A 288,358-nucleotide genomic window follows, 5' to 3' on the forward strand; every position below is an offset into this window, starting at 1 on the left:
CCTATGGTTTTTTCAGTGAATTTAATAGGTTTTTTAAATGCGAATTCCTTACTATAACTGGTGTGAAACCTATGGTTTTTTCAGTGAATTTCAATGGTTTTTTAATAGCAAATCTCTATAGGTATGAAAAGTAATATTTTTTATACCGAATTTTATATTGTATAATTATGTAATAGTATTTTTATTTTTTTTGCCCCGGAGCGCTCCCGGGGCGCGTACCGATGCGCTCACCGGTAAGCGCAGTGCTACGGCGCGCCCCGGGGCGCGTACCGGTGAGCGTCCCGTTAGCGCTATTCCCGCAAACGAAAACAACATCGTGACGTATCGCGTAGCCGCGTGATGCGTCATATGACGCACAGCGTAAGCGCACCCGGAAGCACTCGAGCGCATACGATCGCGCAACGTAAGCGCCGCCGGGCGCGCCCCGGGGCGCGTAGCGTAAGCGCATCGGGTCGTGTGATCTGAAAATAACACTTTTCATTGGTGCAGATCAGTTTTGGTTTCCAAATGATGAAAGCCCGGATCATGTGACTTGAAAATAACACTTTTCATTGGTCCAGAACAGTTTTGTTTTCCAAATGATGAAAGCCCCCACCTTTTTTCCTTATTCTGACTTTGTCCTTTGACTGAGGAAGACCTGTTTGGAGATCTGTCACTAATCTTTTGTACTTTAAAATGGCTACAGTAGCAGCAGCAGCTGGAGCATCTGCACCACCACCACCACCACCACCACCAAGAGGACCACCACAACATCACATTGGTGGTCAAGAAGAAGAAGAGGAGGAGGATGAGGAGGAGGGGAGAAGGACATTCCTGCCAGAAGACAATACCCCATATAGGCCAAAGGAGCACATTGTATGGGCGTTTTTTTCCATCCCAGAGGGCAAGAAGAAAGTGAATGCACCAAAGGTGACTTGCCGAATCTGTGGCATGGAACTTTCAAGGGGGAACCCTAATAAGAAATATTCATTTGGTAATTACACCATGATTCGGCATATGCAGCGCAAGCATCCCAACAACTATGCTGCTGCAGAGGTGAGAAAACTGGCCAGTAACCTCCCCAATCTTCACCCAGCACCTCCAAAAGAAAGCAACCCACTCCATCGGGACCAGAGACAAGGGAGACGATGCCAATCATACAACCACGGTTTGGTGAATTCAGGGTCACATGTATTTTTTGTGGTAAGACCATCAGCTATGGTGAGCAGAGCGTAAAGCTCATCATCCTTGCTGGTGACAACCACAATTGCCCCAAAAAAACGTAATTTTTTCTTGATTTTTTTTTGCTCCAGTTGAGCCGTTTACAATTCCCTGTTTTTTGTTTCTCCCCATAAAAAATACAAAAAAAATATAAAACTGTTCTGAAAAGCCAAAAAAAGTAAAAAATGTTCAAAAAAATAATTAAAAAAATATAAAAACAAAAAGAATAAAAAAACCAGTTCTTTTTAGAACTACCTCCAATTTATAAAAAAATGCTATATTTTTTAAAAACTCTGTCATTCTTTTTTCTCCAGGGTACGCGCACCGGGGCGCGCACCGAAAAAAAAATAAAAAAAAATAATGAAGGAGTGAGCATGAGGGAAGGGGACAGAGAGAGTGATGTTAAGAGAAAGAGAGCTAGAGGGAGCAACACAGATGGACGGCGTATTACATAGTAAGACAGAGAGAAGGTATAATAGGGTGTAAGTGAGAAAAGGAAAATGAATAAGGGAGCGAAAGAAGGGAAGAGAGAGGAAGAAAACAAAAGCAGAGGTACTGGGAAAATGTGAGTGGGTGTTGAAAGTAAAGGGAAGGACAGTAAAGGATGGGGAATGAGGGGTAGTGACGGAACCGGAGTAACGGAATAACGGTGATGGAGGGTTAGAAAAGAGCAGTGACTGTAAGTAAAGAGGGGTGAAAGAGGGTGGATAAAAGTGAATAAAGGTAAGACATGGGGAGTGACAGAGAGAAAAGAGAGAGAGAGAGTAAAGGAAGGAGTGACTGAAAGGTAGTGAGTGAAGCAGCAAAGAAAGGTAAGTGAGGGAGTGGGGGTGAGTTGTAGGGAGTGAGCATGACGAAAGAGTATTGACAGAATGAGGGGACAGAGACAGCGACGATAGAAGAGACAGAGTGAGGGAACGGAAATGAGGAACTGTGAGAACAGACGGACTGAGAGAAGGAGTGACAGGAGTAAAGTAAATGATTAAGGGAAAGGGAATGACTGCGGGAGCAAAGGAAGGGAACAGAGGGTAAGGGAAGTAAAGCAGGGGGACTGAAAGAAGTTGAATGTGGGAGGGGAGTTAGAGAAAGGGGAGTAAACATGGAGGGTAAGAATAAGTGAGGGAAGCAGAGTAAAGAAACAGGAGTGAGGTAGGGTGAGAAAATAGTAGTGAGGTTAAAGCAAAGGGTGATGACAAACTACATTTTTTTAGTCACACTTACCATATAATTAATGTAACTTTAATTACATTTTTTTACTATATTTTGTATCTGTGAAAGAGAGAAGAAAAAATAAGTTATAATTAGTAAAATATGTATTTTAAAATAAAAGATACAAATGAAGAGGTTAAAAATCATAACAGTGTATTTAGAAATAAAGTAAGAGTGAAGGACACAGAAAGGGAAATAAAGTAAGGTAGAAGGACAAAAAGAGGGAAAAAGAAATAGAAGGAGAGCAAATTACAAAGAGTAAGGCATATAGATTCACTGACAGAGAGGAAGAGAAGAAGAGAGAAATGAACTGAAGGTAAAAAAGATACTAAAAGAATGTTAGTTAGCAAAACTAAATCAGGAAACAGGCGTAAGTAAAAAGATAATGACTGAGAGGGAAAGGAGTCTAATTAAGGATGAATTTAGAAGAATGAGGAATGGAAGATAACTGAGAGTAAGTGAACGAGAGTCATAGAGTGAAGGGATGAAGGGAGAGAGGATAATATAGAAGGTTTGAGGGAAAAGGAGTGAGGAAGTTAGTAGACAGATAGACTAAGAGAAGGACTGAGTGAAGTGGAGTACAATTAGTGAGGAAAGGAAATGAGTAAGGGAGCAATAAAAGGAAAGAGAGGAGAAGAGGACTAAAACAGTGGTACTGAGAGAAAGTGATTCGGTGATGAAAGTAAAGAGAAGGACACTGAAAGATAGGAAATGAGGGGTAGTAATGGAACCAGAGTAAACGAAATGGGATGAAGAACGATGAGAGAGGAGCAGTGAAGTTGTTCTAAGAGAAATGATAGAAGGTAGATAAACACAAGTGAACATAACACAAGGAGAGTGAGGGACTGAGGACATAGAGGTAGTGATTGGAAAATAGAGAGAAAATGTCAAAAAAAGGTGTAAACAAAGATAAGCGAGGGAGAGTGGGTGAGTTATAGTGATAAACTGCAACAATACTGGTGAGTGAGTAAAGAGTAATTACTAAAATAGCAAAGGAGGAAAAGACGGAAAAGGGAAGTAAAACAGAGAGACTGAAAGCTGAAAAGTGATGCAAGGGAGAGAGGGGATGCAGACAGTTGAAATGGAAATGAGGGGTTGTGAAAGAAGTGCAGTAAACGAATGGATGTGAAATAAAGTGAGAAAAAGGCAGTGTGAGTGAGTAAAGAGAGCTGAAACAGAGAGGAAAAAGGAAAGTGAGTGTGAGACAATGGGAATACAATATAAATTGCACAATACAAACTATAGAATAATTTATACAACATGTTAGATAGTTTATTTTTGCTGTTCTCAGAACATATTGAATTTCACTAAAAAGAGTGAGTTCAAACTATTCATCATATTACAGCGGGAAAAAAAAACACAATCAAAAAGATTGTGTTTAAAAAAAAACATATAAACTTACAAATCACATATGTACACTAATCTTTGATTCACTTACTTTTCCTTTAGGCCAAATAGTACATCATGAAGGTCCTTTTCGTTGGAAGGTACTCTGCTGTTCTCTAAAAATTCCATTTCATCGACTCTCTAGAAAAAAAGCTCCAAGAACATCTGAAATATGTTTCAATGTTTGCATATACTCCTTCTGTTCAGTCATGACTCTTTGCTCATTCCTTCACCTTTCCTTAAGGCCAAATAGTGTCAGATGTATCAGTATATTTTCAAATTACTTAAAACAAACTCTAAAATTACTGTTTTCCCGACGTTCTGAAAGAAAGGCTCAAACAACATTTTCACAATATTTAAATATTCATAATTCCAGCTCTGGCTCTCTCATGTTGAACATTTCCTATAATACTGATATCACTTAATATGCGATCCACTTACCGTACCTTTATGAGAACTATAATTTTTATATTATCTTCATCACTTTTACTCACAATATAATTTTAAACAGCAAACTAACTTTTATTAACTGCTCCCGTCTTCATAGGGCAATTACCTTTACTTAAATTTTGGTTCTAAAAACACTAGGTATGAATTTTTTAAATCAAAGGGCAAACGTTGTTTGAAAGTCAAATGAGTGTCATTACAGTTAGTCCAACCTTTACGACTTTTTAAATAGCATGTGTAATGCCCTGATGTTGTTGAAGGACCGTCATGATAAATAATAGCTACAGTTGCAAAAGTTCTTCCTGAAATTGATAACTGAGAAGCCACAACATTTTTAATAGAAGTTGACAATTTACTTCCATCAGGTCTACATCGTTGGAACATTAAAATGACATATTTACCATAAGTTTGTAAAAATAATGTGGACAGCATTGCAGACTTACATTGGGTGCACACCATATTGTGATCGGCTGCTTTAACTAGATTATTAAAAGACACTGATTTGCAGTCTGGTAAAGTCAAATATATAAATCTTTCAGTGTCTATTCTAGTATTACTTGATAAACTACAGTTGTCGCAGTCATGCTGCCATTGATAAGAAAGGCTAAAAAGATTTTTTATATCTACACCTTCATCTTCCAATACATCAAACATGTACATTAAAAATTCCTGACAATCCTGCTGAATATTCTGTGAAAATTTATTTTGACCAGAACATATGTCTAGAAGATTTCGAATTTCTGAAACACTTTCTATTTTTGCTCTATCACTGCTACATTTCTCAAACACAGAATTCAATAAACAGCAGAATGTTTCATCCCGATTTTCAACAATCTGTTCTTGTAAATTTTGAAGAAAAAAAACAACATTAACCACTCCATTAGCATAGCAGTTGACACCAGAACTGTTTTCAAACTGAAATCCAACAACATCTTCAACAGAATCCTTTTTCTTTCTGCTTACAATTACAGTTTCATCTACTTTTTGTCTTTTTGCTACTACCTCACTACAATTATTCTCATTTCTTCTTTTTCGGCCTACCACACGTTTTTCAAACAGAGGATATTGAGGCAAATGTGGAGCATACTCTCTTCTTAACCTATTGTATTCTTTAACACAATCTAGATCAGCACAAATCTTTGTTTCATCACACTCAATCAAGTACAATCCTGATGAAGTTCTGACTCGTGATAATGCCACATATGCCATACCCTCTTTAAACACAGAACTTCCAATGTTCACCAAAGCACTATCTACACTTAAACCTTGAGATTTATGAATTGTCACCGCATATGCCAAACAAACAGGAAACTGTTTTCGGCGAACATATAAGTCTTTCACAAGCAAAAATCTAGCTGAACAACAACAAATTTATTGTATTTCGTCAATGCCATCAAATTTAATTTTTAAAATTTCAATTCCATCTCTATTTTTGTAATTCACAAAATCAACAACATGACCCATTGCTCCATTTACCAGACCTCTTTCAACATTTAAATTCCTTCTCAAAATGATACGACAATTTAAACACACATTCAGAGTCTTTTCAAAACCAGCAGTTTTAGATATACTCTTCTCTAATGAATCCCATATGCTCTATTTTATCTATAGCTTCCAGTTAGTTTCACAATCTCTTCATTTTCTAACTTTAACATTTTGTTGTTCAAGATGGAACATTCTTTCAGAGTTGGCATCAAACATATCCCAGATTTGTTCTCGTTAATTTTCTTAAAAATATTCTCTGGAAGAATGTTTTCATTTGGATACAAATTTGAAATTAATCGTGCATGTAAAGCTTCTTTCCCATGCTCACTTACTTTTCCGATTCTTACATCTTGTAGAATATTTTTATAATCGTCATCCTTTGCCTGTCGCATATTTTGAAGTAGTTCTCCATATTTGAAATTTAACCATATATTAATGTTTCCAATGCTTCCTAGGCACTTCCTGTTATCTTCATGCATGACCATTTTAAACACTGGTTGTCCTTTCACTGCAGTCAACTGCAGTAGATCTCCAAAAACAATAATGTGTTTTCCTCTGAATAAGACAGCATAGCCTGTTCTAAGAATTTCTTGCATTCTCAAATGCACAAAAGCAAGCATTAGATTTGAGACCATGCTTACCTCATCAATGATAAGAAGTTTCATTTTCTTCAGGACTCAGGAAACTTCAGAACAAGCCTCTCCAGATAGCTTGTGGTATTGTAATTTGTTATCATGCTCAACTGGTAGCATCAGTAAACGATGTAAAGTAATCCCTTTAATGTTATGTGCTGCCAGCCCAGTTGGAGCGGTAACAACACAAGACAGCGGTGATTCAGTCCTTTTCTGCAGATAAGTTGCAATTGCTTTAATCCGAAAACTTTTTCCAGTTCCCGCTTCTCCACTCACATACAGTCGGACAGGCTTAAATGATGTACATGAGCACTCTTTTTTCTCATGACTGAATCCATGTTCAACCTGTTCTGTGACTTCGTCATATATCTGTTTCTGCTCAATGTTTAGTTGTTTCACCAAATCTTCTAATTTGTTTTCATCCTCTTCAGCTTGTTCCATAGCTCTTTCCACCTCATCCATGGCAGTGGCAGCCTCATTTTGAATAATTGGTCCTCCTAGTGGATCCTGACTCAATGAAGTAGAACTCTGACTGTCTTGAGAACTGTCTCTCGCAATCTCTGCAGCAATTGTTGCTTCTTGCTCTATTTCTTCGTTCAACATTTGCAGATAATTTGGAAAACCAGGACATTCTATGGTATCCTTGGTTGCATTAAAAGAGTCTTTGTAACAGAGAAAATCTCCAAGTAGTTCCTCTTCTGTACGCCATGGTTTAAAGAGTTGCAATAGAGCCAAATAGTAAAATTCCCTTTTGTCTGGATTTTTGCAACTTAATTTTTGATAATTAATCAAATGACCTTTTCTCTGTTTCACTAGACATCCTTCACATCCAATGACAGCATATATTCCTTTATTGATATCTTCTCTGATGTTCCTCTTATAAATATATCTTTGCAGAACTTCATAGAGACAAGTGTTCTCAAGGTAAGGACTTCTATTTGGATAGTATGTATCCAACATGTTTGTCTTCAAAATATCTGTACTTTCTGGTTCTTTCTCTGCCAAATACTCTATTTCTTGTACAGATTTCAAAACTCGGTTTCGTGTTGCAGCAAGACCTAGACTCACCCAAATGATGGTTCTAGATTTGGCATATAGACTTGATGATCACAATCGATCAGAACATTCATATGCTCCAATTTCTCGATGTGACAACATCTTCAGACTGTAACTGTATCATTTCTTGCTTAGACTCTTTTCATGTGAAATATCCTCCCACATTTCCTTCAGTTCTGTCTTTTCTTTTTTTGTGATGTAAGACGTCACATATCGAGCCACAGCAATAGAGTTGTCAGCAACTAATTGAATATCCATGTTAGCATTCCACATGGACAAAATCACTGGGTTGTAGTCGTTGATGTACTTGGATTCTTCGTTTCTTTTTAAATTGTATGTATTTTTGGGTGATTTCCTCGTCACAGTATGTCGTAGAGAAGACATCAAATTATTTACTCTTCCTTTAGAAATCACTGGTCGTGGAAAGCTGAAACGACATTTTGTGTAGAACTTTTCCTTGTTTTTGAATTTTCGACGACAATACTTCCCACAACGATGGGATTGAAAGCGTAAAACTTGTTGCCTTAAACTGTTTTCCTCGGTAGTTTTCGGAACAGCACATGTTGAATACTCTTCAATGAAACTCATCACTGTTTCATCCGAATCTGTTCCAAATTTGGGTGCATCTTTAATCCACAACAACATATGTATGTGAGGAGCACCTCTCGCTTGATACTCCTTTCTCCAAAAGAAATCCAAAACCTCTCCAAGGGGAGGATTTTTTTTGTTGGTAATAAAAGACATCATAGCTTCAAATCTATGATTAAAATATCTGCATACATTCACTGGATCCAAAGAACACAGTTCTCCAGGTGTTTTGAATTCTATATTTTGTATATTTGCATTTGCCTCGCGTAGAAATTGAAGTAAGTCGTCCCATGCATACTCGGCACAGCTAAGAGTGAGGAACCATGTAGGAGTTCCTAAGTTTCTTAGCATACATTTCAATTCTCCATGACGACGGTACCAATACTCGTTTGTACCACGCTGACATGCCATGAGATTGATTAGATGAGATTTCAAAATATTGTCTTGCAGATTGACTTTCTCCATAAAGTCCCTCGCCGAAACATTTTGCAGATGTGCTCCACTTTTCAGTATATGGTTTACTGCATAAGAAAGCCCAGACAAGTCACTTTCATACAGTAGATGAAACAAATATGGAATGCATTGATGAAACCTTGGATCTTCAGCATATAATCTTAAAGTCCGGTATTCAGTTGCTGGAATTTGAAGTGGTCGATCGTCATATCGTCCACCTCGACCTGTTGGAAATAGCTGTGGAAAACAACGAGCTTCCAAACTTTCTTTCCATACACTAATGGGACTTCCTTTTGCTGATTTCATTTGAAACAAGTCAATTGCATTCCCCATTACTTCTTTGGAATGCAAAGGATGAACATTATAATGTTCATATATTTCTTCACTTGTAGACACATCAACTTTTTCAATTTGGACAGCTCAACAATCACTGTCTTCATCTGCAGCTGTTTCCTCTGCTCCAACACATACATGTTTGTAGTACTCATTGTTTTCTTTGTAACAGAGAAAATCTCCAAGTAGTTCCTCTTCTGTACGCCATGGTTTAAAGAGTTGCAATAGAGCCAAATAGTAAAATTCCCTTTTGTCTGGATTTTTGCAACTTAATTTTTGATAATTAATCAAATGACCTTTTCTCTGTTTCACTAGACATCCTTCACATCCAATGACAGCATATATTCCTTTATTGATATCTTCTCTGATGTTCCTCTTATAAATATATCTTTGCAGAACTTCATAGAGACAAGTGTTCTCAAGGTAAGGACTTCTATTTGGATAGTATGTATCCAACATGTTTTTCTTCAAAATATCTGTACTTTCTGGTTCTTTCTCCGCCAAATACTCTATTTCTTGTACAGATTTCAAAACTCGGTTTCGTGTTGCAGCAAGACCTAGACTCACCCAAATGATGGTTCTAGATTTGGCATATAGACTTGCTGATGACAATCGTCAGAACATTCATATGCTCCAATTTCTCGATGTGACAACATCTTCAGACTGTAACTGTATCATTTCTTGCTTAGACTCTTTTCATGTGAAATATCCTCCCACATTTCCTTCAGTTCTGTCTTTTCTTTTTTTGTGATGTAAGACGTCACATATCGAGCCACAGCAATAGAGTTGTCAGCAACAAATTGAATATCCATGTTAGCATTCCACATGGACAAAATCACTGGGTTGTAGTCGTTGATGTACTTGGATTCTTCGTTTCTTTTTAAATTGTATGTATTTTTGGGTGATTTCCTCGTCACAGTATGTCGTAGAGAAGACATCAAATTATTTACTCTTCCTTTAGAAATCACTGGTCGTGGAAAGCTGAAACGACATTTTGTGTAGAACTTTTCCTTGTTTTTGAATTTTCGACGACAATACTTCCCACAACGATGGGATTGAAAGCGTAAAACTTGTTGCCTTAAACTGTTTTCCTCGGTAGTTTTCGGAACAGCACATGTTGAATACTCTTCAATGAAACTCATCACTGTTTCATCCGAATCTGTTCCAAATTTGGGTGCATCTTTAATCCACAACAACATATGTATGTGAGGAGCACCTCTCGCTTGATACTCCTTTCTCCAAAAGAAATCCAAAATCTCTCCAAGGGGAGGATTTTTTTTGTTGGTAATAAAAGACATCATAGCTTCAAATCTATTATTAAAATATCTGCATATATTCACTGGATCCAAAGAACACAGTTCTCCAGGTGTTTTGAATTCTATATTTTGTATATTTGCATTTGCCTCGCGTAGAAATTGAAGTAAGTCGTCCCATGCATACTCGGCACAGCTAAGAGTGAGGAACCATGTAGGAGTTCCTAAGTTTCTTAGCATACATTTCAATTCTCCATGACGACGGTACCAATACTCGTTTCTACCACGCTGACATGCCATGAGATTGATTAGATGAGATTCCAAAATATTGTCTTGCAGATTGACTTTCTCCATAAAGTCCCTCGCCGAAACATTTTGCAGATGTGCTCCACTTTTCAGTATATGGTTTACTGCATAAGAAAGCCCAGACAAGTAACTTTCATACAGTAGATGAAACAAATATGGGATGCATTGACAAAACCTTGGATCTTCAGCATATAATCTTAAAGTCCGGTATTCAGATGCTGGAATTTGAAGTGGTCGATCGTCATATCGTCCACCTCGACCTGTTGGAAATAGCTGTGGAAAACAACGAGCTTCCAAACTTTCTTCCCATACACTAATGGGACTTCCTTTTGCTGATTTCATTTGAAACAAGTCAATTGCATTCCCCATTACTTCTTTGGAATGCAAAGGATGAACAGTATAATGTTCATATATTTCTTCACTTGTAGACACATCAACTTTTTCAATTTGGCCTGCTCCACAATCACTGTCTTCATCTGCAGCTGTTTCCTCTGCTCCAACACATACATGTTTGTAGTACTCATTGTTTTTGACCAAATACAACGTTGCCTTTTTGACTTTCCTAACATCCACTAAATCTTGCCAGATTTTCTTACTCTTTGTCGGAACCCCATTAACTAGAATAACCAGAGGTTCCTCTTCCACTTTCTCTACACCAATTGTATCAATATTTTTCTTGAAATCTAGAGGCAAATAAACAGCTCTTCCCTTTAATCCTCTCTGTAAATCTGAAGGAGGCAATTTCCCTACCTTAGGCTCCATGCGAACAATTGCCTGAAAAGGATGGACACATAGAATCAAAATAGACTCATATGTATTTAAATCCATCAATTCTGGAGGAATGTCTACCAACCCAAGATTATTATGAACAGCTCTAGCAGGCATTCTGTTTTGATTTAATTTATTATAACAATATTTACAAATACGCTGATCGGAACTCAAATCAAAAGAATTCTCCACCCACAAATAAGTTGCAAAATCCTTCCACTCATAATTATTTATCTTTTCACTTTTTACATATAAATCAACTAATCTAGTTTGATGCTTATAATGAGTTCGTCGACAACACACACAAGTAAAATTAGGCCTTTCACTTGATTTCACCTTAAACCTGGTAATCTCCTGGTCAAACGTTTCTGTACTTGAAATCTGTACATTGTCTTCCACATTACTGTGTCAATTTCTACACTGTCCTCTTTTTCACAAAAATAACAAATCTCAATTTCTTCACAAATCTTCTTCACATCTAATTCAGTTCCATGCAAAAGAGCACTATTTAACTGTTCAAGCTTAAGTGCTGGACTTTTTGCATAATACAACCTTCTCACTAATTTCATCATTTTGTTATGATGCACTGCTAACATCCTAAAATGATGAAAAACATTCTGACAGACTTTTCTAGAAGGACAAGCCAGTGAATGCCCTTGCAAACCTGTGTTTTCTCTCACTCTGCAAGGATCTAAGTCTTGCAACATCTTCATTTTCTGTTTTAGACTTTTCTTACTATATGTACGTAAGAAATTACGAAGCACATCGATTGAATCCTGTCACACACTACAAATACTACTACACTTCCAAGTGTACACTGGACCCTTAGTACATCTCCCTAAAACTTCATCAGCTAACACCTCTTCTGCTTCTCTACGCACACGTTTCTCTTTTTCAATCAGACAACCGTCTTTCACCTCATATGCTCGACCACTGGTGTCAACTGCATGCACCAAATCATTCTCCTGGAAGTAACTCTCCTCATTAAAAAATGGCTCACAACTTGAACTATGCATCCATTCTCCAGAAAAAACTTTGCAAAAATTAGTCCGATTAATTACTCTTTTGCATCTACTCTTTGATTTGAAAACATCAATTGTCTTGTTAAGTGTCCTAATTCTATTGATTACTAAAATAAATTTAATTTTCTTAACTTCAAAAGCCTGATCAACAATCTTCTCTACACTTTTCTTTTTCTTATAAAAAGCAGCTTTCTCAGCAAATTTAAAACCACCCTACTGCGAAACATTCGTTTACGAATGTCCCTAAATTGATTTTGCCTTCTATTCCTATACATATTATTGTCTCCTGCTGCAGTAGTAAATTTTTTTGGGGATCTCTCCTTCCTCTTCAAATTTGCTCTCTCCTTCTGTACATTCACATGTATATTATCATTTTTTTTGGATCTACATATGTTCTGAAAAAAAGACTTAGTTGTCTTACCAGGAGCTTTTTTCGCGTTTTTTGAAGTATTTGTTGTAGGAGACTGCTTTAATTCCGTTGCTGTTTTTGATTTTTTCCGCTTAGCATCTTTCCGTCTCCTCTGCCTTGAGGGCATATTTCCTTACTATTGAAATCTTGATTTAAATCTGTGGTAAACAAATAAAAAAAAACTCATTATAGACCACTATTACCAAACAACAAAGCAATGACAATAAGCAAACAATATAAACACTATAATGCTTATACATATGACCTTATCTCTGTTTTTTAAATGTTATTCTAAAAAAATATTTCGGGCACGTGAATTGGTTTTACATTATTGACAGGGATTAGATAGTATCTGCATGATCAAAAAAATATATTTGCACATTTCACAATCATATCACCTGTGTTTCCTCAGATTAGTAAGCAGATTGTACACATGAGGTAAGGCCTGTCCTGGGGAGCATAGGTGGTGAGACTGGTGTCTAAGAGTGCACTGGACTGGACTTCATGAAGCCTATCCCCCACTACACTCTTAGACACAGCCCTCACCTTCTTTCCACCCCTGGACAGACCTCTCTTTCACTACACTCTTCAACACAGGCATCACTTACTATGCACCCCTGGACAATCCTCACCTCATCTGCAACACTGAATAGACCTCAACTCATCTGCACCATTAGACAGGCCTCAGTTAATCTACCATTAATTCAATGGGGTATTACCCATAGAGTCAAAGGACCTGGGTGTAACTTAGTATAAAGAAAAACAATGGTCCTTGACTATTGATCAAAGAGAATTATTATCTGAAATTCTTTTCTAATTTAAAATGCAATTAAATCTGCATGCTTTAACTCAAGCAAGTGGGGGATATATTCAATTTCACACTGGTTTTATACACGTTAAATACAAAACAAAAGGTAGTACCCAAGATTAAAGAAAAAAGATTGTTACCACACTTCGGATATTTGTACTTAACCAAATTTACACATTTATTTACAGTTTTATAAAACAGTTGTAGATATAAACGGCGCAAGTGCAGTGAGGAAAGGAAAAGGGTGCTCAAGTGATTTGAAGGAGAAAAGGAAAGCGTATTATACTGTACAATTCCAATATTTACAACAAGCAAAAGCGGGGAACCTTCCGCTTTTAGGTTGGCCTGTCCACACGGTTTTGAGGAGAAGGGGGTTGGGCAATATGGGTACAGGCACACAAGTTGAAAGGCGTCGACGTTTCGACCCTGGTGCTCTAGGGATATTTGAGGCCTCGGCTGCGGGTCTTCTTCAGGACAAGGGGCATGAAAGGGGTAGAGGGAACCTTGGCCGTGATCAGGCACGTACTCTGGTTGGAAACACCTGAAGTTAAAAATGAAGTGGGTATTAGAGTTTGTCTAGTATTGAGTATTTAACAAGAGTATAATTCAAGGGGTACTAAGTACATTACCAATGAAGCTTGTCAGGGGAAAGGAATTCGTCCCGGCTTCCAGGGGGTAGGTCACCTGTAATGTACAGAAACGGAACTGAGTCAGTGCCCATCTCCCAAGGGCAACTTTCAGGTGTTTCCAACCAGAGTACGTGCCTGATCACGGCCAAGGTTCCCTCTACCCCTTTCATGCCCCTTGTCCTGAAGAAGACCCGCAGCCGAGGCCCCAAATATAGAGCACCAGGGTCGAAACGTCGACGCCTTTCAACTTGTGTGCCTGTACCCATATTGCCCAACCCCCTTCTCCTCAAAACCGTGTGGACAGGCCAACCTAAAAGCGGAAGGTTCCCCGCTTTTGCTTGTTGTAAATATTGGAATTGTACAGTATAATACGCTTTCCTTTTCTCCTTCAAATCACTTGAGCACCCTTTTCCTTTCCTCACTGCACTTGCGCCGTTTATATCTACAACTGTTTTATAAAACTGTAAATAAATGTGTAAATTTGGTTAAGAACAAATATCCGAAGTGTGGTAACAATCTTTTTTCTTTAATCTTGGGTACTACCTTTTGTTTTGTATTTAACGTGTATAAAACCAGTGTGAAATTGAATATATCCCCCACTTGCTTGAGTTAAAGCATGCAGATTTAATTGCATTTTAAATTAGAAAAGAATTTTAGATAAGAATTCTCTTTGATCAATAGTCAAGGACCATTGTTTTTCTTTATACTCAGTTAATCTACACCCCTGGACACGCCTCTTCTCATCTGCACCCTGTTACCATCAATTATACTCAATGTATTGAGGTCTGTCCAAGGGGCACAGATTAGATAATGCTTGTCTAAGGGTCAGAGGAGGTAAGTCCTCTCCATTGCACTCATGGACACAGGCCTCAACTCCTTTGCACCCCTGGACATGCCTCACCTCATCTGCACAATCCACTTCCTAATTTGAGGAAACACAGGTGACATGATTGTCAAAGGTTCACATATTTTTATGTAATCATGCACACACTATTTATTCCTTCTCAAAAATGTAAAAGCCATTGATTTGCCCCAAAATCGTTTTTTGAATAACATTTTAGAAACAGAGCGCAGGTCCTATGTACAAGCATTCCATTTCAGTACTGAAAACTCACTATTTTACAAAATACATTTCCTCTCTATTGCAAACATTCCTACCAAGCATTACCAAAAAAATTACACAAACCAACAGCAAAGAAGCTCAGTCTGCTTCATAATCTGAGGTAACACAGGTGACATGATTGTGAAAGGTTCAAATATTTTTATGTAATCATGCACACACTATTTATTCCTTCTCAAAAATGTAAAAGCCATTGATTTGCCCCAAAATCGTTTTTTCAATAACATTTTAGAAACAGAGCACAGGTCCTATGTACAAACATTCAATTTCACTACTGAAACCCATTGATTTGCCCTAAAATCGTTTTTTAAATAACATTTTAGAAACAGAGCGCAGGTCCTATGTACAAGCATTCAATTTCACTACTAAAACCTCACTATTTCACAAAATACAAATCCTCTATCTTGCAAATATTGATACCATGCATTTTCAAAAAGCATCACACAAACCAACAGCAAAGAAGCTCAGTGTGCTTCCTAATCTGAACTCTCTATCTATATTGAATGAATCATAACTCACCTTTACAAATGCTTTGGGAGATTGAGAACAGTGTCAGGTACACACACCAATATTTCTTTAGCAGAGCAAAAGGTATGTACTCCAGGCACTGCAACCATGAATGGCACAGAAAACCTCTAATTCTACAGACATATCCCTCATGTTAACCAATTAAAACTCTTCCCTCTCTATTTTCAAACCAACACCCGTCCCCCCCTCTGCCCTTTCTGCCTGTTACCATAGCAACTCCCTCCTCACTAACCTCTCAGGGTTAAAAGTTTATTCTACAATGTTGCAAATGAACTCAGCAAGGATGTTTGACCTCTCAATAAACCAGCTTATCAGGTGCAATCTTTCTTTTAATGACTTTTTCTTAACCATTCAAATTACTTCTTTCACAGAACAGAACCATGCACCCTAACTTTCAGTTTTCAACTATCTGAATCCACCAATCATTGCTTGTGATTCAAGAGCACTGAAACTCCACAGTTTTTTTTTGCAAACTCCTACTGTTCCAACTGCCATTTCATTCCTACACTTCATCTGACTGCACCAGAACCTCCTCTCACCATGTACTCTGTCTGGATTATTGGACATAGCTACATTCACTGGGCTCAAAGGTATGCAGCTATCAGAAATTTTCACAACCTTGATTTACCAAATGTGCACATCAAGTGGATTGGCCAAAGAGGATTGAGATGTCATCAATTGATACCATTGGTGAAAACCTTTTACCATCTGCCACACCCTGACCTCATAATTTTGCACTGTGGTGGAAATGACCTAGGCACTTTGACTGGGGTAGGTCTGGAGATACTTTTAAAGGACACCTTTGGGCAATTGATGACACTTTTTCCACAAACTACCTTGGTATATTTCAATATATGCCAAAGACAGAAATGGAAGTGGTCCAACCAATTTTGTCCACAATTTGAGAAAGCACGGAAACATGTGAATACATCTGTTTCTGCTTACATGAGAGGCTATGGAATGGGTTCAATATACAACAATAACTTGCGTTACAACATGCAAGATATCTACAGAGGAGATGGTGTGCACTTCTCAGATGAGGGGAATAGAATATTCCTCCTGAATTTAAGACTGTGCATTGGAACCTACTTGTAGGTACCTAAATCAGCCACAGAACCCAAAAGCTCTTTTCAGGGCGACATCTGATCACTCAAAATGATTATTTTACTCTAACTTTTTTCACCAATTTTCACCAAAGTACGCTCCCCGGTACGCTCCCCGGTGCGCGTACCGGGCGCTCCCCCCGCCGAAAAATTAAAAAATTGGTTTTTTTTGGCCTATATGGGCCTCCTAAGCCCCCCTCAGAAAACCTAGGGGATCAGGGGGTGTCTACCGTGTCCCCTTTTACCCATTCCCAACGTTGTTTGTCCTCCATCTTGTGTCTCAAATCTACCGAAACACAAGATAGAGGACTCCCGTTGCGCTGCCGGTGCGCGTACCGGGGCGCGCACCGGAAAGCGCTCCCAAAAAAAAAGTTAATTTACATAAAAACCACTGGAGGGACTTTCACCAAATATAGAATAGGCCCTACTACATACCAGTCCCTACCATTTTCCCAAATTTGGTGCAATTCCATTGAGCTGTTTGGGCTGTAGCCCTGTCTAAATATCCTGAGGTAAATTACATGGCAAAAACACATATGAAGTGTTAGGATTTACAATCAATTAAAATGTTACTTTCATTTTCTACTTTTTTTTCCTGACATTTGATTGGTTATGTACATGAATATATATCAAAAATGATAGGGAAACACGGCCATTTTGATTACAACTACCTGAGGTACATCTTGAAAGAATTTTCTCCATTTATCTTCATCACCTTTTAATAAGGTAAGTTGCTAATTTGTAAGGGACACTTTAAGTTAATTTGTAAAAACGTTTTCTGATAGTTATTTACTGTCCCTCTGTTATAGTTATAGATTCAGATAGGCTTCTCTGTTATAGTTATGGATTGACTTAGGCTTCTCTGGTATAATTATGAATTTACTTAGGCTTCTTCACATACACTTTTTTATATTTCTACTTCCTACCGCATACCATACACTGCCCAAAGATAACTTCACTGTTAAAAACTCAGAAGTACCTCTCTGAACTCAAACCCAAGAGCGCCCTAACTCTACTGATATAGTTATTTTTTATGCAATTTACAGCAAGAAAATGGAAGATACACCACAGACCAACAATATTTCTTTCGAAATAACTGATGAGCAGATTCATTTCGAAATAACTGATGAAGAAATTCTTCAAGAAGATTTATTTGACTTCCTAGATGACTCTCTTGACCAAGAATTCATAGACTGTGTAGATAATATGGAATCATGCAGTACAAATTTGGAGGAGATTTCGGATAATGAAATGTTGCAAGTGTTATTAAATTATGAAAATTCAGAATAATAAATTAATATTTAATAATTAAAAATTGTTTGAGACATTATTCATTTTTATATATAATTCATGTAGTAGTACCAAAATGATTATAATATAAAGTGAGACTTACAGTATACTGTGCATACTATACAACTTTTTTGTGTTACATAATAAGTTTGCTCATAGTTACTTCCTTTCTCCTACTATATTATCTCGAATGTGTATTTGACATCTCTTTTTGATCTACAAAACAATTCCCATACCTTCTAGAAATCAAAAGGACCCAGCAGGGATACCAGGGATCTAAGGTTTATTGAATAAAGAGTCGGCATGACGCGTTTCGGCGAAGTGCCTTAATCATATGCCTTTAGTCACCGTTAAACTGCATTAGTCCGTCTTTAAACCTTACATTCATACTTCCGATTGGTGGAAGCCCAGCTGTGTCCAATTCGGTGATACGTCATGGCAGCCCACATCGGTGAACTACAAGTCCCAGAGAGCACCATATTGGCTGTCCGGGAGGCGTCTTCACGTCGACACATTATGTTATGTTATGTTATGTTAGGTGGGATTTGTAAAGCGCGCTAACACCATGGGTTTCCTGGCGCTGTAAGACAGAAATGAGGCTGGGGACGGGAGAAGCGGGGGATTTAGCAAGGTGGGGGAAACAGGAAGGTTTTAAGTAGTTTCCTGAAGTGAAAGAGGGAACAGCTGGATTTGATAGTTAGGGGAAGGGGATTCCAAAATTTAGGTGCCAGGAGGGCAAAGCGACGACCACCGAATTTGTTGGTTTTAGATTTGGGGACAGCAAGCAGATGGAAGTGAGCTGAGCGGAGGTTGCGAGTGGGGCGGTATTGGTGAATGACTCATGGTGAGTGCTGGCAAAGTCAAAGTCGTAAATGCGTGCAGTATACATCACTACGGTGCACACCTAATCTCAACAAACCTGAATCCCTGGCCTGCCATAAGCCATACCACACCATGCAAGTCCTGCGGTACTGGGGATTATGCATGAGTAAGCAGATCCCTCCGTGAAGTCACATTTATTTTTGTGTTTGTGTGTAAGGAGTCCAATAGTTCTTCTAAAATGGATAAAGTGCGAGATTCATTACTTGCCGAGGTTGTTCCTACATAAATGTTTGCAAATATCAGACTTAGCCCTGTGGGGAGAGTAACACTAACCCCCATCAAGTCAGGACATTTTCGTTGCAATAAAGTGCATGAACTCAATGCATTATTTTTAATTAGAATAAAGAGACCCCCAATTGCCCTCCCATAGCGCTCAGGGGGATTTGCTTCCACACTGAAGGTGATAAACCCGTCTACAAACACTTTTTCACTTGCCCAGGTCTCTTTGAACATGCAGACTTCATGCTCACCAATATACAAGAACCAGTTGGGAGCAGCCAATTTTGATTACATTTCTGCCAGATTCCAAGATAGTAGGCTAATACGAGGTTGATAGTGATTGACCCCAGAGGTCTCAGATTCAGAGTAACTAAATCGGCATAGAGTAATCAACAAGTGCATGGGGGTTGTGCCATTCACAGGTCCCTCCCAATTCCTAAACCCCCGGGGGATAGCCATTCTGCTAAATCGATCACTAGTAATTTGCACCAGGCCATAAGCACCTATGCTTTATCTAACAACATCACTAGTATAGCCAAGACTATGCTCCCATTGCAACTGTATCCAAATACCCAATTGTTCGATTCGACTAGTGACAACGTCCCATTATGTAGTGTAGATACCCATGGATGCCTACCCATACCTAATAACGAGGTAAAAAATAGACCAACTTTAATCCCATGGAACCTGGCGGGGATCCATTCTAAACTCAAAGATCCCAAATTATTTTTACATAGATAAAAACGACATTTGTATCTTCCAAGAGACCTGGGCTGTGGATAGGATGCCTATAATGGCTGTAGTACATATAGGGGCCGATTAGGATGGCAGACGGACTTGCGTCCGTCCGCCAACCCTGAGTAGGAGGGACCGTCCGCATGGGCAGCGGCGGTCCCTCCATGGCAATTAGGATGTGACCGCCACCCTGGCGGTCACATCCTGTATGTTTTACATTGCGGCGGGTGCTGCTTGAAGCAGCACCCGCCGCAATGTAAAAAACGAAAGCTGTGCATTTGCATGCACAAAGCGGCAGGCACCGCGCTTCGTGCACGCAAAGGCAGGGGGGTACCATAGGTACCCCCCATGTGCACCCCCCACGCAACCTTCACCCAGGGGGCCCGCAACGGGCCCCTAAAGTGATTGTCCATATGCTTTTCCACGGCGTAAAAGCCGCCGCGGAAAAGCATTACTTTCCCTACATCCTAATATGGCTGGCGGTGTCTGATAGACACCGCCAGCCATGTTAGTGCTTTTCCGCCGTGGTCGCCTTCCGACCGCGGCGGAAAAGCGGCGGACACATTGTGAGACTCACCAGCCATCCTGATTTGGCGGTGGGTCTTTCAGGCCTCCTCGGCGGATTTCCCGCATACTCCGGGCCGGCGGTGGCTTCCGCCGGCCCGGAGTATGCGGAAAATCCGCCATCATAATGACCCCCTTAGTGTGGAAGCTAATCCACCTAAAACAATGGGCAGGGCCAGGGGTGGGCAGATAATCCTTGTAAAGAACACTTTCGCCTGTTAGTATAAGCAATTATTAATAAATTCCCAAGATATTCTGGGGATCCAGCTTGCCTTCCTGACAGGCTTAAATGTGACCTTGTTGAATGTTTATGCTAGGTCAGAATCATACAGCAGTGAATCTACTGTACTTTCGCTGCTAGATGATTTGGTAGGAGTAGATCAAATCATTTCCAAAATCATAGTTCCCAGGGACTTTAACGCATCTTTCGAACCCTCTTTCTTAATAGGTACCTTACTTGAGGAAGAGGATGAGGTGTGGGGCATTCCCAATCTGGTAGCTGGTGAATACTGCCACTGTATAACGTTAGTCTCCTCCTGCATATTGCTTTTTTAACCACAGGAAGGAGCTTGAGAGCATGCAACGGGAGAACTGCATCCGATTTAGGCAGGCAGGCCACTTTTAAACGGGGTGCCAGTACCAGTGTTATCGATTTATATTTTCGTCGATGTAAGAATCTGGTCTTTAGTGGAGGATATGACTATTAATCAGAGGTCTGACAGCGACCATAATCCTTTGTTGTTAAAAATGATTGGTACTGCCTTGGGTAGGAACCCGTCAAGTTATATTTCTTGAATATAAGAGTCACCTGTATCCAACAATTGTAGAAGAGTTACTTGGCCCAAAGTCTTAGTAGACCAGGGCTTATACACTAGAATCTATGATTTATTTACACATTTTGTGCAGTAATATGTGCAGTTTACATTCCTTTCAATCAATTCACATGACATGGGTGCATAGAGAATTTTTTGAAGCTCTCCGAACTGTTTTCATCAAAAATAGCTCTGGTAGAAGGCCTGTTGATACAGGGGATAGCAAATGGTTTAACTGCGAATGTAAGCTAGCTAAGGGGGTTCTGCAACGAGCAGTTAGGGAGCGTAGCAGAATCGAGGTCGTTTTTTGCCCGCAATAGATATAAAGCTGCGCTAATTAAATCTAAGCAACATTTTGCAGACAAAAACTGGCAAGACTTGGTACTAGCAGCAAAATGTAATGACAGTCGCTTGTATGGCCTATCATTTCAAAGGGTAGCTTGGAGAATGTTTCCACTCTCAGTTATCACATCCAGCCGGTGGCTTGAGTGGAAAAAAATCAAAATTATAAACCAGGGTTGAGGTCTCGGGCTGCTAAAACACCCCTAGAGTTGATCAGAACTTTGCTAATACTGTCCTTGTGGCAACTGCGATTGGCACTGCATTGGTTTTCAGTCTAGAAGACACTTTGTCTGCAATTAACTGATTAAAAGCAGGTAAAGCCGCCGGCCCTGATTTGATACCGGGCGATCTGTATAAATCAGAACCCATGATATGAGCCCGTACATAAATCTTTTGTCTAATTGTATAGCGGCTGGTGGGGAAATTCCAGCAACCTGGAGGGGAGCTGAGATAATCACTATCTGTAAAAAGGGTGATGCTGCCATCCCCTCCAACTTCAGACCCAACAGTCTGATTGACAATTTGCAAAAGATTTTTGCCAGAAAGGTTCTAGACAAACTTCAAGACTGGATGGATGATAATGCAATATTGTCCCCTTATCAGGCAGGTTTTTCTCCAAAAATAAGCACATGCGACCAGGCTTTCAGATTTACCTTACTAATATGGAAATATGTGCTACTAAGAAAACAGAAACTTTATGTAGCATTCGTAAATCGGAGAGCAGCTTTTGATTTAGTACCCCATGATTTGCTATGGAAAACAATGCTTGATTTAGGTGCTCCAGTAGATCTAGTAACATTGATAGTCAAACTACACAAGGATAATTATGCCCAGGTCAGGTGGGGGAAAAATGGTCAATTAACCAAGAAGATACAGATACAGCGAGGGGTGTGCTAGGGGTGTGTCCTTGCCCCCATATTATTCTCTCTGTTCATTAATGATGTGACGAGCAGATTGATGGACTGCAGGAATGATTCCCCCTCCATGAATGGTGCGAAAGTCCCAATCTTGCTCTTTGCAGATGATTCTTTACTAATATCCACAACACTCATAGGTCTGCAAATTTTATTCGATGAATTTTTAGACTTTTGCAGGGGCGGGAGTTTGGAACTCAACACTGCTAAAACAAAATATATGGTGTTTGAGAAAGTGCGGGGAGGGCTATGTGAGATCAGGATTGCATGTTAACCTCTTGAGCAGGTAAAGCATTTTGATTACCTTGGCATAAGACTGAGTGAGTCACTTAGATGGGAACAACAGTTAGACAAGAGTTGCCTTGTCTTATGTCATAGGTCTGAATCAATACTAAGATTCCATAAACAGTCATACACTCAATCCCTAACCCAAGCACTGGAAGTTTATCGTGCCAACGCCCAAAGTGGAGCGCTGTATAGAGCAGAGATTTGGGGCCATACTAGTGTAAATAATTTAACGATCTGTGAAAATATCTTTGCCAGGTCACTCATTTCGGTACCCATTTTCACCCCATTGATTCCCCTATTTTGTGAACTAGGGATGAAAAGAATAGCTGATATGGCTGCCTTGAAACCCCTAACCTATTGGTTGCGATTGTGGACAACCCCTCAGCTCACTGACTACCGTAACTCTATGAGGGAGGTACTGATGATCAATAGGGCAAAAAAAACTGTGGTTTAAACATATCGCAGATTGGTGCAAAATGATGAACATGTTGGATCTATGGAGATGTCCAGACAAGGCCACAAGAGGTGATCGACTGAGACTAAAAGCCAGGTATTGGGCGGTGATGGAGGAGCATTATGCTATAAAATCAGCTAATGGTCAGCTAACATTAACATTTTTAACTGTTAAATCATGTCTATAATTTGAATGCTTTTTGGATCAAATCTCGCCCCCCCTTGCTAAAAGTGTATATGTCAGATTCAGATATGGTAACCTGCTCCTAATGTTTCCTGGAAAAGAGGCTGTTGGTGTGCTAATAGATTCTTGTCCTGCTTGCACTAGAGCTAAAGAGTCTGAAGAACATGTATTTTTCTTTTGCCCTAAATACCAACAGACATGCAGGAGTTGGATAAGATCAATTTGCCTAAACCTTGGAGTCAGGCAATATCAGATTGCATACAGGATCTTAAAAACTGATGTATCGGGGCCAATAGTTTTTGCAATTAGCCGCTTTCTAGTTTCATTCTGGCTAACTCGACAAAAGCTTTTACCTTTGGTTGCATTGCAATATTAAACGCTCCAGATTGCGATATGTTGTACAATGAAATGAATGTTTTATGTATTGCACTCAAGCTCCTCCTCTTTTTTATTGTTCTTGTAAGCGGCGTGGTTATTACCAGGAAGGTTACACTGAAGTTTGCCTTTTATGCATTTTTAATGTGGGTTCTTATCAACCACTTTTTTTATTATATATTTTAGTCAAGCATCGGGAATGCATTCTTATTTTATATTTTTAGATTGTGAACTGATGATTGTTCTATTTTTGTATACTTTGATGGTTTGAAACAAATAACTGAATAAAGTTATTTGACTATTGACTATTGACTTTAAGGTTCTCAGCCAACTGATTTGCTTGCCGTGTAACCTGGATGTAAGCTTGGGGTGATATGTCAAATTAACATCATCTAGCATACAAGATGTCAGATCTGATCACAGAAAGACAGTTCAGCTTAGCCTTAAGCCAACAAATCACTTTATTGATTAACAAGTCAGTTTGCTCAAATACTCCAGGCTTACGTTTGGGCACCAGTGACATATAGATCATATTTCTGGAGTTGTGTTCTGGTCTCCTTTGTACTTGAGGAGATAGAGCTTCCAAGGAATAAAGCTGGTGTGGGTGAAGAGTAAGTTCATTAGGGATTACTGATGTGTGAAGAGGTATTTTATCGACACAATACATTGTGATTTGGTCAAGTGACCCTTTTGGATAATCTGTTTACCGCCTCTGATTTCGCCGAAAGAGCAGGACATAAGTTTGTAGCAGAAACCAGTGTCTGATCTGTTTTTTAAATGTCTGATGATTGTATGGTGAAGTTCTGGACTTCTTGAGCCCTCAGATACATCCTGTGATACCTGTGCTACAATCATGGTTACAATAGCAGCAAGGAGTTTTCGACTGTAAGGTAGTGACCTGTTCCGGTATTGAAGAACTTAAGCTACTAAGATGATCCAATTTAGAGTTCAGTACTTGCAAAGAGACTTCATCACCTTGTGCCCCTAGATCTTGATATGTCCTTTTATCAATTTGATCAGCGCTGTTTTTATCAGATGGCTCCTTAGATACATGGGACCCTCCAGTGTCGTCAATGGCTGATAAGGGAGCAAATCGATTATAGCAAGGAACATTGGGAACAATATTGATTTCGGGAAATAACGGGGACAGTACCGAAGTGAGTGGCCCAATGAGTACTAATGCCTTCTAATTGGATGGAGGAGGCTCAATAGACTCAGTAGACGCTATAGACTCTATGAGCTCATGATTACTTTGGTCTGGTACAGAGAGGCTTGAGGCGTGGACAGGCAACACCCACAATTGTAGCCAAGACAGATGATTATTTCTTTTTTTTTAAACATATCGGGAACCCTCGAGGAATTGCTCTTCCCTTTGTTGGCTTTAGGGTTCAAAAGGGACTGCACCTCTTCAATTAACAAGTCAATGCCTGCCAGTGTATTAGTATTAGAAAGTGAGGGAGTCTCAGAGGGAGCCTCAGAGTTTTTGTTTGCTGGTTTCTGGTGGTTCTTAGCATTGGTCTCCAGTTTAATTAGGTCTCCTGCTTTCTGTTTGCCCATGGTGTAATGTGACCACACACCCTCGATCAGTAAAATGCAGGGGATTGAGTGTAATAAAGAAAATCACAATTTACTTAGTCCCGGTGAAGTTATGAAAGAGAATGGGCCTGGCCCTGCCTCTTCCGGGCGATCGGGCAAAGAGGGACCTTGTCTGCGTGACTGGGTTGGTAATTTTGAAGGTGCTCCTGGCTCCTCCTTCAGCCCAGTAGGATGCTGGGGGACCAAGTCCCACCCCAGCTGTAGGGAGCACACCAACCACTGTGAAAACGCTGTTGAAAGGAAAGAAGCAGCCCACGCTGCGGGACTGCTTTGGTGGTTTTGAGGCGCTCCCAGCTCCAACTTCAGCCCAGTAGGATGCTAGGGGACCGAGTCCCACCCCAGCTGCAGAGAGCACATCAACCATGGCCAATACGCTGGTGAAAGGAAAGGAGCAGGCCTCGAAAATGATGGTGAAGTGAAAGGAGCTGCCCAGAGTAGTCTGATGCTTGTGGCCTACGTTTCCCCAGGAGAGACGGCAAATTAGGTGCGAGACCGGAAGGTCAAGGATGCAGCTCCCGGCAGTCCAACACGTCTGCCAAGTGGATGGGACGACCGTACTAAGCATGCGCGGTCAAAGTGGAGACGATCTATGAGGTCCAATGGGCCCCAATACTTCTCCATGCCAGTCTCTTCAAGGGACCATACAATTAAATTCCCCTCAGTCTAGGCGGCACAAGACCGAGGCACAGGTTGCAGGAGGGCTCCACATCGGTCCAGCAGGAGAGCCGCTCTCAGGTGCTGAAGGAGCACAGGTGGGGGAGAGCAGAAGTAGAGTCCTCCTGTGGATCTTCTCCTTCAAGGGCCTCGACCCCTGCACTCCTGTCGACCTAGAAAAGCTTCCCATCAACTGATTCTGGGCATATAGATAGTTGATTTGCACCATCTGCAACCTAGATGAAATTGCCAATACCCAAGGGGCAAGACAGGCATCTCTCCAGTCTTCATCATCAAGTACCCCCACCCAACCCTCCCATCTACACCGTAACTGAGGGAATCGATCTGGGGTATTAATTAGTAGTAACTGATATATCGCTGAGATTGCTCCTTTACTCAGATGACTCATTAATAACTTTGCTTCTAGAGGGCTGTATTAAGGTATCTCCATATTTGCTGGAATATTAGTTAAGAGAGCATGTTGAAGCTGGAGATACTGAAAGAATTGTGTTTGTGACAGACTATGTTGTTCCTGTAGCTCCTAAAAAGTCATCAGGAGCCCCGCTTCTTAATATCACCCAAGTGGGTGATGCCTATGCTGTCCAGTGCAAGAACCCTGCAAAGCCAGTTACCTGGCAAAACCAGGTGCCCTGCCATGTCCTCTCACCTGGCTCTTATCCACAGAGACGATGCTGGACCTCCTATCTCTCCTGGGACCAGGCTTTCAGATTTACCTTACTAATATGGAAATATGTGCTACTAAGAAAACAGAAACTTTATGTAGCATTCGTAAATCGGAGAGCAGCTTTTGATTTAGTACCCCATGATTTGCTATGGAAAACAATGCTTGATTTAGGTGCTCCAGTAGATCTAGTAACATTGATAGTCAAACTACACAAGGATAGTTATGCCCAGGTCAGGTGGGGGAAAAATGGTCAATTACCCAAGAAGATACAGATACAGCGAGGTGTGTGCTAGGGGTGTGTCCTTGCCCCCATATTATTCTCTCTGTTCATTAATGATGTGACGCGCAGATTGATGGACTGCAGGAATGATTCCCCCTCCATGAATGGTGCGAAAGTCCCAATCTTGCTCTTTGCAGATGATTCTTTACTAATATCCACAACACTCATAGGTCTGCAAATTTTATTAGATGAATTTTTAGACTTTTGCAGGGGCGGGAGTTTGGAACTCAACACTGATAAAACAAAATATATGGTGTTTGAGAAAGTGCGGGGAGGGCTATGTGAGATCAGGATTGCATGTTAACCTCTTGAGCAGGTAAAGCATTTTGATTACCTTGGCATAAGACTGAGTGAGTCACTTAGATGGGAACAACAGTTAGACAAGAGTTGCCTTGTCTTATGTCATAGGTCTGAATCAATACTAAGATTCCATAAACAGTCATACACTCAATCCCTAACCCAAGCACTGGAAGTTTATCGTGCCAACGCCCAAAGTGGAGAGCTGTATAGAGCAGAGATTTGGGGCCATACTAGTGTAAATAATTTAACGATCTGTGAAAATATCTTTGCCAGGTCACTCATTTCGGTACCCATTTCCACCCCATTGATTCCACTATTTTGTGAACTAGGGATGAAAAGAATAGCTGATATGGCTACCTTGAAACCCCTAACCTATTGGTTGCGATTGTGGACAACCCCTCAGTTCACTGACTACCGTAACTCTATGAGGGAGGTACTGATGATCAATAGGGCAAAAAAAACTGTGGTTTAAACATATCGCAGATTGGTGCAAAATGATGAACATGTTGGATCTATGGAGATGTCCAGACAAGGCCACAAGAGGTGATCGACAGAGACTAAAAGCCAGGTATTGGGCGGTGATGGAGGAGCATTATGCTATAAAATCAGCTAATGGTCAGCTAACATTAACATTTTTAACTGTTAAATCATGTCTATAATTTGAATGCTTTTTGGATCAAATCTCGCCCCCCCTTGCTAAAAGTGTATATGTCAGATTCAGATATGGTAACCTGCTCCTAAAGTTTCCTGGAAAAGAGGCTGTTGGTTTGCTAATAGATTCTTGTCCTGCCTGCACTAGAGCTAAAGAGTCTGAAGAACATGTATTTTTCTTTTGCCCTAAATACCAACAGACATGCAGGAGTTGGATAAGATCAATTTGCCTAAACCTTGGAGTCAGGAAATATCAGATTGCATACAGGATCTTAAAAACGGATGTATCGGGGCCAATAGTTTTTGCAATTAGCCGCTTTCTAGTTTCATTCTGGCTAACTCGACAAAAGCTTTTACCTTTGGTTGCATTGCAATATTAAACGCTCCAGATTGCGATATGTTGGACAATGAAATGAATGTTTTATGTATTGCACTCAAGCTCCTCCTCTTTTTTATTGTTCTTGTAAGCGGCGTGGTTATTACCAGGAAGGTTACACTGAAGTTTGCCTTTTATGCATTTTTAATGTGGGTTCTTATCAACCACTTTTTTATTATATATTTTAGTCAAGCATCGGGAATGCATTATTATTTTATATTTTTAGATTGTGAACTGATGATTGTTCTATTTTTGTATACTTTGATGGTTTGAAACAAATAACTGAATAAAGTTATTTGACTATTGACTATTGACTTTAAGGTTCTCAGCCAACTGATTTGCTTGCCGTGTAACCTGGATGTAAGCTTGGGGTGATATGTCAAATTAACATCATCTAGCATACAAGATGTCAGATCTGATCACAGAAAGACAGTTCAGCTTAGCCTTAAGCCAACAAATCACTTTATTGATTAACAAGTCAGTTTGCTCAAATACTCCAGGCTTACGTTTGGGCACCAGTGACATATAGATCATATTTCTGGAGTTGTGTTCTGGTCTCATTTGTACTTGAGGAGATAGAGCTTCCAAGGAATAAAGCTGGTGTGGGTGAAGAGTAAGTTCATTAGGGATTACTGATGTGTGAAGAGTTATTTTATCGACACAATACATTGTGATTTGGTCAAGTGACCCTTTTGGATAATCTGTTTACCGCCTCTGATTTCGCCGAAAGAGCAGGACATAAGTTTGTAGCAGAAACCAGTGTCTGATCTGTTTTTTAAATGTCTGATGATTGTATGGTGAAGTTCTGGACTTCTTGAGCCCTCAGATACATCCTGTGATACCTGTGCTACAATCATGGTTACAATAGCAGCAAGGAGTTTTCGACTGTAAGGTAGTGACCTGTTCCGGTATTGAAGAACTTAAGCTACTAAGATGATCCAATTTAGAGTTCAGTACTTGCAAAGAGACTTCATCACCGTGTGCCCCTAGATCTTGATATGTCCTTTTATCAATTTGATCAGCGCTGTTTTTATCAGATGGCTCCTTAGATACATGGGACCCTCCAGTGTCGTCAATGGCTGATAAGGGAGCAAATCGATTATAGCAAGGAACATTGGGAACAATATTGATTTCGGGAAATAACGGGGACAGTACCGGAGTGAGTGGCCCAATGAGTACTAATGCCTTCTAATTGGATGGAGGAGGCTCAATAGACTCAGTAGACGCTATAGACTCTATGAGCTCATGATTACTTTGGTCTGGTACAGAGAGGCTTGAGGCGTGGACAGCAACACCCACAATTGTAGCCAAGACAGATGATTATTTCTTTTTTTTTAAACATATCGGGAACCCTCGAGGAATTGCTCTTCCCTTTGTTGGCTTTAGGGTTCAAAAGGGACTGCACCTCTTCAATTAACAAGTCAATGCCTGCCAGTGTATTAGTATTAGAAAGTGAGGGAGTCTCAGAGGGAGCCTCAGAGTTTTTGTTTGCTGGTTTCTGGTGGTTCTTAGCATTGGTCTCCAGTTTAATTAGGTCTCCTGCTTTCTGTTTGTCCATGGTGTAATGTGACCACACACCCTCGATCAGTAAAATGCAGGGGATTGAGTGTAATAAAGAAAATCACAATTTACTTAGTCCCGGTGAAGTTATGAAAGAGAATGGGCCTGGCCCTGCCTCTTCCGGGCGATCGGGCAAAGAGGGACCTTGTCTGCGCGACTGGTTTGGTAATTTTGAAGGTGCTCCTGGCTCCTCCTTCAGCCCAGTAGGATGCTGGGGGACCAAGTCCCACCCCAGCTGTAGGGAGCACACCAACCACTGTGAAAATGCTGTTGAAAGGAAAGAAGCAGCCCACGCTGCGGGACTGCTTTGGTGGTTTTGAGGCGCTCCCAGCTCCAACTTCAGCCCAGTAGGATGCTAGGGGACCGAGTCCCACCCCAGCTGCAGAGAGCACATCAACCATGGCCAATACGCTGGTGAAAGGAAAGGAGCAGGCCTCGAAAATGATGGTGAAGTGAAAGGAGCTGCCCAGAGTAGTCTGATGCTAGTGGCCTACGTTTCCCCAGGAGAGACGGCAAATTAGGTGCGAGACCGGAAGGTCAAGGATGCAGCTCCCGGCAGTCCAACACGTCTGCCAAGTGGATGGGACGACCGTACTAAGCATGCACGGTCAAAGTGGAGAAGATCTATGAGGTCCAATGGGCCCCAATACTTCTCCATGCCAGTCTCTTCAAGGGACCATACAATTAAATTCCCCTCAGTCTAGGCGGCACAAGACCGAGGCACAGGTTGCAGGAGGGCTCCACATCGGTCCAACAGGAGAGCCGCTCTCAGGTGCTGAAGGAGCACAGGTGGGGGAGAGCAGAAGTAGAGTCCTCCTGTGGATCTTCTCCTTCAAGGGCCTCGACCCCTGCACTCCTGTCGACCCAGAAAAGCTTCCCATCAACTGATTCTGGGCATATAGATAGTTGATTTGCACCATCTGCAACCTAGATGAAATTGCCAATACCCAAGGGGCAAGACAGGCATCTCTCCAGTCTTCATCATCAAGTACCCCCACCCAACCCTCCCATCTACACCGTAACTGAGGGAATCGATCTGGGGTATTAATTAGTAGTAACTGATATATCGCTGAGATTGCTCCTTTACTCAGATGACTCATTAATAACTTTGCTTCTAGAGGGCTGTATTAAGGTATCTCCATATTTGCTGGAATATTAGTTAAGAGAGCATGTTGAAGCTGGAGATACTGAAAGAATTGTGTTTGTGACAGACTATGTTGTTCCTGTAGCTCCTAAAAAGTCATCAGGAGCCCCCGCTTCTTAATATCACCCAAGTGGGTGATGCCTATGCTGTCCAGTGCAAGAACCCTGCAAAGCCAGTCACCTGGCAAAACCAGGTGCCCCGCCACAGGGGCATCATATCTGTGAGGCGGCGCATCCAGCAGGTAAAATGTAGGGCTGCCCTTCCGCACAGCACGTCACCCGAGTACAAGATGGGGTCAGCGGGGACAACGGGGTGCCGTATAGTAAGTCCAATGGTACATCAGAGCCCAGAAGATACAACTTCAGCCTGTAGGCCAGATCGCCCCACCCTCCGGTGCACCACTCATTCACTGGGGCCAGTTGAGCAGCAAGATAATAGACATAAAGGTCCAGGATCCCCAGGCCCCTGTTGAACAGTGACTTCCTAGCCAACACTAAAGACACACGATGGCTTCCGCCTGCCCAAATAAAGGAGGTTAATTTTAAAGTGATCGAGCGGAACCATGCCTGGGGGATGGGGTACGGATACTAGGATGTAGAGATATTGGGGCAAGCTCATCATTTTTAATAAAGCAGTGTGTCCCATTGGGTTGAGGGGCAAGCAGCTCCATCTGCGCAAGTCTGGATCAATCACTAACTGAAGCGGATGAAAATTTGGCAGGCAAGAGATGTGGACCCCAAGATAATGAAAAGTGTAATGTTTAATAGGAATATCCGGATACCAACTGTGACACATTGCGTCGCCCACTACCAAACTCAGTACGAATTTGCTAGCGTTCACCTGCAGACCTGATGCCTCAGCATGTAGCTGAAGGATCTCACGACACCGGACCCTGTGGTCTGAGGATCGCTAAGGAAAAGCAGAACTTCATCTGCATATAGAGCAATATGATGATCTATTGTTCTCCCTCAGTGCCCTCCCAAATCTGCGCGTCACAGTGTATTAGACAGGCTAATGGTTCTATGGCAAGGGCAAACAACAGCCGGGACAGGGGGCATTCCCGAAGCGTGCCCCTTTAAATCTGGAATGGTGGGGAGAGAATCCAGTTGGCTCAAACATGCGCCAATGGAGCCATGAGTAGCAATTTAATCAAGTTGTGACGCATAGGCCTGAAGCCTGCATGCCTCAAGGAACGGCCAGGAGACCCTATCAAATGCCTTCTAAAAATCGATCAGGATGGAGGCTAGTTCTCCCCCCCAACCGTTGCTCTCTGGAGAGGGCCTGTTTCAATGTTCAGATGCAATGGTGAGTACTCCTCCCCGGCTTGAAGCTGCATTGGTCCAGTTGTACCAGATATGAGAGGGTCCGGCCGACTCTTGCTGGCAACACCTTTGTGAAGATTTTTAGATCTGCATTAGATTAGATATTGGGCGGTATGATTAACAGCGTCCCAATGGTTGGTCAGCCTTGGGTGGAACTACAATAGTGGCAACGTCAAGGTCTTGGGGAAAGGGACCGCTCTTCAGAGCATAAGCATACAAGGCTACTAAATGTGGGGATAATAGATCACGGTATCACTTGAAAAACTTGATGGGAAACCCATCAGTGCCAGGGGTCCTATCCGACTGGAGGTCAGATATTTCCTAATATACCTCCTCCACCAAAATTGGCGACTCCAATACGTGCGCCAAAGAGGGAGGAATAGTCGTTAGGGGAATATCCCCAATAAGTTACGTTTCTCCGTGCGAGGCTGGCACCCTGCATATAGCTCCCGGTACTACATTGCAAAAGCTTGATCTATGGTAGGCAATTCCTCGCACAGAGTGCCAGAGCCATCCCTAATCGCCAGGACAAATCTACTGGAGACCTCAAGAGTTGCCAGCCAACAGCTTGCCCGATTTGTCACCCTGAACGTATATCTTTTGAGTGAATATGAACAACTGTGCCCCTGCACTAACACAATACATGGAAAGCTTCACAAGTTTGAATAAAATTGTTTACATGTAATAGTGACATTTAGCACATCAATCTAAACAGATAGTGGAGGTACGTAATTCAGTGACAAATGGTCGAGTTAGAAGGGTAAGTCAATTAATAGTCTGTAATTAAAGTGTCCATTTTCTGTTTATTTTTCCGTTTCAAAAGCCAACACGTGTTTCATCGCAAGGAACAAATGCGAATCTTCAGGGCTGGAAAAAATGGCTTTAGAGATCGGATGTGCTGGTTCGGATAAAACACAAGAAGGGGCGCGAAAAGACCGGTCAGTGCGTGGACAAGAAAATCAAAATTGTGTTTTCGTAGATTTCGGTTCTAAGGGTATTTGCCACGGTCGGGGCGGAATCCCAAGTATCGAATTATTGGACAATAGTATCTTTAGTGTAGAGAAACAAATCTCGGTAATTAACAGGTTAGGTGGAAACCGGGAGGAGAAAGGTCTTCGTGGTTTGGGCGGGTGCGCTCGTGACCAACAAAATACCTTGTCCTAGCGGACGAAATTCTCCCTCTTGGAGTTTCCCGGCGCCGTGTTTCAGAAAAGGTCCAAACACGGCGCCGGGAAACTCCAAGAGGGAGAATTTCGTCCGCTAGGACAAGGTATTTTGTTGGTCACGAGCGCACCCGCCCAAACCACGAAGACCTTTCTCCTCCCGGTCTCCACCTAACCTGTTAATTACCGAGATTTGTTTCTCTACACTAAAGATACTATTGTCCAATAATTCGATACTTGGGATTCCGCCCCGACCGTGGCAAATACCCTTAGAACCGAAATCTACGAAAACACAATTTTGATTTTCCTGTCCACGCACTGACCGGTCTTTTCGCGCCCCTTCTTGTGTTTTATCCGAACCAGCACATCCGATCTCTAAAGCCATTTTTTCCAGCCCTGAAGATTCGCATTTGTTCCTTGCGATGAAACACGTGTTGGCTTTTGAAACGGAACAATAAACAGAAAATGGACACTTTAATTACAGACTATTAATTGACTTACCCTTCTAACTCGACCATTTGTCACTGAATTACGTACCTCCACTATCTGTTTAGATTGATGTGCTAAATGTCACTATTACATGTAAACAATTTTATTCAAACTTTTGAAGCTTTCCATGTATTGTGTTAGTGCAGGGGCACAGTTGTTCATATTCATTGCAGACCAGTTTTCTGGTCTTTCAGAGTGGTTGTGAGGTATTACCACTCGCCCCATTGCCTACACCATTTACTCTTGTTTTCCATCATCCAGCGGTTACCCAGGTGTGCGCCCAGTGTATCTGGAATTCCAAAAAGACCTCAGCAGTTGTTTATCACTATATCTTTTGAGTGGACACTCTCCAACATTGTCTTGCCTCTTCCAAAGTGACCTTGAAGAGTTGAGCCCTCACCATTTCCAATGAACGGGCCATGGCCTCTGAAACAGGGCCCACTCCTGAACCTTCACGTGCACTGATCTGTGCTTCAAGCTCACTAATGGGAGCCTGCTTTCGCCATTCTTCACTCCACATATACCCCTTCAAAATGTATCAAACGTTTTAATAACGGACACATAATCGTCTGTGACTTCAGCACTCAGACTCTCTTCTGATGCCAATCCAGAATTATTTGTGTGTTAACCACAATTAAAGGAAGTATCTTCAAGAGCGACCTACTCTCTGGGCACAAGTTGTGCAACAATAGAACTTTTTTCTTCTTATTAGGAAATGTGTCTTTCCCCGTCTATTGCATTCGAATATGCTTGGAAGGTATCTTTGCAGCGTAACCATTCCAAAATGTGGGAGACCAGGAACAACCCAAAAAGGTTTCAATATGAATCTCTAATCAATGTGTACAATAGTCAGTGCACAGATAAATATCTCTAAATGGCATCAGAATGAACAGAGACCAATCCAAAATAGCGCTCTGAAAAGGGCCAAGAACAGTAAAGAAAAAGGCAACTGAAACAATGCTAAGGAACCCAATCCTAAATGGCTCTCTAAAATGGATTCCAAAACGATGATAACAGACCATATCCAAGATAGCGCTCCAAAACAGACCCTATATAGCGCTTTGGATTTTACCGGATGCGCAACCTCACTGCCATGTCCTCTCACCTGGCTCTTATCCACAGAGACGATGCTGGACCTCCTATCTCTCCTACGATGGTGCCTGATCAGGGAAGTTTAACTGTGAATCAACTGCCACCCCAGAAGGGAAAGTGGGTTAGAACAAAATAACGAACAGACGGGCATATTTACTAGTAAAGTGGCGAAGCGTGTTAAGCCAAGAAGGCTAACGACGCACTCCATCACTTTAGAAACACAGGGCTGCACAATATGGTGCAGCCCTGCTTTTCCCCCTGTGCTAGCACTAATTCTAGCTACCTAGCCCGAATGCAGACACACTTGCACCATAGTGCAGGGGTGCCTGCGTTGTAGGGGAAGATTGTTTAAGTGCAGGAATGCGTTCCTTCCGACACATAAACAATCTGAAATGGCATTTTGAAACTTCTATGTGTGCTGCTTAATGCATAGAAGTTGCAAAATTTCATTTTTCTTAATTGATTGTTTTAGTGTAGTAAGGGACACCTTCCTGCGCATAAACAATTAATGGCCTTTTGCTGATTCTATGTGTGCTGTACAATGCAGGACACATAGAAACAGCAATAACGTGGAAAAATGAAACATTTCTATTCATTGCGCCTTTTTAAGACCAGGTTTAAGACCAGGGTTTCCCTGGTCTTAATTTTGGCGCTGCCCCCTTGTAAATATGGGGCAGCATGAAAATCAATAGGTGCTGCTGTGGAACACCCACCACAACACCCATTGCCCGCCCCTTTCATGCTAAGTATAATGTGAAAGGGGGCCTTATTTACAAGGCAGCGTTAAGCCACGTTAAGGGCTTAACGCTGACTTGTAAATAAGGCGAGGCCCATATTGCCACAGGAACATCACTGAAAGTGAGGTTCCTGTGGTGATAGGGGCTTTTAAATAAGCCCGAGGAACTTGCCTGCCTGTCAGCTACAGCCACTGTCTTCTTGGAGTCGTGTGTACATCTCTTCTCAGTCCTGGAGAGTGTCATTGTGATATGTGTGTAATGTAATATGCAGTGATCTGTATTGCAAATACAATTAGATGGGTTATTCAACAAATGAGTAGTCATGGAATATTCCCTCCCACCTTTGACAAGTGTCACTTGCAAGATAATGAATCTATTGCTGCGTAGACTTCCAATAATCATTTGTTACTCTTGGAGTTACGGCGTTCCCAGCAGAAGCTATATCGTGTTTTCACATCACACACTAAGGTACACTTTGTTTGTTCTACACTAGGCACAAGGGGGCATATTTACAAAGGGCTTGCGTCACAGCTGCATCACTTTTTTTTGAAGCAGCACCCCTTACTCTATTTTTACAAAGTGACGCATTAGGCATAATAATTCACTTTTCTCTGTCCTGCATCATTTTGTTCCTGCACTACAACGTGTTGCATCAGGTTATGTTAATCATATGCAATGTAGGCATTCATCTGTAAGATCCCGCGCAGAGCAGATGCATCCATATTTACAACATTTTGAGAAAGCGATGCATCATTGGAAAATGACACATTGAGTCTAAATACTTGCTCATTGGCAACCCAGGCATACAAATGATGCATCTGCAATGGTACATAAGCAGAACATACCCAGAGCACTTTGGCACGCCCAGCTATGCCATGGAGCTACTCATAGTGCAGTACAGAGCGGGAAGAAGACAACAATGACCCCCACCCCCACCTCCACCTCCACCACCACCTCCACCATCACCACAGAGGCAGCACAGGAGAAGGGAGTAGACATACCATCAGAGGTCCTGGCGGGGTCGTTGGTGAGGGAGAGGATCAGCTGGGTGTCATCGGCGTAGGAGATGATGTTGAGGTTGTGCTGGCGTGCGATGGCCGCGAGGGGGCTCATGTAGATGTTGAACAGCGTCGGGCTGAGCGATGATCCTTGTGGTACGCCACAGATGACTTTGGTGGCCTCGGATCTGTACGGGGGAGGTGGACTCTCTGTGTTCTTCCGACGAGGAAGGAGATGATCCACTCCAGTGCCTTCTCCTGGATTCCGATGTTGTTGAGGCGCTGAACTAGGGTGCGGTGGCAGACCATGTCGAACGCTGCGGAGAGGTCCAGGAGGATGAGGGCCGCTGTTTCCCTGTTGTCGAGCAGGGCTCGGATGTCGTCATGGCACATGTTCTATACAAACCTCCAAGTCACACATCTGAAGAACTGCTAAGCCACTGTGGGCCTCACATACAAGAGGCCTGCACTGCTGAAGCTTCAACTTCCATGACGCTCTGGTGGAGCAGGTCTCCCAATCATAATATATAAGACGTAACGCAGTCACCCTGCATACCTTTGCATGGCCTCAAAGATATGGAGTAAGGTAAAGCAGTGCAAAGTGCTGCGTTGCCTTACTCTATGTCAAGAATGTGTTCATTGGGCCTTGTGGTGGCCTTTCCCATGCAAAACCAATAGGTTTTGACACATTTTCAGATTCTCACGGATATGTAAACCTGGGAATGTGCCAAAACTAACTGTGTGCCTCCCCAGGGGATGCATAACGAAGAGAAATATCTTTATTTTCCATTATTATTAACTATTTCTATGTATGCTGCATTCTGCAGCACACCCAAAAAGTGGAAAAAGCATACATTTATTATTTGTGTGCAGGAAGGTGTCCCTTGCTGCATAAAAACCATTGAGGCAACAACACAGACAAACCTGCACCATGGTACAAAGGCGCCTGTGTTGGCGCTAGCCAACAATTTGCATGCAGCAGAAGGAATACTAATGTGCTGTATGTCATTAATACAGCACATTTCTGCTATTTTTTTATGCAGGGCAGTACAACTAAGTGACATCCTGTGCTGCCCTGCGGCAACGACTCATAAATAAGGCCATGTGTGTGTCCAGAAACGGTAGAAAGATCCTCAGCAATGCAACACCATGTAAAATGCTGTGTTGCAGCACAGTGTTGAAGGAAGGGCCTCAATTTCTGTTGTCTGTGTGTCCACAGGTAACTCACATGGGCATCAGGCTTGTCATGTATCCAATATCTGTGAAACTGAGATATGTTAAAAATAATTGTACCTCTCCAGGTCATGTGTAACATGGAAATTCACATTAGGCATCAAAAACACACTTGTCATCCTATGTGCGGTCCATTTTGTGCCACACAGACCTACTCTATCAGTGCTCCAAGGGTTCAGACTGCACAGCAAGGTAGACCCTCATGCACAAAGAACATCACATAGTATAGGCAGCCACACATTAACCATTTTGCTAGTGCGCCTGCCTCTGGAACTCTCTATCTCTACATCTCAGGCCATCACCTTCACTGCTTCAATTCAGGAAGGACTCAAGACCTGGCTGAACTGCATAACCTCCACCCCCAGTGCCTTGAGACCCCTATGAATGATTAGACGAGCTCTATAAGAACCCTGATTAATTTATTGATTGATTGTCTGTCTTGGTGTAATGCCAGAAACCGGTCCTGGGAAGCTTGATTCCTGTCCAGGGAATACATGGCTTGGCAGTTCGGGCTGGACTGTTCCCATGAGGCACAGGGTCAGACTGATTTGCATATGGCCATGTCTGAACTTGGGTGGCGGAGTGAGCTAAAGAACGATGATGGATTAAACCCAGATCAGTTGACTGGGGGTGAGTGTTTGTATTGTCAACGCTCCGTCCATCACCACCTTTGGTTTTTCTTTGTTCGCCCTAAGTTGGCAGGGTATGCTCAGACGTGAGCCCCTTGCTCACTTTGCCACTGGAGTCAAGCAAGCCCGGCTGAAGACGGCTGTAATGCCAGAAACCGGTCCTGGGAAGCTTGATTCCGGTACAGGGAAGACATGGCTTGGCAGTTCGGGCTGGACTGTTCCCATGAGGCACAGGGTCAGTCTGATTTGCATATGGCCATGCCTGAACTGGGGTGGCGGAGTGAGCTAAAGAAAGGTGATGGATTAAACCCAGATCAGTTGACTGGGGGTGAGTGTTTGTATTGTCAACGCTCCGTCCATCACCACCTTTGGTTTTTCTTTGTTCGCCCTAAGTTGGCAGGGTATGCTCAGACGTGAGCCCTTGCTCACTTTGCCACTGGAGTCAAGCAAGCCCGGCTGAAGACGGCTGTAATGCCAGAAACCGGTCCTGGGAAGCTTGATTCCGGTCCAGGGAAGACATGGCTTGGCAGTTCGGGCTGGACGGTTCCCATGAGGCACTGGGTCAGACTGATTTGCATATGGCCATGTCTGAACTGGGGTGGCAGAGTGAGCTAAAGAACGGTGATGGATTAAACCCAGATTAGTTGACTGGGGGTGAGTGTTTGTATTGTCAACGCTCCGTCCATCACCACCTTTGGTTTTTCTTGGTGCAATGCTGCCCATTGTCTGCCTGTGCAGGCTGCAAACCCAGGACACCACATCATGCTGAAAAACATGTCCTACACTACCCTCAATCAGTGAGGCAGTGCAGTGTCGATAGTTTACCAGTTGTACTAGCGCAAGGCTCCCACATATCATGCCATGTGTAGATTGTAATGTACCACATTGATTTGCACTCACCAATTTCTCCATGGCAGTAGGTAATGAACAACAGTGACTACTACCGTCACATCCAGCTATATGTGAATGAAGGGAACATCATCATCTGCACTGGCTAAATTGTGAAAAATCAGATATGTTGTAGGTCAGAAATGCCAACAGTAGTTCCAAACTAACACAATACAAAAGTGTAAGAGAAGTGTCCCCTCAATGGCTTACAAAATCTCCATAATAGTAAAGATTCACCACGCTCATGCCATTGGCACTCACAAGTATTACAAATAGTAAGTGTATCATACAGGCCAGTATTCTTGTATGTGCAGTAAAGTGTCAGTCACACCAAAATTGAAAGTGCTTGTATGCCAAACAATGTCAGTGCACATCCCATACATGTTGAAATGTGTATGAGTCATTCAGGACATATACCAGAATGTACTTGAATATGGGCCCAACAACAATCATGACAATTCACTGATTGTTCTCCTTTCTTTTCAGCTGATCAAGGATATGGTTTGCAGTCATGGGTCATGTCCTCATGAGGGGTGTGGCTTGGGCGCCGATGGGAGAGGCGGCGTGAGCTCGGGGCTCCGCGCTTGATCCCTCAATAATCCTGAAAATACCAAAGATCGGAACCGACAAAACGGCCCAAAAGACGTCGGAATAGTAGGAGAAGGAGGTGGTGGATCCGTGAGCGGCTGCAAACCCTTCCCGAGCTGTGCGGAGCCCTGTAAGGCACGACGGAGCTCACATAGTGAGGCGAGCTAAAATGGCGACCATCCCTGGCTCCCTGCCGATGCAGTGTCGCAAATAGAGGAGCGAAGACATTGCGGGGGCTGCGTTTCAGCGAGCGCCGCAACAGCTGAGGACAGGCGCGGACGGCCTGATGCGCTGTGGCTGACGGGGGTGCTGCCCCTACCAGACCTGAGTTTGCAGTGTAGACATAGGAGCAGTGACACTAAAATGGCGGCGACTCCATTTTAACGGCGGACGAGCGGCGGAGAGCGAGACGACCTAGTGCGGAGGAGCGCTACCTATTAGGGTAGGAGGCGCGCATCGTCTGCCCCAAAGAATATTACATGGGTCAGCGGAAGCAGAGCGCAACGACTCCTGGACGAGCTGTAGGCAGAGGGCAAGCGGCAAGAGGAGGAGGCTTCGGGACTGGCAGTGCGGCATCCGGGTCCCGGCGCACCGCTGACCCACTGAGGAAGAAGCAGAGGCGGCGCCCACAGCACAGCTGAGGCGATTATTGAACTGACCCGACGACAAGGACCCAGGTGAGTGGGGCGCGGTGAGCCTGGGGCCCCGCACTGCGGAGGTGGTAGCGGGGCACGGGCGAGCTTCGTCCTGCGAGCGGGGGACCGCACGGAGAGCTTCCACCGCGGCCAGGGGAAGCGGTAGCATAGACTGGGACTGCCAATCAGCAACTAGGAGGCCGCTTAGTATATAGCCAGGCCCACGGAGGCGAGAGACAGAGCTGGCGGGGGCCAACTGAGGGCTCCGTATTAAAAGTGGCACGCTCAGTATCAGTTGATGAGGGACGAGGCTGACAGGAGAGCTGGCGGAGCACCTTCGCAGCAGAGTTCGCCTGGAACTGTGGTTTTTGATACTAGCATGTAAGCGGCAAAGTAGATTTGCACAGTTGCTTCTGTATTGTGTCATCAGGGAAGCAAGGCATCAAGTGAAGCTGAATTGGCCCTGGGGTGGAGCCGGCTGCTGGGAACGGATATATAACGGATGCCACTACCTTGGCTGCGTGTTTGAGCGGAATATGCCTACGAGGCATTGTTGATGAGCCCGTCACTGTGCGCTTAACTGTTGGTGTAGAGGTGGTCTCAACAGAGTTGCTCTGGCCCTAACAGGGCTCTGTGTATTTACGGCGCAATGGTGCACTGATCAAGGAGGGCGAGAGCTCAAAATACAGAACAGCGGTGCTGGAAAGCGGCTTGACAAATTAAGCGGCGTCCCCGACTGCTCGGGCCCACAACCTGGAGTAGCAGGGCCAGAAGTGATCGACGGGGGCCCTGCGGGAACAGTAGAGATAAGTACGAGCGACGCGCGCAGTGGCAACCTTATAAATGACTGTGCAGCGCGCCTTGATTGCTGCGGGGATCGCCTAGGGAGATGTCCTGGGAGGATTGACAGCGAGAAATGCAGTGGACCTGGCTGATTAGAATTGCACGGCGACATCAAAGGACTGGGGGTCTTGAGTAAGGCTAACTTAATCCAGGGCCTGAGCTGGTGGCTGAAGCGACGGCAGAACGGGGGTAATCCCGTTGGCAACGTGGGGCAGCGAGCTGTGCGTGAAGAGAGCCGAAGCAAGAACTGTATATATGTGGCTGGTTGTCAGGGTTGGAGCGCATACAGTGGATATGCTTTGGTTGTAACGGAGATCTGTTTCCCTGAAACGCATTGGTGCAAGATTCGTGTGGGTCTCCAACTGACTGTCAGTATAACAGAACGTAAACTGCATGCTGAGGCCTCAGTGGGAACTCATAGCTCTGGCTGAGACATAGTAGCGGTCTCTTGAATATGGGTAAACCCAAGGGGAAAATGGAGGGGGCCATGGATTCAGACCAGCAGGACCAGATAAAACAGGGCCCAGCAGATCTGCAGCAGCAGTTAGACCGCATTCTAGAAGCTATTGCGGCGACGCGAGAAGCTCTACAACAGGACATTGCTCAGGTGGCAACAGGACTAGGGTTACTGCGAGCAGATCACTCCAAACTAACGGACAGAGTGAAGACAACCGAAGACACGCTCCAAGAACTGACTCCGGCCCACCCGGCCCTTGAGGGTAAGATTTGGAATGCTCTGGAATGTATACAAGCCCTGGAAAAGAGAGCCGAAGATTCCGAAAGCAGAAACAGGCGCAACAATATACGCGTTGTAGGTCTGACGGAGAAAGTTGAAGGGAAAGATATGATCGGCTATCTAGAATCCTGGTTGAAAACGACAGTCGCTCCGGAGGGACTGTCCACGTTCTTCACGCTCGAACAGGCGCACCGTGTCCCTGCACGGCCTCCGAAACCAGGCTGCCCACCGAGACCAGTGGTTGCAAGGCTACTCCATTATAAAGACAGGGATCTGTTACTCCAAAGAGCATGCAACGCTGGGCCTTTTTCAGTAGATAACAGCAAGGTGACTTTATTCCCGGATTATACGCTTGAGACCCAGAGGCTCCGAGCATCTTTCCTGTCGATCAAGCGGGAACTCAGGGCCGAAGGGATTCAGTACTCCTTGCTTTTTCCAGCAAAGCTGAGGGTCATAGTGGATGGCACTACGCAGTTCTTCAATACACCTGACGATGCTTGGTCCTGGCTTGAGACCTAAAAAGCGAGCACAGACTGCAAGGAGCACCGTGAGTCAGCTCTACAAAGAGCTCCCCAAGTGCGTAAATCTCAGCGAATACGTCGAAGACGACAGGGGTCGCAGAAACCATCGTCGTCTCAGACAGGCGAAGAACGGCAAGCGGCTCTACAGGCGGTGCTGGCGCTCTCTGGGACGCAAAAAACTCAATCTACACTGGGAACTGAGTCAGAAGGACATAAAACATGCTCAGAAACTGAATTGTCGGAAACGGACAGCTTTCGGGGCCCAATGATCACACCAGGGACTGATGATGGTGTATTGGATGCATGAAGCGGGGGAGAGTGCGATTGCCGATGGAACATTGAAATTAAAAGGAGCGGGGAAATGGTGGTCTTATGATTATATGCAAAAGGGTCCGAATGTTGAGGTCTTTCTACACTGGATGGTGGCGCGGGTGCTATGGGCTGGCTTAGCTGCCTGCCGGGCCAGAGTCACACCCCACTTGCCCATAAGGCAGACCTGCAGTGACTACTGCGGGATATAGTTGAGTGTTTTGGTTGTTTCTTTTGAGTTTGGATGGGGCTGATAGACTGATATTGGGTCCTGTTCATGGGGGGTGGACGGGGGGGAAAGTTGGGGATGTTGTTGAGAGGACGGGTACATTTGGTGTGGGCAGATGCTTGAAAACATTCAGGGGGAGGTGGTTCATCAGCGATGGGAACGTTACCCGAACTGATTTGCATTTCCTGGAACGTGCAACGCTTACACAAAATGACAAAACGTCACAAAGCCCATGCGTATTTAGTAAGGAGGGGAGTCCAGATAGCCTTCCTACAGGAGATTCATCTCACCAAAACAGAGGGACAAGCACTGCAGCGTAGGTGGAGGGGTCAGATCTTCTGTACGTTGTACTCAGCGTTTGCTAGGGGGGCACTGATCTGGGTGCGGGCTGGAGTTCCTTTTCAAGCTATACAACATGTTGCGGATTCTGGGGGCAGATATGTGGCGGTAGAGGGACGATTGAATGGGAGGGACATCACTCTTTGCAGTATATACGCACCAAACACAGATCAGGCACACTTTTTCGAGCACTTATCGGGTGCCCTGGCACATGATTTGACCAATCCAATACTAGCAGGGGGAGATTTTAACTCACTTACAGATGTCGAGCTGGATAGATCGCACCCTCCACTGGCGGACTCGCAGGTGCACCGACTAACACAGAGTAGATTGAACTGGCAGGAACGGTGGGGCTTAATAGATATTTGGCGTAACCAGCACCCGAAGGATAGGGACTATTCCTTTTTTTCAGCCCTGCATGAGATCCACGTTCGAATAGATGCGATTTTGTGCTCCCGATGGATGGCCTCCATGGTGGGACAGTCGGAATATTTGGCCAGGACTATATCTGATCACAATCCACTGTTGTTATCTATTCATTGGGAGTTGACTAGATCGTCAATACCTACATGGCGATTGCGCCCGGAAACGCTGGAAGACCAGGTCTACAAGACAGCGATAAGGGAATAGAATAATATTTCGAAGAAAATGAGGGAACAGCATTTTCTAGGGTAGTGGAGTGGGATGCCTTTGAGGTGGTGATACGTGGGCTTTCTATTAACAAATATACAGGAATGAGGAAAGTGTTACTAACTGACGTAGATAAAGCTGAGGAGAACCTGAGGGTGCTAGAGCAACAGCGACCAGGGCAGCCAGCTTTACAAACACAATTGCTAGCAGCGAAGGAACAAGCAGCAACAGAAGTAGAGAGACTGCGCAGTTTCGATCACAAAAATTATACAACAAGAGTACATGCGGAGGGGGATAAGGCTGGATCGTTGCTGGCATGGTTGGCCGACCCGACGCCAAGAGGTTGCCCAGTTCTGGCTATGGAAACAGGAACAGGCACTATAGTGTACACCCAACACGAGATTATGACACGGTTCCTGGGCTACTATGAGTTATTGTACCGGTGTAGTTTGAGGGTGGAGGAAGGGGCAATAGATGAATATCTGGCGGAAATCCAGCTTCTGCACTTAGAAGAGGAACAGGCTAAAATATTAGGACGAGACATCACCTTAGATGAGATCCGAAGTGCAATCAAGCACATGGCCCGGAACAAAACTCTGGGGGTGGACGGCTTACCGGTTGGATTCTATACACAATATATTGATCTGCTAGCTCCTCGTCTCCTCGAGGTATACAAAGAGGCTAGAGAGCTGGGTCGGCTGCCGTCTTCCATGCGTGAGGCGTTGATTATCCCTCTTTTGAAACCAGGTCTGAACGGGGAAGATGTGACATCCTATAGACCGTTATCCATGTTGACGACGGATTATAAGATCCTGAGTAGGATACTGGCAACCCGTTTATTGCCTCACATGACCACCCTGGTGCATCCCGACCAGGCTGGATTTATTCCAACTAGAAACACTACATCGAATATACGACGGCTCATGGGAATCATGGGGACTGACCATCATGATCTCAACATGCCGGCGGTCCTCTCAGTGGACATAGAAAAAGCTTTTGATAGCCTAGAATGGACATACCTCTATAAAGTACTGGAGCGGTTTTGTCTAGGTGCGCTGTTTGGGAACTGGGTTAGAGTTTTATACTCTTCGGCAGTTGCGAGAGTGAGGTTGGGGAAACTGATATCCACCGAATACCTGGTGCTGATGGGAACGAGACAGGGATGCTCACTGTCCCCACTGCTATTTGCGCTGGCAATAGAACCCCTAGCGGTCCAGAGAAGATTAGGATTGAGTTTCGACGGGCTGTGGCAGAATGCGACACCACAACGTATATCGTTGTACGCAGATGACTTACTCTTGTACCTCGAGAATATGGAAGAGGCGCTGCGGGGGGTGATCAACTTGTTGACTAGATTTGGAGATTTGTCGGGACTCAGATTGAATTGGAGAAAGACATGCCTGCTTCCAGTACGACCATGCCAAGTGGCTCCAGTCCTTCCCCAGGAGATAAAATGGGAGCCGAGGTGCCTCACTTATCTTGGGGTCCGAATTCATCATGACGCAACGGACGTCCTGGAAGGGAACATAGGGCGCTCCATAAGGGCCTTAACCGCATGCGTGCGGGCGGAATTCCGCCCGTACGCTGGGTTTTTAAAAAGCGCACTTTACGTGACGAGCTGGGCTCGTCATGAGCGTGCGAGGAGGCTACGCCATGACGAGCCCAGCTCGTCATGAGCGTCGAAGGGGTTAAAGGGGAGCTTGGCATTCTGGTCTACGCTCCCGTTATCAGTAATGGGGAGGATAGCCTTACTTAAAATGGTGGCATTGCCAAGGTTGCTTTATTACTTCCGGATGCTCCCTGTTTGGATCCCACCATTGAAGTTCAAGGAGTTGAGGACAATGGTATCGGCTTTTTGTGGGGAACTGGCAGGAAGCGAGTAGCATTGGACAAAATGATGCGACCAAAGCTGGAGGCGGGCTTAGCAGTTCCGGACTTCGAACTTTACTATCTGGCGGCACAGCTACAGGTACTCACACAGGTGATTGCTGTGGAGTTTCGGGGCCCTGACCATATGAGAGGTACAGGGATTCAAAGGCATGTCCTCTCATACTTAGTTTTGCAACAAGCACTTCTCCCCAGGGATTTGTCACTAGAAGAGGGCACTCTGAGGTCATGTTGGAATCGTAGCCAACGTAGGGCGGGAGTCCTACATCCCTATGCTTCAGAAATCCCGTTAGGGATGCTGACGGCACTTCCGCATGGGAGTGATTGGTCTGCTCTCGAAGAGTGGGAGCAATTGGGAATTCAGATGGTAGGGGACTTATACGAAGAGGGAAAATTGCTGTCTTTTCAGGCATTACAGGAGAGATATGACCTCCCGAACGGTGACTTCTTGATACATGCTGCAGTAATAGCGGCGATTCTGAAGCATTGGAAGGAGAGGCAGGCAGAACCTAAGACTACAATGGCATGCCAGTACTTGGTAATGGCAGCAGGGACCTTTAAAGCGGTTACGTGCCTCCACTCCCGGATGCTACACAAAGGGTTGCAACCATTGGCTGACCTAAAGACGAAATGGGAGGCAGGCATAGGTAGACCGATACCAGACACAGCATGGGGGCATGTCCTCAGGAGGGCATGGAAGGGCATTCGGAATGCGAGACTTCAACGGATTCAGTTTTTCATAGTACATCAAGCTTATCTGACGCCGGGGAAGATTCAGAAGTACTTCCAGGCGCAGGATGCAGCATGCCCCAGATGTTTGAAAGAAGGAGCGGAACTGGAACACATGCTCTGGGACTGCCCAAGACTGGGGAACTATTGGATAGAAGTGGGAGCACTTTTGAATGAAGTTACGACAGAGATCTGACTTATGATATGGCCACGTGTGTGCTGCTCTGGTTCCCCCATACACCCAAAACAAAAATAACAAGTACATTTATGGATCTAGGGCTCATATTAGCGAAGAGGGAAATCACCCTGCATTGGAAATCAAAGGAGGGTCCATCATATAAGCACTGGAGAGTGGAGCTTTATAAATGGGCAAGGAGCGAGAGCACTATTCGGCTGCGACAGGCTCAACGTTCCAATCCGGAAAAGGCCCTGGAACAAGCAAGGGCGTGGGAAATCTTAGTACAGGCCTTGTTAGACCTACAAAAGGATGCTGGGAGCTAGAGCATTAGGAATGCATGAATAACAACTAGAGTTTATAATATGTTGAGAATCCACCACTGACAACTGCACATCATGCGATGCATTCTTTTGGAAGCTACATACCAACACCATTTGGGAAGGAAGGGGGAGGGCATTTGGGTATGTTGGGGTATAAATGAAGATATATTTGGCGAATGGTGGTATTGTGTTTCATAATGATGCTGTATGATGTTAAACCTTCAATAAAATATGTTTTCAAAAAAATGGGTCATGTCCTCACATGCACAGCCCCAGACGGAAACCCAGCTGAGCTACAACCATACACTTTGTAGTCAAGCTCTCGCTGTCTCAACATGTTTGGGGGTAGAATGCTCTACTACCCCCATAGTATGTAAGATCAAAGCAATTTTACTTCATAGTCAGTGTAAACATCAAAACACTCACAACACACATGGTAGTAATCGACCCATAATAAGTTCAAGTAACCTCTCAATATAGCAACATATTGTGATGTATGCCAATAGCATCACAATAAATAATACAAACATATACCTCCTTAGGAGCAATCAGACTTATTTTGGCTACCCAAGCTGGCCTTGTGATCACCAAAATGTAGGCAAAGATTTGATGCAAACACTAATATGCATTTGGTGCTATCCATGTGCCACACATATTCTTCCAGAAACAAGCACATACAGCAGATGTGTGTGCCCCACGACATGATGTGGTGGTTTTTGCTTATCACTCAATGGTAAATGTTGTTTTGCACATATCAACATGTGTTATATATCCCTAGCCGCATCCCTTAAACATCTAGACAGTCAACTTGTCCCCCACATACACTGTAGACTGGCTGAACCAGCCAGCATATGTTAATCACTGAGTGGGTAATGCATTCATAACACATCCCAGGATAGCAATGGAGCCAGATATGGACTATGTACCACAAGCTGGTGTTGCTGGTGGCTCATTACTCTGGGATTTCAGGTGGCACAAGTTTCTCAGCCACGGAAAATCATTCTGTGTGGCTCATCATGACCTCATAGCTATGGATCAAGGCACCTCAATAGGCTGGCTTGGCAAACTCTGTGTCATGGGGATGTTGCAGGGGTATTGTGGGGGAGGGTGGTCACTCACTGCACCCACCTGCAAGGTGATCTCTAATCCCCTCTAAAAGTTCAGGTAGGTTGTGGCATGCACAGTGAAACAAGAAGCGGCTTTAAAGCAGCCCCTCTTTTACGCATGAATGCACTACTCCAGGCCAGTGCAAATTGGCGGCTGACCTTGTGGCAGAGCATTCAATGTAATAGGGTGCACTTTCTCTGTTTGCGCACGGTTTACCCTCTTGTAAATTGCCCCAGTAATGCAATAAGTCTCACATGTATGCACTGTTAACATGCACATGCAACACATCTCAAGTCTACAAGCATTTCAGCCAAGAAAATATGAGCAAGAAAAGTGACCCTTGGGAGTGGATAACTGCATTGCACCAATCAATACACTGTACCACACCCAAAGGACTAGATACATCAATGAAAAAGGTACACATTGATTCATAGCATGACGGATTGCACCCCGACTGTCATTCGTACACCAGCCATTAACGTCAAAGCCTCAGAAACAATGCATTGTGAGTTGCCATGTGTTGTGTGTAACTTGCGCCTTGGCTAGTTCTCTAGCAATGTGTCAGAAATACATGAATCTTAAGTAGTAAACATGACACTATAGTAGTAAACGTGACACTATAGTAGTGAACATGACACCATAGTAGTAAACCTGACACTTTGGTACTAAACATTGCACTATATTAGTTATTGTGACACAATAGCAGCAAACATGACACAGTAGTAGTAAACGTGACACTTTAGTAGTGAATGTGTCACTATAGTAGTAAACATGATGCTTGAGTGGGAAATGTGACACTCTAGTAGGAAAGGTGACACATTTACAGTAAACATGACTCTTTTGTAAGAAGAGTACCACTTTAACTAAAAACATGACGCTTCAGCAGAAACAGCCTTGGATGGAACCAACGTATCCATCCAAAAGAATCAAAAGCTGATTTCATCTGTATTTAATAATGAGAGAGGCCGGTATGAGTCACATTGTTCTGGTGGTTTACCTGGCTTCAGCAATGACGTTATTAGTGCTTCTCGCATTGTGGGCGGGAGTGAGCCTTCCTCCAACGCGGCGTAGAAGACCTGCTTTAGTATGGGTGCTAGCACATGTATGTAGGTTTTATAAAAGTCAATCGGTAGGCCATCCGATCCCGCCGCCTTCCCGGACTTCATGGACATGATTGCGTCCTTGATCTCATCAAGTTCAAGCTCATGGTGAAGGAATTTTTGCTGGGACGGACCCAGCCAGGCAATTGCAGTGTCTTCCAGGTATTCCTGCAAGTTGACTGCGTCAGTTCTATGTGAGGTGTACAGCGAGTTGTAGTGTTCAGTTAATACTCGGAGTTGCTCCTTGAGATCCCGGTGTGGCACGCCGTTTTCGTCTAATAAAGTAGGGACGTAATTTTGGTACCTAGAGGCTCTGACTGCGGCAGCAAGCGCTTTACCTGGTCTGTCTCCTTCTCCATATACTCGAGCCGTGAAGGACTTCCCAAGAAATTTGCATTCTTTATCTGCCAAGTCAGAGTAGTCATTCAATTTTTCCCTTAGTTGGGCCTGAGCTGCGCGGTCTCCATCACCCCGAGCTATCTCCCGCTCTAGTTGTCTGAGCTCGATTTCTAACTTGCGTATGTCTGCTCGTAGTGCTTTGAGGACTCCCCCTCCCTTGGCTATGCAACTCCCTCTGATCGTCACTTTGAAGGCCTCCCAAACAGTAGTAAGACTAGAGACGGAATTAATATTCCTTTCGAAAAAGTCTGTTCTAACTCGGCAGCAAAGGCAGTGTCTGTAAGGTGTGCGGGGTTCAGGCGCCAATTCAGGAAAGGGGCCATATTGAGGGGAATCTGCAGGGAAATTAGGACCGGTGAGTGGTCTGAGAACGTGCGCGCCAGGTGATGTGCCCTGGTTAACCATGGGGACAGTCCTGCTGACAAGAATACATAGTCGAGGTGGGCCCAAGTGGAGTGGTATGTTGAGTAATGGGTACCTTGCCTGGTAGTGGGGTGTAAGTGTCTCCACGCATCAACCAAGTGGTGTTCATTCACTATTCCCAAAAGTGATCGTTGGGTGTTCGTGTAGTGCGAGAGCCAGGGCCTGTATTTTCCCCCACATTGTGAAAAGGGCAGTCGGGTCATCAGTGTTAGGGCCATAGTAACATGCAAACAGTATTGAATGTGTGTGTAATTTCCCCCAGATCATACAATAACGCCCCTCGGAGTCTATCTCAGTTCCAGCCGGAGTGAAGTTCGTCCCCCTTTTGATAAGAATCGTCACTCCCCTAGCATAGTTAGAGTAAGATGAGAACGCCTTGCACGTTGCCCATTTTGAAGCGAATGAGGGGGAGCCATCTGGAGATAAATGTGTCTCCTGCAACATAGCGATGGATATCCCATGTCTATCCAGATACCCCAAAATCTGTCTCTTCTTCCTCTGGTTATTTAACCCACGAATGTTCCAGGAGGCCACCTGGAACTGCGAGGCTGGCTGTGGTCCGGCTACGTCCCCCATATATCTATCAGAAAACATGTATAACAAAGGTCTACAACATCCATGTTTTTAAAGCATTTGGCATCAAATATGAAACATGATCCCCAACTTCCTTCTTGGCGTGCCCAACAATTGAAATGAGTGACAAATAGTTCTTTCGTGCAGGCAACATGTCTAAACCCTCCTCCCCCCCCTCCGGCAATCCCAACCCGCCGACAGTACCGCAGCAAAACTGATATACAAGGAATGGAGAAAAGCATCAGTATGTAGTATAAGATAGCGGTATCCCTGTTCCCACAGCTTCTAGTACAACATGCATAACAAAAACCCCAACTTCCCTCTCTATCTCCCCAACACCAATAGTCCATGTCCAATAGTTCAGCAGTTCCAGTAACGTGTTGGTGCGAGTCCCCTCCCACACCGGCAACCCCAATCCGCCGGGCACTTGGATCCCACCCTCCCCCAACCTTTCCCACCCATATCAATCCCAAAAACAGAAGTAGTTCCTCAAAGACCCATACTCTACTTACAGAGTGGGGGTGATGGGGCTCGCCCATTGGGGGCCATTTCTGGGGGCGCCCAACCTGCCAACCACCTCCCTACTTACACCCACTAGGAGCTAGGAGGTTTCCTAGTCTCTCTATGTGGGACGGAGGTGGTTGACCGAGCACATAATGTAATATTGACCAGATCCTGTAATAATATAAAATTGTATCTCACCAAACTAGTGGAGTCCTGTTTCGTACTTCTCAGATTAGGGTTAAAAGTCTTGCGCCACCCGCTAGTCTTGTTGGTTCATTGGTGAGAGAGATCTGGATCGACGTCTTTCTGCGTTGTCCCTGGCTGTGTCTTTCTTATGTTATTTAAGGAAATCTTCCACTTGTTGCGGTGTCTGAAAATAATGTTGCTTGCCTTGATGGGAGACCTTTAGTTTCGCCGGATATAGCATGGTGTACGGCATCTCTTGTTCATGCAGCTTCTTCTTTACACCTGCGAATTTCCGCCTGGCCTCCTGTACGGCTGGGGTGAAGTCGGGGAAGAAGGAGAGGGTAGTGTTGCAATATCCCACTTTGCCGATCTCTCTTGCACGCCTCAACACCGCGTCTCTGTCCCTGTAGTTTAGGAATCTCGCGATGATGGGTCGCGGCTGGGCTCCTGGTGGCGGGCGGGCAGCTAATGGCCTATGAGCACGCTCTACTATGAGGTGCGGGGAGAAGGATTCCTTCCCAAAGAGTTCGATTACTAGGTTCTCGATGAATACCTCCATTTTCCCCATATTGGTGGATTCTGCCAGGCCCAAAATGTGAATATTATTGCGTCGGGACCTCGCTTCTAAATCTTCGTTCTTTTCCGCAATAATTTATAGTAGCTTGTCCATTTGAGTTACTTGTCGTTTGTTAGAGGTTGCCCCATCTTCCAGTACGGAGATTCTGTCTTCTGCCTCCTTGATACGAGTGTCATGGTGCTCCAATTTAGTGACAACGCTGTCCATGCGCGAGTTCATGGTGTCAATTTTGGAGTCAATGTTCGAGAGGCTCTGTTGCATGTTTATCAATAATGATTTCCAGTCGTCTCCTGGGGGCCCGAGTCAGTAGGGCTGGTCTCGGGATCCTGCGCCCCTTTGGGGTTCTTCCTTGCTTCGAATGGTATCTTGGACTGCCTGGCATCGTTGCGGCCCATGTCGCGTCGTGGCCTTCGCGAGGCCGGCGTAGCGGCAGTAGCCAGGGCGCAGGCAAGATTTGTAAGGTTAGGCAGATAGTGACCAGCTTGGGCGGTATGTTCTATAGCACCGTGTGCCCCCTGCGAAATGTATCGGAGACGCGGCGGGCAAGAGACACAGAGAGGGTGGTTCAGGTTAGCAGGCAAGGTGTCCACATTCCCCCTATGATGGCCTGGTCCTTTTTAGGTCTCTTGCATGCGAACCCCTCTCTGACGCGAGGAAAAACGCTGTGTGTAGGCGAATCTTTACACTGTGTTGCAAGGCCCAAAGCAGTGTCGAGATGGTCCGGGTGTGGGGGGGGGTGGAAGCCAGGCGGGCCCCCCAAGGCCCCGCTCCGGCAAGCAACGCTGGTAGCAAGTCACAGGAACGACGTGTTTGGCGCCTTTTTTTCCCCTCCCCCTCCAGCGCCGGTTGCAGTACTGCAGGCCTCAGTATTGGGGGTCGTGTGGAAAGCGCGCCAGACTGCACCCCCTGCGCCCGTTATCCTCAGCGCTGTGTCTTGAGGTGTTTTTAAGCAGGGTAATGTGGGTGGGTCTCCGCAGCGTAGGCCTCTGATCCCCGGGGTCTCGTAACAACCTCCACCGGCACACACACGGGGCACTCGGGTACTGGTAGGCGACGGGGGAGGGAGAGACAGCACTATCCCCTATGCAGATTTATTTGAGATGCGAGGGGGGTATCTCCTGGGCATATGGTCCCCCGCCCATTACTTTTGGTGCAATTGTTCGTGGAGGGGCAGGGAAATCGGCCGTTTTAACCCAGCAGTTGCGTTGCTCCCCGTGGCAGCAGGGTCCCACGCAGTCTCCTCTCGGGTGCAAACTGCCCCGCTCACCTCTTGAAGAGTGCAGGCTCTGCGCCGCCGGAGGGGATCACCAGCTCTGCCCCGCGCTTACTCCGACACCACGCCTCTGTCGCACAGGCCGCAAAGCCCCGGTGTTTCCTCGCCGAAGCTCCCTGCAAGACCTCCGGTCACGTAGCCCGCCGCTCAGGCGCACCAGACTCCAGCTCCGTTTATTCAGCCGCGCCCCAGGCTTCACGGGAGTTCTTGAAACCGATGTGTTCCGCAGGCGCTCCTGGACACTTTGGTGTAGGTTTTGGGCAGTTTATCCTGGTCAGGAAGGGCAGAAGGATGATTTATGTGCTCAGTCCGGTGGGAGCCTCACTACCGCGCGGCCATCTTGGTTTGGCGCCACCTAGCGCCCCCCATGATGGATGTCACTTAATATGCTGTGCAATTGTTGTGGCAGCTATGGTATGAATGCTTATGGCACATTTACCATCACCTGCCCCAAAACCAACTGATTGTCATTGGTTCTAATGTCTCTCACCCATACTATGGGCAGAAAGTGCCAACATGTTAGCCAAAATATGTGACACACATGTTACATGGGATAGGCTCTGATTTCCCTGACACAGTATGTTTACCCAAGTCCAAATTTGAGCAGGACCACAGGTATGGTTGGGGTGTGACACATACCCAAAACCATATTTCCAAATGTAAAGATCACATTGATTGTTGACATGTGGAAATTTTACCAAAATATGTGTTCTCCTATTGTGTTCACATCATATCATACACATGCCTGCAGATTTCCGTCCTCCACCCTAGACACAATGGTACAATCTAAATGATTGAAGGCATGTCAGACATTCATGCCACTCAAACAGCAAATTGTTTTGTTATCTATACATATACCTGTAGTACAGCGTTCACCCATAAGCTGGATTCCAGTGAACTTCGGGCACCATGTGAGTATGCTCAGCATACCAACACATGATTCTATCCTAGTATAGATGCTGCATATGTATTTGGGAGGTGGCATTGTTAACATGTATCATTCATGATAGCATAAACAATGGGCAAGTTACATATCCCCATTTGTTGCAGTGAGTGCATAAGTCCATTGTCCATGCCAATGGCTTACTAGGGTTCACCCCTTAGCCCACACTGATCATGCTATGAGGCAGCTGTCATCCCTCATCAAGTATCAGCACATCCCTCAGAGTACTGCATATCAGTGCCAATTACCTGCAAGATACAGCACAATATACGCATACATATGAGATCTAGAGTATGCATGCACACACTCATCACATGGATTAAGCATGTGTTGATGTGCATCTAGGTAACAATTCTTACAGGACATTTAAATACACACCCACAGATATGTGAAAGCCCACATACCATCGATAGGTTTCCATTAAGTGGCCTATGTGTCATCCTTGGAGAAGTGTCCAACAGGTCTGTTGATTTGGAAGTAGCTATCCACAATCTCTATATGTCTCAACTACTTGCCACAGTGTCAATCTATTCTGCAATGTGTGTGGCCTTGTCTGTCTGCCATAACAGTGAAGCATTGCTGAGGCACAATATGTGTACATGCTACACATTAGTAATTGCACATAGGTGATAGCCCATTGATTTTGCCTTCTTGTATGCTATATTACTATCCCCAGGGAGTACATAGATGGGCCATGAGTACATTTCCATGTGTACTCAACATAATTGTGCAGAATCTGTATGAAGGTGCACATGGGTCAACGTTTATTCTGCCAGACACTGCCTTTTAATGTACCTTCAATCCGAGACCTGAGTACTTTTGTATTGTAACTTTAAGAGAAGTACATATTTCTTGCGGCTTTTGGTCATGATTTAATCCATAAATGTCTCATAATTGTCTGAATATGCCACTTGTGCAGCTAATTGTAAATCATGCCAGTAATTAATGGAAACCTGGACAATTTCAGCTTGGTCTGATACATATGTACTTCCTCCCCAACAGAGAACATGACTCCTGAGCAAGAACGCTAGTACTACATCAGAAGTAGAGGTACCGCCACATCTGGCATGTGGCCAAGGTCTTCCAGAGAATGGAGAGGCAGTATGAAAAGGCAAGGGCAGCAGGGGCATGGAAGTCACCACCTCTGGCCCAGGCAGCACAAGACAGGGCAAGCACCAGGCCTGAAGAGGCCCTCTCTTATGTGTCTGATCCTGCTGCAGTAGCAGGATCCTGCATATCACCGCCAGCAGTGGCACCACAGGCGGTGACCCCTATTCCTGCCCAATCTACGGACTTTGAGAGGCAAGCTCTGAAGTCATTAAATTGAGGGTGGCAGGGCATGAACTTTAGATGCCAACATGTCCTAAGACTGTCCATCGTGATCCCACCTGCTCGCGGTCACTCCCGCGGATCTTGCTGCTTGCCTGCCTGCCCTGCCGCATTGGCCCGCCTCCCGCTGCCTCACGCTAGTCCCAGCATAGCGTGGCCGCCGAGTGGAGGGGGGGCCCGTGGCACAAGAAGACTGCAGATCACATCAGCCTCTGGGGCCGGAAGCCGCACCTGGGAACAGCGCGCCAAGCGGCGCTTAAATCTCGGCCTCACCTCCCGCGTCGCGGGATTCGCCGGGCTAAGCCCGGGCAAAGGGCGGGCCGTCTACAGCCGTCCAAGGCTGGACAAGACTGGGCTGGGCCACCCCTTTAAGATCTATTGTTAAGCCCGGTAAGACTCTACTTTTACATGACTTTGGACCCTGGGATTACTCCTAACTGAGTGTGTTATACAGATGCTATAAACCCCTGGTATTTTTCTACCTCCCTGATTATAAATGGCACATCACGCAGGGAAGGGGAAGAAGTCAGCACCTAGTATTACGGGGGGAAGCCTCTCTGGCACTCTAGATGGGTTCATCAAAAGAGCGGCGGTTGTGCTAGAACGGGAGATAGCCCTCACCGAGGAGCGGCTATCCCTGGAACTGATAGGCAACAAGCGGTCCTCCCTGGGTGAATTAAGAAATGCAGTCACACCTGACCAAGTTCACAACAACAGGCCGGGTGCTATTAGTCATAGTTCCACAGGCACAGGCTTAGAGGGAGGTCAATTCTTCAGTACTGTGAACATCTTGGCTGACACTATATCCTCTGATGGTACTTCGTCGGAGGATTTTCATCCTATAGCCCTAGGAAACAGGAACCTCCAGACCACGGACAGACCCAAAAATATAATTACATCTATATATCATACACAAAAGGGGAAAAGAAAATGGGGTGGGGATTGTCAAATAGGCAATAAATCAAAGGTATCGAAAATAACGAGAAATTCGACAAAGCCAATCTTAACTAAAGCTAACACTTTACCAAAAACTGCCGTAGGATGTCCCTTTCCCCCGAGCATCCCCTCAAGTAGTTCCAGCCTCAAGGCTCCTTTACAATCACGAGACACAGTTGTTGACTTGGATACGGCATGCACATTTTTCCAAGCAGAGCAACTACTTAGGTCATTCGTGCTCCCGCTTATTGAGAGGCTAAAAATAATAGACGATAAATTGGATAGGATGCAGAAGGCAATTGTAAAAAATTCCCATACGCTAGCAAGCTTAGCACCCTGTCCGAGTGATAAAGGTACTCCAACAAGGAAACAGATTAATATACTTTCCCCCGAAACCCCATAGCCCTCGTCAAAGGTATCTAACGAACCAAGGCCAGCGAAAAGTAAGGAGGTTGAGAAGAAAGGAGACCAGGTAATACTGTCTGCTGGGGGGCCAAGAATAAAAACAACGATCAGAACACTCCATTACCAAATGTACCACCAACACATCACCAGGGTGTGAGAAACCTAGTCGACCCCATTAAAATCCCGATCACCCACCCTGTTATCGATCTACTCCCCCAGGCTTCCTCACTAGTAGTAGTATTAGGAAACGTACCACCCCTCAAGGAAGGAAATAGGGAAGACTACTACCAGTTAAGGAATAAAGCGGCCCACTGGTTATCGCAAAACACTGTGGAAAGCAATAACCTTGGCCACAGTATTATAATGGCCCGAAGAGTGTCCTGGGTGGGCAGGTCAAATAAATCGAAACCGAAAGACTGTATCGTGATCAACTTCAACAGCCCGATATTGGTGGAGAGGATCTTAAGGGCAGCCAAGCTTGGTGGGAGGCCTAGGGGCTCTGGTATAGACATATTACCATTAGGCTTCTTCTATGATACCCCTTATTTAAAATGAAATGATAACTGGAATGGATGGCATCAGCCGAGGGCACCATACCATAGAATACACCAGGGCTGGGGATTATTGGGGGGGGAGACCAGCAACTATTCCACACTGGGCAAGACAGGGGATGCATGCTTTCCCTCTAGGGCCAAACAGATTTGCAGCACTCTCAGGTCTTAACGATTGTGACTGACTGGATGGTAATCTGGACCCAGTCGGGGAAGTGCCTAGTAGAAACACTGATACCTCAGACACTACGTCAGACTCTGTTGCATCGATTAATATATCAGTAAACTTGTTAAGTACTGGAAATTTTCAAGCCACACCTGAAGTGTGGGGGGGGGGGAACTGGCGAGAGAGATGATATGTGAACCACTTTTATCCCACCCTGATAGTTGATCCGCCTTCATTGCAAGGCCCCCTTAGGATTGTCTCATGGAATATCTGTGGGTTGGAAAGTAAAGTTTCTAATCACGTCTGGGGAGATTTTATCCAGAACTATGATGTATTGTGCATCCAAGAAACCTGGCTCGTGAATGAAATACATTTGGACGGCTTTAAGACCTACCATATCCCTGCGGAACGCTCTGCCCATGGTAGACATAAAGGAGGCATATGTATTTATATCTCCAATCTGATGAGGGTATGCAGAATTAAAATGATTGGGTACTCCTCTTACTTTCAAATAGTATCTATTATACTATTTTCGGGCATGGAATTAATGGTAGTCAACTTCTATAATAACATTAAAAAATCTGACTTTGCAGTAGAGATGCGTAAGTTAGGTGAAGGCTTAAACTATTTAAATACTGCAAAAGGAAAAACCGCAATTTTGATCTGGGGAGGGGACTTTAATACTAATACATGCAACCTAAATACCTGCAGACCTCGGGATGAAGCTAGGGAAGGAAGGGATGATATGAAGCACTTCGTACATACAGCTGGAGGGGAAATAATAAATGATATTATGGCCACATATGATCTAGACTTTGTAAATTTGATGTGCACCCCGCAGGTTGAATTTAGTTCTACATACATAGCCAGGGGCGTGCACTCAATTATTGATTATCATACCCACAAGATATTCTAGTTGGGTGGGAGATTTTACCACCCACTCAAATGGCCTTAGTGATCATTTGCCTCTCAGTTTACACCTAAACCTTCCAGCATGTGACACCTCAGCCACACTTGAATCCCTGGCGTGGTCGCAGGAAATAATATTGGTACGTCAAAATGGTTTTGCCCTGAAATGGGGCAAAATCGACCCAGTAAAAATGAATACGAACATTATATCTAAGGCCTTGGCACCCATCCTAGTGTGTCTAGATGAGGAAGCTACCAAAGCTGAAATTTTGGAAGCCTTTGGGCAGATAACGCTTGTCATACAAGACTCTCTCACTAAAAGAAATGCGATGGAACGTAAGAAGTCCAATGGTTGGTTTGATTCTAAATGCACGAAAGCGTATACCCATCTTAAAGGGGCACTTAGCGCCAAACCCAGGGACTACAGCCTAATTAGGGCTTGCCGAAAGACCTACAATCTAACTCGGAATAACAGGAAAAAAGAAATAAAAGACCTGGCCTGGCAAAACCTACTCAAGGCTTCGCAGGTGAGAGATTGTAAATTGTTTTGGCAGGCAGTAAATGCACCCTACCTTACTAAGCCAGATAATGCAAGAATTGAAGCCGGAATAGACGAGAGTACTTGGATTGACTTCTTCTCCAAAGTTTACAAAAAAGAGGAAAGGGATGTGGCTAAATCCACAGGGGTAAGCAACCTGGACAGCTCAGAGCAGAATTATTTCCCCATCAAGGTTGAAATTGCATATGAGGAAGTCCTGACTGCAATAAATAATAGTAAAGGAAGTAAGGCCCCGGGCCCAGATGGGATACCAAATGATATTTTTAAGCTAATTACTGAACTCTGGGCCCCAATTTGTATACAAGTTTTAAGGGCCTGTTGCGCTGAAGGATTTATTAAAACTTGGGCAGAGTCAGTTATAGTACCCATTTATAAAAAAGGGGAAAGAGAGTGCCCAGCTAACTATAGGCCCATATCCCTCCTGGACTCTCTTATGAAGATCGCCAGCAGGGTGGTCCTCAGTAAATTGCAAACCTGGGAAAATGAAAATAACATCCTAAGCCCGGGTCAGTACGGCTTTAGGGAAGGGATGGGAACAGTAGAGCAGGTCCTTAACTTCGTGATGATTCAAGGGAAATATACACAAGCTAAAAAAGGGTGTCTTTATGCAATATTTGTCGACCTTTCAGCCGCATTCGACTGTGTGGATCACGAAAAACTGTGGCAAACATTGGCTGGAATTAAGGTGGATCCCGCGATTCTATGTTTCCTCCGACAGTTGTACACAGGTGCGACTGCCAAGGTGAGACATGGGACAAGAGGAGAATGTACTGGGTCGTTACGCATAGAGAAGGGAGTTAGGCAGGGCTGCGTACTGGCCCCATTCCTCTTCTCCATATACACGAACGCTTTGGAGGAGGAATTGGTGGCCGCAGTAGTGGACTCACCTATGTACGGGAAAAACCAGGTGGTCTCCCTTCTCTATGCGGATGATGCCGTACTAATGGGCAGAACCAAGGTAGGTGCTCAAAAGGCGTTAACAAAGTATGTAGCGTTCATGGAGACAAGGGGACTAAAAATAAACGCTAAAAAATCATTTGTGATGATGAGTGGGAAAGCCAGAAAAAAATGTAAGGCTTTAAAAATTGACAGCCTTTTACTAGAACACACTAAAAGCTTCTCATACTTGGGGGTGCTAATTGATGGCTCTGGTTCTTGGTGTGCGGCCGTCAAGAACAGAACTCTTCTGTTTAAATGTTCCATTGCTGCACTTATGAACTTCGCAACCAAATTGGGGAAAAGACCCCCAGAAATTCTCTTAAACATATACAAAGCAAAATCTAGAAGCATAGCTCTTTATGGGGCAGGAATCTGGGGCTTCCAAAACACTTCAACCATTCAGATAGATACATCAATACAACATTGATGCATAGGATGTATGTACATGGATGTATAGAGTCCAAGTTGCATTGTAGTTTCCTTTTAGATGACAGTATCTCTGCATACTTCATACAACCACTGGGTGATAAGACTGGATTTTTGTCTCATGACACATATTGCAACACAGTTGCACAGGTCACTGGGCATTCCATTTCTGGATGTATAGGAAGAAGTCAGGTCCACATCTGTCAAGGTTATTTGCAGTCTTTTTCATGATAGCTAAGTTGATTGTGTTTAACATATTGACAGCAATACTGGTCACATACTGCCTAATCCCCAGGGTGCCTGCATTCCCTGTTGCCAGCATTCAGCCTACTGCTCCTCTGCAGGTGATGTTGGTCTGGACACAAATTAGGTATGATTCTGCCATCTGGCTTTCAAACTGTACACTTTTACTCCCTGCCTTGTTGTGCTGTCTTGCCTGCACATTGTTCATTCATATGGTCAAGGGTTGACTTTGTAACACATATCCTGCACAACTGTACACACCAACCAACCTTGCTACACTGCATTGTCGTACCGAAGCACAAGTTGTTTTGATGCATTTAGACGAAACACAGTGATGCATCATTTCTTGTAAATATGCCCCAAGGTGCACAAGAGGGTGCTTTTGGATTCACAGACTCCATCACAATAAATGATGCAACATAAGAATGTCACTGGGTGCCAATACCAAGCCTCGATGTTTAGGAGTTGTCCTGTTTTTTGTTTTTCAGCATCATAAAAATATGTCTTTGGTTGATACGCTTTTCGTTAGTGCACTAACCTTAAGGATGGTACTTAACCTTGGTTTCTCCTTTTAGGTGTGGCGTTGCAGGGATGGTGTTCGCTGCATTGCTGGGTGAACAAGGGAGAAGATGTCCGCAGCATCGAAGATTCGCAGGAGATCCGTGCAGCACTGCAGAGATGGACTTTGCTGTGTTGTTGGTTTTGTAGGGGAGAAGATATCCACAGCATCAGAAATTTACAGGTGAGCCACAATGCAGAAGAAGCTCAGCAGGGTTGTAGATACATTCAGGTGAGCAGGATCCCTGAAGAGGATCCATCCTCTTCAACCAGTGGGTAAGCCAGGCACTGCATTGTGGTTTGTGTGGGGTATAAATACCATTCCCAAATCCTGATGAGTCAGCCCAAATATCCCCATAGTTATGTGCCTATGTGTCAGCCCAAATATCCCCATAGGCATGTACCTATGAAGCAACCAAAATATCACAATAGTCATGACTAGTCAGCCCAAATATCCCCATGGTCATGATGAGTCATCCTGAAGGCCCTGGGTGATATTATTGCTTGTACTTTGGTGTTTCATGACTCAGTGACCTAGGACCCCGGGGATAATTACCATGCCAAGAACGTTGTCAAGCCTACGGGGCAATGAGTCACATGAATAACCAGGGAGGCATTGAGATGTGTGCTCTATTCCACAAGCCTACCACACACAAGGGACAGGAGGAGTGAAAACACAAGAAGGTCAGGGTCATGACACCTACCTTCTCAAGGGCACTGGATAGAGCAGCAATAATGAGTGAGGCTCCAAAGAGAATACCGGATCAAGACAGTGGTCAGTGACAGCAGCAAACTGGTGGTCTCTCCCACTCGTTAACAATAAAAAAGCGATACCGGGCATGGAAGATTCCAGGTGAAGGTTTATTTTGTGGTCAGCTACAGGTCAAGCAAGTACCAGCACATCACCATAACTCTGCTGCTGGCCGCAGCCACCCTCTCTCGAACCCCTGCACCCCGGCATTTTACCTACATTACCACTCCCCCATTCTACATCCCAGTCTTGTCTGACCCAACACAGCGTATGTTGCCTCAACTTAGTTAGACACTAATCCTCCTACATACCTGAAATGGTGGGCCAGATATAGAGCCAGCTTTTACCTTGAAAATTCACTATGTAAATGTAAAGGAAACATGACTGCAAGAAGAATGCAAAGGATGTTGGGTCCACTAAAAGAATTGATAGAGAAAGGTCTTGATTAATGTTGATACACTTGTGTCAAATGTATTGCAAAAGAACGATATATTGCTTTTTTTATCGGATATTTTTCTTTATTTTTATTCCCATTATCAACCTCTAAATTGAAAGAATATATATATATTCCACATTTTCCCTCCACTCCCCCAGTCCCTCGCTCATTTACTTCTAAGGCTTTCTATTGTGAATTAAGGGTTACATTTTGATCCCTGAGCAAACACTTGTTTACCCATGATCGGAATTATGAGTTGTGTGATAATTATCACCCCCTTATAGTTTTCCTCTGATAAATTACTGCAATTCAAACCTGCCAAAATGTATCAGAGGAAAAGGGCCAGAAAAATGACAAAACATGCAGAATTTGGTGTGTTAAAAACAATGCTGCATGTAATGCCTTGTTTTCCTGTTGAAAACGCAGACTAGGAGGTATTTACTGCACATGGTAAATACCTCACCCTGGGGTAATGTGTGGTTATTTACCCATAGAAAGGATAGGAGAGGCGTAGGTGGAGATTTCCACTCGTAATTTTGTGAATTGCATTTTATAGCATGTAGTACTACTTTGTTTGCAGTTTTATATAGTGTGAACTCGACCCACAGGTATTGGAGGAATTTACATGAGCCTCTTTTATTTACATGAAGTCGCATTCATTTTTATTTTTAGGTACAGAGATATTAATCAATTTGCCCAGAATCACAGGATATTGAGCTAACGCGGAGAGTCAAACCTGGTTTCTCAATTCCAGAGTCGGCAGCCCAACCATAATGCCAGATTTTCTCCCTACTAATGTACTACTAGTTTATGTATACAAAATGCAGGGGCCTATTTTCAACAACTAGCTAAAATTATCGCTAACTAAGCTTAGCGACATTTTTTCTATCGCCGTGCTGCTCCTGATTTTATCGCAGCGATAACGTGCTATTAGCAACGTTTATCTCAAATGCGCTAAAATTTCAGGCGTTAGCGGCGAAATGCGAGAATATCGCTGAGAATCCAGCGATATTCACGCATTATCGCTAACAGGGACTTAGCCACATTATCCAACTCCCATTGGATATAATGGCTAAGAACTGGTCTGAGCAGGCGTTAGTTTTTGGAGATATTCACGCTTAGCGCGAATATTTCCATCGCCACGCCTGCCTTGCTAATAGGCGATAGCGACGTTAGCGACTGCTTTCAGTCGCTAACTGGTTGGGTACGCCCACTTTGCATGTCATTAGCGATAAATATCGCTGACATGCAAAGCGGGCCCCAAACCGCTCGCTATTGCCTAAAAGCTGTCGCTAACATCAGTTAGCGACAGCTTGCTAATAGGGCAATATAATTATCGCAGCTTAGCGGACGAAAATGGCCGCTAAAGCGGCGATAATACAATATCGCCAGGCTTGGCAATATGCCCCGCAGTTTGTGAAGCTTACATATATCCAGAGCATGGAAACTTAGCTCCAGAGGGTGTGAGAGGTGATGGCTTGATTACTTACTTCTAATCTTCATGACAGGCAATCCTACTCTCCCTCATCACATTCCTTGATCATGGCCACAATCACTCCATTATATAGGTTCCTGAGGCAGGTTGTGGTTATTGTTGTTATCTATACAGGAGGGGTCTTTGGTGGTTTATGAGTATAGATATGGGTGCCAGAACACAAAACAAGGAAAAAGGGCAAGAAGATCTATAAGAGAATAAACAGAATGCTCTTCTGCTTGCCACTTAGGCTGCCTCTTTCAGTGTGAGAGCTCCTCTTCACTTATTTAAGGATTGTGATGAGATGGATAAGAGAGGTGTGGACTGCACTGTTTAGTCAACAATCCCTAATCAATCCATGAGCTAAGTAACCCTAGCCTTCTCGCAGTGTAATTAAAAACTAATAAACATGGGAGACGAACTGGATTCCGAGGGGGAGGAGGAGTGATGGATAGGGCTAGGGAGGTATGCTTCTCCGTGTTCATTGCAGCAACGTGTTGGAATAACTTACATGGGTGAAGACACTGAGACAAGGAAACCTGCTGATGAGAAGGGAAGTGTGCAACATAATTAAAAGTGATGACACAAGGTTGGGGAGGGGGGGGGGGGAGACTTTCTCTTGGAAGTTACACGAAAGTTTCCCATGTTGGGTACCACGGAGCCGATAAATAAAAAATTGTTAACTACTGGTAACATATGTAAGGATATACGGAAGAGCATATACAGAGATTAGAAAGGGGAAACAAGATTATACTACAGCATAGGTGCTACCGATTATGATTCCTGGATTGTATTATACGAATGTGAATGTACCAGCTTGAAAATATCATCCTGCTTGGTTAACATGCCTTTATGTCAATAAAAGTTTAAACAAAAAAACAAAAAAAACAAAAAACTAATAAACATGGATTTGTGTGGTAATGTAACCATTTTGGCTTCACAATTTCCTGTTCTATGGCGGTATATGTCCTTATTGGTGCATACTAGGACTGTATGTGAGGCCCGCGCCCATGCAGTTGGTGGCATACTACTTCCACATTATGCGGTGGCAAAATATGCATCTGCATTATCAGTATTACAGAAGGGGCCGAGGGTCTATCTGTGGTGACTTCTGTAGTACGGTTGCGTACCAGTTGTGCAAACTCCTGCTGAGCCCACTGGTCCCTCTCACTTGCGTAATCCAGGTCCCTCCCCCACCGCAAATGAATCTCTGACCACTAAGGAGGGCAACTGGTTTATCTGTTTCCAAATTCAAACTGGGGAAACATGGCTAAACAGATGCAGGTTCGGAAAAAGGAATTTTAGCTGCCGCCGGGTCCCTAACTAATAACTAATAAATTCGACTGGATTTATTTATCATTGACATTTTTCTGTTTTGCATAATGTATGTGTTCACAATATATTTTGGTTCTACAATATGTAACACATTTGCAAAACAAGCTCAACGAGAAAGCATAATCAAAACTATGTAAATCGTTCAAATGCATTCCTGCCATTTGTCGACGTGTATATAATAGAACCGTCGCCATGCAAATGATTTGTGATAGAGCATAAGCGTATCTTCTAAGAATGTGTTTGTGTTAGTATTACATGGTGAACAATTGGCAGCCTGCATTGTAAACGTCCTGAAGTGGTGGTTTGTAAGGGGATTAGTATCAGTGCTGGCAGAACATTCTCGAGGGAAGACATGGGCAAGGTGTATTGGGAAACTTTGAGCACTTCAAGGGAGCATTCACAAACTGTGCAGCACTCAAAGGGATATTTACATGCCGGAAACAACCGGCAGAATCACCATAAATAAAACAAGGGAGAATTGTATTGATTCAAATCAATATCTTGTCGAAATGAAAGCAGACGAAACAAGTGAAAAGTTGAGGGGGTTGTGCTACACAGCTAAAAGCATGTGGCGTTGTGCCATGGCAGAAATCAGCTGGCTTGGTACATTTTTGTAATGCTAAATTTGAGCCTAGAATTTGACCATAGAAATCACACTTCTGTGAACTATTTAGTATGAAAAGTATGAATAAAGCCCTTGTTTAGGACACATTAAAAGTGAGGTTGTCGCAAATTATTTTCTTTCGAAACGTTACATTAGCAGATAATTACAATTGCATATAAACATCTAAACCATGATTGGCTTTGTCAATTGTTAACGTCAGGTCAGGCCATATGAACGTGTAGGAAAATGCAAGGACTGGCTTATATGTGTCAGGATACAACCTCCCAGTAATATGTCACAGCAAAGTACCTGGCACAATTAATATGAAAATACTAGAACCCCTCTCCCAAGAGATGATACCGAGTGGGAAAAAAATCAACTATTTATTTTCTTCCCTTAAATGGACGAAGGGCTCACTAAATGAGATGACATGCTTCATTAGCGTGCCACTCCTCTCTTTTTTTTATTTTTAATTTTTAATTGATTCAGTGCAAAGCCATATATAGAAATATAAAGAGATTATGTCATATCACAATTCAACATAAATAAACATATAAGCAGTAGAAGTGATTTTAACATCAAATAAATACAGTCTAAACAGCAGCTTATCTCGTTTGATGACAAGAATAGTAGTCACTAGTGATCCAAATAATCTATGAGAGTCTGCCATATTTTGTACCCTCTACGCTTTTTCGTAATTGATTTAATGCGATATAAATTAAATTCTAAATGAAAGATATTGTAGAACTTCGCTCGCCACATTTCATATGTAGGTGCTTCAGGCTTTAGCCACATTGATGATATACAGAGGCGAGCTACAGCCATAGCCATGAATATAATATATCTATTTTCTTGATAACCTGAAAACAATTCACTATCATTTGATAAACCAAAAATAATCATCTCTCTTGAGATTTTTACATCGCATTTTGTAATATGTGCTAAAAAAAATTCTATGGATACAAAAAACGGTTTTAATACAGGGCAGTCTGAAAAGATATGTATAATATCTGCCAGATCACATTGACATCTATAGCATTTCCCATTATTTGCATTACTCAATTTTAACATTTTAAGTGGTGTATGATAAAGATTAAATAAAGTTTTATAATGCTGTGAATATAAATTGGCAGATAAAATAATTTTATCGGCCATACATATTGATTCTTGAAAGGCTACTACAGATGTGCCTAGTCTCATGCACCATTTTGATTCCTGCTGTTCCATACCATCCTGCTGTAAATTTAACAGATAGTTGTATATAATCCCTATACGTGTTGGTTTTTTAAGTATTTCCATAAATTCATTATGACAGAGTGGTACAATATTTGGGTGTGTAAAAATAAAATTCCGTATTTGCAGATACTTGAAGAAGTCATGTTGAAAAAGACTATATTCATCTTTTAGCTCCTGAAATGAAGCAAATATACAGTTTTTAACCATGTCACCAATGGCTGTTATGCCTTTTTCCCGCCATATACCCATAATACGATCCCTAAATATTAACGGAAGCAATTCTATAGAATTACAAGGAGTATAAAAATTAATACGTCCCAATGAAATGAGCTTCCGTATAGATCGCCATCCTTTAAAGGCGGACATTATAAGTTTAAATCTAGTTCTTTTATAATAACTAGGTTCTAAAAAGCGAAGCAACATTTGCAGAGATTGTGGGCCAAGTAAAAGAGAAAAAATATCTGGGGTTTCAAATATAGGTGGAGTTCCACCTATTGAAAAATATTTAATATTTTGCATAAGACATGCCAAATAATATAATGCAAAATTCGGAACTCCCCAACCCACACTTAAGATTGGTAGTGTCATATATTTAGATGCTCTCCGCGAAGATTTCCCACCCCATAAAAATCGATCAGTTATAGATTGCAATTTCCTCAATTGTAATGTGGATATCTCCAATGGTATTGCTCGAAAGTAATATAAACTTTTCGGTAAGATAGTCATTTTTAAGACATTACGTCTCCCAACCAATGATAAATGTAAACATTCAATTTTCTCTAGTTGACTTTTAACTGATAATAATATATCTGACCAATTTGCCATAACTAACTGTTGAGGTAGCAATCTAATTTTAATGCCTAAATATTTGGCCTCTAGAGTGACCCTACTATCATTAGTACATAATCCTACTGAGCATATAACCTGTGTTTTCTGAATATTAAGTTTGTACCCTGACACATTGCCAAATTCACGAGTCAGATTTTCTATTTCAATTAATGCAGATTCCGGGTCAGATGTTATTACTGCAATATCGTCAGCGTAAGCTAACACCCGTATATTACCTCCAGGCAAAACCATGGGTTGTATATATTGGGATGACATTAATGCCTTTAGCAATGGTTCTATATACATAGCAAATAGGAGAGGTGAGCAGGGGCACCCCTGCCGTGTGCCCAGCGTGATGTTAACTGCCATTGACTCTTGCCCCGAGATACATATCTTAGCCCTCGGATGTCTATACATAATTTGTAGAGCAAATATAAATCGTAGTCCAAATCCCATTTTCCCCAAAATCGCCCATAAAAATGCCCATGAAACGCGATCAAACGCTTTCTCTGCATCTAAAAACACCAATCCAACGTCCAATGATTTGTGGTAGCATAATCTAATGTTGCAATAACCCGGTGTATATGATTGATCGTACCACGATCTGGGAGAAAGCCATGCTGTTGTTCAGAAACTAAGGTTGGAACGATTTGGCTCAATCGGTTGGCAAGGATTTTAGAATATAATTTCGCATCAGCATTTATAAGTGAAATGGGATGGTATGACCCGGGTAGATGCGAAGGTTTATCTTTTTTACGAAATATAACTATGCTTGCATCTTCCCATGATGGAGGCGGACAACCATTTTGGGCTTCTAAAAACGTTGCAAGCATATCATTCTTGATTATGGGGAATAGCAATTGATAGATTTCTAGAGGAAGTTTATCAGGGCCACAAGCCTTCCCCAGGGCCAGTTCTTTCAGGGAGGTCTCGAGTTCTTCAATTGTGATTTGGAGCTCTAGTTGTTCCTGTTGTGCCGGATCTAATTGGGACAGTTCCAGTTTATCTATATATTGATCAAGTAGATCAAATGAGAAGTCTTCTTGGGTATAAAGATTTGTATAATACTCATAAAAGACCTGCAGAATCCCCTCTGGTGATTCGATTAGAGTGCCCTGATTGTTTTCTATAGAAGTTATACGCTGTATAGTCTGTCTCCCACACATTCTTTGAGCTAGACATCTACCCACATTTTCCCCATATTCATATCTTTCTGCACGAAAGGTCTTATATTGCTGTGCTATATCCTGACTCCAAACCCCATTTATCTTGGCTTTATACTTCGCAACTTCGTCTTGTGAAGTTTCGCTATCTCGATGTAGTCTGATATCACGCATTAAATCATGTTCTGCATTTATTAAATCTTGTATTAATTGTGTCATTGTATTTTTCCTTTTCTGTTGTAAACTCCAGCTATAGCTACAGGTTTCGCCTCGTAATCCTGCCTTGAAGCAGTCCCATACCATTGCATAAGATGTAGAGCCTCTATTAAGGTCGAAAAATTGCTGAGCCCAATCTATTACTTGTTTCACATATATTTCATCTGATAAGAGTTTCTTATTAAAAGTAAAGGATCTTTGTATTCGTTGGGTGTTAGGTATAGGTATATCTATAACGATTGGAGTGTGATCTGATGTGATGCGTGGTTTAACTAACATAGAAGATCCTTGTGCCATATGTCTGGGTATAAAAATATAGTCTATTCGCGCAAATTTCTTATGCGGCGAAGAAAAGAAAGTAAAGCCAGGATCCCTCAAATTCGCCACAGGCCACCCGTCAATCAACCCATGTTGATATAAGAGTTGACGTAGTGCCTTGAATACCTTAGGCTTCCTGCCTTGATATCTAGTGAATTTTGGATTCCAAGTATTCAATTCCCCATGAATATTGAAGTCTCCCAATAAAAATAATGGGGTACTCCAGAGAGCTAATTCTACATTTAGATATTCTATTACTGCAGTGTCATCAATATTGGATCCATATACTGTACAGATTGTAGTAACAACATTGCCTATAACACATTCCGCAATTGCCCAGCGTCCTAAGCTGTCTACTTTAGTTTTCCCAGTTGCGATTACAGACCGTTGTCCCAAAATAGCCACACCTCGATTCATAGTTGATTGTTGTGAGGCAGCCAACACTATAAACCCAAGATCGTTCAACACTTGTCTTTTTGCCCACAGTATATGCGTCTCTTGAATACATATTATATCCGGTTGTATTAGGCGAATTTCATGCATCACGCGCTTACGCTTATGCACATTATTAAGGCCACATACATTAAATGAGCACATTCGAAAATTACAGCTCGCCATAGCAACTACGTAGATTCATTGCAAAAATTACATTATACCATTGCACCATTACATCAGCAAAAAAAAGACAGTTTATTTCAACACAATATTCTATGGCCTTGACTGAATTTTTCCTCTTTTTCCCCCCAGCACACCCCCCGTGTCCGTCCCACCCAAACCCCATCACACCATCCCCCCCCAGTGACCCACCCCCAACAATAAGGTAAAGGGGCCTATTGCCCCGGTGATGTATGTGAGAACACCACAGGTGTTTGGGCGTATCCATAACTCTAAAACAATAGAAAAGCATGAGTTATACCACACAAGACATCTAATATCTAGAACTCATATCTAACTCCTCATACTAGTGTATTCAAATACGCTTTTGCTAGAGCTTCAGCGGTAAAGAATCTATTTTGTCCCTTATATACAATCTTTAGTGTGGATGGTTGAAGCAGAAAAGCTTGAGCGCCCTTTTTTTTAAATGGATCAATCAGTTGGCGCATTCTCCAGCGGTTTTCTACAGTAGAATGGCAATAGTCGGGACGCACGAAAAACTCTATACCCTTCCCAGAGCATTTCTTATCCGGCCTTGCAAGATCGTACAGTTTTTGTCTGGCCAAAAAGTTATTCAGGGATATCAAAATGGCTCGAGGGTATTGCCGAGTTTGGGTGTTCCGTGTTGTTTGCTTACGAAAAGGAAAGCGGTGGGCTCTCTGAATCTCCTGAGACCATTGCCAGTCTTTAACATCAGGAAAGGCTTCTTCAAAAAGTTCCACCACAAACTGTCGTACATCTTGTCCCTCGCTTCCTTCTGGAACACCCAAAATTCGCAAATTATTACGACTGAGTCTATTCTCCAAGTCAACCAGTTTAGAATTCACATCTTCTTTCTGCCCCTTGAAGTCATCGAGGCTAGTTTTAATGTGTGTTACTTGGTCCTCTAGTGAGGATATACGTCCTTCCGCTTCTGCCATTCTATCTGTAAAATCATTGCATGATTTTACTAAGCGTCGCACCGTATTCTGAAGTTTTTTACAAGCATTATGAGTTTTCAAGTGCTCGGCTTTTGTCTCCAGTCGTTGTTCTGAGATGGCTTTCAATATAATATCTATTGGTGTTTGATTAGGAAAGCCAGGACTAGAGCTGGTTTGTTGAGTAGAGTCTGCTAAATCCTGATCTAGATCTAGATCTTGATCTATTATAGTTGGGTCTCCATCGGAGGTTTCCTCGCTCCAGGCTCTAACTGCCCGCACATCGGATGTAGCAATGACAGATGTTTCCTTACTTGTATTTTCCAGCCCCTCCTCTACATCCTCTTCCAGGTCGGACCCCTCGGAGTGCTCTGAGAGTGAGTAAAATTCACTATCTTTGCTGCTGATGGGGTCACCATCACATTCTACCCCTTCAGCTCGGGATGGGTCCAGTTCAACATCACCTTCATCCTCCCTCTCGTCGTTAATATTGAAAGCAACAGTATTTTGTGTTCTAGGCAGCGCGAGGGGTTCAAGTGAAGAGTCAAGTGTGGGTGGAATAGTTGAGGAGGTTGTCGGAGAGACTACTAGCTGTTCAAGTGCCTCTACCAGAGTCTTATCTTGATAATTGTCCAGATGTAAACCGCCCAAGTCATCAATAGCCATATTCTTTTCACTCCCAACTCCGTCATTCTGAGTCTTGGTAATTGTTGTTGTTGCTTTTACTTTGGAGTTAAACATTTGTGGGATTTATGGAGTGTCCATTTGGCTAGTATCAGGGTCGTTATTGCTAATATCTTGCTTTGATTTTGCCGCTAGAGCAGCTCGAGTCCCAATCTGATTTTCACCGCTGGGTCTAGTTTTACCACCACGCGCCGTTTTAGGGGCCATATTGCCAGAAGTTCTTATATTGTACAGTTTGTATAAGTAATTGCCAAAAAGATAGTTACAGTATATATTCGCCTTTCAATTAGTAAGTTCTATCTATTATTGAGTCTCTTTAAAGCTTAAAAGTCTCTTAAATCCTTTTAGACCGTTCAAAAATCCTTTTTTAAAGAAGAGGAGAGAAAAAGCTACCTTCTCTCCCCTAAATTTCACTCTATTCAAGATTAGAGATCAATCTTACTTGACTTTAATGGCGTTCTTGCCCAGAGCAGTGTTTTCTCCTCAGTTCTTAGGCGTTAGTTGTCATATGCATAACGCTATTCCTGCGCTGTTTCTGGCCGGGTCCGCGCTAAAAAAAATAGCAACAGCATTCAGCGTCTTCCTGGTGTCTGCTCCGTGATTCCTGTAACCCCGCTCGACGCGGTAAGCCGTCCCTCTGTGCACCGAGGTCGGCGTTCGATTGTTCAGAGTGCCGCTGCTGCTCCGCCCTGCATCCGCGTCCGCGTCCGCTCAACACTGCGGGCGCCTCCTACACCGGCACAGGATCATGGCCCCTAGACCGGAGCGTTCCCAAAACTCCAGGCTGTGCAGCGCCGAACACTGCCAAACACCGCCAAACACCAACAGGGCACCAGCGGACTGAAAGCGCGGCTTGGCGGTAACAAGAATCACCGCCGAAGCTCAGGTACAGCTTCTAGCTAGGACGCCCAAACGGAGCTTTCACAAACACGCCTGACGTGCAGGCGCCATCTTGCCTTCCGTGCCACTCCTCTCTGGGGTGATACAAAACAACACAGGGTGCCCCCCTCCCCTCGAGCTCTTTGTAGAGGAAAGACTATTGTATCTTCCTAGCATACAAATCCCTTGGGGACTGGAAGTTCTGTAATAACAATGTGTCAGAGAGTGACTTGTAAAAATGTTATTAATCACTCGCTATCCTATTTAGAAAAACTATTTACTTGGGGATCTGTGCGACACAGTACCCGAGTTACATCAACAGCCGTGGTCGGCAGTAGGAGTTCCTGCAGGGCGGTGGCGTGGGGAGGGGGAGGGGGAGGGGCAGGGTGTGGGGTAGCAATGTATGGGTTATGGAGTTTAACAGGTAAGTAATCATAGAAATAAATAAAGCGTATTTCGTTGCGTGCACTGCATCACCAAATGCGATGCAGTGCGCGCAACCAAATTTGTTTTATTTATTTACGACGACTAAAACAGAAAGCAGTGTAAATGGCGGCAAGACAGCAATGAACCTTTTTTTAAATAATTTTTAATGTTATGTCTGGTGTTAGCCAAGACCTCTTGATTTATTTATTTATTTAGATTTATATAGCGCATTATCACCCCGGGGTCTCTAAGCGCTTGTTCAGGTACACACCACAATTCATAGGGCCAATCATCAAATTTACAACACCCCCCAGGCTTCCCGGAAGAGCACAGTTTTTAGCATCCTGGGAAAAGACAGCAGGTTGGGTTCCTTACGAAGTTCAGTTGGTAGGTTGTTCCAGGCTGCCGGAAAAACGTTAGAAAAGGCGCGCCCGCCCATAGTGGCCAATCTGAAACGTGGTCGGGCCAGGAGGGTGGCCTCAGATGAACGTAACACCCTTCTAGGGGTGTATGGGACCACGCAGGCTTTCATATAGCTTGGTGCGTTGCCATATAGGGCTTTGTGCGTGATACAGAGCCCCTTAAACATCACTCTCTGTCTAATTGGCAGCCAATGTAGTTCGCGCAAGAGATGTGAAACATGCGTTCTCCTAGGCTTTTTAAAAATCAGTCTCGCTGCGTCGTTCATGACCGTTTGCAGTCTAGTCAATTGTTTTTGGGGGAGCCCTGCATATAGCGAGTTGCCATAGTCCATCCTAGCTAGGATCATGGCAGAGACCGCGCTCCTCAAGGTGGAAAAAGACAGAAGCTGGAGGATTTTTCTTAGTTGTCTTAAGAGACCCACACAGATGCCCACCACCGAAGCGACTTGTTTTTACATCGTCAGGTTGCCATCAATGTGAATGCCCAGGCTTTTTACTGCTACTGCAGGTTCTGGGGGCGCCCCCAATTCCCTTGGCCAGAACAGGTCATTCCGTGGGTTGCCAGAGATGGTAATTGGCAACACCTCGGTTTTATCTGGGTTGATTTTCAAGGAATTGGCAGACATCCAGTTAGCTGTGTATTTTAGGATGTTATGCAGTCTGGCATGCGCACACGGGCAATCCTCAATTTGAATGACGATCTGGGTATCGTCAGCGTAGTTGTACATTTGACAGTCCATCTGGTTGAGGGCCGAGATCAGTGGCTGCAAATAAATATTAAATAAAAGAAGTGAGAGGGCGGAGCCCTGTGGCACACCGCAAGTGATGGCCGCTGAGGATGAGACCAGATCCGCCAGCTGAACTCTCTGTGATCTCCCTTGTAAAAAGGAGGAGAGCCAGGCATGTGCCGTGCCCTGGATGCCAAAGTCCCTCAACCGCGACAACAGTTGACTATGACACACCTTGTCAAAAGCAGCGGAGAGGTCTAACAGCACCAGGGCACCGGGAATTTTTTTGTCTGCTCTACATCTTAGTTCATCCAAGATAGACAGCATCACCAGCTCCGTGCTGTGATGCACCCGGAAACCTGCCTGGTTCCGTTCAAGTAGGTCATTAATTTCCAGATGGCTTGAGAGGTATGTAAGAACATGCTGCTCTAACACCTTAGCTAAAAACGGCAACTGAGAAATGGGCCTGAGATTCTTCAGATTCTTAACATCCGCCCCAGGTTTCTTCAGCAGAGGGATCAGACGTGCCTCCTTGAAGGCTGATGGCACCTGTCCTGTTTGCAGAGTAAGAACGTCTTCCTCAATCCCTGGCAACGCTAGTTTAAACACCCCAGGGGGGCAAGGGTACGCCTGTGAACCCGACTTTACTCGCCCCACGAGACTAGCCAGTCTGTCCTCAGTAATCAATGGCAGAGTATCTAGGGGAAAATTAACCGACGAGATAGCTGGGGGGCAGTCAAGGATTGGAGTAAGCGCGATTTCTGACAGGAGATCTTCAATTTTGTTCGAGAAGAAATCCTGAAATTTTTGGCAGTCCTCCTGCGTGAACTCAAGGCTCTGCTCTTTATTCTTCCTTAATTCCGTTGGGACTTTAAAGATTTCCTTCTGTCGGTCCCTGGCTTCATAGAATTATGCTTTCCTGGACATGATAGCCTGTTTGTAAAGAGCAAGCTCTTGTACATATAGGCTCTGTGCATTCAAGTTGTAGTCTCTCCGCCAGGCTCTCTCAGACTTTCGTAGAGCCCTCTTCCTGACCCTAAGGGTTTCATTGAACCATGGGGCCCCTAGCCCTTTATCCACAATTTTCACCCTCCGTGCTGGTGCCCTCTTTAATTTATCTGTTAGGTTATTACAAATGGCTTCTAGGTTTTCTTCAGTCTTACTAAGCGGAATAGAGGTTTGAAGCAGGGGGTTTCATCCAGCCCTGTACATCCATTCTTCTACTGATCTGACTTTCAAACTTTTCCTCTGTACCCTAAAGCATACAGCATGGGGCAGAGGGGTAATCTCAGTTCAGCCATTGGCTAATTTCATTGTAAGTGACTGCATTCTACTCTTTCACAAGGAGCACGTACACACACAAATGATCTCCCTTCAGTGCCACTGACTACTAAGGCAAGGTGGACTTTAGGACGATCACATTGCTTTTAACAAATGTGTTCTTTTTATATTGGTGTGGGCTCTGCAACACCCCAGTTATAATGTTTTAAAAAAACTAATATCAAAACACGAGTCATTGACAAAACCAAAAGGCTGGGAGCCTATGCCAGACCTATTGACTTTGCCAATGCTCGTTTTCTAACATGCATATCAGTATAGACATATAATCAGTAAATAGGCACAATTAGTCGTTATATACATTCATCTAAAGAACCCAATGGTCTTACTCAGGATTACTGGAGTGTGAGCACAATGAGGTAAGGACATAAAAAACAGATGAGCTGGTAATAACGTAAGCCTAACAGGACTCAAAGAAGGAATTGGGGGATTTATAGAGTGTGCGGCTACACTGGGGAGTGTCTCGGTGCTAAATGGGGCGAAAACCCCTTAGGCACACAACTACTACCATAAACCTTACTGTCTCACTGCAAAAATCTAGGATTTGAGTTTCCAACGGAATACAGACTTTAGGGCAATAAAGTGTAGGTCTGAAGTCCAGTGTTTCTGATACTCCATGAGTTTTAATGCCATTAGATATATAGATATAGATAGATCCGTCTTAGAAGATACCTTACAGACAATAGCTGATACGCAAAATTTGACACTTCCCAATTGTAGATATAGTAGGGTAGACCTTCTAAACGCTCCTCCATTTCGTCACAATACCAACTGTGTGCATAGGCCATATAGGCCCTGTTTACGAGTGGCAGAATTTCCCCTATAACTGCAGGTTGAATTCTGCCTTTGCAATTTCAAGGTGTCTTTTAGCCAGGAATAATCATATATGAGAACTCCGGCGATGATAATTCCAGGCCCCGAGACACCAGACCTATTTTTTTGCTGCAGGGGCAGGGACGGTGGGCAGCAGCACAGTACGCCCCCTGCAGTAGCAAGGATGAAGCAGATAAAGCTCCACCCGCACAGACTGAAGATTGCCCTGATCCTCAGGGTCCCATTCTGTTGGCCCTTCTGCTGACACTCTTTCTGCTCAGAGCAGGTGGAAAATGTCATCGGTTTTCTTACCGGAATTGGGGAAAGCTGTCCAGAGGAGAATCTGGCACCTTTGGGTTGATGCAGTAATTCATCATTCTTTGGAGAGGACTTAAATCAGCTGTTTTTGATGCAGAGTTACCAGGCGGAACTAGGGATGCTGGCCTACCAGTATCCCCATCAAAACCTGGCACACTTGTAGTCAGGGCCTTAGTCTTATGTCTTTATCATTTATGTGGCAACCCATAGGCGTAGATGTACCCATCTGTTTAATTGCTTTGGTAAGATACCATTATATTGGTATAGTGTGTTCTGTGAAGAATCTTACTCTGGTGGTGTTCATGACTTGATATTTTAGAACCTCTTGGGTTGGTACACCCTTGTGGGTTCTAATCAGCAGTGGCTCCTCCGCAATGACAGAGGAGCGTCGCCCCACAGCCTGGCTCAGAGCCAGCAAATGTAGTATAAAACAATGTTCTTGCATTGTTTTATTTTGCATTTGTTGCCTCTTAGTCAGCGCTGTAGGGAGACGCAGGGCCTAGGCACAGGAGGGGGAGGAGGAGTGCTAAGTGCACTCCAGTCCCTAAGTGCTCATGTGTGTTTGACCGGCTATTTCAGGCTGACCAAAACACACATGCAAACTTAGGTTTTCTACTACCTAGCCGCATTGAGCAGCCAGGCTGAAGAAACCCCCACAGACTCCCTAGTCTGAGCAGTGTGTCTTTTTAGCCCACTCAGGTCAATCCCTATGTTGCTCTGCAGCATGGGGATTGGATGGGAGTCTGTCTCAGGGCCTGTTGGGACCCAGGAAGAGAAGAGGCGGCAAACGCGACACAACGCTGAAGGTGGCCAGCTGCTAAAGGTACGTTTTATAAAATCTATTATTTCTAATAATCCTGTGCTACCCCTCCGGCCCCACCACACTTTATTTGTGGTGGCTGCCACTGGTTATTTTTGCATTTGTCACCCCGAGTGGGATGGGTATGCCCAAACCTGGTTCCCATGCTCTCCATGCCCTGGAGTCAAGCTAGCCAGGCTGATGAGGGGTGAAACCCTGAAACCAGTCTTAGGTTGCTTGCTTCTAGTCCAGGGAGGCCCTAACTTGGTAGTTCGGGCTGGACTGTTCCCATTGGGAACAGGGTCAAGACTGATTTGCATATGGCTGGGTCTAAACTGGCATGGCATGGGGAGCAAGAAAATGATAGATTTAGGCCCAGGTCTCTGTACTGGAGTGAATGTACGACATTGTTTAACGTTCTGTCCATCTATTATTCTTTTTGCATTTGTCACCCCAAGTGGGACAGGTATGCCTAGACATTGTTCCCATGCTCTCCATGCCACTGGAGTCAAGCTATCCTGGCTGAAGAGGGGTCAAACCCCGAAACCGGTCCTAGGATGCATGTTTCCGGTCCAGTGAGGACCTGGCTTGGCAGTTCGGGCTGGACTGTTCCCATGAGGCACAGGGTCAAAACTGATTTGCATATTGCCAGGTCTAAACTGGGGTGGCAGGTGAGCAAAAGAATGATGGATTTAACCCAGATCTCTTGACTGGGGGAGAATGTTTTGATTTGTTCTGCATTCCGTCCATCAATTATGTGTCTTTTGCTTTCTTCCCATTGAGGCAAACAGCTCCAATGACAGTCTTGTTATTTAAATATTTTATAGCATTCAGACAATTTATATTAGAACACACACAATATCCTTTTACGAAACCTTCCTGAGTGTAATGCGTCAATATTGGTAGAATTTTCCTCACATGAATGATACAAATAAAGTAAAGTAAAGTCCACATTTGTAAAGCGCACAATCACCCTTAAGGGTCTCTAGGCGCTGGGGGGCCGTCGGGAAGATTAAGCGAGCTATTGCCCAGAGTCACATGGTGCTGGGCTAACCTGCCGCCGGATCCGAGGATCGAACCGTGGTCCCCAGATTCCAGCGTCAGTCGCCCTGGCCGCGGCGCCACACCTCTCCCTCAAATATGCATATAGTATTCATATTTTTACTAAGTGATATTTGCATTACCTTTAAGTCATTTGCATCTTTTAAATATTTTTCTTACTTTAAAGTAAACATTATTAATGATGGCTCCATTGACTTCGAATTCTGTTTTTCATACAACATTTCCATGTTCAGAAAATCCCAGCAGGAAACTCTAGCCCAGGGCTTTCACTTAGTTTGAGAATATATAGCCAAAAAACTCTCTTCATTTCCCCAGCTAAACATACTTGTCATAGGAGACAACATTTTAAGTCAATGTTAGATAAAAAGACAGCACTATATCTTCACCAGGGGTTTATATAAATTTGATACAAAATTAATAATAATTTATGTATTTTCTTTATGTCTGTTGCTAATTGTGTCTAGTACGATCATTTATTATCTTGCACTATCGCTAAGATTGGTGATTTATCCAACTTAAAACGCCCTCTTTAGGAGACAATCTGCTAAACATCTCTGGAGGCCTAAGGCATCTGAGAAGCAGAGCTGCACTATTCCTTGGAACCTCTACGCTCAAAACCTCTCAAACAGTACTTCTCCAGAAATGCATCATCCGTCTAAAACTCCCTTCATTTTGATCTCCGAGCTCCCACCCTCATCATGTTCAGGAGAAAACTTAAATCACCTTTATTATGCACACTCCTCAGGTTAACTGAAAGAACGTTATCACTCTCTTAAGCTTAGTATTGTTATCCCCTAATGTCTTTCTACCATCTAGTGATTCCCTTTTTCTGGTGCATTTTTCTATCCCAGTTCCATTGTGAATTACCCTAATGTGTCACGATAAAGAAAATCTATATAAAACAATACATAAAGACATATTTTTATACAGCTATCCGTTAATAAATTACTTATCTGAATTGCCTGTGCTTTTTGTAATGCTATACCAAATTTTGAAATGTCATTTCACCCAAGTCCCTAAAAATATATTTAGCTTATTAAAGTGCATAATCTGATCTCTGTTTTAATATAAAAAAAAGGCAAGTGTAAATAATGGCTGCTCGAATGCCCTATAGCTTCCCGAATAGTGTAAACCTTTTGCCAGATTATTTATATTTTTTCAAACTAACACATTCCATCAATGAGGTAGTTTTGGCTGATGGCAAACTAATAATTTTGCAACAAGACAATCCTTTAGTGCATCACGCATCAATTGTCCCTTGATCAGAACAAACAATAGATGTTTTTATGAAATTAATACAACTGTTTGACAAGAGTGGAGCTTTTACCCTCCATTTGCCCTGAGATGACGCTGAGACATTGTGCAAGTCAATAGGAATGGAAACTGGAGCATGATCCAAAACACATTAATTTCAAATAGACGAAATGTTTGATAACAAAGTGTGTGAGATTAAAAAAATCCTCTTTTTTCTTTTTAGGTCGAGCAGACCTACGCTCAATGCGTGAGCATTGAGGGTGTCTGCTTCAGACCTAATGTGGCCCGTATTTGGGAATGTGGACACGGCTCAGACGCGCGCTTTTGCAGTCTCAGTTTTGACCGCGGGAGCGCGCGTCTGAGCCGCGCTTGCGCAGACGAACTCCCAGCCCCTCGCATGCAACACAGACACAGCCAGCCCCCACCCCTCTGCACGCATACACACGCCGGCGCCCTCCACCCCCCCCCTGCCGCCCCCGCCGCCCCCTCTTCCGCCCCTGCCGCCCACTCTCCCCCCCCACACCGTCCCCCTTACAATTAAGCCTTACTCACCGCATCGCCGCCACTCCGTCCTGTCTTCTGCAGCCATTGCGGGTCATCAACTACGTGGGCGCGGGCTTCGCGGAAAACGGAAGTCCCGCCCCACGACAGGCGTGACGCTCCCGAACTTCCGTTTTCGGGCTGCGCACGCTCGCAGCTTGTCTTTAAGCACTCGGAGAAAATGTGTGTTTTCTAGGCATCTTTTTCGTTTGTTTCTCTGCCCTAAATACACATGCCTGCGCACTTTGTGTAGCTGTCTTCTCCTCCCGTTAAACGTCTGAGGGTGGCGCGACCTGCATGTGTATTTGAGTCCCCTTGAGACTTAGTCTTCGTTACCGCCCACAACACTCTCTCCCCCTGGAGCGTGACCTGCAAACACGCGAAGTATGACTTCGAGGAGAGGAGGGCTCTCTGCGCACCCGCCAGCCCAGGGCGCCAACAAAAGGGGTCTGCACCCACAGAAGGTGAGCAGGCAATTGCTCTCGCCAGGGGCTGAAGGCAAGGAGCCGGTTATTTTACCGAAATGCACACTGTGCATGTGGTGCCTGCATATGTGTGTGTTGGGGAGGGGAGTTACGAAGTGGCCAGGGTCAGTGGCGTTTGGGCGGCGTATTGTTAAAGGAGGGTTGCTGCCCCTCTGCCAGTGTGGTGTGAGGCAAGAGGGTTCCCCGTGAGAGGTGGGGGCGTTTTACTGCCTCCGGTGTGTGCTGCAGGATCGGGTTGTTTACAGGAGCCCCCGTTCTAGGTGGAGAAGTCAATAATTTACTTTAGTTTGAACTCCTTCAGGTGAACGGGGCAATCGGTGCTGGGGCTCCCCATACCTGCCTCTCTTTTGTGTGCGGACAACAAGAGGCTCGTTTTCTGCCCTGCCCTTTTGAGATCATGTGTACCCAATTAGCTGGCTTTGGGAGCAATCCTTCCCTGGAAGTTGAAGCAGATGGGTGGTATTGTGCATGTGCCGTGGGTCCAAGAAAAACATCCTGGCCAATGCTTTCTAGGCTTAGAGCGAGCAGCGCAGCTAATAATACTGACTTAGTGTGTAGGGCGCACCTAGCTAAATTGTCTCGCGGGGGTTTAGAGTAGATGCTGTTCGGAGCGTGTCAGCACTGGAGCGCCGGGGATATACAGGGAGTATTTCAATTCCTGAATGGCTCAGCGCACCAAACGAGGTAAGTACGCATTTGCAGCAGGGGCATACTTCAATACTATATGATATGCGCATTTCACTCGTCAGGAACACTTTGCTTAGCGCGCTGTGCCATTGTTAGTCTGTAGGTGCTGTGTGTTTGGGTTTGCGGCAGCCTTCGAGCAAAGCATATAGAACATCCCCAGCGAACAAGTTGCCAACCTTATAAGCACAGTGCGTGGGTTGAAACATTTCCCGATAAGTGTCTTGGTAACACTGCTCTGTGCCCGCCCTTGTCCTGTCTCCTCGTCTACCGTGTTTCCTCCCGCCTCTCTTGTGCTCCCTCCCGCCTCTCTTGTGCTCTTTTTCTCCCTCGTCTACCATGTCTTTTTCTACCGTCAGAAGCCTCTTCTTTTCACCATTTATTAGCTTAAGTCACCCGCTCTTTTGCCCACGGTCCTTATACCTATATTTTCAGCCCTGATTTAAGCCCATCTATAACCTGACATCTCCGTTCTTCCCTCACCCCCTGTGCCAAACCCTTTCCCTCTCAGACAGCCACTACCTTGCGTGCACCTCCTCTCCTCATCCCTTACATTTACCCCCTTCATCCCCTTCTCTCCTCCTCTTGCCTCTATTGTCCTCCCTCCCTTACACACATACTCTGCTCCTCGAGGTTGTCTTGGGGCAGCCTGATAGTCCACCCGATCGTGGGCTAAAATAGTAAGCGGCAGGGTCGGGGCTCAGTTGCACCAGATGAACAATAAATATCCCACTTCGGCACTTCCAGGTGTTTTTCCCCAGAGTGTGTCACTTGTTTTTGTTTTCGTCACAATAAAATACACTGAACATAATATTCACAAAAGTTATTTAAAAAAGTTTAAGCTATTCCCATTATAAATTACAATAACTTTTATTTATTATTAATTATTTAAAAAAATTAAAAGCCATTGTTATTTGTAATATCAATACATCTAAGTCCCGTAAATACAACACATATTGCATTACAAATGCTATAGGTGTCACATTTGCGAAAGTTATAACTATTGGCATTGTAAATCACAAAGCTATTAATTTTGCTATTTTCAAAACCCAACACATAAATGAAAAATGTGTCATTTACAATACCAATAGCTCAAACTTTCCTAATGCGAGACCTATTGCATTGCAAATGCTTGTTTCATCCTGTGCTTTACTTGTGCTGGTGGGTGAAGCTGGTGGGCACCGATTCCCATTTTTGAGGACCAGACCTTATTTTTCATCTTTAGACATTGACCGAGAATAACAGAGTGGAAAACAGAAGAGGGAGAGAGGAGGAAGAGAAAGGTAGAACCAAACTGTGACTAGGGAAGAGCACAGGTAAGAAAAATAACCTGCAAGAGTGAGATAAAGACAGGAAGAGTAGGTTGGTGGAAGAAATTTGCATAAGGTAGCAGTGGCAGCTCCTCAGCTAAGCTGGAGGGGTGCCGCCCCACTACTTCAGCTGCAAGATGAATACAAAAAATAAAATTATATTAACGTTTGTTATATCATTTTGTTTTTTGTATTCAGTTTGCAGCTGAAGCTAGGCGGGCGGGGCTGGGCTCCTTGCATCACAGGAGGAGAGGTGGAAGGACCTAAAGTGTGCATGACACTTTGGCCGGCTGTCTCAGGCCAGCCAAAGTGCCATGCACACTCTGCATGTTTTCCACTCAGGCTGTATTACGAGACCCAGTCTGAGCGCCAAACCACAGCGCTCAGACCAATCACAATGCTGCAGGGGATTCTGGGAGGCTGTGTGCTTCTTGCCAAGAGGGAGAAAGAAGAGCCAGCGGCTGGCAGTAAAACGGAAAGTGCAATTTGTTTTTTATTATTCTCCCCCTCCCTCTCCCTCGTCCCCCTCCCCCCTAGCCCGCCTCACCACCCCTCGTCGGTAGCAGCCGCTACTGTGAGGTAGAATTAAAACTAGGCAACCTTTGAAACTGGCAACCTGGCATTCAGCCACGAGGGTAATGGCCTCAAAACAAAAACTTTGGGCCGGTGCACTTATGTTTTCTTTTTAAAAATTAGAAACTGGAATCAAACTCCTAATTAACCCGCTTCTTTTCACAGTTTCATCTTGAAGAATGTGCCACTGATGCAAGCCTCAATGTTTGTTTTCACTCATGCTTCTTTACTCCTTTTAAAAAAAATTGTCTTGAGGCCACCAGACAAACATTAATATTAATATTCAATGGGATCAATTCCTTTACAAGAGAAGTGCTCAATTAATATGTCCAAGGCAGTAATTTGTGATTGGGTAATTTCATCTTTGGTCCATGTTTGCGCTACTGTTGTCAAGACGTCCGACTTAATGGGCCTTTACTTCAAATATGTCTTCACTGGGCAAACAAAGGCGCTGTGTTGACACACCGAGTTATTGACAGTGCTCTGACATTTGCACAGACTTTAATAGCTGCACTCTTGTTACTCTTCATCTTTCCTATATGCCTAAACCATAACAAATGGGATAAAGTAAACACCAGAGACAATAACCACAAATCACCTTCCTGAGCTAGCTCGTGAGACAAGCTGAAACAGACTGACACGACACGGCACTTTCTACTTTGAGTGTTGTTTTATCCGAACACCACTTCTGGCTGCCTTTTTTAATCAGGTATTAAAATATATCCGTATACGTTCATCATTAGAACGTAAAACAGTGAGGACACTAGATATAACTATAGTATGCTTACTTTACAGAATAGATGTGCCAAGCTCACATTTGGGATTAATTGCCAGAGAAAAGAAGTAGTACGCAAATCAGGTAAAAGTGAATATGAATACATTTTTGCATTCAATAGTGAATCTAACCTTGGCCAAATTATACTAATTGAAGTTATTCTACATTGGTAAAAACTAAGGGGCATATTATCAAGACAGGCGATGAAATTATCGCAGTTTTAGCGGCAGAAAACTGCTGCTAAAACGGCGATAATGGGCTTGAAAATATGCTCTATGGAATTCCAATTAAAGCCCATGTTAAATGTCCTTCACATTTAATACGGGCTTAAATTGGAATTCCATAGAGCATATTATCAAGCCCATTATCGCCGTTTTAGCGGCAGTTTTCTGCCCATTATCAACGTTTTAGCGGCAGTTTTCTGCTGCTAAAACGGCGATAATTTTATCGCCTGTCTTGATAATATGCCCCCTATGGTCTTTTCCCAAACAATCTTGGTGAAGAGAAATAGAAACGTCTAGACTTAATAGATATTCATTCAGTCAACTTATTCTCTATATTATTCATCATTAAAATCCGTTTGAAAGACATATTATATTTAACATGGTGATATGAACTGTTTTTAGATCTTAACATATTGGGAGGTAAAAAGAAATGTGACGAACCTCCTCAATAAAAAGATACACGACTGAATTCTTCAGTATCTGGATACCAATCTACCTCCTCAATGTAAGCATATATATATTCACTGAAAAAACCATAGGTTTCACACCAGTTATAGTTAGCTGGAAATTGATGGAAAAGGATGGTGTCATCAGTGATGTGATGAGTGATGTCACTGACCATGTCATGAGTGATGTAATATGTGACGTCATCAGCAGTGCATTGCACGCGCAAGTTATAGTGAGTCCAACTAACTATAACGTGGGAATTTCATTGGTTTTATGCCAGTAAAATTTCCATCTAACTATAACTGGTGTGAAACCTATGGTTTTTTCAGTGAATTTAATAGTTTTTTTAAATGATAATTCCTAACTATAACTGGTGTGAAACCTATGGTTTTTTCAGTGAATTTCATCGTTTTTTTAATAGCAAATCTCTATAGGTATGAAATAATATTTTTTATAATGAACTTTATTTTGTATAAATATGTAATTTTTTTAAAAATATTTTTTGCCTGGTGCGCTCCTGGGGTGCATACCGGTGAACGCACGGGTAAGCCCAATGTTACGGCGCGCCCCGGGTTGCGTACCGGGGAGCGTCCCGTTAGCGCTATTCCCGCGAACGAAAACAACATCGTGACGTATCGCGTAGCCGCGTGATGCGTCATATGACGCACTGCGTAAGCGCACCCGGAAGTACGCGATCGCATACGATCGTGCAGCGTAAGCACCCCGACGCGCTTACGCTAAGCGCCCCGGGACGCGCCCCAGGGCGCGTAGTGTAAGCGCGTCAAGCCATGTGACTTTAAAATAACACTTTTCATTGGTTCAGAACATTTTTTTTTCAAAATATTGAGAAACCCACCCATTTCTCTCACTATTGCTTTGTACTTGGAGAGAGCAAGAGGTGTTCTTTGCATTATCTGCTTCTCAAAGTTTCCTGATCTACAGCAATGGCTGCAAGGGAGTCATCCAGCAGTGATTCTGATGTTTTTTTGCGTGAGGACCCTCCTCACCACAAAACAAAGGACCACTTCATTTGGAAATTTTATGACATCCCTGAAGGAAAAAAAAAGGTTAATGCTGCTAAGGTAACCTGCAAGATATGTGGCAGTATTTTATCCAGAGGCAATCCTAATAAAAAATATAGCTTTGGAAATGCCAATTTAATTAGGCATGTCCAGAGAAGACACCCAAAAAACTATGCCAGGGAGAGTGTGAGGGACCTGGCACGGAAATTACCAAGAGATGGCAGCAGCACCTCCACTGGTGGAGCAACACCTTCAGGAACACCACGTGGAAGAATGGTCCCTAACGTGCAGCCGGTGTTTGCAGGCATAAACTTTCTATGCGTGGACTGTGATGAACTGCTCTGTTATGGGGAGCAGAGCGTTGAACTCATTGCTATAAAGAGGCAGGAACACCGCTGCCCTCCCCGTCCCTAATTTTTCACAATTTTTTGCTCCTGTTGAGCAGTTTTGGAATCCCTGTTTTTGTTTTTCCCCTGAAAAAAATCCCAAAAAAATATACAATCGTTTTAAAAAAGTATAAAAAAATATAAAAAAACAAAAATTAAAAAGAAAGTTATTTTCAGAACTACCTCCAATTTATAAAAAAATGCTACATTTTTTAAAAACTCTGTCATTCTGTTTTCTCCATAGTACGCTCCCCGGTACGCTCCCCGGTGCGCGTACCAGGCGCTCCCCCCGTGAAAATCGAAAAAAAATTACATTTTTTTTTGTCCCGCGGGACCCTTTTATGGCCCCCACATCAAACCTAGGGGGTCAGGGGGGGTGTACCCTGCCCCCTTTTGGTCATTTCCCCCTTTTGTTTTTAGCCACCTCTTGTGTCTCGGTCCTACCGAGACACAAGATGGCGGCCGCTCCGGACTGTTTCGAATGTTTACAGACACCCGAGAGCCAATCAGCTTCTCGTGCGCAAGTCGCGTGGCGCGCCCGGAGCGCTCCCCGGTGCGCGTAGCGGGGCGCGGCTCTAGATATATACATTTTTGGGAACCTAAATTACTCAAAATCCTCTGGAGCACATATCTTGAGACATAGCAAAGGCACATCGGGCTACCAGTCCCTACAATTTTGCCATGTTTGGTGAAAATCCATTCAGCCGTTCGAGCTAAAAGTGCGACCGACCGCCCTATGGAAATTAACATGGGGAAAACACGTTTTGGGACCCCCCTTTTATCTCGGCCCCCACTTGACGAATCCCCCCCAAACTTTCACAGAAGGAGCAGAGCGCCGCGAGGCAAAGTTGCTGAAAAATTCAGGCCGATTCCTCAACCGGCGCCAAAGTTATTCCAAATAGAATGTTGCAATTTCCCTGTGGAAATCAATCCTAACTATAACTACCTACTGGCGACCGCCAGTAGGTAATAGGGAGACTATATTCAAATGATGATATGTAAATAATTGAATCATTCTAAATTCTATCTTCTTTACCTTCTTTCTTTCACCTTTGCATTTTCTATACTTTACAATGTGATTCCAACGATACAATTGTAAAATAATAAGGCATTATTATGTATAAAGAGAGTATGCATCTTATTTGTATCAATTTTAAATGTGATCAAAGTAGCTCAGTGAAAATGTTTAGTAATTAATAGTGGTATATCAACGTTTGATATTTAGTATATTTTTATCGTTTTTCAGAGAATTTTGTTGCAATTCCTGACGAAGGCGTCTTTTACGCCGAAACGCGGGTCGAAGATTTAACTATTGCCACGCACATGTTGTTTTAGGTATATTTTTTTAGGGATTTTTATGAAGTGATATGATGTTTTGACAATAAAAATGATTTTTATGAATTTGTATATGTGAAGATTAATTAATTTGATTTAATTAATTTGAAATAATATTGCACATACTTTGGTATTGTTTCACTGAGTTTAACACTATAGAGTGATAATTATTTGTTCAGTTGCCTAGGAATTTATTTTCTACTATACATTTACCCTGTCCTAGGAATTGTTTTTTTCAGGGGGTCCTTGTTATTCACATTTAGCTAAGATAATGAAACATGGCTCTGAACAGCAGAATAGTTACACATAGTTGTAATTCTGCTACGGTGGAAAGTGGCTATTTAAAGAGGTACTGCATTATAGCTATTTTATTACAGCGGCTAAGCGTCTGATTTTTATTCATAAAAAAGTCAAAAGTTCCCTTATGCATAAGTATTCGCACATGACATGCTGGTTAACAATAGGAAAAGTTAAGATTTTTATAGTTTACACAGCGTAATGTATTTTTATGCCAGATCACTGGTGTCCAAAGTAGGTTAAAGGGAGCCGAAGTTGAGATAGATTTTCAAAATACCCACAAATACTGTACATGCCCCGGTTACTTACTGATAATCTTTAATACATCGCAGTCATGAGGCACACTCGTAATGATATGAGCCCCACTCCCAGCCACAGACAGATGAACAACGGTGCAAGCAAAATTGAAAGACAAATTAACTATCAATCTGAAGATTCCTAGAGAGGTGCCTGTGTCAAGGTGCAGGGGTTTCCACACACACCCCATTTTCCCTTAGCAGCCTGTGTTATGGCCGACTCTCTGGTGTAACACGTACTCCTCTAGGAAACAATGGGAATTCTACCAAACAGTGTTCTTTCGCATCGTAATCCTGCAAGTTGATTGTGCCAAATTTGAGACGCTGTCGGGCGGAGGCTTTCCGCCCGACATCGTAATGAGCCCATATATGTGTATTTGAAATCAAAAATTAATTTCAAATATAACAAACTCACATTCAAAATTCCTTGAATCAATGCAAAACAAAGATAAACCACCCCTTCCCTAGGAAATAAATGGGATTGATTAGATATAAGCTGCCTGATTCTTAAAGTATTTCCAAAATCTGCACAACAGTGACTAAATCAATAAAGAATGGAAGGATGGGTAAATATGTATGTGATGAGGACCTCAATACCTGGCTCTTCAAGTGAAAATCAGATCCACCCCTCCCCCACTGAACGCCTTGAGATCCTTACAGGTGAGTATTTGCGCTTTATAAAAAAAACTGATTGATTGACTGATTGATGAAGAGGACTAGGATTCGGAGGAAGGAAGATTACCAGTAAGAAACCAGGGTATTACATCCTCGTCAATGTTAAGAAAATATGAGCTATATCCACGCTGAAGAAATCAAGAGCATTTTCTCACAGATAAATATGGAGCAACACAAGCATACAATTTTACTGCAATATGGGGTTCATTACGATGTCGGTGGAAAGCCTCTACTCGAAGGTTGGAATCTTCACGACAGCGTCAGAGCCCTTCCGACCGACTCGTTGGTTTACAGTCCGACCGCCTAATTACGATGTTCGCGGTTGGAACGTAAACGGGCCGGTCATTCCGACTTGGTTACGACCGACTCGCTGAGTATTCCTGTTGGTCGGAACTGCACCGTAACCCCCTATGGATGGCGTTTTCACCGTTGAGATTACGATGTTGCTTTCCAACAGCCTTTCTGCGGCATCCTGTCCGACATGTAAAGGCTGTCGGACAGTGACTTTGGAGGCCCTCGGCAGGACCCCCGGGGCCTACAGCTGCTAAGGGGGTTCCCCCCTGTAAAACCCCTGCACAGTGTGGCAGGCACCATGGGGTGCCTGTATCAGGGTGCAGGGGTTTCCACACACACCCCATTTTCCCTTAGCAGCCTGTGTTATTGCCGACTCTCAGGAGTAACATGAGCTCCTCTAGGAAACAATCGGAATCCTACAAAACAGTGTTCGGTCGCATCGTAATCCGGCAGTTGGAATTGCCGACTGCAAGTTGATCGCGCCGAATTTGAGACACTGTTGGGCGGAGGCTTTCCGCCCGACATCGTAATGAGCCCTTATTTGTGTACTTCAAATCAAAAATGTATTTCAAATATAAGAAACTCACATTCAAAACTCCTTGAATCAATGCAAAACAAAGATAAACCAAGAGTTTTTTCACTTTTTTAATTTATAACTTTATCGATAGTGCGGCATACAATACAACCATCGAATTATAAGCACATTAACCATATATATTCGGCACAACTGATCATTACCATCTTTTACAGCACATTACAGAGTATTATAGCATCAATGGCTTCATCACATCATGGAGGTTATCATGCAATTGTCCTTATCCCTCCCCCACTATGTGCTTCTAGTTGTTTGCAGGTATTGTACGAATAGACTCCAAAAGTCTCTTGGACGCAAGGCAACTGGTAGCTCATCTGCATATGTTTCTAACTGTTCCTTGCAATATATCATGTCTGTTATCCAGTTCCTCACATTTGGAGCTTGTTTGCCACCCCATTTCATGCAATGCGTCATTTTGGGTAGGAGGGCTATGGCCAGTCGTGTGCAGTTGGGCAATCTATGTGTTTTAATCAGCCCTAATAAACAGATCTGTGGGGTATTAGCAATTGTTTCCGATAGTATAGTTCCTAATATATTCACAAGCGTGTAGTAAGTTTGTGGTAAAAATTTGAAATGGGTAATACGTAGATTGCAGTTTGTTGTGTAAGCTTGCAACAAAAGCCCCAGTCATCTTTGGATAGAGGTGTGTCCAGCATGGAGTTCCATCTTACCAGCATCTGTTCAGTACGCCTCTATTATTTGTGTTGAGACGCATTGTAGAGTTTAGTTATACTGTGCTGGCGTGTAGGCGCTGTCAGTAGTATCTGTAGGGCATTAAGGGTGGGGGCTTCCTGGGGGAATGTTGGATACAAATTATTGACCGCTAATCCCAGTTGTAAGTATGTAAAGAGTATTGGTGGAGTGTGGGCCGAGCCTGGCAAGGCATTTGAGAAAGTAACAAAATGTCAGTCATGAAACATGTCACTCATAGTGTGCAAGCCTATTTCGTACAATATTCCTTGTGCCCTCTGCTCTTGTGTTACTGATATTTCCGAGTGATGCAGCAATGGCAGGGCAGGAGTGTATATTGGAAGCTTATGGGCATGGTGCCCCAGTGTGTGCCATGCTATTATAGTGCTTTGTATCGGATTTATGGCAGAATGTGGAATACCCGGCCTCTTTTGTGGTATGAGAGAGGCCAGTGGAATTGGGTGTGCTTTGTTTGATTCTATAGTGACACATGGAAGGTAATTTGGGGGATGTAGCCAGTAGTGTGCATGATGGGCTTGAGCACTGAGATAATAAAGTTGTAAGTCCAGAGCTCCAAAGCCTCCTTTGGCATATGGATGTGTGAGCTCCTTCCAGCCAACTCTTGGTTTCCGGCCTGCCCACGTGAGCGTGTTCATATGAGAACACAATTTCAGGAAAAATTGTTGCAACATGGTGATGGGTATGTTGAGGAATGAGATATGCGGCAACACATCAATTTTTTGAATCGCTATCTGGTCTGCCAAGGACATTGGCAATCGGATCCACCAGGCCACCTGGCTTTCTAATTTGGAGAGTGCTTTCCCATAATTCTCATGGACCACCTGTTCCGGATCTTTGTGTACCCAGATGCCTAGGTATTTAACCGGGTCTGTTTGCCATAGCAGGAGAAAGTCTAGTGGAAACTGCTGTGAACAAGGTACCGCAGGATAATCACTGACTTAGACCAGTTTATACTTAGACCGGAGAACCGTTCGAAATGAATGTATTCACGTGTTAGTAGGTTTAAGTTGTCAGCTGGAAGACGGACATAGAATGCCATGTCATCTGCATATAATGAGATGCTCATGGGCCGCAATTGGAACCTCAGCACCGCGCTTGCGATCCGTTTGTGTATTTTGCATGCCAGGGTCCAATTGGTGAATTAACATGAAGATTGTACGTAAATCCTGATTGATCAGGTAATACTAGGTGTTGCAACAAAGGTTGTAATCTAATCGCTAGTATTTTGGCTAAACTTTTGCTATCAGTGTTTATAAGGGAAAGAGGTCTGTAAGAATCGCAATGGTCTGGATTCTTATCTGGCTTAAGTAATGTTATTAAGTGATTACAAATGTTTCCCTTGGATATCAAAATAACCAGAAGCAAATTATTCACACATTATACTTTCTCATTTGGGAATAGACGTCCAAACAATGAACTCAGCAAAATAGCCACCAATATAAATCAATAAAAAATTAATAAAAAATTATACAGTAAAAACAATGTTTGTTTTACATAAAATCATTTGCATAAATGCACAAAACACATAAAAAATCAATTGAAAAATATCTCCCATAAAGAAAACAATTGCATACACTAGTATGCTGCTTCTGTGGATAAAAACAAATACCAAAGGTATGGATGAACCAAATCCCCCCGAGAGAAAACACTAGACACTTAAATTTGTCATAGATATAAACACATTCATTAAGGGAAAAAGTTGACTGGAACTTGATACCCGTTCCTCAATAAGTATCTATTGAACCAGTCAGACACCGAATTGTGTATAAAGTTGTGTCAAAGCGTTTCAATGGCAATAACAAATTTAAACCATATTTTTCAAGACTTTGATCATTCTGTCGATGCAATATATCAACTTTTGCAAGCATATATCCTGTTATTTTATATTAGACCAGCAATTCTAATTCAAGACTTAATGACATTTTTCATTAATTCTGTGTATTGCTGTCCCGACTGGAGGGGCTTTTTTAACCACATAGGGAATTTTTTGTTAAGGCAAGAGATTATAGATAAAGCAAGGCCTGACAGTAGGCGATCATTTAATGGCATCACGTTTTTCACGAGGCCCGACTTCTGCCACATCACTGTTGAACGCAGATGGAAGATGAGGCAAATGATAGCACCCTTTCAGGCTCTAGGGGCAGAAGCGTACCTCCTCTACCCTTCAAGACTTAAGGTAGTGATAAAAGGGAAGGCTTGGGTGTTTACCTCAGAGATTAAAGCCCAGTATTTTCTAGAACAGATTAAGAGTCAGAAAGGTGGATCAGGGGCAGGGATGAATAACCCTTGATATTAATTGAAAATGCTGAGTGTTCATGGTTATCTTTCAACTTTGATTTCGCGATTCTAGGGGGGGAACATTTTTTTTTTTTTTTTTTTTTTAAATGAAACAACACAGCATAAACGGTAGCTGGGATGGGATGAAGCAGGAGAGGGAAGCGACATGCACAATTTGATGCAGCCACACATAGGTCGCTCGACCTATTTGCCTGTAAGGTGGGCGGAGAGGTAAAAGAGGGGGAAGGGCGGGGAGGGCGGGGGTGGACAGAGGGAGGGGCAGAAAAGAGTTACAATGGTTTTGTGATTTAAGTTTGGCACAACACACTTGGGCAGGAAATATGGTGACATATGTACATGGTATACAGATATACACAGCAGCCACACCCATATCCGCTATTGAACAGACTAGCAGGGCTACTTATCGGACACAGAATCAATCCCAATGTCGTGCAGAATAGCCTCAATAAATGTTTGCAGGTTGAATGATATAAATAAAAGACACAGAGTGGCTGCACTATTGAATACTTTGAAATTAGACCTGGTCTGTCTACAAGAGACGCACATAGAAGGCAATAAGGCATATCTTATGGAACAGATGGTGTTTGCCGTATTAGCAAAAACTAATCAAGGAACAAAAACTAGAGGTGTGGTAGTGGTGGGCAGAAAGAAAGACACGGAGTTAAAAAGGAAAAAAAAAAGATCAATGGGGGAGGTGGGTACTGTTGGAACTAGTCTTTAAAGGGGAAATATTTATGTTGGTTTCAGTCTATGGGTCCACCGAGGATGACCCGGATATCTTTCAGTACCTGGATGTGGAGCTGGCACAATGGGCAGAACCAATCATATGTTGTGGTGATTTTAATCTGCATGACCCAGTTAGCTCATTTTTGCAACCTGGGACTCGGTATCAAGGCAGAAAGAAAAAAACCCATAGAGCTGTGTCGGAGATGGTGATAAATAACGCTTTGATAGATCCATGGATAAAATGGCTCCCGAACATGGATGGTAGCACCTTTTTTCAGCCCCACATCAGGTTTTAGTTAGATTGGATTATTTTTTAATCTCAAATAGCTTGGCAACAGGATCAGGAATAGTAAAGCATCCACGTATCATATCAGACCACAGCCCGTTAGTATTAACAGTTAAACTAGGTCAAGTTCAAAGGAGAGAGGTACAATGGACGTTTGAAAGGGCTCTGCTGCAGGATCAGGAATATAGAACCACTATGGCAAATTGGATTACGAGCTTTTGGGATATAAACAGAGATACAGCATCCCCAGGAGCAGTCTGGGATACCTTTAAGGCCGGGGTGAGAGGGGAGACAATCAGCTATGTTTTCTCAAAACAAAAGAGGGAGAAACTGAAGATAGAAGAGATGCATTGAAGCATCTTGAGAGTTGAAGATGAGCTAGCATTGGCCATTAGACAGCATTCCCCGTTAGACCAGATACTGCTTAAAGATATAGCATTCAGGGCAGAGGCAACAGAAGGGATTGCCAAGAAAACAATAGAAAAGTATCTGGCCAAGAAGGAGAGTGTTTACGAGCTTAGTGAACGGGTGGGCCATATTTTAGCTGTTCGGACTAGACAGAGAGGAGCGGCAGCAGATATCAGGGAGATTATAGATGCACAAGGAAATATGGTCCAAGAACAGATCAGATAAGGGAAGTATTCAGGCAATTCTATTCAGATCTTTATGATGCGGATAATACAGCAGGTAGGGAAGATGTAGAAAGATACCTGAGCGAGGTACTCCCCTCAAGGCTCCTACTGGAGGATAAGGCTCAACTAGAAACGGCATTTCAGCCAGATGAGTTTGTTACAGCACTAGGCAGCCTACCCTCAGGGAAGGCTGCAGGTCCGGACCAGATACTATTGGAGTTTTTTTAAAACATTTCAAACAATTCTTGGGGATATGTTTAATATAATGCTATTGGCACAGAAGGGGGAGTCGATACCTGAATCCTGGGGAGGAGCCGACATTATAGTAATTGCAAAGAAAGGGAAACCGGTGACCGCCCCAGGCTCATACCGACCAATTACATTGATGAACTCAGATGTAAAGATCTGCTCTAAAATGTTGGCTAAAAGATTATCAGGGGTTGTAGAAAGTGTGGTTTGTCCCTCCCAACATGGGTTCATCCCGGGAAAAGAAACAACACAGCATATAAGACAGGTAATAACAATGTTTGACGCAGCAAGTTCCCTAGGAGACCCTATGGCAGCACTGTTCTTGGACGCTGAAAAGGCATTTGTTAGGGTCTCCTGGGGGTTCTTATGGTCGGTTATGAGGTGGAGTGGCATAGGGGAGGCTTCATTAGAGCTATACAAACTCTCTATAAAAACCCAACGGCTAAAATCAGAGTTAATAGAGGACATTCGACAGCTGTTAGAATTAGTAGAGGGACAAGGCAGGGTTGTCCTTCATCTCCCCTACTATTTACGTTATATTTGGACCCTTATCTGCGCAGATTGGAAAGAAATCCGGGCATACCGGCGCTGAGTATAAATGGCTGTAGGGTAAAAACACTGGCGTGCGCGGATGACGTAGCTATTTTGACACCCAATCCCATAGAGGCAATCAGGATGACGGAAGATGAGGCTCAGCAGTTTGGAGTTTCCGGATACAGCCTGAATAGATGTAAAACGCAGATTGTTGAGAATAGCAAGGTGAACTGTAATGATGATAGAGTTGTCAACTCAGCAATATATTTGGGGGTGGCAATATCAGCAAATCTAGATCAGGTTGTGGGCAATAATATGACCCCGTTAATGACACAAGTAAAAGCGGATCTGGAGAGGATGAAGAACTTACATTTGTCACTGGTGGGGTGTACCAATGTAATAAAGATGATAATCCTTCCCAAGTTTCTTTAATTTTTTAGATCAATCCCTTTATTCTTTGAAGTTAGTTGGTTTAACACTTTGGAGGCCATTTGCAATCGGTTCATTTGGGCACAGGGCAAGACACGAAGAGCTTACAGGTTTATGTCCCTACCTAGAGAGAGGGGCGGTTGGGGTACTCCGGATTTCAGATTATACTATATGGCTGCTGCCCTGCAATATATACAGGGTCTGAAAGGTGGAAATGACTGTGATCCAAGAGTTAACAGCTTCTCTACGAAAATATATACAGCGGTAGTAGGGGTGGATGCTGGAAATTGTTTTTTAAATTGTATAGACTATAGATACTGCAAAAGAACGAGGTTTAAGACAATTCTGGCTGCTGTTAAAGTATGGAATGCATTTTTGAAAAAGTCCAAATTGGGGAGATATAATCACTATGTAAGATTGTATAAAAACAAGTCATTCCCTTTGGAAATATTTGGAGACCAAATTATGATGAACTGGGCGGGAAAAGGGATTGTACAAATTGGTGATATACTGAAATCGGAGGGGTTGGTGCAGTTTATGGATCTTAGAAATAAATATGATCTGAGCTATAGAGACTTCTTTAAGTACCTCCAGATTAGGAGCTTTTTAGTTAATAAACAAGGAGGACCAGGGAGATTTAATAAGAACGAAATTCTGGAGAAAATAAGAATAGCAGGAGATCGATCGATACGTTCTTTTTATGCTAGTTTGGTAAAAGAGAAAAATGACGATCTAGAAAAATATAGTACTAAGTGGGCGGAGAAAATAAGTGGAGAAATAGCCTGGTTTCAGGAATCACTAGATTTAGGCCGAACGATATTGTGTGCATCCCCCCTTCAATCTCAGCATTATAAAACCATATATTCACTTTATTTTACTCCAGCCAGGATAGCACAATGGGGAGGCACCACGGGAACTACCTGTTCGAGATGTAATGCCGCCGAAGCTGACAACATACACATATTTGCCACCTGCGCGTCAACTCCATACGCTGCTCAGAGATATCGAGGGGTTTCTGGGTAGGACCTTAGGGATCCGAATTAAGCTTACTCCATCTTGGATTTTACTAGGAGTTGGCAGGGATAATGACGGTGTGCAGCAGGAGTTTATATTTGTAGCAATGGCGGTATACAGACTAATAATAGCTAGGGCCTGGTTGGATAAGAATCCACCAACAATGCAGTGTTGGCTTGCCAATCTATTAGCATCATACAATATAGATAAGAATGTATATGCCCAAAAAGGAAGGAGAGGGAAACTGATGGGCTTGAGAATATGGGACCCTATAAGGAGATGGAAGGAGGGATTATGTTGAGTGGAACTGAAATTGGCGGGGGAATGGTCTTTTTGTTTTTGTTTTTTTTGTTTGTAGATAATTCTTTTCAAGCTAGCGAATTGTAGTGTATACTATATATCTGGATATCTGTATATCTATGATTGAAATGAATTAATGTAAACTTAATTAATGATGAATAATGTATAATGTCTAAAGTGTGACTAAGTTGGAAAATAAAAAAAATAAAAATGAAAAAAATAAAAAAGTTGTGAGTGAGGCAGCCTCTCCTTTTTGATGCCATAAGTTGACATGTACTGTACACAAGTAACACACAAAATATTGTAGTGTAGGTTCAAGGGAAAGCCATTCTCCAAGCTTTTTGGATTCAGACACCACTGGGGAGATTGTCCAATCACCAGATTTATTGGCAGGGCCAGACTGAGGTAGCAAAAGCAGCCCTGGCAAAAATGCTCAAACCAACCCCACTCCCTTGATTTCCTTGCTCTAGCTCTCTCTTTTCAACCATCATCCATTCTCTATCTTCTACTCTCCTCTCTCTCTACTGCCTCTCTGATCTCTTGTCTGCTCTCCATACCTCCGTCCCCCTCTCCCACTCTTATTCTCTCACTCTTAAAGCCCACTGTGCCTGCTGCAATTAATATTGCGGATCTGAGGAACATGACAGATAGACCTGAAGAGGCCCTGGGCTCTCAAAAGCCAGCCTCCAGGGGCTCGAGCCCACAGGGGAACCGCCCAATGGAATAAATGGTCAGTCTGTCCCTACTTATCAGGGCTGGAGTCTCATAATTTAAAAATTAATGATTCTAGAAGGCCAGGTGAGGTGATGCTGTGCCAATAGTTGAAGATGACTTCAGGGCCATTGTACAACTGTCAGGGTTGACCCAATTTATCATGAATCCCTCAGCTGTTCCTTGTCTGAGGCAAGATACTTCTTCAGTATGGAAGACAGTCGCTGAACTGACTTTTCCTTTTTTGTCAACAAAAGAAAAACCTGCCCCAAGTAAGCTAGAAAAACAACTCCTATAAAGTATGATGGTGTTAAGTGGGACTGCTTGATGTTGGCCTGATGTTGACCTGGCTCTTCGAGCAGTAGCGCCACCCCCCTCCCCTCAGCGCCTTGAGACCCTCACGGGTAAGTAGCGAGCTTTACATGTACTCTGATTGATTGATTGATTATCCAACCATAGGATTGTAACTGGCAGAACATTTGTACATCCTCTATAGCCTTGGAAAATTGAAGATGCAGAAATTATCAAATCCCCAAGGTACAGGAAAACCCTGCCATATTTTACTTAAAGAATTCACACCAAAGTAGCTAAAATTGTCCTAAACACACTCAGAATAGGACAGATGCAAAAGGGTAGTACTCTGGAAATGCTGTCCAAAGATACAGATTCTTAGGACTTTCTGAGAATCCTGATAAATAGGTACATGCAAATATGTGTCATTCAAATCCAGTGAAGCCAGGAAGCCCAGTGGGAGATTTAAGGGGAACTATTGATTGATAAGTGACCTACTTGTAAGTGATGTGTGGTATAAAGGTGTTTATTTCCATGAGCTCTATTACAGAGCTGTACACACCGGCATGCTTTTGCACCAGGAATAGTATAAAGTAACACTGTTTCTCCGGAGGCACTTGCATAATGGCTGCTTTTTGTGATAAGTCCTGTACTCCCCATCTTATGCTTGTTATAGTATAGCACAATGAGGTTATTTTGAAATTGTGCAGTGGAAAGTCCTTGAATAGAATCTTGTAGCCTTGGTGGATTGCTTGAATAACCCCTGAGTCCGATATTAAATGGATCCATATATTCACAAATCTTTGAAGTGAGCCTCCAACCCAACAATCTTCTGAAGACCTTGCTGGATGATAGTCTGAATTTTTGGGCAGAGGAGGGACTTTATGACAACACAGAGGGCTGTGACTTGTTGGAGACAGGAGCCCTCCTGACCTCATCCCTTCCCTCAAAAGGGCTGAAGTTGTCCATTAGGAACTGAAGATTGACCAAGTGCCCATTTTTAACCAAATCCTCTAAATCTGTATGAACAAAGGACAGAAGCCATGAGTTTATGGTCTTCTACTGACTTTCCCATCACTTGAAGTTGTGTACCAAAGAGTTGTGCACAAGTTAAAGGAATGTGCATAAGGAGCGACTTTTTGGAACTGTATGCTGCAAAGAGTCTTCTGACATCAATTGTGCATACAAACTAAGCTGCTGCAACCCCGATGAGTAAAAAGATATGTCAGAAACAAATTAGACTTGTTGATCCATCAGTGATAGAACTGAAGTGTAATGGCCTACTTGTTGGATGAAATCAGTCAGTCCTTCAACGTCCCTCAGGAAGGACTATACCACATTGTTCGTCTAAGTGTTAGAGCGAATGGAGAAATTAGAAGCCATGTAGTAGCATTTTACCTGTTTGTGCCCAGGATCAGACTTCACGATGGTAGAGCCTTGGGAAGATAAACCGCCCTATTAAAGAATCCACCTTCACAATGAGAGAACATGCTTCCATGAACCGCAAAAAAAGGTGTATTTTTTCAAGTAGAATCTTGGGAAATTAGGTTTTCAACTTCCTTTCATTTGCTGATGAATAACCTTTTATCAGCACTAGGAAGTGACATTAGAAAGTGGCCTTGACAGAAAAACCAGGCAGTGTATAAACAATCCCATTTATTTCCAGGGAAACGGTGGGTCCTCTTTAGGAATCTTGAGACTGGTAACTTCTTCATTATTTTTTTATTTTCCTTGCACAGGTATTCATCTGTGTGGGGCTGGGGACAGGCCACATATCATCATATTTGGGATGAGTAGGAGGAACAAAGAGGTCATTCATTCCATGCATATTCACGGTAAATTCCTTAATCCTGACATTCTGGCAGTAATTCTGCCTCTCTGCATCCATGTTTGATACCCATGCCTTAACTCTACCAATGTGGATTGTCATCACTGTGGAAATATTTCAGAAGTAGGGTTCTGAATACACAGACAGTTTTCTTCGTTTTTTCACATAGAAAATATTTTTTTTTTGTGGAAAATATTCTTTCCCACACTGCTGCAAATATTGCTGTGTTGCACATGCTTTCCTACAGTCAGCCCACCATTTACGCCTGGTCGAAATAGATGTAGAAAGGCATACAGAGGGGAGTAGCTATCAACAGTGTACCTGGTGCAGTGGCACTGTGACTCATGTGTGTGAGGGCCCCTCTCAACTCCAAATGTGACTGTCTTTTACCACCAAACTGTGGGTCGGGACCAAATTTACATGCTTGCTGACTGCCGTGACATCCTATTTTCCTTGCCTGCTTGACGGCCCGTGGCACCCTTGCTATTCCACTGTGCATACAGGTATGGGTATGGAAAATCTGATGAAAATGTCTGTGAATACCCACAATGTTATTACTCATGGATTTCTCATCATTAGCATTGTATGCTCCATCCCCCCCCCCCGATCACACATGCATACTTTTAATACTGCTATGTGTATTCATTTAATTGTCTTTTCACTTTTTATGTCCTGCCTTATGTAAAGCACTCTAATGATTTTGGGCCTTGTATGCATTACATTGATACTTAAGCAAATAAATCTCCCCACTGTTAGGTATCAGCTGCAACTGCATGGGAATGTATAAGACGGTCATTTCATAGGAATTTTTCAATCTCTCCCAACCTTTCTGTTACACTTATGTGACCCATGTCAAAGTTTTTACGCCAGTTTCACGTCAGTTTGCCGCTCCAGTGGTGAACTATTAGTACTTCTGCCTTGTCATTCACAGCACGTGAGGTGTAAAATTAAACAAGATAAATCACTGCTCACTGAGTGACATAATAAAGAATGGTATTCAAAGCATATCAGTGAATAATATTTATTTTTGTTTGTACTTGAATATTATAGGCCTCATTACGATGCCAGTCGGACCGGCTTCTGCGATCGCCGTATGCATTGTGTACTCCGACAGACCTCTGACTGACCGCCAACTCCAATATCCTTTTTCCGAAAATGGGATTGTGGTCGGAGATAAGCAGCAGCCATAAAGCTGTAGAGGGACTAATGAGGCCCTATATGTCTTCTGAAAGCTGGTATGGCTTATACAGTTTGCTTTTCTGTATACATAAACGCTCAATGACAACTATTGCATTATAATTGGATTTATATAGCACTTACTACCCCTGACGAGGCATTGAAGTGCTTTACGGTGAGTAGCACACAACTCCGAAACCCAAGATTAGTTGTTAATCCAAATGTTATTGATTATTGTTGGTTATTGGGAATAGTCTTGTGCTCCCAATGAAAACTATCCATGCATATTAAATTAATAGGAGTTAGGTGTGATCATTAGTGGGGGCTATGGGAGTTCCTGCAAATGGTTGGTGAGACTAATAAATGAGCTAGAGGAGGTTATGCTTTTGGTAGGTTTGCATGACTACACTGTATCTGACAGCATTTTCTTTCTTTAGTAAACTCTGTGCTATGTGCTGTTCTAGCTAACAGGCCCCAAGTGTGTGTTGTTTGACTAGTGCCAAAGAGGAATAACTCTCGCACAACAGAATCCTCTTGCACACTTTTAAATAGATTCTGGTATTGTAGTGTTCAAGCTTTGAAAGGATAACCCCGCCATGAAGAGGCACCATTTTTAGGTTTGCCTTATCCGAGACCTTTTGATTTAAAAAAAAGAATTGTAAAAAATACATACATATACGAGCATAGATTTGAGTCTGCATAGTAGTATCATTCACATTTTATTTCAGCCCAGCACTGCATACCAGCATAGGTAATTGGTCAGTCTTCTTTATACATTCATTTTCTTCTGTGTGAGTGACATCACTCTGCCCATTCACAATGTTGTCACTAAGGGCCCGATGTAGGTCGCCAAATACCGGTCGGTAACGGCCGATTTCGTCCATTACCGACCGGTATTTGAAGATGGAGATGTAGGTGCATGTAAAAATACAGAATCGGTAATTTTACAGATTCTGTAAAATACCGAATCGGTAAAATTACCGATTCTGTATTTCGACATGTAGGTAGCACTGCAATCAGTGCTACAGGGGTCTAAGAATTCGTTATTTACCACCAACTAGAAGTTGGTGGTAAATAATGAAATCCCTTTAAAAATCATTTTTTTGCTTTTTAAACAGTGCCATGTTGCAGACATACATGCCCTAAGGGCATGTATGTCTGCAACATGTGCACCCATGCACAATTGAGGGGTGCAACAGGGTGTCAAAGTGACACCCTGCCACCCTTCAATGTTTCCCCCAATTACCGAATCGGTATTTACCGATTCGGTAATTGACATTCATTCCTATGGGCCTACAGGCCCATAGGAATGAATGGCAATTACCAAATCGGTAAATACCGATTAGGTAATTACCGAATCTTACCGATTCTGTAATGAATTTGGTAAAATTACCTAAATCCCTACAATTACCTACATCGGGCCCTAAAAGAGATAAGACCCTCTTTCAGTGCCAGGTACCGGCCGGCCAGTAGGTCCTTTAAAAAAAAATAACTTTTTCTATTTAAACTTTATTCTCCTTTTGCAACATCCCAAAAGTTCTCCAGACACTGCTACTGGGTCTTCGCTGCCTGCTGTAGTGTGGGGCGTACCATGTTGCCACTTCAAGCAACACCTATCCTCGAATCGGCTTTGAAACTATTTAAAGATGGCAGCCCATGTGTGTGCATGTGTGCACAATATAAATGGGCAAAAATCTTTGAATGAGCTTTAAAACCATTTAAAGATGTCTGCCTGTGCATATGCATGCTCACGCATCTACACAAAGGCGACTACCTTTAAAAGGTTTTAATAATACTTCTCACAAACGATGGCCACCTGCGCATGTGCTTGAGCATACATGCACGTTGTAGGAAAGTAGGATCTGCTTTCATGGTCACCCCCACTTTTTGCTGGTGTCATTATGTTTTACTCACTACTCTGATTGGGATCCTGCTAACAAGGACCCCAGTCTCTGTGCTTCTTCCCGAAATTGGACATGGTGAGTACTTAGGGACCCACCAGATTGGCTACTGATGTACCCTTGTAAGTCCCTAGTGTATGCTACTAAGGTACCCAGGGCATAGGCACACCAGGGGTCCTCCATGAGCTGAAGGGTTGTATGTCAGCACAACGCGGGCTATTAACACGCGTGCCATTACAGCGCTGTTTTTACAACGCAAGTCGTTACAACGACTTGCGCTGTAAGCGCTGGATAGTGGAATAGTTTAATTTTCTATTCCAACTCCAGCCCACGTTACAGTAGGGAAGGTGTTGGAATAGAAAATTAAACTATTCCTTGTCCAACAGCGCCATCCAGCGCAAGTCGTTGAAATGAAAAGCAGCGTAGTAATGGCAGCGCGTGGTAATGCCTGCGTTGGAAGGGCTGTTCCCCGGCTGAAGCATGTATTATGCCACCCATGGGAACCCACTCAGAATGTGACTGCAGGCCTGCTATTGCAGCCCGTGTAAGCTGGTGCTAACACCACTTACAACAGCGACCACTGCGCCTTCGGCCTGGTCGCCCCCACGCTCCTCACTCCCCCTGCTTCTGAGCCTCACCTGCTGCCAGTGCCTGCTCGCCGACGCCGTTCCCGGCGCCCCAGCCGCCGCAGGGCCGCCCGCCAAGCTCCGCACAGATTTCCCACCGCTGCCTGCCTGCGGCCCCGCCCCCCCGCGAGCCGATTGGCTCCCAGCGAACCCTCCCTCCCGGCTCCCTTCTTAAGGGGACCTTGCTTCCTTCTCGGGCGCGACCACTGCGCCTTCGGCCTGGTCGCCCCCACGCTCCTCACTCCCCCTGCTTCTGAGCCTCACCTGCTGCCAGTGCCTGCTCGCTGACGCCGTTCCCGGCGCCCCTGCCGCCGCAGGGCCGCCCGCCAAGCTCCGCACAGATTTCCTGCCGCTGCCTGCCTGCGGCCCCGCCCCCCGCGAGCCGATTGGCTCCCACGCTCCCGCCTCCCAGCGAACCCTCCCTCCCGGCTCCCTTCTTATGACGCCCCCAGAGCGACCGCGCAGCGGAAGCGCGCAGCGGGAGAACCGAATGAGCGCCGAAGGTGCGCCAAAGGTAAGCCCGTCTGCGCCCGTCCGCGCCTGGACCGCGCCCAGTGCCAGGACCCCTGGCTCCCGCAGTCACCAACCTACCCGCCGGACCTACGACGCAACCGAACTCAACGCACTCAACGCCGGTAGAATCCCAGGCTGCTACCGAGCCACCCCGAGACGCACCCACGGACCCTTCAGCTGCCAATCCTGCAAGTTCACCTGCATCCGGACCTGCACCACACCAGCACCGAGCAAGCCGAACTCCAGCAGCAACCACCTCAAGTGCATCCTGCTCAACACCCGCTCCATCCACAGACACGCCGTCGAGCTCTGGAACCTGCTCGACACCACAGCCCCAGACGTCGCCTTCCTCACGGAAACCTGGATGAACGCCTCCTCAGCGCCCGACATCGCCATCGCCATTCCAGACGGCTACAAGATCATCCGGAGGGACCGCATCAACCAGACTGGAGGAGGCATCGCCATCATCCACAGGAACACCATCCTCATCACGACCAACACCGACGACACCCTCAAACCCGCCAAGCACCTGCACTTCCAGATCCACATCAACCCCAAGACCACCCTCAGAGGCACCCTCATCTACAGACCCCCAGGACCACGCACACAATTCAGCGAGGACATCGCCGACTTCGTCAGCCCGCACGCCCTCTCCTCCGCTGACTACATCGTCCTCGGGGACCTCAACTTCCACCTGGAGAACAACAACGACCGCAACACCACCACCCTGCTGGACAACCTCACCAACCTCGGACTCAAGCAACTGGTGACCACCCCTACCCACTACGCCGGACACACACTCGACCCGGTCTTCTCATCCAGCAAGGACATCGCCTTCAGCCATGCCACCGGACTCCACTGGACGGACCACAGCTGCGTCCACTTCAGCTTCAGAAGGACCACGGTCCACCATCACCAGCAACAGGCTGCACGCAGAAGCTGGAACAAGATCACTGCCGACCAGCTCGCTACTTCCCTGAGCAAGAACCCTCCCACCAGCACAACGAACCCCAGCCAAGCGGCCACCAACCTCACAAAGTGGATCAGCGACTGCGCAGACGACCTCGCCCCTCTGAAGACCCCGCAGAGCAGACCCGGCAGCAAGAAAGCCCCATGGTTTAATGACGAACTCAAGAGCTCCAAGAAGAACTGCAGAGCACTCGAGAAAACCTGGCGCAGAGACCCTACACCGGACAACATGACTGCCCTCAAGCTCGCCACCCGAAAACACCACCAACTGATCCACGCCACCAAGAAAACTGCATTCAAGAAACGACTGGACAACAACGCACACAATAGCAAGGAGCTCTTCAACATCGTTAAAGAACTCTCCAACCCCAATGCCGGAAACAACGACATCACCCCTTCGCAAGACCTCTGCAACTCCCTCGCCTCCTACTTCCACAACAAGATCGCGGACATACACAACAGCTTCTGCACTCAACCGACGCACGCCACGATCGAACCACCACCCCCCACCACCACCCTCCACGCCTGGACCCCGGTCAGCACCGAAGAGACCGTCCGCACGATGAACTCCATCCACTCCGGATCTCCGACCGACCCCTGCCCTCACCACGTCTTCAACAAGGCCGACGCTGTCATCGCACCCCACCTACGGGACATCATCAACACCTCCTTTGACACCGCCACCTTCCCGGAGAGCTGGAAGCACGCCGAACTCAGCGCTCTACTAAAGAAGCCATTAGCCGACCCCACCGACCTCAAGAATTACCGCCCCATCTCGCTGCTCCCGTTTCCTGCAAAAGTCATCGAGAAGACCGTCAACAAGCAGCTGGCCGCCTTCCTCGAGACGAACGGATCCCTCGACCCCTCGCAGTCTGGCTTCCGGGCCAACCACAGCACCGAGACCGCCCTGATCGCAGTGACCGATGACATCCGAGCCCTGCTCGACAACGGAGAAACAGCGGCCCTCATCCTCCTAGACCTCTCCGCGGCCTTCGACACTGTCTGCCACCGCACCCTAGTGCAGCGCCTCAGCAAAGTCGGAATCCAGGAGAAGGCATTGGAGTGGATCATCTCCTTCCTCGCCGGAAGGACACAGAGAGTCCGCCTCCCCCCGTTCAGATCAGAAGCCACCGAAGTCATCTGCGGCGTCCCTCAAGGCTCCTCGCTCAGCCCAACCCTCTTCAACGTCTACATGAGCCCCCTCGCAGCCATCGCACGCCAGCACAACCTCAACATCATCTCCTACGCCGACGACACCCAGCTGATCCTCTCCCTCACCAACGACCCCGCCACCGCCAGAGCCAACCTTCACGAAGGGATGAAAGAGGTAGCCGAATGGATGAAGAACAGCCGCCTGAAACTGAACTCGGACAAGACGGAAGTCCTCATCCTGGGATCTTCACCCTCCGCCTGGGACGACTCCTGGTGGCCCTCCGCCCTAGGCAACGCACCCAAACCAACAGACCACACACGCAACCTGGGCTTCATCCTGTGCTCCTCCCTCTCCATGACCGGAGAAGTCAACGCCGTCTCCTCGTCGTGCTTCAACATCCTGCGCATGCTACGTAAGATCTTCCGGTGGATCCCCACCGAGACAAGGAAGACGGTCACCCAGGCCCTCGTCACCAGCCGTCTGGACTACGGCAATGCCCTCTACGCCGGAACCACCGCCAAACTCCAGAAGAGACTCCAGCGGATCCAGAACGCCTCAGCACGACTCATCCTGGACATCCCCCGTCGCAACCACATCTCCAGACACCTGAAAGACCTGCACTGGCTCCCGGTCAACAAGAGAATCACCTTCCGCCTCCTCACCCACGCACACAAAGCCCTACACAACGAAGGCCCAGGATACCTCAACAACCGCCTCAACTTCTACGCTCCCAAACGCCAGCTTCGATCGACCGGCCTCGCCCTCGCCACCGTCCCCCGCATCTGAAGAGCCACCACAGGGGGAAGGTCCTTCTCCTACCTCGCCGCCAAGACCTGGAACTCCCTCCCGACCCACCTCCGCCTGACCCAGGACCACCTCGCCTTCAGGACCTTTTCTTTAAAAAGGTTGTGTTTTTAAATGAGGTATTATGTAGGCAACTGTATAAAAGCACATGCGTTGTAAAGTGGGTTTCCAAAACAGTATGACAAAATATAACAAGACAATGAGTATGATTATCTTAGACTATGAACGGAAATATAAATGCTACATATTATGATTTTGAACTCACTATAAAATACTGTGCATGGAGAACTCAGGTTACTAAATAAAATTTGAATGTAACACACTATTGTTTTAAACTTGTTATGATCAGTTTTAATAGTGTTTATATGTTTTTTAGGTGTTGGCCTGAGAATTATTTTACTTCAACTAGAGAGATATATGAACTTGTCTTGAAAAAGATGGAATAATTTTAATGTACCGTCGAAACGCGTTGACGCTAAATGAATTGACACAATCTACTAACTTAGCACTGTGGGAATATCAAGCATAATGGAGTCTATCCTTCAGTGCAAGTAACATTTTATATCAGTAGTTGTGTTAGCTGCTAAAGACGGATTATATAAGTCTGTTTGTGGAAGTCTCTAGAGGAGGTGGTTTCAACTTTGCTGATCCATCTGTATTGTATTATTGGTTTTTAATTTTTGACAATAGAATTGATTGTTAGGCTTATGTGTTTGTATATGAAAACCCTTTTTTATCATGTGTAACAAATAAAAATGTGTGCAACTTCTATATTTCATGGGAATCCTTTAGATATATATGGCACAATCTATTGGTGTGTAGGGAAAGTGAGCTGGTTGTATGGAGTGAAAGTGGAAGTGTATTGATGTATAGCATCCAGTGTGTTTTGGAAGTTTACCCTCTGGGATTTCTTGTATTCACTGTTTTTGGGTACTTACCTTGGGTGGTTCCTTGGGTCCCCGACTGTTCTACATCTTCTGGGTCCAGTCCGGACTTAAGTTGTGGTTTCCATACCACTATTTTAGTATGTGGTTTGATTGCCCCTGGAGAACACGGTGCATTTGTGCTACTTATGTGTTCTATTATCAAAGTATTGTGTGTATTGTGGTTATATCTCCGGGCAGGAGATATTGCACTGTGTTAGTGATTGTTTATAATAAATAAATATTTGTATAACTACGCTGTATGATTCTTTTTCACTTAACCTACACCATAAGATTAAGTACTGGTAAAAGAAGCTGCTTTACACTCCTTCTGGACTAAGCCTGAATGCTGCTCTCCACAGCTACCACTTAGAGAGCTTTCTAAGGTTGTCTAAGACCACTAAAATCACCATAAGGGTAGTCTGGATTAGTACAGGGTGGTACAATTGCATAAGTGAGCACCATATACTAAGCCAGCCTCCTACAGACGTCCTGCTACCTTTGAATATATAAAAAGAAAGCGCACATAAAGTACCGTAGAAATTACGGTATTAAATCACCCTCTGGTTTATCTATGTTACCTTCAGCATGCATGCTAACCATTAGAGGTGCCTGTAGTCATATTTCCTTAGTGACAGAACACTCAGGCTCCAATATGATGCAACCACCACCCACTACATGAGCCTGCAGGCAGGAGATGTTAATGTATGTGCTTATTGCCGGCACTGCCATGATCGAGGAAGGAGGTGTAGTCTATGGGGTTAGAGCTTGATAACTGCCTGGTCATGCCAATATGGCAGGTTTAGAACATGAAATAACAGTCATTTCACCATAGAGGGCAAATGCAAGTGCAACATGGCACTTTATTATGGTGGAAAGATTGGCACACTACATCTAAGCGGGTGGCATTACATACATATTAGTGTGGTGTAGGTAAATGTATCAATTACATTTGCACTAAACAACCATTCCATTTTTGCACCATCGGAAAGGCCAGTTAGTGGAAATGTTGGAGCAAAATTGTTCACCACTAGAAAAAATGTATGCAACATTGTCCCAAGTACCTCAGTATGTGAGGGGACAGTTGTGTCAGTGAAGGCAGCCATTTTAGTAGATAGGGTGGGGATGCAGTAAAAACTGGGTTGTATAGAATCAGAAAAGTTGATTCTGCCGGAGAGAAGTTTAAGAAGGGGTGTAGGAAAGACTAGAGCATTAGGTTGAAAGTGTATTGCAAAAGATACGGTCTGGAGGCATGCTCAACAAAGACCAAGAATAGTTGATGATGTGGGGTGGAAGAGACAAGGTATGTTTCTATATGAGGAAGTGTGTAGGCCCCATTGATCTCTTCATGCCAAACTTAAAACGTTTTCGAGATAAACTTACATTTCTTTCATGGACAAAGTGAAACGTTTTTGGGGGCTGATTTGCAAACTGCAAACAATAGATAGTCTGTGAGGGCCCAAATAAAACCATTGTTGGAGCAAACCTGTCAGGCTCTTACTGGGTTTTCCGCAGAAACAGCATGCAAGATGAGATAGACCCAACTTCCCCTATCAACCTAGTGTGCCCAGTTTTGTCAAAGCGGTACAAAAGGGGGTGGTGATGGACGGAGCATCTGAACCAATCAAACACTCACACCCAGTCAAAAGATCTGGGTTTAATCCATCACCGTTCTTTAGCCAACTCTGCCACCCCAGTTCAGACATGGCCATATGTCAAAGCAGCAATGGTAAATCGGGGGAAGAGGGGATGGGAATATGAGAGAAAGAACAGGTCCAACGCTGTTTTCCTAATTGAATGGTGGTTCAAGTAGGCAGGAGCATTCCTAAAGAAGACAACAGGGCCAGAGTAGGATATGTGCAAAACAGGTCTGAGTGTTTTCAATAAATGGTAAAGTGATAGCAATGTAAATACCTGGGTGATTTCCCTCTTCCCTAGGGTAACCCAATTATTGGAGCGGCATATGGTGACACTTATTTAGAGAGAGAAACATTTATTATTGATTTGTTCTCTGATCCAACCCAAATGTAAAAAAAACCAAAATACATTATTTACACCCCCACCTAATTAGTGTAAGAGCTGTCTTTAAAATAAAAGGAAGAAATAACTGAAGAGAAACGGCAGTTAGCTGCTAGCATAGGCCTGGAATATGCATTGGGTATTCCTTACTTCAGGAATATTTAACCACAACTTCTTTGTCTTTGGGTACTCATTAAATAAATTGGATTAGGCAGATCTCCAGGAGCAGTGGAAGTAGTTCAGGTAAGTGTATAATATTACAATATTAGCAAGTACTAAGCACAGGTAAGGATATCATCAAACTAAAAAGACATTATCTCTTTTGCAGGATTACAGGACACAACACGCAGCCAGGTAGATAACCACCAACCAGCAACAAACAGGGAGGATGGGAAAGCAAGGAAGTAACCTGTACTGCAGTCACCGAGGAGAACCGGGGGCTGGGGGATCTCCGTACCGCTGCACTGCGACCACCGAGGAACAGGCAGGAAACTTGGGCAGGCAGAGACCATAAATGAAGCAGGGATCCAGCTACTGAAAGAGGCCCCAGTGGGAGGCGTCCAGATGGTGAAGATGTGGCGAGGATAATGCCGCTGCACAAACAGGTAAGTGACCCAGAAGCGGATTGAGACCTTCGGAAACACTAAAACGTGAAGCGTTCTAGTGCGGAGTCGCTGGATATTTATACTCCCCTGCTGCGACTCATAGCAAGCCTGACAAAAACTAACAATTTACTAGGGACAGAACAATGTCTTTTTATGTAGGGGCTGTTTTAGAGAGATTTTACATTATTTTGCAGCTAAGTGTATGGTATTTTGAGGTCATTGAAAAATATTAGCCCACTTCCTAGGATGAATGCAGATTAAATGGATGTGTTTTTCAATGAAGAAATTAGTATTGGAATGAGAGAAGATAAGCGCCATTAAATAAGATACAGACTAGAGTGTCTGACGTGTGAAGTCTTGCTGCTTCTTTATGGTCTGTTATTGTCAGAAACAGTGGTTCCTCTGGAATAATAGAATCAATATAGATAATAAGGTGCACAATCGCAATGGAAGGGTTAAAATGATGTCAAAAGGTGAAGAAACCACATACACCTATGGTTTTAGTTTGATACAATCATATTTCATATTTTAAAAACAGAATTCTTTATACAATGAAAAAGAAAAATGTGGGTAGTGTCCCCAGTGAGAAACAGGAACCAAAAATATTGATGACACAATTGTGACAGTATTTTACAAGGTTTCCAAGGTATTGAAAAAAGTCGACCATTCAGCAACTCAATACATAATATACAGCAGCTATATACAATAATACGTGCTGTTAATGGTTCTCTTTCTTTTGTTGTCGACGACGTTTTGACCCTTTACGTGATCTAGGGTCTCATCAGGACCTGTGGATTTAGGGACATCTGACGGGTTGAATGCGCAGCCGCGTGAGGTGTACGTGCCAACTGTGGGTGAAGGAGGAAAAGGAAAACAAGATATTCACAAGGACACCGAGCAGGGTACCCAAATGAGAGTGAAGGCTGGCACTCTATGGGGAGCTGAGCACTGTTACTGTTTTGATGATACACAGAGAGACGTGTATAAAGACGGTGAAGAGGAACTCTGAAGTTGGTGTTAATCACAAGCGGTGCTGTCGTGCTGGCCTGTGATTCACGAATGTTCAATATGGTGGTCTTTACCTCCATATAGCATGAAGCCCATCTATGGAAGCGAGTATTTTTCAATGAAGCCAAATCCTTCAATAATAGCAGTCCTCAAAGCATGTGACGATCCACTATGCAGGCAGCATGACAGTGTCAGTCTGTCTGCTGTTGGCCAAATGGTCATTTGTAAAATATAAAATATGATTGTATCAAACTAAAAACATAGGTGTATGTGGTTTCTTCGCCCATGACATCATTTTAACCCTTCCATTGCAATTGTGCACCTTTTTTTATTGATTCTATTATTCCACAGGAACCACTGCTTCTGACAATAATTTACCCACCTAGGTTCCTTAGTGAGTTGGGTTCCCTTGTCCTTTTTCTCGTCTTTATGGTCTGTAGCAGGCAGGGAATCTTACAGACATAGAGTGGCTCCTGTGTTTGCAATTTACTCAACTTGTCCATATACGAGAGTCCAGTAGCATCGCTACTTAAAGGAGCACAGCTGCCCCTCTCCTGAAGAAACAAACCTTACACCCTGTCACTTGAACCGACATTAGACAGATCACAAATCTTATTTTTTGGTAGAGGTTGCGGAGCAAGTGGTAGGCCAACTGCTTCAGTAGAATAATAAATGTCTATCCGTAATGCAATCGGAGTTCTAGCCAAGATATAAGATCAAAACCACTGTTTTGGGTTTTGGGATGATGTGCTAATTAACCACTTGGATGCTAAGGGGTGTGCTAGGAGGACCATTGACTTTCCATTGAAATCAATGGAAACTCCATGACGAGCTGAGCTCGTCATGAGCGTCGAAGGGGTTAAGGTAGATAAAGGGTTTACTTCTAAAGCCTTGGACATCATAGGACATCTTACCATTTAGGTATGGTGCAATATCCACGCATGCTACTGAACATCAGGATTGGACAAGAAACCAAAATCAACCCTGGCAAAAGTCTTCAAACTGGCTCTGCACTGCAGGGCTAGACACAGAATGGGGCCCGAGGAATGGTTGGGTCAGGGTAACTCATCCTGCTTAGAAAGCAGAAAGCCTGCATCCCACTGGGAAAATGTCTGAGTGACAGAATGAACAATCCGGCCCTTGTAAACACTCTGCAGATTGATTTTAGTCATGGTTCCCAACAAATAGCATGGATAGAGTTAATCTGGGGTTCCTGACATCAGAAGAGATTTCCCCTTCCTGTGGGTTTCCTCAAGGCCCCTCGCTCTGTCCTGTGCTTTTCCACATATACGTGACCCCACTGTTCACCATACTTCAAAGTCAATCAGTATCTCTGCAGTCTTATGCAGGTGACACTCGGGTATATTGTAAATTCTTTAAAAACTCTGAATCAATAATAGTAATTCAGAAAGTTCTTAAGGGAAAATGGATGCTGGATGAGTCAGAAAATCATCCCTGTGTTTTAGGCCAACACATCACCACAACTGAAAAAGGTAACAAAAAATCCAGTGTCATCCTTGGGGCCAATGTCTCTAAAGGGTTGAGAATGCTGCAATGTGCTTCCTTGACCAATTATCGCAAGAAAAAGGATAACATTGAGTCATCCAGGGGTTCTCTACACTGGCTAGCTGTTAGTGAGAGGGTTCAATGTATACTAGGCTGCTTAGTGTGTAAGTACTATACAATCTGGCATTATGCGACCTCAGAAGGGTCTTAGAAGGTGGGCAGTCCAGCTTTTGTGGACTTCTACCGGATGCCTATTTAATGCACTCCGCTACGCGGACGCGCAGAGGCTGCACACTGTAATCAGGCTTACAGTTGGCTAAATTAGCGTGAACTGACCTCTAGGTTCCGGGAACTGAGTTTATGGGGAGGCTCACTGCTGCGTGCTGCAGGGTGAGCTGACTCTCCGTTGTAAGGGGGAAGCTGAATCTGTTCCAATACAGTCTTAACTATTTTAAAGTATTAACTTTGTTGCTATTGCTGTTTTATCTTTGCTGCTATTGCTGGCAATTGCGCATGTGCACACTATTACACTGAGCGGAGCGCCATCTTTACTCCGCTCGGCTGGGACATTTTCCTGCGCCATCTTGGAAGGTGAGCAGTCCAGCTTTTGCAGTCTGCTCCCCGGTGCCTATTTAATGCATAGCTGCAAAATCGGCCCTGTAACAAAATGGGCCGAAAACCCGCACTGCTAAGAGCTCGGCGGCACCCCCAACCCCGGGGAAGAGGGGCCGTCCGAGCACTTTGCCAGGGCCGGGATTGGTTCCCAGTCCGGCCCCGAATCTAGGTAGTGCTTTAGAAATGTGATCTCTATGTTAGAGACTTGTTGTATGCCTGAGTAAGGACTGAGAAAAAACAGAAACCAGTGCGAGAACTAAGAAAAAAAAAGGGGTCTGCCTGACAGAGAAATAGGAATTCAATGAGAAACCAGATCCACAAAAAAACTACACCAAAATGAATTTCCTGACAAAATAACAAAATAGAATGAAACTGTTATAAGATATGAGACAATTTAAAAAAAAAAAAAATTTGCAGCGTTTTATATAGCGCGAACTAGACCCGAACCGAATCAGGTATCAGAGCGCTTTACATAGCACCCGTTACGTTACATGAGGACGGACACACATTCATTTTAGGCACGGGGAGATTAAGCGATTTGCCCAGAATCACAGGAGGTTTTGGCGTCGTTACCGAGACTCGAACCCAGATCCCCAGGTCCAGTGCCCTAGCCGTTAGGCCAACTCCTCTCCTCTAATTGCACTACTTTGTCTCAAAAAGTCAAACGCTTGGGAGTTCTTTCCAGGTGAAGCCTTTGCGGAGTGCGGACCCACTTGATTTTGTAATACTCACTGGTACAACAATCGGTGAATACTTATAGCAGTACAGTGTAGTGTTTGTTTTAAATAATGGCGTAAAAGAGTGATTGAAAGGCAGTCGTTTCACTCTAGAACCTGTGCAGCTCAGCGAGCAGCGGGTCCGCCTCTGGCACGTGGGCCTGCCAGCCGCAGGAGTTCCTGTCAGCGCCATGCTACTGAACTAATTGGCCTTGGCTGATGGATGGGGGCTCGGGAGTGGCTCTGAACGCGGGGGTATGGCGAAAGCTTCCCTGCAAGAGAAACAATGCAAAGAAAGCCACGGGCAAGCCAAGCACCCTGGAGGCGGGAGAGACCGAGGGAGAATTAATAACCGCGTCCTCTGAGGCAAACTCCGGCTCCAGACAGCACTTATCATTAAAAATAAAAACACGTTTTTTTGTTTTCTTTCATAAATGCCAAGAATATGCTAAAGGCAAACAGGATGATGAACACTTTTCAAGATAAGAAGGCAGCCTAGGGTGTGCAAACAAACGGAACATGCAAAGTACACCCGCACGTTTCATCGCTCTGTGCCTCGTGGCTTCATTTAGCTCTGTTGCATTATGGGGCACCTCCAACGCAGGTGAATGACGCCGACGCGTACGCACGCACTCCACTTTAGGGTCACACGGGAATTGTGATAAATATTATTCAACATAAATTTGTACTTTAAAATAGAAATTATTGTATGGCTACAGTTTAGGTTGTTTTGATGTTAGATAATGTTAGGTGGTGAACATGCCTTATTAGAAGCGTCTCACTTTAGTCAGATTTCTGTAGTGTCATACACATCGTTTATATAAATAAAATACGTGTCCGCTCCTTACTGACATACAAAAACTAACCAAATTCAATCAGATACTAATTCATAAATATAGGTTCTCCCTCCTTAATCTCAAGAGGTTTATGTACTAAGGGCAAGGACCTGTGTCTCACTAGCATGGCATTGCCGTATCCTCATTCATAAACTCGAGTCTAGTCGACAGATGTTACATTCTCCTACTAACATAAGCACCTTTGGTTTATAATACCAGCTTGGGCACCATAAGTGGAAGTCGAAAACAGTCCCCGTCTCCCCCTACATTAGATTGTCCCTTATACAGCTGTGTAAGCTGCTTGTGATCTGCATTTATTGCACATTTGTAGGTCTGGCTACAAACATCTTTAGCTATTAGAACTTTTGTCATGAAGTAAAAATACCTTTGGCTAATACCAGCTTGGGCACCAAAAGTGGAAGTCTAAAGCAGTCCCCATCTCCCCCTACATTAGATTGTCCCTTCTACAGCTGTGAAAACTGCTTGTGATCTGCATTTATTGCACATTTGTAGGTCTGGCTACAAACATCTTTAGCTATTAGAACTTTTGTCATGAAGTAAAAATACACAGAAAGGCAGCATCGGATTGGTAACGCGGGCACTTGGGCAATGCCCGAGGGGAAGGTGTCCGAGCTCCAGCTGTGGGCTGCGTTTTTGAGAAGCCTGGGGACTTATTTGGGTTGTTTGTGCCTTGTTCGATGCCGCCAGCGGCCCAGTGGTTGCCTGATTGGCCTTTTTGGAGGCAGATGGGCGTCCATTACCTCTCTTTTATCAACAGCAGAGGTGTCACTCCCTTTCTCTTGCTGGGCCGGCCCATTATTATATGCATATTGAGCGGGGGTATGGGGCCTGAGCAAAAGCGGCCTCGCTTGTTTTCAGGTGTGGTTCACCAGTGTAAACTAATCTGCATTTTTTATTTCGCCCCCCCCCCCCACACATTTTTTATAAAATTTTGCGGATGCAGTGTTTTGCGGAAAGGCAATATGCAAATGCAGGCCACTTTTTTTTAGCTTGCCTGGGACGATTTTTAATACCAATGCAACTCTGCAGAAAGGGGCTTTGGGTCAGCACCCTCTATCCACTGGTTGCCTAGGGTTAGCCCTTCACAGCCATTAATGGCTGCACTGCATTGCTGCATTAAACATCCAAGCCTAATGAGTGCTTCGGTGCTGTGCATGTACAGCTAAGAATCGTTGGGCACCAATTGAAGGCCATTGTTATTATTCACTTTTATTCACACAGCATTGCTTGGGATCAGAACTGGCCTTGCACACCTATGCTGACTCTTTGTCCCACAAAGCCACACCAAGTAGGAAAAGTTGGCTGTCCATCAACCTTGTGAGGGGCAATGAAAAGAACTGGACTCCTGGCAGCTGCATCTTCTTTGGCCGGTGTGAGTGGAGGGGATTAGGCGAAGCTGCATGCCCCACGCCTGGTTCAACTCCCACTGTACTCCCAGAGCCCCTCTGAGTAAAGACAAAGACTGTCTGCCCACCATGTTTGACCGCAGTATCTCCACAAAGTGACTCCTTTCCTAGTTGGCATGGAGCGGTGGGGACTCAGCTCCACTTGTGTCCAACATCTAGTCATGACCCAGGAAATGCCATATTGGGGCTGGGAGCATCACAGTTTCTTCAGCGGGGAAAGGAGCTGCCAAGATTGGAGCTCACACCCCGATATCATTTTGTGTCCCCACACCAATGCAGGCCACAAGGTGAAGCCAGACATTCCTACACACGGCCCCACTGCTCCAGAGTGTGGATGCAGTGGGGTACTTTTAATTTAAGCTTGAAGTATGTATTATTAAGGCACAGCATCATAAACACATTTCAACAATTGTCTGCGCAGGGGACCATAGGATATGCTGTAAATTGTATAGCTTGCCTTCTAGCACAGTAGTGTCAATGGATGCCTCACGTTCATTCTGTCATGCCAAAACAAAGTTGTCATTCTTCTAATCCGATATTCGGACTCTAATGTATTTGGTGTTTATTTACATCCAACATGGCAGCCACTCAGACGCTGCTGGGGGATCCGAGGAAACACGTTGAAGTATTTGTCTGCTGTACCAAACGTTTCCTTCAATTGCAATGCAGTCAAACTACATCTTAGGTCTATGATAGTGGGCTCATGTCAAGAAAGCTATATTTAACAGCTTCAGCTCAAACAATGCCTGGTGTTGCACTTGGACAGGATAACCAGGTTGCATTGTGTGGGAAGTACAGGTTCTTGAAGGCAGAGGTTTTCTATGTTGGCAACTTACTGCGTATAGAGGAGAGCTGTTTGGTTTGGCTGCTCAGTGCAGGGACCAGAGATTTGATGAATGGTGGCCATACTTGGAGAAGCACAGTTGAGAAGGATGCCGAATGTCATATTATCCTGCTAAGAGCCCCAAGGTGATATGTTCCAAGTAGTGGGTACTATGTAGGGGGCTGGGTACTAATCCTAGGGTCATAGAATTCTTCACTACTCTTCTTAAATACTAGGCATGGGCTCTGTTGGGACATGGACTAAGAACTCTTCTGACGTGGAGCTGAGAATTCGCATTAGGGACCATGGACTTAGTCTCTGACTGAGATGGTCAGAGGGTGGGAGTCAGTTCAATGGTCTGTTATTCTGTGTCTTCATAGCTTTCGCATCCGTGATAAGTTATGTTTGTTACCAGGAACAAAGCTGCCTATTTGGTAAAATCCTTAACTGAAGAGCAAATAGTGGCCTCAGCCACCACCTGGGACCAAAATGTGTGGTGTAAAATCCTCAGCTACGGTTGATGCCTTTGCTTATGGTAAAGTTTGGAGTTAAAATCCCTTCCCTTGAAATTAACATCCCCTTTGCAGGACCTTTTTAGGCATGGGTAGACTTGTAGTGTGCTCAAATTCAGTGCTGCCTGACAGCCACTCCTCAGCTAAGGTGAAGGAGCATCACCTCACTGAGTTCAAAGGAACAATAAAATGATAATAATGTAACGTGAATAACGTTATGTTAATATCATGTAATTATTTGTAGGAAGCCAGAGTCAGGTTAGGGCAGGGCATGGCTTGGCAGCCCTCACAGGGAGGAGGAGTGGTTGCTGCACCATAAATGCGCACAACGGTTTGGCCAGCCGTCTTTGGCCGGCCAAACTGTCATGCACACTTACCATGTTCTCCAGCCAGCTGTATTGCAAGGCCAGGTGAAGAACATGCATAGGACTGTTCCCATGACAAACAGGGTCAAGACTGATTTGCATATGGCTGGGTCTGAACTGAGGTGGCAAAGTGAGCTAAAGAATGAATATGGATTCATCCCAGATCTAATAGTGTCTGGGGTGAGTGTCTGAAAAGTTTCAGCACTCCGTTCACCATCTCCTTGAGTTTACTTTTAGAAAATGAGAAATTTCCTGCCTTCCTGGGCTAAGAGTTGGGGGGTGTCACCCACATGTAAATAGGGTTGTGCCTGTCCTCTTACAAAGAAGTCTCTACCGCCTGAAGATTGTCTGGCGGCAGAGTAGGGAAGAACAGGATAGACCTAGATTTTTGTGCACAACAAGGACTTTCTTTGTAGTTTACCAACTTCAAAAGCCATAATTGGTGTAAATATTGGGGCACAGACCCCACATTTTCAGAACTCTTTTGGACTAAGGGACCTGCCAAGAAGAGCTGAAAGAGCTGCCAGGAGGATTTGTGCCCCTTTGCTGTGTGTTGCATTGTTGGGTTGGCGTGCAGTTGTTGCTTCTGTCTTGACCATTGAAAGAACTGGACTGAACTTTCTGCAACTTATTGCCTGAGTTTCTACAAGAGCGTGAAGTAGAGCTTGCCTACTGTTGGACATCTCAGGAACACCAAATACACCAGGTTCATCTGCCAACAGCACTAGGAAATGTGTGTTTTGTGTTTCAACAGAAGCAAAACCAATATGACGCCATCAATGACACTACTGCCGGCTCCGTGTCCTGTAGGCACAGCAGAGAGAATCACTCCACTTCGCATCGCAGCCCTGGTCTGCCTGATGTCACTGCCTGACACCGTCTCTGACTCACTGCTTGCACCATGACCTTTGAAGACCACACTTTGCCTTGCCTCGCTTCACATTGCCACCCTGTTATCGGCAACAATGATGCATCCAAGCTGACATCAATGCCATTACTTGCACCGTGGCCTTTGGACACCGTGTGTGAGGTACATAAAATATCGCCCTATCCCACACAGCAACCCTGGTCCACCGATGTCAGCGCCATCAACTCCAACCTCGTCAACTGAAGCCGTTGCTTGTACAGCGACCTGTGGGCACCACACAAAGCATTGCCCCACTTCACATTGCAAACTTGGGTCAACCAGCAACAGCGCTTCAGCAATGATGCCACCGCTGCCTGCACCGTAACCTTTTTACACCGCACGACGCATTGCCCCACTTCACACCGCAGCCCAGGTCTCACCTGTGCCGCTGGATGCCGCCACTAAGACGCTGCCTGCACCGTGAGCTGTGGGCACTGCATGTCGCATTGTCCTGCTTAGCATCGCAGCCACGATGCCATCGACCTCAACACTCTTGACTTCAACCTCTTGGAGTTCGATTTGCAACACGTGTTATTTCAAGGGCCGACGACTCCTGCACTGACCTCCAGAACTGACGCCTGCTGTCACCGGCGACAGCCTCTTCGGAGCTCATCACAAGGTCCCCACAATCTGCATTTCCAAGGTACTGTTTATGGGTCTTCCTGACACCGTAGCTGGCCGGTGACTTCGCGGTCGGCCTGAACTGTTGGGTTTGTTGTTCCCGACGCCGTATTAGCCCTGGATAGAGCTTTCACCTTCAAGGAACTGTATTTTTAGTCTACTTTTGCAATATTCATATTTTGATTACTATATGTTGGATTTATATAGTATTGGTCTTGTTTTACACATGTAAATATTGGCTACTTTTCTAAAACTGGTGTGGTGTCCTTTTGCAGTGTTTTCACTATATTACTGTGTGTTCTGTGCAAATGCTTTACACATTGCCTATAGGATAAGTATGACTGCTTGTGCCAAGCTACCAAGGGGTTGATAAGGGGTTATTTTAGAAGTATAACTCCCTTATCCTGGCTAGAAGGAAGGGTCCCTACTTGGAAAGGGTACAAACCTGCCTACTAGAGAACCCCATTTCTAAAGGAGGGAGCTAGAAAACACACAAACTGTCGTAGAATGCTTAAACAAAATGAAAAAAAGTAGTGCTTGAAAATTGGGCAGTGGAAGGCCAAATAATGCATCCATGCTCCAGAGGAGGAGCAAACACAAGAGGAAGGAAAGCCTACGGAACCTGATGAATAAAAAGCTAGCAAGCAAGAGTGACAAATAAGAGAACCAATGCTCAGCAATGGGGGCCTCTAAGCCAACTGTAAGGTAGCAGGAAGGTCTCAGGTAAGATCGCACATGTGTTGCCTTAAGCAAGACCTAAAAATAGGGAACACACTTTTCCGTTCAAGGGCTTATCTGGCAGTGCCAGGCTTCCATACTGAGCGAAATTCCAGTCCAACACTGCTCTCACCTCTATTCATGAGTTTCAGCTTCATCAGGCAGGCCCAGTTTACAGATACAAAAGAAACAATTGATGGACGGAATGCTGGACAATGCAAACATTCATCCCCAGTCACAAAGATCTGGGTTTAATCAATCATTCTTTTGCTCACCACACCACCCCAGTTTGGACCCAGCCATCTGCAAATCTGTCTTGACCCTGTTCCTTGTGGGAACAGTCCAGCCCGAACTGCCAAGCCAGGTCCTCTCCGGACCGGAAACAAGCATCCTGGGACCAGTTTCAGAGCATCACCCTTCATCAGCCAGGCTAGCTTGAATCCAGTGGTGTAGTGAACACGGGACCAAAGTCTAGGCATACCCTTCTAACTTAGGGCAACATATGCAAAAGAAACAATAGATGGATGAATGCTGGACAATGCAAACATTCACCCAGTCAGAAAGATCTGGGTGAGCAATAGAACGATGGATTTAACACAGATCTCTTGAATGGGGGTGAATGTATGATTTATTCAGCATTCTGTCCATCATTTGTTTGTGTATCAGTTTACAGATACATCATCATACTGCACAAAGTTGGTGACTCTTTCTCCTTGCCTGGGATATAGCTTCCAGGTTTCCCTGGTCCATGCATGACTAGTTCAGTCAGACCTATTTTTTTTCTTAGAATTCAGGGACTTGTAATTTTACTTAACCCAGTATGAAACCAAAACTCCAAGTCCCAGAATTCTTAGAAAAAGCTAGTACTTGACTAACTACTCACCCATGGACCTTGGAGACTTGGATGTTAGGCTGACATGTGGTGTTGTTTACAGAAGTGTTCACTCCTCAGGGTGGCTTTCTAAGCCTCCTTTTGCCTGCTACGAATGACAAACATCATGGGAGGCAGCAGATCCTTAGAGCCTGCTATATGTCCTCCCCCCTCTCACAGTAATGGATGCCTCTTTATCTCCAAGGATGTAGCCATGTGAAAACTGGAAGTCCTGCCTCTTTTCTGTAAAAGGTGATTGGGGAGGCCGCTTACGTGGCTGCATACATGTAGCATCAGGTATATTTAGCCCACCTAAGTTAGCATTGCTCGTGTTGCTTTTCTTTCTATGTTCATTTAGAGTCATAGAGCTTAATTGAAATTGTAGACTTAATTGCTGTTGCATTTCAACAGATTACTAAAAATTGGAAGAATGTCTACATATCTCCTTTCAAGCATGGTGGTATGGGGTTCGTTATAATCATAAACTAGATAGAGCGTATACTGTCCCAATGTTTCTAATTATTAAATGAAATTCTCTCTGGTCTCCAGTAACCATTTTTCTAATTCTTCAGACTTTCATACATCAACCCTTAACTGATGAAGTCTCTAAACCTCCTTGAATACATTCATTTTCTTATTAGAGCTTCTAGTCTAATAGTAATATATTTAGCTTTTTTGTTTCCCTGATAATACATACTCTATGATTTTTGTAATTCCACTACTGTTTAAAATAATGCCAATTTAATTACACGAGAAGTGCTTTTATTTTTGCCCTTTCTATTATCTTTTTCCCTCCCCGTTATCTTGTTTTCTACATATAATTGTGAATAATTTCCTCTTCTTTCTTATTATTGTTAGACTTGGCTTTTTCAGTGGTTCACTCCCACACTTTTTGCTTTTGACCTCTTTTTTTGATCTATTTTTTGTTATTTTTAGGACTCTGGGTACTTTACCACTGCTATTCAGTGTTAAAGTGTATATGTTTTCCATGTAAATTGTGTTTATGGATCGGTGTTTCAATGATTGGCTTATTTGATTAACTGCTAAGTTCCAAGTTCATTCATTCACTGTGTGTGCCCAGGGCCTGTAAATCAAATGCTGCTAGTGGGTCTGCAGCACTGATTGTGTCACTCATACAGGCATCCTTTCAAAGGTGTCTCAGACCTGCCACTGTAGCGTCTGCAAGCAGTTTTTACTACTATGCCCACCGGGCAAGTGCACCCACTTGCCAGGCCCTAACCTTCCCTTTTCTTACATGTAAGACATCCCTCAGGTAGGCCCATGGTACCCCTGTGGGCAGGATGCAAGTTAAAGAGGGTGGAGAGGCATACTTCTTGTCCCAGGTTCCATGCCCCATGAGCCTCCACAATGTTGGGGGTTGCTCTGGCCAAATGGCTCCTGTAAATAACACAGAGCATAGCAGTTGTCTGTACTTACAGGCTGGAGAAGAATGGCCCCATCATTTTACCAAGATCTTACTCACAAATTACAGCAATCGTAATGTCATTCTTCCCCCCGAACGCGCCTCTGCGGTGAATGCTATGCAACGCCCTGGGGGCCGTATTTATAGTGTTTGGAGATCCCGTTTGTTAGGTTAATTGGTGAGTAAATTGGCGGAAATAGCCTAATATGGGTGTTCCGTTTACCCGCTACTTGCGCTGTGACCGGCGGGTCTGAAAGGCATACGCGATGTTGATCTAGCGGTGTCTGTGTTATGCACATGCGCGGTGTCGCATTGGGAGCCGCGCATGCTCGAGAAACAGACGCTTTGCTAGTTTCTATTGTCTGAGCCCAGCCGGAGGAAACGCCCAGCTGTTGTGTCTAATGGGGTAAATATATCGGGCGCACAGGGAGTATACGAAGATCTTCTCGGTGGAATTAATTCCCGATTGTCATTTAGGATTCTAACTGAAGGTCCCGGTGTATTGAAATATCTATTTAGACGATATGGGTGAAAAATAGAGTAGGTCCCGAGTGGCCAGAAGCCCATATAATGACTGAAATGCCTCGGTATAAAATGGTGAAAATCTCATTGCTGTAGTTTTCAGCAGAATTCAGTTATTTCTAAGGGGCAATGAAATGAGATGAATAAACCCTCTAGTTAGATTCTGGGTAGTAATTCAGGTGATTTGGCCCCAAGGGATGTCATCATTGAGTCCATCAATATGAGTGCCCTGACGGCATACACAACATTGTTCATTTTGAAACAGGCCCTTATCTGTTGATAATTGTTCGATCACTATCCATTTGATGTCATTGACACATTGTTGTGCTTCCAAAAAATGCTTCGCCATTTTTGTAGTACTTTTTTTACACCTGATATTGCTCTTATGTTCATTAATACGCGTTTTGATTGCTCTTGAAGTCATTCCCACGTACTCCAATGAACAAGGGCATGTGATCATGTAGATTATATTTCTGCTGTTGCAGGTTGTGAGACTCCTTTGTTCCCATGTCGTTCCATTTTTGAAGGTAAGATGTTTGCTCTTACTGGTGTATAATGTTACTACATTGTATTTACACACTAAGGAGTTGATTTCTACAAATTGTGGTCTTCTTTTTCCTTCCAGGTGACTTGCATATTGGCAACACTTCATTCTATTTGTAGGAACATTATAAATACTACAATTGCACTTTTTTGTATAATACACTTTTTACTCATTGTCCCTTAGAAATAACTGAATTCCGCTGAAAACTACAGCAATGAGATTTTCACCATCTTATACCGAGGTATTTCAGTCATTATATGGGCTTTTGGCCACTCGGGACCTACTCTATTTTTCACCCTTATCGTCTAAATAGATATTTCAATACACCGGGACCTTCAGTTAGAATCCTAAATGACAATCAGGAATTAATTCCACCAAGACGATCTTCGTATACTCTCTGTGCGCCCGATATATTTATCCCATTAGACACAACAGCTGGGCGTTTCCTATGGTTGGGCTCAGACAATAGAAACTAGCAAAGCGTCTGTTTCTCGAGCATGCGCGGCTCCCAATGCGACACCGCGCATGCGCATAACACAGACACCGCTAGATCAACATCGCGTATGAGCCTTTCAGACCCGCCGGTCACAGCGCAAGTAGCGGGTAAACGGAACACCCATATTAGGCTATTTCCGCCAATTTACTCACCAATTAACCTAACAAACGGGATCTCCAAACACTATAAATACGGCCCCCAGGGCGCTGCATAGCATTCACCGCGGAGACGGGTTCGGGGGGAAGAAGGACATTACGATTGCTGTAATTTGTGAGTAAAATCTTGGTAAAATGATGGGGCCATTCTTCCCCAGCCTGTAAGTACGAACTGCTATACTCTGTGTTATTTACAGGAGCCATTCGGCCAGAGTGACCCCCAACGTTGTGGAGGCTCATGGGGCATTGAACCTGGGACAAGAAGTATGCATCTCTACCCTCTTTAACTTGACTTTTTTCACCCTATAACGTTATGTCCCAAAGGCACAATGAACTTAAAGCCCTAGAGTGGGCGTTTTATGTTATGTGTATGTATGTACTGTACTTTGTCCTCTTTTTTCCACAGGGTCACCTGCACTAATAGCATGACATCAATTTTGTCTAGTGACCTCACCATTTATTATTTACAGGTCACTGCACCATGTGTAAATACTAAGGAGTTGATTTCTACAAATCGTGGTCTTCTTTTTCCTTCCAGGTGACTTGCATATTGGCAACAATCCTTCTATTTGTAGGAACATTATAAATACTACAATTGCACTTTTTTGTATAATACACTTTTTACTTAGAAAAACGTGAGTAAGGTGGAGTGTGGTGCACCCTGTCCTGAAGAAGGAGTTGATCTCCGAAACATGTCAACGCACCAAATGAGGTACTGTGCTTAATATCACAAAAATTACCTCACTCTGCACCCATTTTAATAGTACCAGCCCGGGGGCTCATTAAATTAGTTCTGACATACCCCATGAGCCAGGCACTTTTTAAACATTCACTTACTCACATCGCCTCACCACATACTCACACCAAACCCTCCCATGCACCATACATAGTCTATTTATCAGTGCTCCCGCGTAGTCGTAGGTCGCAGCACGCCGCATCCCGTAGAGGGGTGGGAAGACCCCAATGATGAAGCATGACACCAAGGGTGCTTTTGGTGTGTGAGGGGTATTTTAAAAATACTATGTGCTCCCCACCACAGTAGGGAACACGTCACCATATGAGGTGGATTCTTGTTGTTTATTTGTACTGATGGGAGTGTTAGACAGATGTCTAGCATGCATTCTTCTCCACAAAGCAGGCAGCATAGAACAGGTAAGATGCAATCTTGTCAGATTGGTCTGAAAGACGTAAACCATGTGGTATTTAATTCTCGTAGACGGGGTAACCCCAAAATTTGGATGATGCTCCCACGGCACTTCATCTCCAATAGAGCTCTCTCTATGGTGTTTGGAGTGGCGCTGGTGATTTGACTTGCCATATAGTAGCAGAAGGAGAAAAAATAGTATCCCTGAAACGAGTCCGAAAGGAGGGGCAGTCCGCAAAAAACACAGAGTGCACGAAGTTTGGAAATATTTCCAGGACTGCTTGAAATGGTGCTCACAGTCCTGAACACACATTCTTGAATAGGTGAACAATACCGCTCATATACCGCTCAAGATACGACTTAACATTTCTGAGAAAAGTATAGGGCAGTTTGTATTCAAAAGGGCATGTATCTTGGCAGAAGTCCTTGCGACTTGTAGATCATAGGTCTCTTTGGCCGAGGTCAGTGGCACAGTTTTTTTTTGCAAAAGAATGGCTTTCATTCTGCTTAGAGTATCAATACGTACAGAAGAGATGTTCAGTGAAGGCCATAGAGGTGACTTCCTGACTGTCTTGTTTTGTGGAAACAATACTTGCATACAGCAAGTGATCCTGGATGACACAGTTACTAGATATGGTATACCTGGCAACATGCCACAGCAGCTGTGATCGTTCAACTTGAGGTAACTCCCATTCGAAGGTTGTTCGAAAATTGGATCAATCACCGCAGCTGGTGAACCTTGCAGGTGACAGGATAAGTTGTTAGAGGAACCATCGCAGGCCCCATGTAAACTAATATCCTGACAAAGGGGAGAACCGCTTAGTGCGTTTTCACAGTTTGAACCGCTAAGAAACAATTCACGTCCCCCACTCCAACATCTGTGTGTGTATGGTAAATCCCAGGATGTCTTGATGTATTCTTTACCCAACCTTTCACATGTGCCTGCTGGTATGTGTTTTAGGCAATATTGAAAATGAAAAATTGTAACAGATAGAGTGATTGTTCCATGTTTTATCCATTCAGTAGCTGTTTTTTCTACAGTATGGTCTGCTTCCCTTTGTGCCAGTTTGTTCTGTTTATCAGTGAGATTGAATTCTGAAAACAGTGACGTGGTAGTCATTAAACGCCAAGGCACATAGCCTGAACAAAGGTTCTATAACGTCCAGCCTAATAGCATGATAGAACGTAGTTGCGACTGACCATGTTGCAACATGACCAAGTCCTGTTCCATGATGTCTATGGCAGAAAATACTATACTGTCTAATGAATATATTCTGGACGACAGAGTCGTTAACACATTGTCAACTAGAGAGAGAGACTTCTCTAAATTAATACGATCAATTTCTCGTATTCGTTCTGCAGTCTCTGCTTGCGTAGTCTTCCATACTTCATTATATGCAGCATATATACTGGCATATATGAAACATTTTTGACGCAGTTTTCTTGGTCCTAGCAAGACTTCCCTAAGATCTGCGCCATCTTTAAGTAAAGATAACTGTTGCTTTACATCCTTAAGGGTAGATCTTTGTAGCCAATCAAGGCCGAGCTTCCGTACACCGTATGTTGTTACTATTCCAGGATGCTGTCTTTGAACATATCTTGGGTCTGGCCTATTTATTTTGAACCCTTGTGTTTTGTTCAGGAATCTATCTTGACATATGTTTGTGTCTGTGGGCCAGATTAACACATTTTCCCAATATGGATCTATTATGTTGTGAAGCAAAATAGTATGTACGTCAACCTCCCCCTCTGAAGTGTTATCACTCTCAGATGTAGGTATAGGTATGGACGGGTTGTTCATGTCTTTGTTCTTGGCTAACCAAAGGCAAAACGTCTGTTGGATAGTGTCATTCAAAAACATTATTTGCTCAGGGATTCCACATGCTCTAAACATAGCTTCTAACCCCTGCACTTGTCAATCTTTTGTACTCCAGACAGTTTTTGTCTCAATGTTGTCTTTCCAAAAGTCGAAACCTAGTCTAGACAGTTCGGCAAAAAAGGCTGCAGAATAAATCTGTTTGGTGTTTGTTAACATACTCTTCAGTCCTGTTTTGTTTACATTCTTAGAGTAAAATGATTCTGGATTTGATACATTGAACCCTGAAAAGTATGGAAACTTATTCGAAAAAGTTTTTGAGCTACCCTTTGGTGGTGTAGGACAATGTTCCCATTGGTTATGCATAAATACATTTCTAGGACATGCAGATTTGTGCAAGAAATGATGACCATAATGGTTATAACAATACATTTGTTCATAGTCTGTTGAACCTTTTAAATATTCATGATTTGTGAATACTGCAGACATTTCTAGGTCTGACATCATATTTTTAACAGTCTCAAAGTCCCAATCATCAGAAAAGGTACTAGATGAAACAAAGTCACTTAATGAAATCTTGAACTGGTGTGGAATCTTCAAAAGCTCCGACGGGCCAAAAATGTCATATTCCGTTTTGTCCCAAGCTATAGCATCAGATATTGTGATGTATTCCTATAGGTTCTGTATGGATCCCCCTATTCCTGACCCTGTTCTGGTTAACGAGTTAACTAGCAGCCATCCCATGATGCAGAAACCGTTATCTGATGAGGCCGAACTACGGCACAGGAACGTGTTATCTGATTAGGTCATAACGCTTGCCATCTAATTAGACAAGCGATATTCCTCCAGCCCCTGATAAGGCATACGGAGTTCTCAAAACAAATCAAACCTATGACAACCTGGGAAAAACCCTGCGGCCATTGTTTTGATTTCACCGAGAACTTCAGCAAAAGAATGTGCTAACGACCAAGTCGTATGACATCCTTATTGACGTATCTATGTCCATCCTTACGTCAATCTCGGCACCTTACAGGTATAAATATTACCGGTATTGCCTTAAGCAAACACACGCGGTGGTGACGAGATCGGAGCAGCCAGACTTGCCGAAGCCCAGAGCAGAGCAGACCCCGCTGGCGCAGCCCCGCCTTCCTGACGCGCTGAGAACGAGACGCTGCTTTCTCCTGCCGAGAAATCCAGCTCCGGCGCTTCCGGGTAGCCCTCGCAGGCAGACTGGAATATCGAGACCAGAGACGAGAGATACCATCCCTCATTCATCCTAGATTCCAGGTACAGAACTGAATAACCCCTTGCAGAGAATTCTTGAGTCAGTCACTTGGCAAAACAAACTTAACTTAAACTGCTACTTTCTATTCCCGCCCACGTATTAGGCTTAGGTCAGGTACACTGGGGTAGGCGTAGTTAGAAACACCAGTTGAGTACGATTAGTCAAATGTATATGTGTATGTATCTATTTTATTCATTTTAAACCACCATATGGCTTAGAAACCATATAAATGTTTTTACAGTATTATTTTATACTTCTGCTTTTATTGTATGCACTTTACTTAACCATAAGTATTGCGATAATATCGATCCATTTCTCTTGTATGAGAAAAGAGACTGATCAATAAATACCATCTTTTATTGAACACGCCCGTCTCTTCCTTTTCTCTACAATCTGGTGAGACTAAGAATGCACGTACTGACTGAGTAAAATAAGTTGTCTTTTGTTTTCACACGACTCTAGAGATACACTCTTGATTAGGGGAGAGCAAAGTTGTCATGTTCTATGGTTGTCAGAAACTAAATCCCTTCTTGTCTATCCAGGGAGGTTCAACTCCTCCTTGCCTATTCGAGAAAGTTTCTAGTGAACTCTGAGCTAGCTGGCAAACCCAAAACTTTAAGTCTAATATCGACAGTAGAAGACCTAGTTAACGTCTGGTCTAGGCCTATACTATTGAAGGTATTATTCCAATGCGCAGAGCCTATTGGGATAATAGGAACTACACTACAATATAGGGAACGGCTGTGATGTTCACTGCTGACAAGTCTCTTTGTTCACGATGAGATGATTTGTGTGGTTTGAGGAGTAAGTTGACGTTCTTACTTGCTGTGTCCATTTTGACATATCTTCAATTTATCAGCATACCCAGAGTTATTACCAGAGCTAACCAAAGTAGAAGAAAAAATATTCCCAACATAATCCAAAGATCAATCTATGGTGAAACCAGATAAGATTTTTCCAGGTGATGAAAAAAGTCAGTTGCTTGTTCTTTGAAAGTTATTTTTTGCTGGTGTTGTTTCAGGTTCGCTGGGATCCTCAGAAAACTTATCAAAGTTAATGAAATAGCCAGAGGCAGTTCTGTCAATGGTTGGAATTGCATAAGGATTCGTTGAAATTGCTGGAACCACTTGATCACTTGTTACTTCATTGTAGACAGGTGTTTCAGGACGAACTGGTATTTGGGTCTCAAGAGGTACAAGTTCCATAACTTTGTTGCATAGTTCTTCTTTTCTCACTGTAGAATCTTCAAAGGTGATGAGTCTTTCAGTTTGAACCTCTTGGATTGTAGCTAGTGGAGTGCGTCTGCTTCTTGGTCGGAGTCCACTTGGCCTACTGCTTAGTATCGGCCACATAGTGTGGTAGTGTGGGTTGATCAGGTCGAAAGACACGTACCTGTTCTCCTTTTTACCAGCAAGGGGTGGCAGCAAAACTGTTCTTGATCCGTGGATTGCAAGGACAGGTACTGGCTGTCTGTAAGAAGGCCCAAATTCCTTCTTGCCCGCTATATTTTCTCTGACTGGATCAAAAAGCTTTGGGGTCCAGACAGGCCTCGCTGGGATGGTTAGTTTTTCCCCAGTGGTGGTTGGCTTCATGAACACGTTGCTTTGTTTTGTTCTTAGTTCATTTAAGTCCTATAAAACAGCCAAAAGATCTTTGATATCAAAATGTTTTTGTTCCACCACTGATGTATGACAATCAAGGTCCGAGACCAACATTCTTGTCCCAAAAAGGACCTCATATGGAGTGATATCCCCTAGAGAATTTTTTGGCAAGTGTTAAGACTACGTTGGACACTTAATAGATGTTTGACCCACCTGTCACCCGAACCTAATACACTAGCTGTTATAGATTGCTTTATGTCCCGTTTTTTTCTTTCCACAGCTTAATTTCCCTCAGGATGGAATGGACTAGAATACCGCAATGCAACGCTCAACTGGCCATGGCTTCTTTGTAAGCTTGAGAGCTAAGCGCAGGACCCTGGTCAGCCTGTAGCGTGCCAATTGCGTATGTGCCAATAAAGACTCACAAATCTTTTATAACTGTTCGAGCGTCAGCCGAGCGCTGAGGCCACATCCAAAGGAACCTTAAACATGAATCCACTGTGACCATGATATATTTATTGTTACCATCCCTTTGTAAGGGACCACAGTGGTCCAGGTAAACACACGCTAATGGTTTATCTGAAATGAACAGGGGCGTCTGCGCAGGACGTTTCACAGTAGAGCCTTTCATCTTCTGACATATTTCACAATCCAAAACATAGTTCCGGGTCTGTTTCCTAATGCCTGGCCACCAGTACCTCTGTTTCAATAATGATACTGTGGCGGAAACACCTGCATGTGCAGAGGGGAGCCCTTCATGTGCTGCTAGGATTAGTCCTAATCTACGTTCCATGTTTGGAATTACCCTTTCCCCACTTCAGGGAGTCGAGCAAACGTTACATTGGTTGTATCAGTTATATATGAGTATTTGAGTGGAAACCCCTTAGGTAACACTGCACCGCTGCCTTTACATGTTGCATTGACAGCCAGCATTATTTCACTGTCTATTTTAGTTTTTGAACGAGTGATTGCAGCTACAGAAGCTGTTTGCACAGCTGCCTTTGCGGCTTCATCAGCCAATGAATTCCCTTCAATGTGAACGCCATCACGTTGATGAATCAGCGTGTGTGTCACGTGAGTGTTTTGTAGGCCTTCTGGTAACTGAACTACTTGTTCCCAAAGCTTTTTATGCTTGATTGTGCCACCTTTTGCATCGTTGGAACCGTTTTGAAGCCAGTTCTTTAAATATTCATTGTAGGATTGAACACAATAAAAAGAATCGCACACTATGAGTGTGGGGAATTCGCGATCCGTATTTTCAAGTGCCATTTTGAATGCTTCTAGTTCAGCTCGCTGAGCTGTACAATCTCCTAGAGATTGCGTTTTTGTCACTATAGGCCTGAATTTGCCATCTTGCATACGACCTTTAACAATCGGGCATGCAGCACTATAAGCTTGTTTACCCCCGTAGCGGGTTGTGCTGATCCGTCAGTATAAATTATACATTCATACTGGTCTAGAGGCAGAATTTCAGTAGGCAGAGGACATTCGTGTTCGTATTGTAGAAATGCTTGTGTTTTTAGATATGGATCACAAACGTATTCAACATTAGCATTTGGAATGCTTACTTTTGTTACTGCCTCTAAGGCAGGAACAGGTGTTATGACCATAATGCATTTTCCCTGTGCTAGAGCGCTTTCTCTTGCTACAGCGGTTTGAACAGCTGTCAGAATTTTTTCTGTTGAAGTGAATTTAATTTCTGCTTGTGTATACAAATGTGATTTGTATGCTATTGGTACTTTTTCACCTTCATTAAAAGTTAAATTGGTGAATCCGCATTGACCTGGAATAATTCGGATCACTAAATTGCGTATATTTACTTGTGTTTGCTAATGTTTAGTTGCTAACATGTCTGTCTGGAGTGAACACAAAATTTCTGTGTGTTTTTGTGTCCAATTTACTGTTTTAAAATCAGGTTTGATTAATTTGTAGAGCGGTTTAACCCTTTCTGCGTAGTTAAGAATGTAAGTTCTTCCAAAATTCAGTAAATCTAGAATCGATTGTAAGTTTTACAGCGTTTTCGGAGGTTGGAGCAGCGCACACGTTTCTAGAAAGTTGGCTGCCAGGCTTTTGCCTTCACTTGAAAGTTCATATCCTAAAAAGAGGACGTTGAGATGGGCAATTCTCGATTTTTTAAAATTTTATTTATACCCTTCTGAGGTGAAGCCAGGTATAATGGTGTTCACCCTGTTCAAGTGCCTCTCCAGGTCATCATCTGTAATGTAGATAGTATTGACACATGACAATGCCTCGTCATCATAAGTTTGTAGTAACTCTGTTACCTTTGCTGAAAATAACCCCGGACTATTCTTGAATCCCTGAGGGGGACGACAGAACTGAAGGTGTGTCCCCATTATTGAGAAAGCGGTCAAATACGTACTTTCTGTTGAAATGTTATGAGAAAAGAAACCGTTCGAAATATCTAAAGTGGTTTTATATTATTTTTCCCCAATGTTATTCATTAATGCTGTACTGTGTGCATTTTGCACTGCAAAGGTTTTGTAACAAGAGTTTAGATGTCTGTAATCCAATACTAGACGATAGGTATTGTCTGGTTTGGATACAGGAAACAAAGGATTGTTCATTGATGAGGTGCATGTTTTAATCACCCCTTAGTATTCAAGTTGATCTAATAACTCCCTGACCTGTTTGGGTACTGCCTTTGCGCAGTTGGTTGATTTTTCAACTGGATTTTGTGGTGAGGTGAGTCCTCATTCCATCCTACATTATATTTATATAATGCTGGGGCTTGGGCAATTGCCCATTACCTGGCATAAGTATACTTTAAATGAATTGGAATATTGTTAAAGAAGACTGGCATAATGATGTCTTCCCCATGTGGGCACTCCCTGACAAATTCTGGTGGCCATTCTTGTTCAGCTAGAAGCATATCGTAACCCTTAGAAAGTCGCTCCCAAAAGAGTGCTTTCACTTTTCTTGGTATGTCCCCCTGAATCCGGAATGTTATTTCATATACCCTATGTGGAGAGCTAACCCTGGTGTCTGCTGTTTCAACTTCAATGTCTTCATTCAAGTCCACTGTCTCCAGAAGTCCCTTCAGGTTCTAGCGAGTTATTGTTACTTCTGCTGCGCCGTCCAACATTGTCTGAGCCCATTCTCCGTTCTTGAGTTGTGTCCTCAAGCTCCTCGGCATGTCTGATTTTTAGACCTGCTAACTTCTTTTTGGTGACTTGAGTTTTTGGTTTGCTTTTCTAAACGTGTTGATCGTCTTTGGACTTCACGCGTTCTTCTTTGTTTTCTGACCGTCCTCTTCTTTCGGATTTCTGTGATGAAGTCTGAAAGGTACGAGAGGAACATGTATCAGTATCTTGATATCTATCAGGTTTTCTCAAATTATCCCTATTCCTGAGGTTATACCGCCTTTCAAAGGGCTCCTTTTGAGGAGACCTACCTCAGGAATGAGAACGCTTCTCTTTGGAAGTTTGTTTGCTATTTTCCCACTTCTTTTTAGAAGAGGTAGGAGTGTTTTTAGTAAAGACCTTTTCAGGACTTTCAGACAGGTGTGGCTTCACTGGTTTCCCACCCAGACTGTCTCTGCCTAATTCTTCATAGGATTTTTCAATTATTCTGGCTAGTTCTTGTAGTTGTTCTGTTACATCAAATTCCCTTAATTTCTGGCGGATCGCCACTGATGCTGCTTCTCCTTTAATATTAGATAATATTATTGAGGAGACCTTGTTCAAATTTTTCAGTAATTTCATACCTAAATTTAGAGCAGGATCTGCCCCGTATTCATTTTGAATCTATTTCAGGACGTCATGTATTACCGCCATAGACAGAACACCATGTGTTTTAGTGTAGATGGCAGCGAATACTGTCCCTCAAGTGGTGCAGTCCTCCAGATGTGGTGTGATCCCCATTGGTAAGCAGAATGTTAAAATTCAGTGTTAGTATTAGGAAATACTTCTTCGATTTGAGTAATTTTTTGAGCTATCCGTAATGGAATTTGTTCACGTTTTGCGGGTAATTTACCCATGACTGCGTGTAAAGTCTGTGGTGTTATTTTTAGTGTATTCCCCTGGTGAGAGGTTTGTTGTGGAATAACTATTGCTGGTTGGACTGTGAGAGTCCGCATGACATATTGAACTAATTGTCTGTAGATTTTGATTAACTCTTGAGTTGAGCTGGTAACTCTACGTCTCACATTTCTTCCATGTCAGGATGTGGTGTATAGCCAGCTAAAACCGGCCATGTTGCTTCTGGTCTACCTAGTGGACCGAGCCTGGTAATGTGATTTAAATGTTTTAGGGCGCCGTTAAACCAGAGCTCATGCTCCTGGTATGTGAGTGGAGTTCCAATGTGCTCGAAAGAAATATATTCATTTGGTGATTCATCTTCTTTGTAGAAGTGGAACATTTTAGTTACTGGATTTGCTTCAGGGAAGACTATCCATGAATAGAATATCTCTGTCTGGTAATATTCATGTGCCTCTATCACAAAAACTGCCCTACCACCTTTTGATGTTAGGCCATGTTTTATAAGTTTTATAGTGAAGACTTTCCTTAAATTTTGAGGAATGATTAGAGCATTCTCGTCGGTTTCATTAAAACCTGCTTGATTAAAAGCTAGTACGAATTTGTCGCCTGTAGCTACTGTTGAGGCGTTATCCTCGTCAGCCATTTCAATGAAAGTTTGCAGAGCAAGCTTCAAGGAAACAAAGATAAGGTGCACAATATTTTGGAACACTGTATCCTTCAACGTTGAACAAACCAAAAACTAATACATAGGATTTTCCATCCTTCTCAGCTATGGCGGATATTTATCTCTTACCCACTCCAGACGTCTATTGGAGTTTTATGAGTAGGGGGTCTCTGAGAAAAGCACGACCGAGTTACTTCAGTATCTAGCGTTAAATTAGTGCCTTACCAAACGGTGGCTGCCATGTAGTGTAGTTCCTATATGCCTAATAGGCTCTGCGGATTGCAATAATATACACTATAGATTTGACATAGGACTGAGGTCAGTATGTCTCCATCGAGTACAGTAAACTTAATTGTGTGTGCCAGCGAACCCATAGGTCACTAGAAACTTTCTTGAAGAAACAAGAAGGGATTAGTCTCTGACAACCGCATAAACATGACAACTTTGTTTCCCTTAAAGTCGGAATAATATCTTCAGAGTCGTGGAAACAATAGATAACTATTTCACTCAGTCAATCGTGCATGCTTTGTTTCTACGGAGTTGCATAAAAATAGAGAGAGGGGTGGTTCAATAAAAAGGGTTTATTAAACAGTCTTCTTTCTCATGCAAGAGAGGTGAACTGCTACAATCGTTAGACAGAACGCGAAGCATAATGTGTACGGCGTAAATAGTAATATAAAATAATACTGTAATAGCATTGTCTGTTGCTACGACATATATAAAAATACAAACATAAATAACACAGGCTAACATACTCAACTGGTGCTTCTAAAATACGCCTACCCCAGTGTACCTAACCTAGGTCTAGTACGAGGGAAGAAGTAGGTGCAGTCTTCGCATTAGTTTAGTTTTTCCAAGAATTACCAAAGGTTTCTCTAGGTTCTAACCAGCTCCATACCTTAGAATGAGAGAGGTTGGTATCTCTTTCCCGGGACTCGATGTCCCAACACCCCGCAAGGGGAGTCAGAAACACTGAAGCTGGATTCTCGGCAGGAGGATGACAGCTTCTATTCAGTGCGTCAGCTTCGGAGTTAGCTTCCTTCGGTACTTGCTGTAGCGAGCTGCGTTGTGCAAGTAGGTAGTCAAACTGCACCGAACCACACCGTGCTTTGCCTTAGCAAGTGAAAGTATATTTATACCTTGAAGGTGTTTAGGAATGCCAGTATTGACATACGAGTCGGGCATATGAACGTCATGAATGAACCCCCAAGGAATAGATGTTCATGCATAATAAATGAGTTCTTGTAGAAATCAATATCCATGCAAGGGGAAGTCCCTAAAGGCTTAAGAGTCTGTGTTTCCAAGAAGTCGTTGTGACGTAGATGAACGGATGTAAGTAGCCATGCATGTACTTGGGTAGCATGGGCTATCCCTAAATAAAGACTGGATTTCTATGCCTATAATAGGGCAATGTGAATTGTACCTATATAAGGGCATGAATCAGGAAAAGCATACGGAATCTAAATCGAAACACAACATGACCTGCTGGTTGTCCTGGCCTTCTAGTCCTTACTCTGGTGCCCATGATGTTTCTTGGGGCATGACTAAATTGTCACTGGGTGACCTGGAAGGACAAGTTGTTTGGACTGGTGGATTATTCATCATGGGAATACACAAGTTGATTTTTTTTTAAATGCATCAATCAATAGACATAGGAGGAGTAAATTGATCGTACCAAAAGTTTTACAAGAATAATCACCTGTACCACCACAAATATAACCAAAGTCTGACATTGTCTGCACCCTACGTTCATCATGTATATGCAATATGCTAAAAACAAAGCCCTTGGGTACTCATCCACTTTGCTTTTCTATTACACGATGGCTTAGCAAAACTACGAGATGAGGTATCTGGGCTCCTAAAGAAAAGGGCAGGATACCTACTCAATGGGAACTATTGGCATTCAGTTTTATAAGGAATCATATCTTATATGACACAAAGGTCTGAAGTTTCATTCCAGGAGCTGAATCACCAAGAGGGTATATCCTAGTGGGTTACACGGCCCATGCATTGAGAGGACTCAAATTGTCAGTAATTTTCCAACAGGCCCTTTATGCACACATCTCAATGCATATCTTCATTAATTCCACACAAGGATGCCCCCCACCAATTCTTTCGTCTGCACATGAGGGCTAAATGGAGATACCAATTAATCCTCAAACAGCCCAGCAACGCTGCTGGCATTTGGTGTGTTTTCTATTTGTTTGTGAACCAAACAAAAGGTTAAACCCAGCAGGATTTTATATATTTAATGACTCACTGGCTCTGATAACTGGAAACAAACACATCATGTGGACAATCTCCAGGTAAGTGCTGGTGAGGCAGGGGGAAGGTGAGTTGCTGGTAAGCTTGTCACCTTGTGGCGGAATGTTTGGCAAAAATAGAAGTGGGAAATGTTGACTACTTTGCTGGTTTGCCGCCTTGATGGGGTGATGAGTATCTGGGCATGGAGCTAGCGGAAGGGGGTACTGACCAGCTGGTGGTCCTGGACCTTTCTGCCCTACCCTGGGTTGTCTGGGATTGAATATTGAAGGGGGCTTCAAATCAAGGCTACTCAGGCCACAGGTGCCCTGACAGGGACGGTGCATTATATGGTTCCCTGGTGTTGTGTGCGTTTGTATTAATTTGTAAGTCATTTTTCATCCCTCACCTAGTCAAGGTTGAAACTTGAACAAGTGAATGTTGTTGGTGTTATTGCCCTCTGACTCGTGTTGGAGAGCAAACAGAAATTGTTGGCACAATGTGCCTGCCCCTGTGGAGGATGTATGTAGAAGATGTATGTAGAAGATGCTTACTGCCCGCAATTGGTAGTAGCATGCAACTGGGGGAGCTGATCCACAGTATTGAATTGTTAACCACTGCTGATACATGGCAGAATGCATTGTGGTCTTACATATTTTCAAGTGTCACTTGCTGTACAATCTGTGTGAAGCATTTACTTGCTTTTCATATCACTGCTATATGTAGCTACCTTCCATTCCCTGATTGAATTTTAGGAGAGTAAATAGCTATACACCCAGGTGTACGCCTCCCCTTTCTTGTTATGGAATGGAGGTAGGGGTGAGTTAAATGATGTTCCTTGCCATAGTGTGGAGTTAGCGATTGGTATATTGTGAGTGCCCTAAAATATTGATTGAAAAGAAATGAATATCCAGCACCCTAAATTGTGGAGGTACTATGCTGTTATTATTTCTTTTGTGAAGCACAAAAGTGTGGATTGATGCACTCCTAGCTCATCCTTGGGAGATATTCAAGCAAGTGAATACATGGGGCGTATAGGTGCTGGATTTTGAGACCCATCAGTAGAGTATAAGGTTTAGGTCAGAAGCAACCGGAGCGGTACACCGGTCTCCTCTCAGCTAACTGGATATGACATAGGAATAATAAAGCAGATGTGATGGAAGTTCTGTTGTGTGGGTCCTAGGTCACATATGTGCTTGTGAGATTCCAGTGGTGAGGCTATGAGAATGTGAAGGTATTTTTGTTAGTGCGAACGATGCACTCTTATTATAGTGAGGAGTACAATGAATCCAGCTAAAGGATATGCAGAATCAAATCTTAAATTATAATTTCATTTTGTACGCAAAAACACTGTTATACATCTGGACTGGGTGAGTTTTACAGATTCAGTGATCCAACGTTTTTGAGTGATGATGAAACTGAGACGCCAAGTTTCTCAAGGATATTTCTGAGTGAACCGGATGGGTGTTGCACAGTTTTACAGTTTGGACAGAGAAAGTCTAGCCTCCCAGTTGGAAAGTCTTGAAGGTAGATATTTTTATTTCAATATAGTCATTAAAGCAATGGTTATGTCTTGGCCAATAGGCCAGGGTTTTCTTTGGCTGAAGGCCATTCCTATTTCATGTTTGACACCATAAGTGACGCAAAGGGTTTTCTGGCCTCAGAAGCCAATGGAAGGCTTATACTACTACAGCCCATTGCTAGACCTTGGCGTAAAAACACCCCCGCCAGCCCCAGCGGTGAATGGTGGCCTGAGCGCCAAGGGCATCCTTCTGGTACTGTGAACAAGTGGCTTGCCCAAGGTCTGAGAGCTCCTGCCTGGATCCAGAGTGAGGGAGCCCTCTATTGAACTTTGCAAGGGGAGCCCTCAGGTTTGGTTATGCCACTGTAGCTGGAGGTGGAGAAGCACCTGTACCGCAATGCAATGTTCTACATTTGCTGAAATGTTATTGAGAAAATATTATGTTGAACCGAGGTACGCAGTTGTGTCATATTCTACGTGATAATTTCAGGAAGCCGGTTACGGAAGCAATGTAGAGATGGTGTTTGGCGACCACGCGGATGATACGGAGACAATTTTGGAGTGATTCGAAGAGAGAATACTTGTGAGTGGTACCAGATCCGAATACAAGTTACCCGGGGCTATAAATACAGCGGAAGTGTATTCAGATACACGAGTCTGCAAATAAAATACGGAGGGTTCTAAATCAAGCGATTCATACAATATTCCCGTTTTTGAAAAGCGGTCCATCAAAAAACACCAGGAGGAATAGTAATATTGCGCTCTATGTCTGCATAAGGTACCCAGCTCATTACCCCAGGCCTGATGAGGCCTAAAATATTGTAATGATAAACAACCACAGGGGTAATTCCGGCTTCATGCACGCGGAAACGAGTTGGCGTTCTGAGTTGAATATGCGCCCACAGACGATGTGTTGGTGAATGAATTCCTACATCACCACTGCGGTCATTAGGTGGCCAGTCAAAGGTCTCTGACGATTCCCACAATATGCTATCGAGTAGCAAGGCTTTACCGTGCATTTACTCATTTTTAGTGCGATACTGAATATTGATGCTGGAGGACCTGAATTTTAAATCGGTCTATCCCTCACATTTTAAAGTTGAAGATCTCTTGCTCAAGAACACTTTTGAGTCCTGAAGATGACCGTTAAATAACGTACCGGTCGAAACGCCGTCGACGCTTTTCTGTGGCTTAAGTTATTATAAGGACACAGTATTTATGTTTATGGTGTTCCTTTCTTTGTTCTGTGATATGTATTGTTGTTGCCACTTGTCTGGTTTATATACATTGCTTTTTTGTATACCAGCGTTTTTCTTGCATGAGATTATCTGTATGTCTAAACAAAACTTTTTCAATTGTTAAAATAAACAAATGCATAATTTTTATACTACTAAGCTGTTGTGAAGGGCTTCTTTAACTATTATATTGGATATCTTTCCAATTTTTTAACATTTTTTCTTCCCCTGAGCCTTTTGTTTGATATAATCATCTTAATCTCTAAAATATTGTAAGGCCGAAACACGTCGACCTTGAGAAGAGAAGCTCCACACAAAAATTTAAAGAAATGGTATAATAAATATGGGAGTACAAAAATATTGAGAAAAGGACTAGAATAACGGTAGTCCAATGCTGTACTCCCCCCATGAGAACATGGGGCGATCTCTGGACAGAATGCTGTTTTGTACATATGAATGAGCATCTGTAAAATTAAGAGTAATTTAAAAAAAAAGACTTTTGTCAAATATTGATTTATGTATCGTTCATTCAATTTTTTGCTTAAAGAAATATACACTTAATGAAAAAATAAAATAAGGAAAACCACAGGTTGAGTTGGTGACGTTTATTCAAAGCAACTAAAAGTGAGAAATTCTTTCTCCAAAGAAGGCCTAATATTATTTTCCTTTTCATTTATTGCTATTTGAAATATCAATTCCGACACATTGTTCTGTATATTTATACGTGTTATATTCTAGGCATTAGAGCACAAGTGTGATATTGAGCTGTACCTGGCGAAGGAAAAAAACAAATGGGAAGATTTGTATAGATAGTCTTAGATTGAAAGAGTGCATCCAAGAAGAATCATAGATTACAACAAAAGTGCCAGAGTGGGCGGATTACCGACATGGTAGGCCTTCCCTGTCAGAACATCAGAAGTGATAAAGATCTTCAGGTCAGAATTTCCATTTAGCTGGTGTTCACCTTCACATAGGTGATTCAGGTTCCAATAAGTGAGCAGTAAACCCTTAATTGTGGTTCCAATGTAAAGCTCATCTGCATATTATTGGCATCATTTTAACAATGAGACCAAAGGATTTGATTATGGTGTGTGTAGGGGAGGGGGGTTGACAGATCCTTGGAGGACATCAGACGGAGAGACAATACAAAATATAAAAGGTTTGACCCAGAATGCCAATATAAATGAGGCATAGGAGGAGGAGGTTTTGTTTAAGAATTGTGTCAAATACAGTAACATAATGTAGCGAAGCAGTTGCTCTGTATGGGTAATGCTTAAAGCAAACAATTCAATACACATTTTATAAATTCCAGGACATGTTTTTCAAAGATTTAAACAGAAGCTAATGTACAGCCAATGTCTTTCAGACAATGCCCGTTGCCCTTTACCGCTTAGAGTCATTGGCCAAAATTATAAAGAACTAGAAAACATTTTAAATTCATCTGTCCTGTCCATAGTGCCTATAATATTTTGGTGTTAGGAATTTTAAAGCTGCATAGCCAACAACAGTCGTTGCTTGAGAAAACACAAAGGATAGGTACACTTATCACAGTGTCCTGTTCCCTATTTTGATTAAATTCCCATGCAGATTGAGATTTCAAAAGTTTTTACCTGTGCATGAGTAGACTTTGATCATCTAATGTACACATACGGTGACTTAAAAAAGTCTGTGGCTATAGCTGATCTCCTGCTGGCCATCTTCAAAGTACCTACCCAACTGTGAGGTGCTGGTGCCAAGATGTCTTCTCATGAACATCAGCTATGTGGTGTAGATTCAAAGCTAATTTTGGGAACCATTAAATCACTAAAGAGTGACTGAATGCCTAGAAGAAGTATACAGAAGGCGCCTTTAAATAAAAGACCACATGACCCTAAAAGAACATAGGAGCTGACTAGGTTTAATAAACTATAGTTGTCAATTTATTGTAAACTACAGAAATTACTCAGCTGCTAATAAAGCTCCTGAGGATAGGAGCGAGGAAAGTCTCAAAAGACGGCCTATATGAAGAACCGTCTTTAGATCATTAGAATTAGGATTTTTTAGGTGAAACAGGATACAACGATACCAGCTTCACATCAGTACTGCACCAAAAGTTTAATAATGTAAACAAGATAATCTCCTGTGGAAGCAAGAATGCATCTTCCAAGAATTAATGGCTTTTAACACATATTTAAATACTTTATTAGTAACCTTATGGCCTATGTATTATTTTTGCAGTTTCTCCTAAAGCAAGAAAGTTGAATTGAAGCAGCTCATCAGCCTCTTCCACACCTGCAGAGTGAAATAATGTGGGACAGTTAACCCCATACTACCAGCTGGCCTATGATCGTTCAAGGATTACCTTGAAGTGAGATATGGGCAAGCCAAGAAAATAATCTTTGATCATGGGTTAGCTGAACCTCATGATTGTACTGCAGACCAAGAATGAGAAAAACTTGGACACACTCCTCAACTCCCCAAATTAAGTTTACAACAAGAAAAAATATATTGCAATATGTCTACAGTTCTTGAAGATTTATAGTGTGTCACCAACTTTAAAGATAATGGACGGTGAACTGGTAGCTGGAAACTTTTTAGCTGGACCCTACCCTACACCTTCTGTTGGTTATAAAATTGGGTTGAGAGACAGGTATGTCGCTATGATGATGTCTGTTTGCCAGGCTGTCCTCATAGCTGTTCTATGTTAATTGACAGATATTATCATTGTCAAAGATTATAGGTATATGTGAAAAGGATCTGTGTATTTCATACTCAGCCTGACATCAAGAGATATTTTATGTGCCAAGAAGAGCCCTGCATTCCAGTCCAGCTAGGTTAAAACATGTCTAAGGATGTTCTGTCTGTGTCTAAAGGGGACATGGCCTCACAGTTTCAGCTGGACTGTTCCCACTGGAGTAGGGTCAAGATAAATTTTCACATACGTGGTATCACTTTAAAGTGGCATAATGGGCAAGAGATGATGACCTCAAATGCACACAAAGTAGGTTACTTGTGTCTACGATTAATTCAAGCATTCTATTCAGCACCTTTTTGTTTTTCTAACTGCAGCGCCCTTAGTGCGACTGTGATACCATACTTGGGTCCTGTGCTCACCGTGCTATTTGGCTTAAACTGCAGCTCATTGATAAGGCCCAAGTAGGCTGCACCAACTGGGGTTGCTTTTATTCCTATCTCAAGGAAACTTGGCTTAGAAGTCTGATTTGTATGTGACTAGTCTCTTAAGTGACTTGGACAAAAACGATGTGTAGAATTCACAGCAAGCTATTGTTAATGACTGGGATTAATGCAAACATTCCACAAATAACGTTTTGCTTTTTTCTACGTTAGACAACATGAAGCATGACAGGTCAATCAACTTCATTGATGACCTGGTACAAGGGAATGGATTTACTGCATACTCCAAAAAGACCCAGCCTTAATTTCTGGCACGGGGAGCTAATATCGCTCAAAATAATAACTCCAGGGAAGATTTTTGGGGAAATATCGGATATATGTATCTACTTGATGTCATTCAAAGAATTAAGACATTTATGATCTGATTCCTGTGAAGACCAATGGTGTATCTTCTAAAGATGTGTGCAAGAGTCCAGATACTCTCAAGCAAGATGGGTTTAAGGAAACTTCATACAAGCATGAAGAAACTTTAAGGACATGAAAGTACACATCAGTTTATATTATAAGAAACTTTGGTGGACTAGGGTGCTAAAACTGCCTTTCTAACATAGGTGAAATCGATAGACAACTATCTTTTTAGCTTATGCCTGATTTAGAGTTTGGCAGACGAGATACTCCATCACTCAAAAGACGAATATCCCAGCCGCTTTATTTCCAGTGCATTATATCCTGTGGCACGTGTAATAAGTTGGAGGGGATATCCATCAAGTTATGACTGAGTATCCCATCCAGCAAAATGTAAATCAGGCCTTTAGAGCCATTGTTTATCTGAAGTGGCAATGACCAGGGGGTCATATTACCAAGAACGGAGCTATAATTATCGCCACTTTAGCGGCAGGAAACTGCCGCTAAAGCGGTGATAATGTGCTTGATAATATGCCGTAGTGAATTCCCATAGAAACCCATGTTCACACCAGAACATGGGCTTCCATGGGAATTCACAACGGCAAATTATCATGCCCATTATCACCGCTTTAGCTGCAGTTTTCTGCCGCCAAAGCGGCGATCATTTTAGCTCCGTTTCTTGATAATATGCTCCCAGGGAGATTATGGTGCTGGAGTTATTTGAGCTCTGCAAAATTAGAGGCGCACTTTAGAAGTTCTGCAGCAGTGCGATACGACAAATTCTTGGTGAATAGCAGTGTTCATTCAGTGAGCTCCAATGTTTATGGTTTAGCATTAGGAGAAGGCATGGCATGCCATTTTTATGAAGAACAGTGCAATTTAGAACATCTGTTGTGTAAAGGGATGATGTAAGTTTCAGGTATCTCTCAAATATGTAGATTACGTTATTTTACCTGGTGTTTGTGAATCCAGCACAAATCAGCCACTGTAAGAGCTAGCACAAAGTTTCTGTTACTAAAATGGCTGAACGGGAGACTCAACTCTTCTCTTTGTACGCATATGGAAATTGTTACACTCAAGATAGTGGCAGATAATGTTGCATGCTTCAAACACTTTTGGTCATGATGTATTGTCGTCTAGTGTTTGAAGATTGAATGTAAGTTCTCAATGGACTGTTAGTTCATAATGTGACTCATGCACGGAGACTCACCTAAACACCTTGGCAAAGCAAGTACAAATGTCAGCTACACTGTGTTGGAGAGTGTAGCCAATTAATTTTAGATGAGTAGTGACTTTCTTTGTGTCTCTTATACTCCCTTTATCCAAGTTGCTCTGGATTGGAAATAAACTGCAAGACCAGGTTGTGTTGTTGCAGGAAAGAGTGTTTTGGGTCTAGCAGAAGGCCTCATTGCTATTGATACTGAACGTAGAAGCAATAATATGACTGACCAGCCTAATGAAATGGCCATAAAGAAATTAGATTCCTCATTCACTTTCAGATGGTGGGATCTAGGTGGAATCCAAATCTGGAATTGACAGAAGACCTAGAAGGTACCGTTAAGTCATGACCAGACTGTGTAGGCTTCCATCCATGCACATCCTTGCTCAGAATGCATTAATGACTGCATCATGATTGTACATTCTAATACCCATGAACAAAAGGCTCTTTGTTGCAACCCTGCGTAGGAAACGAGTGCGTCCTTGCAGTCCCTTTAGGTAATCAGCTTACAATTTCAAAGTACCTGGATAATAGTTATAAAGATATTAAGACATTATTTCAGTTTTTGCTTGTTATTGCCATAGAAGATCGTTGCTCATAAACTAATATAATCCAAAAGGAAAGAGTAAGTCTGGTAAACCTTTTATATCTGGAAGAGAAAATGATGGCCATCGTCCAGTGGGATGTGGATAGTCTTCCAGACCAAGCAAATCCTCTAATTTAATGGTGGCTAGGGCTAATGAAAGATACAAGTAGGAATGGTACCTAAGTTAAGGATAAAACTAAGAGAGATTACCTTATCACTATGAGAAGATGATGGACATCATAGAACAACAGTGTGTTGATGGAAACTCAAAGAAATGCCAGAAATGTCCATAAAGCAGAAAGGCTTATCAAAGTAATCAGTTTGACAAAATGTTCACACCCCAACTCAATGTCAAGCTGGGCTGAAGGAGACGGATCTATTGTGAGTCCCAGTTCTACCACTTGCTCTCTGAGGAGAAGTTGTACTGAATGAACAATTCTCAAGGAGACGGAAATGGAAAAAGACACAGCAGTCTATTGTCAGTGTGAGCCAGTTCAGACATGGGATGTTCGTGCATAGGGTCGTCTGAGTCCTTGGTGGCACATTAGTGAAAAGTGAACAGAGGTTTATACACAAAGATGTGTTGTATAAATATTATGCGAAAGAAACATTTCATAACTTACCATACCCCAAGTTGAAGAATTAAGGTTGAAGCAAGGTTCAACAGCAAGAATCACAGACAAACACATAAATAAATAGTCCTGCTTCTCTAACTGAGGGTCCTGAAGGAACCAAAAGGGAGGTAAACCATCAAAGTGAAGGAACAGGAAGCTGGATGACAAACTAAACAGCATGTGGATAAGCCAGCAACTAATGGAATAATTTCAAGGCACCTTGCTACAAGGTTGAAGGGTTTAAAATGCTCATGCTGCCTCTGTCAATCCAGAAGCGAATGCCAAAACAAAAAGTTAGCGTCTCCAACTGTTTAGCGGTGTGGACTATCCTCCCTAGTCTCCACTGCCCAGTTCTAAAAAGTCTCCAACTCTTCTCCTGCTATGTGAATAGGGAAGTGAAATATGACTAAATCTCCTTCCTCTCTTGTGCTGCCTACTTTCTGGTACTCACACGGATCAGACACTGTTATGTCAATACATTCAGAAGTCACAGTGGCTGTTTAAACCCAAATACACTACACCAAAGGCACTAGTTTGTTGATATACATGCCCTTCAGACTGTCTGGGTTACTGCTTGTGAATCTGTTTAGCAAACTTGTCATGCATTTCACAAGGGAGTAGATCTAGAAAGGCTTGGAGGAAGAAAATGCCTCAATCTACAAGATTTCCTTATTTAAAAAAGAGAGCATTCAGAAGACAATGATGGGAGCAGTTGGTGTTTACTGGATGACAAGAGGAAGATGAGCATGACAGGAAAGACAGGAGCATAATCAATCTTTCTTAGCAATGGGAACCTTTCTAAGCAAACTCAAAATATTACAGGTCAAACCAAAACTATGAAAATGCGACTTTCATTCCAATGTTACTATCCTAGGCAAATTGATCCAAAGAGCAGCCTTAAACAAAGTTGAGCATTTATGGAAGATAGCACACTGCTCGCAGCCTATCACAATTAATTCAGGCTTGGATGCAGGACCGAGGCTTAAATGATTGCAGTAAGGGCTGATCACAACAATGATAGACTCCAACAGAGTAGTCACCTTTCATCTACTTGAACTTCCCACGGCTTTTGACACTCCTACAGAGAGTCTTTGACTTAGGGATTCAAGGAGCTGTACTGAAGTGGATCACATAATACCTCACTGACAGGATGCTCACTGTTTAACTCCCTCTTTTCCTCAGACCTATTCAACTTCACCACCAATGTACCGCAATGCTCCATTCTTACCCCTTTTCTGTTCAACATCTACATTACCCACTGCTTAACATCATTTCATCCTCTAACATCAGCTTCTAGAACTATTCAAATGTTTTACAAAGGAACAAGTGTCCCTCATCAAAAATATGTAAACATAACAATACAATAGTGAGTAAGTAAATCTTTATTGCTCAGTTAATTAAAACCATTGCAAAAAGTAGCATATAATACATTAAATACCAAATAATCTGATGCCGCCATTTTTAAAAATACAATTGTTAAAAAAGGTTGTAAAACATAAAACAAGTTTCATGTGGCTAAAAAGAGCTTTCTAAAGAGATTAAGCTTCTTTCGCGCTGTGCCTAGATTAAAGATAGAAAAAGTCCCTTCTGTGGCCTGAGGTGATTGTGTTAAAAGTCTTGCACCTGCATGGTCTTGGGGCGGGTTTAAGCCGCGCTGTCAGGTAGAATTGATGCGTAAAAGATTGGTATTCGAGGGAGTCTTGTGGTTCGTTGCTGACTGCTTCTGCGGTTTTATAGTGTGCAAACTTGCATTTGGGTGGTTGCACCTTGTCCGTGCTGAGTAAGTAGTTAGATTTTATTTGCCGTTTTGAGTTTGGATCGTCCAGACCCTCCCTTCTGTCATTCATGTTTCATTTCCGCTTTCTCCAGAAATTTGACAAGATTGCTTGCTAATTGATTGTTTTTACCATCAAAGCATGCCTTGACTGCCTGACGGCATGTTCTTATTCCTAGCTTCTTAAGGGACGGTTTTAGGTGATCTCTGCGCTCTTTGTCCAGACCTTTGTAGGTGCATATTAAGTGGAGGATGTCCTCTTTTGAATTCCCACATATTCGGCAGTTCATTGTCGTTTGGGGCCTTTTCCATGGGGGAAGATGGTTTTGTGACGGAAGTAGGCCCAGCCGTAGGCGTTTATACTTCTCCTTTATGTGCCTAGTGAATCTGACTCCTAAATAGCTTTGGCAGGAGCTGCTGGTATGGTTTTGGATGACTATCCAGCCATGAGCCCTGTTGGCTAGGCTTGCTTTGTCCTCTGTTAGTGAGATTGATCTTACTGATTTATTTACTAGCTGTTTGAAGGTGTTGTGGGACCCAATGCTCTTCCAGGCTTCTTGTAGGTCCAATAAGTCTATTGAGTGCTTTAGATTTTTTGCAGCTGCGCAGTTATTCTTACTTTCTATCTCTTTCCATAGATGGTGATTCAGACTTGCGTCTTCTCTTCCCTGGATTTTGTGCCATCTTTTAACATAGGCACCCATTCTTCTGCTTTTTGGTTCCTCAGTCCGAATTCGAGCCTTATTTGGGCCTGCGAGGTGTAGTTGGGCAGGTTGAAAATCATTCTCATAGCCTTCGCTGTTGTGCTATTCAATAGCTATGCGTCCCTCCCTCTGAGGCATTCGCTCCCATAAGTAAAGGCCGGTGTTAGTTTTGCCTGAATCACTTTCAACAGTGGGGTAAAACTACGACCAACTGCTTTCGGTTTGTGACTCCTTAGTGCGATCGCTGTGCTGGTTCCTCTCCATTTTATTGCTTCCTTCTGTTGTTGTACGAACGTGCAAGTACGATGCAGGGAAACGTGAGATTGCCGACCGAGATGTTTCCGGGTCCGGATCGCTCCCTACGTGTCTCCCATAAGCGAACTGTACCGTGCAATAGAGACGATTTCTGAATGAGCCAGAATGATGCACGATTCAAACAGCCAGAGAGAGACTGAGTTTCTGACTCATAAAAGCTCCGGGAAGCATACTTCGGGGGTCTGCGCCGGACCCTCCTTCACCCGTAGCCTTACGAGTCGGTCACAAGGGGGGACAATACAAGCATGTATGGTGCGGGTGGCACAGACGCGTCCCTACTACAGGGGGTGCCCTTTTGCGCAACGTACCCTTTTCGTCAATGGGAGCCTATGTACGCATCGTACAACAGGCTACCATTGACTTCAATGGGGTTCCGAGTGACCCGTGTCCGTAACCGCGTGTTCGCATCGTATTTGGGCGTTCGGAGTCCCGGAGTGCGAGTCGGTTGGAAAGCACTCCGGATCCAGCTCCTACGGAGGGCTTTCCCAACGAGATCGGTATCGGCCCCTTAGTGGTCAAGTAATATAGAACACAAAAAAACTTCAAATAGATGCAACTCACCACTATAAGAGGGAAGGAGGTGAACATTCAGTACTCTGCCACACCCAACAGATGAAGGTCATTTCAACATCAACCAGTCACAGACAGGCTGCCCACATAAAAAGCAAGTTACACACCAAAAAGAATAGGTTCATCATGTTGGTGCACAGACAGAATATTGAGTTTTTAATATCGATATACAAAAACATCGAGTTGTTAATATCGTGATAAAGGAATATCGACAGCAAGAATATCGTTGTCCAGAATATCCCCTTTAAGGTAAGAAATATTGTTTTTTAAATATTGAAGTCAGTAATATCGTTTGCAAAAATACCGTTGTTCAAAATATAAATTTTTATATTAGTGTTATGTATTTTAGTATGTATTTTAAAAGCATGTGATCTATTTTTTTTAAATATGTATTTTTTTTGTTTTTAAATATATGTGTTAAATATTTAGTAGTGATACATTTTGGGGTTGATTCCGATTTGGGAAAAAAAACGTCCGTACGATTTGTATCCGGAGCCCTCTCCGAACGATTCGTACCTGTCCGTCCGAGTCGCGTAGTACAATCCGTATTCCGTGAATCCGTCAGAATCGTCGCGATCCGTACGTATTGCAAGGCTGAAACCGTGAACCGTACGACTCGTACTTTATTAATCGATAAATATTTATGTTAATTATTTACTTTTATTTTATATATTGATTTTGGTTTTATAGGGGTAATATTTGATGAGTAAATTAATTTTTAATTGTTTATTTTTGTTTTTTAATTAATAATATTTGTTTATTTGATCATTAATTATGTCCACTATGGAGGTACACTTTTTTAGAAATTTACATGTGTGTAGTGAATCGTGTGGTGTTATACGGTAAAAAATATAAATTTTATGTAACAATTAATGTTTTAGATTATAATTAATTTCTATTAAATATTGTTATTTGTTTGAAAATTATGTTTTACATTTGTATAATATAAGGTTTGTAGGTAATTTTTTCGATTTTTTAACATTATAATATGATTCTATCATTTGTAATTTTTATTATTTTTATATATGTTTTTTTTTTTTTTTTAAGTTCAAGAATATTTTATTGAAATAAACAAAGTTGTCATTACAAAGAGCAAAGTGAGATACAACATCATCAAAAAGGTCAATAAACTAGGGCAACATAAGAAATAACATGAGATAATGAATGCAGGGGGAAAAAGAAAAAAGAAAATAAAAAGTGGAGGAGGCTAGAAAATGCAAAATATACACTGGGGAGGCTTGGTAACATGGGAGAATAATGCAACTAAAGCAGAGATGTAAAAGCTAGTGAAAAATATGGAACAAAAGGCAGCTCAGGGGGGTTTCGAAACCTCTTGCTGAGATGGTGGCAGGTGAGAGGAACGTTTGGCACAAACGTCCAGGTAAAGGGTAATAGGAAGCCATAACTCCTGTCGTTTTGGGGCCAAGATGAGGGGATAAACAAATGCAGTGTCCAATCTATGGTTATAGCATACATTAAACCACCAAGCTTTGAAAGTGATATCCTTCGAATTTTTCCAATTAACAGTAACCTGTTGAAACGCAACAGATAATAACAAGTCCACAATATGAACATTTGCTTCAACTTCGGTCCAGGAGGAAGAAAGAGAGCCAAGGAAGAGGTCAGTGAGAGAGAAAGGGATAGAAGTCTGAAAAATAGAATTGATTTGGTCCCATACTTTAGTCCAAAATGCGTGCGTAAGAGGGCAAAGAAAAAGCTTTTTTTAATGTTTTTAAACACTTGTTGTATTGTAGTATCTTTTTTTATTTCGAGGACAGGCGACTAAGTCCCAGAGTTATGTTATGTTATGTTATATATTTTTATATAGCGCGCGGCTGCCCCAGCCAAGGGGCGTCCCGGCGCTAGCTGTCTATGTCCAAAGGAGACTTCTGGAGAAGTAGACTGCAGGTGATACAACATAACTAACGGAAAAGGTAGGTTTTTATAGCTTTTCTGAAGGATAGGAGATCCTTCATCCCACGCGTCTGGGCTGGAAGTTCGTTCCAAAGCTTTGCTACCAAGTATCTGAATGAGCGACCGCCCATCCGACTTAATTTAATGCAAGGTACAGTGGCCAAATTCTGTCCCTCCGACCGTAGAGTGCGTCGAGGAACGTAAGATGAGAGCAGTGGACACAGCATGGGAGGGGAGGCAAGTTTCAGAATTTTAAAAGCAAGGCATAGGGTTTTAAAATGAATCCTTTTTTCTACAGGGAGCCAATGTAGACTCTTAAGGGTAGTAGCAACAAATTTATGGCTGGGAAGGCCCCTCAGAACTCTTGCAGCGGCATTTTGGACTCGCTGCAATCTGGCTTTCTCAGCTACGTTAGTTCCTAGCAGCAAGGAGCTAGCGTAGTCCAGCCGTGAGAGAATAGCTGATTGTACCACCAGTTGGCGGGTATGGTGATCAAAGTATTTTAAGATAGGCCGTAGGTTTCGTAATATTCCAAAGCAGGTGGCCGCCACATTTTTTGTGTGATGAATAAAGTTCAAGGCAGAGTCCACCCATACTCCTAAGTTTTTTACAACGTTTTTGGGCACAGGTGGTTGACCCAAAGTCTCAGGCCACCAATTGTTCCCCTAAGCCGTTGTGTCTTTACCTAACACCAGGATCTCCGTCTTGCCGGCATTAAGTTGGAGGTAGTTTGATGTCATCCAGCTGGTGATGTCTGCGAAAGTCTGTTTAAAATTCAGCGCACTCAGGCCGCTCTCGTCTTTTAATGCTACCACCAGCTGGGTATCATCGGCATAGGACACGAGTGAAAGCCCGCGCTTCCTGGCTACCTCTGCCAAAGGATGGACATAAACATTGAACAAGGTGGGGCTGAGGGCAGACCACTGAGGTACACCCTGTTCAACAGGACATATCTTGGAGAGATACGGCGGGATGGAGACCCTGAAAGATCTATCTGACAAGAAAGCCTTGAACCAGCTAAGAGCCTGATCAGATACCCCTACTTCCTCTAGTCTGGACATCAGCACCTTGTGTGAAACCGTATCAAAGGCAGCACTGAGATCTAAAAGAATCAGTGCTGCCGTTCCTCCTGAGTCTAGTATAGTCCGGAGATGTTCAATAACGCTCAGGAGGGCGGTTTCGGTGATGTGCCCAGCCCGGAAGCCATGTTGGGATTTGTCTAGAATGGAATTAGACACCAAAAAGTTCGTCAAGGTGGAATTAACGTGGGCTTCCGCCACTTTGGCTGGCCAAGGAAGTAGAGAAATGGGCCTGAAGTTTTCAGGTAGGTTGGGGTCAAGTGTGGGTTTCTTTATGATAGGAGAGACCCATGCTTGCTTCCAGCTGGCGGGAATACTGGCCGTAAGAAAAGACAAGTTGATAATGTCTCTAAGAGGGCCTAGTATTGTCTCACCTGCTTCTCTGAATTGTTCAGGTTTCAGGGGATCTGCAGGTGAGCCAGATTGAATTTTATTACATAATGTCAGAAGGTTTTCTTGACTAAGTGCCGGAATGGTGGAAAGTTTGGGTCTGTTAGGGTCTGCTGTGGGAATAGGTTGAGAAATAGTCGGAAAGGAGTTGTAGATTTTCTTAATTTTGTCCATGAAAAAATTGGCCAGGTTATCGCATAATGTGGGTGAGGTGTTAGGGTTATTTACTGTTTTTTTAGCACTGAGCTCTTTCAAGATTCTAAAAATAGTTTTGGAAGCGTTCTGGCTGTTGTTAATCTCAGTAGCGTAGTATGCTGCTCTTATCCTACATATATTGCGGTGGAAACTTTTTTGTAGCTGGACATACAAGGTCTTGGACGTAGGATCGTAGTCCCTTCTCCATCTACGTTCTGCTATTTTTAACTTCTTTCTTTGTAAAATCAGCTCGTCATTAAACCAAGGGCTGGATTCATGAGATCGTGACTTGATCCACTTCACTGGGATCAACGTATCTAAGGCTCTGTTGATCCAGTCACAAATACTATCATACCCTAAATTAGGGTCTTCACTAAGAATAGGGGGTCCGAATTGAGGAGAGCGTGGAATTCCTCAAGACGGAGCTTTTTCCATGGTCTTTTCCTAACCTGCTGGGCGGGGTTAATGTACGAGTCGCCCCCAATGGACCTTACCATGATCACTAAGTAGTGGTCTGTCCAAGTCATGGGAATAGGCAAATCTACATTCATATTGGTAAGGTTGGAGAAGATCGGATCTAGGAGGTGTCCGCCATTGTGCGTGGGACCACTCACAAGTTGGCAGAGCTGTAAGGCGGCTAAGTCCGCTATTAAGGTATTCATCTTATTATCGGTGGTAATATCAAAATGGATATTCAAGTCCCCGATGATAGAGAAATTAGCGGTTCCAATAACCAGGGAACATACATTCTCCAGGAGAGATAATATGAAATTCGCGTCAGCTCCCGGGGTCTGTAAATCAGAAGGCCCACAAGGGTAAGTTGGGGATTAATTTTGATATTGTATCGGGCGCATTCACAATCTTCAATTTCTAACCTAGTGAAGGTGCAAGTGAGATGGGATTTAGCCATCATCGCTATCCCGCCACCCCTAGTGTGTCTGTTTAGGGTATACGTCGTGTAACCCTTGGGGGTAGCTAGGTTAACTACTGAGTCCATTTCATCCTTGAGCCACGTTTCTGTAAGGAATAAGATGTCTAGAGTATAGTTGGACAGTAGTTCATGAATTTCCAGGTGATGTTTCTGCATGGACCTGACATTCAATTGGCCTAGCCTAATCTGTTGCAATGGAGCTCTAGTGCAAGACGGTGGCAGTGAGGGCGTTGGTAGGGAGAAGCCACAGGGACAGGTAAGGTGAGTTTTACTTCGTGAAAGGTTAAGTTTAGCACAGCCACCTTTCAGACAATTAAGGGCTAATAAGTCGTGTTTAGAGTATAAATGTTCACCTTTCTTAGTTTCTCCGTAAGCCTGGGCGAGGGGCGACGAACAGGCGAGGACGGGGGTAGACGGGCAGGACTCTGGCGCGAACCCGGCGCAGGTCCGACGCGTCCGCTGCCCGCGTCCGCTACGCGGAGGCATGTCCGTTTCTTTTATGCGCTGTGGACGAGAGCGCTGCAGCTTCAAACTTCCCCTAGGATGGTGGCCGCTATGCTCCGGGTCCGTGTGACTCAGCGCCAAAATCGCCCGAGCACCGTGAAAACCAGCAGCGAATGCAGGGCACGGGGTTAGCAACTGCCTGAAGGTCTGGGGTAAGGTAGGATCCAAGTGCAATATTTCCTCTGAGTAAAATGCAAATTAAGTCATCTAAAATGCGGCGATATTAAAAGAGGAAGGTGAGAGCGAAATTCAGAATGACCACACACGCAGGTACACAACACAACTTCCCGGCTTTCCGCCTCAGGAGGGACAACACACAGCAAGACGTGAGCTTGACTGGGGGCTCTTTTATGCGCTGTGGACTAGAGCGCTGCAGCTTCAAACTTCCCCCAAGATGGCGGCCGCTATGCTCCGGGTCCGTGTGACTCAGCGCCAAAATCGGCCCAGCACCGGGAAAACCTGCAGCGAATGCAGGGCACGGGGTTAGCAACTGCCTGGAGGTCTGGGGTAAGGTAGGATCCAAGTGCAATATTTCCTCTGAGTAAAGTGCAAATTAAGTAATCTAAAATGTGGCGATATTAAAAGAGGAAGGTGAGAGCAAAATTCAGAATGACCACACACGCAGGTACACAACACAACCTCCCGGCTTTCCGCCTCAGGAGGGACAACACACAGCAAGACGTGAGCTTGAATGGGGGCTCTTTTATGCGCTGTGGACTAGAGCGCTGCAGCTTCAAACTTCCCCCAAGATGGCGGCCGCTATGCTCCGGGTCCGTGTGACTCAGCGCCAAAATCGGCCGAGTACCGGGAAAACTAGCAGCGAATGCGGGGCACGGGGTTAGCAACTGCCTGGAGGTCTGGGGTACGGTAGGATCCAAGTGCAATATTTCCTCTGAGTAAAGTGCAAATTAAGTAATCTAAAATGTGGCGATATTAAAAGAGGAAGGTGAGAGCGAAATTCAGAATGACCACACACGCAGGTACACAACACAACCTCCCGGCTTTCCACCTCAGGAGGGACAACACACAGCAAGCTTCCTGTAATGGCTGCTAACAAAACTTTTCTTATTTTGCTGGCAGCTAATCGGAGTCTGACTCCAGCAGCAACGAATTGGCCCAAGGGAAAAAAGCTCCCTGGGCCAATCTGAACGCTCCAGTTTTTTAACTCTTGCTGGAGTTCCTCTCACCCAACCGTCCAGATATACAAATATTTTCTACCCTTAATTTCTCATAAACAACTGAATGGATTTACACCAAATGATAAAAAAGCATAATCTACGGAGCAAGTTCTAGCTTCCTACCTAATTGAGTGTAATTCCATTCAGCGGTTTTTGCAGTAGTGTTACATAAAGACGTCTATGGAAAATACATGGGAACATTTTCTTTTGTGACCCCCCTTTATTCTCAGCCCTAGCTTAAAAGATCTCCCTGAAACTTCAAGGAAGGAGCTAAAGTGAATTTACTAGTTTTTGGAACGTTTCATGAAGAGATCCTCAAGTGGCACCAAATTTATTAGCATACCAACAAAAACGCCATGTGTATGGAAAAACACTCCTAACTATAACTACCCAGCGGCAACTGCCACAGGGTATTACACACACACACAGATATATGTATATATGTGTATATATATATATATATATATATATATATATATTTATATATATATATTATATATATTACCTACTGGCGGTGCCAGCAGGTAGTTATAGTTAGAACCTAGTTTCCATAGGAAATCCGCAACATTCTATTTGGAATAACTTTGGGCCGGTTGACGAACCTTTGCGAAATTCTCCAAGAAGATGGGGGCTCCGCTCCGCTCCTATCCTGAAAGGTTCAGGGTAATTCGTCAAGCGGGGGCCGAGAAAAAATGGGGGTCTCAAAACGTGTTTTACCCATTAAATTTTCCATAGGGACATTTAGCTGCGGTACAGCCCGAACTGCTGAACGGAATTACACCAAATTTGGCAAAAAGGTAAAGTTTAGTTCACAGTTAACGCTTTTTGCTAAATGGTGTAAATCTGCGCAGTAGTTCCTGAGAAAATTAAAAGTAAAATCATAGATATATCTATGGGCATGTAGGGTACGCGTATCGTCCGAGGATCATGCGCGTACCATTACGAGCACGAGCTGCATGCTAATTGGCTGCCAACTGTCTGTCAACACTCCAAACCAGGAAGTGTTGGCGGACATCTTGTGTCTCGGTAGAACTGAGGCACAAGAAAACTGAAAAACAAGTGTGCAAAAAACGCAAAGGGGACAGGGTAGAAACCTTCTTTTTTTAAATTTGCTCCCGGGGGGGCAAAATCCCTTGGGGAATGTATTTAATTATAATGGGGGGGCCGAGAGGGCCCCCCCCAGCCCCAGGGACAGCCACCCCCTGGGGCTTTAATGTTATGTATGTGGGGGGCTCAAGGCCCCCACGCAGCTCTGTGGACCACCACGTCCCGGGGCTTCTTTTTTTTTTAAATTAAAAAACCTGTGTGGGGGGCTCAAGTCCCCCCACATGCCCCAGGGACTGCCACCTCCCCGGGGCACTACCTTTTTGAATTGGTGGGTCCGTGACGGATCCCCCAGCCCTGGGGACCACCACCCCCGGGGCTTTTAAATGTTGGAAGGGGGCCGGCTCCTGCAGTGTCCCGGGGTGCCTACCACCGGGACACTGTAGTTTCCTATAGTAGGGCAGAAGCCTTGAGGCTCCCGCAGTACCATAGCAAACTGCTTTGGTTTTTGGAAGAGAGAGCTATTGCTTTTCTACATGGGGAGCAGCATGTTAGCTGCTTCCAATGTAGAAAAGCTATGCCGGCTCCCGCAGGAGGGGTGAAAGGCCCCCCCAAGCACCGGGGTCCGTCACCTCCCCGGGGCACTAAATATTTAAATTAAGGGTTTATTATTAATTGTTATACGGTAGTATTAGGATACACGTACCAAGCGCGGCGCTCAGCGCGTCCTCTGCTGTGCACGCATTGGGTACGCGTATCGTACCACGCATGCTGCCCGATTTCTAAGGCGTCCGCGACTCGTATCCAAGCAAGAAAAAGAAAAATATTTTTCAGATATTTATGAAGTTTATGTGTTAAATGTTGGGTGGCTCTAAAAAGAGCCCTTGTGTTTATTGAGAGATTTTAGTACCTACAAGTAAGTACCGATGCAGAGTCTAAAGTTCAAGAGGAAGACTCTGTTTCCCTCATCTGTAAAATGTACACCATCTCTCCCATAGATGCCATGCATATTGAAACGCAGATTGTTGTGGTAAATGGACCCCATTCTATAGTCTCGGAGAAAAGCAGAAACAGATTCATTCACGTTTCCTAGCTTTCTCAATCTGTGGACAATATTGGTTGGACCATTTCCATTTCTGCCTTTGGCATATGTTAGAATAGACAAAGGCAGTTTGGGGGAAAAGTGCCATCAAGTCTCCAAAGGTGTCCTTCCTAAGCATTTCCAGACCTACCCCAGTTAAAGTGCCTAGGTCGTTGCCACCACAGTGCACAATTATGAGGTTAGGCTGTTGGAGATGTAAAAATGATTTAACCAATGCATCAATTGGTGCCACTTTAACCCTCTCCGTCCAATCCATTTAATGTCTACATTTGGTAAACCTAGGTCTTTGTGAATTCCTTTCTGTTCTACGTACCTTTGGCTCCAGAAAATATAGCTGTGTCCCACAATCCACACTCTAAGCATCTTGAAGAAAGGTCTGGATACACTCAGATGGTCTCTGTAAATGAAATCGCAGTTTGAAAACTAAGATTTTTCTAAAATGGTGAATAAAATGCAGTTTTGAAAAAAAGAAAAGAAATGATTGGTTGTTTGACAACATTCTGCACTGAAAACTAGGGAGAAAGTTTCTGTTTTTTAAAAGCATGATTCCTATTGGTTAAGAAAAACTGATAGAAAGGAACGTTACATAAGATAAGCTGATATGTTAAAAAGTCAAGCACACTTGCTGTTTTGATTAGAAACATTGTGTGATGAACTTTTGACCTGTGTGCTCAGTTAAGTGTTCCATGAACTGTTTCTATGGTAACAGGCAGAAGGTAGATTGGGTGTAGGGTTCAAAGTTATGTCAGTTGGAAAGGTTTCAAATGTTCAAGCAATAGAAATGTGTGTTTGCTTTTGAATTAATATGGGAAGAAATGTGATTTGGTATTTACATGTATATGTGTGTCGATTGAGTGTGTAGTTTGAGAGGGAAAGTTTGCTCGCTTTGGTTGTAATTAGCTCCTGGGGGGGCCAAGTCCCGGGGGCTAAGTGTTTATTGTAGTGGGGGACCAAAGGGACCCCCCAGCCCTGGGGACCATCACCCCCCTGGGGCTTCTTTTTTTTCTAAACTGGCTTCTCTTTCGCATTGGAAGCCAGTGCAGCTTGACCAGCTCCTGAGACACGGAAACAAATTTAGGGATCCCCAAAATGAGCCTTGCAGCCGCATTTTGAAGTACCTGCAATTTGTTAAGTCTGGTGTGTGACTGACATTCACAACAAGAATCCACCCAGAAGGGAAAGTGTTCACACAGTGGTGTGGAGCACTTAGTGTTTTTTAAAAACACCCCTCACACACCAAAAGGACCCTTGGTGTCGTGCTTCAACATTGGGGTCTTCGCACCCCTCTACGGATGCGGCGTGCTACGACTACGCGGGAGCACTTATAGTGATAGACTATGTATGGTGCATGTGAGGGTATTTATACAGTGCAGTGAGCAAGTGGTGGGATGGGTGAGATTAAAAAGTGCCTGGCTCGTGAGACTCTCGAAAAAACTTTAATTCGGTCCCCGGGCTGGTACTAATAAAATAAGTGAAGTGCGAGGTGTATTGTCTTAATTATGGACAGAACCTCATGTGTGCGTCGACATGTTTCGGAGGCAGAGCTCCTTCTTCAGGACAGGGTGCACAACTTCCCCACCTTACTCACGTATTCCAAATGTAAAAACAGTGATATGTATTTACAAAAGTGAAAATAGGATCTATATTTATGTGCCTGCAGTATAGGTTACAGTCCACCTACAGCGGTATGTCTCAGAAGGAATGCCGTTTGCATTATCTGGGAAAATGGAGGAAAAAGTAATAGTCAACCTCAATTAAACACTTTTAGCAGGTGAAATCACCTAGGAAAAATGTATAAGGGGTTAAAATAATCATTGAAGATTTTACCCTGTAAAAAAGACAAAAAACACACATACAGAACATATAATAGAAAACACACACTCTAAATGGCCGTTGTGTGATTAATGAGGGAGATAAGGGGGTGGTGTTCATGGCAAACGATCATACTTGTCTTAATTAGGTTCCTAGCTTAATGAGCCTTTTGAACGTCTGGGGTATTTATTGCCAATCCTCAATCTGAAAAGAGATGGCGATCGTAAACGTCTTGCTCACTTACTTCAGGTTGAAAAAGCTCTATTCAGTTGTATACTCACGAACTCAATGGGAGTTCTCCTACTCGTTTCCCCAACCGCAGGCTCCGCTGGAATGCAGGGCCTGTGCGTTCATCTCGGTATTTATGCTAGCTCTTAATTGTTGTAGCGGTGATGATTGCCAATAAGGGTGGAGGTCCCGGAAGCGCTAATTTGCCCAAACATGGGTATTCTGGTGTCTCGAGCGCTGGGCGCAGCCTAGTGAAATGTTAAAAGGCACATGCGTATAGGCGAGCCCTCGTTTGCGCATGTGCATAAGTAGTACAGTACCATCGAGCAAGTGCGCCTGTGTGAGAAGTGAGCCACTTGGTTGTAGTTTATTGCGCATGTGTCAAAGTAGAGCCAGTGCATTTGTCGGCCTTCGCGCATTAGCATTGTGAAAAAGAACAGATTTGTTCGGTATTGCCAACAGCAGTTAGATAATAGAGCTAGTGCATTTGACGGTTTCAAATATATTTGAAAAAAAAAATAAATAAATAAGTTTCAAAACTAAATGCTGTTGGCAATACAGAACGAATCTGTTCATTTCCACAATGCCCATGCACGAAGGCCGTCAAATGCACTAGCTCTATTATCTAACTGCTGTTGGCAATACCGAACGAATCTGTTATTTTTCACAATGCCAATGCGCGAAGGCCGACCTATCCTTTTTTCAAGTTTTGATAGAATTAGAAACCAGTTATTGCTTTTGTATTTGCAAAATGAGTCATGGTTGTACACTAAAATGCAGTATGCACATTTCTGGAATGTTTGCAGTCATTCTAGCCCTTCAATAGTAATTAATAGTGTTGATTGTCTAGAATCAGACTTGTGTTTCAAATCTACAATTCTCCAGTCAGTATACATACACTGCTGCAAACACTTTGGGGCAGATTTACAAGCCCCTTGTACCTCTTTGTGGTTGTATTGTGTTACTTTTTTGATGTAATGTTGGTGCAAATAGTGCAGGAAATTGCTTATGTATTTGCAAAATGAGTCAGGGCTGTACACTAAAATGTAGTAGTAAGATATATAGTATGTGTTTAGTCACCTTACCGTTTCTAGACTAGTAAATGTGTTTTTGTGAAATGCAAGGTTTAATATTTGTTGTCTAGAATCACACTGTGAGTCTGCATTTAGGAATCATTCTGAGAGAAGCATTTGTGTACGTTTTGTGTTTGCAGACACATAACTGCTTAAAAACCTATCCTTTTTTCAAGTTTTGATAGAATTAGAAACCAGTTATTGCTTTTGTATTTGGAAAATGATTCATGAATGTACACTAAAATGCAGTATTTATATTTCTGGAATGTGGGCAGTCATATTAGCCCTTCAAGAGTAATTAATAGTGTTGCTTGACTAGAATAAGACTTGTGTTTAAAATCTACAATTCCCCAGTCAGTATATATACACTGCTGCATTCACTCTGGGGCAGATTTACAAGCACCTTGCGCCTCTTTGTTGTTCTATTGCATCATTTTTTTGATGTAATGTTGGCGCCAATAATGCAGCAAATTGTTTATGTATTTGCAAAATGAGTCATGATTGTATAGTAAAATGCAACAGTCATATATATATAGAATGTGTTTAGTCACCTTACCATTTCTAGACTAGTAAATGTGTTTTTGTAAAATGCAAGGTTTAATATTTTTTTCTAGAATCACACCGTGAGTCTGTGCATTTAGGAATCATTCTGAGAGAAGCATTTTTGTATGTTTTGTGTTTGCAGACACATAACTGCTTAAAAACCTTTCCATTTTTTCAAGTTTTGATAGAATTAGAAACCAGTTATTGCTTTTGTATTTGGAAATTGACTCATTGTTGTACACTAAAATGCAGTGTTTATATTTCTGGAATGTGTGCAGTCATATTAGCCCTTCAAGAGTAATTAATAGTGTTGCTTGTCTAGAATTAGACTTGTGTTTCAAATCTACAATTCCCCAATAGTATATATACACTGCTGCATACACTCTGGGGCAGATTTACAAGCCCCTTGCGCCTCTTTGTTGTTCTATTGCGTCACTTTTTTGATGTAATGTTGACGCCAATAATGCAGCAAATTGCTTATGTATTTGCAAAATGAGTCAGGATTGTATAGTAAGATGCAGCAGTCATATATTTAGAATGTGTTAAGTCACCTTACCATTTCTAGACTAGTAAATGTGTTTTTGTAAAATGTGAGGTTTAATATTTTGTGTCTAGAATCACACAGTGAGTCTTCTGTGCATTCAGGAATCACTCTGGGAGAAGCATTTTGGTAGTTCATGTATTTCCCGAAATGTAATTGGTTAAAAAAGTATTGTGTTATCACATTTTGGTAGAATTAGAAAATAGTCATTAGTTATGTGTTTCCAAAATGAGTTTAGTATTAATAGTAAAATGCAATTCTAAAATATATGTTCCTCAGTTCCTCAGTCTGTATCCTTACACTTCAGCAAACACTCTGTCACTGCTGTTGCACTATTGTAGTGACCCATTCAGCAGTATGTGCTAATGCATTCACTGCGCTAAAACTCAAGCACTTATAAATTCTGTCAGGCACTGTGCTTGCAGAACTGTAATCATTCAGTCAGTACCCAAGTAGTCATACAGCGAAGTAGGGCTTAGGAGAAGGACTGCTTCAAACCTGTATGCTGTATGCATGCAGTGTTCTATCCACGTGCACACTTGTGTTTCACATCTTCAATTCTCCACTCTGTATTCTTACACTTCCACCAAACACTCTGTCACTGCTGTTGCACTATTGTAGTGACCCATTCAGCATTATGTGCTAATGCATTCACTGCGCTAAAACTCAAGCACTTATAAATTCAGTCAGGCACTGTGCTTTCAGAACTGTAATCATTCAGTCAGTGCCCAAGTAGTCCTGCAGCGAAGTAAGCCTTAGAACATGGACTGCTTCAAACCCCTATACTACACATGTAGTCTTCTATCCTCCACACTTGTCTTTCACAAACCTCAATTCCCCGGTCAGTATCCTTACACTTCCAGCAAACACTCTGTCATTGCCCTTGCACTGTTGTAGTGACCCATTGAGTGGTATGTACTAATCTATTGACTGCACTAAAACTCAAGCACTTATATATTCACTTAGACACTCTCCTTACAGTACTCTAATCATTCAGTCAGTACCCAAATACTCATGCACCGAAGTAGGCCTTAGGACATGGACTGCTTCAAACCCCTATGCACTATACATGCAGTCTTCTATCCACCTGCACACTTGTCTTTCACATCTTCAATTCCCCAGTCTGTATCCTTACACTTCCAGCAAACACTCTGTTATTGCCCTTGTACTGTTATAGTGACCAATTCAGCAGTATGTGCTAATCATTCATTGCGCTAAAACTCAAGAACTTATAGATTCACTCAGATACTCTCCTTACAGTAGTGTAATCATTCACCCAGTACCCAAGAACTCATGTAGCGAAGCAGGCCTTAGGACAAGGACTGCTTCAAACCCGTATGCTGTATGCATGCAGTCTTCTATCCATGTGCACACTTGTCTTTCACATCTTCAACTCTTCACTCTGTATCCTTACACTTACACCAAACAGTGTGTCACTGCTGTTGCACTATTGCACTATTGTAGTGACCCATTCAGCAGTATGTGCTTATCCATTCACTGCGCTAAAACTCAAGCACTTATAAATTCAGTGAGGCACTGTCCTTGCAGAACTGTAATCATTCAGTCAGTACCCAAGTTTTCATGCAGCGAATTAGGCCTTAGAACATGGACTGCTTCAAACCCCTATACTACATGCAGTCTTCTATCCACCTCCACACTTGTCTTTCACATCTTCAATTCCCCAGTCTGTATCCTTACACTTCCAGCAAACACTCTGTTATTGCCCTTGTACTGTTGTAGTGACTCATTCAGCGGTATGTACTAATCTATTTACTGCACTAAAACTCAAGCACTCATATATTCACTTAGACACTCTCCTTACAGTACTCTAATCATTCAGTCAGTACCCAAGTACTCATGCAGCAAAGTAGGCCTTAGGACATGGACTGCTTCAAACTCCTATGCACTATACATGCAGTCTTCTATCCACCTGCACACTTGTCTTTCACATCTTCAATTCCCAAGTCTGTATCCTTACACTTTCAGCAAACAGTCTGTCATTGCCCTTGCACTGTTGTAGTGATCCATTCAGCGGTATGTACTGATCATTCAGTGTGCTAAAACTCAAACACTTATAGATTCACTCAGACACTCTCCTTACAGTACTGTAATCATTCACTCAGTACCCAAGTACTCATGTAGTGAAGTAGGCCTTAGGACAAGGACTGCTTCAAACCTGTATGCTGTATGCATGCACTCTTCTATCCATGTGCGCACTTGTCTTTCACATCTTCAATTCTCGACTCTGTATCCTTACACTTCCACTAAACACTCTGTCACTGCTGTTGCACTATTATAGTGACCCATTCAGTAGTATGTGCTAATCCATTCACTGTGCTAAAACTCAAGCACTTATAAGTTTGGTGAGGAACTGTCTTTGCAGAACTGTAATCATTCAGTCAGTACCCAAGTACTCATAGAGCGAAGTAGGCCTTAGAACATGAACTGCTTCAAACCCTTATACACTATACATGTAGTCTTCTATCCACCTGCATACTTGTCTTTCACATGTTCAATTCCCCAGTCTGTATCCTTACAGTTCCACCAAATACTCTGTCATTGCCCTTGTACTGTTGTAGTGACTCATTCAGTGGTATGTACTAATCTATTTACTGCACTAAAACTCAAGCACTTATATATTCACTTAGACAATCTCCTTGCATTACTCTAATCATTCAGTCAGTACCCAAGTACTCATGCAGCAAAGTAGGCCTTAGGACATGGACTGCTTCAAACTCCTATGCACTATACATGCAGTCTTCTATCCACCTGCACACTTGTCTTTCACATCTTCAATTCTCCACTCTGTATCTTTACACTTACACCAAACACTCTGTCACTGCTGTTGCACTATTGTAGTGACCTATTCAGCAGTATGTGCTAATGCAGTCACTGCACTAAAACTCAAGCACTTATAACTTCAGTCAGGCACTGTGCTTGCAGAACTATAATCATTCAGTCAGTGCCCAAGTACTCGTACAGCGAAGTAGGCCTTAGAACATGGACTCCTTGTAACCCCTATACACTATGCATACCGTGTTCTATCCACCTCCACACTTGTCTTTCACATCTTCAATTCCCCAGTCTGTATTTTTACTCTTCCAGCAAACACTCTCTCATTGCCCTTGTACTGTTGTAGTGACCCATTCAGCGGTATGTACTAATCATTCAGTGCGCTAAAACTCAAGCACTTATAGATTCACTTAGACACTCTCCTTACATTAGTGTAATCATTCACTCAGTACCCAAGTACTCATGTAGCGAAGTAGGCCTTAGGACATGGACTGCTTCAAATCCCTATGCACTATGCATGCAGTCTTGTATCCACCTGCTCACTTGTCTCTCACACCTTCAATTCCCCAGTCTGTATCCTTACACTTTCACCAAGCACTCTGTCACTGCTGTTGCACTGTTGTAGTGACCCATTCATCAGTATGTACTAATCCATTCACTGCATTAGAACACAAACACTTATAAATTCACCCAGTCAGTTTCACCAGCAGTGCAGAGGGAAGCATAGACTTGTAACATATTTGTGTACATATGTTACATTCATGTGCCTCGGAAGTACTTCAGTATACTGAAAGTAAACACCTTATAGAGTTATGCTGTAGCACCTCCTTAAAGTTCTGCACTTTCACATTCACCATACACTACCAATGTATTATTTCATTCAAGTATGCACTACACATTCATTCTAAAAAACGTTTACACACTATCATACTAATATAGCTCTTTTTTTGACCAGTGAAGTTAATTCTTAAAAGAACTTTTTTTTTGTCTTTTTTGTTATTTTGTATTTTTTCTGGATTTTTTAACCATTTTTTTTTTAAAGGAAAAAAAAGGAAGTGCACAAACAAAACAATCTGGAACTGGAACAAATAAACAAAAAAATTAACGGTGGGAGCAATGGGAGCCTTGTTTGCGGCTGCAAATTAAATCTATGGATTGTTCTCCATAGCAAAAAGTTTCTTTGCAAAATTTGCATAAAATAATCAAGTCTGCAAAATCTGGACGGATGTCCGGATGAGGACTTGATGGTCCTGCAGATATGTTGGGTTCAGCTGCTGGAGTCTCCTCTCGAAGTCTGCTGCATGCAGAACGAGCATAGTTGCGTGTATGTAGAGTTTTTACGTGCTTCACCATGCTGGCAGCACTGTTGAACACACCTTGCAGGTAACTTTTGCTGCATTGACTTTTTTTCTCCATCGGAAAGGAAAAGAATTTCCAAATTAGTGCCTCTTTCCTTTTGTGGGCTGGATCTTCTGCAACAAATTCTTCTTCAGAAGAGTGTTCTGAGATATCTTCACCTTGTTGTGCAGCCATAATGAAGATCTATTGAAGAAAGAGCTCCTTCACAAAAAGATGTTTCTTCAGTGAAGGTCAAAGAAGAATGATTAAAATGGGTAGGGTCCTTCAACAGTTAGAATAGGAAGTATTATGAACCAATCAAATCTGTTGTTTTGAAGTCACCTGGGGTAAGCGTAGGCTGCTCTTATGATGCGTGTACGTACGACGTATCCCGCGATTCGCGTAATTGCTTTTAAAAGTAATATACGCTTATTAAAACTAAATAAATACTATTTTCATGATTACCTCAGATAATGTCTTGCCTTAATATTTACATTAAATACATACACATATCTTTTTAAACATTAAAAGATTTAGTGGGGTACACGTACCGTGCGCCGTACAAACATACATGAAGTCACTTGGAAGCGCTGATGCGATGCGTAACGTCAAAACTTATTTCTAATGTATGCGCGGGTACGCGTACAGTACGATTAGAGATGTGCAGAAGAGTGCGAGGACGGTACGCGTACCCTACGTTTACCACAAAAAAATGAAAAAAAAAGATATAGAAAGTAATATGTTTGATTTTTTGTATTATTGTACATTAAAAATATGTAATGTAATTTCAAAAATAAAATAGCTAAAAATAATTATTATAAAAAATTTAGTAAATCAGTATAAACAAATATAACAATTAATACATTTAAAAATTGCCATCTACAAAACCTATGAAATTCACTGAAAAAACCATAGGTTTTAGGCACGTTATAGTTAGGAATTAGAATTTAAAAAACCTTGCAAATTCACTGAAAAAAACATTGGTTTCAGCTACGTTATAGTTAGGAATTACCATTTAAAAAACCTTAAAAATTCACTGAATAAACCATAGGTTTCACACATGTTATAGTTAGCTAGACATTTCACTCATACAAAACCATTGAAATTCCCCCGTTATAGTTAGTTCAGCTAACTATAACTTGCGTGCCCGCAATCCAATTGCTGATGACGTCACATATTACATCACTCATGACATGGTCAGTGGCATCACTCATGACATCTCAAATGACATCACTGATGACATCGTCCAGTGAATGTTTTTTTTTCTGAAATTTAAATATGTTTTATATATGTGTATCGCAAGGTTGATGGAAGAATAAATGGGTATATAAGTGTCTAAATGGATGATTTTGTTTGTGTAAAATTGATTGTATAACTGATTGATTAAGTGTATCTTAGCGAAAATTGATGTCATTTGAGATGTCATCAGTGATGTCACTGACCATGTCATGAATTATGTAATATGTGACATCATCAGCAGTGGATTGCGGGTGCGCGAAATATAGTTAGTACAACTAACTATATAGGAGCAATTTAAATGTTTTTTTTAAATGCTAATCCCTAACTATATAAGGCCTGAAACCTATGGTTTTTTCAGTGAATTTCAAAGGTTTTTTATATGCTAATTCCTAACTATATAAGGCCTGAAACCTATGGTTTTTTCAGTGAATTTGCAAGGTTTTTTAAATGCTAATTCCTAACTATATAAGGCCTGAAACCTATGGTTTTTTCCAGTAAATTTGCAAGGTTTTTTAAATGCTAATTCCTAACTATATCAGGCGTGAAACCTATGGGTTTTTTCAACAAATTTCAAAGGTTTTCTAAATGCTAATTCTATTAGCGGATAACATTTAAATATGTTAATATCCTTGTGGGACCACCTCAGCAGCCCTAGGGGGTGAGGGTGTTTCTACCCTGCCCCCTTTTTTGCATTCTACATGTTTGTTTTTCTGCTTCTTTTGTGCCTCGGTCTACCGAGCACAAGATGGCTGCCCAAACTTCCTGGTTTGGAGTGTTCACAGCCAATCAATGCAGCCCATGGTCGGAAAGGTCTGCGCGCACTCCTGATTGGCTGGCAGTCATCTGTCAACATTCCAAACTGTCCAAACCAAGAAGTGTTGGCCACCATCTTGTTTCTCAGGAGAACTGAGGCACAAGAGAGCCCAAAACAAGAGTGGAAAACGCGGGGTACACGTTTTCGAAACTTTTTTTTTCCTGGCCCTTGTGGTTCTCCTGGGACCCCTGAGAAGGGCTAGATGTCCTATAGAAAATTTCATGGGGAACAACACGTTTTGGGACACCCTTTTTCACTGTTTTCCCCTGTGGTACGCTCAGGGTACGCGTACGGGTAAACGCACATGTACGCGTACATGTAAACGCGCCCTGAACGTACTGCGTGAAATTTAAAAAAAGAAAATAATAGCTTTTTTGCCCTTCGGGGTCCTCCTAGGCCCCCCTGAGAAAACCTAGGGGGTCAGGGGGTTTCCACCCTGCCCCCTTTTAAAGTTTTCCCATTTTGTTTTTCACCTCTTGTGTCTCGGTTCTACCGAGACACAAGATGGCGGACTCTCCGGACCGTTTGGAATGTTCACAGACACCCGAGAGCCAATCAGCTTTCACCTCGCACAATTCGTGGCACGCCGGGTGCGCCTACCGGTACGCGTACCCAAAGCGCTCGAAGCGCGCATATAGATATATATATTTTTAAGTAAATTTTCATAAAAACCACTGGAGCGATTTTCACCAAATATGGAAAAGGCCCTACTGCGTACCAGTCCCTACCATTTTGCCAAGTTTGGTGTAATTCCGTTCAGCGGTTCGGGCTGTAGCCGTGTCTAAATGTCCTATGGAAATTAACATGGGAAAAACACATTTGGGACCCCCCCTTTTTTCTCGGCCCCCGCTTGACGAATCCCCCTGAAACTTTCAGGGAAGGAGCGGAGCGTAACGGGCCATCTTCTTTGAGAAAATCGCGTACATTCATTAACCGGCGCTAAAGTTATTCCCAATAGAATGTTGTGGATTTCCTATGGAAACTAGGTCCTAACTGTATATACCTACTGGCGACCCCCAGTAGGTAATATATATATATATATATATATATATATATATATATATATATATATATATATATATATATATATATATATATATATATATATATATATATATATATATATATATATATATCAGGAACAAGAAGAAGCCACACTGCCGTCCCGGGTCCCCAGGAAGAACAGACAACTCCACGATTCCAATATCAGGCAAAGATTATTTATTAAGCAACGCTTAACAAAGAGTGAAAACTGACGCGTTTCGGGCGGATGCCCTTGATCACAGTCTTAACACCAGACACCCTGACATAAAATTTACAATGGCACACAGCAGAACATCTCTCACCTTTTTAGACGTAGTAGTTTTTCCCAATGAAAGCAAACTGACGACCACTTTACATCGCAAAACCACGGACAAAAATACCATCTTGCACTACGCAAGTTACCATCCTAAAAGTCTGAAATCCAACTTACCGTATGGTCAAATGTTGAGAATTCGACGCAACTGCTCTCGAAAGGAAGACTTTGTAACACACTCCCAAATACTTAGTGATCAATTAAGCAAAAGAGGTTATCCCTCAAAACTGTTGAAACATTCAACCACACGAGATTGGTACACGCCACGAGAAGAATTATTGAAAAAGAAAGAGATCAAACCCCTTGAAAGGCCAGTCTGTGTCACGACATTCGGGCCATACACAAACAAACTGAAGTCAATTATTTTAAAGAACTGGCATTTGATCACGAATTCGGAGGTCCCAATGGAGAAACCATTGTTTGCCCTACAGAAAAACAAAAGCATTGCACAGTATGTAGTAAGAGCTGACCTGGGAGTCAGTCAAGCTAAAGCAGATTTACGCGCTTTATGGAAGTTACCTCCAATAGGAGGCCACCATAAATGTGGCTCGCGCGTGTCCTGCCCTAACACAATAGAAGGGGAGGAATTTCAATGTAATAATTTAAAATGGTCACACAAAGAATTCTCCAATTGGAAAACAAGCAATGTAATATATGCAATCATGTGCCCATGTCCCAAGTTGTACATTGGGAAAACTACCCAAAAAGTGAACCAGCGAGTGGCACAACACAGATCCAGAATTAGACACAAAGTGTTGACTGCCCCTATGGTACAACACTTTGTTGAACAAAAACACAATGAGACAGATTTCAAATGGACAGTACTATCGGCAATAAAAGTTCCCCCTAGAGGAGGAAATACAGATGCCATGTTGTTGAAAAAAGAAGCCTATCTAATACTTAAATTCAACTGTGTGACGGACGGGTTGAACGAAATGTCTGAATTACGACGATCCAATTACTGAGCCCCCTGCTAAACCACCATGTGCAAATACGCCAGTCACTGCTTGAGGTATTACTTTATTCAACTTTGTGGAATCCAATTTTTACACAGTGTGAAAAGTCCGTAAACATAAAAAACACAGAACACTACAAGTTCCATGATGCTTAGCAGAGTATTTAAAAGATAAACAAGCTCGGCTGGGACGCTTGAGAACGCATCCGCCTTGCAGCGAATTGAACGCCAGTTATGCGGCCACACAGAGACTTTTGAAACTGATTAGGGAGCTCCCGATAGAGGTAAGAAGTCCGAACAAGAAGCACGGACTATAGTTAAGCAATACTACGACCGCATTAAAAATATACTGAATGGTCGTCCTCCCTGTGCTTCAAATTCATAGAAAAAAAACCCTCCCGGGAGGAGGACAGCACGAAGACAATAACAGAAAGTGGAGCCGCATACGAGACACACACCTCGCCACTCACAAGTAAGTCCCTCCGCTTTAAATCAGTGTGCACTAAACACTCAGTTAATCTCACAAACGGACTGATGCAAATTCTCATTTCCACAGAATTAAGCATCGCAGAACCAAAAAAGATTCCCACAAACGGCTAACTCAGCTTTTTGAGCACTTCGAAATACACAACAAGTAAGTGCTGGCGAATTCTTAAAAAGGACACAAAATGTGATAGCGTGCATTTTAAAGATAAAATCCTTATCAGAATACTATCCTTTAATTCACTACTCAGGCATTGGTGACACCGAAGGATAACCAGATGCCCTGTGCTCAAAATCGAGAGTGAACAACCACGTGAGAAGAGGTAAAACCTCCTCCCATTTTTTCTCATGAAATGTACTAGGTAAACAAGTTTGAGAAGAGGAGATACTAAATATTCCCCAATCTTACACCACAGGCACACAGCTCAGCCCTGAGGAAGAACCCTGCAAACTGAACAAAGGGTTTGGAAACGCGTCGGCTTTTGGCTGTTCGGCATTAAAGGCTTTTGGCTGTTCGGCATTAAAGGCAACCCAAATTCTACGGGTTTGCACACGAACATAGGGCGATTTCATCAAAGTCATAAAGCCCAATGTGTCTAGTCCCACCAAACATGCACGCTTTGTCGTTAGGACTAGTGTAAAAATAAGTATAGGTGTACCAAATTGAGTTGCTTCTTTGTTTAAATAGCCAAGTGCAACCGTTAATGAATGTTATGATTTGTTGTTCATGAAGTATCATATTTATGATTTATGTTTGCATTGTTTTTAAATGTTTAAGGAATGCTTAAACCTCTGATGTTTATATAAAATGCTAATAATTTCTTGAAATTTTGAAAATGTATGAATGAATACACAAACCTTCAGAATCCACGAAAAGAAGGTACACAGCCGCTAAATAAAAAGCTGTTGTGAATTGAACCCGAGCCCTGGCACCCTTGTCTTTGATATAACGTATATTGTCCAGTGTTAAAAGGGACCATATCAATGGCATAGTACTGCAAACATCCTGTGTCTCCCCCATGATAGGTGTTAACATGCCTGGCAACAAGGTAATCTTCATCCTTGTTGGTAACCGCTCTAAGGTGCTGAAGAATGCGCTTGTGAACCTGCAACTTCGTGCTGCCCACGTAGCGCAGGCCACAAGCACATTCCAACACGTAGATGACGAAGTCTGATTTACAGGTGATTTTCTTTTTAATTTCTTTCACCTCATTATTGAAGGCAGTAGTATAGGTAGTTCTATTCTTGCCTATCTTACATGCCTTGCAGATCGCACATTTGAGGAAGCCCTTGCTCTTCCCTAGCCTGTTGTCATTGGCTACCTCCGGGCTACTCTTCACTAACATGTCGCTCATAGACCTGGCTCTACTGTATGTTATGGCCGGTCTATTGGCAAGGGTCCCCCCAATAACCGGATCACCCTTGACCACCTGCCAGTTTTTGCGAATGATGTTTAATATTGCTTTATGCTGTCTGCTATATGCCGTTATTAATCTAGGTTGTCCAGACTCCATCTCCAAGGTTAGTGCGGGATCAGCATCCGCTGATTGACTGTGCCCTGCAGTTAAATTGGCACGCCTCATGGCACCCTCCACCATTGGTTGCGAATAGCCTCTTTCAATGAACCTTTTACTGCTGGCTTTCTGTGCTCTCTCACAGCTATCGTTTGTGCTGCAGATTCTCCTGATTCTCAGCATCTCCCCATAGGGGATGCTGCGAATCAGATGCGCTGGGTGGTGGCTGGTGGCGTGCAACACCGTATTTCCTGCTGTTGACTTGCGATGTAGGTCAGTCACTAACCTGCCATTCATGATGCTCACCTCTACATCTAAAAAGGCAACCTTCGTGCTGCTAACATGGCCAGTGAATTGTAGGTTCAAATCATTTACATTGATATCGGTTATGAACCTAGCTGCCCCTTCCTCTGACCCCCTCCAAACGATGAAAAGGTCATCAATGAACCTGTACCGGGCTATGATGTTATTAGCCATGGTGCTCTCATAGGTTCTTGCTAGGACCTGCTCCTCCCAAAGCCCCATATGCAGACAGGCATAGCTTGGGGAGAAGCAGGCCCCCATGGCAACTCCCCTCAGTTGCTGGAATACCTGTTTTTGAAACAAGAAGAAGTTGCTTTTGAGGCAGATCTCTGTCATCTCACTGACCATATTGTTGTGCTGTAACATGCATGCAGGTCTACGCTTCAAATAATGTTTCACCGCCCTCAGACCATCATCATGATTAATACTGGTACATAAGGAAGTTACGTCTAGCGTTAGTAATAGGTAATCTTCCTTCCACTCCATGGTTCTGATTTTGTCCAAAAAGTCACCAGTATCCCTGATATACGAGGGAAGCGCCCTCACATGCTCCTGCAGGAAATGGTCGATGTATTTCGAGGCATTTTCAAAAGGACCCTGCCTGGCGGAGATAATGGGCCTCCCTGGTGGTTTGGTCATACTCTTGTGGATTTTTGGGATCATATAGAACACAGGGATCACAGGATAATTGGATTTGAGAAATTTTTGCTCATCCCCACTTAATAACCCCATACCCTTCCATGCATACAGTCTGGTATGGAAAGCCTCCCACGCCTGTCTAGCTGTTCGCCAATCGCTCCTACAATAACAATTTCTATCATTTAATTGCAGTAGAGCCTCTTCCATATACATTTGTTTTGGCCACAGGACAATGTTGCCCCCCTTATCTGATTGCTTAATGATCACATTATTTTCCCCCTGTAACTTCTTCATTAGGCTTCCATAGGCATTATTACACTTTTTACTGTATTTAATGTCCTTTGTCTTAGATGCCTGATGCAGATCCTTTAAGTCAGATATCACCAGATTGTTGAAAACTTCTATGTTGTCATACACTGATATGGGGTTAAATGTCGATTTAGGTTTAAAACCCGTAGCTCCCGGAGCATTTGTTGTTAACACTTGTTCTATCTCAGTGTCCACCAGGGTTCCCCCTTCTTTGTTCAAATCAACCAAGTCCACATATAGATCAACCTCTCCCGCTAAACATGTACCCGAATCCAGATCAGTTCTGATGTTGTCTTGCAATGGTTTGCGCATCTTAAGTTTGTTCTGCAAGAATAGCTTTCTGAGTTTCAATTTTCTTATATACTTAAAAAAGTCCATTCTTGTTTGCGCATAATTAAATATACATGGGGGGCAATAGGTCAAGCCCAATGATAAAGTTCTAACCTCGCTGTCAGTTAAGTGGACATTTGACAGATTAATCACAGAGAGTTGGTCGCTTACTTGTGCGTTCATTTGCGGTTCCAGCGTTTGCGTCCCCGGCCCTTCACAGGTGGTTTCTTCGTACCGGTGTGCTGCTCGACTTCTCCTCCGCCATTTGCGTTTGAGGTTGCGTTTCTGCCTGTTTTCATCCCAGCGGTGTGTGATCTTAGGGTCTGCCTGCGGTCGTTTCGTAGGCACTCCACCTCCTCTCCCAACGACCGCTTGGTAAACCCCACCGCCTCATTCGCATTACGTTGTTCATTTTCAGATTCACTGCCCGGTACAGAGCTTAGATTTGATTCAGATGTTGACGGACTTATGTCCCTACTGCTGCTTTGCCCTGCATCTGTTGAGGGAGCACCGGTCGATACCTTCGGTTGATCGTACTTTTTCGAAAAGGTAAAAATGCGGCCATTCTGGTAATCTAATTTGTCCCTCTGAAATTTGAAGGTTTTCCTTTTCTTGATTACCTCCTCTTCTTTGGTGAGTCGTTGTGTCATCATCTCACGCAAACGTTTTTCCTGTTCCGCGTCATTCAATTTTTTAATCTGTTCGTTCAGTTCACTTATTGTCACCCCCAATTTCTCTCCATCGCTCTCCGCATACTTGATCAAGATTCTTAATAATCTGCTCGAGTAGTCCAAGTTACATCCTGCCCACTCGTTTAGCATTTCTGGGTCCGGGTTTTCAAAGCTAGGGGCTATCATACTCCTTAAGCCACGGGGAACACGTCCAACCTCTAGGTAGCGGGACAGTGATTTCTTTTCCCACCACTTCGACTGTTCCGTACGCATGGCTTTTTCCAGTTTTTTGAAAAGTTCTTTCATTGCGTTGGTCCCAATGCTTGATCGCGTCACCAGTCCCTTGGGGTCGTTATTACCAATAGGGGCATCGTCGAACATTCCGATAGCCGCCTCCTCGCGGTTTCTGACCACATCAGCGGCGGCCATGATCTCTGCACTTCAAATGTTAATTATTAACGGATGTGTGTTTGCACCCAGCTGTGTGTAACGAGGCTGTGAATAACCCCTTACACTATGCTGCTTCCTCCTTCAGTCCCGAATCCGGTTTCTCGCGACCCCTCACAGAGCCGTTGACTGCTCTTTGCGGCGCCGGTTCTACCACGGCCGTGGGAACCGCCTCGCCTTAAAGTGCAGTCGCTGCTCCAGGGGATTTCCGCTTGTCGGGGGCTGCTGCAGTTGCTCTTACCAGAGCTGTTGAATCTTGCTGGAAACCCGCAAACCTGCTTCCTTCCGCTTTCGCCCTAGTTACTGAAGGGGTCCGGTTTACACCCAGAAGCTGTCGGTGTAATAACGTGCCACGAACTCCGCCAAGTCCTGAAGAATCACCCTCAGAACAACAACGAAACTGGACCCACACGGATAGTTTGCAAAAATTAAAGTTTATTCCATCCTTTGTGCAGAGAACACGCCGCCATGACGCGTTTCGGGACCTCCGCCCCTTGATCACATGACATGGTCCGATTATACACCCATCATTTTTAAAGTGCTAATACACAGTCAGCTGACGCCATAGCCTGTGGGAATAAAAAACAGACTTCAGCCTGGTTCAGTAGCACTTATACAACAAGATTTGTCCATTTCTAAACATCGTTGTATGGTCCAAATGTACTACACATTCAACTATGGATTTAAAAATAGAAAACTTAACACTTTAAAAGGGATAGTAGTTCCTTCTTTGCGTTTGTTCAATTCATTGTTCCCACTCATACAATAAGGTAATTTCCATATAAATAAATTGATTAAGATACATCATCAATTCAGGGACTAAACAATTCATATATAGCAGGTTAAAATCGTATAAAAGAATATACATATATACAATTTCTACATATTGTGCAAATTTGCTGTATTATGTGCAAACCACGCAAATGGAAAGACCTCATTAATCTAGTAGGGAACACATAGTATGGACCATTTTTTCAAAATTGTATATATATATATATTACCTACTGGCGATAGCTAGTAGGTATATATAGTTAGGACCTAGCTACCATAGGAAATCCGCAACATTCTATTGGGAATAACTTTGGCGCCGGTTGAGGAATTTGCGTGTAAATTTCCAAAATTTTGGCCAGCTCTGCTGCGCTCCTTCCCTGAAAGTTTCGGGGAGATTCGTGAAGTGGGGGCTGAGAAAAAAGGGGGGTCCCAAAACGTGTTTTCCCCATGTTAATTTCCATAGGACGTTCTGACAAGGATACAGCCCGAACCGCTGAACGGAATTACACCAAACTTGGCAAAATTGTAGGGACTGGTACGCAGAAGTGCCTTTGCTATATTTGGTGAAAATTGCTCCAGTGGTTTTTATGAAAATTAACTTCAAAAACATATATATATCTGGGCGGACCCTATTCACACATCTCATTGTGAGATCTGATTGGCTGTCAGCACTTCATCCAAGAAGTGTTGGCAGCCATCTTGGGACCAATATACATGATAGCACCTCATTAAAAAGCATTGTAGTTAATAGAGGGTTTTAGGACTTTAGTTACATTATAAATCATTTGTTGATGGTACCATACTCATTTTAGGAATTGTGGTGTGTTCTAAGGTGATTTTACCATGTGAAAAAGCCTTCTGCTGGGATATTATGAATCATGTTTGAAAGAAAACTATTATCTCATGCTTTTCCCACAGTGGTTTGGAAGGGGATCTATAAGCTAAACTGAAAGCATATTTTCTGTAAATTCACATTATCTTTCTCAGTCATGTGAGAATGAAGTCTGACATTCTCAGTAAAACATGTACATCCAACAAGGACAGAGACTGTCAGTTGATTCCTTTGTGTTCTACTGCAGCCTCCTAGAGTGTTCTAAAGAACAACTAGAGCGCTAACAGTCCTACTTATTACAAAGGTATGGCACACCTGAAGCCATCTTGATTGGAATAAAGTGGTAACTCTTAAATCATTTAATTTAAAAAGGAACAAAATGAGGGGGTATATTTTGCCATAGAAAGTATGATTAGTGCTGCAGAAAGAAAAATTAGGGCACATTTTGAGTGACTTCCCAAATCCTCTTCTATTTCATTAAAAAATTCTGACATGCAGTCTCCCAAGATGGCCACCAGAGATAAAAGAGCCCAAATGTAGCCCAAATATCACCCAGATGTAGCCCAAGTATAGCCCAATGACAGAATGTCCCAGAGTGTTCTAAAGAACAACTAGAGCGCTAACAGTCTTACTTATGACAAAAGTATGGCACACCAGAAGCCATCTTGATTGGAATGAAGTGGTAAGTCTGAAAACATTTAATTTAAAAAGGAACAACATGAGGGGGTTCATTTTGCCAAAGAAAGTATGATTAGCAGCAGACTTCCCTGGTGAGCAGTAGCTTTACTACAGTGATCTAATGAGCAACTAGAGTGCTAACATTCAGAATTTATGGCACATGTGTGACACATCTGAATGCCTTCTTGATGGAACCAAAGTAAACAAGCATTGAAAATGCAATAGATCTCGCCCTCGTTTAAGTTAAAGCCATTCTGTTTGTAATGAGGTGGCTTTTTAGCTTTGCTTTTATTAGTGTTTTTAAAACTTTCATGTAAATAACATGCATATGTATGCATATATGTATATGTATGCATGCATTTATATTTGTATTTATATAGATATGCACATTATATATGTTTATATATGTATGTACATATATATATACACATACATAAATGCATATGCATATATATGCATATATATGTGTATATGTGTGCGTGTAGAGAGGGGTAGAGGTGTAGAGGTAGAGAGGTAGAGGTAGAGAGGTAGAGACTAGTAGAGAAAGAAGTAGAGAGGTAGAGAGAAGAGAGTGAGTAATAGAGTAGAGAGTGAGTAGTAGAGAGTAGTAGAGAGCAGTAGAGAGAGTAGCAGAGAGTGAGTAGTAGAGAGTAGTAGAGAGTGAGTAGTAGAGAGTAGTAGAGAGTAAGTAGTAGAGTGAGTAGTAGAGAGCAGTAGAGAGTGAGTAGTAGAGAGTAGTAAAGAGTGAGAAGTAGAGAGTAGTAGAGAGTAGCAGAGAGAGAGAATAGTAGAGAGTAGTAGAGAGTGAGTAGTAGAGTGAGCAGTAGAGAGTAGTAGAGAGAGAGTAGTAGAGAGTGAGTAGTAGAGAGTAGTAGAGAGTGAGTAGTAGAGAGTGAGTACTAGAGAGTAGTAGAGAGAGAGTAGTAGAGAGTGAGTAGTAGAGAGTGAGAAGTAGAGAGTGAGTAGTAGAGAGTAGTAGATAGTGAGTAGTAAAGAGTGAGTAGTAGAGAGAGAGTAGTAGAGAGTGAGTTGTAGAGAGTAGTAGAGAGTGAGTAGTAGAGAGTAGTAGATAGTGAGTAGTAGGGAGTGAGTAGTAGATAGTATTAGAGAGTAGTAGATTAGTAGAGAATGAGTAGTAGAGAGTGAGTATTAGAGAGTAGTGGAGTAGTAGAGAGTAAGTAGTAGAGAGTAGTGGAGAATATTCCAAAGTTTTGCACAGCACCACTTGCACAATAAGTCCAATCAAATCATATCACTTAGAGTCCTTATTGAAGTGCTGAATCTTGGTGTATATTCAAATGCTTTTATTTTTCTTAAGTTTATGTACCACAGCCAGCTGACGCGTTTCGTTCTGTACAACAGAACTTCTTCAGGGCGTTCTTATTTCCTTCAAGTTATGTCGGTATCCTATTGTCATATAACTAGATATTTCTTCCAAATGTTAGACGAGACGTAAGTACATTCTGATTCAAAGTGACTAGGTATCAATTTTAACCACACAACTCGGGCAGACTTGAGTAATTTATAGCATCCTCAAAGGCAGTCTTTCAAAAATTCCAAAGTATAGGACATGATAATCAAAATCCAAATGTTTCTCAAGAAAAGTCATTTTCAATCGTTTGGAATTTCGGCGTTTGGGCAGATATGACCCAGGGACCTCCAGTATGCAAGGGGAATTAGTCCCACCCTCTGCAAACACGCCAGTGGCCTGCGTTGCAGAGAGGTGTAAAAAGAGGCATAGCCTCATTACACCTCTGTGCAATGCAGCCCCCTGGTGCATACTGGAGGTTCCAGGTGGGCTAGTTGGCCCCCAGGGACCCCCAGTATGCAAGGGGAATTAGTTCCCCCTCTTCAAACATGCACGGGGGCTGCGTTGCAGAGAGGTGTAAAAAAGGGTGTGGCCTCATTACACCTCTCTGCAATGCAGCCCCCTGGCGCATACTGGAGGCTCCTGGTGGGCTAGTTGGCCCCCAGGGACCCCCAGTATGCAAGGGGAATTAGTTCTCCCTCTGCAAACGTGCCAGGGGGCTGCGTTGAAGAGAGGTGTAACAAGGGGCATAGCCTCATTACACCTCTGCAATGCAGCCCCCTGGCGCATACTGGAGGTTCAAGGTGGGCTAGTTGGCCCCCAGGGGCCCCCCGTATGCAAGGGGAATTAGTTCCCCCTCTTCAAACATGCACGGGGCTGCGTTGCAGAGAGGTGTAAAAAGGGGTGTGGCTTCATTACACCTCTCTGCAATGCAGTCCCCTGGCGCATACTGGAGATTCCTGGTGGGCTTTCAGGTCTTATATAGTTAGGAATTAGCATTAAAAAAAACTTTGAAATTCACTGAAAAAAACATAGGTTTCAGGCCTTATATAGTTAGGAATTAGCATTTAAAAAACCTTGCAAATTCACTGAAAAAAACCATAGGTTTCAGGCCTTATATAGTTAGGAATTAGCATTTAAAAAAACCTTTAAAATTCACTCAAAAAACTATAAGTTTTAGGGGTGTTATAGTTAGCTGGACATTTCACTCATACAAAACCATTGAAATTGCTCCTATATAGTTAGTTGTACTAACTATATTTCGCGCTCCCGCAATCCACTGCTGATGATGTCACATATTACATCATTCATGACATGGTCAGTGACATCACTGATGACATCTCAAATGACATCACTGATGACATCATCCACGTGACAATCACATACACCTTTTCATACACTAGTAAAATCTTTATTCACTCTTTGTAAAATACAGAGTATCATATTTGAATCCATTGTTACAGCAATACAAGTATCTAAAAACCCACTCAGTGATTCATAGATGTATACACACATCTAACCACTTACCTGTAGATTCACTCATACATGCTGTCAATGAACAATAGAACACTATCAAAAATACTTATACACCTAAATCGACATTACACACCAGCACACATACTATTCACATATGAAGTCATCCTACCCACTTATGCAAACAATGGATCATACTTACATATTTACTTAGCTACACACTTATACAAACACAACTTCATCTATTCATTTAGATAGTAAGTCATACTTAGTGAATTATAAAATCATTATTACAAGTATAAAGTTATCCATACAGTCACTCACACAATCATTGAGTCTTATGTATACTTATTAATATACAACAACTGACACATACACTGCCTTTTATTTTTCTAGTTTGTTGGACATGTACCATTGAGAAATATATTTGCTCATCACCACACCCATAAAGATATTCACTCACCCAAACAACTGTTAGAACATGCAGTTTTAACTTCATATATCTAGTGAATCAACTATTCACACATCTTTGGGCAGTCACACACCCCCCACCGAACCACACACACATTCACTCTCCCATACAAATACTCAGTTATCTAATCAATAACTAATACAGACTTTCACATAGCTAGTAACCAACTGGAGAACCAGTTTACACAACATCTGACAAAGTGATACAGATATTCAAACAGTTTAGTCACTATCCACTATATTTAGTGAGACACTATAAATTGGTCAAGTAAACAGTCAATTACACTGCTACTAAATCCTCCATCCAAATATTTATTTTTATATATCCACTCATTCTTCAATGCAAATTGCTATATATATATAATGCATATTTAAATAACGAAGCAAACCACATTCACTTGATGATGTCATCAGTGATGTCATTTGAGATGTCATCAGTGATGTCACTGACCATGTCATGAATGATGTAATATGTGACATCATCAGCAGTGGATTGCGGGTGCGCGAAATATAGTTAGTACAACTAACTATATAGGAGCAATTTCAATGGTTTTGTATGAGTGAAATGTCCAGCTAACTATAACACCCCTAAAACCTATAGTTTTTTGAGTGGATTTTAAAGGTTATTTACATGCTAATTCCTAACTATATAAGGCCTGAAACCTATGTTTTTTCTGTGAATTTCAAAGGTTTTTTAAATGCTAATTCCTAACTATATAAGGCCTGAAACCTATGGTTTTTTCAGTGAATATATATATATATATATATATATATATATATATATATATATATATATATATATATTACCTACTGGCGGTCGCCAGTAGGTATATATAGTTAGGATTTTTTCCCTATGGGATTTTTGAAAATTCTATGTCTAATAACTTTGGCGTTTGTGGACGGAATTGGCTGAAATTTTCTGGAAAATGGAACATTTTGTTTCTGAGCAGCCCCTGGAAATTTGGGGGGGGTTCGTCAAGGGGGGGCCGAGAAAAAAGGGGGGTCCCAAAACGTGTTTTTAACATTGAGTTTTCCATAGGGCGGTTGGCCTCACTTTTAGGCCGAACGGCTGAATGGATTTCCACGAAACTTGGCAAAATTGTAGGGACTGGTAGCCCGATGTGCCTTTGCTAGGTCTCAATATATGTGCTTCAGTGGATTTTGAGAAATTAACGTTCAAAAAAAGATATATATCTGTAACAGCGGACCAGGCAGCGCTCCGGTTCGCGGACTTTACGCGTTACGGAGCTTTGTGAAGCGAAGCTGATTGGTTCTCCGGCGTCTGTAAACATTCCAAACAGTCCGTAGCGGCCGCCATCTTGTCTCTCGGTAGGATCGAGAGACAAGAGGAGGCCAAAGCGAAGGGGCAAATGACCATAAGGGGGCATAGTAGATCCTCCCTGACCCTCTAGTTTTGATTTGGAGGTTTTAAAAGGGCCCCGCGGGGCAAAAAAATAAAAAATAATAATAATCGAACGGCTGAATGGATTTGCACGAAACTTGGCAAAATTGTAGGGACTGGTAGCCCGATGTGCCTTTGCTAGGTCTCAATATATGTGCTCCAGTGGATTTTGAGAAATTAACGTTCAAAAAAAGATATATATCTGTAACAGCGCTCCGCTTCGCGTACTTTTCGCGTAACGGAGCTTTGCGAAGCTGATTGGTTCTCCGGCGTCTGTAAACATTGCAAACAGTCCGTAGCGGCCGCCATCTTGTCTCTCGGTAGGATCGAGAGACAAGAGGAGGCCAAAGCGAAGGGGCAAATGACCATAAGGGGGCATAGTAGATCCTCGTTGACCTCTTAGGTTTGATGTGGAGGTTTTAAAAGGGCCCCGCGGGGCAAAAAAAATAATAATAATAATAATCGAACGGCTGAATGGATTTGCACGAAACTTGGCAAAATTGTAAGGACTGGTAGCTCGATGTGCCTTTGCTAGGTCTCAATATATGTGCTTCAGTGGATTTTGAGAAATTAACGTTCAAAAAAAGATATATATCTGTAACAGCGCTCCGCTTCGCGGAGATAAAATTATCTCTGTATTACCTAGCTGTTGCTAACACCAGTTAGCGACCGCTAGTAGGAGATAGCGACCATCTTGGGCCCCACTTTGCATGTCAGTGATATTTATCACTAATGACATGCAAAGTGGGCATGCCAAGATGTTAGCGACTGGAAACAGTCGCTAACATCGCTATCTCCTATTACCAACTTTTGGAGATATTCGCGCTAAGCGCGAATATCTCCAAAAGCTACCACCTGCCCTGAGCAGTTCTTAGCCATGTTATCCAATGGGAGGTGGATAACATGGCTAAGAGCATTATCTCGGTAATGCATGAATATCTCTGAGTTTTCAGCGATATTAATGCATTGCGGTCGTTTTTTATCGCATTTGCGATAAACCTTGATAATAGCAAGGTTTATCTGCGATAATTTCTGACGATGCTTAGCGGTAAAAAATTCGTTGCTAAGCATCGTTAGGGATAAATATCGCTTAACTTTGGTAATATGCCCCAACGTCTGTTAACGTTCGATTCGAAGGAAATCAGGAAGTGTTGAAAAACATTGTCTGCGCCATCTTGCCTTTTTTCAAATGCCACACTTTTGTCGTGCACGGCAGTCATTTTAGATGCCTTGACCAGACCCACTCTCTGCACGCTGTCGATCCTTAGCATGGCTCCCCACCCTCGCAAGCATCTCCCCCAGGCACTGGTCACCCCCGCTCTCTGTCTTATGCATGGGTAATAAACCTCCCCCCATCTGCGCTGCTCTTCCCTGAGAATCACACCCTGTGCCCGCCCGACACCTCCCTTTCGCCCTATTCACTACCGCACCCTCTGACACTCCTTTTCCTCTGTGTCCGATTGTCCAGGCCGGTCCTAGGCTATCAGCTAGCCCTGCAGATGTAGTTTATGGCCCCAGCTGTAAAGAATCACCCCTCTTCAAAGGAGTTATAGTAGATCAAGGCCCACACTCGATGAGATCCGTCACAGCACACGCGTTCCTACTATCTGAAAACCATCCTGTATTGTGATTGGGGAGGGGACCGAGCCTGAAGCGGAAGATTCCAGGGATGACTCTTTGTACATCAAAGTTTTACAATTATGTGTCATATTAAAAATATATAGCACTCCAACAAAGTAGTAAGATTATAAAACTTTAATAACTTATAAATATATACAACAAAACAAAAACAGTAAAAACATTTAAACATTTTTAGGGAAAAACAACGAAGTAGCGATCGGCTGTGCGAATAGTCCCAACGCAGCACAACGTCCAGATTTCTGGACGGCACCCAGGTGATGTTGCCTGGGTGCCGCACTGATTTCGGCATCCGGCGTGGGGCGTCGCGGGGGGTGGGTCATCAGTAGCAAACTGTTGTGCGAATAGTTCCAAGGCAGCAGAACGATGGCACCAAGGTGATGTCCAGTAAGTTGCCGCACTGGTTTTGGTATCCTACAATGCTGCTCCGAATAACGGCGTGGGGCGCCCCGGGGGGGGGGGGGAGGCGGCGTGAACGGGCCTCTCCAGGTGGAGTCTCGTCTGTTGTAGTGGGGCGCCCCTTTACCGTTTCAGTTGCCATTCCGTCCGCTTTTGGTCCACTGTGTCAAAAGCCGCAATTCAGCTGAGTTGCGCCCACTCTTGCGGTGCAGCGATAGGCGGCTGTCACAGGACTCTCAAAATGGCGGCAGGCTCTTTCCTTTTTGGGCCTGGTCCACTGAAATGGCCCTGGGACACCTTGGAAATCGGACGCTTGTCTGCTAGGTCTTGGACCCCATTCTCGAAAGCGTCCCCTCCGCCTTGAGGATTCAACAAAAGTTTTGGGGGCCCCCGACTCCTGCAGGCTTCTGGTGGGGAGCGGCTGCCATGATTGCTCGCGGAATGACCACGACGGAGCCACGAGATGGTGGTGCTTTCATGGTGACGCCAGCTTCAGTCTGAAACATCCAGAAACAAGGTGGGGCTTTCATCGTTTGGGAAAAAAAAAAAGTTTTCATCCAATGAAAAGTGTTATTTTTAGGTCATATGATCAAGCCTTCCATCATTAGGAAACCAAAAGTAAAATGAACCAATGAAAAGTTTTATAAACAAGTCACATGACCTGTTATGCGGCATAGGGTATAAAATGCGGAGAAAATACGTTGGCACGGGAGGCGGCGTCAGTAGCGGACCGATGTGCGAATAGGCCGAAGGCAACACAACGCGCCAAGATCCGGATGGCACCGAGGTGGTGTCCAGCAAGTTGCAGCACTGGTGTGGCCATCCTACAATGCTGAAAGTCGGCGTGGGGCGCCCCGTTGGCCTGTGAGTTCGCGTCAGTAGCGGACCGATGTGCGAATAGGCCGAAGGCAGCACAACGCGCCAAGATCCGGATGGCACCGAGGTGGTGTCTAGTAAGTTGCCGCACTGGTGTGGCCATCCTACAATGTTGAAAGTCGGCGTGGGGCGCCCCGTTGGCCTGTGAGATGGCGTCAGTAGCGGACCGATGTGCGAATGGGGCCAAAGGCAGCGCAACAATATTTTCTGAATAGAAGACACCACAAGGCGCTGAGATGCCAAGATCCGGATGGCACCGAGGTGGTGTCTAGCAAGTTGTGGCACTGGTGTGGCCATCCTACAATGGTAAAAGTCGGCGTGGGGCGCCCTGTTGGCCTGTGAGATGGTGTCAGTAGCAGACCGATGTGCGAATGGGGCCAAAGGCAGCGCAACAATATTTTCTGACTAGAAGACACCACAAGGCGCTGAGATGCCAAGATCCGGATGGCACCGAGGTGATGTCTAGCAAGTTGCTGTACTGGTGTGGCCATCCTACAATGCTGAAACTCGGCGTGGGGCGCCCCATTAGCCTGTGAGATGGCGTCAGTAGCGGACCGATGTGCGAATGGGGCCAAAGGCAGCGCAACAATATTTTCTGAATAGAAGACACCACAAGGCGCTGAGATTCGGTTACCACCGAGGTGATGTCTAGCAAGTTGCCGCACTGGTGTGGCCATCCTACAATACTGCTCCGAATAACGGCGTGGGGTGCCCGAAGGGGGGGGGGGAGGCGGCGTGAACGGGCCTTCCTAGGTGGAGGCTCGTCTGCTGTAGTGGGGCGCCCCTTTACCGTTTCAGTTGCCATTCAGCTGAGTTTCGGCCGCTCTTGATGCTACAGCGACAGGCGGCTGCAACAGGACTCTCAAAATGGCGGCCTGTTCTTTGGATTTGGGCCTGGTCCACTAAAATGGCCCTGGGACACCTTAGAACTCGGACGCTCGATTTTTTTTTCCTTTCCTCTACATGCAAAAAAAGGTAAATGCCCGGTACGTTACACGCTTCATCTGCCACGATGTACTCTCCAGAGGAACCGAAAAAAAATATAGTTATGGTAACTATACCATGCATCGTCATATGGAGAGGTGGCACCAATTAATTATAGTGCTGCATAAAAGAGAGATTTGGAGGAGAACCCCCGACCTGCCAGTACATTCATCAAAGAAGTGGCACTGACAGCATCAGAGGCAAGGGAAACGGTCCCAAATATTTAGAAGAACTTTGGAAAGATTAAAATGACATGTTTAGATTGTGGCAAATTAATTTCATGTGGACAGATGAGTGTTACTCTAATAAATACAGCATATGAACATCATCATAGTCGATGGTTGGTAGAGACATTTTGACTATATCCTGGACCTGCCCGTCCTCGCCCAAAATGGCGCCGGAATAAATGGGACTCGTAACTCCTTGTTGTGTACTGGTTGCAGAACCTTGAAATCACGAGATACGTATGCAGTTTTGAAGCACATGGCGGGCGGGGACGAGAATTGATTGAATATTTCGACATCCCTATTGATATTAAGTTCTGATGTGTTATTGATTACTGTACTATTGAAAGTTCGAATTAACGTCACCCATGGTACTTGCCCGCAAATGTATATCTAGATAATTTTATTGTAACTGGCCCTGTCGTATTTTAATTATAAAATGTACGTCCACCGATTCCGCAACTGTTAGACACCTTAGTTCTTGCAACCTAATGGCCCGCCCGTTACGTTCCTCTACAGTGTAAATGTCTACTCATCATATACGATTACAGTTTGCTCCGTGGCCGGCCCACGTGGTTATAGGCTCGTATTTGTATAATGAAATTTTCACAATAAAGGTTTTTAAAAGAAAACATGGTAGTAGTATATACATTGGTAAAGTTTTTAATAATAGTCACTGTTTTAGAATCATTAAAAGGCAAGTGAAATAAAGCAGACCAATTACATGAAGGGTAAAAGGTATAATACGCAGGAACGCAGTAAAGATAAATGGTCAAGGGCTGTTGTGTTTTCTACTCCTGCAACATAAAGTGATCAATAAGAATCTCATATCAGGCGTATCGGCGACTAAGACAGCAGGTCGACCCTCTTTTGCTCAACGGCTCCGTCATGGGACGAAGAAACGCCCTTTTTCTCGAAAAAAGAATATATTTTACTTGCAGGACAGTTGTAAATTTTCCGGGAAAGTACATTAGCCTGGAACATTATAACATATATTTAAGAAAAAATAATGTTCGGAAGTAATAAAAAGCGTAATTTTTAGGTCATATGACCAAGCCTTTCATCATTAGAATAAGAAAAGTAAAATGAACCAATGAAAAGTTTTATTAACAAGTCACATGACCTGTTATGCTTACGTTACGCGCTGCGCGTCGCGCCCCGGATGACTTCCGGATGCGCTAACGCGGCGTGTCATATGACGCATTACGCGACAACGCAGGTCCAGAATATAGTCAAAATGTCTCCACCAACCAGCGGTCGGAACACAACCCCTTTCAGCAGGCTAAATAGTTCTGTTAAATGACAACAGAAGGGACAGGCAACAAGAACCATCAGTCAAAGAGGGGAGGGCTAGTTCTTCTCTACCGGGTTACATTGGGGCGCTACCGGAACTGATCGAATTGGTAGTCTACAGTGTTTCTGGATGTTTCAGACTGAAGCTGGGGTTAGCATGAGAGCACCACCATTTCGTAGCTCCGTCGTGGCCATTCCGCGAGCAATCATGGCAGCCGCTCTTTATCGTTATTTTGGGCGGGGTGGGTGGCGGAGCCGAGCTGTATTGCAGCCATCATGGTGTGGAGTTCAGTTCATCTCACTAGTTTCGTATTTGTCATGAGGGGTTGTTCCTAATGTTTCTATTTTAGCGAGGTCAAAAAGAGATCCCATTAGTGGCCTACTGATTTTGCTCGATTCCTTTTGTTTTTTTACACGATTTTTCGTTATCTGCAAAGACTAAACAGAGTATTGCGACTCTGTGTTTGTTTGTAAAATGAGAATGAACCAAAGAGAACCAATTCTAAAACAGTAAATGCTTGGATAACAATCAATCAAATGGAGAGAGAAGCAGGCACGACGTATTACAACGGGGGCAAAGGCCTGCGTTAACTACCTTTCACTATCTGCAAAGAGAGAGTACTCCTAATAGAAATGAGGGGGGGGCAGCATTCAAAGCAGATCAGTGTGCATAAACACGAAAATGTTTTTACTTACCACGTACTTGACATTCGACAGCTTATGATATTTGCTATTAAAAAACCATTGAAATTCACTGAAAAAACCATAGGTTATAGACCATATATAGTTAGGAATTAGCATTTACAAAACCTTGAAAATTCACTGAAAAAACCATAGGTTATAGACCATATATAGTTAGGAATTAGCATTTACAAAACCTTGAAAATTCACTGAAAAAACCATAGGTTATAGACCATATATCGTTGGGAATTAGCTTTTAAAAAACCTTATTTTACCCACACAAAACCATTGAAATTCCATATATAGTTAGTTGCACTAACTATATATTGCGCACCCGCAATCCACTGCTGATGATGTCACATATTACATCATTCATGACATGGTCAGTGACATCACTGATGACATCACTGATGACATCTCAAATGACATCACTGATGACATGACTGATAACAACATCCAGTGATTTTTTGTTTCTGTAAAGTTTAAATATGTCTTACATATTGAAGAATGAGTGGATAAGGTTTTTTAAATGCTAATTCCTAACGATATATGGTCTATAACCTATGGTTTTTTCAGTGAATTTTCAAGGTTTTGTAAATGCTAATTCCTAACTATATATGGTCTATAACCTATGGTTTTTTCAGTGAATTTTCAAGGTTTTGTAAATGCTAATTCCTAACTATATATGGTCTATAACCTATGGTTTTTTCAGTGAATATATATATATATATTCCTTGCCTATTTGAAATAAAAAATGCATAACGATTAGCCAAATAGCTGGGTGTAAGTGCAAAGTGTGAGATGTATGCCTATCTGTTGTGGGGAGTGGTGTGTTAAAGAGTGTGACTTAATCATAGATTAGGGTAATAACATTAAAAGAGAAAAGCTAGTATTTTACCTGGCCTTAGGAACAAGCAGGCAATGTTGCAGCTCAGGGTGAATTGTGGCTAGTATACAACCATTGAGGCCTCCATGGGACTTATGTAGTGGGCAGAAACATGTTGACCTGTTCTTAGGGTTTGAAGGAGCATGGGTACCCTTAATGTCCTCTTTTCGAAGATTCTAATCTTACAGTAGGGAACACTAATAAAGTCCTTTAGTATACCTACAGGTAATCCTGTTTTGGCATAAGGCCTGATACTGGTGCTAGTACATATTTCAAATAAGAGACTTTCTTCCAACAAATTTACCAGCAAGGGCTTCCATCAAGGGAGCCTGTATGGAAATGCTGATATTCTGTTTGCACATACAGAGCAAGGTGAAAGTGAGTGTATCTGGTGCTGTAATGGTGGAGATATTTGCAATCAGTCTCAATTGTATTTCACATGAATGGCAGTAGAGTGATCAAACACCAATTTGGGAGGTCAGCAGTGCTTAGTTGTAGGCAGTGATTGCTGGTGGGGGCCATGGGCAATCGTTTTTAGGGACCAGCACTCTTTTTTCCCCCATCCAACATTTACAAAAGGAACAGAGAGAAAAACAAACAAAGCTGAAAGACAGTGGAATTGAAAAATGGAAAGACCATCACAAAGGGGCAAAGCAGGAACCTGCATGAGTGAGCTAAACAGGCAGGGGGGTCTAGAGGTGGACTAAAGGGACATGTGGTGAAATTAGCACTATGCAGCCTTGGTAATCCACGCACTGATATTCAACTGCAATGGCCATGGGCTTCTGAATAGAATCCTGAGCACCAGAACTCATTATTTTTTACAAGTACACCATTGGAGGTCAAGGGGGTCCAAAATGTCTAGTGCTGGGAGAATCTGTGTAGGTATCATGGATGATAATATTGTTTTCTAACAAAGTGGTTCTGGGGGACAGAATGAATAAGGCCAGATTGTCAGCAGAGACAAGGTTGAAGGTGATCTACGTGGTGGCATGTCACCTGAATATCAACTCCAAATATCGTTTGACTATAATATGAAGGTCAGAGTATTGTCAATGCCAATATATCATTGGACAATATCGAGGAGGAGCAGATTGTTATTTTATGTTTGTAAATAATATGGATGTTTAAAATATAGTACAATGAAATATCATAGACTATAATATTTTTCTCATGTGCTGTTGCATTTTTTATTGGCAAATTTAATACATACACATGTTAAGTCTTTATTATTTAGTTTTAAACTTTTCTTTACATTTGTAACTTTTTTGGGTTTGCTGGATTTATTGAGGGTTTGGGTGGGTAGTGTGTAATTAGAAAACATCTTGCATGTAGTGTTTTAAATTAATGATGAATAAATTAATATAAAATTCAGAATTTTAGATCATGTAATTATTTAAGTTGTTACTATTTTTATTAGTAATTTAAACAAATTTAAAATAAATCTATTTCATACAGAGTAAAATGGGAGAAAATAAATTGATTTTTATACAGATTGGGTGAGTAGGGTGTCATTACTAAGAAGATTACTTTACATGTTGGGTACTTAAGTAATGATAATTGAATTGTAATGAAAATTTATAGTAAGACAGATTTTTAAAGACAATAATTTGAGATACAATATTTAAGTTAATGTATATATTCTTTTATGGCTATATGGCCGAAATAAAGATGAATCAAGTAAAGTATTCTTTTTAAATAATCACATTTACCTAAAAAGAAGATGGGGCTTGTCAGTATTTTGCTTTCATTTTTCATACGTTTTAAAATTAAAATATATTTGAGAGTAGTGAACTAATATTTGGTTTTCAAAAACATAATACATTTAAAAACAATGTTATGATTCCCTTTAAATTAATGTACTTGAATGATTTACATTTCTTTTAAATAATAATACAATATTTTTTGTTGATTATTTAATTATATTTATGTTGGACTAGAGTTAGAAAAGTAAATACCATCCACCTCTCATTGTGCTTCCGAAAATATTTTGTAGGATTTTGAATAGTAAAGTGTCCTTTACCTTTGTTTGTTTTTGAGATTTTTCAATTCTAGTCTCAATCTCTTAATGCTTATGTTGTTAATGACTGACTTTAAAAAAAGAATACATATTTAGCAAACTATTGTTTAAAAAACTCAAAATAGTTTAGAAAACTATGCCTCTGTTAGATGCATTTATATACTTTTATATTGTAACATTTATTAAGAATTACATATGTTATTATCATGGTTTTCTATTTCGCAATAATATAGGTTATTGCAGGTTTTTGTTGCTTTTTAAAAAAAATTACACTCCATGTAATTTATATTGTATGATTAAATACATTTGTGCTAAACATTAAGCGGTCGATTAGGATGGCGGACGGAAATGGGTACTGTCCGCCATGGTCGGGGAAATTTTACTCCCGGCTGCGCCGCGGAGAATCCGCGGTTGCGATTAGGATATGCATGTGACGAAACTCCGACCGCGGCGGACGGATCATAACAAACACCGTCCGCGGTGGACGGAACACATCTAACTCCGTCCGCGGCGGACGGAGCCTAATGAACAGCCACCGCCGCGGACGGGAATGACCGCGGAAAAATACACAATTACCGCCATACCTGTGAATACTCCGTGTCCGCAATTAGGATAAATCCGCCTGTACCACGGTACGCACAGCCATGCACGTCCGCGGCGGAAAGAATGCAACGATAAACAGTGCATCACTGCGGAAGGCCAACACGCACAACATCCCTAACGTCAAACAAATGTCAGAAAGCGTGCCGCAAGTACTAAGCAAACATACGAACATTGACAACGCCCCCCCCGATACACCAACACCAAGCACAAGCCACCATGACACGCCCCAAGTACCCAATAATGCACACTAGTCAACACGCCCACCTACCACCTGACTGCCAACAACCATTGAGACACGACTATAAAATGACACCCACACACTACCACAATCCTTTGCATCACAGCATTGCTGCTAGCAAGAGGCCCCAATCGATATACAGCTTACTCAAATAGAAGACACACAACCACCACCCTACCACACCCACCACACAAACATCCACCACACCATTCCTACACATCACACACCACACACCTGCACCCCCCAACTCACTCAACCCACACACTGAGCACCACACACCATGGCACCCAAAAAAAAACCTAAATTCACGGAGACCGAGTTGAAGGTACTGGTAGATGAAATCATCCGTGTTGAGCCCCACATCTTCGGGACCCAAGTCCAGCAGACGTCTGTGGCGCAAAAGAACCACATGTGGGACAGGATCGTCAGTCGGGTGAATGCGTCAGGGACCGTGCCGAGGACGAAGCATGAAATTCAGAGGCGGTGGCATGACCTGAAGACCCGGGTGAAAGGCATCCGCGCCAAAAACTATGCAATGTATGTATGTATAGGCATTTATATAGCGCACTACTTACCCGTAGGGTCCCAAGGCGCTTCGACCGCTGCGAAACCCTTCCTGGCTTCCCTGAGAGATGGTCCCTTAATGGGTATCTCCAGGGTGAGACCAGGCATCCCCGGCGGTCTGGTGGGGCCGTTAGTGAAGATGAGGCAAGCTAATGCCCAGAGTTGCCGAGTGTGATCGCTGATCAGAGTGGGCACCGAGGCGAGAGAATTATCGAGTCCGCTGACCCTGGTCCAGAAACCTGCCGCGCCGGGAATCGAACCCTGGTCCCGGGCCGTCCTCTGCTCTCGGGTCTGCCGCCTCTAACCAGTGAGCCACACTACTTCACATCAAGAGCCAATCATACTGGCGGCGGAACACCCTCGGAGCCCATACCCTACACCGATTGGGAGGAGAAGGTGCTGGTGATACTTCACCCAGAGAGCCTAGACGGACTTGATGAAGGAGAAGAGGCTGGTAAGTACAAACCAAGCACCATGATCAGTACGACATGGTCAGGCTCACACAACTGAGAAGACACATCTCCTACGCCCCAACCCATGCACGTTGGACACATACTCACCAACATGTACATGGCTAACAACAGGCCCCCATGTACACGGGGAGGGTGGTGGTGGTGGGTGGAGGGTGGTGGAGGGTGGGGTGTGTGAGAGGTCCAAACTACAACTCCCAACAGGCCCCCATGTTCACAGGGAGGGTGGTGTTGGTGGAGGGTGGGGTGTGTGAGAGGTCCAAACTACAACTCCCAACAGGCCCCCATGTTCACGGGGAGGGTGGTGGTGGTGGGTGGAGGGTGGTGGAGGGTGGGGTGTGTGAGAGGTCCAAACTAAAACTCCCAACAGGCCCCCATGTTCACGGGGAGGGTGGTGTTGGTGGAGGGTGGGGTGTGTGAGAGGTCCAAACTACAACTCCCAACAGGCCCCCATGTTCACGGGGAGGGTGGTGGTGGTGGGTGGAGGGTGGTGGAGGGTGGGGTGTGTGAGAGGTCCAAACTACAACTCCCAACAGGCCCCCATGTTCATGGGGAGGGTGGTGTTGGTGGAGGGTGGGGTGTGTGAGGTCAAAACTACAACTCCCAACAGGCCCCCATGTTCACGGGGAGGGTGGAGGGTGGTGGAGGGTGGTGGGTGTGAGCGGTCCAAAGTACAACTCCCAACAGGCCCCCATGTTCACGGGGAGGGTGGTGTTGGTGGAGGGTGGGGTGTGTGAGAGGTCCAAACTACAACTCCCAACAGGCCCCCATGTTCACGGGGAGGGTGGAGGGTGGTGGAGGGTGGGGGGTGTGGGGTGTGTGCGACAGGACACAGAAATGTGTACAAATGTATATGAACATGTAATGTCTACATTACTGACCGGCTCTATCTTGTCCCTCAGGTGATCGTGAACTCACTGGGGAAACCAGCACCCGGCCGCAAGCCTCGCCTCCCACACATACCGGACTCTCTGGGGACGATGACACAGGCAGCTCCGGTGCGGAGGATGGAGCGGGCCCAAGCAGACAGCCAGGGCCATCTGGCTCACAGGGACTCCCGGGCCCGACAACCGTCGCATGTGTGACTCCAGCGACACCTGCCTCAGTGATCTGCAGAGTCTCCACCACCACCACCACCACCACCACCAGTACCACCAGTACCACCAGTACCACGACTCCTGCCTGTGCCACCCTGCCTAACCCAGCGCACGACGCAGGTACATCGGCCTCACACCCAAGCAGGGTGAGTGGGCCACAAAGGAGAGAGGCGACGGCACATCAGGCAAGCAGGCGACCTACACTCCGCCGCACTGGGGAAGGACACCTACCCCATCCTGTGGCAGAGTCCCTTGAAGCCCTAGCCAGGTGCCAGGCTTCATACGACCGTTCCCAGGAACATGCAGATCGTGCACACCAGGACTCTGTGGACAACACCAACATGTTGCGGGAAATTTCGGGGTACCATGGCCAGATAGTGCACATCATGGGCCAGCAGACAACAATGTGGAGGGAATGGATTGGCCGGAACAACCCCACCCCCCCTCCACCAATTGTCGTAGCGCCACCGCCACCGTCACCTCCACCTCCACCGCCACCGTCACCTCCGCCTCCACCGCCACCACCACCACCACCTGTGCCCCTGGCGACGGATGTGGCCCATGAACAACCTGCACCCCCAGCTGACTCACTTCCACCTCAAAGACGGAGGGGCCGCCCGAGGCTGGAAGTGGGTGAGAGCAGTGTTGGAGCTCCATCCACACGCTCCAAGAGGGGGCGCCAATGACTTTGACACTGCCAGAGCCACACATTCACCCTGCAAAGTATCCTGTCCCACATAGACAATCATTGGCACTGGTCTGCTGGACTAGCCTGACACCCCCCAATGTGGTGTCAGCACGGACATTTCATCTGCCATTACCTTCAACTCAAACTCCCTCCCCCCCCACTTACTTGTAAATATTCACCATCACAAATGCACAACCTGTAAATAAATTTCACTTACACACTCAATGATGTTTTGCCTCCATGTTTATTCACATGATTGCCTTCAGAAACAGACGTAAACAGGTTCAGGGATCCTACTCGTACATGATCATGGCGCTGCGGGAGTGACCTAGGCAAAATCAGAGACAGCAAACACACGTCAGGAAACACATTCAAACACATCACAACACACTGAACAGCAACATTCCACTAACTATACTAATCACAAAAGCATGGGATGAGAGGACACACATCATGGAGACTTGTATGTCCAAAGAAATGAAGACACACATATGCAACCATCACAAACAAGAACACACAGCTGATGCACCCCACATCCACACAACACCAGCAAACATACATAAGGCATTGTCAACTGGCACAAGAGGTAGTTACTCACATTCAAGGGAAGTAGCGATCAATGAGCTGGCGCCTCTGGTCCACACCTTCCTCCTCACCACTATCCTCATCAGTCGACATGGGTGGGATGGGAGGCCGAGGAACTTCTTCGTCTTCAGGGTCCAAGAGCAGTTCAATGTCATTGCGCACGGCCAGGTTGTGGAGCATGCAGCAGGCAATCACAATCCTGCATACTTTTCCTGGTGAGTAAGGCAGGGCCCCTCCGGTCTTATCCAGGCACCGAAACCTGGACTTTAGCAGTCCAAAGGTAACTTCAATCACTCTCCGTGTCCTTCCATGTGCATCATTGTAGCGCATTTCACCCGCAGTTGTTGGATTACGTATGGGACTCAGGAGCCAGGGCCGAGTCGCCTATGTAGGTGGATGACAGACACAAACATCACAACAAGATATGGTGGGTACCCCATGCCACACAGACATCACAAGAGTCCCCACTGCACACTCACCAACAAGCCACGCTTGACCGGGTCGCAGATTTGCCATCAGTTGGGGGACAATGCTGCTCCGCATGATGTGGGCGTCATGTGCGGAGCCAGGAAATCTTGCACACACATGGGAGATGATGTTGTTTGCCAGGCACACCATCTGCACGTTCAGCGAATGGAAGTGTTTGCGATTCCTAAAAACCTGCTCACGTGCCCGTGGTGGAATGATAGCGATATGTGTGCCACCAATTGAACCCACAACGTGTGGTATGTGGCCCAGTGCATAGAAGTCTGCTTTGACTGCAGGCAACTCTTCCGGCCGTGGGAAATGTATGTAGTCATTCTTGTACAGCATCATAGCTGTTAAAACATCCCGAAGTACCGTGCTGAACATGGACTGTGACATCCCCCCAGCATATCCAACTGTGTACTGAAAGGTGCCAGTAGCAAAGAAATGTAGTGCCGCCATAACCTTTGCAGTGGGTGTAATAGAACCAGGATACGTCCTACGTGGCTGCAGATGAGGAGACAATTGGGCAACAAGCTCCAACAACCGAAGTCAATCCAGCCGGAATTTCCTAATCACCTCCTCGTCAACCATATCCTCCAGCACAGTGTATGGCCGATGCACATTTGGAGCCCTCCTGTGTGGGAGAGAAATGTAACTTGAGTCAACTTACAAACGACGCATACATCTGCAACTCCATCACATGTAAGCCAACATTAGCAAGAGCAAAATTTTGAGGGAGAATGGTCATATGTCTGACATCTCTGATAGTCAATACAATACGGAGTGGCCCATTCACAAAGTGCAGCCACTTGCAACAGGAAGTGTGTCAACACGTACAACGCAACGTAGTCACATGTCAACATTACTGACAATACGTGTGTCTTTACCCTAATGTTTAGTAGCCACATCACAGACACACATGCAAGTGCATGCACACAAACGATAAAGATACACACACACCATGTCATCATGCACCAATGCCAACACCAATAATGTTGTGCATACGGTAATTAAATGCATGGTTACACAACGTCCAAAAACACATACACTGAATGCATGTGTACCACCACCATTGTAGTCACCTCGCCAGAACCACACACTGACAACAGATTCATAATTTGGCCATACAGCCGTGATGTACTGTGTAGTTGTGAAGATGTAATAACGTCTGTAGGGTCACACCCGACGTCAACACGTCCAAATGCACATCTGTTGCCCATTGTGTGCCCACCGATGGGCATAGTATGGACACACATGCAATAGTGAATGACATATGAAGTTTCACAATCACAACCCCAATGACGGTGCAGCGTCTGACAAGATAACATAATTGGCGCCGCCATGGCGGTGCACAGCTTCCGCTACTTCCCAATGGCCATACGCGGCCAGCGTCCCTCTTCCCATTGGCTGCATGTGCACGGACCGTCACGGGCACACATCGGCTACCGCACATGCAAGCTTCCGGCACGGATGCTTCAGTTGCAACAATGTTCTATCACTGGCGCCACCATGGCGGTGCACGTACTCAGCGGGGGGGGTGCAGGCCTATACACCCTTTAGATGTACTCTATGGACATGCCAGGTCATGTCCCCTCTTACATTCACATTGCATCATCCACCGTACACCGGCCGGAGCGGCCGGGCCTAGGACGGCCGTGCCGGCCATGTACACAACCGCCGTGCCGGCCATGTACACAACCGCCGTACCAGGCCATGTACACAACCGCCGTGCCAGGCCATGTACACAACCGCCGTGCCAGGCCATGTACACAACCGCCGTGCCAGGCCATGTACACAACCGCCATGCCGGCCATGTCCACAACCGCCGTGCCGGCCATGTACACAACCGCCGTGCCGGCCATGTACACAACCGCCGTGCCAGGCCATGTACACAACCGCCGTGCCAGGCCATGTACACAACCGCCGTGCCAGGCCATGTACACAACCGCCGTGCCAGGCCGGGCCTAGGACGGCCGTGCCGGCCATGTCCACAACCGCCGTGCCAGGCCGGGCCTAGGACGGCGGTTGTGTACATGGCCGGCACGGCGGTTGTGGACATGGCCGGCACGGCGGTTGTGTACATGGCCGGCGCGGCCGTCCTAGGCCCGGCCTGGCACGGCGGTTGTGTACATGGCCTGGCACGGCGGTTGTGTACATGGCCGGCATGGCCGTCCTAGGCCCGGCCTGGCACGGCGGTTGTGGACATGGCCGGCACGGCGGTTGTGGACATGGCCGGCACGGCCGTCCTAGGCCCGGCCGCTCCGGCTGGTGTACGGTGGATGATGCAATGTGACTGTAAGAGGGGACATGAACTGGCATGTCCATAGAGTACATCTAAAGGGTGTATAGGCCTGCACCTCCCCCGCAGAGTACGTGCACCGCCATGGTGGCGCCAGTGATAGAACATTGTTGCAACTGAAGCATCCGTGCCTGAAGCTTGCACGTGCGGTAGCCGATGTGTGCCCGTGACGGTCTGTGCACATGCAGCCAATGGGAAGAGGGCCGCTGGCCGCGTATGCCCAATCGAAAGTAGCGGAAGCAGTGCACCGCAACACCAGGGCCAGTCATTTGTCCATTTCACGAACACGCATCCAGGGCTGACCAATTGCTTGCGACGTATGCCACTGACACGTGCTGAGGGCCCTATATATGTGTGTTGTCCAAAAGCACACGTCCTACCCTGGGGACCAGTGCTGCCTGTTCACCTCGACCTGCTGCTGCTGCTGAGCTGACCACCGACTGCTGCCTGTGACCATCACCTCGACCTGCTGCTGCTGCTGAGCTGACCACCGACTGCTGCCTGTGACCATCACCTCGACCTGCTGCTGCTGCTGAGCTGACCACCGACTGCTGCCTGTGACCATCACCTCGACCTGCTGCTGCTGCTGAGCTGACCACCGACTGCTGCCTGTGACCATCACCTCGACCTGCTGCTGCTGCTGAGCTGACCACCGACTGCTGCTCTGGTGCCATACTCCGTGATCTTGCCATGTCGAGAGGCAAAGAGATCCGGTCTCGTCCCTTCACCGCCGCGGAGCTTGATGTCCTCGTGGACGGTGTGCACCGCAACTATGGACGCCTCTACGGCGCACCCGGACAGGTGGTAAGTGCAGTGTGGGACATGTTGGTGTGCATGAGGGGGCCACATAATCCTGCCTACAGCAGTCTTAGCTGTGTAGTGTGGGCTCGACATATTTTCCGGATTGTGCATGGCGGATGACAGATACGTGTTGCCCCTATCTGTGTGACAGGCCAACTGTCCACTGACTTACACCCTTTTGTCTCCCATCATGGTAGGTCAAGCTGCACCTTCGCAAGGACGTGTGGAGGAGCATTGCACGTGAAGTACGGGCATTGGGGGTGTGCAACAGACGACATACACATTGCCACAAACGCTGGGACGACATTTCCAGGCTGAGCAAGAATGTAGCGGAAGTGACACTGGGGATGATTCCAAGGTCGCCACGTCTGGCCCGACGCTCCATGACCCCTCTCATGCACCGTATCATTGCAGTGACGCATCCTGAACTGTCCGAACGTCTGAGTGTAGATCAACAGCAAACTAGCGGTGAGCATACTGTCTGTGTAGGAAACTTGTGAGTGCAATGCATGTATTGGTGCACAGACACAGTATTGAGTTCCGTGGTGCGTATGTATCTCTGTGATGCCATGTTGGTCCCATTGGGTGGGTGTCATTTGACATCCAGGTCCGCCATGTTGACACGCCACTTGCTTAGTAGTTGAGTGTTGAAGCACATGGCCTAGTGGTCCGTGGCCCCATGGCAGGAAATGTGTGCAGACGTACCTGCTCCTGCCCTGTCCACATGCAGTACATGTGTCACGGCCATCCAACGCTTATGTAATGTGAGGATGACTGGTAGAGGTGGCCCGTGTGCAGGATGGGGGCTACAAGAACTTTGTCAGCTATGGAATTTGGGAATCCTTGTCCTTCTGTACGTGAGTGTGCCCATGACTTACACCTCTTTTATGTGCATTTCAGCTATGACAGAGGACACTCAGCCACAGACGGAGGAGATTAGTCGAGGAAATGAGTCCGGGTCAGACTTCGCACACACGCAGACTGACACAGAGGAGGGCAGCGCCGGAGAGGGGGACAGGACCGTCCCTGAGGACTCGCATGTGGAGACACCATCGTCCTCATCTTCTGAAGATCTTGGTGAGCCAGCACTGTTGTCACAGACTGGGAGTGGTCAATCATCACCTTCTGTCGGAACACAGCACACAGGGCCCACACTTCCGCCAACTGCACCATGTACTGTTCGTGCCCGCAGGAGTAGGGGGAGCAGAGTGGCGTTCGGTGCAGGCACCGCTGCCCCTGCCACGGTGAGCCAAAATGCACTGTGTGCTGAGGCCGTAGATCTGCTGCGACAGCTGTGTGTGGGGCAGACCAATATGACAAATGCTTTCCAAGACTATGATAGGAAGTTGGGGCAGGTGGTGGCATTCATGGAAGGGATGCATGGCGATCTTGCTGGTCTACACAGGACAGTGCAGTCATTGGCAAGCAGTGTGTCGTCTGCAATAGTACAGTCGCATGGACAGGGTGCTACTTCTGTTTCCCCATCTACACCACTGGATGTCTCAGGGGGTAGTGATTATTCTGAGCAGGACTTAATACAGGTTATTGCACTAGAAGCAGCGTCAGACAGCACGTCAGGGCACGCAGGGCACAGACCCCATCCCCTAGGTCTGCAAACTCTGTTCACGAAGACAACGTCAGATACACTGGAGTACACACACAGGATCCACAAGTGTTCTTGGGGGACATGCCTTCAGGAGCTACACAGGCATTCAACACAAAAGGTACTCCCAAGGCAAGGGATACTCACAAGTCAATGGACAGTCCCTTGGACAAGGCCACTCAAAAGACAAAGGCACCTCAAAAGAGCAGGGAGACTCCCAAGGGCAGGCCCACTACAGAGGAAAGGGCCACTCCCAAGGACACGGACAAGGACAGTCAAAAGACAAAGGCACCTCCTAAGAGCAGGGAGACTCCCAAGGGCAGGCCCACAACAGAGGAAAGGGCCACTCCCAAGGACACGGACAAGGACAGTCAAAAGACAAAGGCACCTCCAAAGAGCAGGGAGACTCCCAAGGGCAGGCCCACAACAGAGGAAAGGGCCACTCCCAAGGACACGGACAAGGACAGTCAAAAGACAAAGGCACCTCCTAAGAGCAGGGAGACTCCCAAGGGCAGGCCCACAACAGAGGAAAGGGCCACTCCCAAGGACACGGACAATGACAGTCAAAAGACAAAGGCACCTCCTAAGAGCAGGGAGACTCCCAAGGGCAGGCCCACAACAGAGGAAAGGGCCACTCCCAAGGACACGGACAAGGACAGTCAAAAGACAAAGGCACCTCCTAAGAGCAGGGAGACTCCCAAGGGCAGGCCCACAACAGAGGAAAGGGCCACTCCCAAGGACACGGACAAGGACTGTCAAAAGACAAAGGCACCTCCTAAGAGCAGGGAGACTCCCAAGGACAGGCACACAACAGAGCAAGGTCCATCTCCCAAGGCCAGGGACACACACAGAGAGCAGGTGTCTACTGGAGAGAGGTACACCACAGACGACAAGTCTGCTGGCAGGAACAGGGCGCCGACCAGGGCACAGGCAAAATCCAGAGACAACACACCACCTAAGGATAAGGCACATCCTACGGACAAGGCTTCTACCATGGACAATGGCGCAATCAAGGACAGGCATACTTCACCGCTGGCTGCACTGAGGCTGATGTTTTCGACTGAACGCCAAACAGATGTCTCCGCGGCGGAGTCCCCCCATACCTCCACTCCCATCCAGGCCAGTCAGAAGCAGACGAGGGAGTCCCCTGTTGTTGCATCCCCCATTACACATGATTCTGAGTCCAGACGACAGGCACACAGCAAACGACAAGCTGGCTCCAGCACGTCCCCAGAAACCCGATCCCCGGCTGCAGATGCTCCACCTATGGTGGGTGATATTTGTTTAGAGTCCCCACCACTTGCCAGTCCTGTCCTGTCCAGGGTGCACTCACATATCCCTAAGAAACGCAGACACACACCATTGACACCTGCCCACACTGATGTCGCTCAAGGTCAGCTATCCCCGGCTCCCAGGGCCACCCTGCCTCCTGGCCCATACAGCCCTGTGGCTCATCATTTCAGTGGTCCCAGTGGCGCAGGTGCAGTTGACTCTCATGTATCAGATAGAGGCACTGTGTCTGTTGTTTGCTGTCATACATCATGTAGTGGCACAGTCTCAGTTGTGCCCTCTCCTGTTGCAGGTCCTGGCAGTGTATCTGGGTCAATGGCTAACGTGTCAGTGAGTAGATCTGTGGCTGTGTTGCACACTCCTGTTTCTGGTGCTGGCCGTCTGTCTGGGTCAGTGGCTCACGTGTCAGTGACTACATCTGTGGCTGTGTCTCACATTCCTGTTGCTGGTGCTGGCAGTGTGTCTGGGTCTGTGGAACATGTGTCTCTCACTCGGGCTGTGGCTGTGTCTCACACTCCTGTTGCTGGTGCTGGCAGTGTGTCTGGGTCCGTGGCCCATGTGTCTGTCACTCGGGCTGTGGCTGTGTCTCACATTCCTGTTGCTGGTGCTGGCAGTGTGTCTGGGTCTGTGGCCCATGTGTGTGTCACTCGGCCTGTGGCTGTGTCTCACACTCCTGTTGCTGGTGCTGGCAGTGTGTCCGAGGCAGGTAGTTCACGCAGTCCACCTGATTCTGTGATGTGAGGTGCAGATCACTTCACTCACATGTTATTTCACATGGTGTGTCCATTGTCCATTGAGAACTGCGTTGCACTCTTGTGGTCCCTGGGACGGGTTGGTTGGGACACGTACTTGTGCTGCCTCTGATGTACCTGCTCTGTACTCCACAATGCCCTGTTGATGTTCTGATACTGCATTCTGCCCTCTCACGTGCTGCCTCTGATGTACCTGCTCTGTACTCCACAATGCCCTGTTGATGTTCTGATACTGCATTCTGCCCTCTCACGTGCTGCCTCTGATGTACCTGCTCTGTACTCCACAATGCCCTGTTGATGTTGTGATACAGCATTCTGCCCTCTGATGTGCTGCCTCTGATGTACCTGCTCTGTACTCCACAATGCCCTGTTGGAGTTCTGATACTGCATTGTGCCCTCTCACGTGCTGCCTCTGATGGACATGTTCTGTGCTATGGACTGTTGATGCACTTAGCCCCTCTCACGTGCTGCCTCTGATGGACATGTTCAGTGCTATGGACTGTTGATGCACTTATCCCCTCTCACGTGCTGCCTCTGATGGACATGTTCAGTGCTATGGACTGTTGATGCACTTAGCCCCTCTCACGTGCTGCCTCTGATGTACCTGCTCTGTACTCCACAATGCCCTGTTGGAGTTCTGATACTGCATTGTGCCCTCTCACGTGCTGCCTCTGATGGACATGTTCTGTGCTATGGACTGTTGATGCACTTAGCCCCTCTCACGTGCTGCCTCTGATGGACATGTTCAGTGCTATGGACTGTTGATGCACTTAGCCCCTCTCACGTGCTGCCTCTGATGTACCTGCTCTGTACTCCACAATGCCCTGTTGATGTTCTGATACTGCATTCTGCCCTCTCACGTGCTGCCTCTGATGTACCTGCTCTGTACTCCACAATGCCCTGTTGATGTTGTGATACAGCATTCTGCCCTCTGATGTGCTGCCTCTGATGTACCTGCTCTGTACTCCACAATGCCCTGTTGGAGTTCTGATACTGCATTGTGCCCTCTCACGTGCTGCCTCTGATGGACATGTTCTGTGCTATGGACTGTTGATGCACTTAGCCCCTCTCACGTGCTGCCTCTGATGGACATGTTCAGTGCTATGGACTGTTGATGCACTTAGCCCCTCTCACGTGCTGCCTCTGATGTACCTGCTCTGTACTCCACAATGCCCTGTTGATGTTCTGATACTGCATTCTGCCCTGTGATGTGCTGACTGTGATGTTCATGCTCTGGTGCCCACTTTGCCCATGCTCACGCATACACTGTGATTATACCCCTATTATGTGCAATAAAGGTAGTCTATCATGTCTCGTGGTTTGTCGTTGTCATTCATGCTTGCGTACTACAAATGTGTATTTCTATTTGCTTCTCATCAGTGGTTTCGGTAACATGACACTCCCCCTCCCTACGTCACGACCCTTGCAGGTATTCCCCTCCATGCAGCCAATGGTTTGTGCCTTACCTGCGCCGGCGTCTATGGTGGGCCAGGACTAGGACGTGGTGGATCGCGAAGAGTATCGGGAAAGCGTGTAGCGCTGGGTCCATGGTGGCGAGCAGCTTGTGGTGGGTCTCTCTGCTATGTATGTTTTCTTCGCTGTGGGGAATCCGCCGTGTTCAGACAGGTTGTTTTTCCGCTGCGGTTTTATGTGTATTTTCCGCAATCTTGATTTGGGGGACGGTCTTAGGCGTCAGTACGTACGGCGGAGCCTCCGGATGTGTTACGTCCGCCGCGTGGTCGCATGTAGTTGGCCGGCGGTGCGTGCTTTTCCGTCGCGGACGGAATTTTGACACGTTTTCCTATCCTGATATGGCGGACGGAGTGTCCGCGGCAGGCGGACACGGAAAAGGCATTTTCCGCGTACTCCAGGGCCGCGGTTGCTCTTCCGTCCGCCATCCTAATGAGCCCCTGTATGTTTACATTAAAAGTATTTTTAAAGTTATTCTTTTAAACTGTTTGTAAATTACACAAGTAGTGACATTATTATCTTACTGTAGGAAAAAGTATTAATATATTACATTTTATAAAAAGAATACTTTTTTGTGTTTATTGAGCATTTAACAATATTTGTCTAGTTAAATTTTCATTATTTTAGTAAAACGTTTTTTAGTTTAATATTTTGATTAAGTTTATTTTTAATTTTATGGCACTATATGTTTGCATTGGATACTTTTGCTAACAACACACCTGTTACCAGCCGTGAGGGGGAACGGCAGTGAAGTCGGGCAGAGAGGGAGCGCCGTGAAATTCCCTCACAACTACCAGCCCCAGCAGCCTCGGGACGGCGCGCCTGTGACGCGTGTTGAGAGCGCCCGGAGGCGCTACAAAGCAGACTGCGCCTGTGAGCCCAGGGGGACTAACAACACACCTGTTACCAGCCGTGAGGGGGAACGGCAGTGAAGTCGGGCAGAGAGGGAGCGCCGTGAGATTCCCTCACAACTACCAGCCCCAGCAGCCTCGGGGCGGCGCGCCTGTGACGCGTGTTCAGAGCGCCCGGAGGCGCTACAAAGCAGACTGCGCCCGTGAGCCCAGGGGGACTAACAACACACCTGTTACCAGCCGTGAGGGGGAACGGCAGTGAAGTCGGGCAGAGAGGGAGCGCCGTGAGATTCCCTCACAACTACCAGCCCCAGCAGCCTCGGGGTGGCGCGCCTGTGACGCGTGTTCAGAGCGCCCGGAGGCGCTACAAAGCAGACTGCGCCCGTGAGCCCAGGGGGACTAACAACACACCTGTTACCAGCCGTGAGGGGGAACGGCAGTGAAGTCGGGCAGAGAGGGAGCGCCGTGAGATTCCCTCACAACTACCAGCCCCAGCAGCCTCGGGGCGGCGCGCCTGTGACGCGTGTTCAGAGCACCCGGAGGCGCTACAAAGCAGACTGCGCCCGTGAGCCCAGGGGGACTAACAACACACCTGTTACCAGCCGTGAGGGGGAACGGCAGTGAAGTCGGGCAGAGAGGGAGCGCCGTGAGATTCCCTCACAACTACCAGCTCCAGCAGCCTCAGGGCGGCGCGCCTGTGACGCGTGTTCAGAGCGCACGGAGGCGCTACAAAGCAGACTGCGCCCGTGAGCCCAGGGGGACTAACAACACACCTGTTACCAGCCGTGAGGGGGAACGGCAGTGAAGTCGGGCAGAGAGGGAGCGCCGTGAGATTCCCTCACAACTACCAGCCCCAGCAGCCTCGGGGCAGCGCGCCTGTGACGCGTGTTCAGAGCGCCCGGAGGCGCTACAAAGCAGACTGTGCCCTCTCGCCCCGCGAGTCGCGCGCGGGAGCGCCCGGGTGAAGCCCGGGTCAAGGGCGGGGCCGTCTGTGGCCGTCTGGGGACGACGGAGGATGGGACGGGCCACCCCCCCTTGGCTGCAGCAGTGAGTGTATGTAAATTCACATCTAAAGTAGTGACTTTGGTTATCAAGTAGCCAGCAGGGGGTTGTGTGGTTGTGCTTCCCCGACCCTCTGTACACCGCCTGCACTACTAACCTGCTACTAACTATGTCTATTCAAACTACCTTAACAGATAACTACCTGCTTAAAGTAGTCAGTAGAATTAATAGTGATAGAAGAAAATCCTTAGGTCAAGGCAATTTACCTGATTTTTCCCTTGATCTATCATCGGACCCTGCCATTGTGGGCAACATTGTCACTAATGCGACAGCCGAGACCAATAACACCAGCGGCGATGTTGGAACTATTGCCGTAGAGGTGTTAGATGATTCTACCGCAGTAGAAGACCAACCTGAAATCCCAGATGGTACTCCGCAACAATGCACAAGGGCTACACGATCCATGAGAGCATGTAGGAAACCTATTACTAAGCGGGGTAGTCACTCGACCAGGAAGAAAAAGGACTCTACTCCCAAAGATAATGTTTGTGACAAAGGGACTCTTACTAAGGACAACTGTGTTACTATTAATATTGACCAATTCAATTTACTAGTCGGTTGCATTGATGGTAAACTGAAATCGGTTGTGGAGCCATTACTTGATAAGATTTATGTACTATCTACAGAAGTATTGAGACTAGGGTCCCTGTTAGACCAGCATGTAGCTAAGATAGTTAATCCTGAACTACCCAATAGAGTCCCCACATGTAATCAATCTGCTCCTAAGCCAGCCTAGGGGAGGTCCTGTAACACGAACATTGTTACCACCGGCTCTGAAGTGGGAAGACTAACCCTGCAGGCACCATCTGTACTGACCAGTCCGAATTCATTACCAGCTTGCAATAAGGTTCGGCTAGCGCAGGTACCGGTAGTTCCGGTTGCTGCCGCAGGGTTTGTAGGGACAACTGTTGGTAAAAACCCATTACCAACCTCTAATAGAGTTAGGGCAGTGCAGACACCAGGCGTGCCAGCAGCTGTCGCTGGATCTGCAGGGGTTTCTGCTAGCATAAATAATCGTTCAGTAGACCTTCCCCTGGAGTGTGTACCATATGTTGTGGTTCTAACTAATGTTCCCTCTTTTAGCCAGGCTATACCTCTTCAAGAGTCGCGGGACTCTTTAAAAAACAAAACAGTTTCATGGCTAAATCGACACTGTGGATTTCCAGTTAACTATTCAGATCAAATTTTATCTACCAGAAGGGTCAACTGGATCGGCAACACTAGGAAGACCTGTGGGGGTGACTGTGTGATCGTCAACTTTAAATACCCCCAACATGTTGCGACGGTCTTACTTAGAGCTGCTGCTTTAACACAGCTTGAGACTGATGTAACTGCACGTCCTTTGGGCTACTTTTATAATCATCTTAATAAGTTACCTCCCGCCAATTGCAGAGATGGGGTTTTCACCCCTAACTCGGTACCCAATGGTGATAGATTTTTTCCATCTACTTCTAACCATGCATTCAATTGTGGCAGCTCTATCCTGCCCATGCCCATATTGAAACCTATCCCTAATGGTGATATTTTTTCCCCACCTACCCCTAATTTCGTACCCAACGGGGATAGTTTTTTCCCACCTATCCATGGCATGGTTTACCAAGTCCCGGTCCAGAACAGGTACCAGTCCCTGAGTTTCTTGGACCAGAACGATTGACATCAGATGGGTCCTGGGACCTGGAGGGACGTTACCTTGAGTACCACATCCAATAATCAAAGTGAGGAGAGAGTGGCTATTAAGAGCCCATTTACTGCCACCATGGGTAATTTGAGTAGCGTGACTGTAGTTCACTGTGTGAATGAGATTGTTGAAGAACCAGTGAATGTTACAGGTAGGCATAAAGATGGGCCTGTGGATGACCGAAGTGCCAGGGGTAATAGTACTAACAATGTCCATGGTATTGCTAACTACCATCATACTGTGGGGATTTCTATTGCCAGCTGGAATATTGCTGGATGGGCATCTAAAGTACATAAAATGGAGTGGGAGGGTATTGGTAGGTCTTATGACATCTTATGCTTACAGGAGACGTGGTGTGTTGAGAAACCTAGCCTTGAAGGGTACACTTGCTATAGCCTAGAAGCCTCTGAAACTAGGCATGGCAGGGCAAAGGGAGGACTACTTTTTCTTATATCAGTAAACTTAAAGTTGACTATCGTTAAACATCTGTTAGTTGAACCTCATCCACAAATCCTTTGGGTACGTATACTGGACGGCACTGATGTGCTTTTAATACATTTTTACAATATTATTTTTAATAATTCCCGGCACAAAGTGATAGATGAGTTATCATGTGCCCTCATGAAGCTGGTAAGCGAAGCAAAATGCATTTTTACTTACATTTGGCTGGGGGATTTTAATTTAACAGTTTGTAGTTTATCCTCTTCCAGGGTTTGTGGGATCCAAACTAATAGCGGGGAGAGTATGTCGCATTTCCCTCATAATGCCTACGGAGAGTCAATCAATAGCGTCATGGCTTCGTATGATCTAGAGCTATTGAGTACTGTACAGGAGGGTAGCGAGTGTTCCATTCCCACCTTTACTGGTCGGAATGCGGGCTCCACTATCAACCACATCATGGTTTCGTCTAGTTTGGTACCGCACTGTTTAATTAAAGTAAGGGATACATCCTCTTTGAGTGACCACAATTGTGTTACCATGCATATTACTACGTGGAAGTGCAGAACTGAACTGCCCACTAGAGTGCTGGCCAATATAGAGCCATATAGGAATAACGGGACCAGGCTGAGATGGAATGGGGAAAATCAGCCACAGTGGAACCCATAATCATAAATAAATGCCTGACGGACATTGACATTATTTTGTCCCCAGGCTGCACGTCTGTTCATGTTATGACCCATTTTCTTAACATTAATAATGTCATTAACAACATCTTTACGGGGAATAAATCGGGTAGAGGAGAGAAAGGGATTGGATGGTTTGACCATGCCTGCACGTCCCTTCTCTCGCAACTTAAACATGCTCTAGCCCACACCCCTAGGGATAAGGATAGAGTCAGACTTCTGAGAATTGATTATAAAAAGGCGCTATCCAAAAGAAAGAAGGAGTTACGGCAGGAAGCCTGGGATCACCTTTGCCAGGCAGCAGAAACTGCCGATAGTCACCTGTTTTGGTCCACTGTTAACTCCCCTTTCCTTCAAGACGACAAAATCCCCCATCTTTCATCTAATGTGGGCAGTGAGGACTGGGTGAACCATTTCTCGGCGATCTTTCAAGATAACACTCTGTCGTCCAATGAACATATGCAATGGCCCGTGGTGCCTCTTGATATCTCTCTGGGGGAGGTGGAGATTAGTATTAAAACTAGTAAGGGGGGGAAGGCTCAGGGGCCAGATGGAGTCCCGATAGATGTATACAGGGCTCAACCGCAGCTTTGGGGACCCATACTTACCTTGGCACTCAATGCTGCGGTAACCACCATGATTCTACCGACCTGGGGTGACTCTATTATTGTCCCTATTTATAAAAAGGGGGACAAAGCACTAGCCTGTAACTACCGGCCGATTAGCCTGCTCGATTCATCAGTAAAAATCATGAGCAGAGTACTGCTTTCCAGACTAGAAGAGTGGGCAGATGAGAACGGGATTCTTGCCAATTCCCAATATGGATTCAGGAAGGGAAGAGGGACCCTAGATCAGTGCCTGAATCTAGAATTATTGATTGGCAAGTATACAAGAGCTAAGCCCGGTAATATTTATCTTTGCTTTGCTGACCTAAGCAGCGCTTTTGATTTAGTTAATCATTCACTTCTGTGGTCAGTTTTGCTAGATATGGGTGCCCCTAAAGAAATTATTTTTTTCCTTGCCAGACTATATTGCAAGTTACAAACATGTGTCCGGTATGGTGTTTGTGGGGAGTGCACTAGTAATTTTAATGTGAAACGGGGAATTAGGCAAGGGTGCGTCCTTGCGCCCCTGCCGTTTACCCTTTTTGTTAATGGGGTTGAAGCTGCCCTGAATACTGTTAAGGCTGATGCTCCACAGGTTGCCGGGGACAGTGTCCCAGTTCTGCTGTATGCAGACGACGCGGTGCTCCTGTCACGGACACCTGTTGGCCTGCAGCGTCTGATGGACAAGTTCACCGAATTTATTGGGAGCAGGAGACTGCTGATCAATAAGAAAAAAAACCATACAATGACCTGTGGAACAAATGCGGGTAAAAGCCATTCCTTTTTGATAGATGGGGATAAAGTACAGCATGTGAATAGTTTCTGCTACCTGGGGGTAACTTTCACCAGTGATGGCAGCTGGGGGCAAGAACTAACGAATGTTCGAACTAAAATGAGCAAAAGCTCTTATGGCATTTTTAAATTCGCGTCCAAGTTGGGGGATAGGCGAATCAAGGATATGATGGAAATCTACAAGGCACGTAGTGTATCCATTGCCCTTTATGTGGCGGGGCTCTGGGGTTACTGCAATATTGAGAGTTTGCAGACAGAAGAAAATAACTTCCTTAAGAAACTATTGTGCCTCCCTAAATCTGCCCCAACAGAGTTGATTCACAAAGAGGTTGGGGTCTCTTACCTGAGCGAACTTGCTACACTTAGGCCTTTGTTGCTTTACCGAGCCATTTGGCTCAAGGAAGAGACTGAGTTCAATCAACTTGTAATTAGGGACTGCCTTGGACTAGACAATTGTTTGCAGATACCATGGCTTAAATATGTTATAGATTGTTACAAAAGTATCTTTGGTATTAATTTGTTACTAGATCACTGTCCCCCTAGAGGTCTTGCCAAACAAGACATGAAAAACTCTTTTAAGTCTTACAGAACCCATAAACGCTCTGCTGTGAGTAATTCTCTCGTTACTGTTAATGCTTATAACAAATACATTGTTACTGAGGGATTCCAGAATTACCTGGTCATGGTAACTAGGCCTGCACATAGATTTGTACTGACTAGAATAAGAGTTGGAACTGCTCATGTGCTGGTGGCCTTCCCACATCCAAAAAAGCATCTGGTTGGCCCCTGCCCCTGCGATGGGCATTCGAAACAAAGCACAGTGCACTTTATGCTCATTTGCACCCTGTTCAAGAACGTTAGGATATCCTTTTTAAAACCAATATTTCTCAAGTATGGTGTTTTTAATGTGGAGGATGCAATGTGTTTGTTGTACAATTTGGACTGCCCCGACTTTTGTTTTTATATTGCCAGTTTTATTTGTAAATCCATGACTTTTAGGAAAAGTATGATCTTTTAATCATTGCTTGTATTTTTATCCTGTTGCATGGTGTTGTGCTTTTATGGTTACTATTTTTAATGACCGAATAAAGCTTCATGAACTGAACTGAACTGGATACTTTTGCAGTAGATATTTTTGAACTAACTACATTTTGTGCACTCAATATTTTTTACCTCAATATCATCATACTATGCATTATACATATGTACAGTTTATGTTATTGTTATTTAGACACCTATATTTTAGACTGCAATATTTGTATGGTCAATATTGCGACATACAACCACTTAGGTGTTTTGCAGGGTGAGATTTTCGTCACAGGTTCAAATGTAGCTGTATTGTTGATGTGATGTTGCAGTTGGAAAGTTTTTTCTTTCAATAAATTAATAATTGTGATGTTAATATTCTTATTGGAGTATTTTAGGGAGGAATCTGCATGGGGTTTACACAGTGCAGATTAACTTGAAAAGGAGCCTACTCCTGTTGGAGGCCCTGACGATGGCAGTGCTGTAGTTGGTGGTCTTTGCGGTGAGCAACCTGAGTCTTGGGTGGAGGACCTTTATGGTTGCCACATTTTCTTGAGTGTGTGTACATGGGCAAGTCTCTCTGTCGTCTAGTGGTTCATTTACAATTTACCACCTATTGACTGATCCATGATATGGATGGAGTGGCCTTCGTAGAGCAAGGCACCTGCTGTCATAGAGAAGCAAGAGAACTTGCTGAAGGCATGTTATTGTCATCTGTAGGGTTTTAATGTTGATTTCGAGTCAGATATGACTGAAAGGAATATCAGGCTATCACAGAGTGTCGGTCAGGAAGTGCTTGAGGGAGATACTAATTTTTTGGGGATTTGGGGTGACCATTTTGGAGGAAGCTGAATATAGTAGACCACATGTGATAGATGCATGGTTAGTCCTGTCATGTTTTGAGGGGAGTGGCTTGTGGGGTTGGTCATGGAGGTATATATGAGGCCCAGGATGTTTCCATGATGACAAAAAGTACGATAGACTATTCACTGTATGTAGAGAGTCACTCTGTGAAAAGTGTACAACTTTATATGCATGTTGTGAATTCTAATATCTGAATCAGGTGTGAAATCAAGTAAAATACAAGTTGATTGTCCATTTCTGGATGTCCAGTGCCTACCTGAAGCTCAACTCAAACAAGACAGAATATCTTTTATTTTCAAAGAATAGCAAACAAGATACAGTTCAAACCTGGCTCAATGACATGAACCTGGAACGGCTCTGAGCACCAACTTTCACTCAATCCGACGCCACCTGCATTCACCCTGGACACCAAGCTCACCCTCAATCAACACATTGCCAAAAAGCACAAAAAACACTGGGTACCAGTACAGAAACTCAGCTAATTTCTTCCAAAAAGTGACTTTAGAACCACTGTTCAAATACTTGTATTATTGCTTCAGGATGGTGGCACACTGGCATCCCTTAGAAGCGTACTAAGTGCCACAGCACATCTTATCCAGGCCTCAAGAAATATGATCAAATCAACCCCACCCTGATGAAACTCCATTGGCTCATCTTGCTAGCCTGAGCACCATCTTCAAAACCTGCCGCATCATTTACAAACCTGTCTACTCCAGCGTCCCAGTTTATTTTGCAGACAAGCTCACCATCTCTGTTGGTTCTCAGCACATCTACGGCCAGAATACCATCAGGCTGCAGACGAAGAAAAAATAAAAAAAACAATACAGCAGGACTTTTCCATCTATGCACCCAGGATCTGGAACAACATCCCCATCTCCATCAGGACAGTCACAATGCTGCTCCAATTCAGGAAGGAGTTGAGACTCCCTTTTTTAAAAAACAATATCACAATGCTTTAACTGTCCATAACCCAGCTTCATATCCTTTTACTCATTGACTTTCTGCTATCATTTGATCATGTATGGAGGAACAAGGCTGCCTTTTGGTTACGTTCATGTTATACAAATACCATATACACACAACAGATTGCGATTCTAGTTGAACCCCTTGAGACAGATCACTAATTCAAAATACTCAGCAGAAATATGAGGGAAGAGTGGAGAAGGTATATTTACCCACATATCTAACCAAATATTCAAGCCATCTATGAACATTGCATGTGCAAAGTCAGTAGCATTAAGTGCCATCACATTAATAAAATGGGCCATGGGCATTGTTGGGACCTTTGGAGAAGGATGCATAATGGAAATAATACACACATTGCAGTTGGGGAACAATGTTTCATTTTTTTAAATAAATTGTTGAGCTTTCACATATGCCGGTGTTAGACCATCGCAGTTGTGTCTTCAGTTTCAGACTTTTCCTCAAATGCTTAGCGAATAACATGTGTTGCTGCATATTATTTCCTTTGCATTTGTGTTTCCACTTGTACTTGTGACTTGATTTCCACGGCACCTTTGCTGAAAACACTTACAGTTTTTCTCTGATGTAGATATATTGTGGCACTAAATATGGGAAGGTGCCAAAATGTATAATTTTTGAGGTATCGCACCTTTACACCCAGAAAACACCACTTTTCCAATTTTTTTTATGTATGTTGCTAATTGAGGTCAGTCCCTACATTTGTTCTGGTAGTACACGGTTGTACCGACAGGGCTACTGGCATTTACCCAATTTTTAGCCATGTGCTGCTGTACTCTAAATAAGACTAGATGCAATTTCTGGTAATCGCTGAGGGTGTCTTAGCCCTTGATTGACACACCATGTTATGTACATAACAACAACTTTGGGTGCATAGCCAGTGCATTTGTGCATTTTGGCCATATACAATGTCTGCCGACTAGCTCACTTAGGCCTCGATCCCAATTGCCAAGTAAATATCGAATTGGACACAAACTCTTGCCTGCATGTGATTCAGTATGGATACCTAGGTGCAAAATGCTCAAATCAGGCGATTCGGTCCACACCTGGAGCAAATCGCCAGGGATATTAGCACACGTGCTGTTTATACATCTTGGAGCGGTAAGGAGGGACTGCTCTTTGAACGCGATCCCCAGGTGTGCAAAGTAGAATCAGGTTCAAATTGCGCTTCCTGTAAATAGCAAACGCCACAGAACCTCTATTAATAGGCTGTGCAATTCTAGACCCTAGTGCAGGGCTTTATGTGGAATGAAAAAAACTGGGGGGGAGGGGGGTCTCTCAAGTGGGCGTGGTCGATGTAATAAAGGGCGTGTCTTAAAAACACTTAAGCTAACACTCTGTGCATAGCATAGTGTGCACCCAACGGGTATTTTGCTGCTTCTGCCGTCACATCCAGATATATAATACAACAATTAAGATTACACCTACAACACGCCAGAACTATTGACTTTGTCAATGGCTGTCGAAGACACAGTAACAACTGTGGCTTTGTTTTATATAATATTGAAAATGCGTGAGTTCTAAAATGATGGGACTGTAAAAGAACTATAAGGAGTCTTTTTGACATTACAACAAAAGGAATGAAGGGTGGTACTACTGCAGAGTTAAGATTTTTTTTTTTACACTGAGGGCAAAAATGTAGAGCCTGATAGAGAACCGTTTCAGCACCTTCTTTCTGGAACTGCCGGTGCTCAGCACCGGCAGGACCCGGCACACTTAATGTCCTGCCTGCTGTGATCAGAGCCGTGTATCTTTGACAATGAAGAGAACTCCTGTGGGTAAATGAACCACCGGCTGTCAAAGTGTTAGTGTTGAGCCGCTGGGTAACACTGTTATAATACCTCACTGGACTTTTTATAGAATTTCTAAACCTCCTCCTGAAAGTTTTCCTTTACTTGTTGTCGTGCCTTCCTGTTTACATGATTGGTCTACAATTAAAACTGAGAGCAGGCACGCCTTGTACCCAGCCATGCAGTAATCTGTTGTCAATGTAAACACTCCAATCTTCCACAGGCGCTAATATATTTGTTTACTGGACACTGCTGGCAAAACATATAAAACGCGTTCTTTATTTCCATTAAAGACACCTTCATAAATAAAGATTTATTTTAAAAAACACATTAAAATCTCTATAAGAGAAAGGGTCAAATATTTGAACATGCTCTTCTTTTTATCACAGTAGCACAATTTATAGATGATGTCAATTGACAATACTAAGAGCTTTGGCTTTTGGACAGGAAAGGGATCTTAAAATTCAACACTGACAGACATTTTGCATTCACTACCCCAGTTATTCGCACTCTGTCTTACCTTACTGTCACCCTTCGAATGTCAGAATGCTCGCGTGGAAGATTCCAATACTCATAACCTCTATAACTGACACAGGATTTCTGATAGTTCAGTCGGAGCCTCCGAATTTGGTGAAGATAATTTTGTGGGAGCAATAAACTTCTGTGTTTTATTCACTTTGTGCTTGATAACTTAATTACCAACTTATAATACATGTACAGCCTGGGCCTTAGCAGGGCACATTTCCTCAGACACGCAGTGAGAGTTAAAATACGAGTATGCTACTATCTCTCTCTTTCACACACAAAAACATACACACAATAAAACATACACACACCTTCCCTTCCCCCAGGTACAACCGTGCACAGAGGTGTAAAGTTTTACTAAAGCCTCATGGGTAGTGGACATCATAAGACCTTTGACCCTGAATCCTAGAAAATAATGCCAAAAGACCTTAATCTCACTGGCATCACTTTTTTTGCATCACTGAAGCCTGTGAATACCACTATGTGAAAAAGTATTGCAAATTCACAGGGAGATTCAGTGGTCAGCCCCCTTGTATTCATTTGTAGGGACAATATATTGTATATGAACTAATGAGGAGTACAGATGTGAAGGTTCCGTTCAAAAACATATTTTTTTCAAAGATTCACAATAATGGCGATTTTGTTTTAAATGAATGGAAGTTTTTTTAACTTGTTTAATTTTTTCAAATATGTTTAATTTGCAATACAAGTAGTGCGCATTCCACTTTTAAATTTACTTCCAACTTAAAAATATTCTGCTAGTGGGATCCTCCTGTGCTTGGTACTGGTTTTGCCACCATTGAGGCCATGGGGTCGCAAAAGCAGTGCTTGGGGTCGCAAGGAACAAGCCAGGGGTTGCAGCTGCGACCCATGGTGACCCCCAAATGACTTCTATGAGCAATAGCACAAACTCTCTCCACACGCACTGTATAGCTACAGGTTAGGCAGTAACTGTTCGTTCTTTCTTCAGAGCAGTTACACAGATAGCACTGCAATCTTATTATACTCACACACACACACACAAACATAAAGAACAAGTACAATGCGAACAACAGCAGTGCACATTATACTCACACACAACAGCAATAGTATGGCCAACAGCAGTGCAATCTCTCCCTCTCTCTCTCTCCTCTCTCCCTCTCTCTCTCTCCCTCTCTCTCTCTCCTATCACACACATACATTATACAGCACAAACAACAGCAGTACACATTGCCCTCCTACAAAGAGCAACAATATGTCCATCAGTAATCTAAGCAATGTACCTCTCTCTTTCTCATTGACTCCCACAAGCACTCAGACAGTGTGTCACAACGCACACACACACACACACACACACACACACACATGGGCGGCTCTAGCACAAACAGCAGCATTGCTCATCTTCACACAGAAGAGAATGACGAATAGTGGTGCAATCTTCTCTCTTACTCTTTCTCTCTCGCACACAATGCACAAACAGACCCACACACACACATGTTGTACAGCATAAACTGCAGCAGTGCACATTACCTCACACAGAGAACAGTAAGCACATGTCTAACAGCAATGCAAGCTTTTCTCTCTTTCTCTCTCTCTTGCTCACCACACACACACACCGCAACCCCTCCCTCACACACACAGATGGTCTACTGCACAAACAATGGTATTGGACATTACCTGGCAGGCTTCACGAATACCGTCACCAGGTCTCTTTGCAGTTTCTTCCATTTCTCAATCACAGGTGTCAATATGGAAGGACCGTGATTTTTGTGTCTCTACCAATTACTTATAAGACAGCGACATTAGCGCTTCGGAAGCATCACTACTCCAATCAATGAGCAGATTGTTATGCCCCAAAATGATGCATCCTTAGACGCAAAGGACAAAAGGATCCGCTCTGAAGCTATATCAGGCATAATTGTAAGAGAAGAGCCAGCAGCCGTACTTATTCTCAGGAAAATCCTTACACTTCGATTTCAGATATTAATAGTGAGAAGCTTTTAGAAGGATAACTGCTTTGACCAGCACATGAGATCAGTATATCATCCTTTTTCAAGCAGCTGTGTGGTATTCCACTGGTATAATCACCCTGAGGAAGTTTCAACACCGAAACGCGTTGGTGAAAATTGTTGTCTGACACCAGTGTTCTACCCCCCTGTCTTCTATACTCTGTATTGATACTCTTTTCTGTATTACTGTATGAATTTTTTCATTTCGGTTCTGTATTCAATAAGCAGGTGATTAGGACCTGTGATTTGTAGTGGCCACATTCTTATGTAGGAAAAAATTGTTATTGAACAGAAGGAGATCAGTTTTTATAGATTGATACGAGATTGTGTTCCTGCATACATAAAGTTTTTATATATTGTTATGATTATCAATTGTTAATCATGTCAGAAAAGAAAAGTTTAAGAAAATTATCTATTTCAGAAAAAAACATGTTTTTGATAAAAGTAAAATATAATAATAAAAGATATTTTTTATAATAAACATGTGTGGTTAATGATTAACTGAATATGCATTTGTGATACAACTGCAGCACATAGATATAAGCAGCACCTCTGCCCAGTGCTAGTTCTCTTTTTCCCAATATTGGACATTACCCTTACACACAGAACAGAAGCAGGATGGCCAACAGCAGTTCATGTTCTCTCTCTCTTTCTCTCTCTCTTTCACGCATAAACGCAAGAACACATACACACACATTGTACACCACAAACAATACCAGTGCAGACTGAGGGTGATGACATCAATGTTAAATCACTGAAGTCATAGGGTTTGTGGAAAATCAAAGTTTCGCACTGTGAGGATGTGGATGTATTTTATAATATGGCTTCAGGGCCTTATCACGGAATACACTCGCAAAAACAATCTTGGGTTCACTCAGGCTTGATTGTATGCCCTTTGCCTAACCCTGGGTAGCAGTGACTTCGAGCAGCAAGGCTTGACAAAGGAACTTAGTATAAAAGCATTTAACAGCATTAAACAACGAAATAAGACTGTCACACAAGAAGAGGCACAACAACAATTTATAATAAATAAGGTGTATTTTTATAAATTTGTAGAGTCCTTGAGCATCAAAATCCTCTGAGGGTTCCTGAAATACATATGTTTGGAGATATAACTACTTTTAATTGCAACTGCAAATAAGCATTGTTCAACAAAGTGTTTGTAAACTTTTAAAAGTTTGAAAGACTTTTCTCGGAAACTCCAACCCAACTTAGGTGACCAAATATGACAGAGTGAAGTTCTAAGAGGCCAGTATGGTTACTTTGGACAGTTACCTGACCACCAGAACCTTTTCAAGTTCAGTTCCAGCCTTAAGTAAATGACCGCCATAGACTACAATGGAGTGGTCCTGATGCTGGGGATGCAGGATAAAAAGATGCTTAAAGTTGCTCCTGGTGCTGTGGGCTCGATGAGGTGAGATGCAGCTGTACTTCCTCCAAATCAAACATACACTGAGAATCAGGGTGCCAGGCATGCCAATTATATGCCCGGAAATATTCCGGAGGGGGCAATACGGTCACTACCCAATACAGTCACTAATCAATGGGCAATTATGTAAATTATTCTCTGGTCATAGAATGCAATATTCTTGCCACTTTCAAGATGTCTGAACATTCCTTTGACTGTGAGGAGAATGGTAAGCCCACCCCAGAGCTGTGGCTACCTAAGGACTACACACCAATGGGCAAACCGATTTGGGAACATGTTTTCCCTCTCTGTCCCTGTCTTCAACTTGTCTGTATGAACAAAAGGCAGTCTGCTTGGGTGTGTTGTCCCCAGCTACCCTTCAAAAGTGGCTTCCCTGTGAAGGTCGCCTTTTGGGCTATCATCCCGAGTGGTCTTCCTGTGAGAGGAGGTCACACCTCACTCTGCAGCACTGCCTTTGTTCCTAAGCCTCTGAGTCATTCACATGCCTCCCCAGGCAGGCAGAAAGCTGTCTGTGGGCCAGAGCCTGTTAAGACCACTGGACCAGCTGCAGAACAGAGTGGCAACTACCTAAAAGGTGCGTATCTTAATTGTGGCACTAATTTTCATGTGGGCATCAAGTTGGATGTACTGCTTAATGACACAATTAATTTAATGCCTTACAATGCCCAGTTAGATAGTCCCATTCAGGAGTGAGCCAGGCTGGGGGGACAGCCAGGTACCCTGTGTTAACCAATGGGGCTACAACTTTTCCTCAGCACAACAACTTTAAAGGCTTTGATGCTAAGACATATATAAATCTATATGTTTCACCTAAAAATATACAGCTCCCTGCCATAGAGTTCGATATGTCTTCCGTAGGGGAGACTTACAGATATCATTAAAGGAAGTGGTGGCTTTGCCATTAGTTTAAATGGTAGGGTTAAACTAGCAATGCAAACGCTGCCCTTCCAGTCCTCATTGGCAGGCTGGGAGTTGTTTTGTCTTTTGTCACACACAGTGTGGCACAAACAGTGCTGCAGTCCTGGGTAGACACTCTGCATTACATGCCCTGGGTACCCTTGGTACTATATAATAGGGACTTATTAATAAGTTAGTACTTGCATTTGGGGACATCCAATTGGACATAACTTGTGTGATGAGTCAGACCACTGGCACTGAGGTCTGGTTAGCAGGTATCAGTGCATTCTTAAAGTCCCAAAACTAGCAGCCAGTAGTCAAATAGGGGGCAAAAAGTGGGGGTGAGTGAGAATCTGCAGAAAGTATGCTTCCATACACGCATAAAAAATATTTTAGCAAATGAGCCATGCTCAATCAGCAAGAGAGATGTATGGGTGTGGTATGTAGTTGGTAGTGCATTATTTAGCACCCTGTTGTAAATATTTTACTGAAGCATAGTGTGGTAACACACTGTCATTTACAGACAGCATATTTTCCATTGAAATGGCCACTAAATGTGTACAGACATACAGCTTTCCTGATAAGACCATATAGCGCAACAACGATAATGGGCAGAAAACGGGTTTCATCAAACATTTATCATTTGTTTATCACCAAGTTTCTTGATTTGTTTTGTCCCTATTAAAATGTATATGTCCATCATGCGTCTGAATTAAAAAAAAGTGTCTCATTTGTGCTTTCCTGACTGCCCATATATTTTGCAATATTTATTCAGTTCATTAACAGGTATTTACATTTTTTGTGTGAAATAAAAGATATCTTAGAGCTTTTCCTTTCACACTCCCTGTACCTCTGCAACATTGTCACACGGTTCACTTTACAAAAAGCTCTCACTTTGCAATCAGAGAAAGAAAGGTAAACACCAGTCTAGGTGATAAACCAATAAGCAATAATTTGTCAGAAGACATAGCCGGAAGTCTAAATTCTGCCTTTTATCCACAGCAAATGTGGCAACCTGAAATACAAAATGTAAAGGCATCTTTATTGCTCTTTCACCCTCTGAACTCCAGCATGGTTATTTTGGGGCTGCTGCAGCACCCGCCGCCCCACCCCTGGTTCCTGCACAAATGCCCAGAACTGCATTACCATGGCCAGCAGCATCACAGCCATACTGGGGCACGGATGTATTTAACATTGGTATTTCTATATTGCACACTTGCCACCTTTGATGCCTCGCAGTGCTGTTACCTTGTAGGATGGATTTGCATAAGGCATTATGCATAATGCATAAGGCATAAGGCATAATGCACCCCTCCTGTTCTCATGCATGTGTCGAGTTCTTCCTTCAATGGAAGCAATTGGTGTTGATATTTATGCATATGTGAATGCTCTAATTATGCTACTGCAAGATTGGCACTGCGGTCTAAGAGCGATGGTGTCCAAAGAAGTGAGACAATTGATGTTGCAAGGGGCGTAATGGTTGTGGATGTGCATTTTTTTGCAGTTTTATATAGCGCAAACTCAACCCAAAGATATCAAAGCACTTTACACGAGAACCAGTTGCATTACAGACAGACACATTCATTTTTTCCTAGGTACGAGGAGATTATGTGATTTGTCCAGAATCACAGGATGTTTGAGCCTCCCACGAGACACAAGCTTGGTTCCCCAGCTTCAAAGTCGGCCGATCTAGCCGTCCTAAAGAAAAGATTCAGGGGCAGGGCCTGATGGCCAGAGATGTGCACCAGTCGTGTCACAGCTAACCTGCCGCTGCAGATAAAAAAGCCCGAACGGGAGGTATGTTAAACTGGGAGAAGCATGCTTACATATACACCCTGTAAGCAGTACTCATGGACTCAATTCATCAAAATGCCTGGGGTAGCGGAAGTGACTTCACATGACCCTTGACCTTCACTTTCACTCACACATAGGTATGCTTATACATATATATGCATTCACACATATACACACACTCATTCATACATGTCGTGTATTTCTATAGGTTCTGAATCGATCCCCCTATTCCTGACCCTATTCTGGTTAAACTACCTAGCTAGTTAACTAACAGTCAGCCCATGAGGCAAGAAAACCCCCATGATGCAGATACCGTTATCTGACGCAGTCACACTACGGCACAGGAACGTGTTATCTGATTAGGTCATAACGCTTGAGATCTAATTAGACAAGCGACATTCCTCCAGCCCCTGATAAGGCATACGACGTTCTCATAACAAATCAAACCTATGACAACCTGGATAATCCGTGCGGCCATTGTTTTGATTTCACAGAGAACTTTAGTAAAGAATGTGCTAACGAGCAAGTCGTATGACATCTTTATTGACGTACCTATGTCCATCCTTACGTCAATCCCGGCACCTTTAAGGTATAAATATTGCCGACCTTGCCCTATGCAAACACACGCGTGGTGACAAGACGGAGCAGCCATACTTGCCGAAGCCGAGAGCAGAAGCAGACCCCGCAGGCAACAGCCCCGCCTTCCTGACGCGCTGAGAGACGCGCTGCTATCTCAAGCCGAGAGACCCAGCACCGGCGCTTCCGGGTAGCCCTCGCAGGCAGCCTGGAATATCGAGAGCAGAGAAAGAGATACCATTCCTCATTCATCCTAAATTCCAGGTACAGAACTGAATAACCCCTCACAGAGAATTCTTTAGTTATTCACTTGGCAAAAACAAACTTAACTTAAACTGTAACTTTCTATTCCCGCCCACGCATTAGACTTAGGTCAGGTACACGGGGTAGGCGTATTTAGAAACACCAGTTGAGTACGTTTAGTCAAATGTATATGTGTATGTAAATATATTTTAATCATTTTAAACATCATATGGCTCAGAAACCATATCAATGTTTTTACAGTATTATTTTATACTATTGCTTCTAATGTATGCACTTTACTTAACAATAAGTATTGCAATAATATCGATCCATTTCTCTTGTACGAGAAAAGAGACTGATCAATAAATAACATCTTTTATTGAACACGCCCGTCTCTTCCTTTTCTCTACATTCTGATGAGACTAAGAATGCACGTACTGACTGAGTAAAATAATTGCCTTGTGCTCACACGACTCTTGAGATTGACTCTTGATTAGGGGAGAGCAAAGTTGTCATGTTCTATGGTTGTCAGAAACTAAATCCCTTCTTGTCTAATCAGGGGAGTTAATCCTTCCTTGAACATTCGAGAAAGTTTCTAGCGAACTCTGAGCTTAGCTGGCAAACCCAAAAATTAAGTCTAGTATCGACAGTAGTAGACCTAGTTAACGTCTGGCCTAGGCCTTTACTGCTGGAGGTACTATTCCAATGCGCAGAGCCTATTGGGAAGATAGGAACTACACTACATGGCGCCCAACGCGTTTGGAAAGGGCGATAAAACTAACGTAAGACATTTAGAGTAACTCAGTCGTGCTTTCTCACTCAGACCCCTTTTCCCAAATACTCCAAAGACGTCTGGAGTGGGTGAAAGGTTATTATATCCTCCAAAACCTCGCAGGAGGGAACTCCTATGTATGGTTCTTGGTCTAGTCAACGTTGAAGGATAAAACAGTTCCAGAATATTGTGCATCTAATCTCTGTTTCCATAAGAAACCTGATCTGCAAACAAAAATAATACCATCCTGTCAGTAAAATGGGAGACAGTGATGGAGAAAGAGAGGCAATTAGATTAGCTACTGAAATAGCAGATGCTGATGCTACCATGCAAGCAGCAGACGCGGATATAATACTCATTCCGGTCATTAAAAGGAGATCTATAAACTTAAAACTTATAGAAAATGGACTGACACCTAGAGGTGGCACAGTCATATTCGTAATTGAGGCACACGAATATCGGCAGACAGAGGTATACTATACATGGATACATTTTCCAGCAGCAAATGCTGTAACAAAGTACTTCCACTATTACAAAGTAGAGGAACCTCCTGAAACGTACACTCCTTTCGAGGAGGTGGAAGTACCACTCAAATTCCAAGAGCATTTGCTCTTATTTGATGGCGCCCTAAAACATAACAATCACATTACAAGGCTCGGTCCTTTAGGTAGACCAGGAGCAACGTGGCCGGTCTTAGCCGGATACACACCACATCCAGACATCGAAAGAATGCCTGCAGCAGAGCTGTTAATACAGCTAAAACAACTACTAAAAATTCACAGACAATTAGTTCAGTATGTAATGCGGACTTCAACAATTCAGCCAGCGATTAAACTTCCACAGCTGACCCCTCACCAGGGGAACACAAATAAAATTACACCACAGAACATCCAATCCTGCCTAGGTAAAGTTCCAGCTAAACGGGAACAGATACCATTCTGGTTGGCACAGAAAATTACCCAAATAGAGGCGGTGTTTCCTGACACCACCCCGCTGGAAAAACACAGGATTCTGACTATATGTCTCCCAATGGGAATCGCACCACACATTGAGGACTGTGACACTTGGGGTACAGTCTTTGCTTCCATCTATACAAAAACGCACGGTGTTCCATCCATTTCGGTAATACCAGATGTGCTAAAACAAATTCAAGATGAATACGGTCCAGAACCTGCTTTAACTCTTGGTATGAAACTACTGAAAGACTTCAAGCAGGTCTCGGCTATATTATTAGCCAACATAAAAGGTGAAGCAGCAAACGTGGCGATCCGCCAGAGGTTAAAAGAGACAGATATAGCAGACCAACCAGCTGAAATTGCCAGAATCATAGAAAAATCCTATGAAGAACTAGGCAGAGATAGTCTAGGTGGAATACCAGTAAAACCGCAACTGACTACAAGTCCAGAAAAAATGTTTTTTAATAATAATAATAATTCACCAAAAAAGAACTGGGATGGAAACAAACAATCCAATCCTAAAGAAAAGAAATTCCAGTCCAGAGGAAGGTCTCCTAGGCGAAGAGAGAAATCTCCAAACCCGAGACAAAGGTCACCCCAGAGTGACCCCTCTGGGAATAGATATAACCTTAGAAATAGGGATAATATTAAAAAACCTGATAGATATCAAGACATTGATACACGTCCCTCTCAATCTTTTCAGAATTCCTCGCAGAAATCGGAAAGAAGAGGACGATCAGAAGAGCACGCCAAGTCCAAAGACAAGGAACCTGCTCAACTGAAAAAGAAATTACAATTTCCAAAAAAGAAGGTAGCCAGTATCAAGGTAGTTAACAATGCCGAGAATACTGAGGACACAACTGAAAAACGGAGAGTGGGCTCAGACAATGCTAGACAGCGCAGCAGAGGTGAGCATAGCTCGCAAAGTCCTTATGAATCATCTGGAGACAGTGGACACGAATGAATACCTTCAAGTGGAAACTGCAGATACCAGAGTTAGCAAGCCCCACAAAATATACGAGATAACATTACGTATAGAGGGAGATAAGACTAGGAAAATTAGGGGACTATTTTGGGATAACCTCTCCAAAGGCTATGACATCCTTCTAGCTGAAAAAGACTGGCCACCAGAGTTTGTCAGGGAGTGCCCTCATGGCGAAGAAGTAATTATGCCTGCCTTCTCGAATCAAATACCGATTCATAAAAAATATACACTTGCTAGAAAGTGGGCAGTGGCCTTAGCACCTGCTTTATATAAAAATCATGTAGGATGGGATGAGGATTCTCCTCCTCACAAAGTCCAGTTAAAATCACAACCAACTGCACAAAGGCAGTACCCAATCAAGCAAGAAGCTAAAAAACAAGTAAATGAAATACTAGATCAGCTAGAATACCAGGGGGTGATTGAAACTTGCACCTCACAAATGAACAATCCTTTGTTTCCGGTCTCCAAACCAGACAATTCATATCGCCTAGTTTTGGATTACCGACACCTTAACACATGTTGCAAAACTTTTGCAGTGCAAAACTCACACAGTGCTGCACTAATGAATAACATAGTGCGCAAAAAATACAAAACAACCTTGGACATCTCCAATGGATTCTTTTGTCAAAACATAGCACCAGAGAGCAGATATTTAACAGCTTTCTCAGTAAATGGCACTCAAAAACAATTCTGTCGGTTAGCCCAGGGGTACAAGAACAGCCCGGGGGTATTCTCAGCGAGAGTAACAGAATTACTACAACTATATGATGATGAAGCATTATCTTATGTCGATGACATTTACTTAACAGATGATGACTTGGAAACTCACTTGAAAAGAGTGAACACCATAATACTTGGTTTCGCTGCAGAGGGTTACAAATTCAACTTTAAAAAGTCCAGAATTGCCCATCTGACGGTCCTATTCTTAGGATATGAGTTATCAAGTGAAGGTAAAAGCCTGGCAGACAATTTCCTAGAGAAATGTGCCGTAATCCAAGCTCCTAAAACACTAAAAAACCTACAGTCAATTCTAGGCTTCCTAAATTTCGGAAGAACATATATTGCAAATTACGCAGAAAGGGTCAAACCCCTTTATGATCTAATTAAACCAGACTTTAAAAGATCCAGTTGGACTCAAGCCCACACAGAAATTTTGAGATCCTTACAAACAGACATGCTAATTAAAACAAAATTAGAAACCCGTGATAATACACGCAACCTTGTGATCCGAGTCATCCCAGGGAGATGCGGATTCACATACCTAACCTCTAATGAGGGAGATAAGGTACCAATTGCATTCAAATCACACTTGTACACAAAAGCTGAACAGAGATTCAGCAACAAAGGAAAAATTGTTCAAGCAGTTCAAACCGCAATAGCTAGAGAAAAAGACATAGCTGACGGTAGACATATCACAGTCAGAACAGCTGAATCAGCCTTCGAGGCACTAACAACACCGTGTAATTTACCAACAACAACATTGAATCCGGAATGGATACAATGGGTGAATTCAATCACAACGGACAAAGTATACTACTACTTTGATCCAGAATTAGAAGAATTGAAAAATCTAAAATATGAAAAGACGTATCCTCTGCCAATCGACATTCTGCCTCTACGACATTACGCCTGTGTAATCTATACAGACGGACATGCTCAACCCTCCGTTTGGGGAGAACATGCATACAATCCCACATGTGAGATTACAAAAGAAGTGTGGCGCGGAGGTAAACTAAAACCTCTATTAACAAAGACACACTCAGTAGAAACCAATTCAGAACAACAAACTGAAATATTAGCTTTGAAAATGGCGCTAGATAATGCGGATCGCGAATTCCCGACACTTATAGTGTCAGATTCATATTACTGCGTCAAAGCATATAACAAGGATTTGCAGACATGGATTCAGAACGGTTACAAAGATGACACAGATGCACCAATAAAGCAGAGACTGCTCTGGGAACAAGTAGCTCTTTTGAAAAAAGAACTACCAAAGACTCACGTGACACACTCACTGAGTCACCAGCGTGATGGCGTTCACGTTGTAGGGAATTCATTGGCTGAAACAGCCGCAGCGGCAGCCAGTAAACCGGCTCCCGTAGATCGAAAAAAGCGTACATTAAAATACATTGACGGCGAAACATTGCTGGCGGTGAAAACGTCATCAAAAGGCGACTGCTCAGCGTTACCGATCAATTATCCACTCAATTATACATACATAATCGATGCAAACTCCGTCCCTTTTGCTCGAATCCCTGGAGTGGGGGATAGAGTGATTCCAAACATGGACAGGAGAAACTTGTTAATCGCAGACGCACACATGGGCGAGGGTCACAGACACCTTAAATTAAAAGATTCTCTGGAAGAATTACAATCACGGTACTGGTGGCCAGGCATGAGCCTGCACTACACCATGTTTGTAAAAAACTGCCCAAACTGCAACAGAGATCGCAGTGGGGAGAGAAGCAGTTTAATACCTCGTCGTATCAAGGCAGATAATATTACCAGCAAAAAGAATGGCTTGCGATTAACATATACAGGCTAGTTTCCACTTATAATGTAGATCACCAGCACTTGGCTGACGTCCGGACTATTATACAAGATTTGCGAGTCTAAATGGCATATACGCTAAGAGCATGCTACGTTCGACCATTTCTTTCACTCAAGCAAACCAGCCTGGGGGGGAAACATGGCCAAATGAGCACAGCCCAGCGGGAATCTTCTCACTTCCTTCCTGAGGGTATGGGACGGTGTAAAGAAAAAACCAAGGCAGAAAGCAATCTATAATAGAAAGGATATTAGGTTCGGGAGCTGGGTGGGTCAAACATCTAATAAGTGTCCAACGTAGTCTAAATAACTTGCCAAGAAATTCTCTGAAGGGATTCAGTCCGTACGAATTATTATTCGGAACTAGGATGTTGATCTCTGACCTTGATAGTCAGACTTCAGTGGTAATAGAAAAAACCTTTGATGTCAAAGACCGTTTGGCTATTTTGCAGGACTTAAACAAAACAAGAAAAGACCTGAGCAACATACAGTTGAAACAACAGCCAACGACCACTGAAGATTCACCACCTGTCCCAGCAAGACCTGTCTGGATTCCAAAAGTCGGGGATCTAGTCAGGGAGAAGATCGCGGTAAAGAAGGAATTTGGGCCTTCTTACAGAAAAGCAGTTCCTGTCTTGTCTGTCAACGGGACAAGATCAGTTGTACTACCGCCACTTGCTGGAAAAAAGGAGAACCGAGTTGTATCCATCGACCTGGTAAAACCACAACATGTGGCCGATAACAAAAAGTAGGCCAAGTGGACTCCCAATAAGTAGCAGAACACCAAGGTTTGCTACCAGTACAGAGGTCCTATCAAAGAGGCTCATCACATTCGAAACGCCTACAGAAGAACAACAAGGACTATGCAACAATGCAATAGAACTAAGACCTCTGAAAACCCAAATAAAGACATTTAGCAGAGAGGCACCAATCTATACTGAAGTACCAAGTGAAAATGCAAAAAACAAAAATCCTGAACCAATTGGAACAATTGACAGAACTGCATCTGGTTACTTCATCAACTTCGATGATTCCTCTGACGGCTTCAGTGAACAAAAGACACAGCCATCATCAAAATCCTTTAAAGACAAAGCTAAGGAACTTTTGAAACAACTGAAAGAAACATATCTGGTTTCTCCATGGATTGAATTTTGGGTGGGTTTTGGTGCATTTATCCTCATACTTTGGCTCATCATGGTATTTACTTTGGGACGCTTCATTGAGGGAAAATATGCTAAAATGGACACAGCAAGTCAGAACATCAACTTGGTCCTCAAACCACACACATCTTCACACGTCAAGAAACGAGAACTTTCTTCAGAACTTTCTTCAGCCAACTTCACAGCAATTCCAATACCTGGTGGGGTAGCCTGGGACAACACTGACTATGAAATTTATGGTCCGGTCGAGATCCTGAAATATCCACACCAAATCAAGATCTCCTTGAGTGATTTTGCAAAACCAAACTCATTTGCTGATGATTGGGACTTTGAAAGTATAAATAATATGATGTCTGACTTAGTAATGTCTGCTAAATTTACAAAACATGATTATTTGCAGGGTTCTACAAATTATGATAGTATGTATTGCTATAACCATTATGGTAACCATTTCTTGCATAAATCTGCACAACCTAGAAATGTTTTAAATTATAATCAATGGGAACATTGTGCTACACCTCCAAAAGGGAGCTCTAGAACCGTTTATGACAAATATTCATATTTTTCAGGTTTTAACATAACTAATGCTGAAACATTTTATTAGAAATTGTCAAACAAGACAGGGATGAAAACCATGATAACCAACACAAAATTGATTTATTCTGATTCGTTCTTTGAAAAAATGAATACTTTTGGATTTGATTATTGGGACAAAAATGTTGATTTGAAAAGTGTTTGGGGTACAATAGAATGGCAAGTACAGGGTTTAGAAGCTTTGTTTAGAGCCTGCATGATCCCAGAACAAATGATATTTTTAAATGACACTGTTCAACAAACCACCTGTCTTGGCTTAGCCAAAATCAAAGATTTAAATAACCTGTCTATTCCAAAGCCGACAATGTTTAGCAATAGCTCTGAAACAGATGAAGAAATAGACATAAACCATATACTTAACCAAAACAGAACACATCCTGATTGGAAACAATGGTTGATCTGGCCCACAGATACAAATAACTGTCAAGATAGATTCCTGAATAAAACACAGGGTTTCAAAATGACCAGGCCAGACCCTAGATATCCTCAAAGACATCACCCAGGGATAATAACAACCTACAGTGTGGGCAAATTATGCCTTCAATGGCTACAAACTTCCACACTGCCTGAAATTAAGCAACACCTAACTTTACTTACTGATGGTGCTGACTTGCGTGATTTCATAATGGGACCACGCAAACAGCGTCAAAAGCGTTTCATAGCAGCCTCTGTATATGCAGCATACAATGAGGCCTGGAAGGTTACTCAAATTGAGACAGCAGAAAGAATACGGGAAATTGACCGTATCAATTTGGAAAAATCACTTTCTGTAGTGGACAATGGGTTAATGACTCTATCCTCCAGAATTTTTTCATTGGACAGCATTGTGTCTTCAGCAATCTATATATTATCGCAAGACTTACTGTTATTACAACATGGTCAGTCACAATTGCGTTCTATTGTACAGCTTGGCTGGACGTTACAAAATCTGCGTTCAGGCTATGTGCCTTGGCGTTTAATCAACACAACGTCACTATTCCAAATCTTTAACCTTACTGATAGACAAATCGGTATGGCGCAAAAGGGTGCTGATTATACAATCTTGAGCATTGAAAAACTAGAAAGATTACCAATGACAATGTCAGAACGACCTGTCAGTGAATGGATAATACACGGAATCATAAATATTCCAATCTCAACCTTCAGGTTTCAATACTGCCAAAAATATATACAGGCTGGCATGTACGAGAAATTGGGAAAGGGGTACCTTAAAACAACTTGGAACCTGCCCTATTCACATGCATGTGTCAGTAATAAAGGACAGAAAGTGTTTCTTAGTGGCAACAATTGTGCTATGTCACTAAGCGGCACGCTTCTGTGTAACGGTATTAGTTTGCACGGAGCCTGTGAAGGGAATTCATACAACCTTTCATGTCACCAGCAAGGCGCACCTGCAACTGAAATAGAACCATTCTTTCAAAGACTCTATAATGGGAGTTACATTCTTATTGTAGACCGCAGATGTTGTAGTCTTATGCCAGGGACTCCTTATCTAGTCACTACGACGGCCAAGGTCAAGTGCTGTGGACGTTCTTTGTTCCCCAGCTCCTTTCCAGACAGGGAGGCAAGGGCATGGCCCGGTTTGAAAATTACTTCTATTCGAATAGATACTTTAAGCAGAATGAAAACAGTGCTTCTTCAGACGCCTACAAGGCTCACGTCATCTAAAGAAACGTATGATCTACAAGTCGCAAGGACGACTGCAGAGATACATACATTATTATCAACTAATTCCCCCGTACATTTCGCGGAAATCCTGAGCGAAATCTTAAATATTTCTGATACCACTGGGGTCTCAAAGGTATTTAAGACAGTATTTTCGATGGCATTAACACCATTCAAAGCCATACTGGGTATTTTTCCAGATTTCGTCCATTCGATTTTTGGCGGACTTCCCCTGATCCTGGGACTAATTGCAGGAATCCTATTCCTAGTCCTTATTTTTCGTTATGGCCACCCATGTCACAGATCAAACTCTCGCGACAATGGAAGATACGATCCTAGCCATTGGATACCGGGACCGGATATCAAAAATCCTGGGACTCTCCCGGCTTAGAGACCTAAACATGACTTGGTTTCTATCATTTCGACCAATGTGGCAAAGGTGTGTTTTACCTGTACTAAGGTGTCTGCTATGCGGAGAAGAATGCGTGTTAGACACCTGTCTGACGCTACAATCGGATGCGCCGGTGGATGCAGATACACTGTTGGTTCCTACCAAGGTTCACGCACTGTGCTGCCCTCAAAGGCTGCCAATTCTGATGACGGCATTCCTGGAATCTTCACCACTACGATTGAAGAGTAGTGAAGTTCAAGATGAAAGCAGCATCGAACAGGTACGACCTTCTGTCAGCAATGCAAATCAGAATGTCAATGGAGACAATCATGCGCACGAATGCATGGTTACCCCTATTTCCGACTTAGTGGAACTTTCCCATGAAGCTGTTGACAGTTTTTTCGAAAGCCTGAATGATATGATGTTCTCTCCGGAACAGAAATAGAGACTTTTGAGTAAACTCGCACACGGCGTTCCCTGAATTCGGCCTTCAACTTTAAAAATAAAGTCACATGAACAATTACAATCCAGTTCACGGACAGCAACTTTTTTCAGCAAGCCCTTAAAATATTTTTCTATATATTTTTTCCCCGGGACACTGATCTTCTGCTTAAAGTAAGAAAACTATTCCTAGAGAACTAAGATTTCTATTTTTAGATACTTTATAGACTTTATATAGACTTTAGCTGCCCGCTGGTATGTTCACAAAATATATTATGTGATGAAATGGTTTCGACTTTTCTTTCTGTATAGCCATATTAAGAGCCATTTCATGTGTATTTCTCATATACCAACAAGCAATAATGCATAAAATGCGTGCTTACTTTTGCATTTAATTCATAGCTTAAGTGCATACAATATATATGACTGCAATTTTTCAGTATATTTGAAAATTTCAAAATGCATTTATGTATTTTGGGGTGGTAAGGTATACACTATACTCTATAGTATGTTGTACTATGTTATACTATGCATAGATTAGTAGATATGACCATAGTTAGCGTGGAGTGGGTGTCGTGTATTTCTATAGGTTCTGAATCGATCCCCCTATTCCTGACCCTATTCTGGTTAAACTACCTAGCTAGTTAACTAACAGTCAGCCCATGAGGCAAGAAAACCCCCATGATGCAGATACCGTTATCTGACGCAGTCACACTACGGCACAGGAACGTGTTATCTGATTAGGTCATAACGCTTGAGATCTAATTAGACAAGCGACATTCCTCCAGCCCCTGATAAGGCATACGACATTCTCATAACAAATCAAACCTATGACAACCTGGATAATCCGTGCGGCCATTGTTTTGATTTCACAGAGAACTTTAGTAAAGAATGTGCTAACGAGCAAGTCGTATGACATCTTTATTGACGTACCTATGTCCATCCTTACGTCAATCCCGGCACCTTTAAGGTATAAATATTGCCGACCTTGCCCTATGCAAACACACGCGTGGTGACAAGACGGAGCAGCCATACTTGCCGAAGCCGAGAGCAGAAGCAGACCCCGCAGGCAACAGCCCCGCCTTCCTGACGCGCTGAGCGACGCGCTGCTATCTCAAGCCGAGAGACCCAGCACCGGCGCTTCCGGGTAGCCCTCGCAGGCAGCCTGGAATATCGAGAGCAGAGAAAGAGATACCATTCCTCATTCATCCTAAATTCCAGGTACAGAACTGAATAACCCCTCACAGAGAATTCTTTAGTTATTCACTTGGCAAAAACAAACTTAACTTAAACTGTAACTTTCTATTCCCGCCCACGCATTAGACTTAGGTCAGGTACACGGGGTAGGCGTATTTAGAAACACCAGTTGAGTACGTTTAGTCAAATGTATATGTGTATGTAAATATATTTTAATCATTTTAAACATCATATGGCTCAGAAACCATATCAATGTTTTTACAGTATTATTTTATACTATTGCTTCTAATGTATGCACTTTACTTAACAATAAGTATTGCAATAATATCGATCCATTTCTCTTGTACGAGAAAAGAGACTGATCAATAAATAACATCTTTTATTGAACACGCCCGTCTCTTCCTTTTCTCTACATTCTGATGAGACTAAGAATGCACGTACTGACTGAGTAAAATAATTGCCTTGTGCTCACACGACTCTTGAGATTGACTCTTGATTAGGGGAGAGCAAAGTTGTCATGTTCTATGGTTGTCAGAAACTAAATCCCTTCTTGTCTAATCAGGGGAGTTAATCCTTCCTTGAACATTCGAGAAAGTTTCTAGCGAACTCTGAGCTTAGCTGGCAAACCCAAAAATTAAGTCTAGTATCGACAGTAGTAGACCTAGTTAACGTCTGGCCTAGGCCTTTACTGCTGTAGGTACTATTCCAACGCGCAGAGCCTATTGGGAAGATAGGAACTACACTACATACACACTCACTCTGCCTACACATGCACGCACATACACTCTCTCTCTCACATAAAGAGACTCAAAACTTCAAGCAAGCACATAACATACATACATTTAAAAGCATTTTTTTACTTACCTCAGCTGCCAGGGATAGTCATATACCAGCTATTTAGACTCAATTTTTTATTAAACTAATAGCGAATAATGTAAAACTACTCACGATTAGTATAATGAAAAATGGACAAAACATGAGGTGAGTGAAGCCCCCACCAACGTCCATAAGGACTAGCCGCTTCAGTTCCTGTCACTGATTTTGCCACTGCTGAAGCTAGGGGTCAACAAGGCAGTGCCAGGGGTCACAAGTGGCATGCAAGGGGTCGCAGCAACGAGCACTGGTTACCCCTATATGACGTCCATGGCAGTAATTTGGTTAGACAGGAGAGAATTGACTCAAGGCCAATTCTAGTTGGACCTTTGGCTAGTGATAAAGTGAATGGAAGAGGAACTACTAGACTCCCAATTCGGAAGCTGGGGAAAACAGTCACTTTTTAAATAACCCTTTCCATTAAGAGTGTTTCTGGGGTTTTGCCAATAGTTACAGGTACTCAGCTCCACTCCGTGTTGGATTGAACTGCGAATGACGATTCTCACAAGCAAGCCTGGAATTATCCATCCGTTTGATTTTGAAGAAAGGCTCTGTCTAAGACGGTAGCAGCTTTTGCTGTAGGGATTTTGGCCCTGTTCTGTGAAGAGTGCTATGTGAAGTACAACGCTCCTTAAAGAAGATTTACTGGCACACTAGAACCCACTGGTCCTTGTAGTCCTAGTGACATGTGTCTCCACTTGTGCAAGTAAGGAAAATTGGTGTAGTGGCCATTTGTTTGATACCAAATACTTCAATATTCTGGGTTCATCTTGATCCTTGAGAGTCAGGGTACTGTGCCAATGCAGCCGTTGCGTCACTGAGAGCTACTCCTCGGATTCCCAGTGACATAGGGGAATCAAGAGTTTTGAATTCTGAATCTATTGAAGTCTGTGTAGCAGGTATAGTGAAGCATAGTCTTGCAGAGTATTCTGAAGCCATAAGGCTTGTGCAGGCAGTGTAGTGGGACTCCAGGGTACATTGTACTGGTGCAATCATTGTGTGAGAGCCCAAGTACAAAGGTGGCTTGAACTTAAAGAGAGAATACTAGGAAAAGGAAGATCTCAGGAAGTGCCAGGATATGGAACAATGATTTCATATGAGAGTTACTTGTGGTGCCAGCATTAGCTGAGCGTCCTGGATGACTCTAGGGGGCATATTCTCAAGGACTTATCGGCGAGTTATCAAGCTGGTGCTAAAAATCCATATCACCAGTTTATCTGCAATAGCAGCCGCAAAAAACATCGCCACAGATGACCCCGGCAACTAACCCTAATGAGATGCAGAGTAGGCGTTCCCGTGCAAAAAGCCGAGACAACACCACGTCACAACATTCTCAACGACCGGCAAGATCTGTGATAAGATCACAAAACATGCAATAAGGAGCGTTAGAAGCAGGAATTTAACACCTGCTCTCACCTGGTGTATAGTCGGACTACAACCTGCAACAGAAATGGAGCACAGCCCAGAGCCACACCTGAAGAACAACAGATGCCGTGGAGCCAACAATCATGCAGCTCGGACACCCAAGAGGGCCACAACACCCACCGCCACAACACCCAGGACCACCGCCCCAAACCACCCCACCCCGGGGTCCTACTCTGGGCATCCTCCACCTCCCGCGGACCAAGAGATTGCACATCAACGTCACAAAATCATGAACAAAATCATTCACCTGATTTTGCAGTTACAATAAATAACATTCATGTGAGTACAGAAAAAGCAGAATCATTCATTCACCATTGAAAGTCCAAACAAAATATCACAATCAAATTTGTCTCCAAACAACTATTTGGAAGAGTCATGGTGGGTCATTCCTGGACAATCTGTAAGTGACAGCCTGCAAGACAATATCCAAGATAAGAAGGTGTGTCAGGCACTCATCAAAGGACAGAGAGAGAGAAAGAGAGATAGAGAGAGATAGAAAGAAAGAGAGAAAGAAAGAGAGAGAAAGAGAGAGACCGAACAAGGAGTTCAAGGCCCTGGGTGCCTTGGGCTCATACATGCCAACTGTTGTGTGTGTTTTGCAATTGGGGCACCCTAACTCTAAGGCCAGGCATCAATCTCAGCGTGAAGGCCACTTCACATTTTAGAAATGCAAGTAGTAGTCAGACTAAAATTAGGTATGAAAGCTCCTTTGTCTTAATGCACAAGGCGGAAAGACATCCAAACCTCCGGCCTTGGTCTTGAATGAGGCGGCACCACCAGAGTGAGAAACCATACCAGACTCTGACGGCTCTCACACCATGAACTGCACTAATGAAAGACCAACATCTCCACACCCCACACACATTCATCCCTGCTCGAGGTACACCTGCATCTGATGCCCTTGACACATTTGTAAAAAACAGCCCATACGTCCAAACATTGCACACACATACAACTCATTGCTCCGAGCTGTGGCATATCATCCTCAGAACTGCCGCCAGTCTGAGGAGTGCCGGTGCGATGAGACCAACAAATGCAATGGCAGGCAATCCCGGGCACATGCACAGCGCCTGTCACCTGGAACTGTATCATGCACAAATGCTGCATCTGTTGGGATCAGTGGCGCCGCGGCCAGGGCGACTGACGCTGGAATCTGGGGACCACGGTTCGATCCCCGGCTCCGGCGGCAGGTCAGCCCAGCACCATGTGACTCTGGGCAATAGCTCGCTTAATCTTCCCGACGGCCCCCCAGCGCCTAGAGACCCTTTCGGGTGATTGTGCGCTTTACAAATGTGGACTTTACTTTACTGGCAGTATTGCGAATCAGTTACCATCTGAGCTTCCATCTTGTGTATGTCACCTGCGTCCAGCCTTGGTTCCCCTGTCGAACATGCACATTCGAGTAGCCCATGGAAGCCTGCCTATCCAACACAACGGTAGCTGTACTGGATTATGACTTGTATGTGTGCCCCCTGTTGGCCCACGAACAGGAGTGCAACCTTGATACCTGTGCATGGGATGCCTTGATTTTTAGAGCATGTGCTGGCAGTTGGGGATGGGAGATTGCACAAGTCATCGTGTGCAGTGACAACATCGAGGAGCTCCCCTATTGGGCTGTGTTGCGGATTGGTGAAATGGAGTGGACAGAGCATATCTGTCCAGACCAGTTAATGAATTGGCTCTCCCTCATGTTTGTTGAACTCGAGAATGACGTACTTCTGGAACTGATTGCCCATGGAGCTGCGCTTGCATTCATGGACGAGTAACTACGTTCCTGCAGCCACAACTGAATGACACCCAGAACACAGGTACCAACACCTTGTTGCATCTTGAAGGAATGGTCACATATCCCAGCTACATCTCGCTGGTGTTCAGCCGTGGCAGCCATACTTCCAGCCTGCATCGGCTCCATGGTCTCCATTGTCCTCTACATCTGTGCCAACTCTGTGCTGTCATTGCTGGAGCCTGACTGACTAGACAGTTCTTACATCCGAGTAATGGCTCCAGCGAGGTCAGCCAAGGATTGTTGGAGAGTATGGAGCGGACAGTGGGTGTCCGTTAGGGACTGTAAGTGGTCCCTAACGGACACCCACTGTGTCCGTTAGGGACTCGGACACCCATGTATGGCATCTAGTTTGGCTGCCATGAGGTCAAACCCCACTCGCAGCTGATCAGCCATCTTCTCCTGGCACCCTAACTCACGGCATTGGAAAGCCATGTGTTGGTCGTGGGGGTCCTGTGAGCCAGCCTTGGTGGTGTGTGATTCCTGCTGTGTGGTCTGTGCAAGGGGTGGGGTCACCTCGATGCAGCTGGGCTGCCCTGCTCCTGGAGGTGGGGTGCGGAGGCTGTCCACAATACGTTGGAGGGTGTCGGTGCAGATGACCAGGTTGTCCTCTTCATCATCACTGAAGAAATGTCTGGTCTGCTCTGCAGGAGGTGTTGATTGTCCCTCTACAAGGTAAATGGGAGATGCAGGTAAACAGTGTGTCCCATGTATGCTGATGCATTGTACATGTTCCAAGACAGACAGCATGACAATGTACTTTGTGACTGTTTTGGAGCAGCTGGCTATTTGATGGGAGACAGTGGACATTTCAACTACATGACGGATATGCGGTTGTACTGCTACATTATTATCTCACAGCTTCATGCAATGCCAGATGTGATTGGCCAGTTTCTGCGCACAAGCGGCACCAGTTGTGTCCTCTGTCCTATGGTGTAAGTGTTGCACTTTGTACCACATTGTCGACAATGTTGATGTGCTGTGATTGCTATGTGTGTGTGCTGCATTGTGGGAGTCGTCCCTGCAGCTCTGATTTAGCGGCCCCTTATCCCTTTGAGGTGGTGTACCTTACACTTGTGTGCTTTTCGGGTGCTGAGGTGTGGATGACTTGGGTCATCTGTGCTCTTGGACGGATTTTGTGCTCTTGTGCATTGTTTGCAAATGTGTTGGTGACGTTAGTGGTTGTATGTGCACGTGGATGTGTCAGAGTGTGACCTGCTACTTTGAGGATGTGGTCCACACTGGGCCACCTCAGTGTCGTGTCGTGCACCATGTCCTCTATTTTGGCTGCAGCCATGCTATTGGTCATGCAGTGTCACTTGCATTGTCAGTGTGGCTCACAGAGCCGTGGTTTTGCTGGACTCAGCACATGTGCATGGGTAGATTATGGGATTGGTGATAGGGTGGAGGGCCCCTTTGTGCACATTGTGGACGGGGGGCCTACTTGGTGTTTGTATGTGTGCTGCAGTGTGCCAAGGGTATCAGGGACTTGTTCCACAATCATTGTGGGTGTGCAGTGTGCTACACTTGATTGTGCATGTGTGCCATTGTGCCCATCTCCCTCCGTCCCCCCAGTCCCTGGTTGTTACTCATCCTGTTGCTGTTGGTTCAGGTCATGTCAAGCAGTGCCTGGGCTCCCAACTCCTTTGCACCGCCTCCACACTGATGACTATGGCCACCATTTCCTCCAGCTCATCCAACTCCTCCTGCGGCACAGGACTCCCACCTCCTGTCGCCTTTGCTGCCTTCCTGTTGGCAGCAAGTTTCTATTTGGTTTGGCTTTGCATATCATGCCAGCGCCCCTTGACCTCCTCCATTGACCTCCTCAACACTCCAACTGTATTTTCATTGTTGACGATTGACTGACATATTTCCGTTTGTGTTGCCAATGACGCAGTGGAGGTGACAAACAGTTGTTGGTAGTGTTCTGTAACCTCCGTGACGATGATCCGATCTTCCTGTGGACTGAACCCCATCTTCCTCTTCCTCTTCTCCTTCGCCTTCCCCGGACACAGGGTTGCTGGCTGGTCCTCCGTGGGGCTTGTGGGGTTCGGGTTGTCCTCTGTACTCGGTCCGGGTGCATCCATGGTGCTACGCAGTTTGATTTGGTTTTGGGTGCTTTTATAGTGCATTTTTCCTGCATGACGCGTGGGGATTGCAGGCCTGTCGCTGGTTGTGGCTGATTTTTGTATCACAATTTGGGCCATCACAACTTTTTTCACGTTCGTGTTTTGCATTTTTTTGTCGTTGCGTTGATTTTTACGCTGCCATTTGGCGCGTTATCCTGCTACTATCGTATGGTGCCGCCAGGTTGGGAATACAACATTAAAAGGGTGTTATTTTGTCACGATAGACTGCGATGTGCAAAGTTGCGTTAAGCTAATTTTGGGATGTTTATCACACGTTCTTGAGAATACCCTCCTAGGCATCACAGATGAAATGTACCCAATTCCAATAACTAATTTCGACCTGTAATTGTACCCATGCAGGGTGCAATTAAGGGACTTGGGGCTAGATATACTAACATTAGGAATACCGAATTCACGAATTGCGAATCTTTCAGAATCGTAATTAGGAAATCGGTATTCCTAATGTATGACACTCTTTTGAGTTTCATTAGAGATTCCTAGTGGGTCGCAAATAGATCTACCTCATTCATATTATTGAAGTAGGTCGCAATTTGTGACCCATTAGGAATAGCAGCCATCACTGGGATGGTGGGCTGCTTTGCCGTTTCATTTATTAAGAGAATGCAGCAGTCAGCGGGGCCAATGCCTGCTCTTAAATATTTTTATTTACATTCTCAAAGGGGAAGGGGTCCTTTTCAAGTAGGTTACCACGATTTTTAAACTGGTTTTAAAGTATTACTGTTTTGCAACCAGAATTCGGTCTCAAAATAGTAATACATACCATACCGATTTGGTATTTGGAAGGGACCTAAACATTGTGGGAGAGGTGTGGCGCCGCGGCCAGGGCGACTGACGCTGGAATCTGGGGATCAGGGTTCGATCCCCGGCTCCGGCGGCAGATTAGTCCAGCACCATGTGACTCTGGGCAATAGCTCGCTTTATGTTCCAGACGGCCCCCAGCGCCTAGAGACCCTTACGGGTGATTGTGCGCTTTACAAATGTGGATTATTATTATTATTATGCCCCTTCGAACTACAGAATCGCAAATGCAAGATGCTATTGGGTAACAAGTTACAGAATCGCATTTTGCTTTTTGCACATTTAAAAAATCATTTTTCCAATCGCAAGCAGCCCGATTCTGTGAATGGGCCCGTTTGCGTCTGTAAAACTGCTTTGTATAGCTAGCCCTTTGATTCTGGCATGGAAATACAGATTTCCCCTTCCAGGGACAATTCTGCTCCCATTTACCACAAATCGTAATAGGTGGTTTGTGAGGGACAGGGTTGGTAAGGTGGTGTAGAGGGAGGACAAGAAGATTGGTGCTAGGTGGGAGAGCCACCTGTCCTCCGCCCGTGCAATCAGACAGGGGTCATGGAAGGCCTGGCTGCAATTGGCCCGCAGCTCTTCCAGATCCTGAAGCAGGTTTACTGCCCAATTTTACTGGCCTTAAAAAATTGAGCCACCAGGTGTTCCCACACCTGGTAAACATGTGATACAATACAGAGCCATGTGGGATCAAGTGGAACAGTATCTACCCCGAATATACCACTCCCAAAAATTCAGAATAGGGACTCCACTTGGTAGTTATGAATTCTTCCATTACATTATATATTCCCATTTTGCAAATGGGTTACTGGTTAAGGGGGAGAATCCCTACTAAAGCAGCAATGACAATTCTCTTCAAGGTGAAACAGGAGCCCATATTTACATATACCCTCTAGTAGCTAGGCACAAAGCAGTCAGACTTAATTTAGAGGCAATGTGTAAAGTATTTAGGCAGCACACAAACAATAATAAAGTGAAAAACACAATACGAGAAAAACCCACATCAATTTAGAAAAATAGAGTAAATGTTAATACATTGTTTGACACCCAAATGGCAAACATCCAATCTGTAAAACTGGAATTATGCAACTTTAGAGGTTTAGGTAAAAACAATTAGGTAAATAATAGTGCTTAGCAGCACAAAGCACCAACTGTGACTATCTGATCACTCCAACCAATGTAGAGTCACAAGTTTAAGCCAATTGAGATACAGGTTAAAGGGACCAAGTTGGTCCCGCTTAGAAATGTACCTCATATCCTGGCTGCAGAGAGTTGCACCGTCCAGCTGCGGTCCCAAGCAGTAATGTGAGGTCAAGGATTTAGGTTGCCCTTTGGCTATGCAAGGGGGCGCAAGAGCGATGCAAAACTTAAGTGAGATTTATCAAGCCACACAATGCCCCGTTATTATAAGTTTTGCCACAGGGGATGGGATCCCCAGGGCCTAATAAGGCTCGGGGAGGGAGGCCACATCGCCCCCTCCCCTACCTTAAACAAAGACCCTGGGGGATAGGGTCCCCGGGGTCTAATAAGGCTTGGGGAAGGGGGCTGTGTGGCTTTCCTTCCCTTTAATAAAAGAAAAGGCCCTGGGGGATGGAGTACCCAGGGCCTAATAAGGCTTGGGAAGGGGGACCACACAGCTCCCTCCCCTTTCATAAAAAAGGTAATTGGCCCCTCTCCCATATACAAAAAAAACCTGGAGGATGGGTCCTCAGGGCCTAATAAGGCTTGGGGAGGGCGGTACTTTGACCCCTCCCCTTTAAAAAAGCAGAAGGTTCTGTGACCAATCCCCTGCAGCAGTGCCCAGCGGGGGTTGGCTTTATGTATGGTAATAAAATATTAATTTACACTAAGAATAACTAGAAATTCACTAAAAAAACAATGGTTAAAGTAACGTAATAGGTGTGATGAAAAAATCTGGTTAAAAAAATCATAGAAATTCACAGCAAAAATTAAAAGTTGAAGTAACGTTATATTTAAGTGAATACGTCAGTGACAACATTAAAGTTTTGCACAAAAAAAACACAGAAATTCACCAGTTATAATTAGCAGTGTTGGTTGTGACTTGCGCCCCTGCCATGCACTGCTTATGACCTCACATATTACATCACTCATGACATGTTCTATGACATTGTTTATGCCATCACAAACGTCATCTCAAATTACAACACTCATGACATTATCCAATGAATGTGTTAGTTTGTTTTATAGTACATGGTGGTGGGTAACTACCGTATTACATTTCTATGCAATTTTGTGCCGCCTATGTCCAGCTAATGGGTGTAAGTTGCCATGTGGCTGGGTTAGGCCCTTGAAGAAACACTGCCATTTTACAGGCACACATTTCTTAAGTTGCCTTCTTTTCTACACAATGGCTTTTGAAACACATTTGCTGGTGTGACAGTGCAGGATTAGTTTCTCTGAAACCACAATGCTTACATTTCCATTTTGTAGGCACTCTATCAAAACACTTTGAACATTTAGTACAAGGTCTAAACATACATTTTGCAAATGTTATTGTTTTTTGTTCGTCCATAAGGTGACTCAACTATCACAAGAGGATAAACATTATTTCTATGCAGTAACCACATATGTGTTTAACTTTTTCTGTGCTGAGAGATGTTCACAGACACAATCATTTGGATCGCTTTTGCATTTTGCTTTGTATATACTCACTCCAATATGGCGGCCGCACTTACACACTTATGTCCTACGTCTATGTTTGATATTTGTGATACACTGTCTGATGTTATAGGATGGCGTTTTTTGTTTGTGCACTCATTCACGTGATCAAGACTGCGGATGCAGTTGAAACGCGTTGTAGTGGAATAACCTCAGTTGCATATCGATTTGGATGGTGATTACTTTAATCTGAGAGTACACGTACTTGGTGACTTTTCTGCATATATATGTGTGTGTGTATATATATATATATATATATATATATACATATATATACATATATACATATATAGCTAGAAGAAAGCGTCTATATTGGGGAACAGGAGAGTGGGTATATGAAATCATGCGTATTTTATTTTTCTGTTACAATATTATGTTAGTAGCAATTACAGGTATGTGTTCATAAATCATTGTAATATACTATAGTATACAATAGTATAAGATGTGAACTCTGAAAGCTCTGCCCACAGTATCAGTACATCATAATTATTGCTTTCTTGTACTGCATAGAGACCTTTTTTTGTATTCTGGTTTTGTCATTATTATATCTAAATGCTCTACGTGTGACTGCACCTCATTTCAATCAAAAGCAATATATCAGAAGAAAGTTGAAAGGCTTGCACGAACAAACGTTGCCACGGGACACAATACAACATTTCTTTATAATTCAAGTTACATACAATGTTACTGTGACACCTTACTACCAGCACACAAAGCTAAGCATTTGCCTGACGCCAGTATTTAAAAGAACACTCACAATGGGAACGTTTCTAACATTAAACGGTACGAGAATGTGAACTATGTGAAAAATGGCACTCCGTTCCATATTATATCGTGACTTATTGGGCTTTTAAATCATATACCTTAGAAACTACATTTTGGTATTTGAAAAAATAGATATTTTTCAAGTATTGAAAATGTACAACGGGAGTAGAAAGTAAGGAATATATAGCTGGGGAAAAAACGTAATTTATTCTCATGGTTTCACTTCTTCAGACAATTTCCAAATGATGCTTTGAAAGATACATGCACAAAAATGTGTTTCAAAAGTCTACTGGATGTCCTCTTCTCACTTGTACATAACGTTAAGGGATGTCAGTCAGCTAGATTCGGTTTACTGCCATATTGTTTAATCAGAATGTCACCTTTTCAACTTACAATTCCATGCAAGGACTGGGACAGGGACAGAATGCTTTAGCAGTGTCGTGAATACTTCATCATAAAAAACAGAATACATTTCTGGTCCAGTGTTTTTGCTTCTGAACACGCAAAAAAAATTACTCTGCCTTATCATTCTTTCATATAAACTTTGCTTAGCACCGACTGGAACCTAAAATAGAAATTGAAGTTTTGTGTGTCAGATGCGTGTTGTGATGTCCTTTAAGTCTGTCACAACCCAGGCATAATTATGTGTAGTATCCTGCTCATGTTATTGTTCTGCCATTTTCACCACCTACTCAGCCAGTGTGAATGTGCTGTTTTCTCAGGGCCGGACTGGGAACCAAAACCGGCCCTGGCAAAGTGCTCCGCTGCCCCCCCCCCCCCCCGGGGTTTGGGGGTGCCGTCGAGCTCTTTGCCAGGGCCAGTTTTCTGTCGTTTTTGTTACTGGGCCGATTTTGCTGTTTTGCTGCAACAACTGCCCTGTAACAAAAACGGCCCCCAGATGCCCAAAACTGGCCCCCACCCGTGTGGGGGATTGCCCGGAGCCCGCTAGGGCCAGTCCGGCCCTGTGTGTGCTGCATGGAATGTTGGAGTGATGAAGCCTATTGGAATGTTAGGTGCCTGAGAGGTGAAGTGTGACAGTTGAGAATGGGCTGAGCAGCAGGCAGGCTGCTCCTGGTGGGGCTGCTTCACAGTAACTGATCTACATGTAACTATCTTCAATAAATCATCTTGAACTTTATCCTACATGCGTGGACCCTCCTTACTACATTATGGAAGGATGAATTCCAGGGGTAGCAGTTTCAATCCTTAGAGGCTGGTATAGGCAGGTCAGTACCATCCATATGCCTTTTTATATCTCTGCGAGGCTATCCTGTATTATTAGAGCTGATATTACAAGATGATATCTGTGAAAGATCCCCAGAGAAAGTACTCATTCAGCCAGACGTTATAGCATCACTTCTAGGCCATGGAAGACCTACAGCAATTGGGGTGGAATCAGTCAAGTCACATCATCAGATCAGTGCCTCTCGGAGGTTATAGTGCTCTACATTTAAGACTCACCATGTGAGGAGCATCAGTGTGTGGCAGCAGGTAAAGGCACTGGGAAAAACAATAGTACAATGTCCAGTAAGTCACTTGGAGAGTCATTGTCTTTGGCAGAAAAGATGGCGGGGTTGACTCAGTCACACAGTAGTGCAGGGATACAGTTAAGTATTTGGCATATTAGTGCCACTGTAGATGCACAAAACTTCGGCCAAAATTTACTATAGGTTTGTGCTTGCTTGGTGCAAAGTGATGCATGATGGGGAGAACCAGGGTAAACACCTTCAACAAGCAGGTTTCACCTATGTTTCAAGCTATGTTGCGTCTTGGGTTGGACAGCAGAAACTATAGGTTTTATTGCAAAGCACATCTACTAAAGTAGTGTGGTCTGGCTTTGCGACAAGTACTAATTCTATGGGAAACCAAGTGCAAGTAAGTTATCAAGCGATATCCCTCCTGATACACCTACACATGACAAGCAGGGTTTCCACTAAAACACACATCTCACACATCTGACCAAATGGGATAGTTTACACATAGGTATTTGTAGTGAAAGGTGTAACCCCAGTGAAAATGCTGTGCTAAAGACTGTTGGCTTGCATTTGTGAAGAAGTGCAGAACTGAGCTTCATGCAGAACTGCCATTATTAGAGCATATTCTTCCAATTACATTGTCTAAATCTGGCACTGTGCCACATTTTGTCCCTCATGCAATACAACATTGCAACATCTCATGGAGGTCTCTGCTGTGTGAAGGAAAGTAAATCTGTTTCTTGGATTTAGCCAGTCACAAACCTCAATGGAGTCACAGAAAAAAGGGTAGGACAATCCTCTGACCTGCCTTTCAATATGGAAAGTTGTAGGGGCTGAGATGCGTTTATTTGCATGCAGCCCCCCTCCCCAGGGGACCCCACCCCCGGGGCCTTGTGTGATTTTTAGAGGGCGTATCTAGCTTTCTGCCGAATTTGGTGTAAATCTGTTCAGCAGTCTAGGTTTTAGCTGTGTGTAAAGTTCCTAAGGAAAAATGAATGGGTTAAATGCTTGTAGGTACCCCCTCTTTTACCTGAAGCCCCCTTTTGTCGGAACACCCTCAAACTTTCTATGCACAAACTAGGCAAAAAATTGCACTTTTTTGGAAAGTTGTATAGAGATTTGTAAAACAGCACCAAAGTTTTAATCAGCACAAAAAAATTCATTTCCTATGGAAATATGCCCCTGACTATAACTACCCATCAGCAACTGCCACAGAGTCATATGTGTGTGTTTATTTAAGGTATCTCTGGCTGGATGTAGGAGACTGGGTCAGTGATTTTGCCGTAATGGATGCAGGGGCAAATCAATGTATGTACAGTTGACTATGCTTGGAGATCAAATTGCCCATATTTATCATGGGAGTTTGCAGAAATTAAATGGGCAGTGAGAGACGGTGTCCCAGCTTCCAAACAAAGTGTATCATGGGATTTGTAGTCCGTGGTGAGGACTACATGTTCGTTGCTCTGCGAACTGAGTCAGCTGTTGCCCCACCAATGGGAAAGAAGATACTCATTTAAGAACAGAAAATGGAAATCCTCTTGAGCATTAAGGCATTTGACAAAAGCTGTTCGCTGAAACGCGTTATGCCATCATTCCAATAAATTTCTGCCCTGGAAAATCCTGCTGTGTTCCCGTGTTTTCTTGCAAGGGAGGAAATTGTGTATATTGGGCGTGCGGCCAGTGGCACACTGGAGACCCATCCTAAAGTGTTCGGAGGCACATTGGCAAAGTGGACTGAAGTATTTCCAAAGGATTGGAACCCTCGGGACCACCGCAAACCTAAGTGAGCTGAGGCACTGCTGTAAACTACAGTCTGCGACTGCACGGAGAGGCATGCTTGCTCACTGGTGTTAAATCTCCGAGTTCGCTCACTGAAGGTATCTGTGGCTGGATGTAGGGGACCGGGTCAGTGATTTTGCCATAATGGATGCAGGGACAAACCAATGTATGTACAGTTGACCATGCTTGGAGATCAAATTGCCCATATTTACCACAGGAGTTTGCAGAAATTAAATGGGCAATGAGAGACGGTGTCCCAGATTCCGAACACAGTTTATCATTGGATTTGTAGTCCGTGGTGAGGACTACATGTTCGCCGCTCTGCGAACTGAGTCAGCTGTTGTCCCATCAATGGGAAAAAGATACTAATTTAAAAACAGCAAATGGAAATCATCTTGAGCATTAAGGCATTTGACAAAGGCTGTTCGCGGAAACGCTATGTGCCACATTCCAATAAATTGCTCCCTGGAAAATCCTGTTGTGTTCCCGTGTTTTCTTGCAAGGGAGGAAATTGTGTATATTGGGCGTGCGGCCAGTGGCACGCTGGGGACCCATCCTAAAGTGTTCGGAGGCACATTGGCAAAGTGGACTGAAGTATTTCCAAAGGATTGGAACCCTCGGGACCACCGCAAACCTAAGTGAGCTGAGGCACTGCTGTAAACTACAGTCTGCGACTGCACGGAGAGGCATGCTTGCTCACTGGTGTTACATCTCTGAGTTCGCTCACTGAAGGTATCTGTGGCTGGATGTAGGGGACCGGGTCAGTGATTTTGCCATAATGGATGCAGGGACAAACCAATGTATGTACAGTTGACCATGCTTGGAGATCAAATTGCCCATATTTACCACAGGAGTTTGCAGAAATTAAATGGGCAATGAGAGACGGTGTCCCAGATTCCGAACACAGTTTATCATTGGATTTGTAGTCCGTGGTGAGGACTACATGTTCGCCGCTCTGCGAACTGAGTCAGCTGTTGTCCCATCAATGGGAAAAAGATACTAATTTAAAAACAGCAAATGGAAATCATCTTGAGCATTAAGGCATTTGACAAAGGCTGTTCGCGGAAACGCTATGTGCCACATTCCAATAAATTGCTCCCTGGAAAATCCTGTTGTGTTCCCGTGTTTTCTTGCAAGGGAGGAAATTGTGTATATTGGGCGTGCGGCCAGTGGCACGCTGGGGACCCATCCTAAAGTGTTCGGAGGCACATTGGCAAAGTGGACTGAAGTATTTCCAAAGGATTGGAACCCTCGGGACCATCGCAAACCTAAGTGAGCTGAGGCACTGCTGTAAACTACAGTCTGCGACTGCACGGAGAGGCATGCTTGCTCACTGGTGTTACGTCTCCGGGTTCGCTCACCAAAGGTATCTGTGGCTGGATGTAGGGGACCGGGTCAGTGATTTTGCCGTAATGGATGCAGGGGCAAACCAATGTATGTACAGTTGACTATGCTTAAGACCAAATTGCCCATATTTAACACAGGAGATGCAGAAATGAAATGGACAATGAGAGACGGTGCCCAGCTTCCAAACAAAGTGTATCATGGGATTTGTAGTCTGTGGTGAGGACTACATGTAAGTCGCTCTGCGAACTGGGTCAGCTGTTGTTCCACCAATAGGAAAGAAGGTACTAATTTAAAAACAGCAAATGGAAATCATCTTGAGCATTAAGGCTTATGACAAAGGCTGTTTGCCAATGCGTTATGCCATCATTCCAATACATCGCTGTCCTGGAAAAACCTGCTGTGTTCCTGTGTTTTCTTGCAAAAGAGGAAATTGTTGTGTATATATGTATATTTATATATATATGTACTCCTTGGTATAAATAGTACAACAGAACAAACAGGAGCACAAGCAATCACAATTTGCGCTGTACATGGGGGCAGCACCCCTAACCCGTTCAAAATCATCACGGGTTTCAGCAGGCAGCATTCTGATCTTCACAAGATCATGAATAGAAACTGGCCAACTGTATTGAGTGACCCAGTTATAGGTCCAACCCTACCTCGCAAAGTCTCCATTACATATAGCAAGGCTCCCTCTATGAAGGACAGTTTAGTCAACACCAGTCCTGAGTCAATTGACGAAACAACTTGGCTCCAGACCAATAGTGTTTTTTATAAATGTAAAACCTGCAAGTCTTGCACCCATGGAGTCAACATGAAAACCTACACAGACCCTTTCAGCAGCAGGGAACACAAAATTAGTAAAGGCTTAACCTGCAAAACTAAATATGCGGTATACGTGCTTATTTGCCCTTGTAGACTTAAGTACGTAGGCAGTACCAAGCATGCTGTGCATAAACGCATTTTGCAGCATCTCCGGGCCATAGCCAACCAGGATAACACCTACCCGGTGGCTAGGCATTTTAGGGAGGTCCATCAGAGTAACAACCAGGGTCTTAAATATTTTGTCATCAATGCAGTCACATCCAGCAGGAGGGGTGGTGACAGGAAATCTAAGCTCCGGAAGTTAGAGACAAGATACATTCTCCAGCTTGATTCGAATTGCACACATGTTTAGGATAAGTCATTTTTCCCTGATTACACCATGACAATATCTGGTTCTGCATTAGATTAATATACGTCCAATCATTAGAGGGCACAGCCTGGAAGTACATTCAGAATTGTTCAGAAATTAGTTACCATTCTGCCCCGGCCGATTCTGTTTTTTTTGTTATTTATAGACATAAAGTGAGGACGTTTTATAGTATTCATTTATTTATTTATTTATTGACCCAATGAATTGAAGGGTTTATATATATATATATTCACTGAAAAAACCATAGGTTATAGACCATATATAGTTAGGAATTAGCATTTACAAAACCTTGAAAATTCACTGAAAAAACCATAGGTTATAGACCATATATAGTTAGGAATTAGCATTTAAAAAACCTTTTTTTACTCACACAAAACCATTGAAATTCCATATATAGTTAGTTGTACTAACTATATATCGCGCACCCGCAATCCACTGCTGATCATGTCACATATTACATCATTCATGACATGGTCAGTGACATCACTGATGACATCACTGATGACATCTCAAATGACATCACTGATGACATCACTGATGACATCTCAAATGACATCACTGATGACATCACTGATGACATCTCATTTGACATTACTGATCACATCACTGATGACATCATTCATGTGATAATACGATGAACCTCTTCAGACTCTAATATAACCTTAGATACACTCAGTGTAAACAGACACTCACAGACTGTCACTCATCCATGGAGTTACTCACACACCTAGTCAGTCATGCGAAGAATCAATCACACCTCCATTTCCTCAACTATACAGTTATACACACCTTACTTATTCAAACATATACTAACACATATTTACTCTCTTATACAATCCCTGATACAAGTTCACAATGATCCATACAGCCACTCACACATTCACTGGCTCTTATGCACAGTTATTTATATGTCAACTCTCACATGTACTGTGTTTTACATATGTACTTACTTTGACATGTAGCACTGAGATATCCATTCACTCACCAATGCACTCATGCACACAGTCAACCGCCCATACAGCTGTTTCCACATGCACTTTTGAACCCATACATCTAGTGAATCAACTGCTCACACATCTATGCACAGAGTCATACAACTCCCAGCCACCCACACACACACTTAGTCTCCCATACAAATACTTGGGCAACCAATCAATAACCCATATAGTTACTCATATAGCTACTGATCAACACATGCAGCAGTTTACAGAACAACAGACATAATGATGCACAAATTAAGACAGTTTAGTCACTAACCCATGCACTCAGTGACACACATTTAATCACTCACTCATACAGTCAGTCATGCACCTACTAAATCCTTCATCAAGACACTTATACATCCACTCATTCTTCAATATGTAAGACATATTTTAACTTTACAGAAACATACAGTCACTGGATGTTGTCATCAGTGATGTCATCAGTGATGTCATTTGAGATGTCATCAGTGATGTCATCAGTGATGTCACTGACCATGTCATGAATGATGTAATATGTGACATGATCAGCAGTGGATTGCGGGTGCGCGATATATAGTTAGTACAACTAACTATATATGGAATTTCAATGGTTTTGTGTGAGTAAAAAAAGGTTTTTTAAATGCTAATTCCTAACTATATATGGTCTATAACCTATGGTTTTTTCAGTGAATTTTCAAGGTTTTGTAAATGCTAATTCCTAACTATATATGGTCTATAACCTATGGGTTTTTCAGTGAATTTCATTGGTTTTTTTAAAAGCTAATATCTATAGCTGTAAAATGTATTCTTCTTTAAATCAAAAAATATATTTGATATGTTTATTAATACATTTTTTTTGTATTATTATGTTTTGGTTCGCTCCCGGTTCGCGAACCGGGTAGCTTCCCGTTAGCTCAATTTGGTGCCGCGACTCGGTACGCGAACCGGTAAACGTTCCATTTGCGCAACTGCCGCGTTAGAAATCAACATCGTGACGCGTCGCGGAAGCGCGACGTATCGCGTTGTCGCGTAATGCGTCTTATGACGCGCCGCGTTAGCGCACCCGGAAGTGCTCCGGTACGCGAACCGAGGCGCGAAGCGCAGCTCCCCGGAAGCGATCCGGGGCGCGTCGCGTAAGCGCGACGTATCGCGTTGCCGCGTAATGCGTCTTATGACGCGCCGAGTTAGCGCACCCGGAAGTGCTCCGGAGCGCGAACCGAGGCGCGAAGCGCAGCTCCCCGGAAGCGATCCGGGGCGCGGCCCGCAGCGCGTAACATAAGCGTAACAGGTCATGTGACTTGTTAATAAAACTTTTCATTGGTTCATTTCACTTTTGGTTTCCTAATGATGTAAGGCTAGGTCATGTGACCTAAAAATAACACTTTTCATTGGTTTAGAACTATTTTTTTTCCAAAATGATGAAAGCCCCCACCTTTTTTCTCACTCTGACTTTCAACTTTGTGAAAGGAAGACCTATTTTGCTGAGTAGAAAATGGCTTCAGTAGTAGCTGCAGCTGGTGCACCCCCCCCACCACCACCACCACCACCAAGGAAGAGAGGACCACCTCCACAGTTCCTTCCCAACACAGAGGAGGAAGAAGACGAAGAAGAGGAAGAGGAAGTACAGCCAAGACAGTTTTTACGTGAGGAGACCCGGATATCTCACCGCAAAAATAGTTTTATTTGGCAGTTTTTTCTTTTCCTCAAGGACAAAAAAAAGTGAATGCTCGCTATGTGACATGCCTCATATGCAAAGAAGATTTATCTAGAGGCACAGATAAAAAGTATAGTTTCGGCAACTATACTATGCACCGTCATATGCAGAGGAGGCATCCACTGAATTACAGCATGGCAGAGATGCGTGACTTCCAAGACAACCCACCAACTCCTGTGGCCAGGACATCGGCACAGGTAACTCTGTCGGGGCCAGAGGCACGGGAAACAGTGCCAAACATTCAAGAAAATGTTGTGCACATGAAGATAGTGTGTCTTTATTGTGGTAACCTACTCTCATGTGCCAATATGAGTATTAATTTGATAAACAGAGCATATGAAAACCACAAGTGCTCAAAACGCCCCCCCCAAAATTTTTTTTTTTGCTCCTGTTGAGCCCTTTCTAATGCCTGTTTTTCATTGTTTACCCCCAAAAAACCCAAAAAACCCATAAAATTGTTCAAAAAATACAAAAAAAACAAAAAAAATTCAGAAAAAAATAAATATATATAAAACAACAAAAACATTAAAAAAAAAGTTATTTTCAGAACTACCTCCCCTTTATAAAAAAATTGCTAGAATGTTTAGCACTCTGGCAACCTCTATTTCTTTTGGTTTGCTTCCCGGTTCGCTCCCCGGTACGCGAACCGGGAGCGAACCAAAACATTTAAAAAAAAAAAGAAGAGTAAGTATAAGGGAAGTAAACAGAGAGTAATGTTAAAAGAAAGACAGCTATAGGGACTAAACCAGAGATACTGTTTAATAGATCTATTTACCGAAGAAAAGATGGAAGAGGGTATAATTGTGAAAAACAAAATAGATAAGGAAGTGAAAGAAAAAAAGGAGAGTAGAAGAATAACAAAGAAGAGTTTCTTAGAGAATATGAGTGAATGTTCAAAATAAGATTAAAACATGTGGAATAACAGAGAGAAAAAACAGAAAGCAGAAAAGAAGAAGTAACAGAAAAGGAATAATTGAAACAGCAAAGAAATGTAAATAACATAGGTGCATATTATCAACATAGGCAATAAAAGTTTTGCAGCTTTTATCGGCAGAAATGTGTTGCTAAAGCCGCTTTTGCGGCAGAAAACTGCCGCTAAAACCGCTTTTGCAGCAGTTTTCTGCCGATAAAAACAGCAATAATTTTATTGGCTGTGTTCATAATATGCCCCTTAGTGTGCTTCAACTACACAGAGAAAGCATAATGAACAAGTAGTGAAAGAGTGATCAGTCAGAGACACTAAGAGTAATAGAGACGGAGTGAGTGAACAAGAGTGAGGAACTATGAGAAGAGAGGGACTGAGAAAAGGAGTGGAAGGAGTAGAGTAAGTAAGTAATAGAGAAAGGAATGAGGGAAGTAGCAAAGGCAGGAAAGTGAGGGTTAAAGAAATGAAGTACTGGAACTAATAGTAGTTAAATGTGATAGAAATGTAATGAAAAGAGTACAAAACATTTACCTTATAATTGTCGTTAACTTAGTCACTTGTTATTTTTATACTTTCAATCTGTGAAAGAGAGAACAAACATTTGAAAAATATTAAAACATGTATTTAAAAATTAGAAAAGACAAGGGAAAAGATTGAAGGACAAACAGTTTTTCAACATCTTTGACACTTACAGAAGCCTCTGCTTCTCCAGGCCCCCTACACAGTCCTAAAGATATACATTTTAAACTAACAGTATCTTGATGCAAATGAAGTGAGGCCTATCTTGGAACATGGTGCATCTTTTGCACTGCTGTTGTCTCACAAAAGTGACGCAATGGCAGCGCAAAAGAGGTGCACAATCATCATAAAACTGTTCCTAACATTTTAAATGATTGTTTCAGGATGGCAATAAGGTGTGTCCTATCCAGACGTCTGTTTCAGGTGAGGCCTACTCAGGGTTGCAGATGAAATTTAGGCTTGTTGAAGAGTACAGAGGAGATAATACATGTGCAGGCCTACCAATAAAGTTCAGACCTCCTCTGTTTCCCTGGACAGGCCTAAACTTCATCTGCACAATGTGATTCGTAATGTTAGGAAACACAGGTAATGTATTTGAAAAACTTGCAATTTCTTTTGCTCATTTCACAATCACATCACTTGTGTTTCCTTTGGTTAGGTATCTCATTGTGCAGATGTAGTCCAGCATATGAAAGAGTACGCACTGCATGCAACAACTTTGACACTTACTGAAGCCTCAGCTTCTCCATGCCCCCTACACAGTCCTAATTATATACATTTTAAACTGACGGTATCTTGCTGGAAATGAACTGAGGCCTATCTTGCAACATGGTGCATCTTTTACACAAAAGTGACGGAACAGCGGCGCAAAAGAGGCACACAGCCTTCATAAAACTGCCCTTAACATTTTAAATGATTGTTTCTAGATGCTGATAAGGTGTAACCTATCCACAGATTTGTTTCAGGTAAGTCCTACTCAGGGTTGCAGATGAAATTTAGGCTTGTTGAAGAGTATAGAGGAGATAATACATGTGCAGGCCTACCAACGAAGTGAGTCATGTCCACTGCACTCTTGAACAAATGTCAGACCTCCTCTGTCTCCTGGAACAGGCCTAAACCTCATCTACACAATGTGATGTGTAATGTTAGGAAACACAGGTAATATAATTGAAAAACGTGCAATTTTTTTTGCTCATTCCACAATCACATCACCTGTGTTTCCTTTGCTTAGGTATCTCATTGTGGAAATGTAGTCTATCATATGAAAAACTACGTAGAATGTGAGCACTGTATGCAACAACTTTGACACTTACAGAAGCCTCAGCTTCTCCATGCCTCCTACACAGTTCTAAATGTACATCATAAATACAAAAAGTACAGAATTAATTATACATGTTAAATGGTTTATTTTTGCTGTTCTCAGAATGTATCAAATTTCACTAAAAACAGTGACTTGAAGGTATTCATCATATAACAGCGGGGAAAAAAACACAATCAAAATGATTGTGTTTAAAAAACCCATATAACATAACCAATCAGAAATCAGAACTCCTCAAAAGTAACTTACTTTCCATGACGTCGAAGGATGTCCTATGAACAGCTTACACTCTGTTGTGCTGTTTTTATTTTCAGCCCGCCACTTTCTGAAAGAAAACCTCCATCGTTTTGAAAAATATGTTACATACAATAATTGACTTCTCGCTCTCTACCACACGTTTTCACAAGGCCAAATCATGTAAGAGCCATTTATAACTCTTGGAATTCTTGTAAGCAAATCCCGTCATTTTGTATTTCTGCAACTTTCAGAAAGAAAACGTTCAAGATCACTTTCACAATCCTGGACTAGTAATATCTTACCCTTCTTGCTCACTCATGTTCTACATTTCCTATGACACTGATACTGCTTACTATGAAGCAGACTTACACTACCTCTATGACTACTACAATTATTTAATTCTCTACATCACTTTTAATCACAAAGCAATATAAAACAGTAGATAAAATTATATCAACCCCTAGAATCATTATACGCCAGTTACCTACCCTAAATTCTCTTTTCTGAAAACAGAAAGTAAGAATATTTTTAAGAAAAAAGGCAACATTGTATCGTAGTCAAATGGGAATAATTTCCAAAACAGCACATTTTTTTACATTTTCAATAAGCTGTGTAATAAGCGGTTCTTGTCAAATGACCATCATGCCATATAATAGCTGCAGTTACAAATGTTCTTCCTAAAATCAACGACTGTGTAGCCACAACATTTGTAATTAAAGTTGAAGACTTACTTTCATCAGGTTTATATAGTTGGATTTTTAAAATGACATTATAATCAAAAGTTTGGACAAATAATCTAGACAGCATTGCAGACTTACATTACCTCAACTCCATGTTTTGATTGGCTGCTTGAATTAGCTTATAAAAAGAAACTGTTTTTCTGAACTCATTCAAAGTGCAGTTATTTTTCCATAACGTCAAGTGTTATGGTAAGAACAGCGTTTGCTTTGGGAAATAGTCTGTTGTCCTTCAACTAATCTGTGCCCACCACTTTCTGTAAGAAAATCTTCTTTTTTTCCAGGAACTATTTAAAACTCAAAAATAACTTTTGACTCTGTACTACACTTATCCTCAAGGCCAAATCGTGTAGGAGCCATTAGAACCTCTTGAAATTCCTCAGAGCAAATCCCGAGATTCCTTCTCTAAAATTTTGGTTTTAAAAACACCAGGTAAGAATTTTTAAGGTCAAAAGGCAATTTTTTTTTTTTTTAAAGTTAAAACAGAATCGTTGCAGAATGACCAGCCATTTCTAGACTTTAAATAAGCTGTGTAATGTCCTGATGTTATTGAAGGACCATCATGATATATAATTGCTGCAGTTACAAAAGTCCTTTCTGATATTGACAACTGCGAAGCCACAAAATTTTTAATTAAAGTTGTCAATTTTGTTCCATCAGGCCTACATCGTTGGAACATTAAAATGACATACTGGCCATATGTTCGTATAAATAATGTTGACATCATTTCAGATTTACATTGGCTACACTCCATGTTGTGATCAGCTGCTTTTACTAGCTTATTAAAGGACACTGATTTACTGTCTGGCAAAGTTAAATATATAAATCTTTCTGAGTCTACACTAGTAGTACTTGATACCCTACAGTTCTCGCAGTCATGCTGCCATTGATAAGAAAGCCCAAACAGGTGATCTACATCTACACCTTCAGCATGCAATACATCAAGCATATACATTAAAAACTCCTGACAATCTTGCTGAATATTTTGAGAGAATTGTGTTTGACCTGAACATCTGTCTAACAGATTTCGAATTTCAGACACACTTTCAATTTTTGTTCTATCAGTGCTACATTTCTCTAACACAGAATTTAACAAACTGCAAAATCTTTGATCCGAATTGACCACAATCTCTTCTTTTACATTTTCTAGAGAAAACAAAACATTAACCACTACATTGGCATAGCAGTTGACACCAGAACTGTTTTCAAATTGAAAACCAACAACATCTTCAACAGAATCCTTTTTCTTTCTGCTTATAATTTCAGGTTCATCGACTTTTCGTCTTTTTGCTACAACCTCCCTAGTATTGGTCACATTTCTTCGTTTCCGGCCTACCACACGTTTCTCAAACAAAGGATATTGAGGCAAATGTGGCGCATACTCTCTTCTTAACCTATTGTATTCCTTAACACAATCTAGATCCGCACAAATGTTTGTGACATCACACTCAATCAAGTACAATCCCGATAAAGTTCTAGCTCGTGACAATGCCACATATGCCATACCCTCCTTGAACACAGAACTGCCAATATTCACCAATGCACTGTCTACACTTAAACCTTGCGATTTATGGATTGTCACCGCATATGCCAAGCAAACAGGAAACTGCTTACGGCGAACATATAAGTTTTTTAACAAGCAAAAATCTAGCAGAACAACGACCAATTAGCTGTACTTCCTCAAAGCCATCAAATTTAATTTTTAAAAATTCAATTCCATCTCTATTTCTGTATTTCACAAAATCAACAACATTACCCATTGATCCATTTACCAGACCTCTTTCAACATGTAAATTCCTTCTTAAAATTATACGGCAATTTAAGCACACATTCAGAGTCTTTTCAAAACCTGCAGCTTTAGATATAGTCTTCTCTAATGAATCCAATTTTGTTTTCAAATTCTCAGACAAAATAATTGTTGATCCCATATGCTCTACTCTGTCAATAGCTTCCAGTTTCACAATCTCTTGGTTTTCTAAATGCAACATTTTGTTGTTGAAGATGGCACATTCTGCAAGAGTTGGCATCAAACATATTCCAGATTTCTTCTCAGTAATTTTCTGAAAAATATTCTCAGGCACAACGTCTTGTTCTGGATATAAATTTGACAGTAATCGTGCATGTAAAGCTTCTTTCCCATGCTCGGTCACTTTTCCAATTCTAACATCTTGTAGAATATTCTTGTAATCTTCATCCTTCGCCTGACGCATATTTTCATGCAGTTCAGCATAATTGAAGTTTAACCATATATTGACGTTGCCAATGCTCCCTAGGCACTTCCTGGTATCTTCATGCGTGAGCATTTTGAACACAGGTTGTCCTTTCACTGGTGTCAGCTGCAGAAGATCTCCGAAAACAATGATGTGTTTGCCACCAAATAACACATCATACTCTGTTTTAAGAACTTCTTGCATTCTCAAATGCACAAAGGCAAGCATGACATTGGAAACCATGCTTACTTCGTCAATGATAAGAAGTTTCATTTTCCTCAAGACTCTTGAAACTTCACAACAAGCATCTCCAGATAACTTGTGGTATTGTAATTTGTTATCATGCTCCACTGGCAGCATTAGTAGACGATGCAAAGTAATACCTTTAATGTTATGTGCTGCCAGTCCAGTTGGAGCGGTGACAACACAAGACAGCGATGACTCAGTCCTTTTCTGCAAATAACATGAAATTGCTTTAATGAGGAAACTTTTTCCAGTTCCCGCTTCTCCACTCACGTACAGTCGGACAGGCTTCAACGACGTACATGAGCACTCTTTCTTCTCATGACTTAATCCATGATCAATTTGGTTGGTAACTTCGTCATATATTTTCCTCTGCTCAACGTTGAGTTGTCTTTCCAAGTCTTCTAAGTTAACCGCATCCTCCTGAGCATGTGCCATGGCTCTTTCCACTTCAATCATGGCAGTGGCAGCTTCATTTTCGATAACTGGTCCTCCTAGTGGATCCTGACTCAATGAAACAGAACTCTGACTGTCCTGAGAACTGTCTCTGGCAATCTCGGCTGCAATCGTTGCTTCCTGCTCGATTTCCGCATTCAACATTTCTAGTTATTTGGGAAAAACAGGACATTCTATGGTCTCCTTGGCGGCAGTGAAAGAGTCTTCGTAACAGAGGAAATCTCCAAGCAGTTCCTCTTCTGCACGCCAAGGCTTAAAAAGTTGCAAAAGTGCTAAATAGAAAAACTCCTTTTTTTCAGGAGATTCGCCACTCAATTTTCGATGGTTTACCAAGTGGCATTTTCTTTGCTTGACCAGACATCCCTCACTTCCAATTACAGCATACACTCCTTTATCAATATCTTCTTTGATGTTCCTCTTGAATATGTAATTTTGTAGAACCTCATACAGACAAACATTCTCGAGGTGACTGCTTCGATTTGGATAATATGTATCCAACATGTTGGTCTTCAAAATATCGGTACTGTTCGGCTCCTTTTCCGCCAAATACTCAATTTCCCGCACAGGTTTCAGAACTCGATTACGCGTTGCAGCAAGACCAAGACTCGCCCAAACGATACTCCTGGATTTGGCATAGAGACTTGCTGAAGACAACCGGTCAGAACATTCGTAAGCTCCGATTTCTCGATGTGACAACATCTTCAGACTGAAACTGTACAACTTCTTGCTGAGGCTCTTTTCATGGGAAATGTCCTCCCACATATCCTTCAAATCTGTCTTTTCTTTTTTGGTGATGTAAGATGTCACATACCGAGCCACAGCCATACAGTTATCAGCCACAAACTGTATATCCATGTTAGCATTCCACATGGACAAAATCACTGGGTTGTAGTCGTTGATGTACTTGGACTCTTCGTTCCTTTTCAAATTGTATGTGTTTTTAGGGGATTTCTTCATCACATTATGTCGCAGCGAAGACATCAAACTGTTTACTCTTCCTTTAGAAATCACCGGTCGTGGAAAGCCGAAACGACATTTGGTGTAGAACTTGTCCTTGTTTCTGAATTTACGACGACAGTACTTTCCACAACGATGGCTTTGGAAACGTAGAATTTGTTCTCTTAGGCTTTTCTTCTCCTTTGCATTTGGAACAGCACACGTAGAATACTGTTGTATGAAACTCATCACTAAGTCTTCTGGATCTGTTCCAAATTTAGGTGCATCCTTGATCCACAGCAGCATATGTATATGAGGAGCACCTCTTGCTTGGTACTCCTTTCTCCAGAAGAAATCCAACACCTCTCCAAGAGGTGGATTCTTCTAATTCATGATGAAAGACATCATAGCTTCAAATCTATGATTGAAGTACATGCATACATTCACTGGATCCAAAGAGCACAGTTCTCCGGGTGTCTTGAATTCGATATTTTCAATGTTTCCATTTGCCTCTCGTACAAATTCAAGTAAGTCTTCCCAGCCATACTCGGCACAGCTCAGAGTGAGGAACCATGTGGGAGTTCCTAAGTTCCTCAGCATACATTTTAAATCACCATGACGACGGTACCAGTACTCATTAGTACCACGCTGACACGCCATGAGATTAATCAGGTGACAATCCAAAATACTGTCTTGCACATTGACTTTATCCATAAAGTCACTTGCAGAGATGTTTTGCATCTGTATACCACTTTTCAAGATGTGGTTCACTGCATATGACAGTCCAGACAGATCGCTTTCAAACAGGAGATGAAACAAATAGGGAATGCATTGTCGAAACCTAGCATCTTCTGCATACAATCGTAAAGTCCGGTATTCAGAAGTAGGAATTTGATGAGGTCGCTCATCATATCTTCCTCCTTGACCTGTTGGAAATAGCTGTGGGAAACACCGAGCTTCCAAACTTTCCTCCCAAACACTAATGGGACTCCCTTTGGCTTGTTTCATTTGAAACAACTCAATAGCATTCCCCATGACTTCCTTGGAATGCAAAGGATGAACACTATAATGTTCATATATTTCTTCACTTTTAGAGGGTTCTACTTTCTCAATTTGACCAGCACACAAATCGCTATCCTCTTCTTCACTTACTTCCTCTTCTGCAACATATACATTCTTATAGTACTTATTATTTTTTTTCAAATACAATGTTGCCTTTTTGACTTTCCTAACATCCACTAAATCTTGCCATATTTTCTTACTCTTTGTCGGAACCCCATTAACTAAGATAACCAGAGGTTCCTCTTCCACTTTTTCTACTCCAATTGTATTAATGTTTTTCTTCAAATCTAGAGGCAGATAAACAACTCTTCCCTTTAATCCTCTCTGTAAATCTGATGGAGGCAATTTCCCTGTCTTTGGCTCCATTCTTACAATAGCCTGAAAGGGATGGATACTTTGAATCAAAATAGATTCATAAGTATTTAAATCCTTCAATTCAGAAGGAATCTCAACCAATTCCAGATTATTATGAACCGCTCTAGCAGGCATCTGGTTTTGATTTAATTTGTTACAACAATAAGTACACACACGTTGATCTGATCCCAAATCAAAACAATTTTCTACCATCAAGTATGTTGCAAAATCCTTCCATTCACTATTATTTTCCCTTTCACTTTTTGCATATAAATCCACTAACTTAGTCTGATTCTTATAATAAGTGCGTCGACAACACACACAAGTGAAATTAGGCCTCTCACTTGATTTCACCTGAAACGTGGCAATTTCCTTCTGAAAATTATCTGTACTGGAAACCTGTACACTATCTTCCACATTACCCTCTTCTTCTGGGTCAATTTCAACATTCTCCTCTTTACTTCCAAAGTAACAAAACTCAATTTCTTCACAAATATTCTTTACATCTATTTCAGAACCATGCAAAAGAGCAGCGCATAATTGTTTAAGCATAATTGCTGGACTCTTAGCATAATACAACATTCTAACTAATTTCCTCACTTTATTATGATGCACTGCTAGCATCCTGAAATGATGAAAAACACTCTGGCATACTCTCCTGGAAAGACAAGCCAGTGAATGACCATGCAAACCTGTCACTTCTCTCACTCTGCAAGGATCTAATTCTTGCAACAACATCATTTTCTGCTTCAAACTTTTCTTATTAAATGTCCGTACAAAATCACAAAGCAAATTGATGGAATCCTGTCGCACACTGCAAATACTACACTTCCAGGTGTACACAGGTCCCTTAGGACGTCTTCCTAAAACCTCATTACCTAACACCTCTTCTGCCTCTGTTGTCACAAGTTTTTCTTTTTCAACTGGACAACTATCTTTCACCTCATAAGCTCGACCACTGGTGTCAACTGCATGCACCAAATCATTATCCTGGAAATAACTCGCCTCATTAAAAAATGCCTCACAACTTGAACTATGCATCCATTCTCCTGAAAAAACTTCACAAAAATTACTACGATTAACTATTCTCTTCCATCTACTATTTCTTTTGAAATCATAAATTGCCTTGTTTAGCTTCCTAATTCTATTGATTATCAAAATAAATAACTTTCGCTTCATTTTAAATGCCTGATCAATAACTTTCTCAACTTTTTTTTTTCTCTTATATAAAACCACTTTCTGTTGACCTTTCTTAATATTTTTTAACAAATTGCCAATTATCCTGTTGCGGAACATTCGTCTACGAATGTCCCTAAACTGTTGTTTCCTTCTACTATCATGCACAGAGTTATCTCCTGCTCTAGCAGTAACATTTTTGATTGGCCTTTCCTTTCCGTTTAAATTGCTTCTCTTTTTCTGGACTAAAACATTTTCTCTAGTACTACTTTTTTTTCTACAAATGTTTCTTATGAATGATTTCGTTGTCTTACCCGGAGCTTTCTTGGTGACTTGACAAGTTTTTATTGTAGAGGACTGCTGCAATAATTGATGAACCTGCTGTCTTTGACGTTTTGTAGCCTTTCGGATTCTATCCTTAGACGGCATTCTCTAATTTTGAAATGATCTGCAGTTGAATCTGTGGTAAAATATAATAAAAAATGTTATTAACCACTATTACCAAACAGTAAATCAATAACAGTAGTCAAAAACTTAACACACTACTTGTCAATTTTTCATATATAATAATTTTTAGTGCATTGGCAAATTTAGTATTCACAAATAGTAGGAAAGAAATGGAATGCTTCTACATTTTACCTGTGCTGTTTTATATGTGAATCTGATCTAATTTTATGAGCATATTATACTATTTTATTAAAGACACTACACATAACCTGTTTTTGAAGTTGTGTTTAATTTTAAATGAAACGGTTTACATTTTTACTTTTTATTTCCGTTAAATTTTAAAAATAAATGTTTATAGTTCCATAGGCTCAAGCAGGTCAGCTTCCCACCCTATGTCATACAATTCTGACAAATCGGCATCCTCATCATGTTCTTCATCATCCTCAGGATTTAAATCATCTAAGAGATCTACTTCCAATGACGTTTCAATGACAAGTTCAACGATAAGATCGAGATCAACGGATTGCTCATTATCACTCATGGTTGATGTTGTCGTTATCTTTAAAGAAAGAGAACAACAATGAGATGTTGCAGAGTAAGAGACAAATCTCAGAGACTATAATAGTAAAATTGTTTAACAAGAGTAACATTTTGCAGCTATTATTTAGCCATGTCCAGCGATGCTGAGGAGGTGAGGCCTATGTCCAATTTTTCAGTGAACAGGACTCATCTCTTCTTAACCTTGGATAAGCCTCACCGACTCTGTGTCCCCTGCTCATACTTAAATGTAAAGGGGCAGATTTATGTTAACTGGCCCATCCCCAGGGATGCCCCAGTTAACGTGCACCGCTGCTCTGCCACCCATGGTGTGCCGCATTTACAATGTGGAGCACCATTGAGTAAAAACAGCACAGATGCGTCACGCATCTGTGCCGCAAAAGCAGCACATTGCAGGAATCACGTCGTAAGCATGACATGTCTACTGCAATGCACAGGAGGAAGCCACACATTGCATGGTGCATCACTCCTTATGCCTGTTTCAAACAGGCATAAGGATTTGATTCAGCAATGCTATAAAGCTGACTCAGTGAAATCTTCTAAATTTCACTGTGTTAGTTTTGCAGGGCTTTCATGCAAATGAATGCCCACCCTGCAACAAAACACCTATATGAAACCTGACGCAGGTTCATGTGGCACTGGACTTTACAGCATAACACATCTGCCTAGATGCATCAAGTTGTAAATATGTCACAACATAGCAAATGTTTTGAACCACCGCTGCATCACAAAAGTGACGCACAGCGGCACAAAAGAGGCACACACCTATCATAAATCTGTCCCTAACATTTTAAATGATTGATTCAGGATGACGATAAGGTGTGGCCTATCCAGAGGTTTGTTTGAGGTGAGGCCTACTCAGGGTTGCAGATGAAATTTAGGCTTGTTGAAGAATACAGAGGAGATAATACATGTCCAGGCCTACCAATGAAGTGAGTCATGTCCACTTCACTATTGAACAAAGGCCAGACCTCTTCTGTGTCCGTGGACAGACCTAAACCTCATCTGCACAATGTCATTCGTAAACTTAGGAAACACAGGTGATGTAATTGAAAAATGTGGAGTTTCTTTTCCTCATTTCAAAATCACATCACCTGTGTTTCCTTTGCTTAGGTATCTCATAGTGCAGATGGAGTCTAGCATATCAAAGAGTACACAGAAGTTCAGCAGTGTATACAACAATTTTGACATTTTCAGAAGATTCAGTTTCTTATCTTGTTGGAGATGAAGTGAGGCCTGTCTTGCAACATGGTGCATCTTTTGCATCACTGCTGCATCAGTTTCATGTGGCACGGGACTTTACAGCATGACACATCTGCCTAGATGCATCAAGTTGTAAATATGTCGCCACATAGCAAATCTTTTGCACCGCCGCTGCATCACAAAAGTGACGCACAGCGGCGCAAAAGAGGCATACACCTATCATAAATCTGTCCCTAACATTTTAAATGATTGATTCAGGATGACGATAAGGTGTAGCCTATCCAGAGGTTTGTTTAAGGTGAGGCCTACTCAGGGTTGCAGATGAAATTTATGCTTGTTGAAGAGTACAGAGGAGATAATACATGTGCAGGCCTACCAATGAAGTGAGTCAAGTCCACTTCACTCTTGAACAAAGGCCAGACCTCTTCTGTGCCCGTGGACACACCTAAACCTCATCTGCACAATGTAATTCGTAAACTTAGGAAACACAGGTGATGTAATTGAAAAATGTGGAGTTTCTTTTCCTCATTTCACAATCACATCACCTGTGTTTCCTTTGCTTAGGTATCTCATATTGCAGATGGACTCTAGCATATCAAAGAGTACACATAAGTTGAGCAGTGTATACAACAATTTTGACATTTTCAGAAGATTCAGTTTCTTATCTTGTTGGAGATGAAGTGAGGCCTGTCTTGCAACATGGTGCATCTTTTCCATCACTGCTGCATTGGTTTCATGTGGCACGGGACTTTACAGCATGACACATCTGCCTAGATGCATCAAGTTGTAAATATGTCGCCACATAGCAAATCTTTTGCACCGCCGCTGCGTCACAAAAGTGACGCACAGTGACGCAAAAGAGGCATACACCTATCATAAATCTGTCCCTAACATTTTAAGTGATTGATTCAGGATGACAATAAGGTGTGGCCTATCCAGAGGTTTGTTTAAGGTGAGGCCTACTCAGGGTTGCAGATGAAATTTACGCTTGTTGAAGAGTACAGAGGAGATAATATATGTGAAGGCCTACCAATGAAGTAAGTCATATCCACTTCACTCTTTAACAAAGGCCAGACCTCTTCTGTGTCCGTGGACAGACCTAAACCTCATCTGCACAATGTCATTCGTAAACTTAGGAAACACAGGTGATGTAATTGAAAAATGTGGAGTTTCTTTTCCTCATTTCACAATCACATCACCTGTGTTTCCTTTGCTTATGTATCTCATAGTGCAGATGGAGTCTAGCATATCAAAGAGTACACAGAAGTTCAGCAGTGTATACAACAATTTTGACATTTACAGAAAATTCAGCTTCTTATCTTGTTGGAGATGAAGTGAGGCCTGTCTTGCAACATGGTGCATCTTTTGCATCACTGCTGCATCGGTTTCATGTGGCACGGGACTTTACAGCATGACACATCTGCCTAGATGCATCAAGTTGTAAATATGTCACAACATAGCAAATCTTTTGCACCGCCGCTGCGTCACAAAAGTGACGCACAGCGGCGCAAAAGAGGCACACACCTATCATAAATCTGTCCCTAACATTTTAAATGATTGATTCAGGATGACGATAAGGTGTGGCCTATCCAGAGGTTTGTTTGAGGTGAGGCCTACTCAGGGTTGCAGATGAAATTTAGGCTTGTTGAAGAATACAGAGGAGATAATACATGTCCAGGCCTACCAATGAAGTGAGTCATGTCCACTTCACTATTGAACAAAGGCCAGACCTCTTCTGTGTCCGTGGACAGACCTAAACCTCATCTGCACAATGTCATTCGTAAACTTAGGAAACACAGGTGATGTAATTGAAAAATGTGGAGTTTCTTTTCCTCATTTCACAATCACATCACCTGTGTTTCCTTTGCTTAGGTATCTCATAGTGCAGATGGAGTCTAGCATATCAAAGAGTACACAGAAGTTCAGCAGTGTATACAACAATTTTGACATTTACAGAAAATTCAGCTTCTTATCTTGTTGGAGATGAAGTGAGGCCTGTCTTGCAACATGGTGCATCTTTTGCATCACTGCTGCATCGGTTTCATGTGGCACGGGACTTTACAGCATGACACATCTGCCTAGATGCATCAAGTTGTAAATATGTCGCCACATAGCAAATCTTTTGCACCGCCGCTGCATCACAAAAGTGACGCACAGCGGCACAAAAGAGGCACACACCTATCATAAATCTGTCCCTAACATTTTAAATGATTGATTCAGGATGACGATAAGGTGTAGCCTATCCAGAGGTTTGTTTGAGGTGAGGCCTACTCAGGGTTGCAGATGAAATTTAGGCTTGTTGAAGAATACAGAGGAGATAATACATGTCCAGGCCTACCAATGAAGTGAGTCATGTCCACTTCACTATTGAACAAAGGCCAGACCTCTTCTGTGTCCGTGGACAGACCTAAACCTCATCTGCACAATGTCATTCGTAAACTTAGGAAACACAGGTGATGTAATTGAAAAATGTGGAGTTTCTTTTCCTCATTTCAAAATCACATAACCTGTGTTTCCTTTGCTTAGGTATCTCATAGTGCAGATGGAGTCTAGCATATCAAAGAGTACACAGAAGTTCAGCAGTGTATACAACAATTTTGACATTTTCAGAAGATTCAGTTTCTTATCTTGTTGGAGATGAAGTGAGGCCTGTCTTGCAACATGGTGCATCTTTTGCATCACTGCTGCATCAGTTTCATGTGGCACGGGACTTTACAGCATGACACATCTGCCTAGATGCATCAAGTTGTAAATATGTCGCCACATAGCAAATCTTTTGCACCGCCGCTGCATCACAAAAGTGACGCACAGCGGCGCAAAAGAGGCATACACCTATCATAAATCTGTCCCTAACATTTTAAATGATTGATTCAGGATGACGATAAGGTGTAGCCTATCCAGAGGTTTGTTTAAGGTGAGGCCTACTCAGGGTTGCAGATGAAATTTATGCTTGTTGAAGAGTACAGAGGAGATAATACATGTGCAGGCCTACCAATGAAGTGAGTCAAGTCCACTTCACTCTTGAACAAAGGCCAGACCTCTTCTGTGCCCGTGGACACACCTAAACCTCATCTGCACAATGTCATTCGTAAACTTAGGAAACACAGGTGATGTAATTAAAAAATGTGGAGTTTCTTTTCCTCATTTCACAATCACATCACCTGTGTTTCCTTTGCTTAGGTATCTCATATTGCAGATGGACTCTAGCATATCAAAGAGTACACATAAGTTGAGCAGTGTATACAACAATTTTGACATTTTCAGAAGATTCAGTTTCTTATCTTGTTGGAGATGAAGTGAGGCCTGTCTTGCAACATGGTGCATCTTTTCCATCACTGCTGCATCGGTTTCATGTGGCACGGGACTTTACAGCATGACACATCTGCCTAGATGCATCAAGTTGTAAATATGTCGCCACATAGCAAATCTTTTGCACCGCCGCTGCGTCACAAAAGTGACGCACAGTGACGCAAAAGAGGCATACACCTATCATAAATCTGTCCCTAACATTTTAAATGATTGATTCAGGATGACAATAAGGTGTGGCCTATCCAGAGGTTTGTTTAAGGTGAGGCCTACTCAGGGTTGCAGATGAAATTTACGCTTGTTGAAGAGTACAGAGGAGATAATATATGTGAAGGCCTACCAATGAAGTAAGTCATATCCACTTCACTCTTTAACAAAGGCCAGACCTCTTCTGTGTCCGTGGACAGACCTAAACCTCATCTGCACAATGTCATTCGTAAACTTAGGAAACACAGGTGATGTAATTGAAAAATGTGGAGTTTCTTTTCCTCATTTCACAATCACATCACCTGTGTTTCCTTTGCTTATGTATCTCATAGTGCAGATGGAGTCTAGCATATCAAAGAGTACACAGAAGTTCAGCAGTGTATACAACAATTTTGACATTTACAGAAAATTCAGCTTCTTATCTTGTTGGAGATGAAGTGAGGCCTGTCTTGCAACATGGTGCATCTTTTGCATCACTGCTGCATCGGTTTCATGTGGCACGGGACTTTACAGCATGACACATCTGCCTAGATGCATCAAGTTGTAAATATGTCACAACATAGCAAATCTTTTGCACCGCCGCTGCGTCACAAAAGTGACGCACAGCGGCGCAAAAGAGGCACACACCTATCATAAATCTGTCCCTAACATTTTAAATGATTGATTCAGGATGACGATAAGGTGTGGCCTATCCAGAGGTTTGTTTGAGGTGAGGCCTACTCAGGGTTGCAGATGAAATTTAGGCTTGTTGAAGAATACAGAGGAGATAATACATGTCCAGGCCTACCAATGAAGTGAGTCATGTCCACTTCACTATTGAACAAAGGCCAGACCTCTTCTGTGTCCGTGGACAGACCTAAACCTCATCTGCACAATGTCATTCGTAAACTTAGGAAACACAGGTGATGTAATTGAAAAATGTGGAGTTTCTTTTCCTCATTTCACAATCACATCACCTGTGTTTCCTTTGCTTAGGTATCTCATAGTGCAGATGGAGTCTAGCATATCAAAGAGTACACAGAAGTTCAGCAGTGTATACAACAATTTTGACATTTACAGAAAATTCAGCTTCTTATCTTGTTGGAGATGAAGTGAGGCCTGTCTTGCAACATGGTGCATCTTTTGCATCACTGCTGCATCGGTTTCATGTGGCACGGGACTTTACAGCATGACACATCTGCCTAGATGCATCAAGTTGTAAATATGTCGCCACATAGCAAATCTTTTGCACCGCCGCTGCATCACAAAAGTGACGCACAGCGGCACAAAAGAGGCACACACCTATCATAAATCTGTCCCTAACATTTTAAATGATTGATTCAGGATGACGATAAGGTGTAGCCTATCCAGAGGTTTGTTTGAGGTGAGGCCTACTCAGGGTTGCAGATGAAATTTAGGCTTGTTGAAGAATACAGAGGAGATAATACATGTCCAGGCCTACCAATGAAGTGAGTCATGTCCACTTCACTATTGAACAAAGGCCAGACCTCTTCTGTGTCCGTGGACAGACCTAAACCTCATCTGCACAATGTCATTCGTAAACTTAGGAAACACAGGTGATGTAATTGAAAAATGTGGAGTTTCTTTTCCTCATTTCAAAATCACATAACCTGTGTTTCCTTTGCTTAGGTATCTCATAGTGCAGATGGAGTCTAGCATATCAAAGAGTACACAGAAGTTCAGCAGTGTATACAACAATTTTGACATTTTCAGAAGATTCAGTTTCTTATCTTGTTGGAGATGAAGTGAGGCCTGTCTTGCAACATGGTGCATCTTTTGCATCACTGCTGCATCAGTTTCATGTGGCACGGGACTTTACAGCATGACACATCTGCCTAGATGCATCAAGTTGTAAATATGTCGCCACATAGCAAATCTTTTGCACCGCCGCTGCATCACAAAAGTGACGCACAGCGGCGCAAAAGAGGCATACACCTATCATAAATCTGTCCCTAACATTTTAAATGATTGATTCAGGATGACGATAAGGTGTAGCCTATCCAGAGGTTTGTTTAAGGTGAGGCCTACTCAGGGTTGCAGATGAAATTTATGCTTGTTGAAGAGTACAGAGGAGATAATACATGTGCAGGCCTACCAATGAAGTGAGTCAAGTCCACTTCACTCTTGAACAAAGGCCAGACCTCTTCTGTGCCCGTGGACACACCTAAACCTCATCTGCACAATGTCATTCGTAAACTTAGGAAACACAGGTGATGTAATTAAAAAATGTGGAGTTTCTTTTCCTCATTTCACAATCACATCACCTGTGTTTCCTTTGCTTAGGTATCTCATATTGCAGATGGACTCTAGCATATCAAAGAGTACACATAAGTTGAGCAGTGTATACAACAATTTTGACATTTTCAGAAGATTCAGTTTCTTATCTTGTTGGAGATGAAGTGAGGCCTGTCTTGCAACATGGTGCATCTTTTCCATCACTGCTGCATCGGTTTCATGTGGCACGGGACTTTACAGCATGACACATCTGCCTAGATGCATCAAGTTGTAAATATGTCGCCACATAGCAAATCTTTTGCACCGCCGCTGCGTCACAAAAGTGACGCACAGTGATGCAAAAGAGGCATACACCTATCATAAATCTGTCCCTAACATTTTAAATGATTGATTCAGGATGACAATAAGGTGTGGCCTATCCAGAGGTTTGTTTAAGGTGAGGCCTACTCAGGGTTGCAGATGAAATTTACGCTTGTTGAAGAGTACAGAGGAGATAATATATGTGAAGGCCTACCAATGAAGTAAGTCATATCCACTTCACTCTTGAACAAAGGCCAGACCTCTTCTGTGTCCGTGGACAGACCTAAACCTCATCTGCACAATGTCATTCGTAAACTTAGGAAACACAGGTGATGTAATTGAAAAATGTGGAGTTTCTTTTCCTCATTTCACAATCACATCACCTGTGTTTCCTTTGCTTAGGTATCTCATAGTGCAGATGGAGTCTAGCATATCAAAGACTACACAGAAGTTCAGCAGTGTATACAACAATTTTGACATTTACAGAAAATTCAGCTTCTTATCTTGTTGGAGATGAAGTGAGGCCTGTCTTGCAACATGGTGCATCTTTTGCATCACTGCTGCATCGGTTTCATGTGGCACGGGACTTTACAGCATGACACATCTGCCTAGATGCATCAAGTTGTAAATATGTCACAACATAGCAAATATTTTGCACCGCCGCTGCGTCACAAAAGTGACGCACAGCGGCGCAAAAGAGGCACACACCTATCATAAATCTGTCCCTAACATTTTAAATGATTGATTCAGGATGACGATAAGGTGTGGCCTATCCAGAGGTTTGTTTGAGGTGAGGCCTACTCAGGGTTGCAGATGAAATGTAGGCTTGTTGAAGAATACAGAGGAGATAATACATGTCCAGGCCTACCAATGAAGTGAGTCATGTCCACTTCACTATTGAACAAAGGCCAGACCTCTTCTGTGTCCGTGGACAGACCTAAACCTCATCTGCACAATGTCATTCGTAAAACTAGGAAACACAGGTGATGTAATTGAAAAATGTGGAGTTTCTTTTCCTCATTTCACAATCACATCACCTGTGTTTCCTTTGCTTAGGTATCTCATAGTGCAGATGGAGTCTAGCATATCAAAGAGTACACAGAAGTTCAGCAGTGTATACAACAATTTTGACATTTTCAGAAGATTCAGTTTCTTATCTTGTTGGAGATGAAGTGAGGCCTGTCTTGCAACATGGTGCATCTTTTGCATCACTGCTGCATCAGTTTCATGTGGCACGGGACTTTACAGCATGACACATCTGCCTAGATGCATCAAGTTGTAAATATGTTGCCACATAGCAAATCTTTTGCACCGCCGCTGCATCACAAAAGTGACGCACAGCGGCGCAAAAGAGGCATACACCTATCATAAATCTGTCCCTAACATTTTAAATGATTGATTCAGGATGACGATAAGGTGTAGCCTATCCAGAGGTTTGTTTAAGGTGAGGCCTACTCAGGGTTGCAGATGAAATTTATGCTTGTTGAAGAGTACAGAGGAGATAATACATGTGCAGGCCTACCAATGAAGTGAGTCAAGTCCACTTCACTCTTGAACAAAGGCCAGACCTCTTCTGTGTCCGTGGACACACCTAAACCTCATCTGCACAATGTCATTCGTAAACTTAGGAAACACAGGTGATGTAATTGAAAAATGTGGAGTTTCTTTTCCTCATTTCACAATCACATCACCTGTGTTTCCTTTGCTTAGGTATCTCATAGTGCAGATGGAGTCTAGCATATCAAAGAGTACACAGAAGTTCAGCAGTGTATACAACAATTTTGACATTTACAGAAAATTCAGCTTCTTATCTTGTTGGAGATGAAGTGAGGCCTGTCTTGCAACATGGTGCATCTTTTGCATCACTGCTGCATCGGTTTCATGTGGCACGGGACTTTACAGCATGACACATCTGCCTAGATGCATCAAGTTGTAAATATGTCACAACATAGCAAATCTTTTGCACCGCCGCTGCATCACAAAAGTGACGCACAGCGGCGCAAAAGAGGCACACACCTATCATAAATCTGTCCCTAACATTTTAAATGATTGATTCAGGATGACGATAAGGTGTGGCCTATCCAGAGGTTTGTTTGAGGTGAGGCCTACTCAGGGTTGCAGATGAAATTTAGGCTTGTTGAAGAATACAGAGGAGATAATGCATGTCCAGGCCTACCAATGAAGTGAGTCATGTCCACTTCACTATTGAACAAAGGCCAGACCTCTTCTGTGTCCGTGGACAGACCTAAACCTCATCTGCACAATGTCATTCGTAAACTTAGGAAACACAGGTGATGTAATTGAAAAATGTGGAGTTTCTTTTCCTCATTTCACAATCACATCACCTGTGTTTCCTTTGCTTAGGTATCTCATAGTGCAGATGGAGTCTAGCATATCAAAGAGTACACAGAAGTTCAGCAGTGTATACAACAATTTTGACATTTACAGAAAATTCAGCTTCTTATCTTGTTGGAGATGAAGTGAGGCCTGTCTTGCAACATGGTGCATCTTTTGCATCACTGCTGCATCGGTTTCATGTGGCACGGGACTTTACAGCATGACACATCTGCCTAGATGCATCAAGTTGTAAATATGTCGCCACATAGCAAATCTTTTGCACCGCCGCTGCATCACAAAAGTGACGCACAGCGGCACAAAAGAGGCACACACCTATCATAAATCTGTCCCTAACATTTTAAATGATTGATTCAGGATGACGATAAGGTGTAGCCTATCCAGAGGTTTGTTTGAGGTGAGGCCTACTCAGGGTTGCAGATGAAATTTAGGCTTGTTGAAGAATACAGAGGAGATAATATATGTCCAGGCCTACCAATGAAGTGAGTCATGTCCACTTCACTATTGAACAAAGGCCAGACCTCTTCTGTGTCCGTGGACAGACCTAAACCTCATCTGCACAATGTCATTCGTAAACTTAGGAAACACAGGTGATGTAATTGAAAAATGTGGAGTTTCTTTTCCTCATTTCAAAATCACATAACCTGTGTCTCCTTTGCTTAGGTATCTCATAGTGCAGATGGAGTCTAGCATATCAAAGAGTACAGAGAAGTTCAGCAGTGTATACAACAATTTTGACATTTTCAGAAGATTCAGTTTCTTATCTTGTTGGAGATGAAGTGAGGCCTGTCTTGCAACATGGTGCATCTTTTGCATCACTGCTGCATCAGTTTCATGTGGCACGGGACTTTACAGCATGACACATCTGCCTAGATGCATCAAGTTGTAAATATGTCGCCACATAGCAAATCTTTTGCACCGCCGCTGCATCACAAAAGTGACGCACAGCGGCGCAAAAGAGGCATACACCTATCATAAATCTGTCCCTAACATTTTAAATGATTGATTCAGGATGACGATAAGGTGTAGCCTATCCAGAGGTTTGTTTAAGGTGAGGCCTACTCAGGGTTGCAGATGAAATTTATGCTTGTTGAAGAGTACAGAGGAGATAATACATGTGCAGGCCTACCAATGAAGTGAGTCAAGTCCACTTCACTCTTGAACAAAGGCCAGACCGCTTCTGTGCCCGTGGACACACCTAAACCTCATCTGCACAATGTCATTCGTAAACTTAGGAAACACAGGTGATGTAATTGAAAAATGTGGAGTTTATTTTCCTCATTTCACAATCACATCACCTGTGTTTCCTTTGCTTAGGTATCTCATAGTGCAGATGGAGTCTAGCATATCAAAGAGTACACAGAAGTTCAGCAGTGTATACAACAATTTTGACATTTACAGAAAATTCAGCTTCTTATCTTGTTGGAGATGAAGTGAGGCCTGTCTTGCAACATGGTGCATCTTTTGCATCACTGCTGCATCGGTTTCATGTGGCACGGGACTTTACAGCATGACACATCTGCCTAGATGCATCAAGTTGTAAATATGTCACAACATAGCAAATCTTTTGCACCGCCGCTGCGTCACAAATGTGACGCACAGCGGCGCAAAAGAGGCACACACCTATCATAAATCTGTCCCTAACATTTTAAATGATTGATTCAGGATGACGATAAGGTGTGGCCTATCCAGAGGTTTGTTTGAGGTGAGGCCTACTCAGGGTTGCAGATAAAATGTAGGCTTGTTGAAGAATACAGAGGAGATAATACATGTCCAGGCCTACCAATGAAGTGAGTCATGTCCACTTCACTATTGAACAAAGGCCAGACCTCTTCTGTGTCCGTGGACAGACCTAAACCTCATCTGCACAATGTCATTCGTAAACTTAGGAAACACAGGTGATGTAATTGAAAAATGTGGAGTTTCTTTTCCTCATTTCACAATCACATCACCTGTGTTTCCTTTGCTTAGGTATCTCATAGTGCAGATGGAGTCTAGCATATCAAAGAGTACACAGAAGTTCAGCAGTGTATACAACAATTTTGACATTTTCAGAAGATTCAGTTTCTTATCTTGTTGGAGATGAAGTGAGGCCTGTCTTGCAACATGGTGCATCTTTTGCATCACTGCTGCATCAGTTTCATGTGGCACGGGACTTTACAGCATGACACATCTGCCTAGATGCATCAAGTTGTAAATATGTCGCCACATAGCAAATCTTTTGCACCGCCGCTGCATCACAAAAGTGACGCACAGCGGCGCAAAAGAGGCATACACCTATCATAAATCTGTCCCTAACATTTTAAATGATTGATTCAGGATGACGATAAGGTGTAGCCTATCCAGAGGTTTGTTTAAGGTGAGGCCTACTCAGGGTTGCAGATGAAATTTATGCTTGTTGAAGAGTACAGAGGAGATAATACATGTGCAGGCCTACCAATGAAGTGAGCCAAGTCCACTTCACTCTTGAACAAAGGCCAGACCTCTTCTGTGTCCGTGGACACACCTAAACCTCATCTGCACAATGTCATTCGTAAACTTAGGAAACACAGATGATGTAATTGAAAAATGTGGAGTTTCTTTTCCTCATTTCACAATCACATCACCTGTGTTTCCTTTGCTTAGGTATCTCATAGTGCAGATGGACTCTAGCATATCAAAGAGTACACATAAGTTGAGCAGTGTATACAACAATTTTGACATTTTCAGAAGATTCAGTTTCTTATCTTGTTGAAGATGAAGTGAGGCATGTCTTGCAACATGGTGCATCTTTTGCATCACTGCTGCATCGGTTTCATGTGGCACGGGACTTTACAGCATGACACATCTGCCTAGAAGCATCAAGTTGTAAATATGTCGCCACATAGCAAATCTTTTGCACTGCCGCTGCATCACAAAAGTGACGCACAGTGGCGCAAAAGAGGCACACACCTATCATAAATCTGTCCCTAACATTTTAAATGATTGATTCAGGATGACAATAAGGTGTGGCCTATCCAGAGGTTTGTTTAAGGTGAGGCCTACTCAGGGTTGCAGATGAAATTTATGCTTGTTGAAGAGTACAGAGGAGATAATACATGTGAAGGTCTACCAATGAAGTAAGTCATGTCCACTGCACTCTTGAACAAAGGCCAGACCTCTTCTGTGTCTGTGGACAGACCTAAACCTCATCTGCACAATGTCATTCGTAAACTTAGGAAACACAGGTGATGTAATTGAAAAATGTGGAGTTTCTTTTCCTCATTTCACAATCACATCACCTGTGTTTCCTTTGCTTAGGTATCTCATAGTGCAGATGGAGTCTAGCATATCAAAGAGTACACAGAAGTTCAGCAGTGTATACACCAATTTTGACATTTACAGAAAATTCAGCTTCTTATCTTGTTGGAGATGAAGTGAGGCCTGTCTTGCAACATGGTGCATCTTTTGCATCACTGCTGCATCGGTTTCATGTGGCACGGGACTTTACAGCATGACACATCTGCCTAGATGCATCAAGTTGTAAATATGTCACAACATAGCAAATTTTTTGCACCGCCGCTGCGTCACAAAAGTGACGCACAGCGGCACAAAAGAGGCACACACCTATCATAAATCTGTCCCTAACATTTTAAATGATTGATTCAGGATGACGATAAGGTGTGGCCTATCCAGAGGTTTGTTTGAGGTGAGTCCTACTCAGGGTTGCAGATGAAATTTAGGCTTGTTGAAGAATACAGAGGAGATAATACATGTCCAGGCCTACCAATGAAGTGAGTCATGTCCACTTCACTATTGAACAAAGGCCAGACCTCTTCTGTGTCCGTGGACAGACCTAAACCTCATCTGCACAATGTCATTCGTAAACTTAGGAAACACAGGTGATGTAATTGAAAAATGTGGAGTTCATTTTCCTCATTTCACAATCACATCAACTGTGTTTCCTTTGCTTAGGTATCTCATAGTGCAGATGGAGTCTAGCATATCAAAGAGTACACAGAAGTTCAGCAGTGTATACAACAATTTTGGCATTTACAGAAAATTCAGCTTCTTATCTTGTTGGAGATGAAGTGAGGCCTGTCTTGCAACATGGTGCATCTTTTGCATCACTGCTGCATCGGTTTCATGTGGCACGGGACTTTACAGCATGACACATCTGCCTAGATGCATCAAGTTGTAAATATGTCGCCACATAGCAAATCTTTTGCACCGCTGCTGCGTCACAAAAGTGACGCACAGCGGCGCAAAAGAGGCACACACCTATCATAAATCTGTCCCTAACATTTTAAATGATTGATTCAGGATGACGATAAGGTGTGGCCTATCCAGAGGTTTGTTTGAGGTGAGGCCTACTCAGGGTTGCAGATGAAATTTAGGCTTGTTGAAGAATACAGAGGAGATAATACATGTCCAGGCCTACCAATGAAGTGAGTCATGTCCACTTCACTATTGAACAAAGGCCAGACCTCTTCTGTGTCCGTGGACAGTCCTAAAGCTCATCTGCACAATGTCATTCGTAAAGTTAGAAAACACAGGTGATGTAATTGAAAAATGTGGAGTTTCTTTTCCTCATTTCACAATCACATCACCTGTGTTTCCTTTGCTTAGGTATCTCATAGTGCAGATGGAGTCTAGCATATCAAAGAGTACACAGAAGTTCAGCAGTGTATACAACAATTTTGACATTTATAGAAAATTCAGCTTCTTATCTTGTTGGAGATGAAGTGAGGCATGTCTTGCAACATGGTGCATCTTTTGCATCACTGCTGCATCGGTTTCATGTGGCACGGGACTTTACAGCATGACACATCTGCCTAGAAGAATCAAGTTGTAAATATGTCGCCACATAGCAAATCTTTTGCACTGCCGCTGCATCACAAAAGTGACGCACAGTGGCGCAAAAGAGGCACACACCTATCATAAATCTGTCCCTAACATTTTAAATGATTGATTCAGGATGACAATAAGGTGTGGCCTATCCAGAGGTTTGTTTAAGGTGAGGCCTACTCAGGGTTGCAGATGAAATTTATGCTTGTTGAAGAGTACAGAGGAGATAATACATGTGAAGGTCTACCAATGAAGTAAGTCATGTCCACTTCACTCTTGAACAAAGGCCAGACCTCTTCTGTGTCCGTGGACAGGCCTAAACCTCATCTGCACAATGTCATTCGTAAACTTAGAAAACACAGGTGATGTAATTGAAAAATGTGGAGTTTCTTTTCCTCATTTCACAATCACATCACCTGTTTTTCCTTTGCTTAGGTATCTCATAGTGCAGATGGAGTCTAGCATATCAAAGAGTACACAGAAGTTCAGCAGTGTGTACAACAATTTTGACATTTAAAGAAGATTCAGCTTCTTATCTTGTTGGAGATGAAGTGTGGCCTGTCTTGCAACATGGTGCATCTTTTGCATCACTGCTGCATCAGTTTCATGTGGCACGGGACTTTACAGCATGACACATCTGCCTAGATGCATCAAGTTGTAAATATGTCGCCACATAGCAAATCTTTTGCACCGCCGCTGCATCACAAAAGTGACGCACAGAGACGCAAAAGAAGCATACACCTATCATAAATCTGTCCCTAACATTTTAAATGATAGATTCAGGATGACGATAAGGTGTGGCCTATCCAGAGGTTTGTTTAAGGTGAGGCCTACTCAGGGTTGCAGATGAAATTTACGCTTGTTGAAGAGTACAGAGGAGATAATACATGTGAAGGCCTACCAATGAAGTAAGTCATGTCCACTTCACTCTTGAACAAAGGCCAGACCTCTTCTGTGTCCGTGGACAGGCCTAAACCTCATCTGCACAATGTCATTCGTAAACTTAGGAAACACAGGTGATGTAATTGAAAAATGTGGAGTTTCTTTTCCTCATTTCACAATCACATCACCTGTGTTTCCTTTGCTTAGGTATCTCATAGTGCAGATGGAGTCTAGCATATCAAAGACTACGCAGAAGGTGAGAACTGTATGGAACATGGCTATGTAAGTCAAATAATCAAAATCTAAATCTGCCAAGCGCACATGGGGGTGTATTTACAAGGACCTTCCACCACGAGGAAATGTCTTTAATTAAAATGGGAAAAATAACATCAAAGGGACTCAAATGCCTTTTAAATATACCCCAAGCAACCTATGAAACTGTAGCACTACATATCAAGAAACCTAATTGATTTCAAAAATCGTTTTTAAACACATCATCTAAATCAATTATATACCTACATTCAAGGGGAAATGACTTAAAATGGCCTAAGACACATGAAAGCGTTTTTTTAAGGCCCTTGCACCATTTTTGGGTCGCTTTTAACATGGCTATGTTAGTCAAAGAATTAAAATCTAAATTTGCCAAGCACAGATGGGGGCATATTTACAAGGACCTTGCACCACGGGGAAAGGTCTTAAATTAAAATGGGAAAAATAACATCAGAGAGACTCAAATGCCTTATAAATATGCCCTAAGCAACCTATGAAACTCTAGCACTACATATCCAGAAACCTAATTGATGTCAAAAAACGTTTTAAAACACATCATCTAAATCAATTATATACCTACATTCATCGGGAAGTGACTTAAAATGCCCTAAGACACATGAAAGCGTTTTTTTTAAGCCCTTGCTCCATTTTTAGATCACTTTTAACATGGCTATGTAAGTCAAATAATCAAGATCTAAATTTGCCAAGCACAGATGGGGGCGTATTTACAAGGACCTTGCACCACAGGGAAAGGTCTTAAATTAAAATGGGAAAAATAACATCAGAGAGACTCAAAGGCCTTATAAATATGCCCCAAGCAACCTATGAAACTCTAGCACTACATATCCAGAAACCTAATTGATGTCAAAAAACGTTTTAAAACACATCATCTAAATCAATTATATACCTACATTCATCGGGAAGTGACCTAAAATGCCCTAAGACACATGAAAGCATTTTTGTAAGACCCTTGCACTATTTTTGGGTCACTTTTAACATGGCTATGTAACACAAAGAAACAAAATCTATTTGTAAAACACTTGACACAAAGCAACATTTTAAATACACAACTTTCTTCATAATTTTCTCCCTAAACCATACTATTCTCTATCTAAATTAAATGAATCTTTTCTCACCTTAGCAAATACTTTATGACTTTCAAAACAGTCTCAGAAACACACCAATTTGTCTTTAGCAGAGCAAAAGGTATGCACTCCAGAGTCTGCAGCCATAAAAAGCACAGAAATGCTGTAATTCATCACACATATCTCTCATGTCACCCAATCAAAACTCTTCCCTCACTTTTTTCAAATCAACACCCTTCCCCCTTCTGCCCTTTCTGCCTTTTTTGATTAGCAACCACCTCCTGAAAGACCTCTGATGTTTGCAAGTTCACACAACAATGTTTCAATTGAACTCTGAACTCTCAGTACACCTGCATATCCAGTGCAATCTTTCATAAAATGATTTTTTCTTGACCATTCAAATTACATCTTTCAAAGAACTCATCCATGCACCCTAACTTTCTGTTTTCAGCAATCAAAATCCACCAATCACTGCTACTGCTTCATTAACACGGAAACTCCACAGTTTTTTTCATTTTAAACTCTTATTTTTTCAACTGCCATTTCATTGCCACACTTCATCTGACTGCACCAGAACCTCCTCTCACGATGTTTTCTGTCTGGATTGTTGGACATAGTTACATCTACTGGGCTCAAAGGTATGCTGATAACAGAAATTTACCTAACCTCAATTTACAAAATGTGGAAATTAAGTGGATTGCCCACAGAGGATTAAAATGTCACCAATTGATACCATTGGTGAACACCTTTTTGCATTTGCCAAAACCTGACATGTTAAATGTGCACTGTGGAGGTAATGACTTGGGCACTTTGACTGGGGTAGGTCTGGAAATGCTTTTAAAGGACACCTTTGAGCAATTGATGGCACTTTTTCCTCAAACTGCCTTGGTATATTCAAATATATGCCAAAGACAGAAATCGAGGAAGCATGTAAATAAGTCTGTTTCAGCTTACATGAGAGACCATGGAATGGGCTCCATGTACAACAATAACTTGCGTTACTACATGCAAGATATCTACAGAGGAGATGGAGTTCACTTCTCAGATGAAGGGAACAGAATTTTCATCCTCAATTTAAGACTGTGCATTGCTACCTACTTGTAGGTACCTACATCAGCCACAGGACCCAAAAGCTCTTTTCAGAGCTACCCTACATCTGATCACTCACAATTATTTTTTTACTCTAACTTTTTTCACTAATTTTCAACAAAGTACGCTCCCCGGAGCGCTACCCGGTACGCGCACCGGAAGCTAACCGAGCGAAATGTAAAATTATTTTTTTTTCTCGCACATATGGGCCTCCTCAGCCACCCTCAGAAAACCTAGGGGGTCAAGATACGTCTACCGTGCCCCCTTCTACCCATTCTGAACATTATTTGCCCTCCATCTTGTATCTTAATTCGACCGAAACACAAAATGGTGGACTCCCGTAACGCTGCCGGTTCGCGTACCGGGGCGCTCACCGGGAAGCGCTCCATTAAAAAAGGTGGGAAAGTAATTTACAGAAGAAACCCTGGAGACAATGTCACCAAATATAGATTAACTCATACTACATACCAATCCCTACCATTTTCACAAATTTGGTTGGAATTCCATTTAGCCATTTAGCCTGTAGACCTCTCTAAATACCCTGAGGTAAATTACTTCACAAAACACATCTGAAGTGTTGGAATTGACAACCAATTAAAATGTTACTTTCATTTTCTACTTTTTTTACCTGACATTTGATTGGTTATGTACCTGAATATATATAAAAAAAAGAGAGAGAAAAACAGCCATTTTGACTACTACTTCCTGAACTACATTGCAAGATCATTTTCACTCACAACTTAAACTTGTTTTTAAAAGGTAAGATATTATTTTATAAATTTGAAAACATTTTCAGATAGTTATATACTATCCCTCTGTAAGAGTTAGACATTGAGAAAGGCTTGTTTATTATAATTATGGATTGATTTAGGTTTCTGTGGTATAATTATGAATTTACATAGGCTTTTTCACAGGCACTTTTTAATAGTACTACTTCATGCCTCAAAAGTACCTGTCTGAACTTAAACCCAACAGTGCCCTATCTCTACTGATATATTTATTTTTTATTCAAATTTCAGCACAAAAATGCAAGGAGAACAGAACGTTTCCTTTGAAATTGTCCTAGACATGAATAATGAGGAAATAATTGAACCCATTGACTTGGAATTCATGGATGAATCACGAGACCATGAACTTCTACAATGTGTAGAATCTGTGGATTATTTACTTCATTATGATGACGGTCAAATGTGGGAAGTTATGTTCACTCAACAAGAGGACATATCGGACAGTCAAATGTTAGACGTTCTATTAAATTTTGAAAAAGAATCAGAAAAATAAAATTATATTTAATGTTAAAAAATTGTTTGAGTCTTTAATCATTTTTATATGTAATTCATAAACTAGTACCAAATTGATTATAATGTAAAGTCAGACTTATAGTATACTGTGCACAATTCCAAAAATACATTTATATTTAATAATCATTAATACTGCTACTTAAGTAAAAAAAATAAAAAAACAACAAAAAGAACAATCAATAAACATACAATATTTCAAAATATCATAGTCTATCATTCTTTTTTCCTTATAGTACGCTCCCCGGACCGCATCCCGGTGCGCGTACCGGGCGCTCCCCACGCAAAAAAAACAATTTTATTTTTTTATTTTTTTTGCCCTGCGGGGCCCTTTTAAAGCCTCCACATCAAACCTAGGGGGTCAGGGAGGATCTACTATGCCCCCTTATGGTCATTTCCCCCTTTGTTTTGGCCTCCTCTTGTCTCTCGATCCTACCGAGAGACAAGATGGCGGCCGCTCCGGACTGTTTAGAATGTTGACAGACACCGGAGAGCCAATCAGCTTCGCTTCGCGAAGTTCCGTTACGCGTCAAGTACGCCAACCGGGGTGCTGCCCGGAGCGCGCTTACAGATATATATATTTTTTTGAACGTTAATTTCTCAAAATCCACTGGAGCACATATCTTGAGACCTAGCAAAGGCACATCGGGCTAACAGTCCCTACAATTTTGCCAAGTTTTGTGCAAATCCATTCAGCCGTTCGGGCTAAAAGTGAGGCCAACCGCCCTATGGAAATTAACATGGGAAAAACGCGTTTTGGGACCCCCCTTTTTTCTCGGCCCCCCCTTGACGAACCCCCCCCAAATTTTCAGGGGCTGCTCAGAAACAAAATGTTCCATTTTCCTGAAAAGTTCTGCCAATTCCGTCCACAAACGCCAAAGTTATTAGACATAGAATTTTCAAAAATCCCATAGAGAAAAAATCCTAACTATATATACCTACTGGCGACCGCCAGTAGGTAATATATATCACAAAATGCCACTCTACTCCATGCCGCACCTTTGCATGCAACTTCATTCCTTGCAACTTCACTCCAGCCCACTCCACACAAATGCACCTGTACTCCACACAATGCCACTCCACTCTACTTCACACAATGCCACTCCATGGTATACAGCCTTTACAACGAAACTTTTACAACGAACTACCATTACAACGCAACTTTTACAACGCAAACTATTACAACGCATTGCACTGGGGGGCGCTCTAGGATAGGGAATAGGTTTAATGTACTATCCAACACCTTCTCTACTATCCCCGAGGACTGGAGTTGGAATAGTAAATTAAACTATTCACTATCCACTCTACTCAACACAATTCCACTCCACATCACACAATTCCACTCCACACAATTCCACTCTATGCCACACCATTGAAGTCCACACCACTGCCCTCTACTCATTTCCACACCACACAATGCCACTCAATGCCACAAAATTCCACTCCATGCTGTACATTTCCACTCAACATCACACAATTCCATGCCCCATAATTCCACTCCACTCCATGCCACAAAATGCCATGCCACATAATTCCAAACATTTCCATACTTCTCCAAGCAAAACACAATTCCACTCAATGTCAGTTATTTCCTCTCCATGGCATACAAATCCACTCCACTCCACACAATTCCATTCTGCTCCAATTCACACAATTTCACTCCACTCCATGCCTCACAGTTCCATTCCACACCATTCAATTCCACTCCAGGCCATACAGTGCCACTCTACTCCACTCCACAGAATGCCATTCCACTTCATACCACACAATACGACTCCACTACACACAATGCCACTCCGCTCCACTCCACTCCAAACAATGCCACTCCTCCCACACAATACAACACTACTCAGTGCCACTCCACTCTATGCCACACAATGCCACTCCATGCCAAACAATGCCACACCAGGCCACACAATGCCACTCCACTTTACTGCATGCCATACAATGTCACTATAGCTCACACAATGCCACTCCACGTAATGTTACACAATCCCACTCCACTTCATCCATTGCCACTCCATTACACTCAATGCTACTCCACTTCAAGCCACTTTACACCATTTCATGCCACACAATGACACTTCATTACACACAATGCTGCTCCACAAAATGCTATTCTACCTCACACCACAATACCACTCCACTCCATTACACTCCACGCCAGTACATTGCACTCCACACCACACAGTGCCACTCCAGTCCACACCACACAATGTTACTACACTCCACACAATGCCACTACACTCAATTACACTTCCCTACACTCCACTTTACTCAATATCACTCACTCCATTCCACTCAATGCCACTAAGCTCCACTCATTTGTAATTTTAATTATATAGCCTTTATGACCAGTGAAAAGGTGCTGAAGAAGTCTGCAGCATGCCACTCCACTCCAGTGAATTGCAGTGCACACCATGCCGCACAATGCCACTCCACTCCACTCCATTCATTGCAGCTCCACTCGACTTCACTCAATGCCACTCCAGTCCTCTCCACTCAATGCCACTTGTCTCCACACAATGTACTCCACTCAATTTCACACCTTGCCACTTCATTCCATGCCACACAATACCACTCCACACCACACAATTCCACTCCACTCCCCACATTTCCACTCCATGACACTCCCCTCTACACAATTCAACTGCACTCCACACAATGCCACTCCACTCCGCTCAACACAATTCCACTCCACTCCATGACACACAATTCCACTAAACACAATACAATTCCACCCCATGTCACTCAATTCCCTGCTACACAATGCCACTCCACTATATTACACTTCATGACACAAAATACCACACCACATATTTCCAAGACAAACAATTCGAAACCACTCCATGCCACACAATTCCACTCCATACAATTTCACTGCACTGAACACAATTCCACTTCTCTCCACTCCATGCCACCCAATTCCACTCCACTCCACACAATCCACTCCATGCCACACAATTCAACTCCACTCCATACAACTGTATTCCACTTCACACAATTTCACTCCACTCCATGCCACACAATTGCACCCCACGCCATACAATTCCACTCCATGCCACATAATTCCCTCCCACACAATGCCACTCCACATTATTTCACTCTGTGCCACAAAATACCACACCACAAATTACAAGTCAAAAAATCCCACACCACTCAATGCCACACAATTCCACTCAATGCCACACAATCCCACTCATCACCACACAATTCCACTCCACACTACACAATTCCACTCCATTCTGCACAATGCCACCCTGATCCACTCCACCGCATACAATGCCAATCTATCCCATACCATACAAAGCCCCTATACTCGACTCCATACAATGCAACTCCACACCCACAGAATGCCACCCCACTCTAAGCACTGCCACTCTACACAATGCCATTCCACTCCATGCCACACAATGCCATTCCACTCCATTCCTGTCAACTCAACTCCACTCCACACAATGCCACTTCTGTCCATGCTACATAATGCCACTCCACTATACACAATAACACTCTGCTCAATGCCACTTCACCCAACACCACTCAATGCCACTTCACTCCACTCCAATCAATGCCACTCCATTCCACTCAATTGTAATCTTATTTATATAGCGCTTACAATCTCTGACAAGATGTTGAAGTGATTTGCTGCATGCCACTCCACTCCACTCCACTCCACTGTATGCCACACACTGCTACTCCACTCCACATAAAACAACTCCACTCCACACCATACTATGCCACTCCACGGCACACAATACCACTCTCCTCCAATCCACACAATGCCACTCCACACCACACAATGCCACTCCAATCCATGCTTCACAGTGCCACTCCACTTCATGCCACACAATGCCATTCCACACGATTCAATGCCACTCAACTCCACTTTACGCCTCCAGTCCAGTCCACTCCATCCCACTCCATTCCACTCCAACAAAACCAATACTATTGACTCGGCCACTGCTTGTTAAAATATTGTTATCAGCTCATAAGTGGATAACAGACAGTGCTAAATTGGTACGAATGAATGTTGGTGCTCAAAGCTCTGCTCAGAAGCTCACGACTGGCGCAATTAAATGTTGGCGCGCAGGATACCAATCCACTACCAAACGCTCACTGCCCCCTCATCGCAGTCTTGCCGGTTCCTGCGTTCTCTCTTTGTGTCAATTATCCCGTCTTCCTCTTCTCACTTCTTTCTGCTATGTGTGTTTTTCCCTACCTTGCTCTCTGTAACTGTCTGATAAGTAAAAACATGTGCTGATGGGGAACTTACAAGGAAACTGTTGGAATCTGCCGTGATCTTACCTGTGGCAATTGGTTTGTTTGTTGGACGCCGGAACCGTCGCGTCAGCCTGCCTCCCGCCGCCGCACACTCTGTCACCCTGAGTGCGGCCGCTGAGCGGAGAGCGGGTCCAGGTGCTCCAGGGGACTTCAACTCCCAGCACCCTTTGCGGCCGGAAGCCGCGCATCAGTCAACCGCGCCAGGATGCACATAAAGAGCAGCGTGACTCCTTGCGGAGCGGGGAACCTACACGGAAACACTTGGAATCTGCCGTGATCTTACCTGTGGCAATTGGTTTGTTTGTTGGACGCCGGAGCCCTCGCGTCAGCCTGCCTCCCGCCACCGCACACTCTGTCACCCTGAGTGCGGCCGCTGAGCGGAGAGCGGGTCCAGGTGCTCCAGGGGACTCCAACTCCCAGCACCCTTTGCGTCTGGAAGCCGCGCATCAGTCAACCGCGCCAGGAGGCGCATAAAGAGCAGCGTGACTCCCCGCGTTGCGGGAGCGTGCGGGCAGCGCCGGGCGGGCCGTCTGTGGCCATCCGGGGCTGGACGGGTTGGGCTGGACCACCCCCCTTGATTCTTCAACCACACAGAACCAGGAAGTAAGCCTCTTTGATATTCATTCAAGGATTATGTGGTGGATTCTATACACACACCATGACTGATACCCTGAGCGTAGGACACAGATTTTCCATAGGAGGATCTGTGCAAGGGACTCTGGACGCATTTATCACAAGGGCTAGCTCAGTTCTAGAGAAAGAAATTATGTTGACTGAGCGACGTATATCCCTTGAACTGCAGAGAAAACGCTCATCTATAGGGACTATACAATCAGCCAAAACCCCAACGCATGCTAGTACCCGCTCTGAACTAACGAGCGCTATAGACATTCCCCCTCAGTTACAGGATCTCCCAGCATCTTATTCGAACCAACACGATTCTGCTAGCACTGACATTAGCCTGGACACTATCAGCCTGATTCATGTACAATCCGTTTTGCGTGGCCCTAATAGCGAATCATAGCGACTCGCTATTGAGGACACGCAAAACGGCATTCATGTAGGAATTGCTAATTAAATAGCGATTCCTACATGTTCTTTATTTGCGAGTAGCAATTTGCTACTCGCAAAAACTCCCCATTCATTCCTATGGGCCAAGAGGCCCATAGGAATGAATGGGGAGTATCCCTTATTTGCGAGTAGCAATTTGCTACTCGCAAATAAGATAGCGATTCTAAGGGTGCCAGGGGTGTCCAAAGGACACCCTGTTGCACCCCTAAAAAGCACATTTGAACAGGTGTTGCGCACACACATGTCCAAAGGACATGTGTGTGTGCAACATGCAACTTAGAAAAATGCTTTTAAAAGCATTTCTCTGAGTTTTTGCTATTTACCGAGAGGTCTGACCTCTCGGTAAATAGCGGCCCCAAAAGTGCTAAATCGCAATTTCTTGATGTGTCATGAATAGCATTTGAGGAATCTCTAATAGAGATTCCTTAAATGCTATTCCTCGCATATTTGCGACTTCTTAAATAGCGATTTTTGCATTTGGTATCATGAATACCAAATGCAAAAATCGCACTCGC

The sequence above is a fragment of the Lissotriton helveticus genome, chromosome 6 (assembly GCF_964261635.1).
Source record: "Lissotriton helveticus chromosome 6, aLisHel1.1, whole genome shotgun sequence".
In the NCBI taxonomy this organism is placed as follows: domain Eukaryota; kingdom Metazoa; phylum Chordata; class Amphibia; order Caudata; family Salamandridae; genus Lissotriton; species Lissotriton helveticus.